The 279,904-nt window shown below is 46.4% G+C and overlaps 6 protein-coding genes across 13 annotated transcripts in view; 3 read left to right on the top strand and 3 right to left on the bottom strand.

Annotated features, from left to right (window-relative positions):
- The window catches only part of ptbp3 (polypyrimidine tract binding protein 3), a 134,823-nt gene extending 111,060 nt beyond the window's left edge, over positions 1-23,763 (bottom strand). For 2 of the 3 annotated variants that reach the window (XM_055873622.1, XM_055873621.1), the window contains exon 1: positions 23,331-23,761. Coding sequence is in view for 1 of the 3 variants with exons in the window: in XM_055873623.1 (XP_055729598.1) it covers positions 23,331-23,334 (4 nt within the window). In the remaining 2 variants the exon portion in view is untranslated. Of the gene's footprint in view, positions 1-23,330 lie in introns of all 3 variants that reach the window. The other variant, XM_055873623.1, reaches the window with a different exon arrangement.
- A 14,196-nt stretch (positions 23,764-37,959) lies between these two features.
- LOC129818072 (uncharacterized protein KIAA1958-like) lies at positions 37,960-89,759 on the top strand. Of its 4 annotated transcripts, none has more exons than XM_055873615.1 (7): positions 37,960-38,180; positions 49,295-49,525; positions 59,935-60,802; positions 66,126-66,215; positions 66,342-67,085; positions 75,297-75,433; positions 75,516-76,990. In XM_055873615.1, exons 2-7 carry the CDS (start codon positions 49,319-49,321, stop codon positions 75,525-75,527), a joined length of 2,058 nt encoding a protein of 685 aa, XP_055729590.1. In that variant the 5' UTR covers positions 37,960-38,180; positions 49,295-49,318; the 3' UTR covers positions 75,528-76,990. The 4 variants fall into 4 exon arrangements, with proteins under 4 accessions (XP_055729590.1, XP_055729591.1, XP_055729594.1 ...); XM_055873619.1 differs by lacking the exons at positions 66,126-66,215; positions 66,342-67,085; positions 75,297-75,433; positions 75,516-76,990 and adding exons at positions 79,481-79,660; positions 84,248-84,442; positions 87,422-87,579; positions 88,812-89,759 and having other exon boundaries at positions 37,961-38,180; XM_055873617.1 differs by lacking the exons at positions 66,126-66,215; positions 66,342-67,085; positions 75,297-75,433; positions 75,516-76,990 and adding exons at positions 79,481-79,681; positions 84,248-84,442; positions 87,422-87,579; positions 88,812-89,759 and having other exon boundaries at positions 37,961-38,180.
- Positions 89,760-96,345: 6,586 nt separating this feature from the next.
- inip (ints3 and nabp interacting protein) lies at positions 96,346-116,808 on the bottom strand. The gene is made up of 4 exons (XM_055873614.1): positions 116,377-116,808; positions 116,073-116,169; positions 115,761-115,851; positions 96,346-97,403 (listed from the first exon to the last, which is right to left on the bottom strand). Exons 1-4 carry the CDS (start codon positions 116,399-116,401, stop codon positions 97,296-97,298), a joined length of 321 nt encoding a protein of 106 aa, XP_055729589.1. The 5' UTR covers positions 116,402-116,808; the 3' UTR covers positions 96,346-97,295.
- A 12,197-nt stretch (positions 116,809-129,005) lies between these two features.
- On the top strand, positions 129,006-173,153 carry LOC129818068 (sorting nexin-30-like). Its single transcript, XM_055873613.1, has 9 exons — positions 129,006-129,319; positions 135,902-136,084; positions 146,512-146,622; positions 148,796-148,954; positions 154,681-154,870; positions 155,756-155,955; positions 163,851-163,943; positions 166,344-166,499; positions 171,844-173,153. Exons 1-9 carry the CDS (start codon positions 129,179-129,181, stop codon positions 171,919-171,921), a joined length of 1,311 nt encoding a protein of 436 aa, XP_055729588.1. The 5' UTR covers positions 129,006-129,178; the 3' UTR covers positions 171,922-173,153.
- A 38,762-nt stretch (positions 173,154-211,915) lies between these two features.
- LOC129818067 (thymic stromal cotransporter homolog) lies at positions 211,916-249,951 on the bottom strand. The gene is made up of 6 exons (XM_055873612.1): positions 249,325-249,951; positions 246,403-246,984; positions 245,923-246,094; positions 240,643-240,726; positions 213,793-213,949; positions 211,916-212,969 (listed from the first exon to the last, which is right to left on the bottom strand). The coding sequence occupies exons 1-6, from the start codon at positions 249,565-249,567 to the stop codon at positions 212,912-212,914; spliced, it is 1,296 nt and encodes a 431-aa protein (XP_055729587.1). The 5' UTR covers positions 249,568-249,951; the 3' UTR covers positions 211,916-212,911.
- A 12,825-nt stretch (positions 249,952-262,776) lies between these two features.
- The window catches only part of LOC129818065 (NACHT, LRR and PYD domains-containing protein 12-like), a 41,287-nt gene continuing 24,159 nt past the window's right edge, over positions 262,777-279,904 (top strand). For 2 of the 3 annotated variants that reach the window (XM_055873609.1, XM_055873608.1), the window contains exons 1-3: positions 262,777-262,875; positions 264,474-264,872; positions 278,369-278,485. In XM_055873609.1, coding sequence (XP_055729584.1) covers positions 262,853-262,875; positions 264,474-264,872; positions 278,369-278,485 — 539 coding nt within the window. In that variant the 5' untranslated portion in view covers positions 262,777-262,852. The remainder of the gene's footprint in view (positions 262,876-264,473; positions 264,873-278,368; positions 278,486-279,904) is intronic. The other variant, XM_055873610.1, reaches the window with a different exon arrangement.

Genomic DNA, 279,904 nt, shown 5'->3' with positions numbered 1-279,904 from the left:
TCCCCTAACGTTCAGCTGCTCTGTCAACCAGTCCCCTTAACGTTCAGCTGCTCTGTCAACCAGTCCCCTAACGTTCAGCTGCTCTGTCAACCAGTCCCCTTAACGTTCAGCTGCTCTGTCAACCAGTCCCCCTAACGTTCTGCTGCTCTGTCAACCAGTCCCCTTAACGTTCTGCTGCTTTGTCAACCAGTCCCCTTAACGTTCTGCTGCTCTGTCAACCAGTCCCCTTAACGTTCAGCTGCTCTGTCAACCAGTCCCCTAACGTTCAGCTGCTCTGTCAACCAGTCCCCTTAACGTTCAGCTGCTCTGTCAACCAGTCCCCTAACGTTCAGCTGCTCTGTCAACCAGTCCCCTTAACGTTCAGCTGCTCTGTCAACCAGTCCCCCTAACGTTCAGCTGCTCTGTCAACCAGTCCCCTAACGTTCTGCTGCTCTGTCAACCAGTCCCCCTAACGTTCAGCTGCTCTGTCAACCAGTCCCCTAACGTTCTGCTGCTCTGTCAACCAGTCCCCTTAACGTTCTGCTGCTCTGTCAACCAGTCCCCTTAACGTTCAGCTGCTCTGTCAACCAGTCCCCCTAACGTTCAGCTGCTCTGTCAACCAGTCCCCTAACGTTCAGCTGCTCTGTCAACCAGTCCCCTTAACGTTCAGCTGCTCTGTCAACCAGTCCCCTTAACGTTCTGCTGCTCTGCTACCATGTTGTTGTCATGTTGTGTTTCTACCATGCTGTGTTGTCATGTGTTGCTGCCATGTTGTTGTCATGTTGTGTTGCTACCATGCTGTGTTGTCATGTGTTGCTGCCTTGCTATGTTGTTGTCTTAGGTCTCTCTTTATGTCGTGTTGTGGCTCTCTCTTGTCGTGATGTGTGTTTTATCCTATATTTATATTACATATATTTGTATTTTTAATCCCAGGTCTCCGTCCCCGCAGGAAGCCTTTTGCTTTTTGCTAGGCCGTCATTGTAAATAAGAATTTGTTCTTAACTGACTTGCCTAGTTACATAAAGGTTAAATAGACAACAACAACAACAAAATGTCTCAGGCTGTGTTCCCTATCGCTCAGCTGCTCTGTCAGTGTCCAGTCAGTCATGTCTCAGACTGTGTTCCCTGTCACTCAGCTGCTCTGTCAGACCAGTCAGTCATGTCTCAGGCTGTGTTCCCTGTCGCTCAGCTGCTCTGTCAGTGTCCAGTCAGTCATGTCTCAGACTGTGTTCCCTGTCACTCAGCTGCTCTGTCAGACCAGTCAGTCATGTCTCAGGCTGTGTTCCCTGTCGCTCAGCTGCTCTGTCAGTGTCCAGTCAGTCATGTCTCAGACTGTGTTCCCTGTCACTCAGCTGCTCTGTCAGACCAGTCAGTCATGTCTCAGGCTGTGTTCCCTGTCGCTCAGCTGCTCTGTCAGACCAGTCAGTCATGTCTCAGGCTGGGTTCCCTATCACTCAGCTGCTCTGTCAGACCAGTCAGTTATGTCTCAGGCTGGGTTCCCTGTCGCTCAGCAGCTCTGTCAGACCAGTCAGTTATGTCTCAGGCTGGGTTCCCTGTCGCTCAGCAGCTCTGTCAGACCAGTCAGTTATGTCTCAGGCTGGGTTCCCTGTCGCTCAGCAGCTCTGTCAGACCAGTCAGTTATGTCTCAGGCTGTGTTCCCTGTCGCTCAGCAGCTCTGTCAGTGTCCAGTCAGTCATGTCTCAGACTGTGTTCCCTGTCGCTCAGCTGCTCTGTCAGACCAGTCAGTCATGTCTCAGGCTGTGTTCCCTATCGCTCAGCTGCTCTGTCAGACCAGTCAGTCATGTCTCAGACTGTGTTCCCTGTCGCTCAGCTGCTCTGTCAGTGTCCAGTCAGTCATGTCTCAGGCTGTGTTCCCTGTCACTCAGCTGCTCTGTCAGACCAGTCAGTCATGTCTCAGACTGTGTTCCCTGTCACTCAGCAGCTCTGTCAGACCAGTCAGTCATGTCTCAGACTGTGTTCCCTGTCGCTCAGCTGCTCTGTCAGACCAGTCAGTCATGTCTCAGACTGTGTTCCCTGTCGCTCAGCTGCTCTGTCAGTGTCCAGTCAGTCATGTCTCAGGCTGTGTTCCCTGTCGCTCAGCTGCTCTGTCAGACCAGTCAGTCATGTCTCAGGCTGGGTTCCCTATCACTCAGCTGCTCTGTCAGACCAGTCAGTCATGTCTCAGACTGTGTTCCCTATCGCTCAGCTGCTCTGTCAGACCAGTCAGTCATGTCTCAGACTGTGTTCCCTATCGCTCAGCTGCTCTGTCAGACCAGTCAGTCATGTCTCAGGCTGGGTTCCCTATCACTCAGCTGCTCTGTCAGACCAGTCAGTCATGTCTCAGACTGTGTTCCCTGTCGCTCAGCTGCTCTGTCAGACCAGTCAGTCATGTCTCAGACTGTGTTCCCTGTCGCTCAGCTGCTCTGTCAGTGTCCAGTCAGTCATGTCACAGGCTGTGTTCCCTGTCGCTCAGCTGCTCTGTCAGACCAGTCAGTCATGTCTCAGGCTGGGTTCCCTATCACTCAGCTGCTCTGTCAGACCAGTCAGTCATGTCTCAGACTGTGTTCCCTATCGCTCAGCTGCTCTGTCAGACCAGTCAGTCATGTCTCAGACTGTGTTCCCTATCGCTCAGCTGCTCTGTCAGACCAGTCAGTCATGTCTCAGGCTGTGTTCCCTGTCACTCAGCTGCTCTGTCAGACCAGTCAGTCATGTCTCAGGCTGTGTTCCCTATCACTCAGCTGCTCTGTCAGTGTCCAGTCAGTTATGTCTCAGACTGTGTTCCCTGTCGCTCAGCTGCTCTGTCAGTGTCCAGTCAGTCATGTCTCAGGCTGTGTTCCCTGTCACTCAGCTGCTCTGTCAGACCAGTCAGTCATGTCTCAGGCTGTGTTCCCTGTCACTCAGCTGCTCTGTCAGTGTCCAGTCAGTCATGTCTCAGACTGTGTTCCCTGTCACTCAGCTGCTCTGTCAGTGTCCAGTCAGTCATGTCTCAGACTGTGTTCCCTGTCACTCAGCTGCTCTGTCAGTGTCCAGTCAGTCATGTCTCAGACTGTGTTCCCTGTCACTCAGCTGCTCTGTCAGACCAGTCAGTCATGTCTCAGGCTGTGTTCCCTGTCGCTCAGCTGCTCTGTCAGACCAGTCAGTCATGTCTCAGACTGTGTTCCCTATCGCTCAGCTGCTCTGTCAGACCAGTCAGTCATGTCTCAGACTGTGTTCCCTATCGCTCAGCTGCTCTGTCAGACCAGTCAGTCATGTCTCAGACTGTGTTCCCTGTCGCTCAGCTGCTCTGTCAGACCAGTCAGTCATGTCTCAGACTGTGTTCCCTATCACTCAGCTGCTCTGTCAGACCAGTCAGTCATGTCTCAGACTGTGTTCCCTATCGCTCAGCTGCTCTGTCAGACCAGTCAGTCATGTCTCAGACTGTGTTCCCTGTCGCTCAGCTGCTCTGTCAGACCAGTCAGTCATGTCTCAGACTGTGTTCCCTGTCGCTCAGCTGCTCTGTCAGACCAGTCAGTCATGTCTCAGACTGTGTTCCCTATCGCTCAGCTGCTCTGTCAGACCAGTCAGTCATGTCTCAGACTGTGTTCCCTATCACTCAGCTGCTCTGTCAGTGTCCAGTCAGTCATGTCTCAGGCTGTGTTCCCTATCGCTCAGCTGCTCTGTCAGACCAGTCAGTCATGTCTCAGACTGTGTTCCCTGTCACTCAGCTGCTCTGTCAGACCAGTCAGTCATGTCTCAGGCTGTGTTCCCTATGTTCCAAATGGCACCCTATTCCCTCTATAGTGAACTACTTTTGACACGGTCAAACTGACAATATGCTAGGAGCACCGTAGCTAAATGCCAAAGCTACATTCTCCTGTCACACAGTCAACATTGTTTTATAGAGAAAATCTATTCTAACACAGTTTGTCACAGTACATATAGCTTATGGTGATGTTTCTGTTTTACCCCAGAGACATCCACATGCAGTTTTGACAATCGAAAAAAGAAAACCTTCAACCTTTCAGGTGTCTTTGGATATCGCTGCCAACAAAACAGGGAAATGACCAAAAACATTGACATTTTCTCTCTTCCTTTTTTTTTTTTTTTTTTAAATAAAAAGACACCAATTCCTTGCAGAATTGTTCTGTAATTAATTATATCTCCATTCAAAATATCTTTGTGATGTTGACCGACCGTCCAGTCATACACGCATAGAAAGCAGCCCTTGCAGCATCAATCTTCCCCAACACGATGACAAAGGTTTAAAGATTAGCAGAGGAAAGATGTTCATTTTCTGTCGAGTAATCAGATAATGTTGTTCGGTTGACAATTTTTGTGTTCAGTAATTGTTGATTGACCCTTTTTAGTCTAGTGTTTGTGCTGAATCTGAGAGGTATTCACCTACAGGAACAATGTCACTGAGCAGGAAAGTAAAGCAGCACCACAGATGACTCACATCGTCAGACAACCAACCAGGAAGAGACAGACACATTCATTCTCTCTTTCCTGCCTGGCCCAACCAGGAAGAGACAGACACATTCATTCTCTCTTCCCTGCCTGGCCCAACCAGGAAGAGACAGACACATTCATTCTCTCTTCCCTGCCTGGCCCAACCAGGAAGAGACAGACACATTCATTCTCTCTTCCCTGCCTGGCCCAACCAGGAAGAGACAGACACATTCATTCTCTCTTTCCTGCCTGGCCCAACCAGGAAGAGACAGACACATTCATTCTCTCTTTCCTGCCTGGCCCAACCAGGAAGAGACAGACACATTCCATCTCTCTTTCCTGCCTGGCACAACCAGGAAGACAGACACAGACCAGGAAACAGTCACAGCAGCTTCCTGTCTCTACAGGCCCAACAAACATGCAGGCCTGTGACTGGGCCATACCAGTCTGTCTGTTTAGAAAGGAAAGATATAGGAGGCTCATATGTAGGGCCTGATATAGGGCCTGATATATGGCCTGATATATGGCCTGATATAGGGCCTGATATATGGCCTGATATAGGATCTGATATAGGGTCTGATATAGGGCCTGATATATGGTCTGATATAGGGCCTGATATAGGGCCTGATATAGGGTCTGATATATGGCCTGATATAGGGCCTGATATATGGCCTGATATAGGGTCTGATATAGGGCCTGATATATGGCCTGATATAGGGCCTGATATATGGCCTGATATAGGGCCTGATATAGGGCCTGATATAGGGCCTGATATATGGCCTGATATAGGGCCTGATATAGGGCCTGATATATGGTCTGATATAGGGCCTGATATAGGGTCTGATATAGGGCCTGATATATGGCCTGATATAGGGCCTGATATAGGGCCTGATATAGGGCCTGATATATGGCCTGATATAGGGCCTGATATAGGGCCTGATATATGGTCTGATATAGGGCCTGATATAGGGTCTGATATAGGGCCTGATATATGGTCTGATATAGGGCCTGATATATGGCCTGATATAGGGCCTGAAATATGGCCTGATATAGGGCCTGATATATGGTCTGATATAGGGTCTGATATAGGGCCTGATATATGGCCTGATATATGGTCTGATATAGGGCCTGATATAGGGTCTGATATAGGGCCTGAAATATGGCCTGATATAGGGCCTGATATATGGTCTGATATATGGCCTGATATATGGTCTGATATAGGGCCTGATATAGGGTCTGATATAGGGCCTGAAATATGGCCTGATATAGGGCCTGATATATGGTCTGATATAGGGTCTGATATAGGGCCTGATATATGGCCTGATATATGGCCTGATATAGGGCCTGATATATGGCCTGATATAGGGCCTGATATATGGCCTGATATAGGGCCTGATATATGGCCTGATATAGGGCCTGATATATGGCCTGATATAGGGCCTGATATATGGCCTGATGTAGGGCCTGATATATGGCCTGATGTAGGGCCTGATATATGGCCTGATATAGGGCCTGATGTAGGGCCTGATATAGGGCCTGATATATGGCCTGATGTAGGGCCTGATATATGGCCTGATATATGGCCTGATATATGGCCTGATGTAGGGCCTGATATATGGCCTGATATAGGGCCTGATATAGGGCCTGATATATGGCCTGATATAGGGCCTGATATATGGCCTGATATAGGGCCTGATATATGGCCTGATATAGGGCCTGATATAGGGCCTGATATATGGCCTGATATAGGGCCTGATATATGGCCTGATATAGGGCCTGATATATGGCCTGATGTAGGGCCTGATATATGGCCTGATGTAGGGCCTGATATATGGCCTGATATAGGGCCTGATGTAGGGCCTGATATAGGGCCTGATATATGGCCTGATGTAGGGCCTGATATATGGCCTGATATAGGGCCTGATATATGGCCTGATATATGGCCTGATGTAGGGCCTGATATATGGCCTGATATAGGGCCTGATATATGGCCTGATATAGGGTCTGATATATGGCCTGATGTAGGGCCTGATATATGGCCTGATATAGGGCCTGATATATGGCCTGATATATGGCCTGATATATGGCCTGATATATGGCCTGATATATGGCCTGATATATGGCCTGACATAGGGCCTGATATATGGCCTGATATAGGGTCTGATATAGGATCTGATATATGGCCTGATATAGGGTCTGATATAGGGCCTGATATAGGGCCTGATATATGGCCTGATATAGGGTCTGATATATGGCCTGATATATGGCCTGATATAGGGTCTGATATATGGCCTGACATAGGGCCTGATATAGGGTCTGATATAGGATCTGATATATGGCCTGATATAGGGCCTGAAATATGGCCTGATATAGGGTCTGATATAGGGTCTAATATATGGCCTGAAATATGGCCTGATATAGGGTCTGATATAGGGCCTGAAATATGGCCTGATATAGGGCCTGATATATGATCTGATATAGGGTCTGATATAGGGCCTGAAATATGGCCTGATATAGGGCCTGATATATGGTCTGATATAGGGTCTGATATATGGCCTGATATAGGATCTGATATAGGGTCTGATATAGGGCCTGATATATGGTCTGATATAGGGCCTGATATAGGGCCTGATATAGGGTCTGATATAGGGTCTGACATAGGGCCTGATATATGGCCTGATATAGGGTCTGATATAGGATCTGATATAGGGCCTGAAATATGGCCTGATATAGGGCCTTTGTCAGGCCCTAATCAGGTCTATTTGCATCCCAAATGGCACAGCATTTCCTATATAAGCTCAGCAAAAAAAGAAACGTCCCTTTTTCAGGACCCTGTCTTTCAAAGATAATTAGTAAAAATCCAAATAACTTCACAGCTCTTCATTGTAAAGGGTTTAAACACCGTTTCCCATGCTTGTTCAATGAACCATAAACAATTAATGAACATGCACCTGTGGAACGGTCGTTAAGACACTAACAGCTTACAGACGGCAGGCAATTAAGGTCACAGTTATGAAAACTTAGGACACTAAAGAGGCCTTTCTACTGACGCTGGAAAAACACCAAAAGAAAGATGCCCAGGGGTCCTGCTCATCTGCGTGAACGTGCCTTAGGCATGCTGCAAGGAGGCATGAGGACTGAAGATGTGGCCAGGGCAATAAATTGCAATGTCCGTACTGTGAGATGCCTAAGACAGTGTTAAAGGGAGACAGGACGGATCGCTGATCATCCTCGCAATGGCAGACCACGTGTAACAACACCTGCACAGGATCGGTACATCCGAACATCACACCTGCGGGACAGGTACAGGAGGGCAACAACAGTGCTAAGACTGTCCGCAATAGGCTGAGAGAGGCTGGACTGAGGGCTTGTAGGCCTGTTGTAAGGCAGGTCCTCACCAGACATGACCGGCAACAACGTCGCCTATGAACACAAACCCACCGTCGCTGGACCAGACAGGACTGGCAAAAAGTGCTCTTCACTGACGAGTTGCGGTTTTGTCTCACCAGGGGTGATGGTCGGATTCGCGTTTATCGTCGAAGGAACGAGCGTTACACCGAGGCCTGTACTCTGGAGCGGGATCGATTTGGAGGTGGAGGGTCCGTCATGGTCTGGGGTGGTGTGTCACAGCATCATCGGACTGAGCTTGTTGTCATTGCAGGCAATCTCAACGCTGTGCGTTACAGGGAAGACATCCTCCTCCCTCATGTGGTACCCTTCCTGCAGGCTCACCCTGACATGACCCTCCAGCATGACAATGCCACCAGCCATACTGCTCGTTCTGTGCGTGATTTCCTGAAAGACAGGAATGTCAGTGTTCTGCCATGGCCAGCGAATCCCATTGAGCATGTCTGGGACCTGTTGGATCGAAGGGTGAGGGCTAGGGCCATTCCCCACAGAAATATCCGGGAACTTGCAGGTGCCTTGGTGGAAGAGTGGGGTAACATCTCATAGCAAGAACTGGCAAATCTGGTGCAGTCCATGAGGAGATGCACTGCAGTACTTAATGCAGCTGGTGGCCACACCAGATACTGACTGTTACTTTTGATTTTGACCCCCCCTTTGTTCAGGGACACATTATTCCATTTCTGTTTGTCACATGTCTGTGGAACTTGTTCAGTTTATGTCTCAGTTGTTGAATCTTGTTATGTTCATACAAATATTTACACATGTCAAGTTTGCTGAAAATAAACGCAGTTGACAGTGAGAGGACGTTTTCTATTTTTTGCTGAGTTTATATGCATTTGCCATTTAACATACTGCAAAACACACATAGAGCAAGTTCACTCCACGGACAGAACCAAGGAAACCAAGCGGATGTTACATTTGTGTTTATTCTAATTCCGTCTTCTTCAAACAGTTCTGAATTTAAAGACGGTGTTCCAATCACCACTGAATATCTTCTCGTTCTCCCGGAAAGGAAAGGCAGGTGTTGATGATTCTATAAGGAAATACGGCTACAAAGAAGGTAGCTAGTCTCACAAGTTTAAGAGAGTGTGACATCCACATCAGATGGTGTTGAATAGCATTTTAGTTCATATTTATGTGGGACATTCAGAATACAGGTTAAGTACCTCAATTTGGGGATTTGTATATTGTTCTCCAAACAGAGGATAAAATACATTAAATTAATATTATAATAATAAATTAATATAGGCCTATGCCACATAACAGGTGCTTCCATCCAAAACAACTTCCAGTAGTGTTCAGTATGTGTATGTTATTACTGCGTCCGGGAATCACAGTTATAAGCCAACAGGTTTCCTGCGTCTGGGAATCACAGTTATAAGCCAACAGGTTTCCTGCGTCTGGGAATCACAGTTATAAACCAACGGGTTTCCTGCGTCTGGGAATCACAGTTATAAACCAACGGGTTTCCTGCGTCTGGGAATCACAGTTATAAGCCAACGGGTTTCCTGCGTCTGGGAATCACAGTTATAAGCCAACAGGTTTCCTGCGTCTGGGAATCACAGTTATAAGCCAACTGGTTTACTGCGTCCGGGAATCACAGTTATAAGCCAACGGGTTTCCTGCGTCTGGGAATCACAGTTATAAGCCAACGGGTTTCCTGCGTCTGGGAATCACAGTTATAAGCCAACGGGTTTCCTGCGTCCGGGAATCACAGTTATAAGCCAACTGGTTTACAGCGTCTGGGAATCACAGTTATAAGCCAACAGGTTTCCTGCGTCTGGGAATCACAGTTATAAGCCAACAGGTTTCCTGCGTCCGGGAATCACAGTTATAAGCCAACGGGTTTCCTGCGTCTGGGAATCACAGTTATAAGCCAACAGGTTTCCTGCGTCCGGGAATCACAGTTATAAGCCAACGGGTTTCCTGCGTCTGGGAATCACAGTTATAAGCCAACAGGTTTCCTGCGTCTGGGAATCACAGTTATAAGCCAACAGGTTTCCTGCGTCTGGGAATCACAGTTATAAGCCAACAGGTTTCCTGCGTCTGGGAATCACAGTTATAAGCCAACAGGTTTCCTGCGTCCGGGAATCACAGTTATAAGCCAACAGGTTTCCTGCGTCTGGGAATCAGTTATAAGCCAACAGGTTTACTGCGTCTGGGAATCACAGTTATAAGCCAACAGGTTTCCTGCGTCTGGGAATCACAGTTATAAGCCAACAGGTTTCCTGCGTCTGGGAATCACAGTTATAAGCCAACAGGTTTCCTGCGTCCGGGAATCACAGTTATAAGCCAACAGGTTTACTGCGTCTGGGAATCACAGTTATAAGCCAACAGGTTTCCTGCGTCCGGGAATCACAGTTATAAGCCAACGGGTTTCCTGCGTCTGGGAATCACAGTTATAAGCCAACAGGTTTCCTGCGTCTGGGAATCACAGTTATAAGCCAACAGGTTTCCTGCGTCTGGGAATCACAGTTATAAGCCAACGGGTTTCCTGCGTCCGGGAATCACAGTTATAAGCCAACAGGTTTCCTGCGTCTGGGAATCACAGTTATAAGCCAACAGGTTTCCTGCGTCTGGGAATCACAGTTATAAGCCAACGGGTTTCCTGCGTCTGGGAATCACAGTTATAAGCCAACAGGTTTCCTGCGTCTGGGAATCACAGTTATAAGCCAACGGGTTTCCTGCGTCTGGGAATCACAGTTATAAGCCAACGGGTTTCCTGCGTCTGGGAATCACAGTTATAAGCCAACAGGTTTCCTGCGTCCGGGAATCACAGTTATAAGCCAACAGGTTTCCTGCGTCTGGGAATCACAGTTATAAGCCAACAGGTTTCCTGCGTCCGGGAATCACAGTTATAAGCCAACAGGTTTACTGCGTCCGGGAATCACAGTTATAAGCCAACGGGTTTCCTGATGTCTGATAATATGTATTATGTCAAATGACAGGAGGTTTTTATTGACGTTATTCATGTTGCCATGTTCAAGCAGTTAGACGCATGTTGGTAAGTGACAGATGGATGTCCTGTTGATATGTCTGCATTTCACATAACCATGTCCCAAATGGCAACCTATTCCATTTGTAGTGTACTACTTTTGACCAGGGCCCTGGTCTAAAGTAGTGCAATACAAAAGGAATAGGGTTCCATTGGGCCCTGGTCTAAAGTAGTGCACTACAAAGGGAATAGGGTTCCATTGGGCCCTGATCTAAAGTAGTGCACTACAAAGGGAATAGGGTTCCATTGGGCCCTGATCTAAAGTAGTGCACTACAAAGGGAATAGGGTGCTATTGGGTCCTGGTCTAAAGTAGTGCACTACAAAGGGAATAGGTTTCCATTGGGACACACACATTGTATCAACAACAAAGTAGTTTAATGGATAACTTTGATGGTTGTGACTGTACCATAGACCTGGACTGTACTCATCACCATTTACACATTAAACAAAATCTTGCATTTAAATCATATTAAAAAGGGTGTCAAATAAATATTAGCCTATTCTAATAGTGTGCTGGCTGCAGACAGAGCTGCAATACTGCTCATTTTGTGCTTACGAATGTATAACAATTATATATGAGTGAATGTATTCAGCTCAGTAAAAATGCAAACATATTATTTCTATATGAGCCCTGGTTTAGTTGGAGCTGGTTGGCATGTCGTTAGTAAAGATTGAGAAAAAGTAAGGGTCCTAGACCGCTGCCCTGGGGAATTCCTGATTCTACCTGGACTTCTATTAAAGAACACCCTCTGTTTTCTGTTAGACAGGTAACTCTTTATCCACATTATAGCAGGGGGTGTAAAGCCATAACACATTATAGCAGGGGGTGTAAAGCCATAACACATTATAGCAGGGGGTGTAAAGCCATAACACATTATAGCAGGGGGTGTAAAGCCATAACACATTATAGCAGGGGGTGTAAAGCCATAACACATTATAGCAGGGGGTGTAAAGCCATAACACATTATAGCAGGGGGTGTAAAGCCATAACACATTATATCAGGGGGTGTTAAGCCATAACACATACGTTGTTCCAGCAGCAGAATATGATCAAAATGTCAAAAGCTGCACTGAAGTCTAACAGAACAGCCCCCACAATATTTTTATAATCAATTTCTCTCAGCCAATAATCAGTCATTTGTGTAAGTGCTGTGTTTGTTGAATGTCCTTCCCTATAAGCTGAAAGCCTGTTGTCAATTTGTTTACTGTAAAATAACATTGTATCTGGTCAAAAACCATTTTTTCTAAAAATGTACTAAGGGTTGGTAACAGGATGATTGGTCGGCTATTTGAGCCAGTTAAGAGGGCTTTACTGAGCCTCCTGAGTGGTGCAGTGGTCTAGGGCACTGCATCGCAGTGCTAGCTGTGCCACTAGAGATTCTGGGTTCGAGTCCAGGCTCTGTCGCAGCCGGCCGCAGCCGGGAGGAGACCCATGGGGCGGCGCACAACTGGCCCAGCATCGTCCGGGATAGGGGAGAGTTTGGCCGGCAGGGATATCCTTGTCCCATCACACACTAGCGACTCCTGTGGCGTACCCGGGCGCAGTGCACGCTGACACGGTTGCCAGGTGTATGGTGTTTCCTCCGACACATTTGTGCGGCTGGCTTCCGGGTTAAGTGGGCATTGTGTCAAGAAGTAGTTTGGATTGTGTTTCAGAGGATGAACGGCTATCGACCTTCGCCTCTTCCGAGTCCGTACAGGAGTTGCAGAGATGAGACAAGACTGTAACTACCAATTGGAAAGAAAAAGGGGTAAATAAAATGTTAAAGTTTCAAAAGAAGGCTTTACAATTCTTAGGTAGGGTCTAGTGTGATAAGGTCTAGTGTGATAAGGTCTAGTGTGATAAGGTCTAGTGTGATAAGGTCTAGTGTGATAAGGTCTAGTGTGATAAGGTCTAGTGTGATAAGGTCTAGTGTGATAAGGTCTAGTGTGATAAGGTCTAGTGTGTAGGGTCTAGTGTGATAAGGTCTAGTGTGATAAGGTCTAGTGTGATAAGGTCTAGTGTGATAAGGTCTAGTGTGATAAGGTCTAGTGTGTAAGGTCTAGTGTGATAAGGTCTAGTGTGATAAGGTCTAGTGTGATAAGGTCTAGTGTGTAGGGTCTAGTGTGTAGGGTGTAGTGTGTAGGGTCTAGTGTGATAAGGTCTAGTGTGATAAGGTCTAGTGTGTAGGGTCTAGTGTGTAGGGTCTAGTGTGATTAGGTCTAGTGTGATAAGGTCTAGTGTGATAAGGTCTAGTGTGTAGGGTCTAGTGTGATTAGGTCTAGTGTGATAAGGTCTAGTGTGATAAGGTCTAGTGTGATAAGGTCTAGTGTGTAGGGTCTAGTGTGTAGGGTCTAGTGTGTAGGGTCTAGTGTGATAAGGTCTAGTGTGTAGGGTCTAGTGTGATAAGGTCTAGTGTGTAGGGTCTAGTGTGTAGGGTCTAGTGTGATAAGGTCTAGTGTGATAAGGTCTAGTGTGTAGGGTCTAGTGTGTAGGGTCTAGTGTGTAAGGTCTAGTGTGATAAGGTCTCGTGTGATAAGGTCTAGTGTGTAGGGTCTAGTGTGTAGGGTCTATGGTGATAAGGTCTAGTGTGATAGGGTCTAGTGTGTAGGGTGTAGTGTGTAGGGTCTAGTGTGATAAGGTCTAGTGTGATAAGGTCTAGTGTGTAGGGTCTAGTGTGTAGGGTCTAGTGTGATTAGGTCTAGTGTGATAAGGTCTAGTGTGATAAGGTCTAGTGTGTAGGGTCTAGTGTGATTAGGTCTAGTGTGATAAGGTCTAGTGTGATAAGGTCTAGTGTGATAAGGTCTAGTGTGTAGGGTCTAGTGTGTAGGGTCTAGTGTGTAGGGTCTAGTGTGATAAGGTCTAGTGTGTAGGGTCTAGTGTGTAGGGTCTAGTGTGATAAGGTCTAGTGTGATAAGGTCTAGTGTGTAGGGTCTAGTGTGTAGGGTATAGTGTGATAAGGTCTAGTGTGTAGGGTCTAGTGTGATAAGGTCTAGTGTGATAAGGTCTAGTGTGATAAGGTCTAGTGTGTAGGGTCTAGTGTGTAGGGTCTAGTGTGTAGGGTCTAGTGTGATAAGGTCTAGTGTGTAGGGTCTAGTGTGTAGGGTCTAGTGTGATAAGGTCTAGTGTGATAAGGTCTAGTGTGTAGGGTCTAGTGTGTAGGGTCTACTGTGTAGGGTCTAGTGTGTAGGGTCTAGTGTGATAAGGTCTAGTGTGATAAGGTCTAGTGTGATAAGGTCTAGTGAGTAGGGTCTAGTGTGATAAGGTCAAGTGTGATAAGGTCTAGTGTGTAGGGTCTAGTGTGTAGGGTCTAGTGTGATAAGGTCTAGTGTGTAGGGTCTAGTGTGATAAGGTCTAGTGTGTAGGGTCTAGTGTGATAAGGTCTAGTGTGTAGGGTCTAGTGTTATAAGGTCTAGTGTGATAAGGTCTAGTGTGATAAGGTCTAGTGTGTAGGGTCTAGTGTGTAGGGTCAGTGTGTAGGGTCTAGTGTGATAAGGTCTAGTGTGATAAGGTCTAGTGTGATAAGGTCTAGTGTGATAAGGTCTAGTGTGTAGGGTCTAGTGTGTAGGGTCTAGTGTGCAGGGTCTAGTGTGATAAGCTCTAGTGTGATTAGGTCTAGTGTGATAAGGTCTAGTGTGATAAGGTCTAGTGTGTAGGGTCTAGTGTGTAGGGTCTAGTGTGATAAGGTCTAGTGTGATAAGGTCTAGTGTGATAAGGTCTAGTGTGATAAGGTCTAGTGTGTAGGGTCTAGTGTGTAGGGTCTAGTGTGATAAGGTATAGTGTGATAAGGTCTAGTGTGTAGGGTCTAGTGTGATAAGGTCTAGTGTGATAGGGTCTAGTGTGATAAGGTATAGTGTGATAAGGTCTAGTGTGATAAGGTCTAGTGTGATAAGGTCTAGTGTGTAGGGTCTAGTGTGATAAGGTCTAGTGTGATAAGGTCTAGTGTGTAGGGTCTAGTGTGATAAGGTCTAGTGTGATAAGGTCTAGTGTGATAAGGTCTAGTGTGATAAGGTCTAGTGTGTAGGCTCTAGTGTGATAAGGTCTAGTGTGATAAGGTCTAGTGTGATAAGGTCTAGTGTGATAAGGTCTAGTGTGTAGGGTCTAGTGTGATAGGGTCTAGTGTGTAGGGTGTAGTGTGTAGGGTCTAGTGTGATAAGGTCTAGTGTGATAAGGTCTAGTGTGTAGGGTCTAGTGTGATAAGGTCTAGTGTGTAGGGTCTAGTGTGTAGGGTCTAGTGTGATAAGGTCTAGTGTGATAAGGTCTAGTGTGTAGGGTCTAGTGTGTAGGGTCTAGTGTGTAAGGTCTAGTGTGATAAGGTCTCGTGTGATAAGGTCTAGTGTGATAAGGTCTAGTGTGATAAGGTCTATGGTGATAAGGTCTAGTGTGTAGGGTCTAGTGTGATAAGGTCTAGTGTGTAGGGTCTAGTGTGATAAGGTCTAGTGTGTAGGGTCTAGTGTGATAAGGTCTAGTGTGATAGGGTCTAGTGTGTAGGGTGTAGTGTGTAGGGTCTAGTGTGATAAGGTCTAGTGTGATAAGGTCTAGTGTGTAGGGTCTAGTGTGTAGGGTCTAGTGTGATTAGGTCTAGTGTGATAAGGTCTAGTGTGATAAGGTCTAGTGTGTAGGGTCTAGTGTGATTAGGTCTAGTGTGATAAGGTCTAGTGTGATAAGGTCTAGTGTGATAAGGTCTAGTGTGTAGGGTCTAGTGTGTAGGGTCTAGTGTGTAGGGTCTAGTGTGATAAGGTCTAGTGTGTAGGGTCTAGTGTGATAAGGTCTAGTGTGTAGGGTCTAGTGTGTAGGGTCTAGTGTGATAAGGTCTAGTGTGATAAGGTCTAGTGTGTAGGGTCTAGTGTGTAGGGTCTAGTGTGTAAGGTCTAGTGTGATAAGGTCTCGTGTGATAAGGTCTAGTGTGATAAGGTCTAGTGTGATAAGGTCTATGGTGATAAGGTCTAGTGTGTAGGGTCTAGTGTGATAAGGTCTAGTGTGTAGGGTCTAGTGTGATAAGGTCTAGTGTGTAGGGTCTAGTGTGATAAGGTCTAGTGTGATAGGGTCTAGTGTGTAGGGTGTAGTGTGTAGGGTCTAGTGTGATAAGGTCTAGTGTGATAAGGTCTAGTGTGTAAGGTCTAGTGTGTAGGGTCTAGTGTGATAAGGTCTAGTGTGTAGGGTCTAGTGTGATAAGGTCTAGTGTGATAAGGTCTAGTGTAATAAGGTCTAGTGTGATAAGGTCTAGTGTGATAAGGTCTAGTGTGTAAGGTCTAGTGTGATAAGGTCTAGTGTGTAGGGTCTAGTGTGATAAGGTCTAGTGTGTAGGGTCTAGTGTGATAAGGTCTAGTGTGATAAGGTCTAGTGTGTAGGGTCTACTGTGTAGGGTCTAGTGTGTAGGGTCTAGTGTGATAAGGTCTAGTGTGATAAGGTCTAGTGTGTAGGGTATAGTGTGATAAGGTCTAGTGTGTAGGGTCTAGTGTGATAAGGTCTAGTGTGATAAGGTCTAGTGTGTAGGGTCTACTGTGTAGGGTCTAGTGTGTAGGGTCTAGTGTGATAAGGTCTAGTGTGATAAGGTCTAGTGTGATAAGGTCTAGTGAGTAGGGTCTAGTGTGATAAGGTCTAGTGTGATAAGGTCTAGTGTGTAGGGTCTAGTGTGTAGGGTCTAGTGTGATAAGGTCTAGTGTGTAGGGTCTAGTGTGATAAGGTCTAGTGTGTAGGGTCTAGTGTGATAAGGTCTAGTGTGTAGGGTCTAGTGTTATAAGGTCTAGTGTGATAAGGTCTAGTGTGATAAGGTCTAGTGTGTAGGGTCTAGTGTGTAGGGTCAGTGTGTAGGGTCTAGTGTGATAAGGTCTAGTGTGATAAGGTCTAGTGTGATAAGGTCTAGTGTGATAAGGTCTAGTGTGTAGGGTCTAGTGTGTAGGGTCTAGTGTGCAGGGTCTAGTGTGATAAGCTCTAGTGTGATTAGGTCTAGTGTGATAAGGTCTAGTGTGATAAGGTCTAGTGTATAGGGTCTAGTGTGTAGGGTCTAGTGTGATAAGGTCTAGTGTGATAAGGTCTAGTGTGATAAGGTCTAGTGTGATAAGGTCTAGTGTGTAGGGTCTAGTGTGTAGGGTCTAGTGTGATAAGGTATAGTGTGATAAGGTCTAGTGTGTAGGGTCTAGTGTGATAAGGTCTAGTGTGATAGGGTCTAGTGTGATAAGGTATAGTGTGATAAGGTCTAGTGTGATAAGGTCTAGTGTGATAAGGTCTAGTGTGTAGGGTCTAGTGTGATAAGGTCTAGTGTGATAAGGTCTAGTGTGTAGGGTCTAGTGTGATAAGGTCTAGTGTGATAAGGTCTAGTGTGATAAGGTCTAGTGTGATAAGGTCTAGTGTGATAAGGTCTAGTGTGTAGGGTCTAGTGTGATAAGGTCTAGTGTGATAAGGTCTAGTGTGATAAGGTCTAGTGTGATAAGGTCTAGTGTGATAAGGTCTAGTGTGTAGGGTCTAGTGTGATAGGGTCTAGTGTGTAGGGTGTAGTGTGTAGGGTCTAGTGTGATAAGGTCTAGTGTGATAAGGTCTAGTGTGTAGGGTCTAGTGTGTAGGGTCTAGTGTGATAAGGTCTAGTGTGTAGGGTCTAGTGTGATAAGGTCTAGTGTGATAAGGTCTAGTGTGATAAGGTCTAGTGTGATAAGGTCTAGTGTGTAGGGTCTAGTGTGATAAGGTCTAGTGTGTAGGGTCTAGTGTGATAAGGTCTAGTGTGTAGGGTCTAGTGTGATAAGGTCTAGTGTGATAAGGTCTAGTGTGTAGGGTATAGTGTGATAAGGTCTAGTGTGTAGGGTCTAGTGTGATAAGGTCTAGTGTGATAAGGTCTAGTGTGTAGGGTCTACTGTGTAGGGTCTAGTGTGTAGGGTCTAGTGTGATAAGGTCTAGTGTGATAAGGTCTAGTGTGATAAGGTCTAGTGAGTAGGGTCTAGTGTGATAAGGTCTAGTGTGATAAGGTCTAGTGTGTAGGGTCTAGTGTGTAGGGTCTAGTGTGATAAGGTCTAGTGTGTAGGGTCTAGTGTGTAGGGTCTAGTGTGATAAGGTCTAGTGTGTAGGGTCTAGTGTGATAAGGTCTAGTGTGTAGGGTCTAGTGTGATAAGGTCTATTGTGATAAGGTCTAGTGTGATAAGGTCTAGTGTGTAGGGTCTAGTGTGATAAGGTCTAGTGTGATAAGGTCTAGTGTGATAAGGTCTAGTGTGTAGGGTCTAGTGTGTAGGGTCTAGTGTGTAGGGTCTAGTGTGTAGGGTCTAGTGTGTAGGGTCTAGTGTGATAAGGTCTAGTGTGATAAGGTCTAGTGTGATAAGGTCTAGTGTGATAAGGTCTAGTGTGTAGGGTCTAGTGTGATAAGGTCTAGTGTGATAGGGTCTAGTGTGTAGGGTGTAGTGTGATAAGGTCTAGTGTGTAGGGTCTAGTGTGATAAGGTCTAGTGTGATAAGGTCTAGTGTGTAGGGTCTAGTGTGATAAGGTCTAGTGTGATAAGGTCTAGTGTGATAAGTTCTAGTGTGATAAGGTCTAGTGTGTAGGGTCTAGTGTGTAGGGTCTAGTGTGATAAGGTCTAGTGTGATAAGGTCTAGTATGTAGGGTCTAGTGTGGTAAGGTCTAGTGTGATAAGGTCTTGTGTGATAAGGTCTAGTGTGTAGGGTCTAGTGTGATAAGGTCTAGTGTGTAGGGTCTAGTGTGATAAGGTCCAGTGTGATAAGGTCTAGTGTGATAAGGTCTAGTGTGATAAGGTCTAGTGTGTAAGGTCTAGTGTGATAAGGTCTAGTGTGATAAGGTCAAGTGTGATAAGGTCTAGTGTGTAGGGTGAATGACTACGAAAACAGTTTGTCAAAAGCGATACCTGATAGCAATAAACCTGCTCTATTGCAGCAGGTCCATTGGACAGACCTGGCTATTGCAGCAGGTCCATTGGACAGACCTTGCTATTGCAGCAGGTCCATTGGACAGACATGGCTATTGCAGCAGGTCCACAGGACAGACCTTGCTATTGCAGCAGGTCCGTTAGACAGACCTGGCTATTGCAGCAGGTCCACAGGACAGACCTTGCTATTGCAGCAGGTCCGTTAGACAGACCTGGCTATTGCAGCAGGTCCATTGGACAGACCTGGCTATTGCAGCAGGTCCATTGGACAGACCTGGCTATTGCAGCAGGTCCATTGGACAGACCTGGCTATTGCAGCAGGTCCACTGGACAGACCTTGCTATTGCAGCAGGTCCATTGGACAGACCTGGCTATTGCAGCAGGTCCATTGGATAGACCTGACTATTGCAGCAGGTCCATTGGACAGACCTGGCTATTGCAGCAGGTCCATTGGACAGACCTGGCTATTGCAGCAGGTCCATTGGACAGACCTGGCTATTGCAGCAGGTCCATTAGACAGACCTTGCTATTGCAGCAGGTCCATTGGACAGACCTGGCTATTGCAGCAGGTCCGTTAGACAGACCTGGCTATTGCAGCAGGTCCATTGGACAGACCTGGCTATTGCAGCAGGTCCACAGGACAGACCTTGCTATTGCAGCAGGTCCGTTAGACAGACCTGGCTATTGCAGCAGGTCCATTGGACAGACCTGGTTATTGCAGCAGGTCCGTTAGACAGACCTGGCTATTGCAGCAGGTCCATTAGACAGACCTGGCTATTGCAGCAGGTCCACAGGACAGACCTTGCTATTGCAGCAGGTCCATTGGACAGACCTTGCTATTGCAGCAGGTCCATTGGACAGACCTGGCTATTGCAGCAGGTCCATTGGACAGACCTGGCTATTGCAGCAGGTCCATTGGACAGACCTGGCTATTGCAGCAGGTCCATTGGACAGACCTGGCTATTGCAGCAGGTCCACAGGACAGACCTGGCTATTGCAGCAGGTCCATTGGACCGTGACAACTACTTAATTCTTATCAGCATTGCTGTAGGTTGTGTAAAGGAAACACAGAGTAGACCATTTATATTTCATAATTACTAAAACACTGAAAGTCCCTGTATGAGTTGAGTTTTCAGTTTTAATAAACAAGACAGGGCGAAAGGGAACTGAACCAAAACGAGTCTCATCATTCATGCATGGTTCGGTGCAAATACAGTGGTAGAAAATACTTTAAAGTACTACTTAAGTCGTTATTTTTTTTCTGTATCTGTACTTTACTATTTATATTTTGGACAACTTTTACTTTTACTCCACTACATTGGTTAAGAGATGATGTACACAAATACTGTGTTTGTAAATGATGTCCAAGTGTTGGAGTGTGCCCCTGACTGTCCGGAAAATAACAAAACAAGAAAATAGTGCCGTCATGTTCGCTTAATACAAGGAATTTGATGTATGTACAGCATTTACTTTTACTCAAGTAAGACAATTGAGTACTTTTTCCCACCACTGTACACTTAAAACCAGATTATTTTAGACTTTAACTCCTTTTTACTCGAGTCATTTTCTATTAAGGTATCTTTACTTTTTCTCAAGTATGACAATTGGGTAGTTTTTCCACCACTTGTGCAAATATGTTGGGTTAAACGCCTACCATTGGCATTTGTGTTCAGCAAACCCGCATATCACTTAGGCCTATTTCCCCATGTCATAAACAACTTCTTGATTCATTGATTTGTTATCACTGTCGCTAGGTTTACATCCAATTGGTGACAGATTTCCTTGCGAATATTCTCTAATCCACATAAAAACAATATGAGCATTTTCCCACAAGTTTCCATCAAATTGACCTGCTGTGGATCAAAGGCTGTGCGTGGTGATGTAGCCTAGTGCACATCTATACAGTTGAAGTCGGAAGTTTAAATACACTTAGGTTGGAGTCACTAAAACTTGTTTTTCAACCACTCCACAAATGTCTTGTTAACAAACTATAGTTTTGGCAAGTCGGTTAGGACATCTACTTCGTGCATGACACAAGTCATTTTTCCAACAATTGTTTACAGACAGATTATTTCACTTATAATTCACTGTATCACAATTCCAGTGGGTCAGAAGTTTACATACACTAAGTTGACTGTGCCTTTAAACAGCTTGGAAAATTCCAGAAAATTATGTCATGGCTTTAGAAGCTTCTGATAGGCTAATTGACATCATTTGAGTCAATTGGAGGTGTACCTGTGGATGTATTTAAAGGTCTACCTTCAAACTCAGTGCCTCTTTGCTTGACATCATGGGAAAATCAAAAGGAATCAGCCAAGACCTCAGAAAAAAATGGTAGAACTCCACAAGTAAAAGCTGAAATAAATAATTCTCTACTATTGTTCTGACATTTCACATTCTTAAAATAAAGTGGTGATCCTAGCTGACCTAATACAGGGAATTGTTACTCTGATTAAATGTCAGGAATTGTGTAAAACTGAGTTTAAATGTATTTGGCTAAGGTGTATGTAAACTTCCCACTTCAACTGTATATAAATGTTGAGGTAAAATTCCCATGTACTGAATTAAAAATTAAAAATTAAATGGGTTTCCATCGCATTTTCAACTTTACTGATGGTTTTCTCACCAAAAAAAAAAGGTAGTTATATAGCGAGTGTGCCTTGGCATGTGGCCTCTAACCAACCATACATGGTGAGATTATAATGGACAACAGAGCGATATTATTTTTATTTGTCAAACATCGATGATTATGTTACCAGAATAAGACCCTCGATATTTATTGGAAAGCAGCATCAGGCACTTTCACCACTCTGTAGAAGTTCATAACTTATAGCCTAATAAGTAATCTTATTAATAATTTATAATAACTAATCTGTAGCCTAATAACCTGCATGCTTTCCCGACGAGTCGCAGTGGGAGGAACACACAACATGTCCAATGTTGGTTATTATATCAATATTCGCGTATAAAAACGTTTCCATTGACATTTCTTGCATAATTAACTTTACCGAAACAAAAAGATCCCACCTTGTTTTAGCGTATTTCGTTTGTTTGTTTTTCGAAATGTGGAAAGTTTACCGACAAAATATTCTATTTCCATCAGGCCTGTCATGACATGTTTTATCCGACATGTAGACCTACTTTACTGCATAAAAGGGTTCGATGGAAACCCGCTTCGTGTTATGATGACACGCATTCATCAACAATAAGACAGCTGTCGTGTTTTGGTTCACAGCACGACGGGATGATGTGGCAAACGGCTCACACGCCAAAACAATAGCCTGCCTTATCACCGATAGTTGCCGTAGAGATGTGTGATGTACAATCACGGAAATCCCCATTGGAGAAGCTCACAACGCACACCAATCAGCTCACTGCACATTGGAATCATCCACTACATGTCGTGCTACTTTGTATATCCATATCCTACGCGAGGCCCCAAACTAACTAACTCGTGTAAGTGATTGAAGTGATGATCCACTGCCACGTCGTTACATTGTTGCATTGTATTTGTTACATGAACTTAGAAATGGAGAGAGGACAGAGCGGTCAACAGTTAAGCAGCGACACACAGAACCCTTGTCTTTTGTTTCGGGAAGAGAAGGCAAAGCAGGCAGCGTGGCAGACCAAGTTGAGAGGTGGCATATATAAAAATGATACAAATTGGCGAACCAAACTGCACAATTATGGTCACCAATTGCAAGAGGCAAAAATAGGATACACACAAAAAAACGCGTCATAAGCTATGACGGTTTTATTACATGTTATTACTAAGTTCTTACATGCATATATGTGTTAATGTGTGCAGCCCAACGCCGATACACCTGTTGGATAATTGAGCATATGGAGCATATGTATCTGAAAATAATTGTCTGAAAATGTTGTGGAGAAATCTTGTAGGAGGAAGATTTTATAAATCTATCGAACCAGCCCACATGCCGTTATTTTCCCACGCACACGAGTAGTAAACAATGATCTAGAATAGCTCATATTCCGTGTGTTAAAACAGCTCTGATATCATGTATATCTATGCTTAAATTACATCGTTTTACCCGAAGAGTATTCTGTTCAAACTAGTTCTACATATTCTCTAAATGATGCTTTAGGTAGTCTTATGTATCAAGAGCCTCTGTTGTTTTCGCGAAGAAAGAAACGCCCCTTACATATCTTAAAATGGCAGCATATCTTAATCAATGTCTTGATTTGTTACTTTTACTGTCCATGTGTGGCGATACTGTATTACTTACAGTAATGACACATATCATGCGAGAGTAGAGACAATAGACAAAGCGTTGGCAACTAACTCAACAATTGAAGGAAAACGGGCTATTTTCTATTACTTTATGAAGTCAACTCTAGATAATGAACAAGCAAACGTCCATGCGCATAGACACAGAAATATGATGGCCTCTAATCTATAGGTTTTTTTTCAGTGACGTGAAGTCCTTAATTGAACAGAATAAGACCAATAAATCTATGTGAACACTTAAAAGAAGGTTAGGTTTAGGCTGCAAAGGGGGGGCTTGTTTGCGCCCCCCCCTACCGCGTTCAATTCTCTACATTTTCTATCCGTGACTATAATTCCACTAGACATTAAACAGTACGAGGTGCTATGCAAAAATGTTACATGCGTTTGTGTAATGGGCAATTACTGTAAAGAAAAACAACAACATACCCATCCATTGCACAGAGGAAACAGTGTAGAAAGGACAGTGAACGCTCAGGAAAGTGAAGAAATCGGTTTGGGTGTTGTTACTACTGCTCAGCTAGCTCGCGCCCCTCCAACACTGAAATGTTCGCTCTCATTCGCACAATGGCACGCTTCCTGTTAAACTGACCTGAAAATACACAGACAGACATGTACAGACGCCTTGCCTGCCTGCCTGCCTGCCTCGCTGTACAAAATGGCCTCTCCTCTCAGGCAGCTCCAACATAGACACACACCTTTGTCACTTCCAACAACGAACGCACATCCATGAGCACCACTCTGCGCCCTAGCGCGCCATCACCGCGCACACAGTTTGGATAGAAATTAGGATAGAATATATCTGTGCCGCCATGTCAGCGATAAAGACTGAGATCTCATCTAGGGACAGAGTGGACTCTAGTCGAATGTCTGCTGCAGACTAGCAGTTAGTTGAACAGGGATAATCTTGTTCAACGGCAGGTATTAATGAATTAAGTTAATGGATCACACTGATCCAAGACTCACTTTAATTAATTGGCCACACTAATTTACCCATGAGAAAACACCATGAAATCATAGCACTTTTTGTTTTGTGGGCTTAAAGAAATTCTTTATCATATACAGTTTTAAGGAATAATTAACACAAACATGTGTGTATTTTACTATCATTGTGGGATCAAACAATTTAGTCCCAATTCAAAATCCAATTTCCCCTGACCTTAAACGGAACTTAAACCCAAACCTAACCCTAATTGTAACCTTAAACTGAACTTAAACCCAAACCTAACCCTAATTGTAACCTTAAACTGAACTTAAACCCAAACCTAACCCTAATTGTAACCTTAAACTGAACTTAAACCCAAACCTAACCCTAATTGTAACCTTAAACTGAACTTAAACCCAAACCTAACCCTAATTGTAACCTTAAACTTAAAACAGCATTTTTTTCCTTGTTGGGACCGGTGAAATGTCCCCACTTATCCGAATTGTCCTTGTTATTGTTTTACTAATGCCCCCCCCCCCCCCCCCCCCCCACACACACACACACACACACTTACTACATTCGGGCCATACCTTGTTTACTGCACTGTCAGTGGTTGTTCCATCATGGTTCTATACAACACAGTGAGCACACAGTTTACCAAAGCACCCTGAGACTGCAGCATGTACAAACTTGTTGCACCAGTCTGACCAGTCTTGTATACATAGGCTATGCAATTAAAACATTACTCAAATACAAGGGAAAGCTATAGTTCCTAACATTCTACTGCCCCCTATGTCACTCTCTTTCTCTCTCTCACCCTCTGTGAATGTGTGTGTGTGTGTGTGTGTGTGTGTGTGTGTGTGTGTGTGTGTGTGTGTGTGTGTGTGTGTGTGTGTGTGTGTGTGTGTGTGTGTGTGTGTGTGTGTGTGTGTGTGTGTGTGTGTGTGTGTGTGTGTGCGTGCGTGCGTGCGTGTTATAGTGTGTGTGTGTGTGTGTTGTGGGGTGTGTGTGTGTGTGTGTGTGTCCCCACATCACATGGTCAAGAGTAATGCATTTGATATGTCAGAAGGATTGCTTTATCCTATCCTAGGTATTCCTTAAAGAGGTGGGGTTTCAGGTGTCTCCGGAAGGTGGTGATTGACTCCGCTGTCCTGGCGTCGTGAGGGAGTTTGTTCCACCATTGGGGTGCCAGAGCAGCGAACAGTTTTGACTGGGCTGAGCGGGAACTGTACCTCCTCAGTGGTAGGGAGGCGAGCTGGCCAGAGGTGGATGAACGCAGTGCCCTTGTTTGGGTGTAGGGCCTGATCAGAGCCTGAAGGTACTGAGGTGCCGTTCCCCTCACAGCTCCGTAGGCGAGCACCATGGTCTTGTAGCGGATGCGAGCTTCAACTGGAAGCCAGTGGAGAGAGCGGAGGAGCGGGGTGACGTGAGAGAACTTGGGAAGGTTGAACACCAGACGGGCTGCGGCGTTCTGGATGAGTTGTAGGGGTTTAATGGCACAGGCAGGGAGCCCAGCCAACAGCGAGTTGCAGTAATCCAGACGGGAGATGACAAGTGCCTGGATTAGGACCTGCGCCGCTTCCTGTGTGAGGCAGGGTCGTACTCTGCGGATGTTGTAGAGCATGAACCTACAGGAACGGGCCACCGCCTTGATGTTAGTTGAGAACGACAGGGTGTTGTCCAGGATCACGCCAAGGTTCTTAGCGCTCTGGGAGGAGGACACAATGGAGTTGTCAACCGTGATGGCGAGATCAATATTCACATTTTTTGTGACTTCAATATTCACGTGGAAAAGTCCACAGACCCACTCCAAAAGGCTTTCGGAGCCATCATCGACTCAGTAGGTTTTGTCCAATATGTCTTCGGACCTACTCACTGCCACAGTCATACCCTGAATCTAGTTTTGTCCAGTGGAATAAATGTTGTGGATCTAAATGTTTTTCTTCATAATCCTGGACTATCGGACCACCATCTTATTATGTTTGCAATCACAACAAATAATCTGCTCAGACCCCAACCAAGGATCATCAAAAGCCGTGCTATAAATTCACGGACAACCCGAAGATTCCTAGATGCCCTTCCAGACTCCCTCCGCCTACCCAAGTACGTCGGGGTACAAAAATCGGTTAACCACGGTCAAGCCCTGACCATAGAGAGCTGTTTATTCTCTATGGTGGTTGGGGCGTTACAATGACTAGGGTGAGATATCTAGGTGATTAATGATCTATGTTGGCCTGGTGTAACGGGTGTCCTCCTCCTCTTCAGACGAAAAGGAGGAGTAGGGATTGGACCAAAGTGCAGCGTGATATTTGGACATAATGAAGTTTATTAAAGTACAGACGAAAACCAAAAACACTTCAACAAACTACAAAATGAGAAAACGACGTAGACAGACCTGAACATGGAACTTACATAAATACACAAAGAACTCACGAACAGGAACTGACTACATCAAACGAACGAACAAACCGAAACAGCCCCGTGTGGTGCAACATACACAGACACAGAAGACAATCACCCACAAACAAACAGTGTGAACAGCCTACCTTTATATGGTTCTCAATCAGAGGAAACGTCAAACACCTGTCCCTGATTGAGAACCATATAAGGCTAATTACAAATGACCTACACATAGAAACACAAAATATAGAATGCCCACCCCAACTCACGCCGTGACCAACTAAACACATACAAAAACAAGAGAAAACAGGTCAGGAACGTGACACCTGGTATGGTTCCCAATCAGAGGCAGCTGTTTATCGTTGTCTCTGATTGGGGATCATATTTAGGCAGCCATTTTCCCCTTTGTGCTTTGTGGGATCTTGTGAGCACTACATGAGCTTCACGTTTCGTTTTGCGATTTATTGTTTTCTTTGAGTTTCACTACCTAATAAAGAGGATGGAACCAAACCATGCTGCATCTTGGTCCACTCATTATAACGATCGTGACAACCACCTAGCTGAAGTTCTACATTTAACCTTGCGTAATACTCTAGATGCAGTTGCACCCCAAAAATTAAAAACATTTGTCACAAGAAATTAGCTCCCTGGTATACAGAAAATACCCGAGCCCTGAAGCAAGCATCCAGAACATTGGAACGGAAATGGCGCCACACCAAACTGGAAGTCTTCCAGTTTGAACCAAACTCACTAAAAGTGGCAGTAATAAAGCCTCTCCTGAAAAAGCCAAACCTTGACCCGGAAAATGTAAAAAAACTATCGGCCCATATCTATTTTTTTTTAAATTTGTTGCACAGCAACTTACTGCCTTCCTGAAGACAAATAATGTATACAAAACACATCAGTCTGGTTTTAGACCATACCGCTCAGGAAGGAGACGCGTTCTTTCTCCTAGAGATGAACGTACTTTGGTGCGAGAAGTGCAAATCAATCCCAGAACAACAGCAAAGGACCTCGTGAAGATGCTGGAGGAAACGGGTACAAAAGTATCTATATCCACAGTATAACGAGTCCTATATCAACCTAACCTGAAAGGCCGCTCAGCAAGGAAGAAGCCACTGCTCCAAAACTGCTTCCTAGCTCCACTAGTGCAGTATTACCTAGCTAAATGCTTGTGTTTCTAGCTCCAACAGTACAGTAATACATAACTAAATGCTAGTGTTTCTAGCTCCAACAGTACAGTAATACATACCTAAATGCTTGTGTTTCTAGCTCCAACAGTGCAGTAATACATAACTAAATGCTTGTGCTCCAACAGAGCAGTAATACATAACTAAATGCTAGTGTTTCTAGCTCCATCAGTACAGTAATACATAACTAAATGCTTGTGTTTCTAGCTCCAACGGTACAGTAATACATAACTAAATGCTTGTGCTCCAATAGAACAGTAATACATAACTAAATGCTTGTGTTCCTAGCTCCAACAGTACAGTAATACATAACTAAATGCTTGTATTTCTAGCTCCAACAGTGCAGTAGTATCTAACTAAATGCTTGTGTTCCAACAGTACAGTAATACATTGTCACGCCCTGACCTTAGAGATCCTTTAAATTCTCTATTTGGTAGGTCAGGGTGTGACTAGGGTGGGAAATCTATGTTTATATTTCTTTGTTGGCGGAGTGTGGTTCACAATCAGAGGCAGCTGTCTATCGTTGTCTCTGATTGGGGATCCTACTTAGGCAGCCCTTTTTCCCTCCTTCAGTTGTGGGATCTTGTCTTTTGTGTTGCAGGTGTTGCACTCCTAGCTTTACGTTCGTTGAGTTGTTTATTGTTTTTTTGGTGGAACATTTCAAATGAAAAGGAAAATGTACGCCTACCACACTGCACCTTGGGCTTCATTTTCACTTCATGCAAGCAATGCAGATGTAGAAGCCTGGCGGCAAGGGAAAAACTCCCTAGAAAGGCAGGAACCTAGGAAGAAACCTAGAGCGGAACCAGGCCCTGAGGGGTGGCCTGTCCTCTTCTGGCTGTGCCTGGTGGAGATTATAAGAGTACATGGCCATCAAAACCTTTTCTCAATAGGGGGGCGCCATTTCGACTTTGTAAAAAAATCGTTCCCAAATTAAACTGCCTCGTACTCAATTCTTGCTCGTACAATATGCATATTATTATTACTATTGGATAGAAAACACTCTCTAGTTTCTAAAACCGTTTGAATTATATCTGTGAGTAAAACAGAACTCATTTTGCAGCACACTTCCTGTCAGGAAGTGAGAAATCTGAAATTGGGGGCTCTGTTCCAGGGTCAGTTTATTAATTTGCATGTAATCTATGGGTCTACATGCACTGCATACGCCTTCCCCTAGATGTCAGTAAGCAGTGAGAATTGGAATGGGGTGTCTAGGTAGATCTGAGGCCGAACAAGAGCTCTTGGAACCGTGGGTGTAGTCTTTTCAACGTTCGTCATGGCGCGAGACAGACCTCAGGATTGCATTCTGAAAAGCTGTCGTTATAGGCGTTAGATATATCCTGCTCTGATTTTATTCGATATAGGTGTTAAAGACATCATAATGTAGTTATTTTAAACCGAGTTATATCAGTTTATTGCGATTTTCGGTATTTTCTTTGTGCTGCGTTCTGGGGATTTGGACACGTCTGCGCCACATGGCTAATGTTTGCTGCTAATTCCAAAGTTGAAGACGACAATCTATAACCGAGCAACGATTATTCTGGACAAAGGACAACTTGTACAAGATTCTGATGGAAGCTCATCAAATAGTAAGAACTATTTATGATGTTAATTCGTATTTCTGTCGAAAATGTTAAACTATTATTCCGCCATTAATTTCGGCGCGGTCTCGCTTTAACGCACGCTGTATGTCGTAGTAACGTTAATTTTAAAAATCTAACACAGCAGTTGCATTAAGAACTAATGTATCTTTAATTTGCTGTCCAACCTGTATTTTTTAGTCAAGTTTATGATTAGTTATTGATTAGATTAGGTGCCTCTCCCAAGATTTCTCCCGACATTTTGTTTGCAGTTTGGCTACTATTCTCATTGTATAACCACGATTTGTGCCGCTAAATATGCACATTTTCGAACAAACCATATATGTATTGTGTAATATGATGTTATAGGACTGTCGTCTGAAGAAGTTTGAGAAGGTTAGTGAAAAAATTAATATCTTTTGCTGGTTTATTTGCTATCGCTAACGTTATGTTGAATGAATGGGGCTGTGTGGTAGGCTATTGTAGTAAGCTAATATAATGCTATATTGTGTTTTCGCTGTAAAACACTTAAAAAATCTGAAATATTGGCTGGATTCACAAGATGTTTGTCTTTAATTTGCTGTACACCGTGTATTTTACATAAATGTTTTATGATGAGTATTTAGGTATTTCATGTTGGGTTCTGTAGTTATTCTAGCTGCTTTGGTGAGAGTTGTGATGGTGGCTGCAATGTAAAACTATGATTTATACCTGAAATATGCACATTTTTCTAACAAAACGTATGCTATACAATAAATCTGTTATAGGACTGTCATCTGATGAAGTTGTTTCTTGGTTAGTGACTATTTATATCTTTATTTGGTCGAATTTGTGATAGCTACCTATGCAGCAAAAAAATTGTGAAAAAAAAAAAGTTGAGTCTTTTGCTATCGTGGTTAGCTAATAGAAATACATATTGTGTTTTCCCTGTAAAACATTTTAAAAATCAGAAATGATGGCTGGATTCACAAGATGTGTATCTTTCATCTGGTGTCTTGGACTTGTGATTTCATGATATTTAGATGCTAGTATTTACTTGTGGCGCTATGCTAGGCTATGCTAGTCAGCTTTTTTACTGATAAGGGTGCTCCCGGATCCGGGATTGGGACCAACTAGAAGTTTTAAGGCCAGATTGTTCTTCAAGATGTTCATAGATGACAAGCAGGGTCAAATAATAATCACAGTGGTTGTAGAGGGTGCAACAGATCAGTATCTCAGGAGTTAATGTCAGTTGGCTTTTCATAGCCTGGGCATTCAGAGGTCGAGACAGCAGGTGTGGTAGAGACAGAGAGAGATTTGAAAACAGCAGGTCCGGGACAAGGTAGCATGTCTAGTGAACAGGTCAGGGTTCCCTAGCCGCAGACAGAATACAATTTAACGTTTGGTACAGATTGTCCTCCCACGTCTGTCCCTCTTTGTAAATTTGTTAATTTCATCCAGGATTTCATCCAGGATCGCAATTTGGAATTGAGTTGAGCGTTCTGTTTAGTTTCTGACTGTTTTTTTTGTAAGGAAGAAAATCTATTTAAAATGGAAACGTTTGGGATTCTGTAAGTAGAGATGGAGTCCTCCATCAGGGTATTGATAGGCAGTTGGGCTGATTTTGTTCGATTAATTTTATAACTTGAGATATGAGCTGAATTGTTCTATGATCTTTAATGTGTTTGGGTGTGCGCGTTTTGTGTAGCCAGTTGTTGTGTAACGTTTGTCTTGTGGTGAATGAACGGACCAAGGCGCAGCGGGTGATGAATACATACTGATTTATTAAATGAAAGACGAAACACTAAATGAACACTAGAACAAACTACAAAACAATAAACGAAGGCAACAGACCTGAAACAAACAAACTTTACATACAGACGAAGAACGCACGAAGAGGAACACACTACCTAAAACGAACGAACAAACGAAACAGTCCCGTGTGGTATACACAGACACAGGAACAATCACCCACAAAACAAACAGTGAGAACAACCTACCTTAATATGGTTCTCAATCAGAGGAAACGTCAAACACCTGCCTCTAATTGAGAACCATATCAGGCAACACATTAACCCAACATAGAAAACACATACCATAGACTACCCACCCCAACTCACGCCCTGACCAACTAAACACATACCAAACAACAGAAAACAGGTCAGGAACCTGACAGTAGGGCTGATTTTGTTAGATTAATTTTATAACTTGAGATATAAGCTGAATTGCTCTATGATCTTTAATGTGTTTGGGTGTGCGCGTTTTGTGTAGCCGGTTGTTGTGATAACCATCTTGTATCTTGACAGAAATACTTTCCACAAAACCTTCTCAATTAACTGTTAACTTCAAAGTAGCCTTACCTGGCAGAAGTAAAGTACAAGTCAAAAGTTTGGACACACCAACTCATTCGAGGGTTTTACTTTATTTTTTACTATTCTCTACATTGTAGAATAATAGTGAAGACATCAGAACTGTGAAATAACAAATATGGAATCATGTAGTAACCACAAAAGTGTTAAACAAATCAAAATATATTTGAGATTCTTCAAAGTAGACAAAATTGTGCAAAGCTGTCATCAAGGAAAAGGGTAGCTACTTTGAAGAATCTCAAATATAAAATATATTTAGATTTGTTTAACACTTTTGTTGTTTTCTTCCAGGCGTGTGCATTGACATGGACTCAGAACAGTCATTTTCGTTGTTTCTCTATGAACCATTGTACTTTTGAGAGTGGAAATACAAAAAACAAACATAATTTGGTAAAATAAATCTGATTTTATAGGGCCCTCCTTGAAGATGTTTTATTACCCATTATTTGACCAGGTATATTGACAGAAAACCGTGCACTGGGCCAAGGGGTTTCACAGAAAATAAAAATAACAACAGAGAACTTTGGATCACCTTGTCTACTGCTTCTAGAGATTCTGAACGGGAGCAGAGCAGATATTGCCTGTTATAACTATGGCTGAGGGATTGGCGTATAGCATTTAAATCATGTCACTGAAGATGGAGCCATTTCCCATGTGTTCCAAGACCGAACAGAGATCTGACCGCTCCTAGTCGATCAAAAGCATTTTCTGCATCGAGAGAAAACGGCCCAAGGAGCTGTTGTTTCTGACGAAGCATTTAACATATGTAATAGTCGACGGAGATTATTCGAGAATAATCACGTTTTAACAAACCCGCTGTGGTCCACATGGACCATTTAATAAAGGCAATTGTCTTTCCTTTATGGAAACATCTAAGGAAAGTGATTCTTCCTCTTTACCCAAATTGGTGATTGAGTTTCTTCTGTAATCATTATGATTACATCTTTAGTTGTGTTTGAGGCTGATGGGGAAAAAAACTGCCAGTTTGTACAAATGGTTCTCTATTCTATATGAGTCCTTATGGAGCAGGTGTTGTCTATTCTATATGAGTCCTTATGGACCAGGTGTTGTCTATTCTATATGAGTCCTTATGGAGCAGGTCTTCTCTATTCTATATGAGTCCTGATGGAGCAGGTGTTCTCTATTCTATATGAGTCCTTATGGACCAGGTGTTCTCTATTCTATATGAGTCCTTATGGACCAGGTGTTGTCTATTCTATATGAGTCCTCATGGAGCAGGTGTTGTCTATTCTATATGAGTCCTCATGGAGCAGGTGTTGTCTATTCTATATGAGTCCTTATGGAGCAGGTGTTGTCTATTCTATATGAGTCCTCATGGAGCAGGTGTTGTCTATTCTATATGAGTCCTTATGGACCAGGTGTTGTCTATTCTATATGAGTCCTTATGGACCAGGTGTTGTCTATTCTATCTGAGTCCTTATGGAGCAGGTGTTGTCTATTCTATATGAGTCCTTATGGAGCAGGTGTTGTCTATTCTATATGAGTCCTCATGGACCAGGTGTTGTCTATTCTATATGAGTCCTCATGGAGCAGGTGTTGTCTATTCTATATGAGTCCTTATGGACCAGGTGTTGTCTATTCTATCTGAGTCCTTATGGAGCAGGTGTTCTCTATTCTATATGAGTCCTTGTGGAGCAGGTGTGTTTCTTGCAGCTGTATCAACATGGTTTCCTGCTAGAATATCAAGACAGCTGGAACGCTTGAAATGACTGTCAACACCTTTCAATTTCAAAAATGTAAATTTTATCTTTAGTGTTGATAAGCCCTTTGATGTGAAACAAAAAGCAGGACTCACAGGGGAACTGGTGAATTAGGGGTGGGTAATGGAGGCTTGATGAATTAGGGGTGGGTAATGGAGGCTTGATGAATTAGCGGTGGGTAATGGAGGCTTGGTGAATTAGGGGTGGGTAATGGAGGCTTGGTGAATTAGGGCTGGGTAATGGAGGCTTGATGAATTAGGGGTGGGTAATGGAGGCTTGATGAATTAGGGGTGGGTAATGGAGAATTGATGAATTAGGGGTGGGTAATGGAGGCTTGATGAATTAGGGGTGGGTAATGGAGAATTGATGAATTAGGGGTGGGTAATGGAGGCTTGATGAATTAGGGCTGGGTAATGGAGGCTTGGTGAATTAGGGCTGGGTAATGGAGGCTTGGTGAATTAGGGGTGGGTAATGGAGGCTTGATGAATTAGCGCTGGGTAATGGAGGCTTGATGAATTAGCGCTGGGTAATGGAGGCTTGGTGAATTAGGGGTGGGTAATGGAGGCTTGGTGAATTAGGGCTGGGTAATGGAGGCTTGATGAATTAGGGCTGGGTAATGGAGGCTTGGTGAATTAGGGGTGGGTAATGGAGGCTTGATGAATTAGCGCTGGGTAATGGAGGTATGATGAATTAGCGCTGGGTAATGGAGGCTTGGTGAATTAGGGGTGGGTAATGGAGGCTTGGTGAATTAGGGGTGGGTAATGGAGGCTTGATGAATTAGGGGTGGGTAATGGAGGCTTGGTGAATTAGGGCTGGGTAATGGAGGCTTGATGAATTAGGGGTGGGTAATGGAGGCTTGATGAATTAGGGGTGGGTAATGGAGAATTGATGAATTAGCGGTGGGTAATGGAGGCTTGATGAATTAGGGGTGGGTAATGGAGAATTGATGAATTAGGGGTGGGTAATGGAGGCTTGATGAATTAGGGCTGGGTAATGGAGGCTTGGTGAATTAGGGCTGGGTAATGGAGGCTTGGTGAATTAGGGGTGGGTAATGGAGGCTTGATGAATTAGCGCTGGGTAATGGAGGCTTGATGAATTAGCGCTGGGTAATGGAGGCTTGGTGAATTAGGGGTGGGTAATGGAGGCTTGGTGAATTAGGGCTGGGTAATGGAGGCTTGATGAATTAGGGCTGGGTAATGGAGGCTTGGTGAATTAGGGGTGGGTAATGGAGGCTTGATGAATTAGCGCTGGGTAATGGAGGTATGATGAATTAGCGCTGGGTAATGGAGGCTTGGTGAATTAGCGGTGGGTAATGGAGGCTTGGTGAATTAGGGGTGGGTAATGGAGGCTTGATGAATTAGGGGTGGGTAATGGAGGCTTGGTGAATTAGGGGTGGGTAATGGAGGCTTGATGAATTAGGGCTGGGTAATGGAGGCTTGGTGAATTAGGGCTGGGTAATGGAGGCTTGGTGAATTAGGGCTGGGTAATGGAGGCTTGATGAATTAGGGGTGGGTAATGGAGGCTTGATGAATTAGGGCTGGGTAATGGAGGCTTGATGAATTAGGGGTGGGTAATGGAGGCTTGGTGAATTAGGGGTGGGTAATGGAGGCTTTGTGAATTAGGGGTGGGTAATGGAGGCTTGATGAATTAGGGGTGGGTAATGGAGGCTTGGTGAATTAGGGGTGGGTAATGGAGGCTTGGTGAATTAGGGGTGGGTAATGGAGGCTTGGTGAATTAGGGGTGGGTAATGGAGGTTTGATGAATTATGGGTGGGTAATGGAGGCTTGATGAATTAGGGCTGGGTAATGGAGGCTTGATGAATTAGGGGTGGGTAATGGAGGCTTGATGAATTAGGGGTGGGTAATGGAGGCTTGGTGAATTAGGGGTGGGTAATGGAGGCTTGATGAATTAGGGCTGGGTAATGGAGGCTTGATGAATTAGGGGTGGGTAATGGAGGCTTGATGAATTAGGGGTGGGTAATGGAGGCTTGATGAATTAGGGGTGGGTAATGGAGGCTTGGTGAATTAGGGGTGGGTAATGGAGGCTTGATGAATTAGGGCTGGGTAATGGAGGCTTGATGAATTAGGGGTGGGTAATGGAGGTTTGGTGAATTAGGGCTGGGTAATGGAGGCTTGATGAATTAGGGCTGGGTAATGGAGGCTTGATGAATTAGGGGTGGGTAATGGAGGCTTGGTGAATTAGGGCTGGGTAATGGAGGCTTGATGAATTAGGGGTGGGTAATGGTGGCTTGGTGAATTAGGGGTGGGTAATGGTGGCTTGGTGAATTAGGGGTGGGTAATGGAGGCTTGATGAATTAGCGGTGGGTAATGGAGGCTTGGTGAATTAGGGGTGGGTAATACTCTGGATTTACTCTGGGCACCTCTGTGCACCTTTCATCCAAGCTACTCAATACTGCCCCTGCAGCTATAAGAAGTTAACACCATGTAGTATTGTCTCTAAGGGTATTGTACAGGTATAACCATGTAGTATTGTGGTTATTATACAGGTATAACCATGTAGTATTGTGGTTATTATACAGGTAGTATTGTAGTTATTATACATGTAGTATTGTAGTTATTGTACAGGTATTAACATGTAGTATTGTGGTTATTATACAGGTATAACCATGTAGTATTGTGGTTATTATACAGGTATAACCATGTAGTATTGTGGTTATTATACAGGTATAACCATGTAGTATTGTGGTTATTGTACTGGTATAACCATGTAGTATTGTGGTTATTATACAGGTATTAACATGTAGTATTTCCTCTTTGGTCCTTAAAGGTACTGATATCCTGGTGAACTCTTCCAGTGCCATTAACCAGGAAGCCTGGAGACACCCATGAAGAAGGTGGACGTCTATGTTGGGCGTCAACCTCAGAAGAACCTATCTGACGTGAGTGAATGGCTGCACCCTATTCCCTTTGAAGTGCACTACTTTTGACGAGAGCCAACAGAGCTATGATGAAAAGTAGCATATATATATATATATGGAATAGGGTGCCATTTGAGACCTCCACGATGAATCGGTAGGCTACAGAATGTCTGTCTGTCTCAACTTCAATGTTAATGACAGTTATGTAGTCTAGTGTGTTATTTACCAAACTGAAAAGGTGTTTGTTCATTGCAAGCTTTGAACAAAAATGAAGTAGTAGTATTTAATGCCAGCAGATGGCAGTGTAATCTTGTCTGCAGTACTCTATGGTTGTCAGCTGATTACCCATGTTATACAGGGCCGTCAGCTGATTACCCATGTTATACAGGGCCGTCAGCTGATTACCCATGTTATACAGGGCCGTCAGCTGATTTCCCACGTTATACAGGGCCGTCAGCTGATTACCCATGTTATACAGGGCCGTCAGCCGATTACCCATGTTATACAGGGCCGTCAGCCGATTACCCACGTTATACAGGGCCGTCAGCTGATTACCCACGTTATACAGGGCCGTCAGCTGATTACCCACGTTATACAGGGCCGTCAGCCGATTACCCATGTTATACAGGGCCGTCAGCTGATTACCCATGTTATACAGGGCCGTCAGCCGATTACCCATGTTATACAGGGCCGTCAGCCGATTACCCATGTTATACAGGGCCGTCAGCTGATTACCCACGTTATACAGGGCCGTCAGCTGATTACCCATGTTATACAGGGCCGTCAGCTGATTACCTATGTTATACAGGGCCGGCAGCTGATTACCTACAGTGTGTTCGGAAAGTATTCAGACCCCTTCGCCACATTTTGTTAGGTTCCGGCCTTATTAAATTTTTTATTAATTTAAATGCCCTCAGTAACTGACACACAATAGCCCATAATGACAAAGCGAAAACAGGATTTTATGCTGTGGGGATGTTTTTCAGAGGCAGGGACTGGGAGACTAGTCAGGATCGAGGGAAAGATGAACGGAGCAAAGTACAGAGAGATCCTTGATGAAAACCTGCTCCAGAGCGCTCAGGACCTCAGACTGGGGCGAAGGTTCACCTTCCAACAGGACAACGACCATAAGCACAGAGCCAAGACAACGCAGGAGTGGCTTTGGGACAAGTCTCTGAATGTCCTTGAGTGGCCCGGCCAGAGCCTGGACTTGAAGCCGAACATCGCTGGAGAGACCTGAAAATAGCAGTGCAGCGACTCCCCATCCAACCTGACAGAGCTTGAGAGGATCTGCAGAGAAGAATGGGACAAACTCCCCAAATACAGGTGTGCCAAGCTTGTAGCGTCATACCCAAGAAGACTCGAGGCTGTAATCGCTGCCAAACATGCTTCAACAAAGTACTGAGTCTGTGATAGATTTACATTTGTCATTTAAGCAGACACTCTTATCCAGAGCGACTTGCAGTAGTGAGAGCACACATTTTCTAATAATAAATGTGATATCCGTTTTTTTAAATTTCATACATTTGCAAAAAATTCTAAAAACCTGTTTTTGCTTTGCCATTATGGGGTATTTTGTGTAGATTGATGAGGAAAAAACGATTTAATACATTTTAGACTAAATGTGGATGCACTGTACACTAACCAGATGTATTTGTGGGTAAATATGTTTACCGGTCCCTCCACGGTGGAGGGATCTTATCAACAGTCTAAAGCCATCTACATTTCTAGAAATGAAAAAAAAAAAAAAAAAAACGTCTCGTGTGAGTTATTTTTGAATTCTCCCTATTGATTTAATGAATGTAAACATGTTTTTTTTTTAAGTTTAACTTTCCAGTTTTGTTAATATAAGTATACAATGAGCCTAACATCAACCCATACATTGTCCTCAGTTTTCTCATCCTTCCATTTTGTACATGTTACAAATTGTCATGTATTGTATTTATTATGAATACGATTTTTAATTTTAATCTCTCGTAACCACACGATGACGTAGGTACATATCCGAAGCGACGTATTTCCGGTGAGGCCTCGTTTCCCCTCAACATATTTTATTTCTATGTTTTGGAGAAGAAGAAGAAAACATCTCCCACCACCCAGCTAGTTGGGCTAGTCGGGCTGGTCTATCTCTTGCTTTGACCGCTGTGTTACACATGATTGTTACTAAATTATCATCCCAAACAACTCCTTCCTTTATGATAGAGGAAATAGCTATATGAAGAGTCTCCGGTGTAAAGGTAAGTGTTTATTGACAATAACAGAGAGATACGCGTCTCTTTGTTCTGTTAGTCAGATCACGCTAACGAACGTAGCTAGCCAGTCGTAGACGAACGCTAGCTTCATATTCGGCCTGCTGTTGATTTGAAAAAGCTGAATAGCTAGCAAGATAACTGGCTAGCTCGGGTGTGTTATGTTAGCCGTGGGCCCAGCTAGCTAATTAGCTAGATAGCGAAATGCAGAATGGTTGAAATGACTAGCCAGCCCACAATTAACGTTATATCAATGTGCTAGCCACTGATAACGAAATGGGCTATGAACAATATTTTATTTGGTTGCTAAATATCTAACAACTGTAACAGTAGGCCGTTTTTTGCCCGAGTTGACTTCTGCTCGGCATACGCTGCACGACTTCTAAAATCGTAACAACTTGGACGGGCTCACATTTCCCGATGTCCTTGTCCCCAATCTTTCCTCCCATCCATCCTAAACCTCAGGACGTGGGTGTTCACATTACACAGTGATTCCCTAGTTGATCCTGCCCTGCTGTTCTCGGTTGTCGTAGGAAGATAACAAATATGTGCAGAAACATCAAAAAGTCTGAGGCGCAGAATATGGTGTTGATTTCATGTTATGTTTTTTTTTATTTTTGTCATGTAACGCATATGTAATGTAGGACACTAACGTAATATTGGTTCGTTTTGCTTGGCCTGTTGCCTCGGGTGAGAGTGGAGGTTTTACTTAAGTGCCAAGGATTCTGTGTTTTCCCTTGCAAAAGGGATTTGTTTTTTCGTCTTCTTCCCAATAAAAACTAATTACAAAATTTTAAAACATGTGTTTTATGGAAAAGAGATGTATGTTTATGGACGATGCACCATGCTGCCTTGTTGACAAAATGAGCTGTTCCATTTGAGAAGGGCATGCCTCCCTCCCCGTTTTTGCCAGATGTGACAGGCATAGGCCCAGGCTCAACATAATTGAATCCGCCCATTCTTTTTCTCTCACATGCTGAGTGCTCAATGGCTATTGGCAGCAGTCCTTGCCCAATCATGCCGTATCACTGCTCACACTATAAAATGCACAACCAAAAATGTAGGACATGTCAGAAAATGATCAGGACATCTGACAGGGGACTGGAGAACAGAACAGCCATCATTGATCATCTGATGATTTATCACTCCAGTGTTAATCTGCAAAATTGTAATTATTCGATTTATTGCCTACCTCATGCCTTTTGCACACATTGTATATAGATTCTCTTTTTCCTACCATGTTATTGACTTGTTTATTGTTTACTCCATGTGTAACTCTGTGTTGTTGTCTGTTCACACTGCTATGCTTTATCTTGGCCAGGTCGCAGTTGCAAATGAGAACTTGTTCTCAACTAGCCTACCTGGTTAAATAAAGGTGAAATAAAATTTAAAAAAAAAAAAAAAAATTGGTGCGTCCTTGACCTGCTAAAACTATGCAAGTCTCGGCGTAATGATCCCAAGTTCATAGGATTTCAGCCAGATCATGAAAATGTGTCTGAGATGATAAAAATGTGGCGAATTCATGGCAAAATTGTGTAGTGTATGCCCGACCTTAAACCCTCTACAGACTGTATGATTTTAGCTGTCTGATGCTGTGATTTTTGCCGTCTCAGACAACATTCGCACGCTGTTGGCAAATTTTTAAGTCGTAAACGATTGTTTGACATCTTGGCTCGTTCAGTGTGACAGGGTCTAGGTCGTAGGCTCGGACAGTTCTGGTGGTGTCTTTATCGTGTAGTTTGGCAGGTGTTCCGAGCTGCTCCCAGTGACTGACCAATAGTAACACTGATTATGCACACAATTATTCAGAATAATATAATAGATAGATTTTAAACATTTACATGCTGTGCAAGAAGGAACGATTTCTCTAGTAATCTTGTTTACACGATGGGATTTTGATAAATGCAGAAAATATCCAATCAAAATAAACGTTCCAACGTGTTATTTTGGGGAAGCTTATTTTGATTCTGACTTGGGACATATGAAGTTTGTATGTGTAAACTTTTTAAAGCTACTTTCAGTTTTTCTGAACACACTTCTCTCACGCACAACCATAGAGAGAGGCTTGCGCTGCTGGTACATGCATAGATCAAATACATCGGCTGATGTCGCCGTTACGGCTGATGTCGACGTTACGGCTGTACCAATTTAACCGAGTTGATATCAAGATTTTAATTAACATCGCACGCAGTGATGTGACAATCGTAAAAGACTGAATCTAACCTACAGTCTGCACAAAGGGCTTTAAACTCAACTCTACGAATTACTGTGGAGTTGAGCAGCGGCGGGTGTGAGCGGACTGTGCTAGCAGATCGTAACGTGCTCCGTTAGCCAGGACAGGATAGTAGGCAGAGATTTCTGGTAGATCACCAACAAATAAATCGCCGTATATTTTTTGGACTCATTCAGCAGCTTTTACCAGATGAAGTACAATACCATTGGAAATCAATGTTAAAAAACTTCAGTTGTATATTCAGAACTGAAATTGAAAATGGCTGTCACTGCTATAGGATAGTAGGATAGTAGGCAGAGATTTCACTGCTTCTGGTTTTTAATGCGTGTTTTGTTTTGGTCACGTCACAGACGCCCGAGCCCCTCCCCGTGCCCCACCCCGAGCCCCTCCCCGAGCCACTCACATCAGACGAAAGATGATCTTCCTCTATGACATCATACAGTTTTAACTCACTATTTGAGGTTTGGTCCAATAAAATCGGTCAGATTACAAATCCAAGATGGCGTAGCAGTCAGATGTCCATTGTCCTCGTCTTGTCCCGTGTATATATATTTTATATATTTTTCTTCGCATATCTTTTTATATATATATTCTTTTCTTCTTAAAAACTCAACTTCAAAACACTCTCCTGCAACCCACCTCACCAAATGTGGTGCGGATCTGTTTTTTTTTTTCTTCCTCAAAAGTATTATTCACCTCGTATCCGAAATCTACAACAGAAGCTAACAAGCTAACCAGAAGTTAGCCAGCTCACAAGCTAACGTTAGTAATTCAGCTAACCACAGCTAGCGCTCATCAGCTATCCTTTAGCTCGGAAAACTATTGCCAGTTTTGTACAACGCGATTCAGACCAGAGCATACCAGACCTATTTTCTCTCCATATCCCCGGATTTTTACCTCAAGCTCTGGACATTTACACCTGGATCTTGCAGCTAACCAGCTGCTATCCGAGTGACTATTGGCTAACATCAATTCCGGAGCAAACACCAATTATCCCGGAACTAGCCAGCTGAAGAGTGCCATCAGCCACTCCTGGGCTACAATCACCTATCCGGACCCGTTTTACTGCCGATGCGGAGCCCCACCGGGCCTTCACGACTGGGATACCGACGTTATCTGCCCGAGGGAGTATTTCAACCGGCCCATCCATCGCGACGTAACCTGAACGTCCATATACTAACTGCGGCCCGCTAATCGTTAGCTGTCTTGAGCATATCGGCTGCTATCTGAACAGGTCTATCGAACAATCTTCTTAGGCCACTATAACTATTTTGACAATTGGATTGGTCCCCTCTACCACACGGAACCCCACTAATCTACCGACGGAATTGCACGGCGTGGCTAAAAACAGACCTCCATCTTCTGCTAGCTTGCTACCCATGACTAGCTGTCTGAATCACGAAGCTAGCACCAGTTAGCAAACACAATTCTACAACTCACAACCTCTCTTTCGCCAACGCCATCCGGCTTGGATTCTCTGTCGACACGACCACGTCTGGTCTGTAGACAAATACCCCATCCGCTGTGCCCTCAACCGGCCTCCGTCTGAGCAGACCCCCTCCGTCTGAGCAGACCACCCCCCCGGGCTACTAACTTTAAACGCCGCGGGCTAGCTTAGTGGAGGCCTCACTACTCCATCTACGGCTGCCCCCTGGACACTATGATCACTTGGCTACATAGCTTATGCCTGCTTGACTGTCGATTAATTCACGGTACTCCATTCTGTTTATGTGTGTTTTATCTGTCGGCTCTGTGCCTTAACTCAGGATCTGTGTGTAGTTAATCCGACCATCTCTGCCCAGTCGTCGCCATTTTTACCTTCTGCTGCTGTGTTAGCTGACTAGCTGCTGTTATCTGACCTGCTGTTTTAGCTAGCTCTCCCAATCATGACCTGCAATCACTTTATGCCTTATTGTATGTCTCTCTCAAATATCAATATGCCTTGCATACTGTTGTTCAGGCTAGTTATCATTGTTTTGGTTTGCAATGGACCCCGTAGTTCCACTCTCCGTATCTCTGATACCTCCTTTGTCCCACCCCCCACACATGCGGTGACCTCACCCATTGAGACCAGCATGTCCAGAGATACAACCTCTCTTATCATCACCCAGTGCCTGGGCTTGCCTCCGCTGTACCCGTGCCCCACCATACCCTGGTCTGCACATTATGCCCAGAATCTATTCTACCACGCCCATAAATCTGCTCCTTTTATTCCTTGTCCCCAACGCTCTAGGCGACCAGTTTTGATAGCCTTTAGCCGCACCCTCATCCTACTGCTCCTCTGTTCCTCGGGTGATGTGGAGGTAAACCCAGGCCCTGCATGTCCCCAGTCACCCTCATTTGTTGACTTCTGTGATCGAAAAAGCCTTGGCCTCATGCATGTCAACATCAGAAGCCTCGTCCCTAAGTTTGCCTTACTCACCGCTTTAGCACACTCTGCCAACCCTGATGTCCTTGCCGTGTCTGAATCCTGGCTTAGGAAGGCCACCAAAAACTCTGAGATTTCCATACCCAACTATAACACTTTCCGTCAAGATAGAACTGCCAAAGGGGGAGGAGTTGCAATCTACTGCAGAGATAGCCTGCAAAGTTCTGTCATACTTTCCAAGTCTATGCCCAAACAGTTCGAACTTCTAATTTTAAAAATTAATCTCTCCAGAAATAAGTCTCTCACTGTTGCCGCCTGCTACCGACCCCCCTCAGCTCCCAGCTGTGCCCTGGACACCATCTGTGAATTGATCGCTCCCCATCTAGCTTCAGAGTTTGTTCTGTTAGGTGACCTAAACTGGGATATGCTTAACACCCCGGCAGTCCTACAATCTAAGCTTGATGCCCTCAATCTCACACAAATCATCAAGGAACCCACCAGGTACAACCCTAAATCCGTAAACATGGGCACCCTAATAGACATTATCCTGACCAACTTGCCCTCGAAATACACCTCTGCTGTCTTCAATCAAGATCTCAGCGATCACTGCCTCATTGCCTGTATCCGCCACGGGTCCACGGTCAAACGACCACCCCTCATCACTGTCAAACGCTCCCTGAAACACTTCTGCGAGCAGGCCTTTCTAATCGACCTGGCCCGGGTACCCTGGAAGGATATTGACCTCATCCCGTCAGTTGAGGATGCCTGGTCATTCTTTAAAAGTTACTTCCTCACCATATTAGACAAGCATGCTCCGTTCAAAAAATGCAGAACCAAGAACAGATATAGCCCTTGGTTCACTCCAGACCTGACTGCCCTCGACCAGCACAAAAACATCCTGTGGCGAACTGCGATAGCATCGAAGAGCCCCCGTGATATGCAACTGTTCAGGGAAGTCAGGAACCAATACACGCAGTCAGTCAGGAAAGCAAAGGCCAGCTTTTTCAAGCAGAAATTTGCATCCTGTAGCTCTAACTCCAAAAAGTTCTGGGATACTGTAAAGTCCATGGAAAACAAGAGCACCTCCTCCCAGCTGCCCACTGCACTGAGGCTAGATAACACGGTCACCACTGATAAGTCCGTGATAATCGAAAACTTCAACAAACATTTCTCAATGGCTGGCCATGCCTTCCACCTGGCGACTCCAACCTTGGCCAGCAGCCCCGCCCGGCCCGCTGCTACTCGCCCAAGCCTCCCCAGCTTCTCCTTTACCCATATCCAGATAGCAGATGTTCTGAAAGAGCTGGAAAATCTGGACCCATACAAATCAGCTGGGCTTGACAATCTGGACCCCCTATTTCTGAAACTGTCCGCCGCCATTGTCGCACCCCCTATTACCAGCCTGTTCAACCTCTCCTTCGTATCATCTGAGATCCCCAAGGATTGGAAAGCTGCCGCTGTCATTCCCCTCTTCAAAGGGGGAGACACCCTGGACCCAAACTGTTACAGACCTATATCCATCCTGCCCTGCCTAGCTAAGGTCTTCGAAAGCCAAGTCAACAAACAGATCACTGACCATCTCGAATCCCACCGTACCTTCTCCGCTGTGCAATCCGGTTTCCGAGCCGGTCACGGGTGCATCTCAGCCACGCTCAAGGTACTAAACGATATCATAACCGCCATCGATAAAAGACATTACTGTGCAGCCGTCTTCATCGACCTGGCCAAGGCTTTCGACTCTGTCAATCACCATATTCTTATCGGCAGACTCAATAGCCACGGTTTTTCTAATGACTGCCTTGCCTGGTTCACCAACTACTTTGCAGACAGAGTTCAGTGTGTCAAATCGGAGGGCATGTTGTCCGGTCCTCTTGCAGTCTCTATGGGGGTACCACAGGGTTCAATTCTCGGGCCGACTCTTTTCTCTGTATACATCAATGATGTTGCTCTTGCTGCGGGCGATTCCCTGATCCACCTCTACGCAGACGACACCATTCTGTATACTTCCGGCCCTTCCCTGGACACTGTGCTATCTAACCTCCAAACGAGCTTCAATGCCATACAACACTCCTTCCGTGGCCTCCAACTGCTCTTAAACGCTAGTAAAACCAAATGCATGCTTTTCAACCGTTCGCTGCCTGCACCCGCACGCCCGACTAGCATCACCCCCCTGGACGGTTCCGACCTAGAATATGTGGACATCTATAAGTACCTAGGTGTCTGGCTAGACTGCAAACTCTCCTTCCAGACTCATATCAAACATCTCCAATCCAAAATCAAATCTAGTCGGCTTTCTATTCCGGAACAAAGCCTCCTTCACTCACGCCGCCAAACTTACCCTAGTAAAACTGACTATCCTACCGATCCTCGACTTCGGCGATGTCATCTACAAAATAGCTTCCAATACTCTACTCAGCAAACTGGATGCAGTTTATCACAGTGCCATCCGTTTTGTTACTAAAGCACCTTATACGACCCACCACTGCGACCTGTATGCCCTAGTCGGCTGGCCCTCGCTACATGTTCGTCGTCAGACCCACTGGCTCCAGGTCATCTACAAGGCTATGCTAGGTAAAGTGCCGCCTTATCTCAGTTCACTGGTCACGATGGCTACACCCACCCGTAGCACGCGCTCCAGCAGGTGTATCTCACTGATCATCCCTAAAGCCAAAACCTCATTTGGACGCCTTTCCTTCCAGTTCTCTGCTGCCTGCGACTGGAACGAATTGCAAAAATCTCTGAAGTTGGAGACTTTTATCTCCCTCAACAACTTTAAAAATCTGCTATCCGAGCAGCTAACCGATCGCTGCAGCTGTACATAGTCCATCTGTAAACTACCCACCCAATTTACCTACCTCACCCCCATACTGCTTTTATTTATTTACTTTTCTGCTCTTTTGCACACCAGTATCTCTTCTTGCACATGATCATCTGATGATTTATCACTCCAGTGTTAATCTGCTAAATTGTAATTATTCGATTTATTGCCTACCTCATGCCTTTTGCACACATTGTATATTGATTCTCTTTTTCCTACCATGTTATTGACTTGTTTATTGTTTTACTCCATGTGTAACTCTGTGTTGTTGTATGTGTCGAACTGCTTTGCTTTATCTTGGCCAGGTCGCAGTTGCAAATGAGAACTTGTTCTCAACTAGCCTACCTGGTTAAATAAAGGTGAAATAAAAAAATAAAAAAAATAAAATATGGACACCGAAACACATCGAGACACTATTTGACTGTAATAGAGGAGACCATGACCTTTCTAATGATACACTATTTATGTCTCAACTCCCAACATGTCGAACAGAGCAGGCCCTACTAAAACGAGAGGATCAATGAACATGTTGTGGAAAATCAATCAAATGTATTTATAAAGCCTTTCTTACATCAGCTGAAGTCTCAAAGTGCCGTACAGAAACCCAGCCTAAAACCCCAAACAGCAAGCAATGCAGGTGTAGAAGCATGGTGGCTAGGAAAAACTCTCTAGAAAGGCCAAAACCTAGGAAGAAACCTAGAGAGGAACCAGGCTCTGAGGGGTGGCCAGTCCTCTTCTGGCTGTGCCGGGTGGAGATTATAACAGAACATGACAGCCAAGATGTTCAAAATGTTCATAGATAATCAGCAGGGTCAAATAATAATAATCAGTGTTTTCAGTTCATCGGTAGGGGGTCCAGCGTGCTCTGGGCATTACTGACTCAAATGAATGAGATGTGTCTGGTGTAGTATGGAGTTTTCAACAAACCTTAACTTGGTGATACCATCTTAGTTCTCCTATCTTCTAAAATATAAGTTTTCCTGTTTACAGGTTTGTTTTGATTTTGGAGCAAAAAAAATATTTATTTTACAATCTGCTAGGTAGGCACCTCTGACTACATCGAGTCGCTGTCAGTTCATACTTGTTACCTGTGTTTGTCCTGTGTAAATGCGTTCTTTTCTTTGGGTGCTGCAATCTGTCGTGTTTTAGCCTCCCATTTAGCCTTGCCAAGGGAGCGGGTGTTACTGCAGATCCCATTTAGCCTTGCCAAGGGAGCGGGTGTTACTGCAGAATGAATAGATCCCATTTAGCCTTGCCAAGGGAGCGGGTGTTACTGCAGAATGAATAGATCCCATTTAGCCTTGCCAAGGGAGCGGGTGTTACTGCAGATCCCATTTAGCCTTGCCAAGGGAGCGGGTGTTACTGCAGAATGAATAGATCCCATTTAGCCTTGCCAAGGGAGCGGGTGTTACTGCAGAATGAATAGATCCCATTTAGCCTTGCCAAGGGAGCGGGTGTTACTGCAGAATGAATAGATCCCATTTAGCCTTGCCAAGGGAGCGGGTGTTACTGCAGATCCCATTTAGCCTTGCCAAGGGAGCGGGTGTTACTGCAGAATGAATAGATCCCATTTAGCCTTGCCAAGGGAGCGGGTGTTACTGCAGAATGACTAGATCCCATTTAGCCTTGCCAAGGGAGCGGGTGTTACTGCAGAATGAATAGATCCCATTTAGCCTTGCCAAGGGAGCGGGTGTTACTGCAGAATGAATAGATCCCATTTAGCCCTGCCAAGGGAGCGGGTGTTACTGCAGAATGAATAGATCCCATTTAGCCTTGCCAAGGGAGCGGGTGTTACTGCAGAATGAATAGATCCCATTTAGCCTTGCCAAGGGAGCGGGTGTTACTGCAGAATGAATAGATCCCATTTAGCCTTGCCAAGGGAGCGGGTGTTACTGCAGAATGAATAGATCCCATTTAGCCCTGCCAAGGGAGCGGGTGTTAATGCAGAATGAATAGATCCCATTTAGCCTTGCCAAGGGAGCGGGTGTTAATGCAGAATGACTAGATCCCATTTAGCCTTGCCAAGGGAGCGGGTGTTACTGCAGAAAGAATAGATCCCATTTGGCCCCTGAATACTTAGTGTGGTCAACAGCTTATCATTATCTACCAAGAGAGTTCTCAACTATATTATTTGTAGCCATCTATTTACCACCGCAGAACGATACTGGCACTAAGACCGCTCTCAACCAACTCTATAAGGTCATAAGCAAAGAAGAAAATCCAGAAGTGGAGCTCCTAGTGGCTGGGGACTTTAAGGCAGGCAAACTTAAATCAGTTGAACCAAAATTTTACCAGCATGTCACATGTGCAACCAAGGAAAAAACAAAATCCTAGACCACCTTTACTCAACACACAGAGATGCATACAAAGCTCTCCATCGCACTCCATTTAGGAAATCTGACCATAATTCTATCCTCCTGATTTCTGCTTACAAGCAAAAACTAAAGCAGGAAGTACCAGTGACTTCCGCGTTGCTCAATACGGAAGTGGTCAGATGACGCGGATGCTACACTACACGACTGTTTTGCTAGCACAGACTGGAATATGTTCCGGGATTCATCCAATGGCATTGAGGAATACCCCACCTCAGTCACCGGCTTCATCAATAAGTCCATCGATGACGTCCCCACAGTGACTGTACGTTCATATCCCAACCAGAAGCCATGGATTACAGGCAACATCCTCATCGAGCTAATGGCTAGAGCTGCCGCTTTCAAGGAGCTAGAGACTAATCCGGACGCTTATAAGAAATCCCGCTATGCCCTCAGACGAAACATCAAACAAGCAAAGCATCAATACAGGACTAAGATTAAATTGTACTACACCGTCTCTGATGCTCGTCAGATGTGGCAGGGCTTGAAAACTATTACGGACTACAAAGGGAAACCCAGACGCGAGCTGCCCAGTGACGCGAGCCTACCAGACGAGCTAAATGCCTTTTATGCTCGCTTCGAGGCAATCAACCCTGAAGCATGCACAAGAGCACCAGCTGTGCTGGGTGACTGTGTATTAACACTTTCGGTAGCCAATGTGAACAAAACCTTTAAACAGGTCAACGTTCACAAAGCCGCTGGGCCAGACGGATTACCTATTACTGCTCGGCATCTGCCCGTAAGGCGGTGCAGAGGGTAGTGCGAACGGCCCAGTACATCACCGGGGGGGCCAAGCTTCCTGCCATCCAGGACCTAAATAATAGGCGTGTCAGAGGAAAGCCCCAAAAATTGTCAGAGACTCCAGTCACCCAGGTTGTAGACTTTTCTCTGCTACCACACGGCAAGTGGTACTGGAGCGCCAACAGTTTCTAACCCCCCCCCCCCCCCAAACCATAAGACTGTTACATTGACCTACCCCCCTCCCTTTTGTACACTGCTGCTACTCGCTGTTTGTTTGTTACCTATGGATAGTCACTTTGCCCCCACTTACATGTACAGATTACCTCAACTAGCCTGTACCCCTGCACACTGCCTCGGTACCGGTGCTCCCTGTATATAGCCTCGTTATTCTTATTGTATTACTTTTTATTTGTCTACTTGGTAAATATGTTCTTCATAAACTGCACTGTTAAGGGCTTGTAAGTTTAAGCATTTCATGGTAAAGTCTTCACCTATTGTATTCGGTGCATGGGACAAAGTTTGATTTGAACTCACACTTCTACTGTGAATAAGTAATATACATTTTTCCAGCAGGGGAAACGGCTCCAACTCACGATGGAAGACTGCTTGCACACTTCTTCAGAGAACCTGTCTAGGTTGGTCCGCTGGGCCCACAGTCACGGCACCATCTGTGCTCTCATTCCGAACCTCAAACACCTGCTCACCGAGGGTTCCCATGGGAACCTGACCGCCATGTGGGGGTGCAGTGCGGGCCACGCCTACCACTGGCCCCTCCCCGCCACCTGTAAGACAGGCCAGAAGGTGGGTGTGTTTTTTAGTCCCTGATGCTTGTGATTTTTGACTGTTCTATTGACAGTGTCGTACAGTCCTAGCCCTGTGTTGTCGTTTACTGCAAAAGCACAATATTCAGTAATCTGAGTACAGCGTTCAGCCACCAAAGCAAGCCATACAGTTAGCCGCCAAATTGTGGAGTCAACAAAAGTTAGAAATAGCATTATAAATCTTCACTTTGCTGATCTACGTCGGAATGCACTCCCAGGACTCCCACTTCCACAAGAAATGTTCGTTTTGTTCGATTACGTCCATATTAATGTCCAAATACCTCCGCGCGTTTAGTTCACTATTCCAAAGGCACAATGCGCGAGCGCAAAATCCAGACGAAAAGTCAAGAGTTCCATTACAGTTTGTAGAAACGTGTCAAACGATGTTTGCAATCAATCTTTGGGGTCTTTTTATAATACATCTTCAATAATATTCCAACCGGACAATAGCGTATTCATTACAGAGGAAAAAGAAGGAACGGCGCCCCCGTGTGACCGCGCAGTAAACAACTCATTGGCCTCAGCCTAGTCCACTTGTTGAAACAGCTCTTATTCCACCCCCTTCCTCCAGTAAACAACTCATTGGCCTCAGCCTAGTCCACTTGTTGAAACAGCTCTTATTCCACCCCCTTCCACAATAGAAGCCTCAAACAACTTTCTAAAGACTGTTGACACCTGCTGTAAGCCTTGGGAAGTGCAATCTGGCCCCATAGACACAGCATATTGGATAGGCAATCACTTAAATGAAACTACAAACCTCAGATTTCCCACTTCCTGGTTGGATTTGTCTCCGGTTTTTCGCCTGCCATATGAGTTCTGTTATACTCACAGACATAATTTTAACAGTTTTGGAAACTTTAGAGTGTTTTCTATCCAAATCTACCACTTATATGCGTATCATAGCTTCTGGGTCTGGGTAACACGCATTTTACTCTGGGCACCTTATTCATCCAAGCTACTCAATACTGCCCCCCCCTTTACATTTACATACATTTAAGTCATTTAGCAGACGCTCTTATCCAGAGCGACTTACAAATTGGTGCATTCACCTTATGACATCCAGTGGAACAGCCACTTTACAATAGTGCATCTAAATCTTTTAAGGGGGGGGGGGGTCAGAAGGATTACTCTTTCCTAACCTAGGTATTCCTTAAAGAGGTGGGGTTTCAGGTGTTCCCAAAGAAGTTTTAAGCAAGGTTCATAAAGACATTGGCCAGTCAAATTCAAGGACTTCCAGGCACTTTTTCAAGCACTTAATTGTATTTTTCAAGGACCTCAATGTTATTGTTAGATTCAGCGTTAAACTTGGAACATTATTATCCTGGACACATGATACATCAGAAGTATTACTATAGTATCTGTGGGGTGATAGAGACTGGTTGAAGTATTACTATAGTATCTGAGGGGTGATAGAGACTGGTTTTTATCTGTAGGAACCAGATGGCTTTGGAATGTGCTGAGTAGAGGGGAGGAAGTCACGTGATTGCTATAGGTGACACGGGTGGAGAGCTTTGGATTAGGCATCAAGGGGGTTGAGGTCAGGTCACTTCAAGGGAGAAGGAACAGTTATTACCCCACCACTTTGTCTTCCTGTCGAACCATACAATATGTAAAGAGTTGGAGAGAAGGAGGAGTGCATCTAAATTGGAGTAGATAGATTGGTCTGGTCTGCCTTATCTGGTCTGTCTGCCTTATCTGGTCTGCTCTGTCTGGTCTGTCTGCCTTGTCTGGTCTGTCTGCCTTGTCTGGTCTGCTCTGTCTGCTCTGTCTGCTCTGTCTGTCTGGTCTGCTCTGTCTGGTCTGCTCTGTCTGGTCTGCTCTGTCTGGTCTGCTCTGTCTGGTCTGCTCTGTCTGTCTGGTCTGCTCTGTCTGTCTGGTCTGCTCTGTCTGTCTGCTCTGCTCTGTCTGTCTGCTCTGTCTGGTCTGCTCTGTCTGTCTGGTCTGCTCTGTCTGTCTGGTCTGCTCTGTCTGTCTGGTCTGCTCTGTCTGTCTGGTCTGCTCTGTCTGTCTGGTCTGTCTGGTCTGCCTTGTCTGGTCTGGTCTGTCTGCCTTGTCTGGTCTGTCTGCCTTGTCTGGTCTGCTCTGTCTGGTCTGCTCTGTCTGTCTGTCTGGTCTGGTCTGTCTGGTCTGCTCTGTCTGGTCTGCTCTGTCTGGTCTGCTCTGGTCTGTCTGCCTTGTCTGGTCTGGTCTGTCTGCCTAAACATGTGTTGTCTAATGCAGCTGTATTGATCCTCTGGGAAGAATTAAACTTGGTTAATCTTTCATAATGTCCGTTGAGTTTATTACTCTGAGAGTTAGACCTTAACAGTATACAATTGTATGATGTATATAATTGTACAAATAGGGCCTAATATAGAACCCTCTCCACTCAAAAAGCACGCAAAACGTGTAGGAAGAAACTAGGCTATTATCACTTAAATAATAATACTTGTTTTGGTCCTTTGCCAATGCATTAATATTGTAATTATTATTACATTCTAAAATATGTGAGAATAATGAGGATGTTGCCTGAGTAAATAGATTGGATACATGCATTTCAAATGTAAACAGGGATTTATAAATGCATCAGCAGATGTCACAAAGTGCTGTACAGAAACCCAGCCTAAAACCCCCAAACAGCAAGCAGTGCAGATGTAGGGACACATAATAAAACAGTAGCATTAATCTCACCATATGAATCTCACCATCGCTGTTTTTATAAGGAGAAAGTGACCAAAAAAACCAGGTTCCTTTTTTTTTTTTTTTTTTTTTTTAATGGAAGGATTTGTATGGGTGTCATCGTCATAGTAACCAGAGTAACGGAGTAGCGTAACACCTTTCCAACAACACAAGCATGTCGCTAAACGTGTGTATGTGACCAATAACATGTTGATTTGAACAGAGCAGCGGTAAACAAACGGAAGTGGCCACAACTCTCACAGAAAAATTTGATAAAAATGAAATCACGGATAATTATAAGGGAGCCGGAGGACGTAATAAATTGGCCGCGATTTTATTACGAGGACTTTTCAAGCACCAAATTGAGGAAATGTCTGATTTTTTTCAAGGTAGGCCTATTCCAGGACGTGGAATTTCTGAGCTCCAATTTCAAGTAGCCTACTTCAAGCCCTTTGTATTATTTTTTAAAATTGCAGGTGTAACATGGAAAACAAAAATGTATTTGTCATTGTATTTCATTTACCAGATGATACTGAGAAGAAGCCCACTGGGCTGTGTCATTTGTTGTCATTATGTCCAGAATAATGAATTGGAGTAGAGTTGGGTGTTGAGCAATAGCCTATGCTACATAATTGCGCACAGTAAGACTGTCCAATCCAGGGCACTAAAACAATATGAAAACATGTCATTTACCTTGATGCTTTCTCTGTTAAATCTAACGAGATCCTGCTGTGAATCAAACAGACAATTACTGGATAATCAACATCCAATTAGGGATATTAGGTCCAACGTGGCTCCAGGCACAGCTGTCTTTACCGGTGTACAGATTTAGACATAAACACCTTTTGTTTAGGCACTTGGGCTGTTGTATCGCATGAACAGCTGTTGCGATCGCACGTCACTTGACCGTCATTCGCAAAATGTCTTCCTGGATCACAGCGTAGTTTATCAGCTGGGCATCAAATAAAATAATTGTATTTGTCACATGCACCGAATACAACAGGTGTAGGTAGCTTACTTACTAGCCCTTAACCAATAATGCAGTTTAAAAAATACAACAAATAAAAATACCTAATAAGAAGTAAAGAGCAGCGGTAAAATAACAATGTGGAGGCTATATACAGGGTGTTACGGTACAGAGTCAATGTGGAGGCTATATACAGGGTGTTACGGTCCAGAGTCAATGTGGAGGCTATATACAGGGTGTTACGGTACAGAGTCAATGTGGAGGCTATATACAGGGTGTTACGGTACAGAGTCAATGTGGAGGCTATATACAGGGTGTTACGGTACAGAGTCAATGTGGAGGCTATATACAGGGTGGTACGGTACAGAGTCAATGTGGAGGCTATATACAGGGGTTACGGTACAGAGTCAATGTGGAGGCTATATACAGGGTGTTACGGTACAGAGTCAATGTGGAGGCTATATACAGGGGGTACCAGTACAGAGTCAATGTGGAGGCTATATACAGGGTGTTACGGTACAGAGTCAATGTGGAGGCTATATACAGGGTGTTACGGTACAGAGTCAATGTGGAGGCTATATACAGGGTGTTACGGTACAGAGTCAATGTGGAGGCTATATACAGGGTGTTACGGTACAGAGTCAATGTGGAGGCTATATACAGGGGGTACCGGTACAGAGTCAATGTGGAGGCTATATACAGGGGGTACCGGTACAGAGTCAATGTGGAGGCTATATACAGGGTGTTACGGTACAGAGTCAATGTGGAGGCTATATACAGGGTGGTACGGTACAGAGTCAATGTGGAGGCTATATACAGGGGTTACGGTACAGAGTCAATGTGGAGGCTATATACAGGGTGTTACGGTACAGAGTCAATGTGGAGGCTATATACAGGGGGTACCAGTACAGAGTCAATGTGGAGGCTATATACAGGGTGTTACGGTACAGAGTCAATGTGGAGGCTATATACAGGGTGTTACGGTACAGAGTCAATGTGGAGGCTATATACAGGGTGTTACGGTACAGAGTCAATGTGGAGGCTATATACAGGGTGTTACGGTACAGAGTCAATGTGGAGGCTATATACAGGGGGTACCGGTACAGAGTCAATGTGGAGGCTATATACAGGGGGTACCGGTACAGAGTCAATGTGGAGGCTATATACAGGTGGTACCGGTACAGAGTCAGTGTGGAGGCTATATTCAGGGGGTACCGGTACAGAGTCAGTGTGGAGGCTATATACAGGGTGTTACGGTACAGAGTCAATGTGGAGGCTATATACAGGGGGTACCGGTACAGAGTCAATGTGGAGGCTATATACAGGGGGTACCAGTACAGAGTCAATGTGCAGGGCTACAGCTTTGTCAAGGTAATTGAGGTAATATGTACATGTAGGTAGAGTTATTAAAGTGACTGCATAGATGATAACAACAGAGAGTAGCAGCGGTGTAAAAGAGGGGGGGGGTGCAATTAGTCTGGGTAGCCATTTGATTAGATGTTCAGGAGTCTTATGGCTTGTGGGTAGAAACTGTTTAGGAGCCTCTTGGTCCTAGACTTGGTGCTCCGGTACTGCTTGCCGTGTGGTAGCAGAGAGAACAGTTTATGACTAGGTTGGCTGGAGTCTTTGACAATTTTTAGGGCCTTCCTCTGACACCGCCTGCTATAGAGGTCCTGGATGGCAGGAAGCTTGGCCCCAGTGATGTACTGGGCTGTACGCACTACCCTCTGTAGTGCCTTGCGGTCGGAGGCTGAGCAGTTGCCATACCAGGCAGTGATGCAACCAGTCAGGATGCTCTCGATGGTGCAGCTGTAGAACTTTTTGAGGATCTGGGGACCCATGCCAAATCTTTTTAGTTTCCTGAGGGGGAATAGGCGTTGTCATGCCCTCTTCACGACTGTCTTGGTGTGCTTAGACCATGTTAGTTTGTTGTTGAAGTGGACACCAAGGAACTTGAAGCTCTCAACCTGCTCCACTACAGCCCCGTCGATGAGAATGGGGGCGTACTCGGTCCTCCTTTTCCTGTAGTCCACAATCATCTCCTTTGTCTTGATCACATTAAGGGAGATGTTGTCCTGGCACCACACGGCCAGGTCTCTGACCTCCTCCCTATAGGCTGTCGTTGATCACTCGCGGTTGTGTCGTCGGTAAACTTAATGACGGAGTATCTTTTGAATTCATCCTTAGAGGAACTTACTTTTTAACTAACTCTCTCACTTTGAGGGATAGGTTGTTATTCTGGCACCACCCGACCTGGTCTCTGACCACCTCCCTATTGGCTGTCTCGTCATTGTCGGTGATCAGGCCCTACCACTGTGTCGTCTGCAAACTTAATGATGGCGTTGGAGTTGTGCCTGGCCGTGCAGTCATGGGTGACCAGGGAGTACGGGAGGGGGCTGAGCACGCAACCCTGAGGGGCCCCTATGTTAAGGGAACAGGGTTTTAAGTGTCAATGTAAAGTGACTCTCGGTTAGAAGCGTTCTATAATTTTGGATTTGTGTGAAAACCGTTTAACATAAAGAGACACAAAATGTAGTTATGAGATGTTTATACACAAACTATCCAACAGATACGTGGTTCAAGTTCAATGTCTAATTTAACATCAATTTACACTGCAAGTCATGTTTTATGTCCCACGATTTTTGGACAAATCCATCAAGTTACCAACCATGATAAAAGGTTAAACAGGTTTTAAATCAAATGTTATTGATTTATAGCTATGATGTTATTGATTATGATCCCCCATCTTTAATGACATTAAAACATTCTCAGATTATTATCAATGACTTTTAAAAGCTGGAACACGTTGTCAAGGAAGTGCTCGCTGGTACATCTGGAAAGGTATACTGTATATACAGGTACATGTGGAAAGGTATACTGTATATACAGGTACATGTGGAAAGGTATACTGTATATACAGGTACATGTGGAAACGTATACTGTATACACAGGTACATCTGGAAAGGTATACTGTATATACAGGAACATGTGGAAAGGTATACTGTATATACAGGTACATCTGGAAAGGTATACTGTATATACAGGTACATCTGGAAAGGTATACTGTATATACAGGTACATCTGGAAAGGTATACTGTATATACAGGTACATATGGAAAGGTATACTGTATATACAGGTACATATGGAAAGGTATACTGTATATACAGGTACATCTGGAAAGGTATACTGTATATTCAGGTACATATGGAAAGGTATACTGTATATATATACAGTATCAGTATTCTGGAAGTATTCAGACCCTTTGACTTTTTCCACATTTTGTTTCGTTACAGCCTTATTCTAAAATGGATGTAAATAGTTTCCCCCCCCCTCATCAATCTATAAACATTACCCCATAATGACGTCACATTACCCCATAATGACGTCACATTACCCCATAACGACGTCACATTACCCCACAACGACGTCACATTACCCCACAACGACGTCACATTACCCCATAACGACGTCACATTACCCCATAACGACGTCACATTACCCCATAACGACGTCACATTACCCCACAACGACGTCACATTACCCCATAACGACGTCACATTACCCCACAACGACGTCACATTACCCCACAACGACGTCACATTACCCCACAACGACGTCACAATACCCCACAACGACGTCACATTACCCCATAACGACGTCACATTACCCCATAATGACGTCACATTACCCCACAACGACGTCACATTACCCCACAACGACGTCACATTACCCCACAACGACGTCACATTACCCCACAACGACGTCACATTACCCCACAACGACGTCACATTACCCCACAACGACGTCACATTACCCCACAACGACGTCACAATACCCCACAACGACGTCACATTACCCCACAACGACGTCACATTACCCCATAACGACGTCACATTACCCCATAACGACGTCACATTACCCCATAATGACGTCACATTACCCCACAACGACGTCACATTACCCCATAACGACGTCACATTACCCCACAACGACGTCACATCACCCCACAACGACGTCACATTACCCCATAACGACGTCACATTACCCCACAACGACGTCACATTACCCCACAACGACGTCACATTACCCCACAACGACGTCACATTACCCCACAACGACGTCACATTACCCCATAACGACGTCACATTACCCCATAATGACGTCACATTACCCCACAACGACGTCACATTACCCCATAACGACGTCACATTACCCCACAACGACTTCACATCACCCCACAACGACGTCACATTACCCCATAACGACGTCACATTACCCCACAACGACGTCACATTACCCCACAACGACGTCACATTACCCCACAACGACGTCACATTACCCCACAACGACGTCACATTACCCCATAACGACGTCACATTACCCCATAATGACGTCACATTACCCCACAACGACGTCACATTACCCCACAACGACGTCACATTACCCCACAACGACGTCACATTACCCCACAACGACGTCACATTACCCCACAACGACGTCACATTACCCCACAACGACGTCACATTACCCCACAACGACGTCACAATACCCCACAACGACGTCACATTACCCCACAACGACGTCACATTACCCCATAACGACGTCACATTACCCCACAACGACGTCACATTACCCCATAATGACGTCACATTACCCCATAACGACGTCACATTACCCCACAACGACGTCACATTACCCCACAACGACGTCACATTACCCCACAACGACGTCACATTACCCCATAACGACGTCACATTACCCCACAACGACGTCACATTACCCCACAACGACGTCACATTACCCCACAACGACGTCACATTACCCCACAACGACGTCACATTACCCCACAACGACGTCACATTACCCCATAACGACGTCACATTACCCCATAACGACGTCACATTACCCCACAACGACGTCACATTACCCCACAACGACGTCACATTACCCCACAACGACGTCACATTACCCCACAACGACGTCACATTACCCCACAACGACGTCACATTACCCCACAACGACGTCACATTACCCCACAACGACGTCACATTACCCCACAACGACGTCACATTACCCCATAACGACGTCACATTACCCCACAACGACGTCACATTACCCCACAACGACGTCACATTACCCCACAACGACGTCACAATACCCCACAACGACGTCACATTACCCCACAACGACGTCACATTACCCCATAACGACGTCACATTACCCCATAACGACGTCACATTACCCCATAACGACGTCACATTACCCCATAATGACAAAGCAAAAACAGGTTTATATTTTTTTTTATATCACATTTACATAAGTATTCAGACCCTTTACTCAGTACTTTGTTGAAGCACCTTTGGCAGCGATTACAGCCTCAAGTCTTTTTCGGTATAACGCTACAAGCTTGGCACACCTGTATTTGGGGAGTTTCTCCCATTTCTTCTCTGCAGATCCTCTCAAGCTCTGTCAGGTTGGATGGGGAGCGTCGCTGCACAGCTATTTTCAGGTCTCTCCAGAGATGTTCAATTGGGTTCAAGTCCGGGCTCTGGCTGGGCCACTCAAGGACATTCAGAGACTTGTCCCGAAGCCATTCCTGCGTTGTCTTGGCTGTGTGCTTAGGGTCGTTGTCCTGTTGGAAGGTGAACCTTCACCCCAGTCTGAGACTCTGGAGCAGGTTTTTGTCAAGGATCTCTCTGTACTTTGCTCCGTTCATCTTTCACTCGATCCTGACTAGTCTCCCAGTCCCTGCCGCTGAAAAACATCCCCACAGCATGAGACTGCCACCACCATGCTTCACCGTAGGGATGGTGCCAGGTTTCCTCCAGATGTGACGCTTGGCATTCAGGCTAAAGAGTTCAATCTTGGTTTCATCAGACCAGAGAATCTTGTTTCTCATGGTCTGAGAGTCCTTTAGGTGCCTTTTGGCAAACTCCAAGCTGGCTGTCATGTGGCTTTTAATGAGGAGTGGCTTCCGTCTGGCCACTCTACCATAAAGGCCCGATTTGGAGTGCTGCAGAGATGGTTGTCCTTCTGGAAGGTTCTCCCATCTCCACAGAGGAACTCTGGAGCTCTGTCAGAGTGACCATCGGGTTCTTGGTCACCTCCCTGACCAAGGCCCTTCCAAATCATGTCCAATCAATTGAATTCACCACAGGTGGACTCCAAGTTGTAGAAACATCTCAAGGATGATCAATGGAAACAGGATGCACCTGAGCTCAATTTAGAGTCTCATAGCAAATGTTCTGAATACTTATGTATTTTTATTACTTTTGCAAGAAAATCCAAACCTGTTTTCGCTTTGTCATTATGGGGTATTGTGATGTCATTATGGGATATTGTGATGTCATTATGGGATATTGTGATGTCATTATGGGGTATTGTGATGTCATTATGGGGTATTGTGATGTCATTATGGGGTACTGTGATGTCATTATGGGGTATTGTGATGTCATTATGGGGTACTGTGATGTCATTATGGGGTACTGTGATGTCATTATGGGGTACTGTGATGTCATTATGGGATACTGTGATGTCATTATGGGGTACTGTGATGTCATTATGGGGTATTGTGTGTAGATTGAGGCGGAAGAGAGCTACTTAATCCATTTTAGAATAAGGCTGTAACGTAAATGTGGAGAATAGTCAAGGGGTCTGAATACTTTCCGAATGCCCTGTATTCTCTCTGATGTTGTCAGTGCCATTTCCACCAGGTCAAATTCCCAATCCATGTAAAATGTATTTGTTGATTCTGATTCTAAAGGAGCGGGGTGGCTGCTACCAAGACAGCCGTAGCGTCAACTCGGACAGCCTCAGTGTCCAGGGAGGGGCCTTAGCCCGTCAGAGCAGCCCAGGAGGTGAGAGGTTTCTGGGCCGCTCCACCAAGGCCAAGGGAGGTGACAGCAGCCAGACCCGGGACTCCTGCGACTTCTCTAACTGCAGCGACGACAACACTGAGGCTGATGACAACACCGAGGAGTATAACAGCAACCTGTTTGATATTGTCTGCGAGTCCTCAGCCACGACGGACGAGGATGGAGACGTAGACTACGAGCCTCATCACAGACCCAGGAAGAGGGGTCCCCCGGGGGGCATGCCCGGCCCCCAGAGACCAGGGTCTGAGGACAGGGGACAGGGGGACAAGTCCGTGAAGAAGATCAAGCAGGAGACTGCTGAGGACTATTACACAGTGCCTAAAGCCCAGTTAGCAGCAGGGGTAGGTACTGACTCTGGCATGGCCTCTCACTCAGTCTCCCAGTCCCCAAAGCCTAATAACTCCCTGTCCCACCATGCATTGCCCCACACACCCTTCCAGCTGGACGCCGACTGTTTGGTTGGTGGCGTGTCGTCGTCTCTGCTGGGCCGCTCCTTTCCTCACAAACCTCTCCGAGGCTCTATCTCCAGCTCTGTCTCCAAACCTTCCATGATGAGCGTTGGTTCTCCCAGACACCAGGACCTGTCCTCGGTGTCGACCCAGGGCCTGAGCACCCTCCCTGGGGCAGGTAGTGAGCTGATGGAGGACCTGCTGAAGCATGGAGGATCCGAGGGGCCGTTGGGGACCCTGACTCCCTCCTCCCCCAGTGGGATGAACCCTGACCTCCTGGAAGCAGAGACTAAAGGAGAAGCTACAGGTACAGTTAACATCTCTCTCTCCCTCTAGCTCCCCTCTCTCCCTCTATAGCTGCCCTCTCGCCCTCTATAGCTGCCCTCTCGCCCTCTATAGCTGCCCTCTCTCCCTCTATAGCTGCCCTCTCGCCCTCTATAGCTGCCCTCTCTCCCTCTATAGCTGCCCTCTCTCCCTCTATAGCTGCCCTCTCTCCCTCTATAGCTGCCCCCTCTCCCTCTATAGCTGCCCCCTCTCCCTCTATAGCTGCCCCCTCTCCCTCTATAGCTGCCCCCTCTCCCTCTATAGCTGCCCCCTCTCCCTCTATAGCTGCCCCCTCTCCCTCTATAGCTGCCCCCTCTCCCTCTAGCTGCCCCCTCTCCCTCTAGCTGCCCTCTCTTCCCCTCTCTCCCTCTGTAGCTGCCCTCTCTCCCTCTATAGCTGCCCTCTCTCCCTCTATAGCTGCCCTCTCTCCCTCTATAGCTGCCCTCTCTCCCTCTATAGCTGCCCTCTCTCCCTCTAACTTCTCTTGCCCCCCCCTGTCTCTCTGTCTCTGTCTCTGTGTGTCACCACACTGGTTCTGCTGTCAAACACAAACAAACACCCAATTCTCAACAAAAAGCCCCTCACCATTTCTGAGTGGCATACCTGGGAGCTCTATGCACCTACCAATTAAAGAGATTACAAATATCTAGAATATAATGTACCGTTACAAGTTTTGATTGTATAGAGAAGGTGTATCTGTCAGCTTGTAGTGTATTTCAGAGCCCTGTCTTTTCTGTATGTTGTTGTAATATGGCCTGTTCCTCAATAGACAATAAGATTTACACTGCTGCATGCTCCATAAATCTGCTGTGATTTTAGAAGACATGACAGTTTCTCTGTGAAATCATGTCGGACTCTTAAGGATGTAATGGTACACGTACTGAACCGTTTGGGACGGGGACCTCGGTTCGGTCCGCACTGTGAACTCGAATACCTTAAAAAAAAAATCAAAAAATACTAGGCCTAAACTGTGTGGTGGGCCCGTTCCTCTGTGACGAGGCGGGCCCGCTCCTCTGTGACGAGGCGGGCCCGCTCCTCTGTGACGAGGCGGGCCCGCTCCTCTGTGACGAGGCGGGCCCGCTCCTCTGTGACGAGGCGGGCCCGCTCCTCTGTGACGAGGCGGGCCCGCTCCTCTGTGACGAGGCGGGCCCGCTCCTCTGTGACGAGGCGGGCCCGCTCCTCTGTGACGAGGCGGGCCCGCTCCTCTGTGTCGAGGCGGGCCCGCTCCTCTGTGTCGAGGCGGGCCCGCTCCTCTGTGTCGAGGCGGGCCCGCTCCTCTGTGACGAGGCGGGCCCGCTCCTCTGTGGAGTCAAATATTTTGACTCCTCCCCAGTAGATTATAACTGTCACGGAGAGTTGTGGATAAAACGTTAAGCAGTTTGTCGTCACACTCAACAAGAATAGTCTATTTCTAGCTGCCAACACCTCATATGTTGACACATTTACACAGACATCACCCCAGTATACGCATAGCGTATAAAAAATATGCATCCTGTTTGCAACAAGGCACTGAAGTAATACTGCAATAAATGTGGCGAAGCAATTAACTTTTTGTCCTGAATAAAAAGCGTTACGTTTGGGGCAAACGCATCACTGAGTACGACTCTTCATATTTTCAAGAATGGTGGCGGCTGTATCATGTTATGGGTATGCTTGTCATCGGCAAGGACTACGGAGTGTTGTAGGATAACAAATAAACCTAATGAAGCTGAGCACAGACAAAATTCTAGAGGAAACCCTGGTTCAGTCTGCTTTCCAACAGACACTGGGAGACAAATTCACCTTTCAGCAGGACAATAACCTAAAACACAAGGCCAACTCTTCACTGGAGTTGCTTACCAAGAAGACATTTAATGTTCCCGAGTGGCCGAGTTACAGTTTAGGTTAAATCTATTGCAAGACTTGAAAATGGTTGTCTAGCAATGACCAACAACCGACTTGACAGAGCTTAACGCATTTTTTAAAGAATAAAGTGCAAATATAGTACAATTCAGGTGTGCAAAGCTCTTAGAGACTTACCCAGAAAGACTCACAGCTCTTAGACTTACCCAGAAAGACTCACAGCTCTTAGACTTACCCAGAAAGACTCACAGCTCTTAGAGCCTTACCCAGAAAGACTCACAGCTCTTAGAGACTGACCCAGAAAGACTCACAGCTCTTAGAGACTTACCCAGAAAGACTCACAGCTCTTAGAGACTGACCCAGAAAGACTCACAGCTCTTAGAGACTTACCAAGAAATACTCACAGCTCTTAGAGACTTACCCAGAAAGACTTGATGCTGTAATCGCTGCCAGAAGTGATTCTAACATGTATTAAATTAGGGGGTTGAATACCTAATGTAAATAAACTTTTTTCTTCTTTTTTTTTTTAAATTACATTTTTCTCCCCAATTTTGCGATCCAGTTACAATCTTGTCTAATCGCTGCCACTCCCCAACGGGCTCGGGAGAGGCGAAGGTCGAGTCATGCGTCCTCCGAAACACGACCCGTCAAACCGCGCTTCTTCTTAACACCCGCCAGTCAGTTGCACCAATGTGCTGTAAAAAACACCGCTCTACTTTATAATTTATTTTATCTATTTATTTTCTAAAGACATGTTTTCGCTTTGTCAGTTACGGGGTATTGTGCATAAATGGGTGAGAATTAAAATCTATTTAACTTCTAATGACTGCAATCCCGGTAACGGGATCGATATGACAACAGCCAGTGAAAGTGCAGGGCGCCAAATTCAAACAACAGAAATCTCATAATTAAAATTCATCAGACATTCATGTGTCTTATACCATTTTAAAGGTAATCTTGTTGTTAATTCCACCAAAGTGTCCGATTTCAAATAGGCTTTTCAGCGAAAGCACTACAAACGATTATGTTAGGTTACCACCAACTCAAAGAAAAATTCAGCCATTTTTCCCGCCAAAGAGAGGAGTCACAAAAAGCACAAATAGAGATAAAATGAATCACTAACCTTTGATGATCTTCATCAGATGATACTCATAGGACTTCATATTAGACATTACATATATGTTTTGTTCGATTAAGTTCATATTTATATCCAAAAACCAAGCAGTGTGTGCAATAATTGAATAACATGGATTTCTACATTTATTTTGCGACGTTTCCGGTCTGGTCTAAGTGTACGTTAGCTTCCGTCTTTAACTGTATGTAAGTAAGGTATTTCTGTTTTTTAATTTGTTTTATATATGTGCAAAAAAAAAACTTGTTGTCGCTTTGTCATTATGGGGTGTTGTGTTTCGATTGAGGATTTAAAAATGTAATCCTTTTTACGATAAGGCTGTAACGTAACAAAATGTAGACAAAGTCAAGGGGTCTGAATACTTTCCGAATGCCCTGTATGACATTATGAGCTAAGGTTTATTTTCCATCATGTAACGACAGAAGAGAAGCTGCATGTATCTAATTATAGACAAGTTGACTATCAAATAGTCTGCCAAAATGTCAGAAATTATAACCAGAAACATAAGCATAATCAAAAAAAAAGAAAAAAGGCCTGTCAAAAAAATGATTCTGCTTTTTTTCTGACTGTACAGCGCCTTTTTCAATGTTAGGGTCGATTGCGGGCCTCAAATTCTAATCACGTAGTCGGTTGATTGCGGAGGAGTTATTAACGAGAAGAAACGGCTGACCTGCTCATCACTAATCTCAATACGAGGTGAGTTATTTAACCTTTCCGTTGTCGAGTGATCACATATATAATTATAGCGGATTTGTGTAATCTAGTTCTGTAAAAATGGGATTTAATTTAATTTTTTTGACTGCCTGTATGCTATAACTAAGGAGAGCACTGTATGTTTCTGTCCTAAATCCCACCCTATTCCCTAAGTAGTGCACTACTTTTGACCAGTGCCCATAGGAAATAGGGTTCCATTTAGGGACTAAGGTGCCATTTGCGTAGTAGACAGTTTTTCTTCATGTGAAACAATGAATGAACAAGTGTTCAATCTCATTTTACAGGTTCACCAGACTGTTCCAAGAAGATGGAGTGAGCTGTTTTTTACTTTGAGAGAAATGGTTAGTTATTTGTATGTACATTTCCAATTAAATGTGCTTTTTAAAAGTCATAAACAATCAAAATCATGTTTTTTTCTTCTTTCATTTAATTGGATGAGATTTGGATGAAACCAGATCAAAGTATGAAGAAATGACTGTTGCTTCTACAGCGCTAAAATTGGATCATAAAGTTACTCCCCCACGTGTCAAACACTTTTGGATTCACGAGGCGGGATTATTAAGATGATAGGGCGACATCACCCGAGCTCTCATTTTAATACACCAATGGTAACATGATTGTTATTTCAACTAATTTAAATAAGTAGGGGCTTGTAACCAACATCAGAGATGGCGTGTTTGCAGAGGGGCGTGGTTTATATAGCTCCATAGCTACTCGACTGGTGCCCAAATCTGACTGTAGGGTGGCAGCAAATATAATGAAAAGTTTACTCATTCGTTTACCCTTTCATCCGGCTAGCTAGGTCTTTAGCCAGCATAGAACAAGGGGGGGTTGTTCAAAACTCACGTCAACACATCCGTCATTGCTGCTGTGAACCGCATCACAAGAGACGTAACAAACGGGAGACGTATAAAACATTTTTGACATCATTGATGCTTTGTGTTTTCACCAAATTTAGGTTGACAGGATTTTACGCCAACATTGCATCCAAGTTGCTAGGCGTTTTTCAAAGAGCTGTCAATCAAAGGCGAGCTCATGAATATAAGCTCCCCGCCCACTCAACCTGTCTTTTTTTTTTTTTTTTTTTACTTCCTGGTAGTTAGCCGTGAGAGGAAGTAGTTTTTTCCTCAAATTTTAAATGTAGTCTGTTTGACATGGGAATCAGAATGACTGTTGGGGATCTATGACTAGGCATTGTTCAGTGAATACTGTGTAAAATAAACTGTAATAAAAAGATGTATAGCCAGACTGTGTTGTCATTATGTCTCATAGGGAATATAGTTAAAGCTGCTCCGCCACTTCCTGTTTGCAAAATGTAAAAAAAAATGTACCTAATTTCAGTTTGTGACAAAGTAGAGAATCATTGTACCATCTAAAACGCTGTGAAATATATTTTCCATAACCATTAAATATTGTATTGCAAAAACTAAACTTAAGAACAGGAAGCATAGAAATGGCACACACAGAACAGATCTGACGTTTTCTTAAACTCAACGACAGATCTATAACTCTCATTTCTATGAGTTTGGTCGGCTCGTCCAAAAAGTGACATATTGCCACTTTTAATGGAAAAATATTTATATAAACCTGTCTGATTCCTCCTTTTTATTTTTTTTAGACTTCTTCTGGCCCACCTCTTCAAGTCACTTTCTGACCAGCGAACCGACAGAGGAGAGGCGGCGGGTTGAAGAGTTTGTTGCTAGTATAGGTGAGACCATTTTGGAACTAAGACAGTTTTCAAAATGACCCTATTGATGAAGGTTTCTCCTCGGCATATTTGTAGAAATTGCTCCGTGTTTTGTTTGTGTGTAAATATCTCTGTTGTTCTCTACAGATCTCGGTCAGCTACAGAGTCTTCAGACAGTCATCCGCCAGGTTCTCTCTTTCCGTGAGAAGAAAACGGAGAGAGGGGAAGAGAGGAGAACGGAGAGAGTGGAGAGAGGGCAGGATTGGAGAACGGAGAGAGTGGGAGAGAGGAGAGTGGGAGAGAGGAGAGTGGAAGAGAGGAGAGTGGGAGAGAGGAGAGTGGAAGAGAGGAGAGTGGAAGAGAGGAGAGTGGAAGAGAGGAGAGTGGAAGAGAGGAGAGTGGAAGAGAGGAGAGTGGAAGAGAGGAGAGTGGAAGAGAGGAGAGCGGAGAGAGGGCAGTTCCATGAAGATAGAGCTCCCAGTCATTATCCCCAGCCCCACATTTATCAACCTAACACCCATCAGCAACAGACCCAGTTCCAGTCTCAGCTTGAGACCCACCAGCAGAGCCACCCCCAGTTCCAGTCCCATCTTGAGACCCACCGGCCACAGCTTCAACCCCAGCCTGAGCCGACGCGCTGGCGCGGCCGTCACAGGGAGCAGCTGCAGGGCCAGCAGGAGCTCTACCCCGGCTCAGGAGTCCTACTGTCCTCCCTGCAGCTGGCCGCCATGTTTCAGGAGGCCAGAGGGAACTGCATGAGACTCTTTCATCTCCTATTCGAGCATTTCTTCACCGAGGAAGACCTCATAGGAGCGGTGGCCTTCGGCAGGAGGGGAAAAGTACCCGACGGCAAGAAGATTCTTGACCGCAGAACGGTGGACGCAATCATAGGTGAGAAGGAGATTGATGCACTTTTTAGGGCCCTGGTCAAAAGTAGTGCACTATTATAGAGGGAATAGGGCCCTGGTCAACAGTAGTTCACTATATAGAGGGATTGGGCCCTGGTCAACAGTAGTTCACTATATAGAGGGAATAGGGCCCTGGTCAACAGTAGTTCACTATATAGAGGGAATAGGGCCCTGGTCAACAGTAGTTCACTATATAGAGGGAATAGGGCCCTGGTCAAAAGTAGTCCACTATATAGAGGGAATAGGGCCCTGGTCTAAAATAGTTCATTATATAGTGGGTATAGGGCCCTGGTCAAAAGTAGTTCACTATATAGAGGGAATAGGGCCCTGGTCAAAAGTAGTGCACTATATAGAGAAAATAGGGCCCTGGTCAAAAGTAGTTCACTATATAGAGGGAATAGGGCCCTGGTCTAAAGTAGTTCACTATATAGAGGGAATAGGGCCCTGGTCAACAGTAGTTCACTATATAGAGGAAATAGGGCCCTGGTCTAAAGTAGTGCACTATATAGAGGGAATAGGCCCCTGGTCAAAAGTAGTTCACTATATAGAGGGAATAGGGCCCTGGTCAACAGTAGTGCACTATATAGAGGAATTAGGGCCCTGGTCAAAAGTAGTGCACTATATAGAGGAAATAGGGCCCTGGTCAAAAGTAGTGCACTATATAGAGGGAATAGGGCCCTGGTCAACAGTAGTGCACTATATAGAGGAATTAGGGCCCTGGTCAAAAGTAGTGCACTATATAGAGGAAATAGGGCCCTGGTCTAAAGTAGTTAACTATATAGATGGAATAGGGCCCTGGTCAAAGTAGTTCACTATATAGAGGGAATAGGGCCCTGGTCTAAAGTAGTTCACTATATAGAGGGAATAGGGCCCTGGTCTAAAGTAGTTCACTATATAGAGAGAATAGGGCCCTGGTCAACAGTAGTGCACTATATAGAGGAATTAGGGCCCTGGTCTAAAGTAGTGCACTATATAGAGGGAATCGGGCCCTGGTCTAAAGTAGTTCACTATATAGAGGGAATATTTTTATTTTATTTAACCTTTATTTAACCAGGTAGGCAAATTGAGAACACGTTCTCATTTACAATTGCGACCTGGCCAAGATAAAGCAAAGCAGTTCGACACATACAACAACACATAGTTACACATGGAGTAAAAACAAACATATAATACAGTGAAAAAGATAAAAAAATAAGTCTATATACAATGTGAGCAAGTGAGGTGAGATAAGGGAGGTGAAGGCAAACAGATATATGTATAAATAAATAAAAATATAAAAAGGCCATGGAGGCGAAGTGAGTACAACACAGCAAGTAAAATAAAAACTAAAAAAAACACTGGAATGGTAGATTTGCAGTGGAAGAAAGTGCAAAGTAGAGACAGAAATAATGGGGTGCAAAGGAGCAAAATAAATTAATAAATAAATACAGTAGGTAAAGAGGTAGTTGTTTGGGCTAAATTGTAGATGGGTTATGTACAGGTGCAGTAATCTATGAGCTGCTCTGACAGCTGGTGCTTAAAGCTAGTGAGGGAGATAGGTGTTTCCAGTTTCAGAGATTTTTGTAGTTCGTTCCAGTCATTGGCAGCAGAGAACTGGAAGGAGAGGCGTCCAAAGGAAGAATTGGTTTTGGGGGTGACTAGAGAGATATACCTGCTGGAGCGCGTGCTACGGGTAGGTGCTGCTATGGTGACCAGCGAGCTGAGATAAGGGGGGACTTTACCTAGCAGGGTCTTGTAGATGACCTGGAACCAATGGGTTTGGCGACGAGTATGAAGCGAGGGCCAGCCAACGAGAGTGTACAGGTCGCAGTGGTGGGTAGTATATGGGGCTTTGGTGACAAAACGGATGGCACTGTGATAGACTGCATCCAATTTATTGAGTAGGGTTTTGGAGGCTATTTTGTAAATGACATCACCGAAGTCGAGGATTGGTAGGATGGTCAGTTTTACAAGGGTATGTTTGGCAGCATGAGTAAAGGATGCTTTGTTGCGGAATAGGAAGCCAATTCTAGATTTGACTTTGGATTGGAGATGTTTGATGTGGGTCTGGAAGGAGAGTTTACAGTCTAACCAGACACCTAGGTATTTGTAGTTGTCCACATATTCTAAGTCAGAGCCGTCCAAAGTAGTGATGTTGGACAGGCGGGCAGGAGCAGGCAGCGATCGGTTGAAGAGCATGCATTTGGTTTTACTTGTATTTAAGAGCAGTTGGAGGCCACGGAAGGAGAGTTGTATGGCATTGAAGCTCGCCTGGAGGGTTGTTAACACAGTGTCAAAAGAAGGGCCAGAAGTATACAGAATAGTGTCGTCTGCGTAGAGGTGGATCAGAGAATCACCAGCAGCAAGAGCGACATCATTGATGTAAACAGAGAAGAGAGTCGGTCCAAGAATTGAACCCTGTGGCACCCCCATAGAGACTGCCAGAGGCCCGGACAACAGACCCTCCGATTTGACACACTGAACTCTATCAGAGAAGTAGTTGGTGAACCAGGCGAGGCAATCATTAGAGATGCCAAGGCTGTCGAGTCTGCCAATGAGGATGTGGTGATTGACAGAGTCAAAAGCCTTGGCCAGGTCAATGAATACGGCTGCACAGTATTGTTTCCTATCGATGGCGGTTACGATATCGTTTATGACCTTGAGCGTGGCTGAGGTGCACCCATGACCAGCTCTGAAACCAGATTGCATAGCGGAGAAGGTGTGGTGTGATTCGAAATGGTCGGTAATCTGTTTGTTGACTTGGCTCTCGAAGACCTTAGAAAGGCAGGGTAGGATAGATATAGGTCTGTAGCAGTTAGGGTCAAGGGTGTCCCCCCCTTTGAAGAGGGGGATAACCGCAGCTGCTTTCCAATCTTTGGGGATCTCAGACGACACGAAAGAGAGGTTGAAGAGGCTAGTAATAGGGGTGGCAACAATTTCAGCAGATAGTTTTAGAAAGAAAGGGTCCAGATTATCTAGCCCGGCTGATTTGTAAGGGTCCAGATTTTGCAGCTCATTAAGAACATCAGCTGACTGTATTTGGGAGAAAGAGAAATGGGGAAGGCTTGGGCGAGTAGCAGAGGGGAGGGCAGTGCTGTTGTCCCGGGTAGGGGTAGCCAGGTGGAAAGCATGGCCAGCCGTAGAAAAATGCTTATTGAAATTCTCAATTATAGTGGATTTGTCGGTGGTGACAGTGTTTCCTATCTTCAGGGCGGTTGGAAGCTGGGAGGAGGTGTTCTTATTCTCCATGGACTTTACGGTGTCCCAGAACTTTTTTGAATTTGTGTTGCAGGAAGCAAATTTCTGCTTGAAAAAGCTAGCCTTGGCTGTTCTAACTGCCTGTGTATATTGGTTTCTGGCTTCCCTGAAAAGTTGCATATCACGGGGGCTGTTCGATGCTAATGCAGAACGCCATAGGATGATTTTCTGTTGGTTAAGGGCAGTCAGGTCAGGAGAGAACCAAGGGCTATATCTGTTCCTGGTTCTAAATTTCTTGAATGGGGCATGCTTATTCAAGATGGTGAGGAAGGCATTTTAAAAAAATGACCAGGCATCCTCTACTGACGGGATGAGATCAATATCCTTCCAGGATACCCCGGCCAGGTCAATTAGGAAGGCCTGCTCGCTGAAGTGTTTCAGGGAGCGTTTGACAGTGATGAGTGGAGGTCGTTTGACCGCTGACCCATTACGGATGCAGGCAATGAGGCAGTGATCGCTGAGATCTTGGTTAAAAACAGCAGAGGTGTATTTGGAGGGCAAGTTTGTTAGGATGATATCTATGAGGGTACCCGTGTTTACGGAATTGGGGTGGTACCTGGTAGGTTCATTAATAATTTGTGTGAGATTGAGGGCATCAAGCTTAGATTGTAGGGTGGCTGGGGTGTTGAGCATGTTCAAATTTAGGTCGCCTAGCAGCACGAGCTCTGAAGATAGATGGGGGGCAATCAGTTCACATATAGTGTCCAGAGCACAGCTGGGGGCAGAGGGTGGTCTATAGCAGGCGGCAACGGTGAGAGACTTGTTTTTAGAGAGGTGGATTTTTAAAAGTAGAAGTTCAAATTGTTTGGGAACAGACCTGGATAGTATAACAGAACTCTGCAGGCAGTCTTTGCAGTAGATTGCAACACCGCCCCCTTTGGCCGTTCTATCTTGTCTGAAAATATTGTAATTGGGGATAAAAATGTCTGAATTTTTGGTGGTCTTTCTAAGCCAGGATTCAGACACGGCTAATACATCCGGGTTGGTAGAGTGTGCTAAAGCAGTGAACAAAACAAACTTAGGGAGGAGGCTCCTAATGTTAACATGCATGAAGCCAAGGCTATTACGGTTACAGAAGTCATCAAAAGAGAGCGCCTGGGGAATAGGAGTGGAGCCAGGTACTGCAGGGCCTGGATTCACCTCTACATCACCAGAGGAACAGAGGAGAAGTAGGATAATAGTACGGCTAAAAGCTATGAGAATTGGTCGCCTAGAGCTACCAGAGCAGAGAGTAAAAGGAAGTTTCTGGGGGCGATAAAATAGTTTAAAGGAATAATGTACAGACAAAGGTATGGTAGGATGTGAATACAGTGGAGGTAAACCTAGGTATTGAGTGATGATGAGAGAGATCTTGTCTCTAGAAACATCATTGAAACCAGGTGATGTCATCGCATATGTGGGTGGTGGAACTGCAGGGTTGGATATGGTATAGAGAGCAGGGCTAGAATCTCTACAGTGAAATAAGCCAATAAACACTAACCAGAACAGCAATGGACAAGGCATATTTACATTAAGGAGAGGCAAGCTTAATCGAGTGATAAATAAGGGTCCAGTGAGTAGAGGTTGGTTGGGGTCGTGGCGATCCAGACAGCTGGCCGGGTATATGGCTATCGGTAGCAGCATAGGATGGAGGTCTGTTTGTAGATACCTCGTGCGTTTCCGTCGGTAGGTTCCGTGTAGTGGGGTTTTGTTCAGATAGCAGCCGATAAGACAGCTAACGATTAGCGGGCCTCAGATGAGCGTTCAGGTAACGCCGGGACGGAGGTGCCGGTTGGATAAATCCCTCGGGCAGATAACGTCGGCAGTCAGTCGTGAAGGCCCGGTGGGGTTCCGTATCTGCAGCAGCAACAAAGAAGCGGGTCCGGATGGTGATGGAACTCCTCAGCTGGCTAGCTCCAGCATGATTTGAGTTAGCTCCGGGGTCGACGTAAGCCAATAGTCACACGGTATGCAGCTAGCTAGCTGCGAAATCAAGGTGCAAAATAGAGGCTGAGGCTGCGGTTGGAATCCGGGGAAACTGAGAGAAAAAAAGTCCCGGAATGCTCCGGTCCGAGTCGCGTTGCACTAAAGTGCCGGTAGATTATCGAGCTAGAGGAATAGCTGATGACCGCAAAACGTGGGCAGCTGAAACACCAACGCTAGCCAGCAAACCGGCTAATTTCGGAGCAGCTACAGATTAGCTTCTGGCTAGCTATCGGAGTAGCTTCTGGATTAGCTTTCAGGCTAGCTTCTGAATTAGCCCCTGGCTATCTTCCACGATGGATTTTCAGATTGAGGTGAATAGTACTTATTGTAATTGGTGAAGCGGGTTGCAGGAAAGCTTTTGCAGGAAAGCTTTTGTAGTTGAGTTCTTGGATAATAAAATAAATAAAAGATATGTGAAGAAAAGGTGTAAATATATATATATATACAGGACACGACACGACAACACGGAAAAATACGTCTGAACTGCTAAGCTACCTTGGCCCTGGTCAACAGTAGTTCACTATATAGAGGGAATAGGGCCCTGGTCAACAGTAGTTCACTATATAGAGGGAATAGGGCCCTGGTCAAAAGTAGTCCACTATATAGAGGGAATAGGGCCCTGGTCTAAAGTAGTTCACTATATAGTGGGTATAGGGCCCTGGTCAAAAGTAGTTCACTATATAGAGGGAATAGGGCCCTGGTCAAAAGTAGTGCACTATATAGAGAAAATAGGGCCCTGGTCTAAAGTAGTTCACTATATAGAGGGAATAGGGCCCTGGTCAACAGTAGTTCACTATATAGAGGAAATAGGGCCCTGGTCTAAAGTAGTGCACTATATAGAGGGAATAGGCCCCTGGTCAAAAGTAGTTCACTATATAGAGGGAATAGGGCCCTGGTCAAAAGTAGTTAACTATATAGAGGAAATAGGGCCCTGGTCAAAAGTAGTGCACTATATAGAGGGAATAGGGCCCTGGTCAACAGTAGTGCACTATATAGAGGAATTAGGGCCCTGGTCAAAAGTAGTGCACTATATAGAGGAAATAGGGCCCTGGTCTAAAGTAGTTAACTATATAGATGGAATAGGGCCCTGGTCAAAGTAGTTCACTATATAGAGGGAATAGGGCCCTGGTCAACAGTAGTTCACTATATAGAGGAAATAGGGCCCTGGTCTAAAGTAGTGCACTATATAGAGGGAATAGGCCCCTGGTCAAAAGTAGTTCACTATATAGAGGGAATAGGGCCCTGGTCAAAAGTAGTTAACTATATAGAGGAAATAGGGCCCTGGTCAAAAGTAGTGCACTATATAGAGGGAATAGGGCCCTGGTCAACAGTAGTGCACTATATAGAGGAATTAGGGCCCTGGTCAAAAGTAGTGCACTATATAGAGGAAATAGGGCCCTGGTCTAAAGTAGTTAACTATATAGATGGAATAGGGCCCTGGTCAAAGTAGTTCACTATATAGAGGGAATAGGGCCCTGGTCTAAAGTAGTTCACTATATAGAGGAAATAGGGCCCTGGTCAAAAGTAGTGCACCATATAGAGGGAATATCAAATCAAATGTATTTATAAAGCCCTTCGTACATCAGCTGATATCTCGAAGTGCTGTACAGAGACCCAGCCTAAAACCCCAAACAGCAAGCAATGCAGGTGTAGAAGCACGATGGCTAGGAAAAACTCCCTAGAAAGGCCAAAACCCAGGAAGAAACCTAGAGAGGAACCAGGCTATGAGGGGTGGCCAGTCCTCTTCTGACTGTGCCGGGTGGAGATTATAACAGAACATGGCCAAGATGTTCAAATGTTCATAAATGACCAGCATGGTCAAATAATAATAATCACAGTAATTGTCGAGGGTGCAACAAGTCAGCACCTCAGGAGTAAATGTCAGTTGGCTTTTCATAGCCGATCATTCAGAGTATCTCTACCGCTCCTGCTGTCTCTAGAGAGTTGAAAACAGCAGGTCTGGGACAGGTAGCACGTCCGGTGGACAGGTCAGGTTTCCATAGCCGCAGGCAGAACAGTTGAAACTGGGACAGCAGCAAGGCCAGGTGGACTGGGGACAGCAAGGAGTCATCAGGCCAGGTAGTCCTGAGGCATGGTCCTAGGGCTCAGGTCCTCCGAGAGAGAGAAAGAAAGAGAGAGAGAAGGAGAGAATTAGAGATAGAATACTTATTCACACAGGACACTGGATAAGACAGGAGAAGTACTCCAGGTATAACCAACTGACCCTAGCCCCCCGACACATAAACTACTGCAGCATAAATACTGGAGGCTGAGACAGGAGGGGTCAGGAGACACTGTGGCCCCATCCGATGATACCCACCGACAGGGCCAAACAGGAAGGATATAACCCCACCCACTTTGCCAAAGCACAGAATAGGGCCCTGGTCAAAAGTAGTGCACTATATAGAGGAAATAGGGCCCTGGTCAAAAGTAGTGCACTATATAGAGGGAATAGGGCCCTGGTCAAAAGTAGTCCACTATATAGAGGGAATAGGGTCCTGGTCAACAGTAGTTCACTATATAGAGGGAATAGGGCCCTGGTCAAAAGTAGTTCACTATATAGAGAAAATAGGGCCCTGGTCAAAAGTAGTTCACTATATAGAGAAAATAGGGCCCTGGTCAAAAGTAGTTCACTATATAGAGGGAATAGGGCCCTGGTCAAAAGTAGTTCACTAAATAGAGGGAATAGGGCCCTGGTCAAAGTAGTGCACTATATAGAGGGAAAAGGGCCCTGGTCAAAAGTAGTTCACTATATAGAGGGAATAGGGCCCTGGTCAAAGTAGTGCACTATATAGAGGGAAAAGGGCCCTGGTCAAAAGTAGTTCACTATATAGAGGGAATAGGGCCCTGGTCAAAAGTAGTGCACTATATAGAGGAAATAGTTTGCCATACACGGGATGGAGTTACTTGTGTTTTCTACTCTGGGCACATGTATATATTGACTCATATCAACGTGTCAGGACTTGTTAACTAACTGTATCCTACTTTACAGCTTACGTCCTCCACTGCTCTGCCCTGGATGGATGGACATCGGTGGAGTCGGCCAAACTGAAGAAAGCATGTATCAATAAGTGTAGACTGAGGATGTGTCAGAGGAGAATCAGGACATGTCCTGACGACTTCCTACAGGTCAGGGTCTGAGGATCTCATGTCCTGACGACTTCCTACAGGTCAGGGTCTGAGGATCTCATGTCCTGACGACTTCCTACAGGTCAGGGTCTGAGGATCTCATCATGACATGTCCTGACGACTTCCTACAGGTCAGGGTCTGAGGATCCCATCATGACATGTCCTGACGACTTCCTACAGGTCAGGGTCTGAGGATCTCATCATGACATGTCCTGACGACTTCCTACAGGTCAGGGTCTGAGGATCTCATCATGACATGTCCTGACGACTTCCTACAGGTCAGGGTCTGAGGATCCCATCATGACATGTCCTGACGACTTCCTACAGGTCAGGGTCTGAGGATCTCATCATGACATGTCCTGACGACTTCCTACAGGTCAGGGTCTGAGGATGTGTCAGAGGAGAATCATGACATGTCCTGACGACTTCCTACAGGTCAGGGTCTGAGGATCCCATCATGACATGTCCTGACGACTTCCTACAGGTCAGGGTCTGAGGATCCCATCATGACATGTCCTGACGACTTCCTACAGGTCAGGGTCTGAGGATCTCATGTCCTGATGTCTTCCTACAGGTCAGGGTCTGAGGATCCCATCATGACATGTCCTGACGACTTCCTACAGGTCAGGGTCTGAGGATCCCATCATGACATGTCCTGACGACTTCCTACAGGTCAGGGTCTGAGGATCTCATGTCCTGATGTCTTCCTACAGGTCAGGGTCTGAGGATCCCATCATGACATGTCCTGACGACTTCCTACAGGTCAGGGTCTGAGGATCCCATCATGACATGTCCTGACGACTTCCTACAGGTCAGGGTCTGAGGATCCTACCATTGTGGAGGAAATGAGGTCATCATGCCTTCTGTTAGACATTAGACCATATGGAACCCTATTGCATTCATATGGGCTCTGGTCACAAGTAGTGCACTATATAGGGAATAGGGCTCTGGTCTAAAGTAGTGCACTATATAGGGAATAGAATAAATGTTCTGTGTAATGATGTTAGACCAATGAGGAGAAACGTTGTGTGTAATGATGTTGGACCAATAACTGGAGGAGAAATGTTCTGTGTGACGATGTTAGACCAATGACTGAAGGAGAAATGTTCTGTGTGACGATGTTAGACCAATGACTGAAGGAGAAATGTTCTGTGTGACGATGTTAGACCAATGACTGAAGGAGAAATGTTCTGTGTGACGATGTTAGACCAATGACTGGAGGAGAAATGTTCTGTGTGACGATGTTAGACCAATGACTGAAGGAGAAATGTTCTGTGTGACGATGTTAGACCAATGACTGGAGGAGAAATGTTCTGTGTGACGATGTTAGACCAATGACTGAAGGAGAAATGTTCTGTGTGACGATGTTAGACCAATGACTGGAGGAGAAATGTTCTGTGTGACGATGTTAGACCAATGACTGGAGGAGAAATGTTCTGTGTGACGATGTTAGACCAATGACTGGAGGAGAAATGTTCTGTGTGACGATGTTAGACCAATGACTGGAGGAGAAATGTTGACAGAATGTTGCCCTGAAATAAATGGTCAATACCCCTCGATGGTGTCAAGAAATTATTGAATGTATATTTAAAAAGACAAGCTTTGATCTCAGTCATAGAAGGGTTTAAACTTATCTCTTCATGTTTCTCTACAACTTTTTTTTTAATCAATTCTGAATGTCAGTCTTTTATATTCGTGATTCTTGTTGAAGACTAGCTACAGCTGGAGTTGGAAGTTTACATACATTTAGGTTGGAGTCATTAACTCGTTTTTCAACCACTCCACAAATGTCTTGTTAACAAACTATAGTTTTGGCAAGTCGGTTAGGACATCTACTTTGTGCATGACACAAATACTTTTCCCAACAATTGTTTACAGACACATTATTTCACTGTATCGCAATTCCAGTGGGTCAGAAGTTTACATACACTAAGTTGACTGTGCCTTTAAACAGTTTGGAAAATTCCATAAAATTATGTCATGGCTTTAGAAGCTTCTGATAGGCTAATTGACATCATTTGAGTCAATTGGAGGTGTACCTGTGGATGTATTTCAAGGCCTACCTTCAAACTCAGTGCCTCTTTGCTTGACATCATGGGAAAATCAAAAGGAATCAGCCAAGACCTCAGAAAAAAACTGTAGACCTCCACAAGTCTGGTTCATCCTTGGGAGCAATTTCCAAACGCCTGAAGGTACCACGTTTATCTGTACAACCAATAGTACGCAAGTATAAACACCATGGGACCACGCAGCCGTCATACCGCTCAGGAAGGAGACGCGTTCTGTCTCCTAGAGATGAACGTACTTTGGTGCGAAAAGTGCAAATCAATCCCAGAACAGCAGCAAAGGACCTTGTGAAGATGCTGGAGGAAACAGGTACAAAAGTATCAATATCCACAGTAAAATGAGTCCTATATCAACATAACCTGAAAGGCCGCTCAGCAAGGAAGAAGCCACTGCTCTAAAACCGCCATAAAAAGCCAGACTACGGTTTACAACTGCACATGGGGACAAAGATCGTACTTTTTTGAGAAATGTCCTCTGGTCTGATGAAACAAAAATAGAACTGTTTGGCCATAATGACCATCATTATGTTTGGAGTTAAAAGGGGGATGCTTGCAAGCCGAAGAACACCATGCCAACCGTGAAGCACGGGGGTGGCAGCATCATGTTGTGGGGGTGCTTTGCTGCAGGAGGGACTGGTGCACTTCACAAAATAGATGGCATCGAGAGGAAGGAAAATTATGTGGATATATTGAAGCAACATCTCAAGACATCAGTCAGGAAGTTAAAGCTTGGTCGCAAATGGGTCTTCCAAATGGACAACGACCCCAAGCATACTTCCAAAGTTGTGAGAAAATGGCTTGAGGACAACAAAGTCAAGGTATTGGAGTGGCCATCACAAAGCCCTGACCTCAATCCTATAGAAAATTTGTGGCAGAACTGAAAAAGTGTGTGCAAGCAAGGAGGCCGACAAACCTGACTCAGTTACACCAGCTCTGTCTGGAGGAATGGGCCAAAATTCACCCAACTTATTGTGGGAAGCTTGTGGAAGGCTACCCAAAACGTTTGACCCAAGTTAAACAATTTAAAGGCAATGCTACCAAATACTAATTGAGTGTATGTAAACTGCTGATCCACTGGGAATCTGATGAAAGATATAAAAGCTGAAATAAATCATTCTCTCTACTATTATTCTGACATTTCACATTCTTAAAATAAAGTGGTGATCCTAACTGACCTAAGACAGGGAATTTTGACTAGCATTAAACGTCAGGAATTGTGAAAAAACGAAGTTTAAATGTATTTGGCTAAGGTGTATGTAAACTTCCGACTTCAACTGTACGTACTAAATAACTAATTGATATTTAAAAACTTTTCCCAACTCCCTTTTATTTAAGTAATACACATATAGGACCGCTAACTGTATAGAGTTTTAAAGCTAGTGGGAAAAACTCCTCTCATTTCCTCTATTGGAAAGTTTAACTACACCTGTTATGAGTAGCAGGTAGGTTCCAGTTTCTCTCGTAATGTGTTCCTTTTATTATGCTGCATGTGTCCTCTCATATGTTGGAACCGCCCCCCCCCCGGTGACCCTACCCTGTATGTTCTCTGAACTAAGCGTGGGGGCCTACACCATAAGGATAGTTAGAGCCCTGTTCCAACATCCAGAGACACTGACCCAGTGTTAACTTCGTTTAGCTTTTTTATGCACTTTAAGATTATTTCTATAATAAAGTTACTATAATTATTATTATTATTACTATGTACATATTGAAACTGTATAGTGTTCCTGTCTCATCCTTCCTGTCTTTGTTACCGGTGGGTCCAGCTCTGTGTGAGATCGAGAGACTGAGTGTGGAGCTGGATAGGGTTTCTGTCTTTGTTACCGGTGGGTCCAGCTCTGTGTGAGATAGAGAGACTGAGTGTGGAGCTGGATAGGGTTTCTGTCTTTGTTACCGGTGGGTCCAGCTCTGTGTGAGATAGAGAGACTGAGTGTGGAGCTGTATCGTGTTCCTGTCTCAACCTTCCTGTCTTTGTTACCAGTGGGTCCGGCTCTGTGTGAGATCGAGCGTCTGCAAGCGTTGCTGAGTGTGGAGCGGAGCCGCAGTGAGCAGATGGGAGAGACCATCTCCGGTCTGAAACAGGACAAAGAGCTGCTGCAGCAGGAACTCACTAAGAAGGCGGAACTCATCTGTGACTTCCTGCAAGACCAGCTACGACCAGGTACGCTCTTACTACGCCCAGGTAGGCACCTCTCATTCTTCTCAGGTACGCTATGAGCTCAATGGGATGTTATATGATGGGATATTAATATTGAGGGTTAAGTGTTCAACGCTGACAGACAGGGTAGAGGTGGAGTGGCCATTTTGATATAAAAAAAACCCAAGTCTCTTTACTAAAATCAATTTCCCTCGCCCAAAAAATTGGAGCTACTATCTGTCTGTTTGTCTGGGTAAAAATATATCCATAATTGTTATAGCGGTCTACCGTCCTCCCTCGGCTGTGCACTCGAGGAGTTAACTAGTTTGTTGTCTTCTACCAAGTCAGAAGTTATTATCCTGGGTGACCTAAATTATGATTGGGAAACGCAGGCTTCAGACAATCTAAAAGTCATGTGTAATGACCTAAACCTAACCCAGCTGGTGACTAACGGCCCAACCCTAAAGATCCTTCAAAGTCAACTCTGATCTTATTCTAACGAATACACTAGCGAAATTCCTGACCCGTTCACAGGATTGGTTAACTAGAGGTTCCCAACCCGTTCACAGGATTGGTTAACTAGAGGTTCCCAACCCGTTCACAGGATTGGTTAACTCTTGGAGTTCCTGACCCGTTCACAGGATTGGTTAACTAGAGGTTCCTGACCCGTTCACAGGATTGGTCCACTCTTCTGGGAAGGCTTTCCACTAGATGTTGGAACATTGCTGCTGGGACTTGCTTCCATTCAGCCACGAGCATTAGTGAGGTCGGGCACTGATGTTGGGGCGATTAGGCCTGGCTCGCAGTTGGCGTTCTAATTCATCCCAAAGGTTGAGGTCAGGGCTCTGTGCAGGCCAGTCAAGTTCTTCCACACCGATCTAAACAAACCATTTCTGTATGGACCTCGCTTTGTGCACGGGGGCATTGTCATGCTGAAACAGGAAAGGGCCTTCCCCAAACTGTTGCCACAAAGTTAGAAGCACAGAATTGTCTAGAATGTCATTGTATGCTGTTTGAACTCGGTAGTGAGGACAGATGATTTTTACACACTTCAGCACTCGGCGGTCGCATTCTGTGAACTTGTGTGGCCTACCACTTTGTGGCTGAGCCGTTGTTGCTCCTAGTCGTTTCCACTTCACAATAACAGCACTTACAGTTGACCGGGGCATCATCCAATGACGGTACCACGCAGAAAGTCACTGAGCTCTTCAGTAAAGCCATTCTGTTTGTCTATGGAGATTGCATGGTGGCAACAGGTATAGCTGAAATAGCCGAATCCACTCATTTGAAGGGGTGTCCACATACTTGTGTGTGTATATATATAAACACCATTCTCAACGTCAACAGTGAAGAGGCATCTCCGGGATGCTGGCCTTCTAGGCAGAGTTGCAAAAGAAAAAGCCATATCTCAGACTGGCCAATAAAAATAAAAGATTAAGAAGGGCAAAAGAACACAGACACTGGACAGAGGAACTCTGCCTGGAAGGCCAGTATCCCAGAGTCGCCTCTTCACTGTTGACGTTGAGGCTGGTGTTTGAGGACTGCCAGTTGAGGACTTGTGAGGTGTCTGTTTCTCAAACTAGACACTCTAATGTACTTGTCCTCTTGCTCAGTTGTGCACCGGGGCCTCCCACTCCTTTTTCTATTCTGGTTAGAGCCAGTTTGCGCTGTTCTGTGAAGGGAGTGGTACACAGCGTGGTACAAGATATTCAGTTTCTTGGCAATTTCTCACATGGAATAGCCTTCATTTCTCAGAACAAGAATAGACTGACGAGTTTCTAGCCATTTTGAGCCTGTAATCGAACCCACAAATGCTGATGCTCCAGATACTCAACTAGTCTAAAGAAGGCCAGTTTTATTGCTTCTTTAATCAGAACAACAGTTTTCAGCTGTGCTAACATAATTGCAAAAGGGTTTTCTAATGATCAATTAGCCTTTTAAAATGATAAACTTGGATTAACTAACACAATGTGCCATTGGAACACAGGAGTGATGGTTGCTGATAATGGGCCTCTGTACGACTACAGTCGTATGAAAAAGTTTGGGCACCCCTGACAATTTTCATGATTTCCATTTATAAATAATTCGGTGTTTGGATCAGCAATTTCATTTTGATCTATCAAATAACTGATGGACACAGTAATATTTCAGTAGTGAAATGAGGTTATTTGGATTAACAGAAAATATGCAATATGCATCAAAACAAAATTAGACAGGTGCATAAATTTGGGCACCCCAATAGAAAAATCACATCAATATTTAGTAGAGCCTCCTTTTGCTAAAATAACAGCCTCTAGACGCTTCCCATAGCCTCTAATGAGTGTCTGGATTCTGGATGAAGGTATTTTGGACCATTCCTCCTTACAAAACATCTCCAGTTCTGTTAGGTTTGATGGTTGCCGAGCATGGACAGCCCGCTTCAAATCATCCCACAGATTCTCAATGATATTCAGGTCTGGGGACTGGGATGGCCATTCCAGAACATTGTACTTGTTCCTCTGCATAAATGCCCGGGTAGATTTTGAGCAGTGTTTTGGGTCGTTGTCTTGTTGAAATATCCAGCGCCGGCGTAACTTCAACTTTGTGACTGATTCTTCAACATTATTCCCAAGAATCTGCTGATATTGAGTGGAATCCATGCGACCCTCAACTTTAACAAGATTCCCAGTACCGGCACTGGCCACACAGCCCCACAGCATGATGGAACCCCCACCACATTTTACTGTGGGTAGCAAGTGTTTTTCTTGGAACGCTGTGTTCTTTTGCCGCCATGCATAACGTCCCTTGTTATGACCAAATAACTCAATCTTTGTTTCATCAGTCCACAGCACCTTATTCCAAAATGAAGCTGGCTGTCCAAATGTGCGTCTGCATACTTCAAGCGACTCTGTTTGTGGCGTGTGTGCAGAAAAGGCTTCTTCCGCATCACTCTCCCATACAGCTTCTCCTTGTGCAAAGTGCGCTGAATTGTTGAACGATGCACAGTGACACCATCTGCAGCAAGATGATGTTGTAGGTCTTTGGAGGTGGTCTGTGGGCTGTTTTTGACCGTTCTCACCATCCTTCGCCTTTGCCTCTCCGATATTTTACTTGGCCTGCCACTTCTGGCCTTAACAAGAACTGTGCCTGTGGTCTTCCATTTCCTCACTATGTTCCTCACAGTGGACACTGACAGTATTAAATCTCTGCGATAGCTTCTTGTAGCCTTCCTCTAAACCATAATGTTGAACAATCTTTGTTTTCAGGTCATTTGAGAGTTGTTTTGAGGCCCCCATGTTGCCACTCTTCAGAGGAGAGTCAAAGAGAACAATAACTTGCAATTGGCCACCTTAAATACCTCTTCTCATGATTGGATGAACTTGTCTATGAAGTTCAAGGCTTAATGAGTTCATAAACCAATTGTGTGTTCCAATTAATCAGTGCTAAGTAGTTACAGGTATTCAAATCAACAGAATGACAAGGGTGCCCACATTTTTGCATAGCCTATTTTTCACATCTGATTTAATTTCATACAACTTAATATTGCTACACTAAAAATCTTTGTCTGGACAATACCCCAGTACTCAGCTTTTATTAGAAAACGAATGGCATGCCACTGTGATCATTGTCTGTGACGACAGAGTAAATTATTATGCAGCCTCAGAGGGGTGCCCAAACTTTTTCATACCACTGTATGTAGATATTCCATTCAAAATCTGCCATTTCCAGCTATGATAGTCGTTTACAACATTAACAATGTCTACACTGTATTTCTGATAAATGTTATTTTCTTTCAAAAACAAGGACATTTCTAAGTGACCACAAACTTTTGAATAGTAGTGTACCATAAAAAAAAATCTCTGCATTCAAATTGACATTTAATAAAATGCAATTGTGTTCGTTGTCTGTGGCTTATTCCTGCCCCTTACCATAACCCCACCGCCACCATGGGGCACTCTGTTCACAACGTTGACATCAGCAAACCGCTCGCCCACATAACGCCGTACACGTGGTCTACGTTTGGAGGCCGTTCGGACGTACTGCCAAATTCTCAAAAACGACGTTGGAGGCTTATTTTGGAGAAATTAACATTCAATTATTTGGCAACAGCTCCGGTGGACATTCCTGCAGTCAGCATGCCAATTACACGCTCCCTCAAAACTGGAGACATCTGTGGCATTGTGTTGTGTGACAAAACTGCACATTTTAGAGTGGCCTTTTATTGTCCCACAGCATAAGGTGCACCTGTGTAATGATCATTCTGTTTAATCAGCTTCTTGATATGCCACACCTGTCAGCTGGATGGATTATTTTAGCAAAAGAAGAAATGCTTACTAACAGGGATTGGAAACAAATTCGTGCAATTTTTTTGGGGAGAGAGAAATAAGCTTTTTGTCCGACACTTTATTTCAGCTCATGAATATATGGGACCAACACTTTACATGTTGCATTTGATATTGTTGTTCAGTATAGAACATAATTAGTCTGAGGCTTAATCTACAAACTGTACCTGATCAGCATCAGCAGGGATGGGGAGGCCATGACACTCCATGATAAACCCAGAGTTAAAAACATGGCGTGATGTTTCTGTCAGAGACCATCGGTTTAATGGATTTTCCCTTTTTTCCTCAGAGAAGAGGCGTGGTCTTTCGTCCAGCCAGATGGAGCTGGGGACGGGTAGCTCCTCCCACATGGGGGTGGGTTTCCCTGACGAGGGTGTGGCTTTTGAGAACCCCGCCCTGTTCGACAGCTTTGAGGAGGTGGAGCTCCACAGGGTGATGAAGAGCTCCAAGAGGAGCAGAGATGGAGAGAACACACGAGTCAGGAGTAAGTACTGTACATACCCTTAAACAGACTACAGTACTGTAGATGGCCCTTAAACAGAGTCAGTACTGTACATACCCTTAAACAGAGTCTGGACTGTAGATACCCCTTAAACAGAGTCAGGACTACAGTACTGTAGATACCCCTTAAACAGAGTCAGTACTGTAGATACCCCTTAAACAGAGTCAGTACTGTACATACCCTTAAACAGAGTCAGTACTGTAGATACCCCTTAAACAGAGTCAGGACGGTAGATACCCCTTAAACAGAGTCAGGACGGTAGATACCCCTTAAACAGAGTCAGGACTACAGTACTGTAGATACCCCTTAAACAGAGTCAGTACTGTAGATACCCCTTAAACAGAGTCAGGACTACAGTACTGTACATACCCTTAAACAGAGTCAGTACTGTACATACCCTTAAACAGAGTCAGTACTGTAGATACCCTTAAACAGAGTCAGGAGTAAGTACTGTAGATGGCCCTTAAACAGAGTCGGGACGGTAGATACCCCTTAAACAGAGTCAGTACTGTAGATACCCCTTAAACAGAGTCTGTACTACAGTACTGTACATACCCTTAAACAGAGTCTGGACTGTAGATACCCCTTAAACAGAGTCTGGACTACAGTACTGTACATACCCTTAAACAGAGTCTGGACTGTAGATACCCTTAAACAGAGTCAGTACTGTAGATGGCCCTTAAACAGAGTCAGTACTGTAGATACCCCTTAAACAGAGTCAGTACTGTACATACCCTTAAACAGAGTCAGTACTGTAGATACCCTTAAACAGAGTCAGTACTGTAGATGGCCCTTAAACAGAGTCTGGACTGTAGATACCCCTTAAACAGAGTCTGGACTGTAGATACCCCTTAAACAGAGTCAGTACTGTAGATACCCCTTAAACAGAGTCAGTACTGTAGATACCCCTTAAACAGAGTCAGTACTGTAGATACCCCTTAAACAGAGTCAGTACTGTAGATACCCCTTAAACAGAGTCAGTACTGTAGATACCCCTTAAACAGAGTCAGTACTACAGTACTGTACATACCCTTAAACAGAGTCAGTACTGTAGATGCCCCTTAAACAGAGTCAGTACTGTAGATACCCCTTAAACAGAGTCAGTACTGTAGATACCCCTTAAACAGAGTCAGTACTGTAGATACCCCTTAAACAGAGTCAGTACTGTAGATGCCCCTTAAACAGAGTCAGTACTGTAGATACCCCTTAAACAGAGTCAGTACTGTAGATACCCCTTAAACAGAGTCAGTACTGTAGATGCCCCTTAAACAGAGTCAGGACTGTAGATACCCCTTAAACAGAGTCAGTACTGTAGATACCCCTTAAACAGAGTCAGGACTGTAGATACCCCTTAAACAGAGTCAGTACTGTAGATACCCCTTAAACAGAGTCAGTACTGTAGATACCCCTTAAACAGAGTCAGTACTGTAGATACCCCTTAAACAGAGTCAGGACTGTAGATACCCCTTAAACAGAGTCAGTACTGTAGATACCCCTTAAACAGAGTCAGTACTGTAGATACCCCTTAAACAGAGTCTGGACTACAGTACTGTAGATACCCCTTAAACAGAGTCTGGACTACAGTACTGTAGATACCCCTTAAACAGAGTCAGTACTGTAGATACCCCTTAAACAGAGTCAGTACTACAGTACTGTAGTTACCCTTAAACAGAGTCAGTACTGTAGATACCCCTTAAACAGAGTCTGGACTACAGTACTGTAGATACCCCTTAAACAGAGTCAGTACTGTAGATACCCCTTAAACAGAGTCTGGACTACAGGACTGTAGATACCCCTTAAACAGAGTCAGTACTGTAGATACCCCTTAAACAGAGTCAGTACTACAGTACTGTAGTTACCCTTAAACAGAGTCAGTACTGTACATACCCTTAAACAGAGTCAGTACTGTAGATACCCCTTAAACAGAGTCAGTACTGTAGATACCCCTTAAACAGAGTCAGTACTGTAGATACCCTTAAACAGAGTCAGTACTGTACATACCCTTAAACAGAGTCAGTACTGTAGATACCCCTTAAACAGAGTCAGTACTGTAGATACCCCTTAAACAGAGTCAGTATTGTAGATACCCCTTAAACAGAGTCAGTACTGTAGATACCCCTTAAACAGAGTCAGTACTGTAGATACCCCTTAAACAGAGTCTGGACTACAGTACTGTAGATGCCCCTTAAACAGAGTCTGGACTGTAGATACCCCTTAAACAGAGTCTGGACTACAGTACTGTAGATGCCCCTTAAACAGAGTCAGTACTGTAGATACCCCTTAAACAGAGTCTGGACTGTAGATACCCCTTAAACAGAGTCTGGACTACAGTACTGTAGATGCCCCTTAAACAGAGTCAGTACTGTAGATACCCCTTAAACAGAGTCTGGACTGTAGATACCCCTTAAACAGAGTCTGGACTACAGTACTGTAGATACCCCTTAAACAGAGTCTGGACTACAGTACTGTAGATGCCCCTTAAACAGAGTCTGGACTGTAGATACCCCTTAAACAGAGTCTGGACTGTAGATACCCTTAAACAGAGTCTGGACTACAGTACTGTAGATACCCCTTAAACAGAGTCTGGACTACAGTACTGTAGATGCCCCTTAAACAGAGTCTGGACTGTAGATACCCCTTAAACAGAGTCTGGACTGTAGATACCCCTTAAACAGAGTCTGGACTGTAGATACCCCTTAAACAGAGTCTGGACTGTACCCAATACCATAGAGTTGGATAGAGGGCGCACTTGGACCAAAGTCTGGTGATGGCGCTGCCCATGCTGTCACAGTGGCCAAACCAAAGCAAAGTGGCCAAAGCAAAGATAGGAGATGAGCTCTCTAGTACATCTCCATCACACTGAAACATGTCAAATAAAGAGTTGCGAAATCGGCATTTTAGACAAAAAAAAAATGCATTTGTTTTACTATTACGTAACCCCGTCGTCCTGTCTCTCGCCAGTGAAGAACGTGGTGGGCGTCATCGCCAGGTACATGGCGGCCCTGCAAGAGTTCAGACGCAGCGTCTCCATGAAGGTGGCGTTTGACCGGGTGGGTGTCGACCGTAACACCATCTCACGGACGGCCGCCATCGCCGAGCTGAGCCTGGCCGCTCCAGAGGTAAATCCTCATTACCATCCGATGGGGACTTTTTAGTCTGGGATTAGGGAAGGGTTGGCACAGGTGACCGGGAGGGGTTGGCACAGGTGACCGGGAGGGGTTGGCACAGGTGACCGGGAGGGGTTGGCACAGGTGACCGGGAGGGGTTGGCACAGGTGACCGGGAGGGGTTGGCACAGGTGACCGGGAGGGGTTGGCACAGGTGACCGGGAAGGGTTAGTACAGGTGACCGGGAAGGGTTAGTACAGGTGACCGGGAAGGGTTGGCACAGGTGACCGGGAAGGGTTGGCACAGGTGACCGGGAAGGGTTGGCACAGGTGACCGGGAAGGGTTGGCACAGGTGACCGGGAAGGGTTGGCACAGGTGACCGGGAAGGGTTGGCACAGGTGACCGGGAAGGGTTGGCACAGGTGACCGGGAAGGGTTGGCACAGGTGACCGGGAAGGGTTGGCACAGGTGACCGGGAAGGGTTGGCACAGGTGACCGGGAAGGGTTGGCACAGGTGACCGGGAAGGGTTGGCACAGGTGACCGGGAAGGGTTGGCACAGGTGACCGGGAAGGGTTATAGTACAGGTGACCGGGAAGGGTTATAGTACAGGTGACCGGGAAGGGTTATAGTACAGGTGACCGGGAAGGGTTATAGTACAGGTGACCGGGAAGGGTTATAGTACAGGTGACCAGGAAGGGTTATAGTACAGGTGACCGGGAAGGGTTATAGTACAGGTGACCAGGAAGGGTTATAGTACAGGTGACCAGGAAGGGTTATAGTACAGGTGACCGGGAAGGGTTATAGTACAGGTGACCGGGAAGGGTTATAGTACAGGTGACCAGGAAGGGTTATAGTACAGGTGACCGGGAAGGGTTATAGTACAGGTGACCAGGAAGGGTTATAGTACAGGTGACCGGGAAGGGTTATAGTACAGGTGACCAGGAAGGGTTATAGTACAGGTGACCAGGAAGGGTTAGTACAGGTGACCAGGAAGGGTTATAGTACAGGTGAGAGGAGAGCATATATAGCGGATGGAAAAGGTGCAGAGAGATGCATTCTATAGGAATATGTGTTTTGGAGCTATTTATATTTTATATATGCAATAAATGGGAACTTCCCCCCAAAAGAGTCATGTTTGGAAAGCTGATCGTTATGGACGTGGCTTTTCATAGGAAATCCCCACTGCAGGTGTTGCATGTGTTAGCTGGTCCATTGGGCGATTAATAAAGTACTATTTTATCCTAGGTGTTCCACGCCCTGCCACCCTGGGACGAGAAGGAGGAGACGCTGGCTCACTACGCCCACCGCTGCCGGCTGGCCATGGACGACACCATCAGAGCCAAGATCAAAACCATGAAAACCAAGGGAGACCTGCTGCCTATAGTCAGCAAATAACCCCGGAGACGGGAGGCGTGACCTCTGATGCCTGTAGGACAAACCAGACCAACACCATCTGCGATAGATTACCTGCTCGGGGTTTTAACGTGTAGAATCGTCAGGAAATGAACAGAAAATGACGGCCGATGTTCTGTGGTCAAAGGGGATTGGACGGCTGTCCTACGGCCTACGTTCTTCGTGTTGGTCTGTCTTGTCCTTATGATAAAAGCCTGGTCCACAGATGTGTTTGTGCTGTCATGCCAAGTTGGAAAGATGACACAAACAGGTCTGGGACCAGGCTTGCCCTCTTGATCTCCAGTGATGCTCGACTGCTATTTCAAAACAAGTGAAACGTTCTTAATGCTCCATTCCAATTGTCTGTCCACCCCCCACTATGACCTTAACCCATCCATGACAACAGACGCCATGACAACAGACGACATGACAACAGACGCCAGGACTATCATTAAAAAACTTTGTAGTTCACAACGGTTTGATTTACTGTAATGTGTAACATTTATTTAGTCTTTTGAATGATGTGCTAATGCTTTGAAGTGTTTTTAGTAGTGGAGAAGAACATTGGAAAATACTATTCAAATAAGAATCTTATTTTTGTTAAAAGAGATTTTCCCGCACTTTTTGGTGGTCTATGTAATTGTTTTTAAAGAGATTCTCCGGTACTTTTGATGGTCCATGTAGTGTTGTTTTTAAAGAGATTCTCTGGTACTTTTGATGATCCATGTAGTGTTGTTTTTAAAGAGATTCTCCGGTACTTTTGGTGGTCTATGTAATTGTTTTTAAAGAGATTCTCCGGTACTTTTGATGGTCCATGTAGTGTTGTTTTTAAAGAGATTCTCCGGTACTTTTGTATAATTTTTAGCCAGTAGTTTTTAAAGTAGCGCTCACGAGCCAAAGGGGGTCCCCGAAAATGACATACTACGTCACGTGCGCCATGTCATTGCGCTCGCTCTCTGCTGTGTGTGCGCATCTTGCTAGCTGTCACTTAAATGGCGAGGGGTTGAGGGTCATTGGTTGAACTCAAACTGCTAAGGGGCTGGCCCACGTGGGGGAAAATGTAAGGAAAATGGTGCAGCTTCCAGAAAAACAGTAGACGTGTTGATATTTTTAGTTTGCCCCTTTAAGGCACCCGTACTGATCCAGTGATGTCTGAGGTTGTGTACATTGTCACTCGTGGGAAAGGAGGAGACCTGTCGGACTAAATCCTTACCCGGTGAGGAGAAACTTCACACTTCAGTCTGGATGCTTGCTAAGAGGGCTTTCGAACCATCATACCGCCACCACTGAGAATGCGGCTGCTTGAAGAACTCCACTCAGGGCACTGTGGTGCGAATGAAGGAGATGGTACGCAGCTACTTCTGGTGGCCAGGTCTGGACGCAGCTATCGAAGACAAGGCCAAGTGTTGTTCTGCATGTCACGTGACGAGGAACACGCCTTGGCAGCGAGTACACATGCAGGCCCACTGGAGCAGGGTTTCCCAAACTCGGTCCCGGGGCCCACCCCGGGGTGCACGTTTAGTTTTTTGCGAAACTTGACGATGAGTTGGTTATTTGAATCAGCTGTGTGGTGCTAGGGGCAAAAAAAAAAAAAAAAAAACGTTCACCCCAGGGTGGGCCCCGGTACCGAGTTTGGGAAACCCTAGACTGGAGGATGGTATGTTCCTAGTCGTAGTCACACAGCGAAAGGAAGAACGACTTCAGCAGAGAGAACCATCGAAGAGTTACGGTCAATATTCAGTCGCTTCGGCTCGCCACCGCGACTCGTTAGTGATGATGTCCCCCAGCTGGTGTCCATCACATCACCGCCGTATCACCCTGCAACGAACTGCCTCGTCGAAAGATTCGTCCAGACTATAAAGCTTTACAAATCATCACTAGGAAACGGGTCCCTCAACAGAAACCCCCCCCCTCCCTGTTGACCAACAGAAACCCCCCCCTCCCTGTTGACCAACAGAAACCCCCCCCTCCCTGTTGACCAACATAAACCCCCCCCTCCCTGTTGACCAACATAACCCCCCCCCTCCCTGTTGACCAACAGAAACCCCCCCCCTCCCTGTTGACCAACAGAAACCCCCCCCCCTCCCTGTTGACCAAAAGAAACCCCCCCCCTCCCTGTTGACCAACATAAACCCCCCCTCCCTGTTGACCAACAGAAACCCCCCCCCTCCCTGTTGACCAACAGAAACACCCCCCCCCTCCCTGTTGACCAACAGAAACACCCCCCCTCCCTGTTGACCAACAGAAACACCCCCCCCTCCCTGTTGACCAACAGAAACACCCCCCCCTCCCTGTTGACCAACAGAAACCCCCCCCCCTCCCTGTTGACCAACATAAACACCCCCCCTCCCTGTTGACCAACAGAAACCCCCCCCTCCCTGTTGACCAACAGAAACCCCCCCCTCCCTGTTGACCAACATAAACCCCCCCCCTCCCTGTTGACCAACATAAACACCCCCCCCTCCCTGTTGACCAACAGAAACCCCCCCCTCCCTGTTGACCAACAGAAACCCCCCCCTCCCTGTTGACCAACAGAAACCCCCCCCTCCCTGTTGACCAACAGAAACCCCCCCCCCTCCCTGTTGACCAACAGAAACCCCCCCCCTCCCTGTTGACCAACATAAACACCCCCCCCCCCCCCTGTTGACCAACAGAAACCCCCCCCCCTCCCTGTTGACCAACAGAAACCCCCCCCCCTCCCTGTTGACCAACAGAAACCCCCCCCTCCCTGTTGACCAACAGAAACCCCCCCCCTCCCTGTTGACCAACAGAACCCCCCCCCCTCCCTGTTGACCAACAGAACCCCCCCCCTCCCTGTTGACCAACAGAAACCCCCCCCCTCCCTGTTGACCAACAGAACCCCCCCCCCTCCCTGTTGACCAACAGAAACCCCCCCCCTCCCTGTTGACCAACAGAAACCCCCCCCCTCCCTGTTGACCAACAGAAACCCCCCCCTCCCTGTTGACCAACATAAACACCCCCCCCCCTCCCTGTTGACCAACATAAACACCCCCCCCTCCCTGTTGACCAACAGAACCCCCCCCCCCCCCCCTGTTGACCAACAGAACCCCCCCCCCCCCCCCTGTTGACCAACATAAACACCCCCCCCACTCCCTGTTGACCAACAGAAACACCCCCCCCCTCCCTGTTGACCAACATAAACACCCCCCCCCTCCCTGTTGACCAACATAAACACCCCCCCCTCCCTGTTGACCAACATAAACACCCCCCCCTCCCTGTTGACCAACAGAAACACCCCCCCCCCCCTCCTCCCTGTTGACCAACAGAAACACCCCCCCCCCCCCTCCTCCCTGTTGACCAACAGAAACACCCCCCCCCCCCTCCCTGTTGACCAACAGAAACACCCCCCCCCTCCCTGTTGACCAACATAAACACCCCCCCCCCCCCTCCCTGTTGACCAACAGAAACATCCCCCCCCCATGATGAAAAGACCGCTTCGCACTCGACCTCCTGAGACTAAACAGGACGTACAGACATAACAGAGACCATGTGCTCTTTTCAACTATTGATCCTGAATGGTTATTATCTGCTATAGTCAAATAAAGAGGACAGACTTTTACAAGGTTTAACACATTGGGGGGGAGTAGAATTCTAGGATAAATTCTGAAGTGTGTCTGTAGCACTGCATCTATGGCACCAGAACATAGTGTGTTCCCAATGGCACCCTGCATAGTGAACTATATAGGGAAATCACTAGGGGCTCTGAATGGTTTCAGTATAATTCCCTCTCGTTCTGACCGAGCTGAAAGAGAACAGGGAGAAAGAAGACCATCCATACAGCTCTCCGTAACTTCAGAGACTTCCTGGTGTCCAAGTATCCGTCCGAGAGCCCGGGAGATCTACCGTCTCCCCTGCAGAGAGCTGGGTAGATACCTGGCCTCATTCAGGGACTCGAGGTAGAAGGACGGCTTGGAGTACAACAGCCTGGCCAATTATCAGTGTGGGCTGCAGCGCTACAGGTAATGGCAGGTTAGAAAAGCGGGCCCAGCAACCTTCAAGGTTGGCAGTTCAAATCCCAATGTGGACGAAAACAATCTGGTCGGTAGTGTCCTAGATGCCATCTCTTGCCGTTGTGTCCGTCAGATTATAATCTCTCCCTTTATTCAGATTACAACCTCTCCCTTTATTCAGATTACAACCTCTCCCTTTATTCAGATTACAACCTCTCCCTTTATTCAGATTACAACCTCTCCCTTTATTCAGATTACAACCTCTCCCTTTATTCAGATTACAACCTCTCCCTTTATTCAGATTACAACCTCTCCCTTTATTCAGATTACAACCTCTCCCTTTATTCAGATTACAACCTCTCCCTTTATTCAGATTACAACCTCTCCCTTTATTCAGACTACAACCTCTCCCTTTATTCAGATTACAACCTCTCCCTTTATTCAGATTACAACCTCTCCCTTTATTCAGATTACAGCCTCTCCCTTTATTCAGATTACAACCTCTCCCTTTATTCAGATTACAACCTCTCCCTTTATTCAGATTACAACCTCTCCCTTTATTCAGATTACAACCTCTCCCTTTATTCAGATTACAACCTCTCCCTTTATTCAGAACACAACCTCTCCCTTTACTCAGATTACAACCTCTCCCTTTATTCAGATTACAACCTCTCCCTTTATTCAGATTACAACCTCTCCCTTTATTCAGATTACAACCTCTCCCTTTATTCAGATTACAACCGCTCCCTTTATTCAGATTACAACCTCTCCCTTTATTCAGATTACAACCTCTCCCTTTATTCAGATTACAACCTTCACTTTATTCAGATTACAACCTCTCCCTTTACTCAGATTACAACCTCTCCCTTTATTCAGATTACAACCTCTCCCTTTATTCAGATTACAACCTCTCCCTTTATTCAGATTACAACCTCTCCCTTTATTCAGATTACAACCTCTCCCTTTATTCAGATTATAATCTCTCCCTTTATTCAGATTACAACCTCTCCCTTTATTCAGATTACAACCTCTCCCTTTATTCAGATTACAACCTCTCCCTTTACTCAGATTACAACCTCTCCCTTTATTCAGATTACAACCTCTCCCTTTATTCAGATTACAACCTCTCCCTTTATTCAGATTACAGCCTCTCCCTTTATTCAGATTACAACCTCTCCCTTTATTCAGATTACAACCTCTCCCTTTATTCAGATTACAACCTCTCCCTTTATTCAGATAACTTCTCACTTTCGGTTATTTGAAAATGAAATAATCTCCATAATATCACTATATTTAAAAGAAGACATAGAAAGCTGTTTGCAAATTTCAGTTTAATCCACCAGAAAAGACAAATATTATATAACTGAAACAAATTGATAAAAATCATTTTTTTGGGAAAAAATAAAAGGCCTAATCTTTGTAAATGTTATCATAAATAGGACTGGTGGAGTTATGTCACACATGCAGCTAACACAGACATGTAAATGTCTGCTCTACCCAAAATTACAAGCAACTAACTGCAGCATTACCACAGAAAGGGAAGTGGAAGGGGGAAAAAGTAAGGAATTTGTCTGTTGGCCCTGCATTAAAGACCATAGTTGGTTAAAGAAAATTGTGATAAATTAAAAAGTATACTAGTTTCATTTAAGTACCAACATTTTGTTTTACAGCTGTGCCATATATAGTTGGTAATAGATTTACAGCTGTGCCATATATAGTTGGTAATAGATTTTTGCTGTACTGATTCCATGGCACATGGTTTATGAACAAAATTACACCATATTCAAAACTTTTTGAATATGGTGTTAAACAACATTTTGGTTAATTTAAGACATGAAATACGGAACATTTCAAGAACTTTGAAAGTTTCTTAAAGGGCAGTCGCAAAAACCATCAAGCGCTATGATGAAACTGGCTCTCATGAGGACCGCCAGAGGAAAGGAAGACCCAGAGTTACCTCTGCTGCAGAGGATATGATGAAACTGGCTCTCATGAGGACCGCCACAGGAAAGGAAGACCCAGAGTTACCTCTGCTGCAGAGGATAAGTTCATTAGAGTTACCAGCCTCAGATTGCAGCCCAAATAAATGGTTCACAGTGTTCAAGTAACAGTCACATCTCAACATCAACTGTTCAGAGGAGACTGCATGATACAGGCCTTCATGGTCGAATTGCTGCAAAGAAACCACTACTAAAGACACCAGTAAGAAGAAGAGACTTGTTTGGGCCAAGAAACACGAGCAATGGACATTAGACCGGTGGAAATCTGTCCTTGTCTGATTTTAAGATTGTTGGTTCAAACCACCGTGTCTTTGTGAAACGCAGAGTAGGTGAACAGATGATCTCCGCATGTGTGGTTCCCACCGTGAAGCATGGAGGAGGTGGTGTGATGGTGTGGTTCCCACCGTGAAGCATGGAGGAGGAGGTGTGATGGTGTGGGGGTGCTTTGCTGGTGACACTGATTTATTTAGAATTCAAGGCACACTTAACCAGCATGTCTACCACAGCATTCTGCAGTGATACGCCATCACATCTGGTTTGGGCTTAGTGGGACTATCATGTGTTTTTCAACAGGACAATGACCCAACACACCTCCAGGCTGTGTAAGGGCTATTTGACCAAGGAGAGTGATGAAGTGCTGCATCAGATGACCTGGCCTCCACAATCATCCGACCTCAACCAAATTGAGATGGTTTGGGATGAGTTGGACCGCAAAGTGAAGGAAAAGCAGCAAACAAGTGCTCAGCATATGTGGGAACTCCTTCAAGACTGTTGGAAAAGCATTCCAGGTGAAGCTGGTTTAGAGAATGCCAAGCATGTGCAAAGCTGTCAAGACAAAGGGTGGCTACTTTGAAGAATCTAAAATATATTTTGATTTGTTTAACACTTTTTTTTTGATTCCATATGTGTTATTTCACAAGTTATGTTCATAGTGCAATGTTATAACCTAAATTCATACTTTTTTTCCAGGGTTGGGTAGATTACTTTCTAAATATAATCCGTTAGTTACCTACCAAAATTGTAATAACTAAATGTAATTTCGGGATTACCCAAACTCAGTAAAGTAATTTGATTACCTTGTTACTTTTGGATTATATAAAAAGGACCCATCATAGTGGTCAGACTCACTCGGGTGGAACAAACTTAAAAAACGTAAGCTTTTTTCCCCCATGCTGAATTGAACGTTATCGAGAGAACAGAAAGGTGTCGATGTATTTTTTCACAAACATCCTTTCTGAAATTAAAAGTAATCCAGAAGTAATCAAAAGTATCTGTAATCCAATTACAATATTTTTGCTGGTACCTGGTTTGTTTTGTCATCAGATTACGTAAACAGTTACCATGGTTCCTTCTATGTTGTAACAATATAACGTCTGGGTTTAATATAATATATATATATAATGAGTAAAACACATGTTGCTGTTGACTTAATCTTTATTTGATTTATTTTTTTCATTTATAAAAAAAATGTTAGAAAAATGACATTGTCTTTCAAAACCACATGATGTACAGTGAACCATACCAAAAAAAATAGACAGAAATAATATGACCCTTAGCTTCAACTAATAATCCAAGACCTTGTTCAGAAAGTCCTAGAGAGAAACTTGTAACAAAGTCTGTGTTGTCACTATTTCTGTTAAGGAGAAAACACCAGAATGAACGTCGGCCGTGCGCACAAAATTATCTGCCGGGTGTCGACGAACGAATGATCTGCCGGGTGTCGACGAACGAATGATCTGCCGGGTGTCGACGAACGAATGATCTGCCGGGTGTCGACGAACGAATGATCTGCCGGGTGTCGACGAACGAATGATCTGCCGGGTGTCGACGAACGAATAATCTGCCGGGTGTTGACGAACGAATGATCTGCCGGGTGTCGACGAACGAATGATCTGCCGGGTGTCGACGAACGAATGATCTGCCGGGTGTCGACGAACGAATGATCTGCCGGGTGTCGACGAACGAATGATCTGCCGGGTGTCGACGAACGGATGATCTGCCGGGTGTCGACGAACGGATGATCTGCCGGGTGTCGACGAACGGTGGCAATTCAACAGAACCGTTGGACAAATGACTGCGGCCCGCTGCCATTCGTCAACACCCGACAGGTGATCTGCTGCCATTCGTCAACACCCGACAGGTGATCTGCGGCCCGCTGCCATTCGTCAACACCCGACAGGTGATCTGCTGCCATTCGTCAACACCCGACAGGTGATCTGCTGCCATTCGTCAACACCCGACAGGTGATCTGCTGCCATTCGTCAACACCCGACAGGTGATCTGCGGCCCGCTGCCATTCGTCAACACCTGACAGGTGATCTGTAAATCTGCTTTTAGTCGTTGGGTGTTTTTGCAGTTTCTTTCTGTTATTCTGCCGGTGGAGGCGGGTCTAGACGTGGCAGCACCGGGAGGATCAGGTTCCCGAAGGACGAGTCTTGAGTGATGAAGAATCCAGAAGAGTGAGCATGGGCGTGCTACAAAACAGAAAGATAAAGGAAGATTAGCAGTGTTTTTCCCACAAGTACATAGAGTAGCCAACCAAATAGAGAGTGACCTCTATGGCTAGATTGTGTTTGCCAAAGAAGCTCTAATCTGGTGTCCTCTGGTACATTCTGGCCTTGATTCCATCTGAATACTTGATCAAGTTTTACCTCCCAGATTAGAACATTTGTTGTGGTATTGTGTAAAAAGAAAAACGTTACAATTTTAATGACTGAAAAGTACCATCAGTAAGAGAACATTAAACTTGTATATTTTATTTTTTTAAACTTTCAACCCGTCTTCTCTTGAGATGAATGTCTCACAATTTTACTGCGATGTATGAATTGCTACAATGTTTGTTCTTCAAATTGTTTTATTAAAACGGAAAAATTAAGTAGATAGTCCACATTATCTTGAAAAATAAAGGTTAAATTAAGGGCTTATATTTTATTTTATTAGGATCTTTTAGTTCTGTTCCTCTTATAGAATAGTAGCTCCAGCATCCAGCTCCTGTTTCTCCTATAAGAGGAACAGGAGCTCAAGCAGAAGAACATTTGAGGTGCCGGTACTCAGCGCCGGGACTCAGCGCCGGGACTCAGCGCCGGGACTCAGCGCCGGGACTCAGCGCCGGTGAGCTCCTGCCCAAGTCAAGCACTGCTTCTTATCCCTTGTGAAAATAGCCTACAGTTGTGTCTGTCCCAAGCTCACTGGCTCAAGAAACTCTGAGGGACCAGAATATTTTATGCAAGTTTGCTTGTGCAAGCTTCTGGCCAGACCCAAGTTAATAGTTGATACAATGATCCAAGCCCTGACCTCAATCCTATAGAAAATTTGTGGGCAGAACTGAAAAAGCGTGTCTTTCCCTTTCCAACTGACTAGGTATCCCCCTTTCCCTTTACAACTGACTAGATATCCCCCTTTCCCTTTCCAACTGACTAGGTATCCCCCTTTCCAACTGACTAGGTATCCCCCTTTCCCTTTCCAACTGACTAGGTATCCCCCTTTCCCTTTCCAACTGACTAGGTATCCCCCTTTCCAACTGACTAGGTATCCCCCTTTCCCTTTACAACTGACTAGGTATCCCCCTTTCCCTTTACAACTGACTAGGTATCCCCCTTTCCAACTGACTAGGTATCCCCCTTTCCCTTTCCAACTGACTAGGTATCCCCCTTTCCCTTTACAACTGACTAGGTATCCCCCTTTCCAACTGACTAGGTATCCCCCTTTCCCTTTACAACTGACTAGGTATCCCCCTTTCCCTTTACAACTGACTAGATATCCCCCTTTCCCTTTCCAACTGACTAGGTATCCCCCTTTCCCTTTCCAACTGACTAGGTATCCCCCTTTCCCTTTACAACTGACTAGATATCCCCCTTTCCCTTTCCAACTGACTAGATATCCCCCTTTCCCTTTCCAACTGACTAGGTATCCCCCTTTCCCTTTACAACTGACTAGGTATCCCCCTTTCCCTTTACAACTGACTAGGTATCCCCCTTTCCCTTTCCAACTGACTAGATATCCCCCTTTCCCTTTCCAACTGACTAGGTATCCCCCTTTCCAACTGACTAGGTATCCCCCTTTCCCTTTCCAACTGACTAGGTATCCCCCTTTCCCTTTCCAACTGACTAGGTATCCCCCTTTCCCTTTCCAACTGACTAGGTATCCCCCTTCCCCTTTCCAACTGACTAGGTATCCCCCTTTCCCTTTCCAACTGACTAGGTATCCCCCTTTCCCTTTCCAACTGACTAGGTATCCCCCTTTCCAACTGACTAGGTATCCCCCTTTCCCTTTACAACTGACTAGGTATCCCCCTTTCCCTTTACAACTGACTAGATATCCCCCTTTCCCTTTACAACTGACTAGGTATCCCCCTTTCCCTTTACAACTGACTAGGTATCCCCCTTTCCAACTGACTAGATATCTCCCTTTCCCTTTCCAACTGACTAGGTATCCCCCTTTCCAACTGACTAGGTATCCCCCTTTCCAACTGACTAGGTATCCCCCTTTCCAACTGACTAGGTATCCCCCTTTCCCTTTCCAACTGACTAGGTATCCCCCTTTCCAACTGACTAGGTATCCCCCTTTCCCTTTCCAACTGACTAGATATCCCCCTTTCCCTTTCCAACTGACTAGATATCCCCCTTCCCCTTTACAACTGACTAGATATCCCCCTTTCCCTTTACAACTGACTAGGTATCCCCCTTTCCCTTTACAACTGACTAGGTATCCCCCTTTCCAACTGACTAGATATCTCCCTTTCCCTTTCCAACTGACTAGGTATCCCCCTTTCCAACTGACTAGGTATCCCCCTTTCCAACTGACTAGGTATCCCCCTTTCCAACTGTCTAGATATCCCCCTTTCCCTTTCCAACTGACTAGGTATCCCCCTTCCCCTTTACAACTGACTAGGTATCCCCCTTTCCCTTTCCAACTGTCTAGATATCCCCCTTTCCCTTTCCAACTGACTAGGTATCCCCCTTTCCCTTTACAACTGACTAGGTATCCCCCTTTCCCCTTTACAACTGACTAGATATCCCCCTTTCCCTTTCCAACTGACTAGGTATCCCCCTTCCCCTTTACAACTGACTAGGTATCCCCCTTTCCCTTTCCAACTGACTAGGTATCCCCCTTTCCAACTGACTAGGTATCCCCCTTTCCCTTTACAACTGACTAGATATCCCCCTTTCCCTTTACAACTGACTAGGTATCCCCCTTTCCCTTTACAACTGACTAGGTATCCCCCCTTCCAACTGACTAGGTATCCCCCTTTCCCTTTACAACTGACTAGGTATCCCCCTTTCCCTTTACAACTGACTAGGTATCCCCCTTTCCCTTTCCAACTGACTAGGTATCCCCCTTTCCAACTGACTAGGTATCCCCCTTTCCCTTTACAACTGACTAGGTATCCCCCTTTCCCTTTACAACTGACTAGATATCCCCCTTTCCCTTTACAACTGACTAGGTATCCCCCTTTCCCTTTACAACTGACTAGGTATCCCCCTTTCCCTTTACAACTGACTAGATATCCCCCTTTCCCTTTACAACTGACTAGGTATCCCCCTTTCCCTTTACAACTGACTAGGTATCCCCCTTTCCAACTGACTAGGTATCCCCCTTTCCCTTTACAACTGACTAGATATCCCCCTTTCCCTTTACAACTGACTAGGTATCCCCCTTTCCAACTGACTAGATATCTCCCTTTCCCTTTCCAACTGACTAGGTATCCCCCTTTCCAACTGACTAGGTATCCCCCTTTCCAACTGACTAGGTATCCCCCTTTCCAACTGACTAGGTATCCCCCTTTCCCTTTCCAACTGACTAGGTATCCCCCTTTCCCTTTCCAACTGACTAGGTATCCCCCTTTCCCTTTCCAACTGACTAGGTATCCCCCTTTCCCTTTCCAACTGACTAGGTATCCCCCTTTCCAACTGACTAGGTATCTCCCTTTCCCTTTCCAACTGACTAGGTATCCCCCTTTCCAACTGACTAGGTATCCCCCTTTCCCTTTCCAACTGACTAGGTATCCCCCTTTCCCTTTCCAACTGACTAGGTATCCCCCTTTCCAACTGACTAGGTATCCCCCTTTCCCTTTCCAACTGACTAGGTATCCCCCTTTCCAACTGACTAGGTATCCCCCTTTCCCTTTCCAACTGACTAGGTATCCCCCTTTCCAACTGACTAGGTATCCCCCTTTCCCTTTACAACTGACTAGGTATCCCCCTTTCCCTTTACAACTGACTAGGTATCCCCCTTTCCAACTGACTAGATATCTCCCTTTCCCTTTCCAACTGACTAGGTATCCCCCTTTCCAACTGACTAGGTATCCCCCTTTCCAACTGACTAGGTATCCCCCTTTCCAACTGACTAGGTATCCCCCTTTCCCTTTCCAACTGACTAGGTATCCCCCTTTCCAACTGACTAGGTATCCCCCTTTCCCTTTCCAACTGACTAGATATCCCCCTTTCCCTTTCCAACTGACTAGATATCCCCCTTCCCCTTTACAACTGACTAGATATCCCCCTTTCCCTTTACAACTGACTAGGTATCCCCCTTTCCCTTTACAACTGACTAGGTATCCCCCTTTCCCTTTACAACTGACTAGGTATCCCCCTTTCCAACTGACTAGATATCTCCCTTTCCCTTTCCAACTGACTAGGTATCCCCCTTTCCAACTGACTAGGTATCCCCCTTTCCCTTTACAACTGACTAGGTATCCCCCTTTCCAACTGACTAGGTATCCCCCTTTCCCTTTCCAACTGACTAGGTATCCCCCTTTCCAACTGACTAGATATCCCCCTTCCCCTTTACAACTGACTAGATATCCCCCTTTCCCTTTACAACTGACTAGGTATCCCCCTTTCCCTTTACAACTGACTAGGTATCCCCCTTTCCCTTTACAACTGACTAGGTATCCCCCTTTCCAACTGACTAGATATCTCCCTTTCCCTTTCCAACTGACTAGGTATCCCCCTTTCCAACTGACTAGGTATCCCCCTTTCCAACTGACTAGGTATCCCCCTTTCCAACTGACTAGGTATCCCCCTTTCCCTTTCCAACTGACTAGGTATCCCCCTTTCCCTTTCCAACTGACTAGATATCCCCCTTTCCCTTTCCAACTGACTAGGTATCCCCCTTTCCCCTTTACAACTGACTAGATATCCCCCTTTCCCTTTCCAACTGACTAGGTATCCCCCTTTCCCCTTTACAACTGACTAGATATCCCCCTTTCCCTTTCCAACTGACTAGATATCCCCCTTTCCCTTTCCAACTGACTAGATATCCCCCTTTCCCTTTCCAACTGTCTAGATATCCCCCTTTCCCTTTCCAACTGACTAGGTATCCCCCTTCCCCTTTACAACTGACTAGGTATCCCCCTTTCCCTTTCCAACTGTCTAGATATCCCCCTTTCCCTTTCCAACTGACTAGGTATCCCCCTTTCCCTTTCCAACTGACTAGGTATCCCCCTTTCCCTTTACAACTGACTAGGTATCCCCCTTTCCCTTTCCAACTGACTAGGTATCCCCCTTTCCAACTGACTAGGTATCCCCCTTTCCCTTTACAACTGACTAGATATCCCCCTTTCCCTTTACAACTGACTAGGTATCCCCCTTTCCCTTTACAACTGACTAGGTATCCCCCCTTCCAACTGACTAGGTATCCCCCTTTCCCTTTACAACTGACTAGGTATCCCCCTTTCCCTTTACAACTGACTAGGTATCCCCCTTTCCCTTTCCAACTGACTAGGTATCCCCCTTTCCCTTTCCAACTGACTAGGTATCCCCCTTTCCCTTTCCAACTGACTAGGTATCCCCCTTTCCCTTTCCAACTGACTAGGTATCCCCCTTTCCCTTTACAACTGACTAGGTATCCCCCTTTCCCTTTCCAACTGACTAGGTATCCCCCTTTCCCTTTACAACTGACTAGGTATCCCCCTTTCCCTTTACAACTGACTAGGTATCCCCCTTTCCCTTTACAACTGACTAGGTATCCCCCCTTCCAACTGACTAGGTATCCCCCTTTCCCTTTCCAACTGACTAGGTATCCCCCTTTCCCTTTACAACTGACTAGGTATCCCCCCTTCCAACTGACTAGGTATCCCCCTTTCCCTTTCCAACTGACTAGGTATCCCCCTTTCCCTTTCCAACTGACTAGATATCCCCCTTTCCCTTTCCAACTGACTAGATATCTCCCTTTCCCTTTCCAACTGACTAGGTATCCCCCTTTCCCTTTACAACTGACTAGGTATCCCCCTTTCCCTTTCCAACTGTCTAGATATCCCCCTTTCCCTTTCCAACTGTCTAGATATCCCCCTTTCCCTTTCCAACTGACTAGGTATCCCCCTTTCCCTTTACAACTGACTAGGTATCCCCCTTTCCCTTTACAACTGACTAGGTATCCCCCCTTCCAACTGACTAGGTATCCCCCTTTCCAACTGACTAGGTATCCCCCTTTCCCTTTACAACTGACTAGGTATCCCCCTTTCCCTTTCCAACTGTCTAGGTATCCCCCTTTCCCTTTCCAACTGTCTAGGTATCCCCCTTTCCAACTGACTAGGTATCCCCCTTTCCCTTTCCAACTGACTAGATATCCCCCTTTCCCTTTACAACTGACTAGATATCCCCCTTTCCCTTTACAACTGACTAGATATCCCCCTTTCCAACTGACTAGGTTTCCCCCTTTCCCTTTCCAACTGACTAGATATCCCCCTTTCCAACTGACTAGGTATCCCCCTTTCCAACTGACTAGGTATCCCCCTTTCCCTTTACAACTGACTAGATATCCCCCTTTCCAACTGACTAGGTTTCCCCCTTTCCCTTTCCAACTGACTAGATATCCCCCTTTCCCTTTCCAACTGACTAGGTATCCCCCTTTCCCTTTCCAACTGACTAGATATCCCCCTTTCCAACTGACTAGGTATCCCCCTTTCCCTTTCCAACTGACTAGGTATCCCCCTTTCCCTTTCCAACTGTCTAGATATCCCCCTTTCCCTTTCCAACTGTCTAGATATCCCCCTTTCCCTTTCCAACTGACTAGATATCCCCCTTTCCAACTGACTAGGTATCCCCCTTTCCCTTTCCAACTGTCTAGATATCCCCCTTTCCCTTTCCAACTGACTAGGTATCCCCCTTTCCCTTTCCAACTGACTAGGTATCCCCCTTTCCCTTTCCAACTGACTAGATATCCCCCTTTCCCTTTCCAACTGACTAGGTATCCCCCTTTCCCTTTCCAACTGACTAGATATCCCCCTTTCCAACTGACTAGGTATCCCCCTTTCCCTTTCCAACTGACTAGGTATCCCCCTTTCCCTTTCCAACTGTCTAGATATCCCCCTTTCCCTTTCCAACTGTCTAGATATCCCCCTTTCCCTTTCCAACTGACTAGATATCCCCCTTTCCAACTGACTAGGTATCCCCCTTTCCCTTTCCAACTGACTAGGTATCCCCCTTTCCCTTTCCAACTGACTAGGTATCCCCCTTTCCCTTTCCAACTGACTAGGTATCCCCCTTTCCCTTTCCAACTGTCTAGATATCCCCCTTTCCCTTTCCAACTGACTAGATATCCCCCTTTCCCTTTACAACTGACTAGGTATCCCCCTTTCCCTTTCCAACTGACTAGGTATCCCCCTTTCCCTTTCCAACTGACTAGATATCCCCCTTTCCCTTTCCAACTGACTAGATATCCCCCTTTCCCTTTCCAACTGACTAGATATCCCCCTTTCCAACTGACTAGGTATCCCCCTTTCCCTTTCCAACTGACTAGGTATCCCCCTTTCCCTTTCCAACTGACTAGATATCCCCCTTTCCAACTGACTAGGTATCCCCCTTTCCCTTTCCAACTGACTAGGTATCCCCCTTTCCCTTTACAACTGACTAGGTATCCCCCTTTCCCTTTCCAACTGACTAGATATCCCCCTTTCCAACTGACTAGGTATCCCCCTTTCCCTTTCCAACTGACTAGATATCCCCCTTTCCAACTGACTAGGTATCCTCCTTTCCCTTTACAACTGACTAGGTATCCCCCTTTCCCTTTACAACTGACTAGGTATCCCCCTTTCCCTTTACAACTGACTAGGTATCCCCCTTTCCCTTTCCAACTGACTAGGTATCCCCCTTTCCCCTTTACAACTGACTAGGTATCCCCCTTTCCCTTTCCAACTGTCTAGATATCCCCCTTTCCCTTTACAACTGACTAGGTATCCCCCTTTCCCTTTACAACTGACTAGGTATCCCCCTTTCCCTTTCCAACTGACTAGGTATCCCCCTTTCCCTTTACAACTGACTAGGTATCCCCCTTTCCAACTGACTAGGTATCCCCCTTTCCCTTTCCAACTGACTAGGTATCCCCCTTTCCCCTGTACAACTGACTAGGTATCCCCCTTTCCCTTTACAACTGACTAGGTATCCCCCTTTCCAACTGACTAGGTATCCCCCTTTCCCTTTCCAACTGACTAGGTATCCCCCTTTCCCTTTCCAACTGACTAGGTATCCCCCTTTCCCTTTCCAACTGACTAGGTATCCCCCTTTCCCTTTCCAACTGACTAGATATCCCCCTTTCCAACTGACTAGGTATCCCCCTTTCCCTTTACAACTGACTAGGTATCCCCCTTTCCCTTTACAACTGACTAGGTATCCCCCTTTCCCTTTACAACTGACTAGGTATCCCCCTTTCCCTTTCCAACTGACTAGGTATCCCCCTTTCCAACTGACTAGATATCCCCTTTCCCTTTCCAACTGACTAGGTATCTCCCTTTCCCTTTACAACTGACTAGATATCCCCCTTTCCCTTTACAACTGACTAGATATCCCCCTTTCCCTTTACAACTGACTAGATATCCCCCTTTCCCTTTACAACTGACTAGATATCCCCCTTTCCCTTTACAACTGACTAGGTATCCCCCTTTCCAACTGACTAGGTATCCCCCTTTCCCTTTCCAACTGACTAGGTATCCCCCTTTCCCTTTACAACTGACTAGGTATCCCCCTTTCCCTTTACAACTGACTAGATATCCCCCTTTCCCTTTACAACTGACTAGGTATCCCCCTTTCCAACTGACTAGGTATCCCCCTTTCCCTTTCCAACTGACTAGATATCCCCCTTTCCCTTTCCAACTGACTAGGTATCCCCCTTTCCCTTTACAACTGACTAGATATCCCCCTTTCCCTTTCCAACTGACTAGGTATCCCCCTTTCCCTTTACAACTGACTAGATATCCCCCTTTCCCTTTACAACTGACTAGATATCCCCCTTTCCCTTTCCAACTGACTAGGTATCCCCCTTTCCCTTTACAACTGACTAGATATCCCCCTTTCCCTTTCCAACTGACTAGATATCCCCCTTTCCCTTTCCAACTGACTAGGTATCCCCCTTTCCCTTTCCAACTGACTAGGTATCCCCCTTTCCAACTGACTAGGTATCCCCCTTTCCAACTGACTAGATATCCCCCCTTCCAACTGACTAGGTATCCCCCTTTCCCTTTCCAACTGACTAGGTATCCCCCTTTCCCTTTCCAACTGACTAGGTATCCCCCTTTCCCTTTCCAACTGACTAGGTATCCCCCTTTCCCTTTCCAACTGACTAGGTATCCCCCTTTCCCTTTCCATCTGACTAGGTATCCCCCTTTCCAACTGACTAGATATCCCCCTTTCCTTTACAACTGACTAGATATCCCCCTTTCCAACTGACTAGGTATCCCACTTTCCCTTTACAACTGACTAGGTATCCCCCTTTCCCTTTCCAACTGACTAGGTATCCCCCTTTCCCTTTCCATCTGACTAGGTATCCCCCTTTCCAACTGACTAGATATCCCCCTTTCCTTTCCAACTGACTAGGTATCCCCCTTTCCAACTGACTAGGTATCCCACTTTCCCTTTACAACTGACTAGGTATCCCCCTTTCCCTTTCCAACTGACTAGGTATCTCCCTTTCCCTTTACAACTGACTAGGTATCCCACTTTCCCTTTCCAACTGACTAGGTATCCCCCTTTCCTTTACAACTGACTAGATATCCCCCTTTCCCTTTCCAACTGACTAGGTATCCCCCTTTCCCTTTACAACTGACTAGGTATCCCCCTTTCCCTTTCCAACTGACTAGGTATCCCCCTTTCCCTTTCCAACTGACTAGGTATCCCCCTTTCCCTTTCCAACTGACTAGATATCCCCCTTTCCCTTTCCAACTGACTAGGTATCCCCCTTTCCCTTTCCAACTGACTAGGTATCCCCCTTTCCCTTTCCAACTGACTAGGTATCCCCCTTCCCCTTTACAACTGACTAGGTATCCCCCTTTCCCTTTCCAACTGACTAGGTATCCCCCTTTCCCTTTCCAACTGACTAGGTATCCCCCTTTCCCTTTCCAACTGTCTAGATATCCCCCTTTCCCTTTCCAACTGACTAGGTATCCCCCTTTCCCTTTACAACTGACTAGATATCCCCCTTTCCCTTTCCAACTGACTAGATATCCCCCTTTCCCTTTCCAACTGACTAGGTATCCCCCTTTCCCTTTCCAACTGACTAGGTATCCCCCTTTCCCTTTACAACTGACTAGGTATCCCCCTTTCCCTTTCCAACTGACTAGGTATCCCCCTTTCCCTTTCCAACTGACTAGATATCCCCCTTTCCCTTAACAACTGACTAGGTATCCCCCTTTACAACTGACTAGGTATCCCCCTTTCCCTTTCCAACTGACTAGGTATCCCCCTTTCCCTTTCCAACTGACTAGGTATCCCCCTTTACAACTGACTAGGTATCCCCCTTTCCCTTTACAACTGACTAGGTATCCCCCTTTCCCCTTACAACTGACTAGATATCCCCCTTTCCCTTTACAACTGACTAGGTATCCCCCTTTCCCTATACAACTGACTAGGTATCCCCCTTTCCAACTGACTAGATATCCCCCTTTCCCTTTCCAACTGACTAGATATCCCCCTTTCCAACTGACTAGATATCCCCCTTTCCCTTTCCAACTGACTAGATATCCCCCTTTCCCTTTACAACTGACTAGATATCCCCCTTTCCCTTTCCAACTGACTAGGTATCCCCCTTTCCAACTGACTAGATATCCCCCTTTCCCTTTCCAACTGACTAGATATCCCCATTTCCCTTTCCAACTGACTAGATATCCCCCTTTCCCTTTCCAACTGACTAGATATCCCCATTTCCCTTTCCAACTGACTAGATATCCCCCTTTCCCTTTCCAACTGACTAGGTATCCCCCTTTCCCTTTACAACTGACTAGGTATCCCCCTTTCCCTTTACAACTGACTAGGTATCCCCCTTTCCCTTTACAACTGACTAGGTATCCCCATTTCCCTTTCCAACTGACTAGATATCCCCCTTTCCCTTTCCAACTGACTAGATATCCCCATTTCCCTTTACAACTGACTAGGTATCCCCTTTCCCTTTACAACTGACTAGGTATCCCCCTTTACAACTGACTAGGTATCCCCTTTCCCTTTCCAACTGACTAGGTATCCCCCTTTCCCTTTCCAACTGACTAGGTATCCCCTTTCCCTTTACAACTGACTAGGTATCCCCTTTCCCTTTCCAACTGACTAGGTATCCCCCTTTCCCTTTACAACTGACTAGGTATCCCCCTTTACAACTGACTAGGTATCCCCTTTCCCTTTCCAACTGACTAGGTATCCCCCTTTCCCTTTACAACTGACTAGGTATCCCCTTTCCCTTTCCAACTGACTAGGTATCCCCCTTTCCCTTTACAACTGACTAGGTATCCCCCTTTACAACTGACTAGGTATCCCCTTTCCCTTTCCAACTGACTAGGTATCCCCTTTCCCTTTCCAACTGATTAGGTATCCCCCTTTCCAACTGACTAGGTATCCCCCTTTCCCTTTCCAACTGACTAGGTATCCCCCTTTCCAACTGACTAGATATCCCCCTTTCCCTTTCCAACTGACTAGATATCCCCCTTTCCCTTTCCAACTGACTAGGTATCCCCCTTTCCCTTTACAACTGACTAGGTATCCCCCTTTACAACTGACTAGGTATCCCCCTTTCCCTTTACAACTGACTAGGTATCCCCCTTTCCAACTGACTAGGTATCCCCCTTTCCCTTTACAACTGACTAGATATCCCCCTTTCCCTTTACAACTGACTAGGTATCCCCCTTTCCCTTTACAACTGACTAGATATCCCCCTTTCCCTTTCCAACTGACTAGGTATCCCCCCTTCCAACTGACTAGGTATCCCCCTTTCCCTTTCCAACTGACTAGGTATCCCCCTTTCCCTTTCCAACTGACTAGATATCCCCCTTTCCAACTGACTAGGTATCCCCCCTTCCAACTGACTAGGTATCCCCCTTTCCCTTTCCAACTGACTAGGTATCCCCCTTTCCCTTTACAACTGACTAGGTATCCCCCTTTACAACTGACTAGGTATCCCCCTTTACAACTGACTAGGTATCCCCCTTTACAACTGACTAGGTATCCCCCTTTACAACTGACTAGGTATCCCCCTTTCCCTTTCCAACTGACTAGGTATCCCCCTTTACAACTGACTAGGTATCCCCCTTTCCCTTTCCAACTGACTAGATATCCCCCTTTCCAACTGACTAGGTATCCCCCCTTTACAACTGACTAGATATCCCCCTTTCCCTTTCCAACTGACTAGGTATCCCCCTTTACAACTGACTAGGTATCCCCCTTTCCCTTTCCAACTGACTAGGTATCCCCCTTTCCCTTTCCAACTGACTAGGTATCCCCCTTTACAACTGACTAGGTATCCCCCTTTCCCTTTCCAACTGACTAGGTATCCCCCTTTCCCTTTCCAACTGACTAGATATCCCCCTTTCCCTTTACAACTGACTAGGTATCCCCCTTTCCCTTTCCAACTGACTAGGTATCCCCCTTTCCCTTTCCAACTGACTAGATATCCCCCCTTTCCCTTTACAACTGACTAGGTATCCCCCTTTCCCTTTACAACTGACTAGATATCCCCCTTTCCCTTTACAACTGACTAGGTATCCCCCTTTCCCTTTCCAACTGACTAGATATCCCCCTTTACAACTGACTAGGTATCCCCCTTTCCCTTTCCAACTGACTAGGTATCCCCCTTTCCCTTTCCAACTGACTAGATATCCCCCTTTCCAACTGACTAGATATCCCCCTTTCCCTTTCCAACTGACTAGGTATCCCCCTTTACAACTGACTAGATATCCCCCTTTCCCTTTACAACTGACTAGGTATCCCCCTTTCCCTTTACAACTGACTAGATATCCCCCTTTCCCTTTCCAACTGTCTAGATATCCCCCTTTCCCTTTACAACTGACTAGGTATCCCCCTTTCCCTTTCCAACTGTCTAGATATCCCCCTTTCCCTTTACAACTGACTAGGTATCCCCCTTTCCCTTTCCAACTGTCTAGATATCCCCCTTTCCCTTTACAACTGACTAGGTATCCCCCTTTCCCTTTACAACTGACTAGATATCCCCCTTTCCAACTGACTAGATATCCCCCTTTCCCTTTCCAACTGACTAGGTATCCCCCTTTCCCTTTACAACTGATTAGATATCCCCCTTTCCCTTTCCAACTGACTAGGTATCCCCCTTTCCCTTTCCAACTGACTAGATATCTCCCTTTCCCTTTCCAACTGACTAGATATCCCCCTTTCCCTTTCCAACTGACTAGGTATCCCCCTTTCCCTTTCCAACTGACTAGGTATCCCCCTTTCCCTTTACAACTGACTAGGTATCCCCCTTTCCCTTTCCAACTGACTAGATATCTCCCTTTCCCTTTCCAACTGACTAGATATCTCCCTTTCCCTTTCCAACTGACTAGGTATCCCCCTTTCCCTTTCCAACTGTCTAGATATCCCCCTTTCCCTTTACAACTGACTAGGTATCCCCCTTTCCCTTTCCAACTGTCTAGATATCCCCCTTTCCCTTTACAACTGACTAGGTATCCCCCTTTCCCTTTACAACTGACTAGATATCCCCCTTTACAACTGATTAGATATCCCCCTTTCCCTTTCCAACTGACTAGGTATCCCCCTTTCCCTTTACAACTGATTAGATATCCCCCTTTCCCTTTCCAACTGTCTAGATATCCCCCTTTCCCTTTACAACTGATTAGATATCCCCCTTTCCCTTTACAACTGACTAGGTATCCCCCTTTCCCTTTCCAACTGACTAGGTATCCCCCTTTCCCTTTCCAACTGACTAGATATCCCCCTTTCCCTTTACAACTGACTAGGTATCCCCCTTTCCCTTTCCAACTGACTAGATATCCCCCTTTCCCTTTACAACTGACTAGGTATCCCCCTTTCCCTTTACAACTGACTAGGTATCCCCCTTTCCCTTTCCAACTGACTAGATATCTCCCTTTCCCTTTCCAACTGACTAGATATCTCCCTTTCCCTTTACAACTGACTAGGTATCCCCCTTTCCCTTTCCAACTGACTAGGTATCCCCCTTTCCCTTTACAACTGACTAGGTATCCCCCCTTTCACTGTACAACTGACTAGGTATCCCCCTTTCCCTTTACAACTGACTAGGTATCCCCCTTTCCCTTTACAACTGACTAGGTATCCCCCTTTCCCTTTCCAACTGACTAGGTATCCTCCTTTCCCTTTCCAACTGACTAGGTATCCCCCTTTCCCTTTCCAACTGACTAGGTATCCCCCTTTCCAACTGACTAGGTATCCCCCTTTCCAACTGACTAGGTATCCCCCTTTCCCTTTCCAACTGACTAGGTATCCTCCTTTCCCTTTCCAACTGACTAGGTATCCCCCTTTCCCTTTCCAACTGACTAGATATCCCCCTTTCCCTTTACAACTGACTAGGTATCCCCCTTTCCCTTTCCAACTGACTAGATATCCCCCTTTCCCTTTACAACTGACTAGGTATCCCCCTTTCCCTTTACAACTGATTAGATATCCCCCTTTCCCTTTACAACTGACTAGGTATCCCCCTTTCCCTTTACAACTGACTAGGTATCCCCCTTTCCAACTGACTAGGTATCCCCCTTTCCCTTTCCAACTGACTAGATATCCCCCTTTACAACTGATTAGATATCCCCCTTTCCCTTTACAACTGACTAGGTATCCCCCTTTCCAACTGACTAGGTATCCCCCTTTCCCTTTACAACTGACTAGATATCTCCCTTTCCCTTTCCAACTGACTAGATATCCCCCTTTCCCTTTCCAACTGACTAGATATCCCCCTTTCCCTTTCCAACTGACTAGGTATCCCCCTTTCCAACTGACTAGGTATCCCCCTTTCCAACTGACTAGGTATCCCCCTTTCCAACTGACTAGATATCCCCCTTTACAACTGATTAGATATCCCCCTTTCCCTTTACAACTGACTAGGTATCCCCCTTTCCAACTGACTAGGTATCCCCCTTTCCCTTTCCAACTGACTAGATATCCCCCTTTCCCTTTCCAACTGACTAGATATCCCCCTTTCCCTTTCCAACTGACTAGGTATCCCCCTTTCCCCTTTACAACTGACTAGATATCCCCCTTTCCCTTTACAACTGATTAGATATCCCCCTTTCCCTTTCCAACTGACTAGGTATCCCCCTTTCCCTTTCCAACTGACTAGGTATCCCCCTTTCCCTTTACAACTGACTAGGTATCCCCCTTTCCCTTTCCAACTGACTAGATATCCCCCTTTCCCTTTCCAACTGACTAGGTATCCCCCTTTCCCTTTACAACTGACTAGGTATCCCCCTTTCCAACTGACTAGATATCTCCCTTTCCCTTTCCAACTGACTAGATATCTCCCTTTCCCTTTACAACTGACTAGGTATCCCCCTTTCCAACTGACTAGGTATCCCCCTTTCCCTTTCCAACTGACTAGGTATCCCCCTTTCCCTTTCCAACTGACTAGGTATCCCCCTTTCCCTTTCCAACTGTCTAGATATCCCCCTTTCCCTTTCCAACTGACTAGGTATCCCCCTTTCCCTTTACAACTGACTAGATATCCCCCTTTCCCTTTACAACTGACTAGGTATCCCCCTTTACAACTGACTAGGTATCCCCCTTTCCCTTTCCAACTGACTAGGTATCCCCCTTTCCCTTTCCAACTGACTAGGTATCCCCCTTTCCCTTTACAACTGACTAGGTATCCCCCTTTACAACTGACTAGGTATCCCCCTTTCCCTTTCCAACTGACTAGGTATCCCCCTTTCCCTTTCCAACTGACTAGGTATCCCCCTTTCCCTTTACAACTGACTAGATATCCCCCTTTCCCTTTCCAACTGACTAGGTATCCCCCTTTCCCTTTACAACTGACTAGATATCCCCCTTTCCCTTTCCAACTGACTAGATATCTCCCTTTCCCTTTCCAACTGACTAGGTATCCCCCTTTCCCTTTCCAACTGACTAGATATCTCCCTTTCCCTTTCCAACTGACTAGATATCCCCCTTTCCCTTTCCAACTGACTAGGTATCCCCCTTTCCCTTTCCAACTGACTAGGTATCCCCCTTTCCCTTTACAACTGACTAGGTATCCCCCTTTCCCTTTCCAACTGACTAGATATCTCCCTTTCCCTTTCCAACTGACTAGATATCTCCCTTTCCCTTTCCAACTGACTAGGTATCCCCCCTTCCCTTTCCAACTGACTAGGTATCCCCCTTTCCCTTTCCAACTGACTAGATATCTCCCTTTCCCTTTCCAACTGACTAGGTATCCCCCTTTCCCTTTACAACTGACTAGGTATCCCCCTTTCCCTTTCCAACTGACTAGATATCTCCCTTTCCCTTTCCAACTGACTAGATATCTCCCTTTCCCTTTCCAACTGACTAGGTATCCCCCCTTCCCTTTCCAACTGACTAGGTATCCCCCTTTCCCTTTCCAACTGACTAGGTATCCCCCTTTCCCTTTCCAACTGACTAGATATCCCCCTTTACAACTGATTAGATATCCCCCTTTCCCTTTACAACTGACTAGGTATCCCCCTTTCCAACTGACTAGGTATCCCCCTTTCCCTTTACAACTGACTAGATATCCCCCTTTCCCTTTCCAACTGACTAGATATCCCCCTTTCCCTTTACAACTGACTAGGTATCCCCCTTTCCCTTTCCAACTGACTAGATATCCCCCTTTCCCTTTCCAACTGACTAGGTATCCCCCTTTCCCTTTACAACTGACTAGGTATCCCCCTTTCCAACTGACTAGATATCTCCCTTTCCCTTTCCAACTGACTAGATATCTCCCTTTCCCTTTACAACTGACTAGGTATCCCCCTTTCCAACTGACTAGGTATCCCCCTTTCCCTTTCCAACTGACTAGGTATCCCCCTTTCCCTTTCCAACTGACTAGGTATCCCCCTTTCCCTTTCCAACTGTCTAGATATCCCCCTTTCCCTTTCCAACTGACTAGGTATCCCCCTTTCCCTTTACAACTGACTAGATATCCCCCTTTCCCTTTACAACTGACTAGGTATCCCCCTTTACAACTGACTAGGTATCCCCCTTTCCCTTTCCAACTGACTAGGTATCCCCCTTTCCCTTTCCAACTGACTAGGTATCCCCCTTTCCCTTTACAACTGACTAGGTATCCCCCTTTACAACTGACTAGGTATCCCCCTTTCCCTTTCCAACTGACTAGGTATCCCCCTTTCCCTTTCCAACTGACTAGGTATCCCCCTTTCCCTTTCCAACTGACTAGATATCCCCCTTTCCCTTTCCAACTGACTAGGTATCCCCCTTTCCCTTTACAACTGACTAGATATCCCCCTTTCCCTTTCCAACTGACTAGATATCTCCCTTTCCCTTTCCAACTGACTAGGTATCCCCCTTTCCCTTTCCAACTGACTAGATATCCCCCTTTCCCTTTCCAACTGACTAGATATCCCCCTTTCCCTTTCCAACTGACTAGGTATCCCACTTTCCCTTTCCAACTGACTAGGTATCCCCCTTTCCAACTGACTAGGTATCCCACTTTCCAACTGACTAGGTATCCCACTTTCCCTTTCCAACTGACTAGGTATCCCCCTTTCCAACTGACTAGGTATCCCACTTTCCAACTGACTAGGTATCCCCCTTTCCCTTTCCAACTGACTAGGTATCCCCCTTTCCCTTTCCAACTGACTAGGTATCCCCCTTTCCCTTTACAACTGACTAGGTATCCCCCTTTCCCTTTCCAACTGACTAGATATCTCCCTTTCCCTTTCCAACTGACTAGATATCTCCCTTTCCCTTTCCAACTGACTAGGTATCCCCCCTTCCCTTTCCAACTGACTAGGTATCCCCCTTTCCCTTTCCAACTGACTAGATATCTCCCTTTCCCTTTCCAACTGACTAGGTATCCCCCTTTCCCTTTACAACTGACTAGGTATCCCCCTTTCCCTTTCCAACTGACTAGATATCTCCCTTTCCCTTTCCAACTGACTAGATATCTCCCTTTCCCTTTCCAACTGACTAGGTATCCCCCCTTCCCTTTCCAACTGACTAGGTATCCCCCTTTCCCTTTCCAACTGACTAGGTATCCCCCTTTCCCTTTCCAACTGACTAGGTATCCCCCTTTCCCTTTACAACTGACTAGGTATCCCCCTTTCCCTTTACAACTGACTAGGTATCCCCCTTTCCAACTGACTAGGTATCCCCCCTTCCAACTGACTAGATATCTCCCTTTCCCTTTCCAACTGACTAGGTATCCCCCCTTCCCTTTCCAACTGACTAGGTATCCCCCCCTTTCCCTTTCCAACTGACTAGGTATCCCCCCTTCCCTTTCCAACTGACTAGGTATCCCCCTTTCCAACTGACTAGATATCTCCCTTTCCAACTGACTAGGTATCCCCCCTTCCCCCGGGTCGGGGCGAGGAGACGGTCTAAAGTTATACTGTTACCTATGCTTACCCCCAGATGAAACAAGGGAGGGAGGGGTGCATTTACCTGCAGAGCTGCTTTCTGCTGGGCAGCGATGTGCTGCTGCTCTGCGTGGTCTCTGAAGTCTTTATTCAGGGCTGGTCTGGACAGAGGGATACTGTTGGCGAGAGGGATGAAGGGGTGTGGGTCAGGGGCTGCACTGGGGTCTATGTCCCAAACAGCACCCTATGCCCTATATAAATGCAATACTTTTGACCAGGGCTTTGTTCAAAAGTAGTTCACTATATGGGACGCAGGCAAGTTTATATCACTGACACACACACACACACACACACAATCCATTATAACCAGATGCTATAACCGGAAGCTTCCAGATACCTGGCTCCAGGGTTATTCATGGAGGAGTTTTGTATCAAGCGTCTCTTCTCCTTGTCCAGTTCAGCCAAAATGGCAACACGGTTTTTGTTCTGGAATCCTGAGTAAGAGAAAAATATTAAATACTGATTAGCGACAAAGTTTGTGTTACACAAATGCAGTATCAGCACAATTAACGCCAATTTAGCCGTAGTCCAGTGCTGTTGAAACCTCGCCATCAGCAAGCAGCACAAAACGCCCTGGCTCAGAGCTACCTGCTAGCTCCACTATTCTGCTATACTACCCGGACTTCTGCTACTGGACTTACCCGATCCAGGTGCAGGCGAAGCCATGTCAGAGAAAGTGACTGCAGCCGAAACAACACAAAAGATAAGAGAGAGAGCACTGTGCTAGCTAGCTAGCATTAGCACTGGGACAGATTGGACGAATCGACCAAGGATAGCAGATGTCTACTATCGTTCAAATAGCTACATAACTATCACAAAGACTCGAATGCTTGAGTTCTACGTAAAGTCTTTGCTATATACAGAAACAAAACCACTAAAATATAACTACGTTTTACTCCTCTGGTGAACTCGTGTATCAACAAAAAGTCACGTTACCACTTCAACTGAAGGGCGCGTTCGAGCGGATCGCTTTTGTCAAGTTGGCGACTATCGATCATATCAAGGTTTATTGGTCGCGTACACAGATTTGTAGACGCAGTGGAAATGTTTGCTCCTTCTTTTTCTTCTTCTTCTTTTTCTTCTTCTACTTTGTGATTGGGTTGGCGGATCGCATCCAACTTGTTAGATGCATAAAACGCCACCTATTGTACTGGAGTGTGAGGCCAGTGACGGACTACCTACATTAAATTATCTTCATTAGTCCTGTTCCTCTAAGTGAAATAGAGCCCTAGACACCACTTCCCTCCCATTTCCTTCCCCCACTAATCCACCCAAACCCCAAACCCCGTCCAGCCTCGCTAACCCTTTCACACAATCTCTCCCTGTCTACGTTATACAGTTCACAAAATATCAACACATGTTCCACCGTTTCCTCCACTAAACACTCATCACACAGACCTGTTTCATGTCTCCCTGTCATACACAATGTGGCATTCAAACCGGTGTGCCCAAAACCGTAGTCTACTCCAACTTCCTCTCTCCTACACCCCATACTCCCCACCTCTTCTGCTACTGGGGTGGCAGGTAGCCTAGTGGTTGGTGTTGGACTGGTAACTGGAAGGTTGCAAGATCAAATCCCTGAGCTGACAAGGTAAACATCTGTTGTTCTGCCCTTGAACAATGCAGTTAACCCACTGTTCCTTGGTCATCATTGAAAATAAGAATTTGTTCTTAACTGACTTGCCTGGTTAAAAAAATGACTGGTGCACTCCAATAAAATTGCCTCCCCTTGCTACTAGCATCCCACTTCCTTTGCGAAAGATCAAGCTCATTTGCCTGGATCAAGGACTTGACTTCACTGGGTCCAGTGGGAGCTGAATATCTTTCTCCTCACATCACTCTTAGCCTCCACATCAGCCTTCTTCACTCCGGTCCAGCGGGAAATGAATCTCTTATACATAGTGTTTTTAAAAAACGTATTTCTTACCTCTCTTTCTCCCCAATTTCATGGTTTCCAATTGTTAGTTACAGTTTTGTCTCATCACTGCAACTCCTGTACGGACTCGGGAGAAGCGAAGGTCGAGAGCCATGCGTCCTCCGAAACACGACCCAACCAAGCCGCACTGCTTCTTGACACAACGCGCCTCCAACCCGGAAACCAGCCACACCAATGTGTTAGAGGAAAAACCGTGCACCTGGCAACCGGTGTCAGCGTGCACTGTACCAGGTCCGCCACAAGAGTCGCTAGTGCGTGATAGGACAAGGACATCCCTGCCTGCTAAACCCTCCCTTAACCCGGACGACGCTGGGCCAATTGTGCGCCGCCCCATGGGTCTCCTGGTCGCGGCTGGCTGCGACAGAGCCTGGACTCAGACCCAGAATCTCTAGTGGCACGCGATGCAGAGCCTTGGTCCAATCCTCCACTCGGGAGGCCTTGGACTGGAATACAGTTGAAGTCAGAAGTTTACATCCACTCAACTAGTATTTGGTAGCATTGCCTTTAAAATTGTTTAACTTGGGTCAAACGTTTCGGGTAGCCTTCCACAAGCTTTCCACAATAAGTTGGGTGAATTTTGGCCCATTCCTCCTGAAGGAGCTGGTGGAACTGAGTGAGGTTGGTAGGCCTCCTTGCTTGCACACGCTTTTTCAGTTCTGAGTTGCTGCTTCAATATATCAATTTTCCTGCCTCATGATGCCATCTATTTTGTGAAGTGCACCAGCCCCTCCTGCAGCAAAGCCCCCCCACAACATGATGCTGCCACCCCCGTGCTTCACGGTTGGGATGGTGTTCTTTGGCTTGCAAGCGTCCCCCTTTTTCCTCCAAACTTAACGATGGTCATTATGGCCAAACAGTTCTATTTTTGTTTCATCAGACAAGAGGACATTTCTCCAAAAGGTACGATCTTTGTCCCCATGTGCAGTTGCAAACCGTAGTCTGGCTTTTTTATGGCGGTTTTGGAGCAGTGGCTTCTTCCTTGCTGAGCGGCCTTTCAGGTTCTGTCGATATAGGACTCGTTTTACTGTGAATATAGATACTTTTGTACCTGTTTCCTCCAGCATTTTCACAAGGTCCTTTGCTGTTGTTCCGGGTTTGATTTGCACTTTTCGCACCAAAGTACGTTCATCTCTAGGAGACAGAATGCGTCTCCTTCCTGAGTGGTATGACGGTTGCGTTGTCCCATGGTGTTTATACTTGTGTACTATTGTTTGTATAGATGTACTTGGTACCTTCAGAAGTTTGGAAATTGCTCCCAAGGATGAACCAGACTTGTGGATGTCTATATTTCTTTCCTTAGGTCTTGGCTGATTTCTTTTGATTTCCCCATGATGTCAAGCAGAGGCACTGAGTTTTCCACCGGTACACCTCCTTTTGACTCAAATTATGTCAGTTAGCCTATCAGAAGCTTCTAAAGCCATGACATCATTTTATGGAATCCAAGCTGTTTAAAGGCACAGTCAACTTAGTGTATGTAAACTTCTGACCCACTGGAATTGTGATACAGTGAATTAAAAGTGAAATAATATGTCTGTAAACAATTGTTGGAAAAATGACTTGTGTCATGCACAAAGTAGATGTCCTAACCGACTTGCCAAAACTATAGTTTGTTAACAAGAAATTTGTGGAGTGTTTGAAAAACGAGTTTTAATGACTCCAACCTAAGTATATGTAAACTTCTGACTTTGACTTCCCCTTTCCAACTGACTAGGTATCCTCCTTTCCCTTTACAACTGACTAGGTATCCCCCTTTCCCTTTCCAACTGACTAGATATCCCCCTTTCCCTTTCCAACTGACTAGGTATCCCCCTTTCCCTTTCCAACTGACTAGATATCCCCCTTTCCCTTTCCAACTGACTAGGTATCCCCCTTTCCCTTTCCAACTGACTAGGTATCCCCCTTTCCAACTGACTAGATATCTCCCTTTCCCTTTACAACTGACTAGATATCTCCCTTTCCCTTTCCAACTGACTAGATATCCCCCTTTCCCTTAACAACTGACTAGATATCCCCCTTTCCAACTGACTAGATATCCTCCTTTCCCTTTACAACTGACTAGATATCCCCCTTTCCAACTGACTAGATATCCCCCTTTCCCTTTCCAACTGACTAGGTTTCCCCCTTTCCCTTTTCAACTGACTAGGTATCCCCCTTTCCCGTTACAAATGACTAGATATCCCCCTTTCCCACTGACTAGGTATCCCCCTTTCCCCTTTCCAACTGACTAGGTATCCCCCTTTCTCTTTCCAACTGACTAGGTATCCCCCTTTCCAACTGACTAGATATCCCCCTTTACAACTGACTAGGTATCCCCCTTTACAACTGACTAGGTATCCCCCTTTCCCTTTACAACTGACTAGATATCCCCCTTTCCCTTTCCAACTGACTAGGTATCCCCCTTTCCCTTTACAACTGTCTAGATATCCCCCTTTCCCTTTCCAACTGACTAGATATCCCCCTTTCCCTTTCCAACTGACTAGGTATCCCCCTTTCCCTTTCCAACTGACTAGGTATCCCCCTTTCCCTTTACAACTGACTAGATATCCCCCTTCCCTTTACAACTGACTAGGTATCCCCCCTTTCCCTTTACAACTGACTAGATATCCCCCTTCCCTTTACAACTGACTAGGTATCCCCCTTTCCAACTGACTAGGTATCCCCCTTTCCAACTGACTAGGTATCCCCCTTTCCAACTGACTAGGTATCCCCCTTTCCCTTTACAACTGACTAGATATCCCCCTTCCCTTTACAACTGACTAGGTATCCCCCTTTCCAACTGACTAGGTATCCCCCCTTTCCCTTTACAACTGACTAGATATCCCCCTTCCCTTTACAACTGACTAGGTATCCCCCTTTCCCTTTCCAACTGACTAGATATCCCCCTTTACAACTGACTAGGTATCTCCCTTTCCAACTGACTAGGTATCCCCCTTTCCCTTTCCAACTGACTAGGTATCCCCCTTTCCCTTTCCAACTGACTAGGTATCCCCCTTTCCCTTTCCAACTGACTAGGTATCCCCCTTTCCCTTTCCAACTGACTAGATATCCCCCTTCCCTTTACAACTGACTAGATATCCCCCTTCCCTTTACAACTGACTAGGTATCCCCCTTTCCCTTTACAACTGACTAGATATCCCCCTTCCCTTTACAACTGACTAGGTATCCCCCTTTCCCTTTCCAACTGACTAGATATCCCCCTTTACAACTGACTAGGTATCTCCCTTTCCAACTGACTAGATATCCCCCTTTCCCTTTCCAACTGACTAGGTATCCCCCTTTCCCTTTCCAACTGACTAGGTATCCCCCTTTCCCTTTACAACTGACTAGATATCCCCCTTCCCTTTACAACTGACTAGGTATCCCCCTTTCCCTTTACAACTGACTAGGTATCCCCCTTTCCCTTTCCAACTGACTAGGTTTCCCCCTTTCCCTTTCCAACTGACTAGATATCCCCCTTTCCCTTTCCAACTGACTAGGTATCCCCCTTTCCCTTTCCAACTGACTAGGTATCCCCCTTTCCAACTGACTAGGTATCCCCCTTTCCCTTTCCAACTGACTAGGTATCCCCCTTTCCCTTTACAACTGACTAGGTATCCCCCTTTCCCTTTCCAACTGACTAGGTATCCCCCTTTCCCTTTCCAACTGACTAGGTATCCCCCTTTCCAACTGACTAGGTATCCCCCTTTCCCTTTCCAACTGACTAGGTATCCCCCTTTCCCTTTCCAACTGACTAGGTATCCCCCTTTCCCTTTACAACTGACTAGGTATCCCCCTTTCCCTTTCCAACTGACTAGGTATCCCCCTTTCCAACTGACTAGGTATCCCCCTTTCCCTTTCCAACTGACTAGATATCCCCCTTTCCCTTTCCAACTGACTAGGTATCCCCCTTTCCCTTTACAACTGACTAGGTATCCCCCTTTCCCTTTCCAACTGACTAGGTATCCCCCTTTCCAACTGACTAGGTATCCCCCTTTCCCTTTCCAACTGACTAGATATCCCCCTTTCCCTTTCCAACTGACTAGGTATCCCCCTTTCCCTTTCCAACTGACTAGGTATCCCCCTTTCCCTTTCCAACTGACTAGGTATCCCCCTTTCCAACTGACTAGGTATCCCCCTTTCCCTTTCCAACTGACTAGATATCCCCCTTTCCCTTTCCAACTGACTAGGTATCCCCCTTTCCCTTTCCAACTGACTAGATATCCCCCTTTCCCTTTCCAACTGACTAGGTATCCCCCTTCCCTTTCCAACTGACTAGGTATCCCCCTTTCCCTTTCCAACTGACTAGGTATCCCCCTTTCCCTTTCCAACTGACTAGGTATCCCCCTTTCCAACTGACTAGGTATCCCCCTTTCCCTTTCCAACTGACTAGATATCCCCCTTTCCCTTTCCAACTGACTAGATATCCCCCTTTCCCTTTCCAACTGACTAGGTATCCCCCTTTCCCTTTCCAACTGACTAGATATCCCCCTTTCCCTTTCCAACTGACTAGGTATCCCCCTTCCCTTTCCAACTGACTAGGTATCCCCCTTTCCCTTTCCAACTGACTAGGTATCCCCCTTTCCAACTGACTAGGTATCCCCCTTTCCCTTTCCAACTGACTAGGTATCCCCCTTTCCCTTTCCAACTGACTAGATATCCCCCTTTCCCTTTCCAACTGACTAGGTATCCCCCTTTCCCTTTCCAACTGACTAGGTATCCCCCTTTCCAACTGACTAGGTATCCCCCTTTCCCTTTCCAACTGACTAGATATCCCCCTTTCCCTTTCCAACTGACTAGGTATCCCCCTTTCCAACTGACTAGGTATCCCCCTTTCCCTTTACAACTGACTAGGTATCCCCCTTTCCCTTTCCAACTGACTAGGTATCCCCCTTTCCCTTTCCAACTGACTAGGTATCCCCCTTTCCCTTTCCAACTGACTAGATATCCCCCTTTCCCTTTCCAACTGACTAGGTATCCCCCTTTCCAACTGACTAGGTATCCCCCTTTCCCTTTCCAACTGACTAGGTATCCCCCTTTCCCTTTCCAACTGACTAGGTATCCCCCTTTCCCTTTACAACTGACTAGGTATCCCCCTTTCCAACTGACTAGGTATCCCCCTTTCCCTTTACAACTGACTAGGTATCCCCCTTTCCCTTTCCAACTGACTAGGTATCCCCCTTTCCAACTGACTAGGTATCCCCCTTTCCCTTTCCAACTGACTAGATATCCCCCTTCCCCTTTCCAACTGACTAGATATCCCCCTTTCCCTTTCCAACTGACTAGGTATCCCCCTTTCCAACTGACTAGGTATCCCCCTTTCCCTTTCCAACTGACTAGATATCCCCCTTTCCCTTTCCAACTGACTAGGTATCCCCCTTTCCCTTTCCAACTGACTAGATATCCCCCTTTCCCTTTCCAACTGACTAGATATCCCCCTTTCCCTTTCCAACTGACTAGGTATCCCCCTTTCCCTTTCCAACTGACTAGATATCCCCCTTTCCCTTTCCAACTGACTAGATATCCCCCTTTCCCTTTCCAACTGACTAGATATCCCCCTTTCCAACTGACTAGGTATCCCCCTTTCCCTTTCCAACTGACTAGATATCCCCCTTTCCCTTTCCAACTGACTAGATATCCCCCTTTCCCTTTCCAACTGACTAGGTATCCCCCTTTCCCTTTCCAACTGACTAGGTATCCCCCTTTCCCTTTACAACTGACTAGGTATCCCCCTTTCCCTTTCCAACTGACTAGGTATCCCCCTTTCCCCTTTCCAACTGACTAGGTATCCCCCTTTCCAACTGACTAGGTATCCCCCTTTCCAACTGACTAGGTATCCCCCTTTCCAACTGACTAGGTATCCCCCTTTCCAACTGACTAGGTATCCCCCTTTCCAACTGACTAGGTATCCCCCTTTCCCACTGACTAGGTATCCCCCTTTCCCCTTTCCAACTGACTAAGTATCCCCCTTTCCAACTGACTAGGTATCCCCCTTTACAACTGACTAGATATCCCCCTTTCCAACTGACTAGGTATCCCCCTTTCCAACTGACTAGGTATCCCCCTTTCCAACTGACTAGGTATCCCCCTTTCCAACTGACTAGGTATCCCCCTTTCCAACTGACTAGATATCCCCCTTTAAAACTGACTAGATATCCCCCTTTCCAACTGACTAGGTATCCCCCTTTCCAACTGACTAGGTATCCCCCTTTCCAACTGACTAGGTATCCCCCTTTCCAACTGACTAGGTATCCCCCTTTCCAACTGACTAGGTATCCCCCTTTCCAACTGACTAGATATCCCCCTTTCCAACTGACTAGGTATCCCCCTTTCCCTTTACAACTGACTAGGTATCCCCCTTTCCCTTTCCAACTGACTAGATATCCCCCTTTCCAACTGACTAGGTATCCCCCTTTCCCTTTACAACTGACTAGATATCCCCCTTTCCCTTTCCAACTGACTAGGTATCCCCCTTTCCCTTTCCAACTGACTAGGTATCCCCCTTTCCCTTTACAACTGACTAGGTATCCCCCCTTTCCAACTGACTAGGTATCCCCCCTTTCCAACTGACTAGGTATCCCCCCTTTCCAACTGACTAGGTATCCCCCTTTCCCTTTCCAACTGACTAGATATCCCCCTTTCCCTTTCCAACTGACTAGGTATCCCCCTTTCCCTTTCCAACTGACTAGGTATCCCCCTTTCCCTTTCCAACTGACTAGGTATCCCCCTTTCCCTTTACAACTGACTAGGTATCCCCCCTTTCCAACTGACTAGGTATCCCCCCTTTCCAACTGACTAGGTATCCCCCCTTTCCAACTGACTAGGTATCCCCCTTTCCCTTTACAACTGACTAGGTATCCCCCTTTCCCTTTCCAACTGACTAGGTATCCCCCTTTCCAACTGACTAGGTATCCCCCTTTCCCTTTCCAACTGACTAGATATCCCCCTTTCCCTTTCCAACTGACTAGGTATCCCCCTTTCCCTTTACAACTGACTAGGTATCCCCCTTTCCCTTTCCAACTGTCTAGATATCCCCCTTTCCCTTTCCAACTGACTAGGTATCCCCCTTTCCCTTTCCAACTGACTAGGTATCCCCCTTTCCAACTGATTAGATATCCCCCTTTCCCTTTCCAACTGACTAGGTATCCCCCTTTCCCTTTACAACTGACTAGATATCCCCCTTTCCCTTTACAACTGACTAGGTATCCCCCTTTCCCTTTACAACTGACTAGGTATCCCCCTTTCCCTTTACAACTGACTAGGTATCCCCCTTTCCAACTGATTAGATATCCCCCTTTCCCTTTCCAACTGACTAGGTATCCCCCTTTCCCTTTACAACTGACTAGGTATCCCCCTTTCCCTTTCCAACTGACTAGGTATCCCCCTTTCCAACTGACTAGGTATCCCCCTTTCCCTTTCCAACTGACTAGATATCCCCCTTTCCCTTTCCAACTGTCTAGATATCCCCCTTTCCCTTTCCAACTGACTAGGTATCCCCCTTTCCCTTTCCAACTGACTAGGTATCCCCCTTTCCCTTTCCAACTGACTAGGTATCCCCCTTTCCCTTTCCAACTGACTAGATATCCCCCTTTCCAACTGATTAGATATCCCCCTTTCCCTTTCCAACTGACTAGGTATCCCCCTTTCCCTTTACAACTGACTAGATATCCCCCTTTCCCTTTCCAACTGACTAGATATCCCCCTTTCCCTTTCCAACTGACTAGATATCCCCCTTTCCCTTTCCAACTGACTAGATATCCCCCTTTCCCTTTCCAACTGACTAGATATCCCCCTTTCCCTTTCCAACTGACTAGATATCCCCCTTTCCCTTTACAACTGACTAGGTATCCCCCTTTCCCTTTCCAACTGACTAGGTATCCCCCTTTCCAACTGACTAGGTATCCCCCTTTCCAACTGACTAGGTATCCCCCTTTCCCTTTACAACTGACTAGGTATCCCCCTTTCCCTTTACAACTGACTAGGTATCCCCCTTTCCCTTTCCAACTGACTAGGTATCCCCCTTTCCCTTTACAACTGACTAGGTATCCCCCTTTCCCTTTCCAACTGACTAGGTATCCCCCTTTCCCTTTCCAACTGACTAGGTATCCTCCTTTCCAACTGACTAGGTATCCCCCTTTCCCTTTACAACTGACTAGGTATCCCCCTTTCCAACTGACTAGGTATCCCCCTTTCCCTTTATAACTGACTAGGTATCCCCCTTTCCCTTTCCAACTGACTAGGTATCTCCCTTTCCCTTTCCAACTGACTAGATATCCCCCTTTCCCTTTCCAACTGACTAGATATCCCCCTTTCCCTTTCCAACTGACTAGATATCCCCCTTTCCCTTTCCAACTGACTAGGTATCCCCCTTTCCCTTTCCAACTGACTAGGTATCCCCCTTTCCCTTTCCAACTGACTAGGTATTCCCCTTTCCCTTTACAACTGACTAGGTATCCCCCTTTCCAACTGACTAGGTATCCCCCTTTCCCTTTCCAACTGACTAGGTATCCCCCTTTCCAACTGACTAGATATCCCCCTTTCCCTTTCCAACTGACTAGGTATCCCCCTTTCCCTTTCCAACTGACTAGGTATCCCCCTTTCCAACTGACTAGGTATTCCCCTTTCCCTTTACAACTGACTAGGTATCCCCCTTTCCAACTGACTAGATATCCCCCTTTCCCTTTCCAACTGACTAGGTATCCCCCTTTCCTTTCACATAGGTTGTAATAGTGCTTTTTTGGAGGGGGGAAGGGGGGGGGCTTGGCTTCCCTAGTGATTTTACCCACGCACAGCTACTGTTTGGGTGCTGTATATGAAATAGTGTGTGACAAAAGTGGTCCATGTTGAAAACAAGATTTTTTTCATGGCACAAGAGACAGCTGCCTGATTTGCGCTTGTCTCAGTGGACTAATCCATTGAGGAGGCCGCGGGGATGACACGTCCAAGAATATGGGGATTGTGGCCCAGATGTACAATGCACGTCTCTCTCCAGAATACCTCTTTCCCGGCAAGCTGCTCTCTGTTTCAGTCATGTCTTTGGTCCCGTTCACATCAACCAAACAAAAACACTTATGATTGATTGACAATTAGTGCCTTCCACAATGCAGGCAATGGCTTCAAGTTGCAGTTGGTGAGGAGCAACTGCAGAAAATTTGCAGTCAAAACTTCATGACTTTTGATCACATTTATTTAACTAGGCAAGTCAATGAAGAACAAATTCTTATTTTCAATGACGGCCTAGGAACAGTGGGTTAACTGCCTTGATCAGGAGCAGAACGACAGATTTTTACCTTGTCAGCTCGGGGATTTGATATACACTGCTCAAAAAATTAAAGGGAACACTTAAACAACACAATGTAACTCCAAGTCAATCACACTTCTGTGAAATCAAACTGTCCACTTAGGAAGCAACACTGATTGACAATAAATTTCACATGCTGTTGTGCAACTGGAATAGACAAAAGGTGGAAATTATAAGCAATTAGCAAGACACCCCCCAAAATAGGAGTGATTCTGCAGGTGGTGACCACAGACCACTTCTCAGTTCCTATGCTTCCTGGCTGATGTTTTGGTCACTTTTGAATGCTGGCGGTGCTCTCACTCTAGTGGTAGCATGATACGGAGTCTACAACCCACACAAGTGGCTCAGGTAGTGCAGTTCATCCAGGATGGCACATCAATGCGAACTGTGGCAAAAAGGTTTGCTGTGTCTGTCAGCGTAGTGTCCAGAGCATGCAGGCGCTACCAGGAGACAGGCCAGTACATCAGGAGACGTGGAGGAGACCGTAGGAGGGCAACAACCCAGCAGCAGGACCGCTACCTCCGCCTTTGAGCAGGAGGAGCAGGTGGAGCACTGCCAGAGCCCTGCAAAATGACCTCCAGCAGGCCACAAATGTGCATGTGTCTGCTCAAACGGTCAGAAACAGACTCCATGAGGGTGGTATGAGGGCCCGACGTCCACAGGTGGGGGTTGTGCTTACAGCCCAACACAGTGCAGGACGTTTGGCATTTGCCAGAGAACACCAAGATTGGCAAATTCGCCACTGGCGCCCTGTGCTCTTCACAGATGGAAGCAGGTTCACACTGAGCACATGAGCACATGTGACAGACGTGACAGAGTCTGGAGACGCCGTGGAGAACGTTCTGCTGCCTGCAACATCCTCCAGCATGACCGGTTTGGCGATGGGTCAGTCATGGTGTGGGGTGGCATTTCTTTGTGGGGCCGCACAGCCCTCCATGTGCTCGCCAGAGGTAGCCTGACTGCCATTAGGTACCGAGATGAGATCCTCAGACCCCTTGTGAGACCATATGCTTACACATGCACATTTGTGATCTGCTGGAGGTCATTTTGCAGGGCTCTGGCAGTGCACCTCCTTGCACTAAGGCGGAGGTAGCGGTCCTGCTGCTGGGTTGTTGCCCTCCTACGGCCTCCTCCACGTCTCCAGATGTACTGGCCTGTCTCCTGGTAGCGTCTGCATTCTCTGGACACTACTCTGACAGACACAGCAAACCTTTTTGCCCCAGTTCGCATTGATGTGCCATCCTGGATGAACTGCACTACCTGAGCCACTTGTGTGGGTTGTAGACTCCGTCTCATGCTACCACTAGAGTGAGAGCACCGCCAGCATTCAAAAGTGACCAAAACATCAGCCAGGAAGCATAGGAACTGAGAAGTGGTCTGTGGTCACCACCTGCAGAATCACTCCTGTTTTGGGGGGTGTCTTGCTAATTGCCTATAATTTCCACCTTTTGTCTATTCCATTTGCACAACAGCATGTGAAATTTATTGTCAATCAGTGTTGCTTCCTAAGTGGACAGTTTGATTTCATAGAAGTGTGATTGACTTGGAGTTACATTGTGTTGTTTAAGTGTTCCCTTTATTTTTTTGAGCAGTGTATCAACCTTCCAGTTATAGGCCCAACGCTCTAACCACTAGGCTACCTGCCGCCCCCCTCTAACCACTAGGCTACCTGCCGCCCCCCTCCAACCACTAGGCTACCTGCCGCCCCCCTCTAATCACTAGGCTACCTGCTGCCCCCCTCTAACCACTAGGCTACCTGCCGCCCCCCTCTAACCACTAGGCTACCTGCTGCCCCCCTCTAACCACTAGGCTACCTGCCGCCCCCCTCTAACCACTAGGCTACCTGCTGCCCCCCTCTAACCACTAGGCTACCTGCCGCCCCTTCTGGTTGTATTGTTCATGCAGTGGACATGCAGGTGCAAGTGGGACAATTTTATCCCAATAATGCAACACACTTTGAAATGATGTGACTAACGATTGTTACCCGAATTGACAAAAGTGATCCCCTCGAACGCGCCCCCTGGATCAAGCGTTTGTATTACTTCCGGTACTGTTATTGTACTTCCGAGACTGCGCGGTGTGAGTCACCTGACAGTTGTGTGATTGCAGCCAGCGGGTTCAGCATTTGATACACGGGATTGGAAATAATCACAAAACAAACCATAATTCCAGGCCAAGAAACTAAGACATTTTCCGGAAAATCCGTTCGCGGTTTCCCCTCGCTTACACAATGAGTGCTGGCACTCCTAAACCGCTGGCATCGTCGGGGCAAAAACCCATTCAGGAGATGTGCCATCCGCTCGGAGCCGAGGAGGCAGTTCTCACACCCAGTCCAGATGTCAGAAACCTCACCAGCAGCATTGGAGAGAAGGTATGATCGATAGATAAATAAATACGGTAAAATAGAGATAGTGGTTTAGATACTTTGGTCTTACATGGGTTGAGGATAAAAACCGGCGAACCTGGTTATCAAATGTTTCCAGATTTGTTTTCTGAACGCACATCTGCTACGCCAAACCACACATATCTTTCCGAATATGACATTTTAGCAGTTTATCCTGTACACATATAATAGATCTGGTGACAGAGCTGTCGGGAGACTGATTTAATTTGATAACTTGAAGCTACAGGCATACAGTGAATTCTCGATATGGCATCAACTATAGATGCTTGTTGTGACTGTCACTAGTCAAATAAAAATAAAAAGACCTAACAAAACATTTGTTTAACTCTATATAACATTTAGTAAATGAATCCAAGCCAAAGGTTTTCTGATCACAGGATAAAGATCATCAAGCTGGAGATTCCTTCTACCAGTAGTTTGTAAAGAACACAAGATAACAATATCACACGTAGCCTAATACAAATGAATCCCAGGTCCAGGTTTGAATAACGTTCAATCTGTTGGTTGATACGGAGCAGATGTTGTCTTTTTAAAACCATGCGATGTCTAGAAAAGCAGTGGTATTTAAAACATGAACACACATCAACAAACAGCCATAGATAGTGTAGCTAGTTTTGTGATACTGTGGGTTGTTTCAGAGTGGCATGTCCGTGCCAGTCATGGGGAGCGTAGCCTGAACACTGCCACTGTGTTTTCCTCAGGGACATCTCCTTCTCATGGACTGTGGCCAAATGGCACCTGATTCCCAATATAGTGCACTACTTTTGACCAGAGCCCTCAAAAAGTAGTGAACTACGTAGGGAACGGGGTGCCGTTTTGGCCACAGACCTATGCTCTCTATGGGGATTGTTTACTGTGTATAGCTTGTTGTATTATAATGTGTGTAGTGAAAATGAGGCCATGTCCAAGACAAGCTGTATTCTGCTCAGAGATACAGTCTGTTTACAAATGGCAAGAGAAGTAGAACACTAAATGACTCATAGCGTCAGTTTGCTGGACACAGTCTAAAGAAAGAAATAATAATGAAAAATGTATTTGTCACATGTGCCAAATACGACAGGCGTAGACTACTTACAAGCCCTTAACCAACAATGCTTTAAAATAAGTGTTAAATAGAAAATAAAAGTAACATGATTAAAGAGCAGCAGGAAAATAACAGTAGCGAGGCTATATACAGGGGGTACCTGTACAGAGTCAATGTGGAGGCTATATACAGGGGGTACCGGTACAGAGTCAATGTGGAGGCTATATACAGGGTGTTACAGTACAGAGTCAATGTGGAGGCTATATACAGGGGGTACCGGTACAGAGTCAATGTGGAGGCTATATACAGGGTGTTACGGTACAGAGTCAATGTGGAGGCTATTTACAGGGGGTACCTGTACAGAGTCAATGTGGAGGCTATATACAGGGGGTACCGGTACAGAGTCAATGTGGAGGCTATATACAGGGGGTACCGGTACAGAGTCAATGTGGAGGCTATATACAGGGGGTACCGGTACAGAGTCAATGTGGAGGCTATATACAGGGGGTACCGGTACAGAGTCAATGTGGAGGCTATATACAGGGGGTACCGGTACAGAGTCAATGTGGAGGCTATATACAGGGGGTACCGGTACAGAGTCAATGTGGAGGCTATATACAGGGGGTACCGGTACAGAGTCAATGTGGAGGCTATATACAGGGGGTACCGGTACAGAGTCAATGTGGAGGCTATATACAGGGGGTACCGGTACAGAGTCAATGTGGAGGCTATATACAGGGGGTACCGGTACAGAGTCAATGTGGAGGCTATATACATGGGGTACCGGTACAGAGTCAATGTGGAGGCTATATACATGGGGTACCGGTACAGAGTCAATGTGGAGGCTATATACAGGGGGTACCGGTACAGAGTCAATGTGGAGGCTATATACAGGGGGTACCGGTACAGAGTCAATGTGGAGGCTATATACATGGGGTACCGGTACAGAGTCAATGTGGAGGCTATATACAGGGGGTACCGGTACAGAGTCAATGTGGAGGCTATATACAGGGGGTACCGGTACAGAGTCAATGTGGAGGCTATATACAGGGGGTACCGGTACAGAGTCAATGTGGAGGCTATATACAGGGGGTACCGGTACAGAGTCAATGTGGAGGCTATATACAGGGGGTACCGGTACAGAGTCAATGTGGAGGCTATATACAGGGTGTTACGGTACAGAGTCAATGTGGAGGCTATATACAGGGGGTACCGGTACAGAGTCAATGTGGAGGCTATATACAGGGTGTTACGGTACAGAGTCAATGTGGAGGCTATATACAGGGGGTACCGGTACAGAGTGAATGTGGAGGCTATATACAGGGGGTACCGGTACAGAGTCAATGTGGAGGCTATATACAGGGGGTACCGGTACAGAGTCAATGTGGAGGCTATATACAGGGTGTTACGGTACAGAGTCAATGTGGAGACTATATACAGGGGGTACCGGTACAGAGTCAATGTGGAGGCTATATACAGGGTGTTACGGTACAGAGTCAATGTGGAGGCTATATACAGGGTGTTACGGTACAGAGTCAATGTGGAGGTTATATACAGGGTGTTACGGTACAGAGTCAGTGTGGAGGTTATATACAGGGTGTTACGGTACAGAGTCAATGTGGAGGCTATATACAGGGTGTTACGGTACAGAGTCAATGTGGAGGCTATATACAGGGTGTTACGGTACAGAGTCAATGTGGAGGCTATATACAGGGTGTTACGGTACAGAGTCAATGTGGAGACTATATACAGGGGGTACCGGTACAGAGTCAATGTGGAGGCTATATACAGGGGGTACCGGTACAGAGTCCATGTGGAGGCTATATACAGGGGGTTACGGTACAGAGTCAATGTGGAGGCTATATACAGGGGGTACCGGTACAGAGTCAATGTGGAGGCTATATACAGGGGTACTGGTAGAGAGTCAATGTGGAGGCTATATACAGGGTGTTACGGTACAGAGTCAATGTGGAGGCTATATACAGGGGGTACCGGTACAGAGTCAATGTGGAGGCTCTATACAGGGGTACTGGTAGAGAGTCAATGTGGAGGCTATATACAGGGTGTTACGGTACAGAGTCAATGTGGAGGCTCTATACAGGGGTACCGATACAGAGTCAATGTGGAGGCTATATACAGGGTGTTACGGTACAGAGTCAATGTGGAGACTATATACAGGGTGTTACGGTACAGAGTCAATGTGGAGGCTATATACATGGGGTACCGGTACAGAGTCAATGTGGAGGCTCTATACAGGGGGTACCGGTACAGAGTCAATGTGGAGGCTATATACAGGGTGTTACGGTACAGAGTCAATGTGGAGGCTCTATACAGGGGTACCGATACAGAGTCAATGTGGAGGCTATATACAGGGTGTTACGGTACAGAGTCAATGTGGAGACTATATACAGGGTGTACCTGTACAGAGTCAATGTGCGGGGGTACAGGTTAGTCGGGGTAATTTAGGTCATATGTACATGTAGGTAGTGGTGAAGTGACTACGCATAGATAATAAACAGAGAGTAGCAGCAGCGTAAAAGAGGGGTCTGGATAGCCCTATGATTAGCTGTTCAGGAGTCTTATGGTTTGGGGGGGAGAAGCTGAGACTTATCCTGGACTAAAAAGCATTTCCAATAGAGCTTCTCCATTTAGTGTGTTTTTTAGTCCAGGGATAGGCCTTAATCCGTGTCCGGCAAACCGCCCCATAATCCTGGCTGAAGAATTTCTGTCATTCCACAGTGTAATGTATTACTAATGCTGCCTCTTAGGTCTGGAGGAATTAGGCTGTTTTTAAACCATCTCTCCAATAAATCACTGGACTGAACATAAAGAAAGCCTTTCAAGAATGTGTTCATGTGTTATCATAGTTTACCATCATAGTTTGGCTACAATAAGGAGCTTGCTTCCTATGCTCATCAGTTCAATAGGCTGTCTTTCCTTTATGATCTGAATATGCAACAGTACCCCATATAAATGAATGCACAGTGACGGGCTAAATCCCAACTGGCCTCCTCTTACCTGTTTAATGCTCTGTTTTGACCAAGGCCCACGGGGCTCTGTTTTGACCAAGGCCCACGGGACTCTGTTTTGACCAAGGCCCACGGGACTCTGTTTTGACCAAGGCCCACGGGACTCTGTTTTGACCAAGGCCCACGGGTCTCTGTTTTGACCAAGGCCCACGGGTCTCTGTTTTGACCAAGGCCCACGGGGCTCTGTTTTGACCAAGGCCCGCGGGGCTCGGTTTTGACCAAGGCCCACGGGGCTCTGCTTTGACCAAGGCCCACGGGGCTGTGTTTTGACCAAGGCCCACGGGGCTCGGTTTTTAATCTTGAGTTAATGAAGGATACTGACTATATTGAAAGCAGGTGCTTCCACACAGGTGTGGTTCTTGAGTTAATTAAACAATTAACATCTTGTCATGCGAATGATGATGTTTCTGCACATTAGGGCTGTCCACTACAAAAATATGGTTGGTCGACCAAATGTTCTGTTATTTCGACCAATTAGACAACATTTTAAAAAGTGTATTTTTCCATATATTGACACCATCCTATGTGTTTAAAAAAAAATAATCTGCTATATGCACTGCTTTAAGCACAGTCTGATGCTTTAAGCACAGTCTGATGCTTTAAGCACAGTCTGATGCTTTAAGCACAGTCTGATGCTTTAAGCACAGTGTTTGATTATGTCATTAAGCCACAAATGACTAGAGGGAGCACAGCTGCCTTTTCAACTTAAAAAAGTTGCCTATTACCTCCAATTCCCTCTGTAGAATAAAAACAATTCTCTCTACAGCTCCACCAGTCTCTCTCCATCACCTCGTTCTCTCTACAGCTCCACCAGTCTGTCTCCATCACCTCGTTCTCTCTACAGATACACCAGTCTGTCCTCCATCACCTCGTTCTCTCTACAGATACACCAGTCTGTCTCCATCACCTCGTTCTCTCTACAGATACACCAGTCTGTCCTCCATCACCTCGGTTCAAACAATGCATGTGGTTGCTTTCCTCAAAGCCGTCATTGTTTTGGTCTCAAATGCTGAGTACTCATTGGCTTTTGGCAGCAGTCCTTGCCCAATCATGTTATAGCACTGCTCACACGACAAGACATTTTCTGACATGTCAGAGAATCCAACAGATCCGTAGATGACGCAAACTCAAGTCTCCGGCAGGGTTCTGGTGGCATGTCCTTCTGATAGCGTACCAGACACTTGTCAAGTACATTGAAGCTGTTCTGGCGGTTCGTGGGCTCAAACGCCCTATTAAGACATGCTATGTTGGTGTTTCCTTTATTTTGGCAGTTACCTGTAGACGGGAATGTCTTGTGATTTAACTTGGAGCCATTGACATTTTAACCTCTGAACCTGAGCGGACTCCTAAATGGAGAGGGGGGGGGGGGGGGGTGCTTATATTTGCCCTGGGTATCATTTGTCAGTCTTTTAACATCAGTGTTTAACTTTGGCTAACACTGTTATTGTCTGTTTAGGAAAGAGCACTTTATGAAACAAGCCCAACTCTCTGAGCTGGCTGGGCAGGCGACCAGGAAAGTTGTGTCAGTATTTTCCAGCAGCAGTAGCAGCTCTTTTTAAATGAGCTTGTCTTTTAGGGCCTTATATTACAAAACTCTCTCTCCTCCCCACCACTATTACAACCCTGGTTTGATGTCCTGATACAGTTGCAATAACTAACACAGTACAGTCATGTGATCTGTTACTAGCTGTAGAGTACCAGTCATGTGATCTGTTACTAGCTGTAGAGTACCAGTCATGTGATCTGTGATTAGCTGTAGAGTACCAGTCATGTGATCTGTGATTAGCTGTAGAGTACCAGTCATGTGATCTGTGATTAGCTGTAGAGTACCAGTCATGTGATCTGTGATTAGCTGTAGAGTACCAGTCATGTGATCTGTGATTAGCTGTAGAGTACCTGTCATGTGATCTGTGATTAGCTGTAGAGTACCTGTCATGTGATCTGTGATTAGCTGTAGACTACCTGTCATGTGATCTGTGATTAGCTGTAGACTACCTGTCATGTGATCTGTGATTAGCTGTAGACTACCTGTCATGTGATCTGTGATTAGCTGTAGACTACCTGTCATGTGATCTGTGATTAGCTGTAGACTACCTGTCATGTGATCTGTGATTAGCTGTAGACTACCTGTCATGTGATCTGTGATTAGCTGTAGACTACCTGTCATGTGATCTGTGATTAGCTGTAGACTACCTGTCATGTGATCTGTTATTAGCTGTAGACTACCTGTCATGTGATCTGTTATTAGCTGCAGACTACCAGTCATGTGATCTGTGATTAGCTCTAGACTACCTGTCATGTGATCTGCGATTAGCTGCAGACTGCCAGTCATGTGATCTGTGATTAGCTGTAGAGTACCAGTCATGTGACCTGTGATTAGCTGCAGACTGCCAGTCATGTGACCTGCGATTAGCTGCAGACTGCCAGTTGCCTGGTATTTAGGACACATTCACCTACTAAAGCAGTTTTTCTGTTCTTCATGTTACCTGCTTCTAGGACCAAATTCTGCCCAATGGGACACTGGTGGAGACATCTAGTCCCTCCTCCACGTCTTCCCTCCTGAACCGGTTGGACGATGACCTGGATGGAGAAACACGTGACCTCTTCGTTACCGTCGGCGACCCGAAGAAACACGTCAGCACCATGGAGACGTACATCACCTACAGAGTGGTGACTAAGGTAGGTAGGGTCCTCTCACATGCTCGCTGTCTCTCATCACCGTGGAGACTAAGGTAGGTAGGGTCCTCTCACATGCTCGCTGTCTCTCATCACCGTGGTGACTAAGGTAGGTAGGGTCCTCTCACATGCTCGCTGTCTCTCATCACCGTGGTGACTAAGGTAGGTAGGGTCCTCTCACATGCTCGCTGTCTCTCATCACCGTGGAGACTAAGGTAGGTAGGGTCCTCTCACATGCTCGCTGTCTCTCATCACCGTGGTGACTAAGGTAGGTAGGGTCCTCTCACATGCTCGCTGTCTCTCATCACCGTGGTGACTAAGGTAGGTAGGGTCCTCTCACATGCTCGCTGTCTCTCATCACCGTGGAGACTAAGGTAGGTAGGGTCCTCTCACATGCTCGCTGTCTCTCAGCACCGTGGTGACTAAGGTAGGTAGAGTCCTCTCACATGCTCGCTGTCTCTCATCACCGTGGTGACTAAGGTAGGTAGGGTCCTCTCACATGCTCGCTGTCTCTCATCACCGTGGTGACTAAGGTAGGTAGGGTCCTCTCACATGCTCGCTGTCTCTCATCACCGTGGTGACTAAGGTAGGTAGGGTCCTCTCACATGCTCGCTGTCTCTCAGCACCGTGGTGACTAAGGTAGGTAGAGTCCTCTCACATGCTCGCTGTCTCTCATCACCGTGGAGACTAAGGTAGGTAGGGTCCTCTCACATGCTCGCTGTCTCTCATCACCGTGGAGACTAAGGTAGGTAGGGTCCTCTCACATGCTCGCTGTCTCTCATCACCGTGGTGACTAAGGTAGGTAGGGTCCTCTCACATGCTCGCTGTCTCTCATCACCGTGGAGACTAAGGTAGGTAGGGTCCTCTCACATGCTCGCTGTCTCTCATCACCGTGGAGACTAAGGTAGGTAGGGTCCTCTCACATGCTCGCTGTCTCTCATCACCGTGGTGACTAAGGTAGGTAGGGTCCTCTCACATGCTCGCTGTCTCTCAGCACCGTGGTGACTAAGGTAGGTAGGGTCCTCTCACATGCTCGCTGTCTCTCATCACCGTGGTGACTAAGGTAGGTAGGGTCCTCTCACATGCTCGCTGTCTCTCATCACCGTGGAGACTAAGGTAGGTAGAGTCCTCTCACATGCTCGCTGTCTCTCAGCACTGTGGAGAGTGTGTCAATGTGACAGTGGACAAGCTGCCTGTTACCCTCTGGAGGAGCTGTCTGTTACCCTCTGGAGGAGCTGTCTATTACCCTCTGGAGGAGCTGTCTGTTACCCTCTGGAGGAGCTGTCTGTTACCCCCTGGAGGAGCTGTCTGTTACCCCCTGGAGGAGCTGTCTGTTACCCTCTGGAGGAGCTGTCTATTACCCTCTGGAGGAGCTGTCTGTTACCCCCTGGAGGAGCTGTCTGTTACCCCCTGGAGGAGCTGCCTGTTACCCTCTGGAGGAGCTGTCTGTTACCCTCTGGAGGAGCTGTCTGTTACCCTCTGGAGGAGCTGTCTGTTACCCCCTGGAGGAGCTGTCTGTTACCCTCTGGAGGAGCTGTCTGTTACCCTCTGGAGGAGCTGTCTGTTACCCTCTGGAGGAGCTGTCTGTTACCCTCTGGAGGAGCTGTCTGTTACCCTCTGGATGAGCTGTCTGTTACCCTCTGGAGGAGCTGTCTGTTACCCTCTGGAGGAGCTGTCTGTTACCCTCTGGAGGACATGTGATGCTGAAGTCACCTAGGAACCCAGATCTGGAAAACACTACCTGGAATGTGGAGGGCAAAACACAACTGCCCTAACCCTTTCTGCTGTTAGAGTTCTGTGTTTATTATGTCATCAAATAGACCAACTTAGCAAGTTGCTGGAGCAACACAGTGTTGTTGTCCCTCACCTCTCCTCACCCCTCTTTACCTCTCCTCACCTCTCCTCACCCCTCCACACGTCTCCTCACCCCTCTTTACCTCTCCTCACCTCTCCTCACCCCTCCACGCGTCTCCTCACCCCTCTTTACCTCTCCTCACCTCTCCTCACCTCTCCTCACCTCTCTCCTCACTCCTCACCTCTCCTCACCTCTCTCCTCACCTCTCTCCTCACCCCTCACCTCTCCTCACCTCTCTCCTCACCTCTCCTCACCCTTCCACACCTCTCCTCACCCCTCCACACCTCTCCTCACCCCTCACCTCTCCTCACCTCTCCTCACCTTTCTCCTCACCCCTCACCTCTCCTCACCCCTCACCTCACCTCACCTCTCCTCACCTCTCTCCTCACCCCTCTTTACCTCTCCTCACCTCTCCTCACCTCTCTCCTCACCCCTCACCTCTCCTCACCTCTCTCCTCACCTCTCCTCACCCTTCCACACCTCTCCTCACCCCTCCACACCTCTCCTCACCCCTCACCTCTCCTCACCTTTCTCCTCACCCCTCATCTCTCCTCACCCCTCCTCACCTCTCCTCACCCCTCTTTACCTCTCCTCACCTCTCCTCACCCCTCCACACATCTCCTCACCCCTCTTTACCTCTCCTCACCTCTCCTCACCCCTCTCCTCACCTCTCCTCACCTCTCCACAGTCCAGAGGACAGATACGGGACTAGAGTAGATGGACTGTATCATGGCAACCGTCCAGTGTCTGTGATAAGGGTCGTCAGCCATAGCAGCGTTGGATAACTGCCCCGGTGATAGAAGCCCTCATTATAAACCCTGCCAATGGTTGAGAGTTTTGGTTTAGTTGTGTTTTTCTTTGTCTGAGAATAAGAGCTTGATATTTGGCTGATTAGAGTTACCCTGGATCCCCCAGACTGAATGCTGCGCTGTGAAGTGAAACGATGGTGAACACAGCGACCAGTGGGGTTTAACCAGAAGGAAGAGTCATTCCTAACCAACACAATAGTCAGGCCTAATGGGCATTCTAGCACAGATATTGTGTTAGTGTTGCCACCATACCAGAATTTTGACTTGGATGCTGATACCGGGTTTAGTAACAAAATACTCAATACCAAAACGATACTCGATACCGAAACGATACTCAATACCAAAACGATACTCGATACCGAAACGATACTCGATAGCGAAACGATACTCGATACCAAAACGATACTCAATACCAAAACGATACTCAATACCAAAACGATACTCGATACCGAAACGATACTCGATACCGAAACGATACTCGATACCAAAACGATACTCAATACCAAAACGATACTCAATACCAAAACGATACTCGATACCGAAACGATACTCGATACCGAAACGATACCGAAACGATACTCAATACCAAAACGATACTCAATACCAAAACGATACTCAATACCAAAACGATACTCAATACCGAAACGATACTCAATACCGAAACGATACTCGATACCGAAACGATACCGAAACGATACTCAATACCAAAACGATACTCGATACCGAAACGATACTCAATACCAAAACGATACTCGATACCGAAACGATACTCGATACCGAAACGATACCGAAACGATACTCAATACCGAAACGATACTCAATACCAAAACGATACTCAATACCAAAACGATACTCAATACCAAAACTATACTCGATACCGAAACGATACTCGATACCGAAACGATACTCAATACCGAAACGATACCGAAACGATACTCGATACCAAAACGATACTCGATACCAAAACGATACCCGATACCAAAACGATACTCGATACCAAAACGATACCGAAACGATACTCGATACCGAAACGATACTCGATACCGAAACGATACCGAAACGATACTCGATACCGAAACGATACTCGATACCGAAACGATACCGAAACGATACTCGATACCGAAACGATACCGAAACGATACCGAAACGATACCGAAACGATACTCGATACCGAAACGATACCGAAACGATACTCGATACCGAAACGATACCGAAACGATACTCGATACCGAAACGATACTCGATACCGAAACGATACCGAAACGATACCGAAACGATACTCGATACCGAAACGATACTCGATACCAAAACGATACCGAAACGATACCGAAACGATACCGAAACGATACTCGATACCGAAACGATACTCAATACCAAAACGATACCGAAACGATACTCGATACCGAAACGATACTCGATACCGAAACGATACCGAAACGATACTCGATACCGAAACGATACTCGATACCGAAACGATACTCGATACCGAAACGATACTCGATACTGAAACGATACTCGATACCGAAACGATACCGAAACGATACTCGATACCGAAACGATACCGAAACGATACTCGATACCGAAACGATACTCGATACCGAAACGATACTCGATACCGAAACGATACCGAAACGATACCGAAACGATACTCGATACCGAAACGATACTCGATACCAAAACGATACCGAAACGATACCGAAACGATACTCGATACTGAAACGATACTCAATACCAAAACGATACTCAATACCAAAACGATACTCAATACCAAAACGATACTCGATACCGAAACGATACTCAATACCAAAACTATACTCGATACCGAAACGATACCGAAACGATACTCGATACCGAAACGATACTCAATACCGAAACGATACCGAAACGATACTCGATACCAAAACGATACTCGATACCAAAACGATACTCAATACCAAAACTATACTCGATACCGAAACGATACCGAAACGATACTCGATACCGAAACGATACTCGATACCGAAATGATACCGAAACGATACTCGATACCGAAACGATACTCGATACCGAAACGATACCGAAACGATACCGAAACGATACTCGATACCGAAACGATACCGAAACAATACTCGATACCGAAACGATACCGAAACGATACTCGATACCGAAACGATACTCGATACCGAAACGATACTCGATACCGAAACGATACCGAAACGATACTCGATACCGAAACGATACCGAAACGATACTCGATACCGAAACGATACCGAAACGATACTCGATACCGAAACGATACTCGATACCGAAACGATACCGAAACGATACTCGATACCGAAACGATACTCGATACCGAAACGATACTCGATACCGAAACGATACTCGATACCGAAACGATACCGAAACGATACTCGATACCAAAACGATACTCGATACCGAAACGATACTCGATACCGAAACGATACTGAAACGATACTCGATACCGAAACGATACCGAAACGATACTCGATACCGAAACGATACTCGATACCGAAACGATACTCGATACCGAAACGATACCGAAACGATACCGAAACGATACTCGATACCGAAACGATACTCGATACCAAAACGATACCGAAACGATACTCGATACCGAAACGATACTCGATACCGAAACGATACTCGATACCGAAACGATACCGAAACGATACTCGATACCGAAACGATACTCGATACCGAAACGATACTCGATACCGAAACGATACTCGATACTGAAACGATACTCGATACCGAAACGATACCGAAACGATACTCGATACCGAAACGATACCGAAACGATACTCGATACCGAAACGATACTCGATACCGAAACGATACTCGATACCGAAACGATACCGAAACGATACCGAAACGATACTCGATACCGAAACGATACTCGATACCAAAACGATACCGAAACGATACCGAAACGATACTCGATACCGAAACGATACTCGATACCGAAACGATACCGAAACGATACTCGATACCGAAACGATACTCGATACCAAAACGATACTCGATACCGAAACGATACTCGATACCGAAACGATACCGAAACGATACTCGATACCGAAACGATACTCGATACCAAAACGATACCGAAACGATACCGAAACGATACTCGATACCGAAACAATACTCAATACCAAAACGATACCGAAACGATACTCGATACCGAAACGATACTCGATACCGAAACGATACTCGATACCGAAACGATACTCGATACCGAAACGATACTCGATACCGAAACGATACCGAAACGATACTCGATACCAAAACGATACTCGATACCGAAACGATACTCGATACCGAAACGATACTCGATACCGAAACGATACCGAAACGATACTCGATACCGAAATGATACCGAAACGATACTCGATACCGAAATGATACCGAAACGATACTCGATACCGAAACGATACTCGATACCGAAACGATACTCGATACCGAAACGATACCGAAACGATACTCGATACCGAAACGATACTCGATACCGAAACGATACTCGATACCGAAACGATACTCGATACCGAAACGACACCGAAACGATACTCGATACCGAAACGATACTCGATACCGAAACGATACTCGATACCGAAACGATACTCGATACTGAAACGATACTCGATACCGAAACGATACCGAAACGATACCGAAACGATACTCGATACCGAAACGATACCGAAACGATACTCGATACCGAAACGATACTCGATACCGAAACGATACTCGATACCGAAACGATACCGAAACGATACCGAAACGATACCGAAACGATACTCGATACCGAAACGATACCGAAACGATACTCGATACCGAAACGATACCGAAACGATACTCGATACCGAAACGATACCGAAACGATACTCGATACCGAAACGATACTCGATACCGAAACGATACCGAAACGATACTCGATACCGAAACGATACTCGATACCGAAACGATACTCGATACCGAAACGATACTCGATACCGAAACGATACTCGATACCGAAACGATACTCGATACCGAAACGATACCGAAACGATACCGAAACGATACTCGATACCGAAACGATACCGAAACGATACTCGATACCGAAACGATACTCGATACCGAAACGATACTCGATACCGAAACGATACTCGATAACGAAACGATACTCGATACCGAAACGATACTCGATACCGAAACGATACTCGATACCGAAACGATACTCGATACCGAAACGATACTCGATACCGAAACGATACTCGATACCGAGTATCGATACCGAAACGATACTCGATACCGAAACGATACTCGATACCGAAACGATACTCGATACCGAAACGATACTCGATACCGAAACGATACTCGATACCAAAACGATACTCGATACCAAAACGATACCGAAACGATACTTGATACCGAAACGATACTCGATACCGAAACGATACTGAAACGATACTCGATACCAAAACGATACTCGATACTCGATATTATCGCCATACTGAGGGACATCACCATACCGTATTATCACCATACAGTGTAACCCTACCATACTCAATTAAAAAAAATGTGGCAATCCTCTGCCCCTTGATAACCAGCGCACTTCTGTATGCTGTAAAAGCGTTACATGGTCGCTGCCCATATCAGTGCATAGTGCAGAAAATACACGAGGGTTCAGGGGCCTTGCTTTAACAAAGTTAACCATTTTCACTGTAGTGTCCAAAACGTCTTTCAAGCTGTCAGGCATTCCCTTGGCAGCAAGAGCCTCTCTGGATGCTGCAGTGTACCCACGTGGCGTCGGGAGCAACTGCTTGCGTTACCCCTCCACTATGTCTCCCTGTCATGGCGTTACCCCTCCACTATGTCTCCCTGTCATGGCGTTACCCCTCCACTATGTCTCCCTGTCATGGCGTTACCACTCCACTATGTCTCCCTGTCATGGCGTTACCACTCCACTATGTCTCCCTGTCATGGCGTTACCCCTCCACTATGTCTCCCTGTCATGGCGTTACCCCTCCACTATGTCTCCCTGTCATGGCGTTACCCCTCCACTATGTCTCCCTGTCATGGCGTTACCCCTCCACTATGTCTCCCTGTCATGGCGTTACCCCTCCACTATGTCTCCCTGTCATGGCGTTACCCCTCCACTATGTCTCCCTGTCATGGCGTTACCACTCCACTATGTCTCCCTGTCATGGCGTTACCCCTCCACTATGTCTCCCTGTCATGGCGTTACCCCTCCACTATGTCTCCCTGTCATGGCGTTACCACTCCACTATGTCTCCCTGTCATGGCGTTACCACTCCACTATGTCTCCCTGTCATGGCGTTACCCCTCCACTATGTCTCCCTGTCATGGCGTTACCCCTCCACTATGTCTCCCTGTCATGGCGTTACCACTCCACTATGTCTCCCTGTCATGGCGTTACCACTCCACTATGTCTCCCTGTCATGGCGTTACCACTCCACTATGTCTCCCTGTCATGGCGTTACCCCTCCACTATGTCTCCCTGTCATGGCTTTACCACTCCACTATGTCTCCCTGTCATGGCGTTACCACTCCACTATGTCTCCCTGTCATGGCGTTACCCCTCCACTATGTCTCCCTGTCATGGCGTTACCACTCCACTATGTCTCCCTGTCATGGCGTTACCCCTCCACTATGTCTCCCTGTCATGGCGTTACCCCTCCACTATGTCTCCCTGTCATGGCGTTACCCCTCCACTATGTCTCCCTGTCATGGCGTTACCACTCCACTATGTCTCCCTGTCATGGCGTTACCCCTCCACTATGTCTCCCTGTCATGGCGTTACCCCTCCACTATGTCTCCCTGTCATGGCGTTACCCCTCCACTATGTCTCCCTGTCATGGCGTTACCACTCCACTATGTCTCCCTGTCATGGCGTTACCCCTCCACTATGTCTCCCTGTCATGGCGTTACCACTCCACTATGTCTCCCTGTCATGGCGTTACCCCTCCACTATGTCTCCCTGTCATGGCGTTACCCCTCCACTATGTCTCCCTGTCATGGCGTTACCCCTCCACTATGTCTCCCTGTCATGGCGTTACCCCTCCACTATGTCTCCCTGTCATGGCGTTACCACTCCACTATGTCTCCCTGTCATGGCGTTACCACTCCACTATGTCTCCCTGTCATGGCGTTACCACTCCACTATGTCTCCCTGTCATGGCGTTACCCCTCCACTATGTCTCCCTGTCATGGCGTTACCCCTCCACTATGTCTCCCTGTCATGGCGTTACCCCTCCACTATGTCTCCCTGTCATGGCGTTACCACTCCACTATGTCTCGTTGTCATGGCGTTACCCCTCCACTATGTCTCCCTGTCATGGCGTTACCCCTCCACTATGTCTCCCTGTCATGGCGTTACCCCTCCACTATGTCTCCCTGTCATGGCGTTACCACTCCACTATGTCTCCTTGTCATGGCGTTACCACTCCACTATGTCTCCCTGTCATGGCGTTACCCCTCCACTATGTCTCCCTGTCATGGCGTTACCCCTCCACTATGTCTCCCTGTCATGGCGTTACCCCTCCACTATGTCTCCCTGTCATGGCGTTACCACTCCACTATGTCTCCCTGTCATGGCGTTACCCCTCCACTATGTCTCCCTGTCATGGCGTTACCCCTCCACTATGTCTCCCTGTCATGGCGTTACCCCTCCACTATGTCTCCCTGTCATGGCGTTACCACTCCACTATGTCTCCCTGTCATGGCGTTACCACTCCACTATGTCTCCCTGTCATGGCGTTACCCCTCCACTATGTCTCCCTGTCATGGCGTTACCCCTCCACTATGTCTCCCTGTCATGGCGTTACCACTCCACTATGTCTCCCTGTCATGGCGTTACCACTCCACTATGTCTCCCTGTCATGGCGTTACCACTCCACTATGTCTCCCTGTCATGGCGTTACCACTCCACTATGTCTCCCTGTCATGGCGTTACCCCTCCACTATGTCTCCCTGTCATGGCGTTACCACTCCACTATGTCTCCCTGTCATGGCGTTACCCCTCCACTATGTCTCCCTGTCATGGCGTTACCACTCCACTATGTCTCCCTGTCATGGCGTTACCACTCCACTATGTCTCCCTGTCATGGCGTTACCACTCCACTATGTCTCCCTGTCATGGCTTTACCACTCCACTATGTCTCCCTGTCATGGCGTTACCACTCCACTATGTCTCCCTGTCATGGCGTTACCCCTCCACTATGTCTCCCTGTCATGGCGTTACCACTCCACTATGTCTCCCTGTCATGGCGTTACCACTCCACTATGTCTCCCTGTCATGGCGTTACCCCTCCACTATGTCTCCCTGTCATGGCTTTAGCTCCATCAGTACAGATACCAACATGAGCAGCAGCTACGTTTGGCTACATACGGACCATATTCCCGGGAGAGAGTAACGGTTAATGTGATTGGATGTTAACTATTTGACTAGGCTACCTGTATTTGACATCGTGTTGTTATTTCGCTGAACACTAGATGGTTTAATTGTATTTTTGGCGTTGAAACGTTGAAAAATATAAATGGACTGTTTGAAAATGTGAAGGAAAAAAAAGTTTTAAAAAAAGTTACATTTATAATTTTTTTGAAAATGTGAATCACATTTTTATTTGGCGTACCCCCGATGGGATTGTGCATACCCCAGTTTGGGAATTACCTACTCCAGACCGGTGGAGTTTGACCCACCACAGTACTCTGAGGTGGTTTGGTTTAGGGTTAGGTAACACATTGTAACCCTCCATGTCTCTCTCTCTATCCAGACAACGCGGGTGGAGTTTGACCTACCAGAGTACTCCGTGTGGAGACGCTACCAGGACTTTGATTGGCTCAGGACCAAGTTGGAGGATAGTCAGCCTACACATCTCATACCAGTAGGTAACCCTTAACCCCTGACCCTGACCCTAGACTACACATCTCATACCAGTAGATAACCCTTAACCCCTGACTCTAGACTACACATCTCATACCAGTAGGTAACCCTTAACCCCTGACCCTAGACTACACATCTCATACCAGTAGGTAACCCTTAACCCCTGACCCTAGACTACACATCTCATACCAGTAGATAACCCTTAACCCCTGACCCTAGACTACACATCTCATACCAGTAGGTAATCCTTAAACCCTGACCCTGACCCTAGACTACACATCTCATACCAGTAGGTAACCCTTAACCCCTGACCCTAGACTACACATCTCATACCAGTAGATAACCCTTAACCCCTGACCCTAGACTACACATCTCATACCAGTAGGTAATCCTTAAACCCTGACCCTGACCCTAGACTACACATCTCATACCAGTAGGTAACCCTTAACCCCTGACCCTAGACTACACATCTCATACCAGTAGATAACCCTTAACCCCTGACCCTAGACTACACATCTCATACCAGTAGGTAATCCTTAAACCCTGACCCTGACCCTAGACTACACATCTCATACCAGTAGGTAACCCTTAACCCCTGACCCTAGACTACACATCTCATACCAGTAGGTAACCCTTAACCCCTGACCCTGACCCTAGACTACACATCTCATACCAGTAGGTAACCCTTAACCCCTGACTCTAGACTACACATCTCATACCAGTAGATAACCCTTAACCCCTGACCCTAGACTACACATCTCATACCTGTAGGTAACCCTTAACCCCTGACCCTAGACTACACATCTCATACCAGTAGATAACCCTTAACCCCTGACCCTAGACTACACATCTCATACCAGTAGGTAATCCTTAACCCCTGACCCTGACCCTAGACTACACATCTCATACCAGTAGGTAACCCTCAACCCCTGACCCTAGACTACACATCTCATACCAGTAGGTAACCCTTAACCCCTGACCCTAGACTCCACATCTCATACCAGTAGGTAACCCTTCACCCCTGACCCTAGACTACACATCTCATACCAGTAGGTAACCCTTTTCCCCTGACCCTAGACTCCACACCTGTAACGTAGGTACTAGTTTAACTGGTTGGATCTGAACAGTTTCCCGCTCAGAAAACAAACATCTTAAGCTTCAGAGAAATTCCCTCTTGGGCACTCTTACTCGATTACATTTCAGTTTAAGGGCTTTATTGGCATGGGAAACATATGTTAACATTGCCAAAGCAAATTAACTCGATAATAAACAAAAGTGAATTAAACAATAAAAATGAACAGTAAACATTACACTGACAAAAGTGTAAAGACATTACAAATGTCATATTATATCTATATACAGTGTTGTAACGATGTGCAAATTCTTTTAAGTACAAAAGGGAAAATTAATCAGCATAAATATGGGTTGTATTTACAGTGGTGTTTGTTCTTCACTGGTTGACATTTGCTCAGTACATCGTTTTCACTGAGGAAATGTACAAGTCTGCTGTTAATGATAATGCAGAGGATTTCCCCAAGGTTGCTGTTGACGCATATCCCACGGTAGTTATTGGGGTCAAATTTGTCTCCACTTTTGTGGATTGGGGTGATCAGTCCTTGGTTCCAAATATTGGGGAAGATGCCAGAGCTAAGGATGATGTTAAAGAGTTTTAATATAGCCAATTGGAATTTGTGGTCTGTATATTTGATCATTTCATTGAGGATACCATCAACACCACAGGCCTTTTTGGGTTGGAGGGTTTGTATTTTGTCTTGTAGTCCCTTCCATGTAATTGGAGAATCCAGTGGGTTCTGGTAGTCTTTTAAAAGTTGATTCTAAGATTTATATTTATTTATAGATTTGTATTTGATAATTTATGTTTACTCTCTCTCTGTCCCCCCACTTCATCTCTATCTCACACTCTCGTGCGCTCTGTCACGCTCTCTCCTCTCGCTTTCTCTCACTCTCTCTCTTCTCTCGCTTTCTCTCGCTCTCTCTCTTCTCGCTTTCTCTCGCTCTCTCTCTTCTCGCTTTCTCTCGCTCTCTCTCTTCGCTCTCACACACTCTGTCACTCTTGCTCGCGCTCTGTCACTCTCTCGCTCTCTCTCGCGCGCCTCGCTCTCTCTCCTGTCTCGCTTGATCTCTCTTGTGCTCTCTCTGCCTGCGCCCTCCAGCCCCTCCCTGAGAAGTTTGTGATGAAAGGCGTGGTTGACCGGTTCTCCGAGGAGTTTGTTGAGACGAGGAGGAAAGCGCTGGATAAGTTCCTGAAGAGAGTGGCTGATCATCCTGTCCTATCGTTCAACGAACACTTCAACTCCTTCCTCTCTGCCAAGGTATGTTAGTAGACCTCTGCTACCCGAGCCCGACGGGCTCAGACGTTATCGGGTTAGGACCGGGTAAGGGCTGTTTGTCATCAATAACCCAGGTATGGTTAGGACTCGGGTTGAATTAAATTGATCAGTAACATTTTGAAGCTGAGCCATTTGCTGGTGCTCTGCTGCTCAGTACATATCTGACTCTGATCATAACATGATGTCAGAAGTACTTCGACCTCGTCCAATAGAAGACAGGAAAGATTATTTTGTTATCATGTTCCTTGAGTTGACGGAGTTTAGACCAAAAGTAGCCAACAGCAAAACTGCTCTGTCAAGTCTCTTCATTCGTTGAGCAGAGCCAGAGATACATTTGAGAAGACTGGAAATCGTATTTACACGGGGGGGGGGGGGGGGTTTCAGGGAGTGACTGACAGCTACCAGCAGAGAATGGATTGACTAGCGAGGAAGTTTGTAGTTTCGGGCCGGGCCTTAAATTAGGCAGAGTCATTCGGACCTGGGTAGGGTCTGAAGGTCACTGGGTACGGCTCAGGCTTAACTTTCCTGCTCATGCAGGGCTCTATGTAGTATGTTAGCATGGGAGGTATTACAATAATGTACATATCTCTCTCTCGTTACTCTGTAAATTTAAATAAAGTTTTAAGGAGTATCCAATCCAAGTCTTTCTGACATCAGTTAGTCTAATGTTGTAACAGTGGTGGACAACATGTTGTGCTGTTAACCTGCGTGTTGTTAACCTGCGTGTTGTGGTGTTAACCTGCGTGTTGTGGTGTTAACCTGCGTGTTGTGGTGTTAACCTGCGTGGTGTTAACCTGCGTGGTGTTAACCTGCGTGTTGTGGTGTTAACCTGCGTGTTGTGGTGTTAACCTGCGTGTTGTGGTGTTAACCTGCGTGTTGTGGTGTTAACCTGCGTGTTGTGTTGTTAACCTGCGTGTTGTGGTGTTAACCTGCGTGTTGTGGTGTTAACCTGCGTGTTGTGTTGTTAACCTGCGTGTTGTGTTGTTAACCTGTGTGTTGTGGTGTTAACCTGCGTGTTGTGTTGTGGTGTTAACCTGCGTGTTGTGTTGTGGTGTTAACCTGCGTGTTGTGTTGTGGTGTTAACCTGCGTGTTGTGTTGTGGTGTTAACCTGCGTGTTGTGGTGTTAACCTGCGTGTTGTGGTGTTAACCTGCGTGTTGTGGTGTTAACCTGCGTGTTGTGGTGTTAACCTGCGTGTTGTGGTGTTAACCCGCGTGTTGTGTTGTTAACCCGCGTGTTGTGGTGTTAACCCGCGTGTTGTGGTGTTAACCCGCGTGTTGTGGTGTTAACCCGCGTGTTGTGGTGTTAACCCGCGTGTTGTGGTGTTAACCTGCGTGTTGTGTTGTGGTGTTAACCTGCGTGTTGTTAACCTGCGTGTTGTGGTGTTAACCTGCGTGTTGTGGTGTTAACCTGCGTGTTGTGGTGTTAACCTGCGTGTTGTGGTGTTAACCTGCGTGTTGTGGTGTGGTGTTAACCTGCGTGGTGTTAACCTGCGTGTTGTGGTGTTAACCTGCGTGGTGTTAACCTGCGTGTTGTGGTGTTAACCTGCGTGTTGTGGTGTTAACCTGCGTGGTGTTAACCTGCGTGTTGTGGTGTTAACCTGCGTGTTGTGGTGTTAACCTGCGTGTTGTTAACCTGCGTGTTGTGGTGTTAACCTGCGTGTTGTGGTGTTAACCTGCGTGTTGTGGTGTTAACCTGCGTGTTGTGGTGTTAACCTGCGTGGTGTTAACCTGCGTGTTGTGGTGTTAACCTGCGTGGTGTTAACCTGCGTGGTGTTAACCTGCGTGTTGTGGTGTTAACCTGCGTGTTGTTAACCTGCGTGTTGTGGTGTTAACCTGCGTGTTGTGGTGTTAACCTGCGTGTTGTGGTGTTAACCTGCGTGTTGTGGTGTTAACCTGCGTGTTGTGGTGTTAACCTGCGTGTTGTGGTGTTAACCTGCGTGTTGTGGTGTTAACCTGCGTGTTGTGGTGTTAACCTGCGTGTTGTGGTGTTAACCTGCGTGTTGTGGTGTTAACCTGCGTGTTGTGGTGTTAACCTGCGTGTTGTGGTGTTAACCTGCGTGTTGTGGTGTTAACCTGCGTGTTGTGGTGTTAACCTGCGTGTTGTGGTGTTAACCTGCGTGTTGTGGTGTTAACCTGCGTGTTGTGGTGTTAACCTGCGTGTTGTGGTGTTAACCTGCGTGTTGTGGTGTTAACCTGCGTGGTGTGGTGTTAACCTGCGTGGTGTGGTGTTAACCTGCGTGGTGTGGTGTTAACCTGCGTGTTGTGGTGTTAACCTGCGTGTTGTGGTGTGGTGTTAACCTGCGTGTTGTTAACCTGCGTGTTGTTAACCTGCGTGTTGTGGTGTGGTGTTAACCTGCGTGTTGTGGTGTGGTGTTAACCTGCGTGTTGTGGTGTGGTGTTAACCTGCGTGTTGTGGTGTGGTGTTAACCTGCGTGTTGTGGTGTGGTGTTAACCTGCGTGTTGTTAACCTGCGTGTTGTTAACCTGCGTGTTGTGGTGTGGTGTTAACCTGCGTGTTGTGGTGTGGTGTTAACCTGCGTGTTGTTAACCTGCGTGTTGTGGTGTTAACCTGCGTGTTGTGGTGTTAACCTGCGTGTTGTGGTGTTAACCTGCGTGTTGTGGTGTTAACCTGCGTGTTGTGGTGTTAACCTGTGTGTTGTGGTGTTAACCTGCGTGTTGTGGTGTTAACCTGCGTGTTGTGGTGTTAACCTGCGTGTTGTGGTGTTAACCTGCGTGGTGTGGTGTTAAACTGCGTGTTGTGGTGTTAACCTGCGTGTTGTGGTGTGGTGTTAACCTGCGTGTTGTTAACCTGCGTGTTGTTAACCTGCGTGTTGTGGTGTTAACCTGCGTGTTGTGGTGTTAACCTGCGTGTTGTGGTGTTAACCTGCGTGTTGTGGTGTTAACCTGCGTGTTGTGGTGTTAACCTGCGTGTTGTTAACCTGCGTGTTGTGGTGTTAACCTGCGTGTTGTGTTGTGGTGTTAACCTGCGTGTTGTGGTGTTAACCTGCGTGTTGTTAACCTGCGTGTTGTGGTGTTAACCTGCGTGTTGTGGTGTGGTGTTAACCTGCGTGTTGTGGTGTTAACCTGCGTGTTGTGGTGTTAACCTGCGTGGTGTTAACCTGCGTGTTGTGGTGTTAACCTGCGTGGTGTTAACCTGCGTGTTGTGGTGTTAACCTGCGTGTTGTGGTGTTAACCTGCGTGTTGTGGTGTTAACCTGCGTGGTGTTAACCTGCGTGTTGTGGTGTTAACCTGCGTGTTGTGGTGTTAACCTGCGTGTTGTGGTGTTAACCTGCGTGTTGTGGTGTTAACCTGCGTGTTGTGGTGTTAACCTGCGTGTTGTGGTGTTAACCTGCGTGTTGTGCTGTTAACCTGCGTGTTGTTAACCTGCGTGTTGTGGTGTTAACCTGCGTGTTGTGGTGTTAACCTGCGTGTTGTGGTGTTAACCTGCGTGTTGTGGTGTTAACCTGCGTGGTGTTAACCTGCGTGTTGTGGTGTTAACCTGCGTGTTGTGGTGTTAACCTGCGTGTTGTGGTGTTAACCTGCGTGTTGTGGTGTTAACCTGCGTGTTGTGGTGTTAACCTGCGTGTTGTGGTGTTAACCTGCGTGTTGTGGTGTTAACCTGCGTGTTGTGGTGTTAACCTGCGTGTTGTGGTGTTAACCTGCGTGGTGTTAACCTGCGTGTTGTGGTGTTAACCTGCGTGGTGTGGTGTGGTGTTAACCTGCGTGTTGTGGTGTTAACCTGCGTGTTGTGGTGTTAACCTGCGTGTTGTGGTGTTAACCTGCGAGTTGTGGTGGTAACCTGCGTGTTGTTAACCTGCGTGTTGTTAACCTGTGTGTTGTGGTGTTAACCTGCGTGTTGTGTTGTGGTGTTAACCTGCGTGTTGTGTTGTGGTGTTAACCTGCGTGTTGTGTTGTGGTGTTAACCTGCGTGTTGTGTTGTGGTGTTAACCTGCGTGTTGTGTTGTGGTGTTAACCTGCGTGGTGTTAACCTGCGTGTTGTGGTGTTAACCTGCGTGTTGTGGTGTTAACCTGCGTGGTGTTAACCTGCGTGGTGTGGTGTTAACCTGCGTGTTGTGGTGTTAACCTGCGTGTTGTGGTGTTAACCTGCGTGTTGTGGTGTTAACCTGCGTGTTGTGGTGTTAACCTGCGTGGTGTTAACCTGCGTGGTGTTAACCTGCGTGTTGTGGTGTTAACCTGCGTGTTGTGGTGTGGTGTTAACCTGCGTGTTGTGGTGTTAACCTGCGTGTTGTGGTGTGGTGTTAACCTGCGTGTTGTGGTGTTAACCTGCGTGTTGTGGTGTTAACCTGCGTGTTGTGGTGTTAACCTGCGTGTTGTGGTGTGGTGTTAACCTGCGTGTTGTGGTGTTAACCTGCGTGTTGTGGTGTGGTGTTAACCTGCGTGTTGTGGTGTGGTGTTAACCTGCGTGTTGTGGTGTTAACCTGCGTGTTGTGGTGTTAACCTGCGTGTTGTGGTGTTAACCTGCGTGTTGTTAACCTGCGTGTTGTTAACCTGCGTGTTGTGGTGGTAACCTGCGTGTTGTGGTGTTAACCTGCGTGTTGTGGTGTTAACCTGCGTGTTGTGGTGCTAACCTGCGTGTTGTGGTGTTAACCTGCGTGTTGTTAACCTGCGTGTTGTGGTGTTAACCTGCGTGTTGTGGTGTTAACCTGCGTGTTGTGGTGTTAACCTGCGTGTTGTGGTGTTAACCTGCGTGTTGTTAACCTGCGTGTTGTGGTGTTAACCTGCGTGTTGTGGTGTTAACCTGCGTGTTGTTGTGTTAACCTGCGTGTTGTTAACCTGTGTGTTGTGGTGTTAACCTGCGTGTTGTGTTGTGGTGTTAACCTGCGTGTTGTGTTGTGGTGTTAACCTGCGTGGTGTTAACCTGCGTGTTGTGGTGTTAACCTGCGTGTTGTGGTGTTAACCTGCGTGTTGTTAACCTGCGTGTTGTGGTGTTAACCTGCGTGTTGTTAACCTGTGTGTTGTGGTGTTAACCTGCGTGTTGTGTTGTGGTGTTAACCTGCGTGTTGTGTTGTGGTGTTAACCTGCGTGTTGTGTTGTGGTGTTAACCTGCGTGTTGTGTTGTGGTGTTAACCTGCGTGGTGTTAACCTGCGTGTTGTGGTGTTAACCTGCGTGTTGTGGTGTTAACCTGCGTGTTGTGGTGTTAACCTGCGTGTTGTGGTGTTAACCTGCGTGGTGTTAACCTGCGTGGTGTTAACCTGCGTGGTGTTAACCTTCGTGTTGTGGTGTTAACCTGCGTGTTGTGGTGTTAACCTGCGTGTTGTGGTGTGGTGTTAACCTGCGTGTTGTGGTGTTAACCTGCGTGTTGTGGTGTTAACCTGCGTGTTGTGGTGTTAACCTGCGTGTTGTGGTGTTAACCTGCGTGTTGTGGTGTTAACCTGCGTGTTGTGGTGTTAACCTGCGTGTTGTGGTGTTAACCTGCGTGTTGTGGTGTTAACCTGCGTGTTGTTAACCTGCGTGTTGTTAACCTGCGTGTTGTGGTGTTAACCTGCGTGTTGTGGTGTTAACCTGCGTGTTGTGGTGTTAACCTGCGTGTTGTGGTGTTAACCTGCGTGTTGTGGTGTTAACCTGCGTGTTGTGGTGTTAACCTGCGTGTTGTGGTGTTAACCTGCGTGTTGTGGTGTTAACCTGCGTGTTGCGTCTTTAACCTTCGTGTTGCGTCTTTAACCTTCGTGTTGTGGTTACTCCTCAGGACCTGAATAAGCGACAAGGCCTAGCCCTGCTCTCCAAGATGGGGGAGTCAGTGAAGTACGTGACAGGAGGGTACAAGCTGAGGGGCCGTCCCATGGAGTTTTCTGCTATGGGAGAATACCTTGATATGTTCACACAGAAGCTGGGTACCATCGACAGGATAGCACAGAGAATCATCAAAGAACAGTCTGGTGGGTAACATAACTGTCTTGTTCATACTTCACTCTCTGTCTCTCTGTGCTGGGACTCTCTATCAGACTGTCTCTCTGTCAGACTGTCTCTCTGTGCTGGGACGCTGTCAGACTCTCTCTCTGTGCTGGGACTCTCTGTCAGACTGTCTCTCTGTGCTGGGACTCTGGCAGACTGTTTCTCTGTGCTGGGACTCTCTGTCAGACTGTCTCTCTGTGCTGGGACTCTGGCAGACTGTCTCTCTGTGCTGGGACTCTGGCAGACTGTCTCTCTGTGCTGGGACTCTCTGTCAGACTGTCTCTCTGTGCTGGGACTCTGTCAGACTGTCTCTCTGTGCTGGGACTCTGTCAGACTGTCTCTCTGTGCTGGGACACTGTCAGACTGTCTCTCTGTGCTGGGACTCTGTCAGACTGTCTCTCTGTGCTGGGACTCTGTCAGACTGTCTCTCTGTGCTGGGACTCTGTCAGACTGTCTCTCTGTGCTGGGACTCTCTATCAGACTGTCTCACTGTGCTGGGATGCTGTCAGACTGTCTCACTGTGCTGGGACTCTGGCAGACTGTCTCTCTGTGCTGGGACTCTGGCAGACTGTCTCTCTGTGCTGGGACTCTGGCAGACTGTCTCTCTGTGCTGGGACTCTGGCAGACTGTCTCTCTGTGCTGGGACTCTCTATCAGACTGTCTCTCTGTGCTGGGACTCTCTTTCAGACTGTCTCACTGTGCTGGGACTCTCTATCAGACTGTCTCTCTGTGTGATCTCGGTCTGCTCTTCCTCTCTCTCTCTCTCTCCTTCTCTAAAGTACATTTTGGAGCTGATGGAGTACGGCCCGTTCTACGCCAGCTGGGCTTTGACTCTGCGTCCCTTACTCTTCCCCTCCGTGTGTGTGTAGAGTACCTAGCAGAGCTGAAGGAGTACGGTCCAGTCTACACCACCTGGGCGGCGTCGGAGGCGGAGCTACAGGGGCCTCTGGAGGGCGTGGCCAGCTGCATGGCTAACTGCTCCAGCGCTCTGGACGATCTCACCCAGGATATGAGCGGAGACTTCCTGCCCGTGCTCCGAGAATACGTCCTCTATATCGAGTCCATGAAGGTAAGTCTGGGAGTACCACAGTGCTAGATTTCTCTTAACACGGTACTCAGTGGGGGTGGGTGGGTGTGTCTGGGTGGGTGGGTCTGGGTGTGGGTGGGTGTGTGTGGGTGTGTGTGTGTGTGGGTGGGTGTGTCTGGGTGGGTGGGTGTGTCTGGGTGGGTGGGTGTGTCTGGGTGTGTGGGTGGGTGTGTCTGGGTGTGTGGGTGGGTGTGTCTGGGTGTGTGTGTGTGTGGGTGGGTGTGTCTGGGTGTGTGGGTGTGTCTGGGTGTGTGTGTGTATGGGTGGGTGTGTCTGGGTGTGTGGGTGGGTGTGTCTGGGTGGGTGGGTGTGTCTGGGTGGGTGGGTGTGTCTGGGTGGGTGGGTGTGTCTGGGTGGGGGTGGGTGGGTCTGGGTGGGTGGGTGGGTCTGGGTGGGTGGGTGGGTCTGGGTGTGTCTGGGTGGGTCTGGGTGTCTGGGTGTGGGTGGGTGGGTGTGTCTGGGTGTGTGGGTGGGTATGTGTGGGTGTGGGTGTGGGTGGGTGTGTCTGGGTGGGTCTGGGTGTGTGGGTGTGGGTGGGTGGGTGTGTCTGGGTGTCTGGGTGGGTGGGTGTGGGTGGGTGGGTGGGTGTGTCTGGGTGGGTGGGTGGGTCTGGGTGGGGATGTGTGGGTGGGTGGGTGTGTTGGGATGTGTGGGTGGGTGTGTGGGTGGGGATGTGTGGGTGGGTAGGGATGTGTGGATGGGTGGGTGTGTCTGGGTGTCAATCAGAGTTTGTATTAAGATCTTTTAAAGAAACATATCCCCTGACACATTCACAGCCTTGTCCAACCCCATGTGACCCTAACCTCTTTATCTCCAACATGTTCCTCTAACCTTAGTCCCAACCCCATGTGACCCTAACCTCTTTATCTCCAACACGTTCCTCTAACCTTAGTCCCAACCCCATGTGACCCTAACCTCTTTATCTCCAACACGTTCCTCTAACCATAGTCCCAACCCCATGTGATCCTAACCTCTATCTCCAACACGTTCCTCTAACCATAGTCCCAACCCCATGTGACCCTAACCTCTACATCTCCAACACGTTCCTCTAACCTTAGTCCCAACCCCATGTGATCCTAACCCCTTTATCTCCAACACGTTCCTCTAACCATAGTCCCAACCCCATGTGATCCTAACCTCTATCTCCAACACGTTCCTCTAACCTTAGTCCCAACCCCATGTGACCCTAACCTCTTTATCTCCAACACGTTCCTCTAACCATAGTCCCAACCCCATGTGATCCTAACCTCTATCTCCAACACGTTCCTCTAACCATAGTCCCAACCCCATGTGATCCTAACCTCTTCATCTCCAACACGTTCCTCTAACCTTAGTCCCAACCCCATGTGATCCTAACCTCTATCTCCAACACGTTCCTCTAACCTTAGTCCCAACCCCATGTGATCCTAACCTCTACACGTTCCTCTAACCTTAGTCCCAACCCCATGTGATCCTAACCTGTATCTCCAACACGTTCCTCTAACCTTAGTCTCAACCCCATGTGATCCTAACCTCTATCTCCAACACGTTCCTCTAACCATAGTCCCAACCCCATGTGATCCTAACCTCTATCTCCAACACGTTCCTCTAACCATAGTCCGAACCCCATGTGACCCTAACCTCTCCAACACGTTCCTCTAACCTTAGTCCCAACCCCATGTGATCCTAACCTTTATCTCCAACACGTTCCTCTAACCTTAGTCCCAACCCCATGTGATCCTAACCTTTATCTCCAACACGTTCCTCTAACCTTAGTCCCAACACCATGTGACCCTAACCTCTACATCTCCAACACGTTCCTCTAACCTTAGTCCCAACCCCATGTGACCCTAACCTCTACATCTCCAACACGTTCCTCTAACCTTAGTCCCAACCCCATGTGACCCTAACCTCTACATCTCCAACACGTTCCTCTAACCATAGTCCCAACCCCATGTGATCCTAACCTTTATCTCCAACACGTTCCTCTAACCATAGTCCCAACCCCATGTGACCCTAACCTCTTTATCTCCAACACGTTCCTCTAACCATAGTCCCAACCCCATGTGATCCTAACCTCTATCTCCAACACGTTCCTCTAACCTTAGTCCCAACCCCATGTGACCCTAACCTCTATCTCCAACACGTTCCTCTAACCTTAGTCCCAACCCCATGTGATCCTAACCTCTTCATCTCCAACACGTTCCTCTAACCTTAGTCCCAACCCCATGTGATCCTAACCTCTTCATCTCCAACACGTTCCTCTAACCATAGTCCCAACCCCATGTGATCCTAACCTCTACACGTTCCTCTAACCTTAGTCCCAACCCCATGTGATCCTAACCTGTATCTCCAACACGTTCCTCTAACCTTAGTCTCAACCCCATGTGATCCTAACCTCTATCTCCAACACGTTCCTCTAACCATAGTCCCAACCCCATGTGATCCTAACCTCTTCATCTCCAACACGTTCCTCTAACCTTAGTCCTAACCCCATGTGATCCTAACCTCTTCATCTCCAACACGTTCCTCTAACCATAGTCCCAACCCCATGTGATCCTAACCTCTACACGTTCCTCTAACCTTAGTCCCAACCCCATGTGATCCTAACCTGTATCTCCAACACGTTCCTCTAACCTTAGTCTCAACCCCATGTGATCCTAACCTCTATCTCCAACACGTTCCTCTAACCATAGTCCCAACCCCATGTGATCCTAACCTCTATCTCCAACACGTTCCTCTAACCTTAGTCCCAACCCCATGTGATCCTAACCTCTATCTCCAACACGTTCCTCTAACCTTAGTCCCAACCCCATGTGATCCTAACCTCTATCTCCAACACGTTCCTCTAACCTTAGTCCCAACCCCATGTGACCCTAACCTCTCCAACACGTTCCTCTAACCATAGTCCGAACCCCATGTGACCCTAACCTCTCCAACACGTTCCTCTAACCTTAGTCCCAACCCCATGTGATCCTAGCCTTTATCTCCAACACGTTCCTCTAACCTTAGTCCCAACACCATGTGATCCTAACCTCTATCTCCAACACGTTCCTCTAACCTTAGTCCCAACCCCATGTGACCCTAACCTCTTTATCTCCAACACGTTCCTCTAACCTTAGTCCCAACCCCATGTGACCCTAACCTCTTTATCTCCAACACGTTCCTCTAACCATAGTCCCAACCCCATGTGATCCTAACCTCTACATCTCCAACACGTTCCTCTAACCTTAGTCCCAACCCCATGTGACCCTAACCTCTTTATCTCCAACACGTTCCTCTAACCATAGTCCCAACCCCATGTGATCCTAACCTGTATCTCCAACACGTTCCTCTAACCATAGTCCCAACCCCATGTGATCCTAACCTCTTTATCTCCAACACGTTCCTCTAACCATAGTCCCAACCCCATGTGATCCTAACCTCTATCTCCAACACGTTCCTCTAACCTTAGTCCCAACCCCATGTGATCCTAACCTTTATCTCCAACACGTTCCTCTAACCATAGTCCCAACCCCATGTGACCCTAACCTCTACATCTCCAACACGTTCCTCTAACCATAGTCCCAACCCCATGTGACCCTAACCTCTACATCTCCAACACGTTCCTCTAACCTTAGTCCCAACCCCATGTGATCCTAACCTCTTCATCTCCAACACGTTCCTCTAACCTTAGTCCCAACCCCATGTGACCCTAACCTCTTTATCTCCAACACGTTCCTCTAACCTTAGTCCCAACCCCATGTGATCCTAACCTCTACATCTCCAACACGTTCCTCTAACCTTAGTCCCAACCCCATGTGATCCTAACCTCTATCTCCAACACGTTCCTCTAACCTTAGTCCCAACCCCATGTGACCCTAACCTTTATCTCCAACACGTTCCTCTAACCATAGTCCCAACCCCATGTGATCCTAACCTTTATCTCCAACACGTTCCTCTAACCATAGTCCCAACCCCATGTGATCCTAACCTTTATCTCCAACACGTTCCTCTAACCATAGTCCCAACCCCATGTGATCCTAACCTTTATCTCCAACACGTTCCTCTAACCATAGTCCCAACCCCATGTGACCCTAACCTCTACATCTCCAACACGTTCCTCTAACCTTAGTCCCAACCCCATGTGATCCTAACCTGTATCTCCAACACATTCCTCTAACCTTAGTCCCAACCCCATGTGATCCTAACCTCTACACGTTCCTCTAACCTTAGTCCCAACCCCATGTGATCCTAACCTGTATCTCCAACACATTCCTCTAACCTTAGTCCCAACCCCATGTGATCCTAACCTCTATCTCCAACACGTTCCTCTAACCTTAGTCCCAACCCCATGTGACCCTAACCTCTCCAACACGTTCCTCTAACCTTAGTCCCAACCCCATGTGATCCTAGCCTTTATCTCCAACACGTTCCTCTAACCTTAGTCCCAACACCATGTGATCCTAACCTCTACATCTCCAACACGTTCCTCTAACCTTAGTCCCAACCCCATGTGATCCTAACCTCTATCTCCAACACGTTCCTCTAACCATAGTCCCAACCCCATGTGATCCTAACCTCTATCTCCAACACGTTCCTCTAACCATAGTCCCAACCCCATGTGATCCTAACCTCTATCTCCAACACGTTCCTCTAACCTTAGTCCCAACCCCATGTGACCCTAACCTCTACATCTCCAACACGTTCCTCTAACCTTAGTCCCAACCCCATGTGACCCTAACCTCTACATCTCCAACACGTTCCTCTAACCTTAGTCCCAACCCCATGTGACCCTAACCTCTATCTCCAACACGTTCCTCTAACCATAGTCCCAACCCCATGTGATCCTAACCTCTATCTCCAACACGTTCCTCTAACCTTAGTCCCAACCCCATGTGACCCTAACCTCTTTATCTCCAACACGTTCCTCTAACCATAGTCCCAACCCCATGTGATCCTAACCTCTATCTCCAACACGTTCCTCTAACCATAGTCCCAACCCCATGTGACCCTAACCTCTACATCTCCAACACGTTCCTCTAACCTTAGTCCCAACCCCATGTGATCCTAACCTCTATCTCCAACACGTTCCTCTAACCATAGTCCCAACCCCATGTGACCCTAACCTCTACATCTCCAACACGTTCCTCTAACCTTAGTCCCAACCCCATGTGATCCTAACCTCTTCATCTCCAACACGTTCCTCTAACCTTAGTCCCAACCCCATGTGATCCTAACCTCTTCATCTCCAACACGTTCCTCTAACCATAGTCCCAACCCCATGTGATCCTAACCTCTACACGTTCCTCTAACCTTAGTCCCAACCCCATGTGATCCTAGCCTTTATCTCCAACACGTTCCTCTAACCTTAGTCCCAACCCCATGTGATCCTAACCTCTTTATCTCCAACACGTTCCTCTAACCTTAGTCCCAACCCCATGTGACCCTAACCTCTTTATCTCCAACACGTTCCTCTAACCATAGTCCCAACCCCATGTGACCCTAACCTCTCCAACGCGTTCCTCTAACCATAGTCCCAACCCCATGTGACCCTAACCTCTCCAACACGTTCCTCTAACCTTAGTCCCAACCCCATGTGACCCTAACCTCTTTATCTCCAACACGTTCCTCTAACCTTAGTCCCAACCCCATGTGACCCTAACCTCTACATCTCCAACACGTTCCTCTAACCTTAGTCCCAACCCCATGTGACCCTAACCTCTTTATCTCCAACACGTTCCTCTAACCATAGTCCCAACCCCATGTGACCCTAACCTCTTTATCTCCAACACGTTCCTCTAACCATAGTCCCAACCCCATGTGACCCTAACCTCTTTATCTCCAACACGTTCCTCTAACCTTAGTCCCAACCCCATGTGACCCTAACCTCTTTATCTCCAACATGTTCCTTTAACCATAGTCCCAACCCCATGTGATCCTAACCTCTATCTCCAACCCGTTCCTCTAACCTTAGTCCCAACCCCATGTGATCCTAACCTTTATCTCCAACACGTTCCTCTAACCTTAGTCCCAACCCCATGTGATCCTAACCTTTATCTCCAACACGTTCCTCTAACCTTAGTCCCAACCCCATGTGACCCTAACCTCTCCAACACGTTCCTCTAACCTTAGTCCCAACCCCATGTGATCCTAGCCTTTATCTCCAACACGTTCCTCTAACCATAGTCCCAACCCCATGTGATCCTAACCTGTATCTCCAACACGTTCCTCTAACCATAGTCCCAACCCCATGTGATCCTAACCTCTACATCTCCAACACGTTCCTCTAACCATAGTCCCGACCCCATGTGATCCTAACCGTTATCTCCAACACGTTCCTCTAACCTTAGTCCCAACCCCATGTGATCCTAACCTTTATCTCCAACACGTTCCTCTAACCATAGTCCCAACCCCATGTGACCCTAACCTCTTTATCTCCAACACGTTCCTCTAACCATAGTCCCAACCCCATGTGACCCTAACCTCTATCTCCAACACGTTCCTCTAACCATAGTCCCAACCCCATGTGACCCTAACCTTTATCTCAACACGTTCCTCTAACCATAGTCCCAACCCCATGTGACCCTAACCTCTACATCTTCAACACGTTCCTCTAACCATAGTCCCAACCCCATGTGACCCTAACCTCTTTATCTCCAACACGTTCCTCTAACCTTAGTCCCAACCCCATGTGATCCTAACCTCTTTATCTCCAACACGTTCCTCTAACCTTAGTCCCAACCCCATGTGATCCTAACCTCTTTATCTCCAACACGTTCCTCTAACCTTAGTCCCAACCCCATGTGACCCTAACCTCTATCTCCAACACGTTCCTCTAACCTTAGTCCCAACCACAGCCAGGGATTGTCTCGACATATGACTCTGGTTCCACCCAACCCATTGTTGTTTCAGTCACATCTCTACTAACTAACCCAGTCTTGTTTCAGTCACATCTCTACTAACTATAACTCAGTCTTGTTTCAGTTACATCTCTACTAACTAACCCAGTCTTGTTTCAGTCACATCTCTCTACTAACTAACCCAGTCTTGTTTCAGTCACATCTCTACTAACTATCCCAGTCTTGTTTCAGTCACATCTCTACTAACTAACCCAGTCTTGTTTCAGTCACATCTCTCTACTAACTAACCCAGTCTTGTTTCAGTCACATCTCTACTAACTAACCCAGTCTTGTTTCAGTCACATCTCTACTAACTAACCCAGTCTTGTTTCAGTCACATCTCTACTAACTAACCCAGTCTTGTTTCTAACCCAGTCTTGTTTCAGTCACATCTCTACTAACTAACCCAGTCTTGTTTCTAACCAAATCTTGTTTCAGTCACATCTCTACTAACTAACCCAGTCTTGTTTCTAACCCAGTCTTGTTTCAGTCACATCTCTACTAACTAACCCAGTCTTGTTTCTAACCAAATCTTGTTTCAGTCACATCTCTACTAACTAACCCAGTCTTGTTTCTAACCCAGTCTTGTTTCAGTCACATCTCTACTAACTATAACTCAGTCTTATTTCAGTCACATCTCTACTAACTAACCCAGTCTTGTTTCAGTCACATCTCTATTAACTAGCCCAGTCTTGTTTGTCACATCTCTACTAACTATCCCAGTCTTGTTTCAGTCACATCTCTACTAACCTAACCCAGTCTTGTTTCAGTCACATCTCTACTAACTAACCCAGTCTTGTTTCTACAAGAAGAAGAGTTGAGTTGGAGAATGAGATTTTCCTCCACATTTAATCTCTCACTGAGTCTGACAACCCATCCTGTTTACAAACTATTTTCATCTCCAATAAAAACAGATATTAAACTATGATTTGAAGAAGAAGTCTGGATTGTAACGATGAACAGAACGAATGTGAGAGCAGGATAGATATAACATCTGGTGTCTTTCTGCTCTGCCAGGCGGTTCTGAAGAAGAGGGACAACGTCCAAGCAGAGTATGAGGCCAAACTGGAAGCCGCTGCGCTCCGGAAAGAAGAGAGACCAACAGCCAAGGTTCGTCTAGTCAACACCCTATGGGCCTTAGCCAAAAGTAGTGCACTATATAGGGGAATAGGGTGCCATAGGGCTCTGGTCTAAAGTAGTGCACTATATAGGGAATAGGGCTCTGGTCTATAGTAGTACCACTATATAGGGAATAGGGCTCTGGTCTAAAGTAGTGCACTATATAGGGTGCCATAGGGCTCTGGTCTAAAGTAGTGCACTATATAGGGTGCCATAGGGCTCTGGTCTAAAGTAGTGCACTATATAGGGGAATAGGGTGCCATAGTGCTCTGGTCTAAAGTAGTGCACTACATAGGGTGCCATTTTGAGATCCATAGGAGCCTACACCAATGTCTCTAAACCAGTTACTCGAACACTGACAAGCTTAAACTTAGACAGCTTAGTTTAATAGCAAGTCATAAAACTAATAAATACACGTTCTTCTCAGTGTCTGCGGTTGGATGAATCCCTTTTCCTCATACCTACAGTAGCTATGAAGAATGTAACATTCCTGAGCATCCAAGCAAAGAGTGTAGTTGACAGTGATACAGTGGGAATGATCCAGTGCTAATTCTGCACTAAGTCAATGCTAATGCTAATGATATATGCTTGCACTAAGTCAATGCTAATGCTAATGATCTAGGCTTGCACTAAGTCAATGCTAATGCTAATGATCTATGCTTGCACTAAGTCAATGCTAATGATCTAGGCTTGCACTAAGTCAATGCTAATGCTAATGATCTAGGCTTACACTAAGTCAATGCTAATGCTAATGATCTATGCTTGCACTAAGTCAATGCTAATGTTAATGATCTAGGCTTGCACTAAGTCAATGCTAATGATCTAGGCTTGCACTAAGTCAATGCTAATGATCTAGGCTTGCACTAAGTCAATGCTAATGCTAATGATCTAGCCTTGCACTAAGTCAATGCTAATGATCTAGTCTTTTCCTCAACCATTCCTTTAGCCCTTTTTAGCGTAGTGCTATGCCCATTGAAGCAGACTCCAAGCATAGCCACATGCCCATAAAGCCTTGCTTCGAGCGCTACGGTATGTTTCCCTAGTAGTTTACCCATACTCCCATGCTTATTTATGTTAGTTCTGTTCCCTGTTCTCTCTACAGCAGGTGTTTAGTTCTGTTCCCTCTCTACAGCAGGTGTTTAGTTCTGTTCCCTGTCCTCTCTACAGCAGGTGCTTAGTTCTGTTCCCTGTCCTCTCTACAGCAGGTGCCTAGTTCTGTTCCCTCTCTACAGCAGGTGTTTAGTTCTGTTCCCTCTCTACAGCAGGTGCTTAGTTCTGTTCCCTGTCCTCTCTACAGCAGGTGTTTAGTTCTGTTCCCTGTCCTCTCTACAGCAGGTGCTTAGTTCTGTCCTCTCTACAGCAGGTGCTTAGTTCTGTTCCCTGTCCTCTCTACAGCAGGTGTTTAGTTCTGTTCCCTCTCTACAGCAGGTGCTTAGTTCTGTTTCCTGTCCTCTCTACAGCAGGTGCTTAGTTCTGTTCCCTCTCTACAGCAGGTGCTTAGTTCTGTTCCCTCTCTACAGCAGGTGCTTAGTTCTGTTCCCTCTCTACAGCAGGTGCTTAGTTCTGTCCTCTCTACAGCAGGTGCTTAGTTCTGTCCTCTCTACAGCAGGTGCTTAGTTCTGTTCCCTGTCCTCTCTACAGCAGGTGCTTAGTTCTGTCCTCTCTACAGCAGGTGCTTAGTTCTGTCCTCTCTACAGCAGGTGCTTAGTTCTGTCCTCTCTACAGCAGGTGCTTAGTTCTGTCCTCTCTACAGCAGGTGCTTAGTTCTGTCCTCTCTACAGCAGGTGCTTAGTTCTGTCCTCTCTACAGCAGGTGCTTAGTTCTGTCCTCTCTACAGCAGGTGCTTAGTTCTGTCCTCTCTCTACAGCAGGTGTTTAGTTCTGTTCCCTGTCCTCTCTACAGCAGGTGCTTAGTTCTGTCCTCTCTACAGCAGGTGTTTAGTTCTGTCCTCTCTACAGCAGGTGTTTAGTTCTGTCCTCTCTCTACAGCAGGTGTTTAGTTCTGTTCCCTGTCCTCTCTACAGCAGGTGCTTAGTTCTGTCCTCTCTACAGCAGGTGCTTAGTTCTGTTCCCTGTCCTCTCTACAGCAGGTGTTTAGTTCTGTTCCCTCTCTACAGCAGGTGCTTAGTTCTGTTCCCTGTCCTCTCTACAGCAGGTGTTTAGTTCTGTTCCCTTTCCTCTCTACAGCAGGTGCTTAGTTCTGTTCCCTGTCCTCTCTACAGCAGGTGTTTAGTTCTGTTCCCTGTCCTCTCTACAGCAGGTGCTTTGTTCTGTTCCCTGTTCTCTCTACAGCAGGTGCTTAGTTCTGTTCCCTGTCCTCTCTACAGCAGGTGCTTAGTTCTGTTCCCTCTCTACAGCAGGTGTTTAGTTCTGTTCCCTGTCCTCTCTACAGCAGGTGCCTACAGATGTGGAGAAGTGCCAGGACAGAGTGGAGTGTTTTAACGCTGACCTGAAGTCAGACTGGGACCAGTGGCAGAACAACAAGACACAAGACTTCAGACAGCTACTCACTGGCATGGCAGACCACAACATCCAGTACTATGAGAAGGTAAGAGGGCAGAATACAACATCCAGTACTATGAGAAGGTAAGAGGGGAGACCACATCCAGTACTATGAGAAGGTAAGAGAGGAGACCACATCCAGTACTATGAGAAGGTAAGAGAGGAGACCACATCCAGTACTATGAGAAGGTAAGAGGGGAGACCACTACAGACAGGCTTTTGTTATCATGTGTCCATTTAATACAGGTAGTAGTACTGGGTGTTATCATGTGTCCATTTAATACAGGTAGTAGTACTGGGGGCTATATGTCCATTTAATACAGGTAGTAGTACTGGGGGCTATATGTCCATTTAATACAGGTAGTAGTACTGGGTGTTATCATGTGTCCATTTAATACAGGTAGTAGTACTGGGGGCTATATGTCCATTTAATACAGGTAGTAGTACTGGGGACTATGTCCATTTAATACAGGTAGTAGTACTGGGGGCTATATGTCCATTTAATACAGGTAGTAGTACTGGGGGCTATATGTCCATTTAATACAGGTAGTAGTACTGGGTGTTATCATGTGTCCATTTAATACAGGTAGTAGTACTGGGGGCTATATGTCCATTTAATACAGGTAGTAGTACTGGGTGTTATCATGTGTCCATTTAATACAGGTAGTAGTACTGGGGGCTATCATGTGTCCATTTAATACAGGTAGTAGTACTGGGGGCTATATGTCCATTTAATACATGTAGTAGTACTGGGTGTTATCATGTGTCCATTTAATACAGGTAGTAGTACTGGGGGCTATATGTCCATTTAATACAGGTAGTAGTACAGGGGGCTATATGTCCATTTAATACAGGTAGTAGTACTGGGGGCTATATGTCCATTTAATACAGGTAGTAGTACTGGGTGTTATCATGTGTCCATTTAATACAGGTAGTAGTACTGGGGGCTATATGTCCATTTAATACAGGTAGTAGTACTGGGGGCTATATGTCCATTTAATACAGGTAGTAGTACTGGGGGCTATATGTCCATTTAATACAGGTAGTAGTACTGGGTGTTGTCATTCCATTTAATACAGGTAGTAGTACTGGGGGCTATATGTCCATTTAATACAGGTAGTAGTACTGGGGGCTATATGTCCATTTAATACAGGTAGTAGTACAGGGGGCTATATGTCCATTTAATACAGGTAGTAGTACTGGGGGCTATATGTCCATTTAATACAGGTAGTAGTACTGGGTGTTATCATGTGTCCATTTAATACAGGTAGTAGTACTGGGGGCTATATATCCATTTAATACAGGTAGTAGTACTGGGGGCTATATGTCCATTTAATACAGGTAGTAGTACTGGGTGTTATCATGTGTCCATTTAATACAGGTAGTAGTACTGGGGGCTATATGTCCATTTAATACAGGTAGTAGTACTGGGGGCTATGTGTCCATTTAATACAGGTAGTAGTACTGGGGGCTATATGTCCATTTAATACAGGTAGTAGTACTGGGGACTATATGTCCATTAAATAGAGGTAGTAGTACTGGGGGCTATATGTCCATTTAATACAGGTAGTAGTACTGGGGGCTATATGTCCATTTAATACAGGTAGTAGTACTGGGGGCTATATGTCCATTTAATACAGGTAGTAGTACTGGGGACTATATGTCCATTAAATAGAGGTAGTAGTACTGGGGGCTATATGTCCATTTAATACAGGTAGTAGTACTGGGGGCTATATGTCCATTTAATACAGGTAGTAGTACTGGGGGCTATATGTCCATTTAATACAGGTAGTAGTACTGGGTGTTGTCATATGTCCATTTAATAGAGGTAGTAGTACTGGGGGCTATATGTCCATTAAATACAGGTAGTAGTACTGGGGGCTATATGTCCATTTAATACAGGTAGTAGTACTGGGGGCTATATGTCCATTTAATACAGGTAGTAGTACTGGGGGCCATATGTCCATTTAATACAGGTAGTAGTACTGGGGGTTATATGTCCATTTAATACAGGTAGTAGTACTGGGGGCTATATGTCCATTTAATACAGGTAGTAGTACTGGGGGCTATATGTCCATTTAATACAGGTAGTAGTACTGGGTGCTATATGTCCATTTAATACAGGCAGTAGTACTGGGGGCTATATGTCCATTTAATACAGGTAGTAGTACTGGGTGTTATCATATGTCCATTTAATACAGATAGTAGTACTGGGGGCTATATGTCCATTTAATACAGATAGTAGTACTGGGGGCTATATGTCCATTAAATACAGGTAGTAGTACTGGGGGCTATATGTCCATTTAATACAGGTAGTAGTACTGGGGGCTATATGTTCATTTAATACAGGTAGTAGTACTGGGGGCTATATGTCCATTTAATACAGGTAGTAGTACTGGGGGCTATATGTCCATTTAATACAGGTAGTAGTACTGGGTGTTATCATATGTCCATTTAATACAGATAGTAGTACTGGGGGCTATATGTCCATTTAATACAGATAGTAGTACTGGGGGCTATATGTCCATTTAATACAGGTAGTAGTACTGGGGGCTATATGTCCATTTAATACAGGTAGTAGTACTGGGGGCTATATGTCCATTTAATACAGGTAGTAGTACTGGGGGCTATATGTCCATTTAATACAGGTAGTAGTACTGGGGGCTATATGTCCATTTAATACAGGTAGTAGTACTGGGGGCTATATGTCCATTTAATACAGGTAGTAGTACTGGGGGCTATGTGTCCATTTAATACAGGTAGTAGTACTGGGGGCTATGTGTCCATTTAATACAGGTAGTAGTACTGGGGGCTATATGTCCATTTAATACAGGTAGTAGTACTGGGGGCTATATGTCCATTTAATACAGGTAGTAGTACTGGGGGCTATATGTCCATTTAATACAGGTAGTAGTACTGGGGGCTATATGTCCATTTAATACAGGTAGTAGTACTGGGGGCTATGTGTCCATTTAATACAGGTAGTAGTACTGGGTGTTATCATGTGTCCATTTAATACAGGTAGTAGTACTGGGTGTTATCATGTGTCCATTTAATACAGGTAGTAGTACTGGGGGCTATATGTCCATTTAATACAGGTAGTAGTACTGGGGGCTATGTGTCCATTTAATACAGGTAGTAGTACTGGGGGCTATATGTCCATTTAATACAGGTAGTAGTACTGGGGGCTATGTGTCCATTTAATACAGGTAGTAGTACTGGGTGTTATCATGTGTCCATTTAATACAGGTAGTAGTACTGGGGGCTGTATGTCCATTTAATACAGGTAGTAGTACTGGGGGCTATATGTCCATTTAATACAGGTAGTAGTACTGGGGGCTATATGTCCATTTAATACAGGTAGTAGTACTGGGGGCTATATGTCCATTTAATACAGGTAGTAGTACTGGGTGTTATCATGTGTCCATTTAATACAGGTAGTAGTACTGGGGGCTATATGTCCATTTAATACAGGTAGTAGTACTGGGGGCTATGTGTCCATTTAATACAGATAGTAGTACTGGGGGCTATATGTCCATTTAATACAGGTAGTAGTACTGGGTGTTATCATATGTCCATTTAATACAGATAGTAGTACTGGGGGCTATATGTCCATTTAATACAGATAGTAGTACTGGGGGCTATATGTCCATTTAATACAGGTAGTAGTACTGGGGGCTATATGTCCATTTAATACAGGTAGTAGTACTGGGGGCTATATGTCCATTTAATACAGGTAGTAGTACTGGGGGCTATATGTCCATTTAATACAGGTAGTAGTACTGGGGGCTGTATGTCCATTTAATACAGGTAGTAGTACTGGGGGCTATGTGTCCATTTAATACAGGTAGTAGTACTGGGGGCTATATGTCCATTTAATACAGGTAGTAGTACTGGGGGCTATGTGTCCATTTAATACAGGTAGTAGTACTGGGTGTTATCATGTGTCCATTTAATACAGGTAGTAGTACTGGGGGCTGTATGTCCATTTAATACAGGTAGTAGTACTGGGGGCTATATGTCCATTTAATACAGGTAGTAGTACTGGGGGCTATATGTCCATTTAATACAGGTAGTAGTACTGGGGGCTATATGTCCATTTAATACAGGTAGTAGTACTGGGTGTTATCATGTGTCCATTTAATACAGGTAGTAGTACTGGGGGCTATATGTCCATTTAATACAGGTAGTAGTACTGGGGGCTATGTGTCCATTTAATACAGATAGTAGTACTGGGGGCTATATGTCCATTTAATACAGGTAGTAGTACTGGGTGTTATCATATGTCCATTTAATACAGATAGTAGTACTGGGGGCTATATGTCCATTTAATACAGATAGTAGTACTGGGGGCTATATGTCCATTTAATACAGGTAGTAGTACTGGGGGCTATATGTCCATTTAATACAGGTAGTAGTACTGGGGGCTATATGTCCATTTAATACAGGTAGTAGTACTGGGGGCTATATGTCCATTTAATACAGGTAGTAGTACTGGGGGCTATGTGTCCATTTAATACAGGTAGTAGTACTGGGGGCTATATGTCCATTTAATACAGGTAGTAGTACTGGGTGTTATCATGTGTCCATTTAATACAGGTAGTAGTACTGGGGGCTATATGTCCATTTAATACAGGTAGTAGTACTGGGTGTTATCATGTGTCCATTTAATACAGGTAGTAGTACTGGGGGCTATATATCCATTTAATACAGGTAGTAGTACTGGGGGCTATGTGTCCATTTAATACAGGTAGTAGTACTGGGTGTTATCATGTGTCCATTTAATACAGGTAGTGGTACTGGGTGTTATCATGTGTTGGTGCAAAGGAAAACGTTTCAATGTATGTCTCTGTGTGTTTCAGTGTGTTAACACCATCATCTCTCTGTGTGTTTCAGTGTGTTAACACCACCATCTCTCTGTGTGTTTCAGTGTGTTAACACCACCATCTCTCTGTGTGTTTCAGTGTGTTAACACCACCATCTCTCTGTGTGTTTCAGTGTGTTAACACCACCATCTCTCTGTGTGTTTCAGTGTGTTAACACCACCATCTCTCTGTGTGTTTCAGTGTGTTAACACCACCATCTCTCTGTGTGTTAACACCACCATCTCTCTGTGTGTTAACACCACCATCTCTCTGTGTGTTAACACCACCATCTCTCTGTGTGTTAACACCACCATCTCTCTGTGTGTTTCAGTGTGTTAACACCACCATCTCTCTGTGTGTTTCAGTGTGTTAACACCACCATCTCTCTGTGTGTTAACACCACCATCTCTCTGTGTGTTTCAGTGTGTTAACACCACCATCTCTCTGTGTGTTTCAGTGTGTTAACACCACCATCTCTCTGTGTGTTTCAGTGTGTTAACACCACCATCTCTCTGTGTGTTTCAGTGCCTTGCAGCGTGGGAGTCTGTCATTCCAGTATTACAGGACAAGCAACCACAGGAGACAGAAACAGAGGAAGACTGAAACAGCTGCCCTCTGGAGCACATCGGAAAGTGGACGTAACATCTCAAACACTTCTCTACCCGAGTTACCAGTGTCACACACAGACACCGATACTCTCGACGGGAGATTACCAAGGAAATGGGCTTTTGGGTCAACAGACTGAAGTCCTTTTTTTAGTTTTTGGTGTTTCTATTTGTGAAAGCCAGTCAGTCGGAACGTTCCCATCCTGCCTGCCGGGTGTTGTCTCACGTCAGGTAGCGCCACGGCAGTCTGCACTGATCTGTCTGATAACTTGCAAACACTCATGGGATAGCTAAAAAATAAGTTTGGCCACAGTATGCTGTGCTAACATTCGAAAATGTTACCAAGGTGACATCGTCTGCTAAAGCCCCTACATCATCTAAAAGAGTCCTCGAGTTAATCTGACCAAAAATATCATCCTGGAGTCAGATTTAATCTGACCAGAAATATCAATAAGTCTTCACTACCTAATTCTACATCTAACGAAGGTGTTTTGTGGTTGAAAGAATCAGTATTTATGAAATTCGTAATGCACACTAAAATGAGCTAGCTAACGCGTCAGCTACAGTAGCTAGTGTCTGCTTGCTGGCTGAACCAGTCTCTAATCAATCCACAATGAAAGGGAGGGATGCTAACAATGCCAGTTTACACACACACACACACACACACACACACACACACACACACACACACACACACACACACACACACAATGCTGAATAATACTAGTAAATTCTGGCTAATGCACAAATGAGTTTTCATGATATCTGTTCTGCTGTGATTTAGTGTGGCCGAGTCCGAGTCCGAGTCCTAGGCCGAGTGCTACAGCACAGATGAATGTAGCAAGGCACATTGCCAGCTGTCAGAGTCAGACGCCTACTGATGTCTGACGACAGTCCCAGAACTTTGGTGCCTTACAAGCAAACTATCTTCCGTATTCAAACAAGCACTAGGCTGCTAGCTGGAGTTTACTAGGCTGCTAGCTGGAGTTTACTAGGCTGCTAGCTGGAGTTTACTAGGCTGCTAGCTGGAGTTTACTAGGCTGCTAGCTGGAGTTTACTAGGCTGCTAGCTGGAGTTTTACTAGGCTGCTAGCTGGAGTTTTACTAGGCTGCTAGCTGGAGTTTACTAAGCTGCTAGCTGGAGTTTACTAGGCTGCTAGCTGGAGTTTACTAGGCTGCTAGCTAGAGTTTACTAGGCTGCTAGCTGGAGTTTACTAGGCTGCTAGCTGGAGTTTACTAGGCTGCTAGCTGGAGTGTACTAGGCTGCTAGCTGGAGTTTACTAGGCTGCTAGCTGGAGTTTACTAGGCTGCTAGCTGGAGTTTACTAGGCTGCTAGCTGGAGTTTACTAGGCTGCTAGCTGGAGTTTACTAGGCTGCTAGCTGGAGTTTACTAGGCTGCTAGCTGGAGTTTACTAGGCTGCTAGCTGGAGTTTACTAGGCTGCTAGCTGGAGTTTACTAGGCTGCTAGCTGGAGTTTACTAGGCTGCTAGCTGGAGTTTACTAGGCTGCTAGCTGGAGTTTACTAGGCTGCTAGCTGGAGTTTACTAGGCTGCTAGCTGGAGTTTACTAGGCTGCTAGCTGGAGTTTACTAGGCTGCTAGCTGGAGTTTACTAGGCTGCTAGCTGGAGTTTACTAGGCTGCTAGCTGGAGTTTACTAGGCTGCTAGCTGGAGTTTACTAGGCTGCTAGCTGGAGTTTACTAGGCTGCTAGCTGGAGTTTACTAGGCTGCTAGCTGGAGTTTACTAGGCTGCTAGCTGGAGTTTACTAGGCTGCTAGCTGGAGTTTACTAGGCTGCTAGCTGGAGTTTACTCGAGTGATTGATGGTTTGCCGTAGTTTCCGAGTTAGTTATTTTCAGAATTAGGAACTAGAATGAGGCGGATGAGCAAAATCTAGATTATCAGAGATGTGTTACACGTCCGTGACAGATCGGGTTGAGGGATGAGCGCCGCGTAGGAGTGACGCCATCTGACGTGAGACAATGGCCTGCTGGGAAGAGCCATGGAGCAGAGTGGATGGTACTCTCTCTATCTCTCTCTACTCTCTCTCTCTCTGTCTCTGTGTCTCTCTCTCTCTCTCTCTCTCTCTCTCTCTCTCTCTCTCTCTCTCTGTCTCTGTCTCTGTCTCTGTCTCTGTCTCTGTCTCTGTCTCTGTCTCTGTCTCTCTCTCTGTCTCTCTCTCTCTCTGTATCTCTCTCTGTGTCTCTCTCTCTCTCTCTCTCTCTCCTCTATCTCTCTCTATCTCTCTCTATCTCTCTCTATCTCTCTACTCCCTCTGTCTCTGTCTCTGTCTCTGTCTCTGTCTCTGTCTCTGTCTCTCTCTCTCTCTCTCTCTACTCTGTCTATCTCTCTCTATCTCTCTACTCTGTCTATCTCTCTCTATCTCTCTCTACTCTCTCTCTCTCTCTACTCTCTCTCTCTACTCTGTCTCTCTCTATCTCTCTGTCTCTCTCTATCTTTCTCTCTCTCTACTCTGTCTGTCTCTCTCTTTCTCTCTCTCTCTACTCTGTCTCTCTCTCTCTCTACTCTGTCTCTCTCTCTCTCTACTGTCTGTCTGTCTGTCTCTCTCTCTCTCTACTCTGTCTCTCTGTCTGTCTCTCTCTCTACTGTCTGTCTGTCTGTCTGTCTCTCTCTCTCTACTCTGTCTGTCTGTCTCTCTCTCTCTCTACTCTGTCTGTCTGTCTCTCTCTCTCTCTACTGTCTGTCTGTCTGTCTGTCTGTCTGTCTGTCTGTCTGTCTGTCTGTCTGTCTCTCTCTCTCTCTCTCTCTATTCTGTCTGTCTGGAACCCCTTATTGTTCCTTGTTGTACACCAAAATAGCCTGGGTTGTATTCACTAGAAACCAAACAGAAGAAAACAGACTACCTGAACTTGTCCAAAAAAGAAACTAATTTTTGTTGCTGAACGCTTTCCGTATGTTTAACGTTTTGCTACGTTGTGCACTAATGAACACGACCCTGATACCATAGACAGGCTGTCCTCGAAGCTTTCTGTCCCACCGACCGGCCAAAGGATTAGCGAATGAAGAGACCAAACTACTATTAGGGTGTCACCTTAATATCACCCTTTGGTGATGAAGTTTCACTTTCTTATGTTTTAAAAATACAATTTTTACTGAGACAAATACGATTATTTATGTTCTGAATCGTTCAGTGGAGTTTTCTTCGTTGTCTTTCTTTTTCTTTTCTTTTTCTCCTTAACATTATATCAGAAAGTAGGATTTTTTTTTGTCACCTAACATCTGATAATAACCTCCTGGCTCTGTTGACGTTGAAGCGCAGGTTTCTCCTCACAACTTTGGAGGATTTTACATTTTGTTGTCGTCATCTTCAAAGTTGTTTCCGCGTGTCACAAAAAAAAAAAAGCTACATTTGACACGAGCTGAATTTAAAATGTACAAGGCTTGAAAATAAATAGCTCGGTATACGCCCGGTGCTCTGTAGACATTTCACAGAGAAACGCTTGTTTTTTTTTTGTGAGAATGCTTTGAACAAGAACAGGAATTTTGAATGAATATGAAAAACCGACGTCGTATCTCAAAATGGATATTTATGTTACATCTATATTGTTTTATGTCCTGTCGGATTTGAGAAGAAAAGATGAAGAGTTCAACGGGAAAGGGATCCTGCCAACTTCGCTGACTCAATGCTATTTTACAGATTTTTTGGGGTCAAAAGATGCGTTTTTGATTGAACACTATGTACACACAGTGTTTTCTTCTGTTAGAAGGTTGTAGTCTGTTGAGGACGGTTGGTGGCCAAGTATCTTTTTGTAAACAATGCAGGTAGTTTGATGGTTTTTGATGTTGCCTAAAGCCCTTGAAGAGTCAAGCAGCATCCTCTTCATGTTTTTATCATGTTGTTGTTGAAATACTAAGAGATCCAGCCGTCCAGGAGAACAGAGCAGCTCTGGGCCAAAGAGGAAACCTACCTCACATACTGTCTGACATACAGTCTGACATACAGTCTGACATACAGTCTAACATACAGTCTAACATACAGTCTAACATACTGTGTAATGTTTCCTGGTTGGCGGTCTGTCTCCCACACATCGGGTGTATTCACTAGGAACCAAACGGAAGCAAACAGGATGCTCACACAAGATTTGATTCTGGGTTGCCAAGATTACACCACAACACACCGTACCAGACTCTTCCTCCTGTGCCAAATAGCCTGGGGATGAGGTCGAAGGTTAACTGGTATGAATCTATGACAGTGTCTCAAATAGCCCTCCTATCTAGTGCGCTACTGTTGACCAGGACTCTGGTAGTATATCTGTAGTAGTAGTGCAATATATCTAATAGAATGGCATTTGGGACGCAAACATGTAGTGCCAAATCGTGTTGGACTGCCTCCTCCCTCTTCCTCCCTCTTCCTCCCTCTTCCTCCCTCTTCCTCCCTCTTCCTCCCTCTTCCTCCCTCTTCCTCCCTCTTCCTCCCTCTTCCTCCCTCTTCCTCCCTCTTCCTCCCTCTTCCTCCCTCCTCCCTCCTCCTCCCTCTTCCTCCCTCCTCCCTCCTCCTCCCTCTTCCTCCCTCCTCCTCCTCCCTCTTCCTCCCTCTTCCTCCCTCTTCCTCCCTCTTCCTCCCTCTTCCTCCCTCTTCCTCCCTCTTCCTCCCTCCCTCCTCCTCCCTCTTCCTCCCTCCCTCCTCCTCCCTCTTCCTCCCTCCCTCCTCCTCCCTCTTCCTCCCTCTTCCTCCCTCCCTCCTCCTCCCTCTTCCTCCCTCCCTCCTCCTCCCTCCTCCTCCCTCTTCCTCCCTCCTCCCTCCTCCTCCCTCCTCCTCCCTCCTCCTCCCTCCTCCTCCCTCTTCCTCCCTCTTCCTCCCTCTTCCTCCCTCTTCCTCCCTCTTCCTCCCTCTTCCTCCCTCCTCCTCCCTCTTCCTCCCTCTTCCTCCCTCTTCCTCCCTCCTCCTCCCTCTTCCTCCCTCCTCCTCCCTCCTCCTCCCTCTTCCTCCCTCCCTCCTCCTCCCTCTTCCTCCCTCCCTCCTCCTCCCTCCTCCTCCCTCTTCCTCCCTCTTCCTCCCTCTTCCTCCCTCTTCCTCCCTCTTCCTCCCTCTTCCTCCCTCTTCCTCCCTCTTCCTCCCTCCCTCCTCCTCCCTCTTCCTCCCTCCCTCCTCCTCCCTCTTCCTCCCTCCCTCCTCCTCCCTCTTCCTCCCTCCCTCCTCCTCCCTCTTCCTCCCTCTTCCTCCCTCCCTCCTCCTCCCTCTTCCTCCCTCCCTCCTCCCTCTTCCTCCCTCCCTCCTCCTCCCTCTTCCTCCCTCCCTCCTCCTCCCTCTTCCTCCCTCCCTCCTCCTCCCTCTTCCTCCCTCCCTCCTCCTCCCTCTTCCTCCCTCCCTCCTCCTCCCTCTTCCTCCCTCCCTCTTCTTCCTCCCTCTTCCTCCCTCCTGTGGTATATACTGTTGACCAGGACTCTGGTAGTGTGGTATATCTATATATACCTCCTCCTCCCTCTTCCTCCCTCTTCCTCCCTCCCCTTATCCACTGTTATGTCACCCGGTATGGTTGTTGACGTGGATTTGATGATATCTCTGCTAGCTGAGTAGTTAACAGATCTAGCAGCAGTCTGCAGCTGGGACATTACACAAAACCGGTACGATTTTTTAAAAACAAAATAAATATTTTTTTCTGAGCACCCTACGACATTAAGGACATATTGAACCTCTTAAGAAAACATATTTTTCCATCTCAGGCAAGAAAAGCCCTGTCATTATCAACCATTTTCTTCTGATGTGGACACTGTGGAAGTTGTCTGGATATGATTATGAAATACACTTGTAATAAAATTAATATTTCACATGTCAACAGGTCATCTTACTGAACAGGTCAACAGGTCATCTTACTGAACAGGTCAACAGGTCATCTTACTGAACAGGTCAACAAGTCATCTTACTGAACAGGTCAACAGGGCATCTTATTGAACAGGTCAACAGGGCATCTTATTGAACAGGTCAACAGGGCATCTTATTGAACAGGTCAACAGGTCATCTTACTGAACAGGTCAACAGGGCATCTTACTGAACAGGTCAACAGGGCATCTTACTGAACAAGTCATCTTACTGAACAGGTCAACACAGGTCATCTCACTGAACAGGTCAACAGGTCATCTTACTCAACAGGTCATCTTACTGAACAGGTCATCTTACTGAACAGGTCAACAAGTCATCTTACTGAACAGGTCATCATACTGAACAGGTCAACAGGTCATCTTACTGAACAGGTCAACACGTCATCTTACTGAACAGGTCAACAGGGCATCTTACTGAACAGGTCAACAGGTCATCTTACTGAACAGGTCATCTTACTCAACAGGTCATCTTACTCAACAGGTCATCTTACTGAACAGGTCAACAGATCATCTTACTGAACAGGTCATCTTACTGAACAGGTCATCTTACTGAACAGGTCAACTTACTGAACAGGTCATCTTACTGAACAGGTCAACAGGGCATCTTAATCAACAGGTCAACAGGTCATCTTACTGAACAGGTCAACAGGACATCTTACTGAACAGGTCAACAGGGCATCTTACTCAACAGGTCAACAGGTCATCTTACTGAACAGGTCAACAGGTCATCTTACTGAACAGGTCAACTTACTGAAACGGTCAACAGGTCATCTTACTGAACAGGTCAACAGGACATCTTACTGAACAGGTCAACAGGGCATCTTACTCAGCAGGTCAACAGGTCATCTTACTGAACAGGTCAACAGGGCATCTTACTGAACAGGTCAACAGGTCATCTTCCTGAACAGGTCAACAGGTCAACAAGTCATCTTACTGGACAGGTCAACAAGTCATCTTACTGAACAGGTCAACAAGTCATCTTACTGAACAGGTCATCTTACTGAACAGGTCAACAGGTCATCTTATTGAACAGGTCAACAGGGCATCTTACTGAACAGGTCAACAAGTCATCTAACTGAACAGGTCATCTAACTGAACAGGTCATCTTACTGAACAGGTCAACAAGTCATCTTACTGAACAGGTCAACAGGTCATCTTACTGAACAGGTCAACAGGTCATCTTACTGAACAGGTCAACAAGTCATCTTACTGAACAGGTCAACAAGTCATCTTACTGAACAGGTCATCTTACTGAACAGGTCAACAAGTCATCTTACTGAACAGGTCAACACAGGTCATCTTACTGAACAGGTCATCTTACTGAACAGGTCAACAAGTCATCTTACTGAACAGGTCAACAGGTCATCTTACTGAATAGGACAACAGGTCATCTTACTAAACAGGTCATCTTACTGAACAGGTCATCTTACTGAACAGGTTAACAGGTCATCTTACTGAACAGGTCAATAGGGCATCTTACTGAACAAGTCAAAAGGGCATCTTACTGAACAGGTCATCTTACTGAACAGGTTAACAGGTCATCTTACTGAACAGGTCAAAAGGGCATCTTACTGAACAGGTCTTCTTACTGAACAGGTCAACAGGTCATCTTACTGAACAGGTCAAAAGGGTATCTTACTGAACAGGTCATCTTACTAAACAGGTCATCTTACTGAACAGGTCTTCTTAATGAACAGGTCAACTTACTGAAACGGTCAACAGGTCATCTTACTGAACAGGTCATCTTACTGAACAGGTCAACAGGTCATCTTACTGAACAGGTCAACAGGTCATCTTACTGAACAGGTCAACAGGGCATCTTATTGAACAGGTCAACAAGTCATCTTACTGAACAGGTCAACAGGGCATCTTATTGAACAGGTCAACAAGTCATCTTACTGAACAGGACAACAAGTCATCTTACTGAACAGGTCATTAGGTCATCTTACTAAACAGGTCTTCTTACTCAACAGGTCATCTTACTGAACAAGTCAAAAGGGCATCTTACTGAACAGGTCATCTTACTAAACAGGTCATCTTACTGAACAGGTCAACAGGTCATCTTACTGAACAGGTCAACAGGTCATCTTACTGAACAAGTCAAAAGGGCATCTTACTGAACAGGTCATCTTACTGAACAGGTTAACAGGTCATCTTACTGAACAGGTCAAAAGGGCATCTTACTGAACAGGTCTTCTTACTGAACAGGTCAACAGGTCATCTTACTGAACAGGTCAACAGGGCATCTTATTGAACAGGTCAACAAGTCATCTTACTGAACAGGACAACAAGTCATCTTACTGAACAGGTCAGCAGGTCATCTTACTAAACAGGTCATCTTACTGAACAGGTCTTCTTACTGAACAGGTCAACTTACTGAAACGGTCAACAGGTCATCTTACTGAACAGGTCAACAAGTCATCTTACTAAACAGGTCAACAGGTCATCTTACTGAACAGGGCATCTTATTGAACAGGTCAACAGGTCATCTTCCTGAACAGGTCAACAGGGCATCTTACTGAACAGGTCAACAAGTCATCTTACTGAACAGGTCAACAGGGCATCTTATTGAACAGGTCAACAGGTCATCTTCCTGAACAGGTCAACAGGTCATCTTACTGAACAGGTCAACAGGGCATCTTATTGAACAGGTCAACAGGTCATCTTACTGAACAGGTCAACAGGTCATCTTACTGAACAGGTCAACAAGTCATCTTACTGAACAGGGCATCTTATTGAACAGGTCAACAGGTAATCTTACTGAACAGGTCAACAGGGCATCTTACTGAACAGGTCAACAGGGCATCTTACTGAACAGGTCAACAGGGCATCTTACTGAACAGGTCAACAGGGCATCTTACTGAACAAGTCATCTTACTGAACAGGTCAACACAGGTCATCTCACTGAACAGGTCAACAGGTCATCTTACTCAACAGGTCATCTTACTGAACAGGTCATCTTACTGAACAGGTCAACAAGTCATCTTACTGAACAGGTTATCATACTGAACAGGTCAACAGGTCATCTTACTGAACAGGTCAACACGTCATCTTACTGAACAGGTCAACAGGGCATCTTACTGAACAGGTCAACAGGTCATCTTACTGAACAGGTCATCTTACTCAACAGGTCATCTTACTGAACAGGTCATCTTACTGAACAGGTCAACAGATCATCTTACTGAACAGGTCATCTTACTGAACAGGTCAACTTACTGAACAGGTCATCTTACTGAACAGGTCAACAGGGCATCTTAATCAACAGGTCAAAAGGTCATCTTACTGAACAGGTCAACAGGACATCTTACTGAACAGGTCAACAGGGCATCTTACTCAACAGGTCATCTTACTGAACAGGTCAACAGGTCATCTTACTGAACAGGTCAACAGGTCTTCTTACTGAACAGTTCAACTTACTGAAACGGTCAACAGGTCATCTTACTCAGCAGGTCAACAGGTCATCTTACTGAACAGGTCAACAGGGCATCTTATTGAACAGGTCAACAGGTCATCTTCCTGAACAGGTCAACAGGGCATCTTACTGAACAGGTCAACAGGTCAACAAGTCATCTTACTGAACAGGTCAACAAGTCATCTTACTGAACAGGTCAACAAGTCATCTTACTGAACAGGTCAACAAGTCATCTTACTGAACAGGTCATCTTACTGAACAGGTCAACAGGTCATCTTATTGAACAGGTCATCTTACTGAACAGGTCAACAGGGCATCTTACTGAACAGGTCAACAGGTCATCTTACTGAACAGGTCAACAAGTCATCTAACTGAACAGGTCATCTTACTGAACAGGTGAACAAGTCATCTTACTGAACAGGTCAACAGGTCATCTTACTGAACAGGTCAACAGGTCATCTTACTGAACAGGTCAACAAGTCATCTTACTGAACAGGTCAACAAGTCATCTTACTGAACAGGTCATCTTACTGAACAGGTTAACAGGTCATCTTACTGAACAGGTCAAAAGGGCATCTTACTGAACAGGTCTTCTTACTGAACAGGTCAACAGGTCATCTTACTGAACAGGACAACAGGTCATCTTACTAAACAGGTCATCTTACTGAACAGGTCATCTTACTGAACAGGTTAACAGGTCATCTTACTGAACAGGTCAAAAGGGCATCTTACTGAACAGGTCTTCTTACTGAACAGGTCAACAGGTCATCTTACTGAACAAGTCAAAAGGGCATCTTACTGAACAGGTCATCTTACTGAACAGGTTAACAGGTCATCTTACTGAACAGGTCAAAAGGGCATCTTACTGAACAGGTATTCTTACTGAACAGGTCAACAGGTCATCTTACTGAACAGGTCAAAAGGGCATCTTACTGAACAGGTCATCTTACTAAACAGGTCATCTTACTGAACAGGTCTTCTTAATGAACAGGTCAACTTACTGAAACGGTCAACAGGTCATCTTACTGAACAGGTCATCTTACTGAACAGGTCAACAGGTCATCTTACTGAACAGGTCAACAGGGCATCTTATTGAACAGGTCAACAAGTCATCTTACTGAACAGGACAACAAGTCATCTTACTGAACAGGTCAGCAGGTCATCTTACTAAACAGGTCTTCTTACTGAACAGGTCAACAGGTCATCTTACTGAACAAGTCAAAAGGGCATCTTACTGAACAGGTCATCTTACTAAACAGGTCATCTTACTGAACAGGTCAACAGGTCATCTTACTGAACAGGTTAACAGGTCATCTTACTGAACAGGTCAAAAGGGCATCTTACTGAACAGGTCTTCTTACTGAACAGGTCAACAGGTCATCTTACTGAACAAGTCAAAAGGGCATCTTACTGAACAGGTCATCTTACTGAACAGGTCAACAGGTCATCTTACTGCACAGGTTAACAGGTCATCTTACTGAACAGGTCAAAAGGGCATCTTACTGAACAGGTCTTCTTACTCAACAGGTCATCTTACTGAACAGGTCAAAAGGGCATCTTACTGAACAGGTCATCTTACTAAACAGGTCATCTTACTGAACAGGTCTTCTTACTGAACAGGTCAACTTACTGAAACGGTCAACAGGTCATCTTACTGAACAGGTCATCTTACTGAACAGGTCAACAGGTCATCTTACTGAACAGGTCAACAGGGCATCTTATTGAACAGGTCAACAAGTCATCTTACTGAACAGGACAACAAGTCATCTTACTGAACAGGTCAGCAGGTCATCTTACTAAACAGGTCATCTTACTGAACAGGTCTTCTTACTGAACAGGTCAACTTACTGAAACGGTCAACAGGTCATCTTACTGAACAGGTCAACAGGTCATCTTACTAAACAGGTCAACAGGTCATCTTACTGAACAGGGCATCTTACTGAACAGGGCATCTTACTGAACAGGTCAACAGGTCATCTTACTGAACAGGGCATCTTATTGAACAGGTCAACAGGTCATCTTCCTGAACAGGTCAACAGGGCATCTTACTGAACAGGTCAACAAGTCATCTTACTGAACAGGTCAACAGGGCATCTTACTGAACAGGTCAACAAGTCATCTTACTGAACAGGTCAACAGGGCATCTTATTGAACAGGTCAACAGGTCATCTTACTGAACAGGTCAACATGTCATCTTACTGAACAGGTCAACAAGTCATCTTACTGAACAGGGCATCTTATTGAACAGGTCAACAGGTCATCTTACTGAACAGGTCAACAGGGCATCTTACTGAACAGGTCAACAGGGCATCTTACTGAACAAGTCATCTTACTGAACAGGTCAACACAGGTCATCTCACTGAACAGGTCAACAGGTCATCTTACTCAACAGGTCATCTTACTCAACAGGTCATCTTACTGAACAGGTCATCTTACTGAACAGGTCAAAAGGGCATCTTACTGAACAGGTCATCTTACTAAACAGGTCATCTTACTGAACAGGTCTTCTTAATGAACAGGTCAACTTACTGAAACGGTCAACAGGTCATCTTACTGAACAGGTCATCTTACTGAACAGGTCAACAGGTCATCTTACTGAACAGGACAACAAGTCATCTTACTGAACAGGTCAGCAGGTCATCTTACTAAACAGGTCTTCTTACTGAACAGGTCAACAGGTCATCTTACTGAACAAGTCAAAAGGGCATCTTACTGAACAGGTCATCTTACTAAACAGGTCATCTTACTGAACAGGTCAACAGGTCATCTTACTGAACAGGTTAACAGGTCATCTTACTGAACAGGTCAAAAGGGCATCTTACTGAACAGGTCTTCTTACTGAACAGGTCAACAGGTCATCTTACTGAACAAGTCAAAAGGGCATCTTACTGAACAGGTCATCTTACTGAACAGGTCAACAGGTCATCTTACTGAACAGGTTAACAGGTCATCTTACTGAACAGGTCAAAAGGGCATCTTACTGAACAGGTCTTCTTACTCAACAGGTCATCTTACTGAACAGGTCAAAAGGGCATCTTACTGAACAGGTCATCTTACTAAACAGGTCATCTTACTGAACAGGTCTTCTTACTGAACAGGTCAACTTACTGAAACGGTCAACAGGTCATCTTACTGAACAGGTCATCTTACTGAACAGGTCAACAGGTCATCTTACTGAACAGGTCAACAGGGCATCTTATTGAACAGGTCAACAAGTCATCTTACTGAACAGGACAACAAGTCATCTTACTGAACAGGTCAGCAGGTCATCTTACTAAACAGGTCATCTTACTGAACAGGTCTTCTTACTGAACAGGTCAACTTACTGAAACGGTCAACAGGTCATCTTACTGAACAGGTCAACAGGTCATCTTACTAAACAGGTCAACAGGTCATCTTACTGAACAGGTCAACAGGGCATCTTACTGAACAGGTCAACAAGTCATCTTACTGAACAGGTCAACAGGGCATCTTATTGAACAGGTCAACAGGTCATCTTACTGAACAGGTCAACATGTCATCTTACTGAACATGTCAACAAGTCATCTTACTGAACAGGGCATCTTATTGAACAGGTCAACAGGTCATCTTACTGAACAGGTCAACAGGGCATCTTACTGAACAGGTCAACAGGGCATCTTACTGAACAGGTCAACAGGGCATCTTACTGAACAAGTCATCTTACTGAACAGGTCAACACAGGTCATCTCACTGAACAGGTCAACAGGTCATCTTACTCAACAGGTCATCATACTGAACAGGTCAACAGGTCATCTTACTGAACAGGTCAACAAGTCATCTTACTGAACAGGTCATCATACTGAACAGGTCAACAGGTCATCTTACTGAACAGGTCAACAGGTCATCTTACTGAACAGGTCAACACGTCATCTTACTGAACAGGTCAACAGGGCATCTTACTGAACATGTCAACAGGTCATCTTACTGAACAGGTCATCTTACTCAACAGGTCATCTTACTGAACAGGTCATCTTACTGAACAGGTCAACAGATCATCTTACTGAACAGGTCATCTTACTGAACAGGTCATCTTACTGAACAGGTCAACTTACTGAACAGGTCATCTTACTGAACAGGTCAACAGGGCATCTTAATCAACAGGTCAACAGGTCATCTTACTGAACAGGTCAACAGAACATCTTACTGAACAGGTCAACAGGGCATCTTACTCAACAGGTCATCTTACTGAACAGGTCAACAGGTCATCTTACTGAACAGGTCAACAGGTCATCTTACTGAACAGGTCAACTTACTGAAACGGTCAACCGGTCATCTTACTCAGCAGGTCAACAGGTCATCTTACTGAACAGGTCAACAGGGCATCTTATTGAACAGGTCAACAGGTCATCTTCCTGAACAGGTCAACAGGGCATCTTACTGAACAGGTCAACAGGTCAACAAGTCATCTTACTGAACAGGTCAACAAGTCATCTTACTGAACAGGTCAACAAGTCATCTTACTGAACAGGTCAACAAGTCATCTTACTGAACAGGTCATCTTACTGAACAGGTCAACAGGTCATCTTATTGAACAGGTCATCTTACTGAACAGGTCAACAGGGCATCTTACTGAACAGGTCAACAGGTCATCTTACTGAACAGGTCAACAAGTCATCTTACTGAACAGGTCAACAAGTCATCTTACTGAACAGGTCATCTTACTGAACAGGTCAACAAGTCATCTAACTGAACAGGTCATCTTACTGAACAGGTCAACAAGTCATCTTACTGAACAGGTCAACAGGTCATCTTACTGAACAGGTCAACAGGTCATCTTACTGAACAGGTCAACAAGTCATCTTACTGAACAGGTCAACAAGTCATCTTACTGAACAGGTCATCTTACTGAACAGGTCAACAAGTCATCTTACTGAACAGGTCAACACAGGTCATCTCACTGAACAGGTCATCTTACTGAACAGGTCAACAAGTCATCTTACTGAACAGGTCAACAGGTCATCTTACTGAACAGGACAACAGGTCATCTTACTAAACAGGTCATCTTACTGAACAGGTCATCTTACGGAACAGGTCAACAAGTCATCTTACTGAACAGGTCAACAGGTCATCTTACTGAACAGGTCAACAGGTCATCTTACTGAACAGGTCAACAAGTCATCTTACTGAACAGGTCAACAAGTCATCTTACTGAACAGGTCATCTTACTGAACAGGTCAACAAGTCATCTTACTGAACAGGACAACACAGGTCATCTCACTGAACAGGTCATCTTACTGAACAGGTCAACAAGTCATCTTACTGAACAGGTCAACAGGTCATCTTACTGAACAGGACAACAGGTCAACTTATTAAACAGGTCATCTTACTGAACAGGTCATCTTACTGAACAGGTTAACAGGTCATCTTACTGAACAGGTCAAAAGGGCATCTTACTGAACAGGTCTTCTTACTGAACAGGTCAACAGGTCATCTTACTGAACAAGTCAAAAGGGCATCTTACTGAACAGGTCATCTTACTGAACAGGTTAACAGGTCATCTTACTGGACAGGTCAAAAGGGCATCTTACTGAACAGGTCTTCTTACTGAACAGGTCAACAGGTCATCTTACTGAACAGGTCAAAAGGGCATCTTACTGAACAGGTCATCTTACTAAACAGGTCATCTTACTGAACAGGTCTTCTTAATGAACAGGTCAACTTACTGAAACGGTCAACAGGTCATCTTACTGAACAGGTCATCTTACTGAACAGGTCAACAGGTCATCTTACTGAACAGGTCAACAGGGCATCTTATTGAACAGGTCAACAAGTCATCTTACTGAACAGGACAACAAGTCATCTTACTGAACAGGTCAGCAGGTCATCTTACTAAACAGGTCTTCTTACTGAACAGGTCAACAGGTCATCTTACTGAACAAGTCAAAAGGGCATCTTACTGAACAGGTCATCTTACTAAACAGGTCATCTTACTGAACAGGTCAACAGGTCATCTTACTGAACAGGTTAACATGTCATCTTACTGAACAGGTCAAAAGGGCATCTTACTGAACAGGTCTTCTTACTGAACAGGTCAACAGGTCATCTTACTGAACAAGTCAAAAGGGCATCTTACTGAACAGGTCATCTTACTGAACAGGTCAACAGGTCATCTTACTGAACAGGTTAACAGGTCATCTTACTGAACAGGTCAAAAGGGCATCTTACTGAACAGGTCTTCTTACTGAACAGGTCAACAGGTCATCTTACTGAACAGGTCAAAAGGGCATCTTACTGAACAGGTCATCTTACTAAACAGGTCATCTTACTGAACAGGTCTTCTTACTGAACAGGTCAACTTACTGAAACGGTCAACAGGTCATCTTACTGAACAGGTCAACAGGTCATCTTACTAAACAGGTCAACAGGTCATCTTACTGAACAGGTCAACTTACGGAACAGGTCAACAGGTCATCTTACTGAACAAGTCATCTTACTGAACAGGTCAACACAGGTCATCTCACTGAACAGGTCAACAGGTCATCTTACTGAACAGGTCAACAAGTCATCTTACTGAACAGGTCATCTTCCTGAACAGGTCAACAGGTCATCTTACTGAACAGGTCAACAGGTCATCTTACTGAACAGGTCAACAGGTCATCTTATTGAACAGGTCAACAGGTCATCTTACTGAACAGGTCAACAGTTCATCTTACTGAACAGGTCAACAAGTCATCTAACTGAACAGGTCATCTTACTGAACAGGTCATCTTACTGAACAGGTCAACAAGTCATCTTACTGAACAGGTCAACAGGTCATCTTACTGAACAGGTCATCTTACTGAACAGGTCAACAGGTCATCTTACTGAGCAGGTCAACAGGTCATCTTACTGAACAGGTCAACAAGTCATCTTACTGAACAGGACAACAAGTCATCTTACTGAACAGGTCAACAAGTCATCTTACTGAACAGGTCATCTTACTGAACATGTCATCTTACTGAACAGGTCAACAGGCCATCTTACTGAACAGGTCAACAGGTCATCTTACTGAACAGGTCAACAAGTCATCTTACTGAACAGGTCAACAAGTCATCTTACTGAACAGGTCATCTTACTGAACATGTCATCTTACTGAACAGGTCAACAGGTCATCTTACTGAACAGGTCAACAGGTCATCTTACTGAACAGGTCAACAGGTCATCTTACTGAACAGGTCAACAGGTCATCTTACTGAACAGGTCAACAGGGCATCTTACTGAACAGGTCAACAGGGCATCTTACTGAACAGGTCATCTTACTGAACAGGTCAACAAGTCATCTTACTGAACAGGTCAACAGGCCATCTTACTGAACAGGTCAACAGGTCATCTTACTGAACAGGTCATCTTACTGAACAGGTCAACAGGTCATCTTACTGAACAGGTCAACATGTCATCTTACTGAACAGGTCAACAGGTCATCTTACTGAACAGGTCATCTTACTGAACAGGTCATCTTACTGAACAAGTCATCTTACTGAACAGGTCAACACAGGTCATCTCACTGAACAGGTCATCTTACTGAACAGGTCAAAAGGGCATCTTACTGAACAGGTCATCTTACTAAACAGGTCATCTTACTGAACAGGTCTTCTTAATGAACAGGTCAACTTACTGAAACGGTCAACAGGTCATCTTACTGAACAGGTCATCTTACTGAACAGGTCAACAGGTCATCTTACTGAACAGGTCAACAGGGCATCTTATTGAACAGGTCAACAAGTCATCTTACTGAACAGGACAACAAGTCATCTTACTGAACAGGTCAGCAGGTCATCTTACTAAACAGGTCATCTTACTGAACAGGTCTTCTTACTGAACAGGTCAACTTACTGAAACGGTCAACAGGTCATCTTACTGAACAGGTCAACAGGTCATCTTACTAAACAGGTCAACAGGTCATCTTACTGAACAGGTCAACTTACGGAACAGGTCAACAGGTCATCTTACTGAACAAGTCATCTTACTGAACAGGTCAACACAGGTCATCTCACTGAACAGGTCAACAGGTCATCTTACTGAACAGGTCAACAGGTCATCTTACTGAACAGGTCATCTTACTGAACAGGTCAACAAGTCATCTTACTGAACAGGTCAACACGTCATATTACTGAACAGGTCAACAGGTCATCTTACTGAACAGGTCAACAAGTCATCTTACTGAACAGGTCATCTTCCTGAACAGGTCAACAGGTCATCTTACTGAACAGGTCAACAGGTCATCTTACTGAACAGGTCAACAGGTCATCTTATTGAACAGGTCAACAGGTCATCTTACTGAACAGGTCAACAGTTCATCTTACTGAACAGGTCAACAAGTCATCTAACTGAACAGGTCATCTTACTGAACAGGTCATCTTACTGAACAGGTCAACAAGTCATCTTACTGAACAGGTCAACAGGTCATCTTACTGAACAGGTCATCTTACTGAACAGGTCAACAGGTCATCTTACTGAACAGGTCAACAGGTCATCTTACTGAACAGGTCAACAAGTCATCTTACTGAACAGGTCAACAAGTCATCTTACTGAACAGGTCATCTTACTGAACATGTCATCTTACTGAACAGGTCAACAGGTCATCTTACTGAACAGGTCAACAGGTCATCTTACTGAACAGGTCAACAGGGCATCTTACTGAACAGGTCATCTTACTGAACAGGTCAACAAGTCATCTTACTGAACAGGTCAACAGGCCATCTTACTGAACAGGTCAACAGGTCATCTTACTGAACAGGTCATCTTACTGAACAGGTCAACAGGTCATCTTACTGAACAGGTCAACATGTCATCTTACTGAGCAGGTCAACAGGTCATCTTACTGAACAGGTCATCTTACTGAACAGGTCATCTTACTGAACAAGTCATCTTACTGAACAGGTCAACACAGGTCATCTCACTGAACAGGTCATCTTACTGAACAGGTCAACAGGTCATCTTACTGAACCGGTCAACTTACTGAACAGGTCAACATGTCATCTTACTGAACAGGTCAACATGTCATCTTCCTGAACAGGTCAACAGGGCATCTTACTGAACAGGTCAACAGGTCATCTTACTGAACAGGTCATCTTACTCAACAGTTCATCTTACTGAACAGGTCAACAGGTCATCTTACTGAACAGGTCAACAGGTCATCTTACTGAACACGTCAACAGGTCATCTTACTGAACAGGTCAACAGGGCATCTAACTGAACAGGTCAACAGGTCATCTTACTGAACACGTCAACAGGTCATCTTACTGAACACGTCAACAGGTCATCTAACTGAACAGGTCAACAGGTCATCTTACTGAACAAGTCAAAAGGGCATCTTACTGAACAGGTCATCTTACTAAACAGGTCATCTTACTGAACAGGTCAACAGGTCATCTTACTGAACAGGTTAACAGGTCATCTTACTGAACAGGTCAAAAGGGCATCTTACTGAACAGGTCTTCTTACTGAACAGGTCAACAGGTCATCTTACTGAACAAGTCAAAAGGGCATCTTACTGAACAGGTCATCTTACTGAACAGGTCAACAGGTCATCTTACTGAACAGGTTAACAGGTCATCTTACTGAACAGGTCAAAAGGGCATCTTACTGAACAGGTCTTCTTACTGAACAGGTCAACAGGTCATCTTACTGAACAGGTCAAAAGGGCATCTTACTGAACAGGTCATCTTACTAAACAGGTCATCTTACTGAACAGGTCTTCTTACTGAACAGGTCAACTTACTGAAACGGTCAACAGGTCATCTTACTGAACAGGTCAACAGGTCATCTTACTAAACAGGTCAACAGGTCATCTTACTGAACAGGTCAACTTACGGAACAGGTCAACAGGTCATCTTACTGAACAAGTCATCTTACTGAACAGGTCAACACAGGTCATCTCACTGAACAGGTCAACAGGTCATCTTACTGAACAGGTCAACAAGTCATCTTACTGAACAGGTCATCTTCCTGAACAGGTCAACAGGTCATCTTACTGAACAGGTCAACAGGTCATCTTACTGAACAGGTCAACAGGTCATCTTATTGAACAGGTCAACAGGTCATCTTACTGAACAGGTCAACAGTTCATCTTACTGAACAGGTCAACAAGTCATCTAACTGAACAGGTCATCTTACTGAACAGGTCATCTTACTGAACAGGTCAACAAGTCATCTTACTGAACAGGTCAACAGGTCATCTTACTGAACAGGTCATCTTACTGAACAGGTCAACAGGTCATCTTACTGAGCAGGTCAACAGGTCATCTTACTGAACAGGTCAACAAGTCATCTTACTGAACAGGACAACAAGTCATCTTACTGAACAGGTCAACAAGTCATCTTACTGAACAGGTCATCTTACTGAACATGTCATCTTACTGAACAGGTCAACAGGCCATCTTACTGAACAGGTCAACAGGTCATCTTACTGAACAGGTCAACAAGTCATCTTACTGAACAGGTCAACAAGTCATCTTACTGAACAGGTCATCTTACTGAACATGTCATCTTACTGAACAGGTCAACAGGTCATCTTACTGAACAGGTCAACAGGTCATCTTACTGAACAGGTCAACAGGTCATCTTACTGAACAGGTCAACAGGTCATCTTACTGAACAGGTCAACAGGGCATCTTTCTGAACAGGTCAACAGGGCATCTTACTGAACAGGTCATCTTACTGAACAGGTCAACAAGTCATCTTACTGAACAGGTCAACAGGCCATCTTACTGAACAGGTCAACAGGTCATCTTACTGAACAGGTCATCTTACTGAACAGGTCAACAGGTCATCTTACTGAACAGGTCAACATGTCATCTTACTGAACAGGTCAACAGGTCATCTTACTGAACAGGTCATCTTACTGAACAGGTCATCTTACTGAACAAGTCATCTTACTGAACAGGTCAACACAGGTCATCTCACTGAACAGGTCATCTTACTGAACAGGTCAAAAGGGCATCTTACTGAACAGGTCATCTTACTAAACAGGTCATCTTACTGAACAGGTCTTCTTAATGAACAGGTCAACTTACTGAAACGGTCAACAGGTCATCTTACTGAACAGGTCATCTTACTGAACAGGTCAACAGGTCATCTTACTGAACAGGTCAACAGGGCATCTTATTGAACAGGTCAACAAGTCATCTTACTGAACAGGACAACAAGTCATCTTACTGAACAGGTCAGCAGGTCATCTTACTAAACAGGTCATCTTACTGAACAGGTCTTCTTACTGAACAGGTCAACTTACTGAAACGGTCAACAGGTCATCTTACTGAACAGGTCAACAGGTCATCTTACTAAACAGGTCAACAGGTCATCTTACTGAACAGGTCAACTTACGGAACAGGTCAACAGGTCATCTTACTGAACAAGTCATCTTACTGAACAGGTCAACACAGGTCATCTCACTGAACAGGTCAACAGGTCATCTTACTGAACAGGTCAACAGGTCATCTTACTGAACAGGTCATCTTACTGAACAGGTCAACAAGTCATCTTACTGAACAGGTCAACACGTCATATTACTGAACAGGTCAACAGGTCATCTTACTGAACAGGTCAACAAGTCATCTTACTGAACAGGTCATCTTCCTGAACAGGTCAACAGGTCATCTTACTGAACAGGTCAACAGGTCATCTTACTGAACAGGTCAACAGGTCATCTTATTGAACAGGTCAACAGGTCATCTTACTGAACAGGTCAACAGTTCATCTTACTGAACAGGTCAACAAGTCATCTAACTGAACAGGTCATCTTACTGAACAGGTCATCTTACTGAACAGGTCAACAAGTCATCTTACTGAACAGGTCAACAGGTCATCTTACTGAACAGGTCATCTTACTGAACAGGTCAACAGGTCATCTTACTGAACAGGTCAACAGGTCATCTTACTGAACAGGTTAACAAGTCATCTTACTGAACAGGTCAACAAGTCATCTTACTGAACAGGTCATCTTACTGAACATGTCATCTTACTGAACAGGTCAACAGGTCATCTTACTGAACAGGTCAACAGGTCATCTTACTGAACAGGTCAACAGGTCATCTTACTGAACAGGTCAACAGGGCATCTTACTGAACAGGTCATCTTACTGAACAGGTCAACAAGTCATCTTACTGAACAGGTCAACAGGCCATCTTACTGAACAGGTCAACAGGTCATCTTACTGAACAGGTCATCTTACTGAACAGGTCAACAGGTCATCTTACTGAACAGGTCAACATGTCATCTTACTGAGCAGGTCAACAGGTCATCTTACTGAACAGGTCATCTTACTGAACAGGTCATCTTACTGAACAAGTCATCTTACTGAACAGGTCAACACAGGTCATCTCACTGAACAGGTCATCTTACTGAACAGGTCAACAGGTCATCTTACTGAACCGGTCAACTTACTGAACAGGTCAACATGTCATCTTACTGAACAGGTCAACATGTCATCTTCCTGAACAGGTCAACAGGGCATCTTACTGAACAGGTCAACAGGTCATCTTACTGAACAGGTCATCTTACTCAACAGTTCATCTTACTGAACAGGTCAACAGGTCATCTTACTGAACAGGTCAACAGGTCATCTTACTGAACACGTCAACAGGTCATCTTACTGAACAGGTCAACAGGGCATCTAACTGAACAGGTCAACAGGTCATCTTACTGAACACGTCAACAGGTCATCTTACTGAACACGTCAACAGGTCATCTAACTGAACAGGTCAACAGGTCATCTAACTGAACAGGTCAACAGGTCATCTAACTGAACAGGTCAACAGGTCATCTTACTGAACAGGTCAACAGGTCATCTTACTCAACAGGTCAACTTACTGAACAGGTCAACAGGTCATCTTACTGAACAGGTCAACAGGTCATCTTACTGAACAGGTCAACAGGTCATCTTACTGAACAGGTTAACAGGTCATCTAACTGAACAGGTCAACAGGTCATCTTACTGAACAGGTCAACAGGTCATCTAACTGAACAGGTCAACAGGTCATCTTACTGAACAGGTCAACAGGTCATCTGACTGAACAGGTCAACAGGTCATCACAGACCAACCAATATTATTTACATCATTAACTAAGGAATCACTACAAAACTTCTTGTGTGACCTCTTATACACTATATTAGGCCCAGCCCTTGGAACTGTGGTTTTCCTAGATATGGCTGCTATATTGTGATCACTGCATCTGATGGATTTGGATACTGCTTTAAAGCAAATATCTGCAGCATTAGTAAAGATATGATCAATACATGTTGATTATTTCATTCCTGTGCTGTTTGTAACTACCCTGGTAGGTTGACTGATAACCTGATCCAGGTTGTGATGGTGTGGGGTGTGTTTTAATGGCACACATTGGGCCCCTTGATAAAAGTTGAGCAACGTTTGAATGCCACAGGATATCTGAACATCATTGCCAATCTGGTGCTTCATGGCAGCAGTGTATCCATCTGCAAAGGACATTTTTTTCAGCAGGATAATCTCATCTGTGAGATGAGGTGGAACGAGCTATTTGGATTAGAGATCCACTACCAGCTAACTTGACACAACTGTGATAATCATTTTAGTCAACATGGGCCAGCATCCCTGTGGACACCTTATAGACTCCCTGCCCCTGACCAAATTGAGGCTTTTCTGAGGGCAGAATGGGGGTGCAATTCAATATTAGGAAGATGTTCCTAATGTTTTGTACACTCAGTGTATACCACAATGTAATTTCATTTATTTTTTGTGACTTTTTGTAAAAAGGAATGAGTTCTGGCCAAATTAGGAGAGGATGTGAAGTTATTATTATTCATTGTTTGTTTGTTTCAGGTGTAAGATCCAGTGGTGGTTTATTGGTGAGAGTAGAGATGGGCTCTATCGAGGGATCGGGACTGGGAAGCTGGGAGGGCATGTCTGGTGCTACTGTAGTAACAGCAGAGGTCTATACTGCCCCCTACTGTAGTAACAGCAGAGGTCTATGCTGCCACCTACTGTAGTAACAGCAGAGGTCTATGCTGCCCCCTACTGTAGTAACAGCAGAGGTCTATACTGCCCCCTACTGTAGTAACAGCAGAGGTCTATGCTGCCCCCTACTGTAGTAACAGCAGAGGTCTATACTGCTACCTACTGTAGTAACAGCAGAGGTCTATACTGCCCCCTACTGTAGTAACAGCAGAGGTCTATACTGCCCCCTACTGTAGTAACAGCAGAGGTCTATACTGCCACCTACTGTAGTAACAGCAGAGGTCTATACTGCCACCTACTGTAGTAACAGCAGAGGTCTATACTGCCACCTACTGTAGTAACAGCAGAGGTCTATACTCCCACCTACTGTAGTAACAGCAGAGGTCTATACTGCCACCTACTGTAGTAACAGCAGAGGTCTATACTGCCCCCTACTGTAGTAACAGCAGAGGTCTATACTGCCCCCTACTGTAGTAACAGCAGAGGTCTATACTGCCCCCTACTGTAGTAACAGCAGAGGTGTATACTGCCCCCTACTGTAGTAACAGCAGAGGTATATACTGCCCTCTACTGTAGTAACAGCAGAGGTCTATACTGCCCCCTACTGTAGTAACAGCAGAGGTCTATACTGCCCCCTACTGTAGTAACAGCAGAGGTCTATACTACAGCAGAGGTCTATTCTGCCCCCTACTGTAGTAACAGCAGAGGTCTATACTGCCCCCTACTGTAGTAACAGCAGAGGTCTATACTGCCCCCTACTGTAATAACAGCAGAGGTGTATACTGCCCTCTACTGTAGTAACAGCAGAGGTCTATACTGCCCCCTACTGTAGTAACAACAGAGGTCTATACTGCCCCCTACTGTAGTAACAACAGAGGTCTATACTGCCCCCTACTGTAGTAACAGCAGAGGTCTATACTGCCCCCTACTGTAGTAACAGCAGAGGTCTATACTGCCCCCTACTGTAGTAACAGCAGAGGTCTATACTGCCCCCTACTGTAGTAACAGCAGAGGTCTATGCTGCCCCCTACTGTAGTAACAGCAGAGGTCTATGCTGCCCCCTACTGTAGTAACAGCAGAGGTCTATACTGCTCCCTACTGTAGTAACAGCAGAGGTGTATACTGCCCCCTACTGTAGTAACAGCACTGGTCTATACTGCCCCCTACTGTAGTAACAGCAGAGGTCTATACTACAGCAGAGGTCTATTCTGCCCCCTACTGTAGTAACAGCAGAGGTCTATACTGCCCCCTACTGTAGTAACAGCAGAGGTCTATGCTGCCCCCTACTGTAGTAACAGCAGAGGTCTATACTGCCCCATACTGTAGTAACAGCAGAGGTCTATACTGCCCCCTACTGTAGTAACAGCAGAGGTCTATACTGCCCCCTACTGTAGTAACAGCAGAGGTCTATACTGCCCCCTACTGTACTAACAGCAGAGGTCTATACTACAGCAGAGGTCTATTCTGCCCCCTACTGTAGTAACAGCAGAGGTCTATGCTGCCCCCTACTGTAGTAACAGCAGAGGTGTATACTGCCCCCTACTGTAGTAACAGCAGAGGCCTATACTGCCCCCTACTGTCGTAACAGCAGAGGTCTATGCTGCCCCCTACTGTAGTAACAGCAGAGGTCTATGCTGCCCCCTACTGTAGTAACAGCAGAGGTCTATACTGCCCCCTACTGTAGTAACAGCAGAGGTGTATACTGCCCCCTACTGTAGTAACAGCACTGGTCTATGCTGCCCCCTACTGCAGTAACAGCAGAGGTCTATACTGCCCCCTACTGTAGTAACAGCAGAGGTCTATACTGCCCGCTACTGTAGTAACAGCAGAGATCTATACTGCCCCCTACTGTAGTAACAGCAGAGGTCTATACTGCTTGACAAATCAACGCGATTTTTATTTTCATTTAACTTCTTGCCACTATAGGAGGTGCTGTTTCGCATTAGCATAATTTGCTCTACAGATTAAACTGCCTAGTACTCAATTCTTGCTCGTACAATATGCATATTATTGTTATTATTGGATAGAAAACACTCTCTAGTTTCTATAGCCGTTTGAATTATGTCTCTGAGTGAAACAGAACTCATTCTACAGCACTTTTCCTGACAGGGAGTGAGATTTCAGAAATCTTGGTCCCAGGTCAGTTTTAAAGTCCCTGTAAATCCTATGAGGATACAAACACTGCCCACGCCTTCCTCTAGATGTCAGTAAGGGGTGACAATTTGAATGGAGTCGATTGCGCAATCAGGGCCTGTATAAAAGGCCAAAGACCGGATGTACCGTTCTTTTGCTCCCTGCGCCTGACGCACGATGGACGTCGGACCTGCTCTCTTTCCAAGCTGCTGTTTAGCCAGTAATATATCGCCGGTCATGTTTTTACTCGTTATAGGTGTTAAAAACATCATAAGGTAGTTAATTTAAACCGTTTTATAGCAATTTATATCCGTTTAGTGCGATTTTGAGGCATTTCTATGTGATGCACTTTGAAGCGCCGGGCACGTTTCGGGGTCCCGGTCGAACGTTAGTGGGCATTTCGACGGACAAGAGGACATCTTTCGACCAAAAGAAGATTAGACCCAAGAAAGGATACATTGCCCAAGATTCTGATGGAAGATCACCTCATAGTAAGAAATATTTAAGATGATAAATCGTTGTTCTGTTGAAAAATGTTAAACGCATATTCCGCCATTTTTTTTGGTATAGCTTCGCTTGGCGTATTGTGTATTGTGTATTGCACAGTAAGGATAATTTTAGAAATGTAATTCAGCGATTGCATTAAGAACTAATTTGTCTTTCGATAGCTGTCCAACTTATATTTTTTTTGTCAAGTTTAGGAATAGTTATTCATCAGACAAGATCACTGTGAAAGATGGAGCCCGACATTTTCAGGCCAGTTTTGCTAGTATTGTCATTGTATAACCACGTTTTTTTGTGGCTAAATATGCACATTTTCGAAAAAACTCGATGTATGTTGTAATATGATGTTACAGGAGTGTCATCGGAAGAATTCTGAGAAGGTTAGTGAAAAAATTTATATATTTTGGCGATGATAACGATATCGCTCTCTTTGGCTTGAATCAATGCTCGGGTAACGTTTGCATATGTGGTATGCTAATATAACGATTTATTGTGTTTTCGCTGTAAAACACTTAGAAAATCTGAAATATTGTCTGAATTCACAAGATCTGTGTCTTTCCATTGCTATGCGCTGTGTATTTTTAAGAAATGTTTTATGATGAGTAAATTGGTAATACACGTTGCTGTCTGTAGTAATTCTAGTCCATTTGTGACGGTGGGTGCAATTGTAAACTATGATATCTACCTGAAATATGCACATTTTTCTAACAAAACCTATCCTATTGTCACGCCCTGGCCTTAGTATTCTTTGTTTTCTTTATTATTTTAGTTAGGTCAGGGTGTGACATGGGGAATGTTTGTGTTTTATCGGTTTTGGGTGGTTATATGGTAAAGGGGGTGTTGGGTGTAGTGTATGGGTTTGTGTTGAGTGTATGTGTCTAGCTGTGTCTATGTTGGTGTAGTTGTCTAGGAGAGTCTATGGTTGCCTGAATGGGTTCCCAATTAGAGACAGCTGATTTCTGTTGTCTCTGATTGGGAGCCATATTTAGGGTAGCCATAGGCTTTCGTTTGATGTGGGTAATACACGTTGCTCTCTGTAGTAATTCTAGGAGCTTTGGTGAGATTTGTGATGGTGGCTGCAATGGCAAACTATGATTTATACCTGAAATATGCACATTTTTCTAACAAAACCTATGCTATACAATAAATATGTTATCAGACTATCATCTGATGAAGTTTTTTCTTGGTTAGTGGCTATTTATATCTTTATTTGGTCGAATTGGTGATAGCACCTGGAGTAAGAAACTGATGGAGTTAGAAAAGTGGTGTCTTTTGCTAACGTGGTTAGCTAATAGATTTACATATTTTGTCTTCCCTGTAAAACATTTTAAAAATCTGAAATGGTGGCTTTATTCACAAGATCTGTATCTTTCATTTGGTATCTTGGACTTGTGATTTAATGATATTTAGATGCTACTATTTAATTGTGACGCTATGCTAGCGATGCTAATCAGTGTGGGGGGGGTGGGGGGTGATCCCGGATCCGGGGTTGAGAGGCGTGAAAAGTTAATCTCCATTTGGGTATTGGTTAGACTACAATTAGGGTGTGGAAATGTTATGCTCTTAGTACTGTATCCCGACCGTCACGTTGTACAGCACCATATTTTCCGTTCCATCCTAACGGAAACCCTGTTTTTTGTTTTTCTTGGAATAGGAATACCATAATATTAATCAAGCTAAATTTCTTAAAATCAATCCCATATACTATGTTCTTACAAAAAAGGTTTTTAAGAACTAGTCTATCTATCATTTCCTATACAACATGTATTTTTTAGTAAAGTTTATGAATAGTTATTTGGTCAGAATAGGTGAGTGTCATAAATATACCCGGACATTCTGGGAAAAAGATGCTACGTTAGCACAATGTATAACCACGAATTTCAGCTCTCAATATGCACATTTTCAAACAAACCATATATGTATTGTGTAATATGATGTTATAGGACTGTCATCTGATGAAGTTTATGAAGGTTAGTGAAATAATTAATATCTTTTGCTGGTTTTGTCGCTATCGCTACCGTTTGCCTTGAATCAATGCTGTTGTGTGGTTGGCTATTGTAGTAAGCTAATATGCACTTGAGCTGGCTGCCCTGCACTTGAGCTGGCTGTTGTTATAAGTGTACTGACATCGGGCTTGCAGCCATAAGAAGTTAACCTGTTTGGGCTGCAGGGGCAGTATTGAGTAGCCGGATAAAAGGTGCCCATTTCAAACGGCCTCGTACTCAATTCTTGCTCGTACAATATGCATATTATTATTACTATTGGATAGAAAACACTCTCTAGTTTCTAAAACCGTTTGAATTATATCTGTGAGTAAAACAGAACTCATTTTGCAGCAAACTTCCTGACAGGAAGTGGAAAATCTGAAATCGATGCTGATAACTGATCCTACAGCCTTCGTAGACTCAACAACCCTGAAGCAATTATCAGCAGATATATTTTAAAAAAAATATCACAAAATATTAAAATCACCCTAAAAATATATAATATATAATCGCTCAGAGACAAGAACCAGGGCTTTCCCATAGGATTTTTTATTTTAAACACTCAATTCAGTACTTCCAATATCCATGTATCAAACGGTTATTTCAGTCATATTAAAACCAGATTCCCCTGCAGATTAAAGATACATTTTTATAAATTGTCAACAATAAAATAACAAAACGTATAAGCAACAGAATGGCACAAGTATTACCAGACTTGATACATATTAAGGGTTTATTAAAAAAGGTTTACAAACAAATACAATAACATGTACAATATAATATAATATGCAAAAAAAAAGATTTATCAATAATGACTGTTGATGCTGAAAAGGCTTTTGGCCATCTTCTTATATTAAAAACTTTGGAAGCATTGATCTTTCCAGCTGAAATATTACATTTCATACAAATATTATACAAAAATCATAAAGCTAAAATATACAAAACTAAGCCATTATCTGATAAAATATCTTTAGAAAGGGGCACAAGGCAGGGACGTCCCTTCTCCCCCCTCCTGTTTGCACTGGCAAGTGAACCCCATCCAGTAAGAATTAGACAGGATACAAACGTAACAGGTATCAGTATCGGAAAACATGAATATAAACTAAACTTATCTGCTGACGATCTCCTGATATACCTGACTAATACTGAAAACTCAAGTGCCCCCCTTGTTAAAAACCAAATCCGTAATACTCAGAAATCTCAGGATTTAAAATGAACGTGGAAATGTCAATAGAGAAAATCGACAGCGAACCTTTAAGGATACTACAAAAAATATTAAATATTTAGATAATTAATAAGTGACAACAAATATATATAAAGATAACTATCTCAGTACTGCAAAAAAATGAAAGCTGATCTAGGTAAATTGAATTATCTCCCCATAAATCTTACAGGTAGAATAAACCTCTTTAGAATGGCATGGCTCCCAAAGTTTTCATATTGATTTCAATGGGAGTACCAATTACCCCACTGAAGACATTCTTTACAAAAGTTAACCCGCCATAACAGACTTCATATAAAACGCATAGAATAAATAGGAAAGTTTTACATGTCCCTAAATCTGAGGGTGGTTTTAACCTTCCAGACTTGGAATAGTATCAACTCGCCACCCAAGGCTTTTACTTGCGACAAACACTGAGTATTCAAAACATTAAAAACAACTGCTCTTTCCATGACATAGACTGACCAGCTTAATCCAGGTGAAAGCTATAATCCCTTATTGATGTCACTTGTTAAATCCACTCCAATCAGTGTAGATGAAGGGGAGGAAACTGGTTAAAGAAGGATTTTTAATCCTTGACACAATTGAGACATGAGGTCTTACAGTGGCCCGTTCGTATGATCAGACCTCAGGATAAGACCCAGATGCAGACAGTTCAAAATAACAAACGTTTATTACAAAAACAGGGGGCAGGCAAACGGCGGTCAGGGCAGGCAGAGGTCAGTAATCCAGGGCAGAACGGCGGTCAGGGCAGGCAGAGGTCCGTAATCCAGGGCAGAACGGCGGTCAGGGCAGGCAGAGGTCCGTAATCCAGGGCAGAACGGCGGTCAGGGCAGGCAGAGGTCCGTAATCCAGGGCAGAACGGCGGTCAGGGCAGGCAGAGGTCCGTAATCCAGGGCAGAACGGCGGTCAGGGCAGGCAGAGGTCCGTAATCCAGGGCAGAACGGCGGTCAGGGCAGGCAGAGGTCCGTAATCCAGGGCAGAACGGCGGTCAGGGCAGGCAGAGGTCCGTAATCCAGGGCAGAACACCGGTCAGGGCAGGCAGAGGTCCGTAATCCAGGGCAGAACGGCGGTCAGGGCAGGCAGAGGTCCGTAATCCAGGGCAGAACGGCGGTCAGGGCAGGCAGAGGTCCGTAATCCAGGGCAGAACGGCGGTCAGGGCAGGCAGAGGTCCGTAATCCAGGGCAGAACGGCGGTCAGGGCAGGCAGAGGTCCGTAATCCAGGGCAGAACGGCGGTCAGGGCAGGCAGAGGTCCGTAATCCAGGGCAGAACGGCGGTCAGGGCAGGCAGAGGTCCGTAATCGAGGGCAGAACGGCGGTCAGGGCAGGCAGAGGTCCGTAATCGAGGGCAGAACGGCGGTCAGGGCAGGCAGAGGTCCGTAATCCAGGGCAGAACGGCGGTCAGGGCAGGCAGAGGTCCGTAATCCAGGGCAGAACACCGGTCAGGGCAGGCAGAGGTCCGTAATCCAGGGCAGAACGGCGGTCAGGGCAGGCAGAGGTCCGTAATCCAGGGCAGAACGGCGGTCAGGGCAGGCAGAGGTCCGTAATCCAGGGCAGAACAGCGGTCAGGGCAGGCAGAGGTCCGTAATCCAGGGCAGAACGGCGGTCAGGGCAGGCAGAGGTCCGTAATCCAGGGCAGAACGGCGGTCAGGGCAGGCAGAGGTCCGTAATCGAGGGCAGAACGGCGGTCAGGGCAGGCAGAGGTCCGTAATCGAGGGCAGAACGGCGGTCAGGGCAGGCAGAGGTCCGTAATCCAGGGCAGAACGGCGGTCAGGGCAGGCAGAGGTCCGTAATCCAGGGCAGAACGGCGGTCAGGGCAGGCAGAGGTCCGTAATCCAGGGCAGAACGGCGGTCAGGGCAGGCAGAGGTCCGTAATCCAGGGCAGAACGGCGGTCAGGGCAGGCAGAGGTCCGTAATCCAGGGCAGAACGGCGGTCAGGGCAGGCAGAGGTCCGTAATCCAGGGCAGAACGGCGGTCAGGGCAGGCAGAGGTCCGTAATCCAGGGCAGAACGGCCGTCAGGGCAGGCAGAGGTCCGTAATCCAGGGCAGGCAAACGGCGGTCAGGGCAGGCAGAGGTCCGTAATCCAGGGCAGGCAAACGGCGGTCAGGGCAGGCAGAGGTCCGTAATCCAGGGCAGGCAAACGGCGGTCAGGGCAGGCAGAGGTCTGTAATCCAGGGCAGAGTCAGTAAGGTACAGAACGGTGGTCAGGGCAGGCAGAGGTCCGTAATCCAGGGCAGTGTCACAAGGTACAGAACGGTGGTCAGGGCAGGCAGAGGTCCGTAATCCAGGGCAGTGTCACAAGGTACAGAACGGCGGTCAGGGCAGGCAGAGGTCAGTAATCCAGGGCAGAGTTAGTAAGGTACAGAACTGCAGGCAGACTCAGGGTCAGGTCAGGCAGAGGTCAGTAATCCAGGGCAGAGTCAGTAAGGTACAGAACTGCAGGCAGACTCAGGGTCAGGTCAGGCAGAGGTCAGTAAACCAGGGCAGTGTCACAAGGTACAGAACGGCGGTCAGGGCAGGCAGAGGTCCGTAATCCAGGGCAGTGTCACAAGGTACAGAACGGCGGTCAGGGCAGGCAGAGGTCAGTAATCCAGGGCAGTGTCACAAGGTACAGAACGGCGGTCAGGGCAGGCAGAATGGTCAGTAATCCAGGGCAGTGTCACAAGGTACAGAACGGCGGTCAGGGCAGGCAGAATGGTCAAAACCGGGAAAAGTATAAAGCAGGGACTAGAGAGAAAACAGGAGTATGGGAAGAACGCTGGCTTGACAAGACAAGACGAACTGGCAACAGACAGAGAAAACAGGTATAAATACACAGGGGATAATGGGGAAAATGGGCGACACCTGGAGGGGGGTGGAGACAAGCACAAGACAGGTGAAATAGATCAGGGTGTGACAGCTTGTCTTTAGAAACTATTGTACAATCAGCTTGTCTTGACAGTGACCACAAGAAGAAGTGTGTGTCTCAGTCGGTATAGCCTGGGGCTTGCACCGCCACCCATTCGTAACTGAAAGCTAAATGGCATACATTATGTGATGTCACGGCTCCTCCTCTGCAGTGCAGGGGGCGGTTCCTCCTGCAGGCAGAGGAGGGTCGTTAAGTGATTGGAGCCACCTGGGCTCAGGGTATAAAACTGCTTACTAATCACCTCTCCCTGGCTTGCTCCGTCTCTGCTCCTCCAGGTATGCTCATGATTTGTTTGTTCCTTTTTAGTTTTGCATAGGTTTCACTCAGTCATGTTCACACACACATATTCATGCACCCATGCACTTTACATACACCTTACATTATGATACATCCACACCTCATTCCTATTTCTTAGTTTAAGTTCATAGTTTGTTTAATAATAAAGAACACTTTTGAATTGGCCTATACCTGTTGTTCGTGTCCTCTCATTTGTCACAGGCTATGAGCCGGCTTGTGACAAGTGGGGACTCGTCCGGGATAGTAGTTAACTTGGGTTAGTTTAGTTCAGATTGACAATTTTTTTTGTTTGAGTGGATGTTTTGGTTGGGCCAAATTTTGTTTAAGAGAGAGTTGAGAGCCATGTGTTCTTTTGGTTCAGTTAGCTTGGTAGCTAAGCAATTCACTCTGTTTTTTTCTGGGTTTTGTTCAGGTGGGAGTCCTCTCCTGTTCAGGCATATCAGCAAGTGTCAATAGGAGGCTTGTGGTGTTTTTGTTTTAGGTGGCAGTGAACGTGGGTAGAGCATCCCTTTCCCTTTTCCCCTACATCGGCTCGGGAGCACCTCCGTGGTTATGGGAGGGCCGCCAGTTTCTGGTTGTCTTTTCCACTCCACTGGTTTTGTGTGCATAAAACCCCACCACATGTGACTGCACGAAGACCAGGGCCAGTTAGTTAGTAGTTTTTGGAGGATAGTGGGGTGTGGCTCCTGTCCTTGAACCCAGATTGACAGCAGGTGAGTTGTGTTTTTTTGAGCATTTGTAATAGTTGTATTGGTTGAGGAAAATGTCTTCCATTTTGAGTAGTTTTGTTCAAGCTCCTTCAGAGGTAGCCTTAGAGTTGTGTACTAAGGAGCAGTTAATTGAAATTGCTGAACATTATCAGATTGAGATTGTTGATAAAAAAATTAAAGAGACTGTTAAAACTAGCTTAAAGCAGGGTCTTAGGGAAATGGGTGTTTTTGGCGGTCAGTCTGCTAGTAGTGAGGGTGCAAGTTTTCAGGCTAGCCCTTCATTAACTTTTGAGCAGCAGAGGGAACTGTTGCAAATGCAATTAGAGCAAATGCAAATGCAATTAGAGATAGAGCGATTGAGAAATGCTAATAGACCGGAAAGACTACCACAGTTTGATGTTTCACAGAATCTTCATTTGTTGCCTAAATTTGATGAGTCAGATCCAGACACATACTTTACTTTATTTGAGCGTATTGCGGAAGCTAGAGCTTGGTCAGATTTGGACATGACTATGTTGTTGCAATGTGTACTTACAGGTAAAGCACGTGAGGCTTTTGCAGCACTGAGTGTAGCTGACAGTAAAGTTTATGCTAAAGTTAAATCAGCAGTTCTGAAGGTCTACGAGCTTGTGCCAGAGGCATATCGTCAACGTTTTCGTTACAGGAAAAAGTTAGATTCACAAACCTATTCTGAGTTTGTTTGTGATTTAACTTCTGCATTTAATCGTTGGTGTACAGCTTCTGAAGTTAGTACTTTTGAGGGTCTGTCTAATTTGATTGTGTTAGAACAGTTTAAAAATTCTGTGTCTGACCAGGTTGCTACATACATGAATGAACGTAAAGTTAAGTCTCCAAGTGATGCAGCCATCCTTGCAGATGAGTACAGGCTAACACATAAAAGCCATTTTGAGTCAAACAGTGACATGTACCATAAATATAACTTTACTCCTAGGAATAGGAGGTCACCTTTTTTTGGAGATTTTTTCAAAAGGCCTCGGCAGAAGTTTAAGTCTGGAGGACTTAAAGGACCGGTTAATGCTAATACCTGTCGCTACTGTTTAGTTGAAGGACATTGGAAGAAAAATTGTCCTCTGCTTAAATCAAAACAGTCAGTTCAAGTTAAACCTGCTGTGATGGCAAGTCCTGTTACAGCCTCTGACCACCAGGGTGAGCTGTGTCATTTACATTTACATTTAAGTCATTTAGCAGACGCTCTTATCCAGAGCGACTTACAAATTGGTGCATTCACCTTATGACATCCAGTGGAACAGCCACTTTACAATAGTGCATCTAGATCATTTTAAGGGGGGGGGGGGGGGGGGGCAGAAGGATTGCTTTATCCTAGGTATTCCTTGAAGAGGTGGGGTTTCAGGTGTCTCCGGAAGGTGGTGATTGACTCCGCTGTCCTGGCGTCGTGAGGGAGTTTGTTCCACCATTGGGGTGCCAGAGCAGCGAACAGTTTTGACTGGGCTGAGCGGGAACTGTACTTCCTCAGTGGTAGGGAGGCGAGCAGGCCAGAGGTGGATGAACGCAGTGCCCTTGTTTGGGTGTAGGGCCTGATCAGAGCCTGAAGGTACTGAGGTGCCGTTCCCCTCACAGCTCCGTAGGCAAGCACCATGGTCTTGTAGCGGATGCGAGCTTCAACTGGAAGCCAGTGGAGAGAGCGGAGGAGCGGGGTGACGTGAGAGAACTTGGGAAGGTTGAACACCAGACGGGCTGCGGCGTTCTGGATGAGTTGTAGGGGTTTAATGGCACAGGCAGGGAGCCCAGCCAACAGCGAGTTGCAGTAATCCAGACGGGAGATGACAAGTGCCTGGATTAGGACCTGCGCCGCTTCCTGTGTGAGGCAGGGTCGTACTCTGCGGATGTTGTAGAGCATGAACCTACAGGAACGGGCCACCGCCTTGATGTTGGTGGAGAACGACAGGGTGTTGTCCAGGATCACGCCAAGGTTCTTAGCGCTCTGGGAGGAGGACACAATGGAGTTGTCAACCGTGATGGCGAGATCATGGAACGGACAGTCCTTCCCCGGGAGGAAGAGCAGCTCCGTCTTGCCGAGGTTCAGCTTGAGGTGGTGATCCGTCATCCACACTGATATGTCTGCCAGACATGCAGAGATGCGATTCGCCACCTGGTCATCAGAAGGGGGAAAGGAGAAGATTAATTGTGTGTCGTCTGCATAGCAATGATAGGAGAGACCATGTGAGGTTATGACAGAGCCAAGTGACTTGGTGTATAGCGAGAATAGGAGAGGGCCTAGAACAGAGCCCTGGGGGACACCAGTGGTGAGAGCGCGTGGTGAGGAGACAGATTCTCGCCACGCCACCTGGTAGGAGCGACCTGTCAGGTAGGACGCAATCCAAGCGTGGGCCGCGCCGGAGATGCCCAACTCGGAGAGGGTGGAGAGGAGGATCTGATGGTTCACAGTATCGAAGGCAGCCGATAGGTCTAGAAGGATGAGAGCAGAGGAGAGAGAGTTAGCTTTAGCAGTGCGGAGCGCCTCCGTGATACAGAGAAGAGCAGTCTCAGTTGAGTGACTAGTCTTGAAACCTGACTGATTTGGATCAAGAAGGTCATTCTGAGAGAGATAGCAGGAGAGCTGGCCAAGGACGGCACGTTCAAGAGTTTTGGAGAGAAAAGAAAGAAGGGATACTGGTCTGTAGTTGTTGACATCGGAGGGATCGAGTGTAGGTTTTTTCAGAAGGGGTGCAACTCTCGCTCTCTTGAAGACGGAAGGGACGTAGCCAGCGGTCAGGGATGAGTTGATGAGCGAGGTGAGGTAAGGTAGAAGGTCTCCGGAAATGGTCTGGAGAAGAGAGGAGGGGATAGGGTCAAGCGGGCAGGTTGTTGGGCGGCCGGCCGTCACAAGACGCGAGATTTCATCTGGAGAGAGAGGGGAGAAAGAGGTCAGAGCACAGGGTTGGGCAGTGTGAGCAGAACCAGCGGTGTCGTTTGACTTAGCAAACGAGGATCGGATGTCGTCGACCTTCTTTTCAAAATGGTTGACGAAGTCGTCTGCAGAGAGGGAGGAGGGGGGGGGAGGGGGAGGAGGATTCAGGAGGGAGGAGAAGGTGGCAAAGAGCTTCCTAGGGTTAGAGGCAGATGCTTGGAATTTAGAGTGGTAGAAAGTGGCTTTAGCAGCAGAGACAGAAGAGGAAAATGTAGAGAGGAGGGAGTGAAAGGATGCCAGGTCCGCAGGGAGGCGAGTTTTCCTCCATTTCCGCTCGGCTGCCCGGAGCCCTGTTCTGTTCTGTCAGCCACTAGTTGAGTTTGATTCTCAGTTTTCCCGCTGTGATTTTTCAGCCTTTATTTCAGATGGTGTAGTGTCCCTGGTAGATGGCAACCAGAATGTTAAAATCAAGATCCTAAGAGACACTGGAGCTTTAGATTCTTTTATTCTGGAATCTGTTTTGCCGTTCTCTAAAGAGTCTGATACTGGCCGTTGTGTAATGGTATGTGGTATGGGTTTAGTTCCATTCTCTTGTCCTTTACATGAAGTTACCCTAAAATGTGGTCTGGTAGAGGGTGATGTAGATGTTGGGGTTAGACCTCAGTTGCCAGTAGAGGGAGTGCACATGATTTTGGGGAATGACTTGGCAGGTAGTAAGGTGTGGGCAGATGGCAAATTAAACATCTGTAAGAAGCAACCTTCAGTGACCCCTGCACGGGAATCTCCGGATCAGAACTGTGTGTCTCCTGAGGTATTTCCAGTTTGTGCGGTTACCCGCGCAGCCTCTCGTAAGGAGATTGAGAGTAAGCCAGAAAGTCTTGAGTTGCCAGTCAAACTCCAGACAGAACAGTTGACTAGTTCTAGAGATTCATTGATGGCTGAGCAAAAAGCCGATACTACTTTGGCTGATCTGTTTGATAAAGTGGTTCCTGATTCAGTGGTGAGGAATAGTGCTCAGTGTTATTTTCTTCTTGATGGGCTGTTGGTCAGGAAATGGGTTCCACACTATGATAAGGGTTTAGGAGAACCAGTCTTTCAAATAGTTGTACCTACTACTTTGCGAAATAAAGTGTTGCAAACTTCACATGGTGATGTGGCAGGTCATATGGGTGTTCGTAAAACGTATGATCGTATACTTCGTTATTTTTTCTGGCCACGTTTAAAGCGGGATGTATCTCAGTTTATTAAAACTTGTGATACGTGTCAGCGCACAAGCAAGCCAAATCAGGTTGTAAAGCCTGCACCGTTGTATCCAATACCAGCCGTAGGGCAACCTTTTGAGCATCTTATTATCGATTGTGTTGGGCCATTACCAAGGTCCAAGTCAGGTCATAGCTACTTATTAACTGTTATGTGTCAAGCAACCAGATATCCGGCAGCTTTTTCCTTGCGTACCATAACTTCAAAATCAGTAGTTAAAGCTTTAACTCAATTTATTTCAACATTTGGGATTCCAAAAACCATCCAGTCAGACCAGGGGTCTAACTTTACCTCATTTATTTGCTCAGGTTCTCAAACAGCTTAAAGTTAAACACAACAAGTCTACTGCGTTCCATGCCCAGAGCCAGGGAGCTTTGGAACGTTTTCATCAAACTTTAAAATCCTTGCTTCGTGCATATTGTACGGAACTGTCTGCTGACTGGGAGGAGGGGTTACCTTGGCTGTTACTAGCTGCTCGTGAAGTAGTGCAGGAAAGCACAGGGTTTAGCCCAAATGACTTAGTGTTTGGCCATAAGGTGCGTGGGCCTTTAGCAGTGTTGCAGGATGGTTGTTTGCCTGAGGAACCACCTCGGAACCTTATTGACTATGTAAATGGTTTTAGGTTGAAGTTGTATAGGGCTGGTGAACTAGCGAAAGAAAAACTAAAATGTTCTCAACGGAAAATGAAACTGAAATATGACGGACAGGCTGAGCTGCGTGAGTTTAGTCCCGGTGATCGGGTACTTGCTCTTCTGCCTCTTGTAAGTTCACCTTTTCAGGCAAAATACTGTGGTCCTTTCACTGTGTTGCGTAAAGTGTCAGATTTGAACTATCTTATTGAAACCCCTAGTCATAGGAAGTCCTCTAAATTATGCCATGTGAACCTGTTAAAATGTTATCACTCCCGTGATCTAAGCAAAGTTGAAGGCACTCCAGCAGTGAGGTCAGTGTTGACTGCTGCCCCAGTCCCTGCATCTTGTGGCTTTAATTTGGTGGAGGGGGGAGAAGAGGAAGTTAAAGTTTCAGATGAGGTCTTACAAGGACGGTTGAAAAACTACCAGACTTTGCAAAACCTTGGGGTTTTGGTAGATCATTTAGACTCTGAGAAACGTGATGAATTGGTAGCTCTTATTAGAAACTACCCTGTTTTGTTTTCTGACACTCCATCACAAACCCACTTAATTGAACATGATATAGACATCGGAGATGCTAAGCCTATCAAACAGAGATTTTATCGTGTGTCTGAGGAGAAGAGACTAAAACTGGAAACAGAGATGCAGTCTATGTTGGACACAGGTATTGATTTGGCAAAATGTGAGTTTGCCAAAGCTACAGTCACATACCTAGGCAAGGTTGTGGGTCAGGGATTTGTCTGTCCCGTGGAAGCCAAGGTTCAGGCTGTGAGGCAGTTCCCACAGCCCTCTACAAAGAAAGAACTGATGCGCTTCCTGGGAATGGCGGGGTACTACCGTGCTTTTTGTAAAAACTTTTCGGTAGTAGTGTCCCCACTGACCAATCTGTTGAAGGCCAAGGCTGAATTTATCTGGTCCACCCAGTGTCAAGAGGCATTTGATGCAGTTAAGACTCTTTTGTGTTTGGCACCTGTGTTGGCAGCACCAAATTTTGGGAAACCTTTCAAATTGCAGGTAGACGCCAGTCAAATCGGTGCTGGGGCTGTGCTTCTCCAGGAGAATGACGACAAGGTTGAGTGTCCAGTCAAATCGGTGCTGGGGCTGTGCTTCTTCAGGAGAATGACGACAAGGTTGAGTGTCCAGTCAAATCGGTGCTGGGGCTGTGCTTCTCCAGGAGAATGACGACAAGGTAGACGCCAGTCAAATCGGTGCTGGGGCTGTGCTTCTCCAGGAGAATGACGACAAGGTTGAGTGTCCAGTCAGTTTCTTCTCCCGAAAATTTAATAAGTATCAGAAAATTCTATTCTGTAATTGAAAAGGAGGCTTTAGGTCTCATTTGGGCTTTACAGCACTTCGAGGTCTATGTTGGTTCTGGTTTGACCCCTTTAACTGTGTTCACTGACCACAACCCACTGGTTTTTCTGAGGTCCCTGCAAAACCCCAACCAGCGCCTGATGCGTTGGGCTTTGTTCTTGCAACCATTCAACCTTGATATTAGGCACATTAAGGGTAAGGATAATATCATTGCTGATGCTCTGTCCCGTGCTCCTTTAACCTAGCTTGTACCTTTTCTCTGTTGACCCCTACGGGCTGTCTGTGCCTCTTTCCTCTTAAATTGCTCCCCAGGTACCAGGGCTGCCGAGTTTGAGGGACGGACAGTCGGCTGGGGGACACGGGGCTACTGCTAGGAGCCGGGATTGGTTTTTTTTTTTGTTTATTTGGTTTTTGGGGAAATTTGAATTATTTGGAATATGTTGGAGGAAGTTGGGTTGAGGGTGGGACCCTCATTTTAAGGAGGGGGGTGTCACGGCTCCTCCTCTGCAGTGCAGGGGGCGGTTCCTCCTGCAGGCAGAGGAGGGTCGTTAAGTGATTGGAGCCACCTGGGCTCAGGGTATAAAACTGCTTACTAATCACCTCTCCCTGGCTTGCTCCCTCTCTGCTCCTCCAGGTATGCTCATGATTTGTTTGTTCCTTTTTAGTTTTGCATAGGTTTCACTCAGTCATGTTCACACACACATATTCATGCACCCATGCACTTTACATACACCTTACATTATGATACATCCACACCTCATTCCTATTTCTTAGTTTAAGTTCATAGTTTGTTTAATAATAAAGAACACTTTTGAATTGGCCTATACCTGTTGTTCGTGTCCTCTCATTTGTCACAGGCTATGAGCCGGCTTGTGACAGTGAGGATTCATTATATATTAAGGCCATGGGTAGTAGGCAGTGGACCAGTCTATGATTATTCTATATTAAGGCCATGGGATAGGTAGTGGATCAGTCTATGATTATTCTATATTAAGGCCATGGGTAATAGGCAGTGGACCAGTCTATGATTATTCTATATTAAGGCCATGGGTAGTAGGCAGTGGACCAGTCTATGATTATTCTATATTAAGGCCATGGGTAGTAGGTAGTGGACTAGTCTATGATTATTCTATATTAAGGCCATGGGTAGTAGGCAGTGGATCAGTCTATGATTATTCTATATTAAGGCCATGGGTAGTAGGCAGTGGACCAGTCTATGATTATTCTATATTAAGGCCATGGGATAGGTAGTGGATCAGTCTATGATTATTCTATATTAAGGCCATGGGTAGTAGGTAGTGGACTAGTCTATGATTATTCTATATTAAGGCCATGGGTAGTAGGCAGTGGATCAGTCTATGATTATTCTATATTAAGGCCATGGGTAGTAGGCAGTGGACCAGTCTATGATTATTCTATATTAAGGCCATGGGTAGTAGGCAGTGGACCAGTCTATGATTATTCTATATTAAGGCCATGGGTAGTAGGCAGTGGACCAGTCTATGATTATTCTATATTAAGGCCATGGGTAGTAGGCAGTGGACCAGTCTATGATTATTCTATATTAAGGCCATGGGTAATAGGCAGTGGACCAGTCTATGATTATTCTATATTAAGGCCATGGGTAGTAGGCAGTGGACCAGTCTATGATTATTCTATATTAAGGCCATGGGTAGTAGGCAGTGGACCAGTCTATGATTATTCTATATTAAGGCCATGGGTAGTAGGCAGTGGACCAGTCTATGATTATTCTATATTAAGGCCATGGGTAGTAGGCAGTGGATCAGTCAACACTCTTCTCATTAATACCATGTCAGTTCATGTCCATTGGCTCAGTCTCAGGCTGGGATTCAATCCAAGGCTCGTTATAGTGTGGTTTCCACCAACATTCACAGTACCCCCCAGTATTGTCTCGTAGCCTGACATGGTGACGCGACGACATCACCGCCCTCAGTCCCCCGGGATCCTTTCATAACCGTCAGCCCGGCCAGCTCTGCAGCCCACCATGCTGGAGGAGAGGAGATGTTACATTACAGGGCCCTTATTACCGTGTCTCCATTCAGTGTAACAACCACCTGTACTTACACTCTACTTAGGGGTATGATGTCCTCTGGAGCTCAGTTGCTAGAGCAGGGCGCTTGTAATGCCAAGATAGCGGGTTGGATTCCCGAGGACCACCCGTATGTAAAATGTGTGTACGCATGACTGATAGCGGGTTGGATTCCCGAGGACCACCCGTATGTAAAATGTGTGTACGCATGACTGTACGTTCCTTTGGATAAAAGTGTCTGCTAAATGGAATGTACTAATATATATTATGTACCTGACAGGTATGGTGGCGAGGACTGATGATGTCATATCTTACCTGACCAGGTATAGTGGTGAGGACTGATGATGTCATATCTTACCTGACCAGGTATAGTGGTGAGGACTGATGATGTCACATCTTACCTGACAGGAATGGTGGCGAGGACTGATGATGTCATATCTTACCTGACAGGTAGGGTGGCGAGGACTGATCATGTCATATCTTACCTGACAGGTATGGTGGCGAGGACTGATGATGTCATATCTTACCTGACAGGAATGGTGGCGAGGACTGATGATGCCATATCTTACCTGACAGGTATGGTGGCGAGGACTGATGATGTCATATCTTACCTGACAGGTATGGTGATGAGGACTGATGATGTCATATCTTACCTGACCAGGTATAGTAGTGAGGACTGATGATGTCACATCTTACCTGACAGGTATGGTGATGAGGACTGATGATGTCATATCTTACCTGACCAGGTATAGTAGTGAGGACTGATGATGTCACATCTTACCTGACAGGTATGGTGGCCAGGACGGTGAAGATGCTGGACAGGGTGAAGACGAACCCAGGGAACCAGTCCAACGTAGCCTGGTAAACCTTGGTGTAGATGGGAGTGTAAGCCAGGCTGGCGATCTTAAAGGACAGCTGCAGTGAGATGAGGGTGATCCCTGTTGAAGAGACATGTCAGTCAGCATCGTCTGTCTGCTGCAGTTTCCTACCAGTGTCAGTAGAGGAAGCTGGTACTCCACACACTGTAGGTCTGAGAGGAGCCGATGAAAGCATTATGTCAATGGGTGAAAGGCATTTACTATTTTCTCTCTGCCAAATCAGTGTAGCGCTCCCTTTTTCAAATGATTAGGGATCTATTCAGTCTCTATCGCTGAAGCCTTACAGATTGCGTAACCTACATTTTAAAGGTAATTCTGATTGAGCTGACGAATGCAGTCATTTAACCTGTAAATGTACTCTCCGCTAATGCTGCCTTTTACATTTCAACCACACTGCAACGCTACATAGAGCCCTTAAAGGAAGCAGTACTGGATATACTAGCTGGTCAGATAGTTTCCAGTTGAGTAAAGTTGTTGGCAGAAAGTAAATCTATTCATGCTGTGGTGGTGGTGGTGGTTGACTCGTCTGCTTTGCTACGGTAGCCGTAACTTCTTACCCACGTCACGGTAGAACAGGGAAGAGAATCAACAGATTGCCTGTTCTGGTTCAACCACATACTAACGAAAGCTTTTGCTATAGTTATTTACTTAGCGACAACAAAGGTACATCACTAAAGGTCTCCTGCTGGTGTGAAGGGGTTCGTAGTGCACTATGAAGGGAATAGGGTGCCTCACTAAAGGTCTCCTGCTGGTGTGAAGGGGTTCGTAGTGCACTATGAAGGGAATAGGGGGCCTCCCTAAAGGTCTCCTGCTGGTGTGAAGGGGTTCGTAGTGCACTATGAAGGGAATAGGGGGCATCACTAAAGGTCTCCTGCTGGTGTGAAGGGGTTCGTAGTGCACTATAAAGGGAATAGGGTGCCTCTCTAAAGGTCTCCTGTTGGTGTGAAGGGGTTCGTAGTGCACTATGAAGGGAATAGGGTGCATCACTAAAGGTCTCCTGCTGGTGTGAAAGGGTTCGTAGTGCACTATGAAGGGAATAGGGTGCATCACTAAGGGTCTCCTGCTGGTGTGAAAGGGTTCGTAGTGCACTATGAAGGGAATAGGGTGCCTCACTAAAGGTCTCCTGCTGGTGTGAAGGGGGTTCGTAGTGCACTATGAAGGGAATAGGGTGCCTCACTAAAGGTCTCCTGCTGGTGTGAAGGGGTTCGTAGTGCACTATGAAGGGAATAGGGTGCATCACTAAAGGTCTCCTGCTGGTGTGAAAGGGTTCGTAGTGCACTATGAAGGGAATAGGGTGCATCACTAAGGGTCTCCTGCTGGTGTGAAGGGGTTCGTAGTGCACTATGAAGGGAATAGGGCCCTAAAGGTCTCCTGCTGGTCTGAAGGGGTCTGTAGTGCACTATGAAGGGAATAGGGTGCCATTTGCCAGAGCTTCCTGTTTGTTCTGTGGCATACAGTCTCACTTCCAGTCTCAGACTGTCAGGAAGATAAAGGATGTGATGTTTAGGGACACACTATACACCCTGACCACACCTGACTGACAAGCTAATACTAACTACACCCAGGGACAGACTGGGAACATGTCCCTGACCACACCTGACTGACAAGCTAATACTAACTACACCCAGGGACAGACTGGGAACACATCCCTGACCACACCTGACTGACAAGCTAATACTAACTACACCCAGGGACAGACTGGGAACACATCCCTGACCACACCTGACTGACAAGCTAATACTAACTACACCCAGGGACAGACTGGGAATGAAACACGTCCCTGGCCACACCTGACTGACAAGCTAATACTAACTACACCCAGGGACAGACTGGGAATGAAACACGTCCCTGACCACACCTGACTGACAAGCTAATACTAACTACACCCAGGGACAGACTGGGAACACATCCCTGACCACACCTGACTGACAAGCTAATACTAACTACACCCAGGGACAGACTGGAAACACGTCCCTGACCACACCTGACTGACAAGCTAATACTAACTACACCCAGGGACAGACTGGGAACACATCCCTGACCACACCTGACTGACAAGCAATTACTAACTACACCCAGGGACAGACTGGGAACACGTCCCTGACCACACCTGACTGTCAAGCTAATACTAACTACACCCAGGGACAGACTGGAAACACGTCCCTGACCACACCTGACTGACAAGCTAATACTAACTACACCCAGGGACAGACTGGGAATGAAACACGCCCCTGACCACACCTGACTGACAAGCTAATACTAACTACACCCAGGGACAGACTGGGAACACGTCCCTGACCACACCTGACTGACAAGCTAATACTAACTACACCCAGGGACAGACTGGGAACACGTCCCTGACCATACCTGACTGACAAGCTAATACTAACTACACCCAGGGACAGACTGGGAACACGTCCCTGGCCACACCTGACTGACAAGCTAATACTAACTACACCCAGGGACAGACTGGGAACACGTCCCTGACCACACCTGACTGACAAGCTAATACTAACTACACCCAGGGACAGACTGGGAACACGTCCCTGACCACACCTGACTGACAAGCTAATACTAACTACACCCAGGGACAGACTGGAAACACGTCCCTGACCACACCTGACTGACAAGCTAATACTAACTACACCCAGGGACAGACTGGGAACACGTCCCTGACCACACCTGACTGACAAGCTAATACTAACTACACCCAGGGACAGACTGGGAACACGCCCCTGACCACACCTGACTGACAAGCTAATACTAACTACACCCAGGGACAGACTGGAAACACGTCCCTGACCACACCTGACTGTCAAGCTAATACTAACTACACCCAGGGACAGACTGGAAACACGTCCCTGACCACACCTGACTGACAAGCTAATACTAACTACACCCAGGGACAGACTGGGAACACGTCCCTGACCACACCTGACTGACAAGCTAATACTAACTACACCCAGGGACAGACTGGAAACACGTCCCTGGCCACACCTGACTGACAAGCTAATACTAACTACACCCAGGGACAGACTGGAAACACGTCCCTGACCACACCTGACTGACAAGCTAATACTAACTACACCCAGGGACAGACTGGGAACACGTCCCTGACCACACCTGACTGACAAGCTAATACTAACTACACCCAGGGACAGACTGGGAACACGTCCCTGGCCACACCTGACTGTCAAGCTAATACTAACTACACCCAGGGACAGACTGGGAATGAAACACGTCCCTGACCACACCTGACTGACAAGCTAATACTAACTACACCCAGGGACAGACTGGGAATGAAACACGTCCCTGACCACACCTGACTGACAAGCTAATACTAACTACACCCAGGGACAGACTGGAAACACGTCCCTGACCACACCTGACTGACAAGCTAATACTAACTACACCCAGGGACAGACTGGAAACACGTCCCTGACCACACCTGACTGACAAGCTAATACTAACTACACCCAGGGACAGACTGGGAACGCGTCCCTGACCACACCTGACTGACAAGCTAATACTAACTACACCCAGGGACAGACTGGAAACACGTACCTGACCACACCTGACTGACAAGCTAATACTAACTACACCCAGGGACAGACTGGAAACACGTCCCTGACCACACCTGACTGACAAGCTAATACTAACTACACCCAGGGACAGACTGGAAACACGTCCCTGACCACACCTGACTGACAAGCTAATACTAACTACACCCAGGGACAGACTGGGAATGAAACACGTCCCTGACCACACCTGACTGACAAGCTAATACTAACTACACCCAGGGACAGACTGGGAATGAAACACGCCCCTGACCACACCTGACTGACAAGCTAATACTAACTACACCCAGGGACAGACTGGAAATGAAACACGTCCCTGGCCACACCTGACTGACAAGCTAATACTAACTACACCCAGGGACAGACTGGGAACACGTCCCTGGCCACACCTGACTGACAAGCTAATACTAACTACACCCAGGGACAGACTGGGAACACGTCCCTGACCACACCTGACTGACAAGCTAATACTAACTACACCCAGGGACAGACTGGAAACACGTCCCTGACCACACCTGACTGACAAGCTAATACTAACTACACCCAGGGACAGACTGGGAACACGTCCCTGACCACACCTGACTGACAAGCTAATACTAACTACACCCAGGGACAGACTGGGAACACGTCCCTGACCACACCTGACTGACAAGCTAATACTAACTACACCCAGGGACAGACTGGAAACACGTCCCTGACCACACCTGACTGACAAGCTAATACTAACTACACCCAGGGACAGACTGGGAACACGTCCCTGACCACACCTGACTGACAAGCTAATACTAACTACACCCAGGGACAGACTGGGAACACGCCCCTGACCACACCTGACTGACAAGCTAATACTAACTACACCCAGGGACAGACTGGAAACACGTCCCTGACCACACCTGACTGTCAAGCTAATACTAACTACACCCAGGGACAGACTGGAAACACGTCCCTGACCACACCTGACTGACAAGCTAATACTAACTACACCCAGGGACAGACTGGGAACACGTCCCTGACCACACCTGACTGACAAGCTAATACTAACTACACCCAGGGACAGACTGGAAACACGTCCCTGGCCACACCTGACTGACAAGCTAATACTAACTACACCCAGGGACAGACTGGAAACACGTCCCTGACCACACCTGACTGACAAGCTAATACTAACTACACCCAGGGACAGACTGGGAACACGTCCCTGACCACACCTGACTGACAAGCTAATACTAACTACACCCAGGGACAGACTGGGAACACGTCCCTGGCCACACCTGACTGTCAAGCTAATACTAACTACACCCAGGGACAGACTGGGAATGAAACACGTCCCTGACCACACCTGACTGACAAGCTAATACTAACTACACCCAGGGACAGACTGGGAATGAAACACGTCCCTGACCACACCTGACTGACAAGCTAATACTAACTACACCCAGGGACAGACTGGAAACACGTCCCTGACCACACCTGACTGACAAGCTAATACTAACTACACCCAGGGACAGACTGGAAACACGTCCCTGACCACACCTGACTGACAAGCTAATACTAACTACACCCAGGGACAGACTGGGAACGCGTCCCTGACCACACCTGACTGACAAGCTAATACTAACTACACCCAGGGACAGACTGGAAACACGTCCCTGACCACACCTGACTGACAAGCTAATACTAACTACACCCAGGGACAGACTGGGAACACGCCCCTGACCACACCTGACTGACAAGCTAATACTAACTACACCCAGGGACAGACTGGGAACACGTCCCTGACCACACCTGACTGACAAGCTAATACTAACTACACCCAGGGACAGACTGGAAACACGTCCCTGACCACACCTGACTGACAAGCTAATACTAACTACACCCAGGGACAGACTGGAAACACGTCCCTGACCACACCTGACTGACAAGCTAATACTAACTACACCCAGGGACAGACTGGGAATGAAACACGTCCCTGACCACACCTGACTGACAAGCTAATACTAACTACACCCAGGGACAGACTGGGAATGAAACACGCCCCTGACCACACCTGACTGACAAGCTAATACTAACTACACCCAGGGACAGACTGGAAATGAAACACGTCCCTGGCCACACCTGACTGACAAGCTAATACTAACTACACCCAGGGACAGACTGGGAACACGTCCCTGGCCACACCTGACTGACAAGCTAATACTAACTACACCCAGGGACAGACTGGGAACACGTCCCTGACCACACCTGACTGACAAGCTAATACTAACTACACCCAGGGACAGACTGGAAACACGTCCCTGACCACACCTGACTGACAAGCTAATACTAACTACACCCAGGGACAGACTGGGAACACGTCCCTGACCACACCTGACTGACAAGCTAATACTAACTACACCCAGGGACAGACTGGGAACACGCCCCTGACCACACCTGACTGACAAGCTAATACTAACTACACCCAGGGACAGACTGGAAACACGTCCCTGACCACACCTGACTGACAAGCTAATACTAACTACACCCAGGGACAGACTGGGAACACGTCCCTGACCACACCTGACTGACAAGCTAATACTAACTACACCCAGGGACAGACTGGAAACACGTCCCTGACCACACCTGACTGACAAGCTAATACTAACTACACCCAGGGACAGACTGGGAACACGTCCCTGACCACACCTGACTGACAAGCTAATACTAACTACACCCAGGGACAGACTGGAAACACGTCCCTGACCACACCTGACTGACAAGCTAATACTAACTACACCCAGGGACAGACTGGGAACACGTCCCTGACCACACCTGACTGTCAAGCTAATACTAACTACACCCAGGGACAGACTGGAAACACGTCCCTGACCACACCTGACTGACAAGCTAATACTAACTACACCCAGGGACAGACTGGAAACACGTCCCTGGCCACACCTGACTGACAAGCTAATACTAACTACACCCAGGGACAGACTGGGAACACGTCCCTGACCACACCTGACTGACAAGCTAATACTAACTACACCCAGGGACAGACTGGAAACACGTCCCTGACCACACCTGACTGACAAGCTAATACTAACTACACCCAGGGACAGACTGGGAACACGTCCCTGGCCACACCTGACTGTCAAGCTAATACTAACTACACCCAGGGACAGACTGGGAATGAAACACGTCCCTGACCACACCTGACTGACAAGCTAATACTAACTACACCCAGGGACAGACTGGAAACACGTCCCTGACCACACCTGACTGACAAGCTAATACTAACTACACCCAGGGACAGACTGGAAACACGTCCCTGACCACACCTGACTGACAAGCTAATACTAACTACACCCAGGGACAGACTGGGAATGAAACACATCCCTGGCCACACCTGACTGACAAGCTAATACTAACTACACCCAGGGACAGACTGGAAACACGTCCCTGACCACACCTGACTGACAAGCTAATACTAACTACACCCAGGGACAGACTGGAAACACGTCCCTGGCCACACCTGACTGACAAGCTAATACTAACTACACCCAGGGACAGACTGGGAATGAAACACGTCCCTGACCATACCTGACTGACAAGCTAATACTAACTACACCCAGGGACAGACTGGGAACACGTCCCTGACCACACCTGACTGACAAGCTAATACTAACTACACCCAGGGACAGACTGGGAAGGAAACACGCCCCTGGACATTTTGACCAAACCAGTTTCAACTGTTCTGCCTGCGGCTATGGAACCCTGACCTGTTCACCGGACGTGCTACCTGTCCCAGACCTGCTGTTTTCAACTCTCTAGAGACAGCAGGAGTTGTAGAGATACTCTCAATGATCGGCTATGAAAAGCCAACTGACATTTACTCCTGAGGTGCTGACTTGTTGCACCCTCGACAACCACTGTGATTATTATTATTTGACCCTGCTGGTCATTTATGAACATTTGAACATCTTGGCCATGTTCTGTTATAATCTCCACCCGGCACAGCCAGAAGAGGACTGGCCACCCCTCATAGCCTGGTTCCTCTCTAGGTTTCTTCCTAGGTTCCTGCCTTCCTAGGGAGTTTTTTCTAGCCACCGTGCTTCTACACCTGCATTGCTTGCTGTTTGGGGTTTGAGGCTGAGTTTCTGTACAGCACTTTGAGATATCAGCTGATGTAAGAAGGGCTATATAAATACATTTTATTTGACAGTCCTCGCAAGATGAACAGCTCTTATTCACCATCTCCACCTCGTCTTCATTTCCCTCAGGTCCATTGATCCTCCATAGTCCTGGTTGGGAATTCTTCAAATCCTGTGCATAGCACCACACAAGCACTTGATTGGTGGACTTTGCACGGCAGAGAAGCCTTTATACTGGCCTTGCATACTGGAGGCTCCATCAGTGGACTTGCTGAAGCCTCTCATGGACGACGTTCGTCACATACCTGACTATGACAGAGTATTGATCTTGTGTCGTGATGTCCTGCGTAGCGTCAATCTGGACTGAAAACATGCCAGCTTCCTGGATTTCACTTGCTATGGTGGCCTGCATTGTGTATTGGATGGTGCTAATGACGTTATTGATCTTTGATCAGAGTGATTAGACTCTCTCTGATCAAAGATCAATAACGTCATTAGCACCATCCAACAGAACGTGGTACCTTTAGGCGTTTGGAAATAGAGCCTCTGCCCCTTCTTGACCAGGACTCAGTGTGTTGCTTTACTCTATGCAGGCAGTGAGGTCGTACACGTCGTACTTTCCCAGCAGAATGATCATCTCTAGAAAGTTGCCATGGTAACATGGTCACTGCTGTCTTCTAGCGTACAAGCTGCTTCAGAAAAAAAAAAATTGTAGACCTCCACAAGTCTGGTTCATCCTTGGGAGCAATTTTCAAACGCCTGAAGGTACCATGTTCATCTGTACAAACAATAGTACGCAAGTATAAACACCATGGGACCACGCAGCCGTCATAACGCTCAGGAAGGAGACGCGTTCTGTCTCCTAGAGATGAACGTACTTTGGTGAGAAAAGTGCAAATCAATCGCAGAACAACAGCAAAGGACCTTGTGAAGATGTTGGAGGAAACAGGTACAACAGTATCTATATCCACAGTAAAACGAGTCCTATATCAACATAACCTGAAAGGCCGCTCAGCAAGGAAGAAGCCACTGCTCTAAAACCGCCATAAAAAGCCAGACTACCGTTTGCAACTTCACATGGGGACAAAGATCGTACTTTTTGGAGAAATGTCCTCTGGTCTGATGAAACAAAAATAGAACTGTTTGGCCATAATGACCATCGTTATGTTTGGAGGAAAAACGGGGACGCTTGCAAGCCGAAGAACACCATCCCAACCGTGAAGCACGGGGGTGGCAGCATCATGTTGTGGGGGTGCTTTGCTGCAGGAGGGACTGGTGCACTTCACAAAATAGATGGCATCATGAGGTAGGAAAATTATGTGGATATATTGAAGCAACATCTCAAGACATCAGTCAGGAAGTTAAAGCTTGGTCGCAAATGGGTCTTCCAAATGGACAATGATCCCAAGTAGACTTCCCTAAGTTGTGGCAAAATGGCTTAAGGACAACAAAGTCAAGGTATTGGAGTGGCCATCACAAAGCCCTGACCTCAATCCCATAGAACATTTTGTGGACAGAACTGAAAAAGCAAGGAGGCCTACAAACCTGACTCAGTTACACCAGCTCTGTCAGGAGGAATGGGCCAAAATTCACCCAACTTATTGTGGTAGCCTTCACAACATGAAGGCTATCCGAAATGTTTGCCCCAAATTAAACAATTAAAAGGCAATGCAACCAAATACTAATTGAGTGTATGTAAACTTCTGACCCACCGTGATGAAAGAAATAAAAGCTGAAATAAATCATTCTCTCTACTATTATTCTGACATTTGACATTCTTAAAATAAAGTGGTGATCCTAACTGACCTAAAACAGGGCATTTTTACTAGGATTAAAATGTCAGGAATTGTGAAAAGCTGACTTTAAGTATTTGGCTAAGGTGTATGTAAACTTCCAACGTCAGCTGTACCACTGGTATAATATTAATTCCAATTGGACAATACAGCATTTTAAGAAATACACAACCAACATTTATAATATTTGTAGGTTTTGTTCCGTCATGAATTCCTGCAAGAAAAAATGGTCTCCATTGGTGGTTAGTCTCTAGTTTGTTAATGCTAAGTACTAACTTGTCAATAATCAGAACCAGTCATGCGTTCAACGTTTCCAACGTTTGCTGTAGCATGTCAACTTTTTTTTTTAAATATCTCTTCCCATCCAGGCTGTGATTGGTCGGTTCACGAAAAGTGACATTGACGAGCTCTTGTTTCAACAAAAGGCACCCGATATCGCTAAATCGCCAGCTAGACAAACCCAAACTTTGTTTATCTTCACCTTATTGTCTTCTGTCTTACCGCTTCAGCTGTCAAACCTTGACTAACAGTTGAACTGGTATCGCTGGGCTCAACAAGAGGTTGCTCTCTCTCCTCTCTGCTGCCAGTGCCTTCAGACAAACTAATCTGAGATTCCAAATGAATAATTTGTTATTTTAAAACAACCTCTTCAACCTCTTCTTCTCTCTTCGCTCTTCAGCACCACCTTCATGTTTTTTCTCTTTGTTTGTCCATCCGCTCCGCTATGCATCCTGGGTAATAATGTTAGAATGGACTGGACCAAAAGTAATTGGCTGGGAGAGAGAGGCTGATAGATGTGTTACCCAACCGCAGTGGCAGAGGGCCGGCAGCCCACTCGCCTGGGCCAGTCACAGACACACGGCAGTTGGTTATTTTTATTTTAGCGGGGGCTGGGGTTATTTTTATTTTAGCGGGGGCTGGGGTTATTTTTATTTTAGCGTGGGCTGGGGTTATTTTTATTTTAGCGGGGGCTGGGGTTATTTTTATTTTAGCGGGGGCTGGGGTTATTTATATTTTAGCGGGGGCTGGGGTTATTTATATTTTAGCGGGGGCTGGGGTTATTTATATTTTGCGTTGCACCGGACGCCATTTGTCAAACGGCCCCCTGGGAAAAATCCCGGTACACCAGATGGCCAGTCCGTCATTGACTATACCCTTTAGAGACACACAATCCCTCCTGACCACACCTGACTGACTAGCTAATAATAACTACTAACATGACCCTAATATACCCTACTGATTTCACCCTAATATACCCTACTGATTTCACCCTATCATGACCCTAATACTGATTTCACCCTATTATACCCTAATACTGATTTCACCCTAATGTACCCTACTGATTTCACCCTAATATACCCTCCAGATTTCACCCTAATATACCCTCCAGATTTCACCCTAATATACCCTCCAGATTTCACCCTAATATACCCTCCAGATTTCACCCTAATATACCCTCCAGATTTCACCCTAATATACCCTCCAGATTTCACCCTAATGTACCCTCCAGATTTCACCCTAATGTACCCTCCAGATTTCACCCTAATGTACCCTCCAGATTTCACCCTAATATACCCTCCAGATTTCACCCTAATATACCCTCCAGATTTCACCCTAATATACCCTCCAGATTTCACCCTAATATACCCTCCAGATTTCACCCTAATATACCCTCCTGATTTCACCCTAATATACCCTACTGATTTCACCCTATCATGACCCTAATACTGATTTCACCCTATTATACCCTAATACTGATTTCACCCTAATGTACCCTACTGATTTCACCCTAACATGACCTTAATATAACCTAATGATTTTTATAGACAGTGGTTGTAGAACTAGAGACGGGGGTTGTAGAACTAGAGACGGGGGTTGTAGAACTAGAGACGGGGGTTGTAGAACTAGAGACGGGGGTTGTAGAACTAGAGACGGGGGTTGTAGAACTAGAGACGGGGGTTGTAGAACTAGAGACGGGGGTTGTAGAACTAGAGACGGGGGTTGTAGAACTAGAGACGGGGGTTGTAGAACTAGAGACGGGGGTTGTAGAACTAGAGACGGGGGTTGTAGAACTAGAGACGGGGGTGGTAGAACTAGAGACGGGGGTGGTAGAACTAGAGACGGGGGTGGTAGAACTAGAGACGGGGGTGGTAGAACTAGAGACGGGGGTGGTAGAACTAGAGACGGGGGTGGTAGAACTAGAGACGGGGGTGGTAGAGACGGGGGTGGTAGTACTAGAGACGGGGGTGGTAGTACTAGAGACGGGGGCTGTAGAACTAGAGACGGGGGCTGTAGAACTAGAGACGGGGGCTGTAGAACTAGAGACGGGGGCTGTAGAACTAGAGACGGGGGCTGTAGAACTAGAGACGGGGGCTATAGAACTAGAGACGGGGGCTGTAGAACTAGAGACGGGGGCTGTAGAACTAGAGACGGGGGCTGTAGAACTAGAGACGGGGGCTGTAGAACTAGAGACGGGGGCTGTAGAACTAGAGACGGGGGCTGTAGAACTAGAGACGGGGGCTGTAGAACTAGAGACGGGTGCTAGAACTAGAGACGGGGGTTGTAGAACTAGAGACGGGGGTTGTAGAACTAGAGACGGGGGTTGTAGAACTAGAGACGGGGGTTGTAGAACTAGAGACGGGGGTTGTAGAACTAGAGACGGGGGTTGTAGAACTAGAGACGGGGGTTGTAGAACTAGAGACGGGGGTTGTAGAACTAGAGACGGGGGTTGTAGAACTAGAGACGGGGGTTGTAGAACTAGAGACGGGGGTTGTAGAACTAGAGACGGGGGTGGTAGAACTAGAGACGGGGGTGGTAGAACTAGAGACGGGGGTGGTAGAACTAGAGACGGGGGTGGTAGTACTAGAGACGGGGGTGGTAGTACTAGAGACGGGGGCTGTAGAACTAGAGACGGGGGCTGTAGACCTAGAGACGGGGGCTGTAGACCTAGAGACGGGGGCTGTAGACCTAGAGACGGGGGCTGTAGACCTAGAGACGGGGGCTGTAGACCTAGAGACGGGGGCTGTAGACCTAGAGACGGGGGCTGTAGACCTAGAGACGGGGGCTGTAGACCTAGAGACGGGGGCTGTAGACCTAGAGACGGGGGCTGTAGACCTAGAGACGGGGGCTGTAGACCTAGAGACGGGGGCTGTAGACCTAGAGACGGGGGCTGTAGAACTAGAGACGGGGGCTGTAGAACTAGAGACGGGGGCTGTAGAACTAGAGACGGGGGCTGTAGAACTAGAGACGGGGGCTGTAGAACTAGAGACGGGGGCTGTAGAACTAGAGACGGGGGCTGTAGAACTAGAGACGGGGGCTGTAGAACTAGAGACGGGGGCTGTAGAACTAGAGACGGGGGCTGTAGAACTAGAGACGGGGGCTGTAGAACTAGAGACGGGGGCGGTAGAACTAGAGACGGGGGCGGTAGAACTAGAGACGGGGGCGGTAGAACTAGAGACGGGGGCGGTAGAACTAGAGACGGGGGCGGTAGAACTAGAGACGGGGGCGGTAGAACTAGAGACGGGGGCTGTAGAACTAGAGACGGGGGCTGTAGAACTAGAGACGGGGGCTGTAGAACTAGAGACGGGGGCTGTAGAACTAGAGACGGGGGCTGTAGAACTAGAGACGGGGGCTGTAGAACTAGAGACGGGGGCTGTAGAACTAGAGACGGGGGCTGTAGAACTAGAGACGGGGGCTGTAGAACTAGAGACGGGGGTTGTAGAACTAGAGACGGGGGTTGTAGAACTAGAGACGGGGGTTGTAGAACTAGAGACGGGGGTTGTAGAACTAGAGACGGGGGTTGTACAACTAGAGACGGGGGTTGTAGAACTAGAGACGGGGGTTGTAGAACTAGAGACGGGGGTTGTAGAACTAGAGACGGGGGTTGTAGAACTAGAGACGGGGGTTGTAGAACTAGAGACGGGGGTTGTAGAACTAGAGACGGGGGTTGTAGAACTAGAGACGGGGGTTGTAGAACTAGAGACGGGGGTTGTAGAACTAGAGACGGGGGTTGTAGAACTAGAGACGGGGGTTGTAGAACTAGAGACGGGGGTTGTAGAACTAGAGACGGGGGTTGTAGAACTAGAGACGGGGGTTGTAGAACTAGAGACGGGGGTTGTAGAACTAGAGACGGGGGTTGTAGAACTAGAGACGGGGGTTGTAGAACTAGAGACGGGGGTTGTAGAACTAGAGACGGGGGTTGTAGAACTAGAGACGGGGGTTGTAGAACTAGAGACGGGGGTTGTAGAACTAGAGACGGGGGTTGTAGAACTAGAGACGGGGGTTGTAGAACTAGAGACGGGGGTTGTAGAACTAGAGACGGGGGTTGTAGAACTAGAGACGGGGGTTGTAGAACTAGAGACGGGGGTTGTAGAACTAGAGACGGGGGTGGTATAGAACTAGAGACGGGGGTGGTATAGAACTAGAGACGGGGGTGGTATAGAACTAGAGACGGGGGTGGTATAGAACTAGAGACGGGGGTGGTATAGAACTAGAGACGGGGGTGGTATAGAACTAGAGACGGGGGTGGTATAGAACTAGAGACGGGGGTGGTATAGAACTAGAGACGGGGGTGGTATAGAACTAGAGACGGGGGTGGTATAGAACTAGAGACGGGGGTGGTATAGAACTAGAGACGGGGGTGGTATAGAACTAGAGACGGGGGTGGTATAGAACTAGAGACGGGGGTGGTATAGAACTAGAGACGGGGGTGGTATAGAACTAGAGACGGGGGTGGTATAGAACTAGAGACGGGGGTGGTATAGAACTAGAGACGGGGGTGGTATAGAACTAGAGACGGGGGTGGTATAGAACTAGAGACGGGGGTGGTATAGAACTAGAGACGGGGGCTGTAGAACTAGAGACGGGGGCTGTAGAACTAGAGACGGGGGCTGTAGAACTAGAGACGGGGGCTGTAGAACTAGAGACGGGGGCTGTAGAACTAGAGACGGGGGCTGTAGAACTAGAGACGGGGGCTGTAGAACTAGAGACGGGGGCTGTAGAACTAGAGACGGGGGCTGTAGAACTAGAGACGGGGGCTGTAGAACTAGAGACGGGGGCTGTAGAACTAGAGACGGGGGCTGTAGAACTAGAGACGGGGGCTGTAGAACTAGAGACGGGGGCTGTAGAACTAGAGACGGGGGCTGTAGAACTAGAGACGGGGGCTGTAGAACTAGAGACGGGGGCTGTAGAACTAGAGACGGGGGCTGTAGAACTAGAGACGGGGGCTGTAGAACTAGAGACGGGGGCTGTAGAACTAGAGACGGGGGCTGTAGAACTAGAGACGGGGGCTGTAGAACTAGAGACGGGGGCTGTAGAACTAGAGACGGGGGCTGTAGAACTAGAGACGGGGGCTGTAGAACTAGAGACGGGGGCTGTAGAACTAGAGACGGGGGCTGTAGAACTAGAGACGGGGGCTGTAGAACTAGAGACGGGGGCTGTAGAACTAGAGACGGGGGCTGTAGAACTAGAGACGGGGGCTGTAGAACTAGAGACGGGGGCTGTAGAACTAGAGACGGGGGCTGTAGAACTAGAGACGGGGGCTGTAGAACTAGAGACGGGGGCTGTAGAACAAGAGACGGGGGCTGTAGAACAAGAGACGGGGGCTGTAGAACAAGAGACGGGGGCTGTAGAACAAGAGACGGGGGCTGTAGAACAAGAGACGGGGGCTGTAGAACAAGAGACGGGGGCTGTAGAACAAGAGACGGGGGCTGTAGAACAAGAGACGGGGGCTGTAGAACAAGAGACGGGGGCTGTAGAACAAGAGACGGGGGCTGTAGAACAAGAGACGGGGGCTGTAGAACAAGAGACGGGGGCTGTAGAACAAGAGACGGGGGCTGTAGAACAAGAGACGGGGGCTGTAGAACAAGAGACGGGGGCGGTAGAACTAGAGACGGGGGCGGTAGAACTAGAGACGGGGGCGGTAGAACTAGAGACGGGGGCGGTAGAACTAGAGACGGGGGCGGTAGAACTAGAGACGGGGGCGGTAGAACTAGAGACGGGGGCGGTAGAACTAGAGACGGGGGCGGTAGAACTAGAGACGGGGGCGGTAGAACTAGAGACGGGGGCTGTAGAACTAGAGACGGGGGCTGTAGAACTAGAGACGGGGGCTGTAGAACTAGAGACGGGGGCTGTAGAACTAGAGACGGGGGCTGTAGAACTAGAGACGGGGGCTGTAGAACTAGAGACGGGGGCTGTAGAACTAGAGACGGGGGCTGTAGAACTAGAGACGGGGGCTGTAGAACTAGAGACGGGGGTTGTAGAACTAGAGACGGGGGTTGTAGAACTAGAGACGGGGGTTGTACAACTAGAGACGGGGGTTGTACAACTAGAGACGGGGGTTGTAGAACTAGAGACGGGGGTTGTAGAACTAGAGACGGGGGTTGTAGAACTAGAGACGGGGGTTGTAGAACTAGAGACGGGGGTTGTAGAACTAGAGACGGGGGTTGTAGAACTAGAGACGGGGGTTGTAGAACTAGAGACGGGGGTTGTAGAACTAGAGACGGGGGTTGTAGAACTAGAGACGGGGGTTGTAAAACTAGAGACGGGGGTTGTAGAACTAGAGACGGGGGTTGTAGAACTAGAGACGGGGGTTGTAGAACTAGAGACGGGGGTTGTAGAACTAGAGACGGGGGTTGTAGAACTAGAGACGGGGGTTGTAGAACTAGAGACGGGGGTTGTAGAACTAGAGACGGGGGTTGTAGAACTAGAGACGGGGGTTGTAGAACTAGAGACGGGGGTTGTAGAACTAGAGACGGGGGTGGTATAGAACTAGAGACGGGGGTGGTATAGAACTAGAGACGGGGGTGGTATAGAACTAGAGACGGGGGTGGTATAGAACTAGAGACGGGGGTGGTATAGAACTAGAGACGGGGGTGGTATAGAACTAGAGACGGGGGTGGTATAGAACTAGAGACGGGGGTGGTATAGAACTAGAGACGGGGGTGGTATAGAACTAGAGACGGGGGTGGTATAGAACTAGAGACGGGGGTGGTATAGAACTAGAGACGGGGGTGGTATAGAACTAGAGACGGGGGTGGTATAGAACTAGAGACGGGGGTGGTATAGAACTAGAGACGGGGGTGGTATAGAACTAGAGACGGGGGTGGTATAGAACTAGAGACGGGGGTGGTATAGAACTAGAGACGGGGGTGGTATAGAACTAGAGACGGGGGTGGTATAGAACTAGAGACGGGGGTGGTATAGAACTAGAGACGGGGGTGGTATAGAACTAGAGACGGGGGTGGTATAGAACTAGAGACGGGGGCTGTAGAACTAGAGACGGGGGCTGTAGAACTAGAGACGGGGGCTGTAGAACTAGAGACGGGGGCTGTAGAACTAGAGACGGGGGCTGTAGAACTAGAGACGGGGGCTGTAGAACTAGAGACGGGGGCTGTAGAACTAGAGACGGGGGCTGTAGAACTAGAGACGGGGGCTGTAGAACTAGAGACGGGGGCTGTAGAACTAGAGACGGGGGCTGTAGAACTAGAGACGGGGGCTGTAGAACTAGAGACGGGGGCTGTAGAACTAGAGACGGGGGCTGTAGAACTAGAGACGGGGGCTGTAGAACTAGAGACGGGGGCTGTAGAACAAGAGACGGGGGCTGTAGAACAAGAGACGGGGGCTGTAGAACAAGAGACGGGGGCTGTAGAACAAGAGACGGGGGCTGTAGAACAAGAGACGGGGGCTGTAGAACAAGAGACGGGGGCTGTAGAACAAGAGACGGGGGCTGTAGAACAAGAGACGGGGGCTGTAGAACAAGAGACGGGGGCTGTAGAACAAGAGACGGGGGCTGTAGAACAAGAGACGGGGGCTGTAGAACAAGAGACGGGGGCTGTAGAACAAGAGACGGGGGCTGTAGAACAAGAGACGGGGGCGGTAGAACAAGAGACGGGGGCGGTAGAACTAGAGACGGGGGCGGTAGAACTAGAGACGGGGGCGGTAGAACTAGAGACGGGGGCGGTAGAACTAGAGACGGGGGCGGTAGAACTAGAGACGGGGGCGGTAGAACTAGAGACGGGGGCGGTAGAACTAGAGACGGGGGCGGTAGAACTAGAGACGGGGGCGGTAGAACTAGAGACGGGGGCGGTAGAACTAGAGACGGGGGCGGTAGAACTAGAGACGGGGGCTGTAGAACTAGAGACGGGGGCTGTAGAACTAGAGACGGGGGCTGTAGAACTAGAGACGGGGGCTGTAGAACTAGAGACGGGGGCTGTAGAACTAGAGACGGGGGCTGTAGAACTAGAGACGGGGGTTGTAGAACTAGAGACGGGGGTTGTAGAACTAGAGACGGGGGTTGTAGAACTAGAGACGGGGGTTGTAGAACTAGAGACGGGGGTTGTAGAACTAGAGACGGGGGTTGTAGAACTAGAGACGGGGGTTGTAGAACTAGAGACGGGGGTTGTAGAACTAGAGACGGGGGTTGTAGAACTAGAGACGGGGGTTGTAGAACTAGAGACGGGGGTTGTAGAACTAGAGACGGGGGTTGTAAAACTAGAGACGGGGGTTGTAGAACTAGAGACGGGGGTTGTAGAACTAGAGACGGGGGTTGTAGAACTAGAGACGGGGGTTGTAGAACTAGAGACGGGGGTTGTAGAACTAGAGACGGGGGTTGTAGAACTAGAGACGGGGGTTGTAGAACTAGAGACGGGGGTTGTAGAACTAGAGACGGGGGTTGTAGAACTAGAGACGGGGGTTGTAGAACTAGAGACGGGGGTTGTAGAACTAGAGACGGGGGTGGTATAGAACTAGAGACGGGGGTGGTATAGAACTAGAGACGGGGGTGGTATAGAACTAGAGACGGGGGTGGTATAGAACTAGAGACGGGGGTGGTATAGAACTAGAGACGGGGGTGGTATAGAACTAGAGACGGGGGTGGTATAGAACTAGAGACGGGGGTGGTATAGAACTAGAGACGGGGGTGGTATAGAACTAGAGACGGGGGTGGTATAGAACTAGAGACGGGGGTGGTATAGAACTAGAGACGGGGGTGGTATAGAACTAGAGACGGGGGTGGTATAGAACTAGAGACGGGGGTGGTATAGAACTAGAGACGGGGGTGGTATAGAACTAGAGACGGGGGTGGTATAGAACTAGAGACGGGGGTGGTATAGAACTAGAGACGGGGGCTGTAGAACTAGAGACGGGGGCTGTAGAACTAGAGACGGGGGCTGTAGAACTAGAGACGGGGGCTGTAGAACTAGAGACGGGGGCTGTAGAACTAGAGACGGGGGCTGTAGAACTAGAGACGGGGGCTGTAGAACTAGAGACGGGGGCTGTAGAACTAGAGACGGGGGCTGTAGAACTAGAGACGGGGGCTGTAGAACTAGAGACGGGGGCTGTAGAACTAGAGACGGGGGCTGTAGAACTAGAGACGGGGGCTGTAGAACTAGAGACGGGGGCTGTAGAACTAGAGACGGGGGCTGTAGAACTAGAGACGGGGGCTGTAGAACTAGAGACGGGGGCTGTAGAACTAGAGACGGGGGCTGTAGAACTAGAGACGGGGGCTGTAGAACTAGAGACGGGGGCTGTAGAACTAGAGACGGGGGCTGTAGAACTAGAGACGGGGGCTGTAGAACTAGAGACGGGGGCTGTAGAACTAGAGACGGGGGCTGTAGAACTAGAGACGGGGGCTGTAGAACTAGAGACGGGGGCTGTAGAACTAGAGACGGGGGCTGTAGAACTAGAGACGGGGGCTGTAGAACTAGAGACGGGGGCTGTAGAACTAGAGACGGGGGCTGTAGAACTAGAGACGGGGGCTGTAGAACTAGAGACGGGGGCTGTAGAACTAGAGACGGGGGCTGTAGAACTAGAGACGGGGGCTGTAGAACTAGAGACGGGGGCTGTAGAACTAGAGACGGGGGCTGTAGAACTAGAGACGGGGGCTGTAGAACTAGAGACGGGGGCTGTAGAACTAGAGACGGGGGCTGTAGAACTAGAGACGGGGGCTGTAGAACTAGAGACGGGGGCTGTAGAACTAGAGACGGGGGCTGTAGAACTAGAGACGGGGGCTGTAGAACAAGAGACGGGGGCTGTAGAACAAGAGACGGGGGCTGTAGAACAAGAGACGGGGGCTGTAGAACAAGAGACGGGGGCTGTAGAACAAGAGACGGGGGCTGTAGAACAAGAGACGGGGGCTGTAGAACAAGAGACGGGGGCTGTAGAACAAGAGACGGGGGCTGTAGAACAAGAGACGGGGGCTGTAGAACAAGAGACGGGGGCGGTAGAACAAGAGACGGGGGCGGTAGAACAAGAGACGGGGGCGGTAGAACAAGAGACGGGGGCGGTAGAACTAGAGACGGGGGCGGTAGAACTAGAGACGGGGGCGGTAGAACTAGAGACGGGGGCGGTAGAACTAGAGACGGGGGCGGTAGAACTAGAGACGGGGGCGGTAGAACTAGAGACGGGGGCGGTAGAACTAGAGACGGGGGCGGTAGAACTAGAGACGGGGGCGGTAGAACTAGAGACGGGGGCGGTAGAACTAGAGACGGGGGCGGTAGAACTAGAGACGGGGGCGGTAGAACTAGAGACGGGGGCGGTAGAACTAGAGACGGGGGCGGTAGAACTAGAGACGGGGGCGGTAGAACTAGAGACGGGGGCTGTAGAACTAGAGACGGGGGCTGTAGAACTAGAGACGGGGGCTGTAGAACTAGAGACGGGGGCTGTAGAACAAGAGACGGGGGCTGTAGAACAAGAGACGGGGGCTGTAGAACAAGAGACGGGGGCGGTAGAACAAGAGACGGGGGCGGTAGAACAAGAGACGGGGGCGGTAGAACAAGAGACGGGGGCGGTAGAACAAGAGACGGGGGCGGTAGAACAAGAGACGGGGGCGGTAGAACAAGAGACGGGGGCGGTAGAACAAGAGACGGGGGCGGTAGAACAAGAGACGGGGGCGGTAGAACTAGAGACGGGGGCGGTAGAACTAGAGACGGGGGCGGTAGAACTAGAGACGGGGGCGGTAGAACTAGAGACGGGGGCGGTAGAACTAGAGACGGGGGCTGTAGAACTAGAGACGGGGGCGGTAGAACTAGAGACGGGGGCGGTAGAACTAGAGACGGGGGCGGTAGAACTAGAGACGGGGGCGGTAGAGACAGGGGTGGTAGTACTAGAGACGGGGGCTGTAGACCTAGAGACGGGGGCTGTAGAACTAGAGACGGGGGCTGTAGAACTAGAGACGGGGGCGGTAGAACTAGAGACGGGGGCTGTAGTACTAGAGACGGGGGCTGTAGAACTAGAGACGGGGGCTGTAGACCTAGAGACGGGGGCTGTAGAACTAGAGACGGGGGCGGTAGAACTAGAGACGGGGGCGGTAGAACTAGAGACGGGGGCGGTAGAACTAGAGACGGGGGCGGTAGAACTAGAGACGGGGGCGGTAGAACTAGAGACGGGGGCGGTAGAACTAGAGACGGGGGCGGTAGAGACAGGGGTGGTAGTACTAGAGACGGGGGTGGTAGAACTAGAGACGGGGGTGGTAGAACTAGAGACGGGGGTTGTAGAACTAGAGACGGGGGTGGTAGAACTAGAGACGGGGGTGGTAGAGACAGGGGTGGTAGTACTAGAGACGGGGGCTGTAGAACTAGAGACGGGGGCTGTAGACCTAGAGACGGGGGCTGTAGAACTAGAGACGGGGGCTGTAGAACTAGAGACGGGGGTGGTAGAACTAGAGACGGGGGTTGTAGAACTAGAGACGGGGGCTGTAGAACTAGAGACGGGGGCTGTAGAACTAGAGACGGGGGCTGTAGAACTAGAGACGGGGGCTGTAGAACTAGAGACGGGGGTTGTAGAACTAGAGACGGGGGTTGTAGAACTAGAGACGGGGGCTGTAGAACTAGAGACGGGGGCTGTAGAACTAGAGACGGGGGCGGTAGAACTAGAGACGGGGGCGGTAGAACTAGAGACGGGGGCGGTAGAACTAGAGACGGGGGCGGTAGAACTAGAGACGGGGGTGGTAGAGACGGGGGCGGTAGTACTAGAGACGGGGGCTGTAGACCTAGCGACGGGGGCTGTAGAACTAGAGACGGGGGCTGTAGAACTAGAGACGGGGGTGGTAGAACTAGAGACGGGGGTGGTAGAACTAGAGACGGGGGCTGTAGTACTAGAGACGGGGGCTGTAGAACTAGAGACGGGGGCTGTAGACCTAGAGACGGGGGCTGTAGAACTAGAGACGGGGGCGGTAGAACTAGAGACGGGGGCGGTAGAACTAGAGACGGGGGCGGTAGAACTAGAGACGGGGGCGGTAGAACTAGAGACGGGGGCGGTAGAACTAGAGACGGGGGTGGTAGAGACAGGGGTGGTAGTACTAGAGACGGGGGTGGTAGAACTAGAGACGGGGGTGGTAGAACTAGAGACGGGGGTTGTAGAACTAGAGACGGGGGTGGTAGAACTAGAGACGGGGGTGGTAGAGACAGGGGTGGTAGTACTAGAGACGGGGGCTGTAGAACTAGAGACGGGGGCTGTAGACCTAGAGACGGGGGCTGTAGAACTAGAGACGGGGGCTGTAGAACTAGAGACGGGGGCTGTAGAACTAGAGACGGGGGCGGTAGAACTAGAGACGGGGGCTGTAGAACTAGAGACGGGGGCTGTAGAACTAGAGACGGGGGCTGTAGAACTAGAGACGGGGGCTGTAGAACTAGAGACGGGGGCTGTAGAACTAGAGACGGGGGTTGTAGAACTAGAGACGGGGGTTGTAGAACTAGAGACGGGGGTTGTAGAACTAGAGACGGGGGCTGTAGAACTAGAGACGGGGGCTGTAGAACTAGAGACGGGGGCTGTAGAACTAGAGACGGGGGCTGTAGAACTAGAGACGGGGGCTGTAGAACTAGAGACGGGGGTTGTAGAACTAGAGACGGGGGTGGTAGAACTAGAGACGGGGGTTGTAGAACTAGAGACGGGGGTGGTAGAACTAGAGACGGGGGTTGTAGAACTAGAGACGGGGGTGGTAGAACTAGAGACGGGGGTGGTAGAACTAGAGACGGGGGTGGTAGAACTAGAGACGGGGGTGGTAGAACTAGAGACGGGGGTGGTAGAACTAGAGACGGGGGTTGTAGAACTAGAGACGGGGGCTGTAGAACTAGAGACGGGGGCTGTAGAACTAGAGACGGGGGCTGTAGAACTAGAGACGGGGGCTGTAGAACTAGAGACGGGGGCTGTAGAACTAGAGACGGGGGCTGTAGAACTAGAGACGGGGGCTGTAGAACTAGAGACGGGGGCTGTAGAACTAGAGACGGGGGCTGTAGAACTAGAGACGGGGGCTGTAGAACTAGAGACGGGGGCTGTAGAACTAGAGACGGGGGCGGTAGAACTAGAGACGGGGGCGGTAGAACTAGAGACGGGGGCTGTAGAACTAGAGACGGGGGCTGTAGAACTAGAGACGGGGGCTGTAGAACTAGAGACGGGGGCTGTAGAACTAGAGACGGGGGCTGTAGAACTAGAGACGGGGGCGGTAGAACTAGAGACGGGGGCTGTAGAACTAGAGACGGGGGCTGTAGAACTAGAGACGGGGGCGGTAGAACTAGAGACGGGGGCGGTAGAACTAGAGACGGGGGCGGTAGAACTAGAGACGGGGGCTGTAGAACTAGAGACGGGGGCTGTAGAACTAGAGACGGGGGCTGTAGAACTAGAGACGGGGGCGGTAGAACTAGAGACGGGGGTGTAGAACTAGAGACGGGGGCGGTAGAACTAGAGACGGGGGCGGTAGAACTAGTGACGGGGGCGGTAGAACTAGAGACGGGGGCGGTAGAACTAGAGACGGGGGCTGTAGAACTAGAGACGGGGGCTGTAGAACTAGAGACGGGGGCTGTAGAACTAGAGACGGGGGCGGTAGAACTAGAGACGGGGGCGGTAGAACTAGAGACGGGGGCGGTAGAACTAGAGACGGGGGCGGTAGAACTAGAGACGGGGGCGGTAGAACTAGAGACGGGGGCTGTAGAACTAGAGACGGGGGCGGTAGAACTAGAGACGGGGGCGGTAGAACTAGAGACGGGGGCTGTAGAACTAGTGACGGGGGCGGTAGAACTAGAGACGGGGGCGGTAGAACTAGAGACGGGGGCGGTAGAACTAGAGACGGGGGCTGTAGATCTAGAGACGGGGGCTGTAGAACTAGAGACGGGGGCGGTAGAACTAGAGACGGGGGCGGTAGAACTAGAGACGGGGGCGGTAGAACTAGAGACGGGGGCGGTAGAACTAGAGACGGGGGCGGTAGAACTAGAGACGGGGGCGGTAGAACTAGAGACGGGGGCTGTAGAACTAGAGACGGGGGCTGTAGAACTAGAGACGGGGGCTGTAGAACTAGAGACGGGGGCTGTAGAACTAGAGACGGGGGCTGTAGAACTAGAGACGGGGGCTGTAGAACTAGAGACGGGGGCGGTAGAACTAGAGACGGGGGCTGTAGAACTGGAGACGGGGGCTGTAGAACTAGAGACGGGGGCTGTAGAACTAGAGACGGGGGTTGTAGAACTAGAGACGGGGGCTGTAGAACTAGAGACGGGGGCTGTAGAACTAGAGACGGGGGCTGTAGAACTAGAGACGGGGGCTGTAGAACTAGAGACGGGGGCTGTAGAACTAGAGACGGGGGTTGTAGAACTAGAGACGGGGGTGGTAGAACTAGAGACGGGGGTGGTAGAACTAGAGACGGGGGTGGTAGAACTAGAGACGGGGGCTGTAGAACTAGAGACGGGGGCTGTAGAACTAGAGACGTGGGCTCTAGAACTAGAGACGGGGGCTGTAGAACTAGAGACGGGGGTTGTAGAACTAGAGACGTGGGCTCTAGAACTAGAGACGGGGGCTGTAGAACTAGAGACGGGGGCTGTAGAACTAGAGACGGGGGCTGTAGAACTAGAGACGGGGGCTGTAGAACTAGAGACGGGGGCTGTAGAACTAGAGACGGGGGTTGTAGAACTAGAGACGGGGGTTGTAGAACTAGAGACGGGGGTTGTAGAACTAGAGACGGGGGTGGTAGAACTAGAGACGGGGGTGGTAGAACTAGAGACGGGGGCTGTAGAACTAGAGACGGGGGTTGTAGAACTAGAGACGTGGGCTCTAGAAATAGAGACGGGGGTTGTAGAACTAGAGACGGGGGTTGTAGAACTAGAGACGTGGGCTCTAGAAATAGAGACGGGGGCTGTGGAACTAGAGACGGGGGCTGTAGAACTAGAGACGGGGGTTGTAGAACTAGAGACGGGGGCTGTAGAACTAGAGACGGGGGCTGTAGAACTAGAGACGGTGGTGGTAGAACTAGTGACGGGGGTGGTAGAACTAGTGACGGGGGTGGTAGAACTAGAGACGGGGGTGGTAGAACTAGAGACGGGGGCTGTAGAACTAGAGACGGGGGCTGTAGAACTAGAGACGGGGGCTGTAGACCTAGAGACGGGGGTTGTAGAACTAGAGACGGGGGCGGTAGAACGAGAGACGGGGGCGGTAGAACTAGAGACGGGGGCTGTAGAACTAGAGACGGGGGTTGTAGAACTAGAGACGGGGGTTGTAGAACTAGAGACGGGGGCGGTAGAACTAGAGACGGGGGCGGTAGAACTAGAGACGGGGGCTGTAGAACTAGAGACGGGGGCTGTAGAACTAGAGACGGGGGTTGTAGAACTAGAGACGGGGGTGGTAGAACTAGAGACGGGGGCTGTAGAACTAGAGACGGGGGTGGTAGAACTAGAGACGGGGGTTGTAGAACTAGAGACGGGGGTGGTAGAACTAGAGACGGGGGTTGTAGAACTAGAGACGGGGCCTGTAGAACTAGAGACGGGGGTGGTAGAACTAGAGACGGGGGTGGTAGAACTAGAGACGGGGGTGGTAGAACAAGAGACGGGGGCTATAGAACTAGAGACGGGGGCTATAGAACTAGAGACGGGGGCTGGAGAACTAGAGACGGGGGTTGTAGAACTAGAGACGGGGGTGGTAGAACTAGAGACGGGGGCTGTAGAACTAGAGACGGGGGCTGTAGAACTAGAGACGGGGGCTGTAGAACTAGAGACGGGGGTTGTAGAACTAGAGACGGGGGCTATAGAACTAGAGACGGGGGCTATAGAACTAGATAATGCGGTTATAGAACTAGAGACGGGGGCTATAGAACTAGATAATGCGATTATAGAACTAGAGACGGGAGCTATAGAACTAGATAATGCGGTTATAGAACTAGAGACGGGGGCTATAGAACTAGATAATGCGGTTATAGAACTAGAGACGGGAGCTGTAGAACTAGAGACGGGGGTTGTAGAACTAGAGACGGGGGTTGTAGAACTAGAGACGGGGGTTGTAGAACTAGAGACGGGGGCTGTAGAACTAGAGACGGGGGCTCTAGAACTAGAGACGGGGGTTGTAGAACTAGAGACGGGGGTTGTAGAACTAGAGACGGGGGCGGTAGAACTAGAGACGGGGGCTGTAGAACTAGAAACGGGGGCGGTAGAACTAGAGACGGGGGCTGTAGAACTAGAGACGGGTTCTGTAGAACTAGAGACGGGGGTGGTAGAACTAGAGACGGGGGTGGTAGAACTAGAGACGGGGGTGGTAGAACTAGAGACGGGGGTGGTAGAACTAGAGACGGGGGTTGTAGAACTAGAGACGGGGGCTGTAGAACTAGAGACGGGGGCGGTAGAACTAGAGACGGGGGCGGTAGAACTAGAGACGGGGGCTGGAGAACTAGAGACGGGGGTTGTAGAACTAGAGACGGGGGTTGTAGAACTAGAGACGGGGGTGGCAGAACTAGAGACGGGGGCTGTAGAACTAGAGACAGGGGCTGGAGAACTGGAGACGGGGGTGGTAGAACTAGAGACGGGGGCTGTAGAACTAGAGACGGGGGTTGTAGAACTAGAGACGGGGGCTATAGAACTAGAGACGGGGGCTATAGAACTAGATAATGCGGTTATAGAACTAGAGACGGGGGCTATAGAACTAGATAATGCGGTTATAGAACTAGACGGGGGCTATAGAACTAGATAATGCGGTTATAGAACTAGAGACGGGAGCTATAGAACTAGATAATGCGTTTATAGAACTAGAGACGGGGGCTATAGAACTAGATAATGCGGTTATAGAACTAGACGGGGGCTATAGAACTAGATAATGCGGTTATAGAACTAGAGACGGGAGCTGTGGAACTAGATAATGCGGTTATAGAACTAGAGACGGGGGTTATAGAACTAGATAATGCGGTTATAGAACTAGACGGGGGCTATAGAACTAGATAATGCGGTTATAGAGACAATATTATATTCTGTAATTTTATATGACTGAAAGAAATGTATGACAGCACTTACCATATGATGAGCCGTTGACCTGTTTAGACAGTAGGGCACGGATGGTGGGCATGGGAATCAGGGCGAACAGTGTGAGGGCTCGTGCTGAAAGGGATATTCTGTCAGCTGTCTGTTGTGTTATATTCTGTCAGCTGTCTATTATATTATATTCTGTCAGCTGTCTATTATATTCTGTCAGCTGTCTGTTATATTATATTAATTTCTGTCAGCTGTCTATTATATTATATTCTGTCAGCTGTCTATTATATTATATTCTGTCAGCTGTCTATTATATTATAGTCTGTCAGCTGTCTATTATATTATATTATGTCAGCTGTCTATTATATTATATTCTGTCAGCTGTCTATTATATTATATGATATTCTGTCAGCTGTCTATTATATTATATTATATTCTGTCAGCTGTCAATTATATTATATTCTGTCAGCTGTCTATTATATTATATTCTGTCAGCTGTCTATTATATTTTATTCTGTCAGCTGTCTATTATATTATATTCTGTCAGCTGTCTATTATATTATATTATATTCTGTCAGCTGTCTGTTATATTATATTCTGTCAGCTGTCTATTATATTATATTATATTCTGTCAGCTGTCTGTTATATTACATTCTGTCAGCTGTCTATTATATTATATTCTGTCAGCTGGCTATTATATTATATTCTGTCAGCTGTCTATTATATTATATTCTGTCAGCTGTCTTATATTATATTATATTCTGTCAGCTGTCTATTATATTATATTCTGTCAGCTGTCTATTATATTATATTCTGTGAGCTGTCTATTATATTATATTCTGTCAGCTGTCTATTATATTATATTATATTCTGTCAGCTGTCTGTTATATTACATTCTGTCAGCTGTCTATTATATTATATTCTGTCAGCTGTCTATTATATTATATTCTGTCAGCTCTCTATTATATTATATTCTGTCAGCTGTCTATTATATTATATTCTGTCAGCTGTCTATTATATTATATTCTGTCAGCTGTCTATTATATTATTTTATATTCTGTCAGCTGTCTATTATATTATATTATATTCTGTCAGCTGTCTATTATATTATATTCTGTCAGCTGTCTATTATATTATATTATATTCTGTCAGCTGTCTATTATATTATATTATATTCTGTCAGCTGTCTATTATATTATATTATATTCTGTCAGCTGTCCATTATATTATATTCTGTCAGCTGTCTATTATATTATATTCTGTCAGCTGTCTATTATATTATATTCTGTCAGCTGTCTATTATATTATGTCAGCTGTCTATTATATTATATTCTGTCAGCTGTCTGTTATATTATATTCTGTCAGCTGTCTATTATATTATATTCTGTCAGCTGTCTGTTATATTACATTCTGTCAGCTGTCTATTATATTATATTCTGTCAGCTGGCTATTATATTATATTCTGTCAGCTGGCTATTATATTATATTCTGTCAGCTGTCTATTATATTATATTCTGTCAGCTGTCTATTATATTATATTCTGTCAGCTGTCTATTATATTATATTCTGTCAGCTGTCTATTATATTATATTCTGTCAGCTGTCTATTATATTATTTTATATTCTGTCAGCTGTCTATTATATTATATTATATTCTGTCAGCTGTCTATTATATTATATTCTGTCAGCTGTCTATTATATTATATTCTGTCAGCTGTCTATTATATTATATTCTGTCAGCTGTCTGTTATATTATATTATATTCTGTCAGCTGTCTATTATATTATATTCTGTCAGCTGTCTATTATATTATATTCTGTCAGCTGTCTATTATATTATTTTATATTCTGTCAGCTGTCTATTATATTATATTATATTCTGTCAGCTGTCTATTATATTATATTATATTCTGTCAGCTATCTATTATATTATATTATATTCTGTCAGCTGTCTATTGTGGTATATTCTGTCAGCTATCTGTTATATTATATTCTGTCAGCTGTCTATTGTGTTATATTCTGTCAGCTGTCTATTATATTATATTCTGTCAGCTGTCTATTGTGGTATATTCTGTCAGCTATCTGTTATATTATATTCTGTCAGCTGTCTATTGTAATATATTCTGTCAGCTGTCTATTATATTATATTCTGTCAGCTATCTATTATATTATATTATATTCTGTCAGCTGTCTATTGTGGTATATTCTGTCAGCTATCTGTTATATTATATTCTGTCAGCTGTCTATTGTGTTATATTCTGTCAGTTATCTGTTTTATTATATTATATTCTGTCAGCTATCTGTTATATTATATTATATTCTGTCAGCTATCTGTTATATTATATTATATTCTGTCAGCTGTCTATTATATTATATTATATTCTGTCAGCTGTCTATTATATTCTGTCAGCTGTCTATTATATTATATTCTGTCAGCTATCTATTATATTATATTCTGTCAGCTGTCTATTGTGTTATATTCTGTCAGTTATCTGTTATATTATATTATATTCTGTCAGTTATCTGTTATATTATATTATATTCTGTCAGCTATCTGTTATATTATATTATATTATATTATATTCTGTCAGCTGTCTATTATATTATATTCTGTCAGCTGTCTATTATATTATATTCTGTCAGCTGTCTGTTATATTATATTCTGTCAGCTATCTATTATATTATATTCTGTCAGCTGTCTATTATATTATATTATATTCTGTCAGCTGTCTATTATATTATATTATATTATATTCTGTCAGCTGTCCATTATATTATATTCTGTCAGCTGTCTATTATATTATATTCTGTCAGCTGTCTATTATATTATATTCTGTCAGCTGTCTATTATATTATATGATATTCTGTCAGCTGTCTATTATATTATATTATATTCTGTCAGCTGTCTATTATATTATATTCTGTCAGCTGTCTATTATATTATATTATATTCTGTCAGCTGTCTATTATATTATATTATATTCTGTCAGCTGTCTATTATATTATATGATATTCTGTCAGCTGTCTATTATATTATATGATATTCTGTCAGCTGTCTATTATATTATATGATATTCTGTCAGCTGTCTATTATATTATATTCTGTCAGCTATCTATTCTATTATATTATATTCTGTCAGCTGTCTATTCTATTATATTATATTCTGTCAGCTGTCTATTGTATTATATTCTGTCAGCTGTCTGTTATTTTATATTCTGTCAGCTGTCTATTATATTATATTCTGTCAGCTGTCTATTCTATTATATTATATTCTGTCAGCTGTCTATTGTATTATATTCTGTCAGCTGTCTATTATATTGTATTATATTATGTCAGCTGTCTATTATATTATATTATATTCTGTCAGCTGTCTGTTATATTACATTCTGTCAGCTGTCTATTATATTATATTCTGTCAGCTGTCTATTATATTATATTCTGTCAGCTGTATATTATATTATATTCTGTCAGCTGTCTATTATATTGTATTATATTCTGTCAGCTGTCTATTGTATTATATTCTGTCAGCTGGCTATTATATTATATTCTGTCAGCTGTCTATTGTATTATATTCTGTCAGCTGTCTATTATATTATATTCTGTCAGCTGTCTATTATATTATATTCTGTCAGCTGTCTATTATATTGTATTATATTCTGTCAGCTGTCTATTGTATTATATTCTGTCAGCTGTCTATTGTATTATATTCTGTCAGCTGTCTATTATATTGTATTATATTCTGTCATCTGTCTATTATATTATATTCTGTCAGCTGTCTATTGTATTATATTCTGTCAGCTGTCTATTATATTGTATTATATTCTGTCATCTGTCTATTGTATTATATTCTGTCAGCTGTCTATTATATTATATTCTGTCAGCTGTCTATTGTATTATATTCTGTCAGCTGTCTATTATATTATATTCTGTCAGCTGTCTATTGTATTATATTCTGTCAGCTGTCTATTATATTATACTATATTCTGTCAGCTGTCTGTTATATTATATTCTGTCATCTGTCTATTATATTATATTATGTTAGCTGTCTATTATATGAATTATATTCTGTCAGCTGTCTATTATATTATATTCTGTCAGCTGTCTATTATATTACATTCTGTCAGCTGGCTATTATATTATATTCTGTCAGCTGTCTATTATATTATATTCTGTCAGCTGTCTATTGTATTATATTCTGTCAGCTGTCTATTATATTATATTCTGTCAGCTGTCTATTATATTATATTCTGTCAGCTGTCTATTGTATTATATTCTGTCAGCTGTCTATTATATTATATTCTGTCAGCTGTCTATTATATTATATTATATTCTGTCAGCTGTCTATTGTATTATATTCTGTCAGCTGTCTATTATATTATATTCTGTCAGCTGTCTATTATATTATATTCTGTCAGCTGTCTATTATATTGTAATATATTCTGTCAGCTGTCTATTGTATTATATTCTGTCAGCTGTCTATTATATTATATTATATTATATTTGGTCTGCTGTGGAGTTTTGTAAGAAAGCAGTGAGTGAGTGTGTAAAGGGTGTAACCACATTTCTGTTGACTCAAGTCCCTAGGCGAGTTCCCCTTATAGTCTCTCCAGTAATCATACATTTACAGTCCACAATTTGAAGGGGCTGAGAGACTTTACAGTGTGAAGATAAGACTAATTTTTAAATAAATAAGGTGACGCTTCCTTTTAAAACATGCAGTGTTTCACTTCCTCATCTCTGTCAAGGTTTACAGGTTACGCAAATCATTGATGTCTCTCTCCTTTTCTCTCTCTTTGTCTCTCTCTCTCTCTGTCTCTCTCTCTGTGTCTCTCTCGCTGTGTTTCTCTCTCGCTCTGTTTCTCTCTCGCTCTGTGTCTCTCTCGCTCTGTGTCTCTCTCTCTCTGTGTCTCTCTCGCTCTGTGTGTCTCTCTCTCTGTGTGTCTCTCTCGCTCTGTGTCTCTCTCGCTCTGTGTCTCTCTCGCTCTGTGTGTCTCTCTCTCTGTGTGTCTCTCTCGCTCTGTGTCTCTCTCGCTCTGTGTCTCTCGCTCTGTGTCTCTCGCTCTGTCTCTCTCTCTCTCTCTCTCTGTGTCTCTCTCTCTGTCTCTCTCGCTCTGTCTCTCTCTCTCTCTCTCTCTCTCTGTGTCTCTCTCTCTCTGTGTCTCTCTCTCTCTCTGTCTGTGTGTGTGTGTCTCTGTGTGTGTGTGTGTGTGTTTAACCTGGTTCTAACTGTAATAAAGAGGAGCCTTGTCATTCACTGTGGACCCTGTGTGTTACATTGTAATATTGTCTGAAATCAAACCAGTCATGATGAACTTCCTCTTACCCAGATAGAACATGTACGTTGCCGTGACGAAGGCCATAAAGTAGATCCCGGCAGCGAAGGACACCATGCCGAGGATGATGAGGGTGACGTCACTCACCCACCTGGACATTATCATGACACCCAGGAAGCTCGTCAGGAAGACCAGGAACCCGGCGGCATTGCCGTAACCTACCTGTTGATGTCTTTTGGTTTAACCAGAGCCCGCTATAACAACAGTTAATAGTCTCACAACGATGCAATAGAGGGCTCTGGTTTGGAAATGTGTTTTAATGAATGTTTTCAAATGTTACCCTCTGGTGGACCAAATGCACTAGCCTGGGCCTAGATCGGTTGCTGCTATCTTTCCAACTCCTTGTTAAACATGTTTGGCATGACAGGGCCAGGAGTGGCATGATGGTACAACAGTACTCAGGCTACAAATCCACACACACACACACACATATTTTAACCCCCCAAAAAATCAAATGCATTTCAACTCACCTGGGTGGCGTTCCAGTTTAGTGGCTCCTTCATCTCAAAGGTCACCAGTATCTCCATGCCTCCTCCCACCGCCACGTCATATAGAATCCCACCCGCAAAAAGAAGCAGAATGTTCAGAGTATTCTTGGAATATTGCGTGTCGATACCGTTGGTCTCGTTGCGCTCTTGTGCGCTTGGCGAGACGGTTGGCATTAAAAAGAAGAACGTTGTGTAGATGAGACACAACAAGTAGAGGGAGACACTCAGGCTCACTAACAGAGTCCCCTGTTTAAAGTCCACACTGTACAACTGGAAGAGGTGCCCGGACACCAAACTACCTATAAGTCCGGCTATGCCGTAGACCAGCTCCATGTGCATCATGCGGAGAGAGCGGTCCTCCTCGGTGGAGGTGAGCGACACCAGGGCCATGACCCCGGCCCAGTAGGAGCAGAACCCGCCGCTGAGTCCGTGGAACACCACCCCGCCGAACATCGCCTGTATCGGGAGCTCCATCACTATGACCAGGAGTAAGACCACTCTGGAGACCAGGTAACCCACCAGAGGGATGACGATGGGGATCTTACGGTAGCCCAGGTCCCCTACCTTTTGAATGAATCAACAAATGAATGAATGAATAAATGAAAGCATTTCAACAGACGTATTTAAAATACTTATAGTTGATTCAGCAATTTCAGTAGGTTACAACAATAGGGTTTAGTAAAGACTGTCAAGGATTTCGAAACACAAAGTCTACAGAGCAAATTTGTGGCTGTTAAAATCTCGGTGTTGAGGCAAAAAGTGTTATATCTCAGTGTTGATTCTAGTGGGGTTAACATCAGTGTTATATCTGAGTGTTGATTCTAGTGGGGTTAACATCAGTGTTATATCTGAGTGTTGATTCTAGTGGGGTTAACACCAGTGTTAAATCTGAGTGTTGATTCTAGTGGGGTTAACACCAGTGTTATAGCTGAGTGTTGATTCTAGTGGGGTTAACACCAGTGTTATATCTGAGTGTTGATTCTAGTGGGGTTAACACCAGTGTTATATCTGAGTGTTGATTCTAGTGGGGTTAACACCAGTGTTATATCTGAGTGTTGATTCTAGTGGGGTTAACACCAGTGTTATATCTGAGTGTTGATTCTAGTGGGGTTAACACCAGTGTTATATCTGAGTGTTGATTCTAGTGGGGTTAACACCAGTGTTATATCTGAGTGTTGATTCTAGTGGGGTTAACATCAGTGTTATATCTGAGTGTTGATTCTAGTGGGGTTAACACCAGTGTTGTAGCTGAGTGTTGATTCTAGTGGGGTTAACACCAGTGTTATATCTGAGTGTTGATTCTAGTGGGGTTAACACCAGTGTTATATCTGAGTGTTGATTCTAGTGGGGGTTAACACCAGTGTTGATTCTAGTGGGGTTAACACCAGTGTTATATCTGAGTGTTGATTCTAGTGGGGTTAACACCAGTGTTATATCTGAGTGTTGATTCTAGTGGGGTTAACACCAGTGTTATATCTGAGTGTTGATTCTAGTGGGGTTAACACCAGTGTTATATCTGAGTGTTGATTCTAGTGGGGTTAACACCAGTGTTATATCTGAGTGTTGATTCTAGTGGGGTTAACACCAGGGTTATATCTGAGTGTTGATTCTAGTGGGGTTAACACCAGGGTTATATCTGAGTGTTGATTCTAGTGGGGTTAACACCAGTGTTATATCTGAGTGTTGATTCTAGTGGGGTTAACACCAGTGGTATATCTGAGTGTTGATTCTAGTGGGGTTAACACCAGTGTTATATCTGAGTGTTGATTCTAGTGGGGTTAACACCAGTGTTATATCTGAGTGTTGATTCTAGTGGGGTTAACACCAGTGTTATATCTGAGTGTTGATTCTAGAGGGGTTAACACCAGGGTTATATCTGAGTGTTGATTCTAATAGGGCTAACACCAGTGTTGGTTCTAGTGGGGTTAACACCAGTGTTAAATCTGAGTGTTGATTCTAGTGGGGTTAACACCAGTGTTATATCTGAGTGTTGATTCTAATAGGGTTAACACCAGTGTTATATCTGAGTGTTGATTCTAATAGGGTTAACACCAGTGTTATATCTGAGTGTTGATTCTAATAGGGTTAACACCAGTGTTATATCTGAGTGTTGATTCTAGTGGGATTAACACCAGTGGGATTGAAATTGAAACCACCTGCAGTGAATACATGTCGTTTTGTTGTTGTTTCTCGATTGTGTTGAGTTCATTTCCGTTAATTGTTTGGGGGGGAAAAGATATGGGAGGGGTCTCATCATATTTCCCAGCATACTTTGTTTCAGGTTGCTTTTCAGAATTGTTATTTTTTTTTTTAAATCTATGTTTTTGCACATTGATTGATTAATATTACACTACAACAAGATAAATAACATAAAGGTTTCTAAATGAATCCAATCTGTAAGTGGTTGGACTGACTTCACCCGTTATTGAGAGAGTTGTTCCAGTTTAGATGCTTTATGCGGTCTCATTGATCTATCTTCCCTTGGCAGTCAGTCTAACTGCAACCAGGACATTTCCCATTTTCACTAGATAACACAGCCACAAAGTCAGAACGGTTTTTCCCAGTTTGACAAAAGATGCTGCTCTGGTCGGAGAAATTAATAGCCGAATATCACCGCCAATCACAATACTGTCGGTAAGTAATACTGTCAAACACTATCATCTCACTTTAACCCCCTCGATATATTATGGACATTTTCTGAAATTACAAAGGGAAAAAAATGAAGAAAGAAAATCCTGTGTAACACCTTTTTAAATCGGAATTTACAACATTCATGGTGTTAGGAACACAAGACTCTTTGGCTTGTTAGTTTAACACTAGTTGGGATTCACATTTCATTTCCACATTTAATTAACATTGTGGGTGTTAAATTTCCAATCAAAAAATTGCTGTGCACTGACTTACCTTGGCTAAGATAATGGCGGGTAGGATCGGAACGAACTTGGACAGCATGTTATATATCATGTAAAAGTTGGACATAGCTTTCTGCCGGCTGTCCTCGGTGGGGGTTGGATTAAGCGCATCAGTCGCAATGGCGCATTGCTCTTTAACCACCATCTGCAAGCCGGTGTCGAAAAACGCGCTTGCTATTTGGGCACATAGGACCACTGGCTCGATGCGTTTACGCAGTGTCCCCAACGGTAACATGATTAGTCCCGATAAAAACCGACAGGTGGTGAAACAACAACACCCACCAGACTCGGTGTAACTCTCTGACCCCGGCGCCAAACTTCACCAAGGACCTGTCTGTTTAAATGTGCTAATCACGACCCTACCCATTCACCTCCTACAGAAGTTCCGTGTTTCAAACAGAGGCACCGGTGGAGTAGGCTACGTACATGATGACAACAAACTGGATGGGACTGGGACGACAGTTTAGGGAAGTTAGCTCAGAGACAATATTTATTCTGCACGAGTAACATTTCCACGTTAAATGAATACAATCTCTTTGGTTCAATGGTTTTGTCTTTACAACTATTTCGATGTCAGTACACCAATGTAGTTCTATATTCAATCTGTATCCCTGAAGAGTTACAGATTGCGCACAAGAAATGTAAAGGTAATTTCCGTTTGAGCCGATATGCAGCGTTTATCGTGATTGCAGTCTCTGCAATGGGTGGGGAGGGACGGCGTGAAGAGTGTGTCCCCTGCGCCACCGCGGGAACATTGCCTTTATAGAGCTGATATAGGCGATGTTTTATCCAGTGGCGATTTTACCATGTACATCTTGGTGGGGCAAGCTCCCCCATTTGTTTTTTAGATGCTTTCCAGCAAAGCCACTACACAACACTGAACAATATATTAGTTGCTCTATAACGGCCAGTGGCGGATCTAGCCTGTATTGCTCCCTAGGCGAACCGCCCCTTCACCCCCCCCCCCCCCCCCCCACACACATTTTTTATTCAGACATTAGGAACATCACAAATAAATAATCATAACATTTAAAACTACATAAATATCAAAAATAAGTAACAAAGTGAAAGAGAAATAAATTGTATATGAATACAAAATAAAAAAGAGAATTGAGTTATTACACTAATACCCTATTGCTAAGAAAAAACACACAAATACAACTAAATTGCACAAATCCTATATCACACAAATAGAATAACACACTTATAAAGAAGAGAACCTGATTATTACACTATTGCACTTCAAACAAGAAACACACACAACTAAATTACACAACTAATTGCATTAGTACTGTACAAAGTTACAGGTGCGCTATTTGATAGATTCCTCTGCTCTCCTTACCTCGGGCTTCCAGTGGGGAGACCTGAGGTCACTACTCCCCTTACCTCGGGCTTCCAGTGGGGAGACCTGAGGTCACTGCTCTCCTTACCTCGGGCTTCCAGTGGGGAGACCTGAGGTCACTGCTCTCCTTACCTCGGGCTTCCAGTGGGGAGACCTGAGGTCACTGCTCTCCTTACCTCGGGCTTCCAGTGGGGAGACCTGAGGTCACTGCTCTCCTTACCTCGGGCTTCCAGTGGGGAGACCTGAGGTCACTGCTCTCCTTACCTCGGGCTTCCAGTGGGGAGACCTGAGGTCACTACTCCCCTTACCTCGGGCTTCCAGTGGGGAGACCTGAGGTCACTGCTCTCTTTACCTCGGGCTTCCAGTGGGGAGACCTGAGGTCACTGCTCTCCTTACCTCGGGCTTCCAGTGGGGAGACCTGAGGTCACTGCTCTCCTTACCTCGGGCTTCCAGTGGGGAGACCTGAGGTCACTGCTCTCCTTACCTCGGGCTTCCAGTGGGGAGACCTGAGGTCACTGCTCTCCTTACCTCGGGCTTCCAGTGGGGAGACCTGAGGTCACTACTCCCCTTACCTCGGGCTTCCATTGGGGAGACCTGAGGTCACTACTCCCCTTACCTCGGGCTTCCAGTGGGGAGACCTGAGGTCACTGCTCTCCTTACCTCGGGCTTCCAGTGGGGAGACCTGAGGTCACTGCTCTCCTTACCTCGGGCTTCCAGTGGGGAGACCTGAGGTCACTACTCCCCTTACCTCGGGCTTCCAGTGGGGAGACCTGAGGTCACTGCTCTCCTTACCTCGGGCTTCCAGTGGGGAGACCTGAGGTCACTGCTCTCCTTACCTCGGGCTTCCAGTGGGGAGACCTGAGGTCACTGCTCTCCTTACCTCGGGCTTCCAGTGGGGAGACCTGAGGTCACTGCTCTCCTTACCTCGGGCTTCCAGTGGGGAGACCTGAGGTCACTGCTCTCCTTACCTCGGGCTTCCAGTGGGGAGACCTGAGGTCACTACTCCCCTTACCTCGGGCTTCCAGTGGGGAGACCTGAGGTCACTGCTCTCCTTACCTCGGGCTTCCAGTGGGGAGACCTGAGGTCACTGCTCCCCTTACCTCGGGCTTCCAGTGGGGAGACCTGAGGTCACTGCTCTCCTTACCTCGGGCTTCCAGTGGGGAGACCTGAGGTCACTGCTCTCCTTACCTCGGGCTTCCAGTGGGGAGACCTGAGGTCACTACTCTCCTTACCTCGGGCTTCCAGTGGGGAGACCTGAGGTCACTGCTCTCCTTACCTCGGGCTTCCAGTGGGGAGACCTGAGGTCACTACTCCCCTTACCTCGGGCTTCCATTGGGGAGACCTGAGGTCACTACTCCCCTTACCTCGGGCTTCCAGTGGGGAGACCTGAGGTCACTGCTCTCCTTACCTCGGGCTTCCAGTGGGGAGACCTGAGGTCACTGCTCTCCTTACCTCGGGCTTCCAGTGGGGAGACCTGAGGTCACTGCTCTCCTTACCTCGGGCTTCCAGTGGGGAGACCTGAGGTCACTGCTCTCCTTACCTCGGGCTTCCAGTGGGGAGACCTGAGGTCACTGCTCTCCTTACCTCGGGCTTCCAGTGGGGAGACCTGAGGTCACTGCTCTCCTTACCTCGGGCTTCCAGTGGGGAGACCTGAGGTCACTGCTCTCCTTACCTCGGGCTTCCAGTGGGGAGACCTGAGGTCACTGCTCTCCTTACCTCGGGCTTCCAGTGGGGAGACCTGAGGTCACTACTCCCCTTACCTCGGGCTTCCAGTGGGGAGACCTGAGGTCACTACTCCCCTTACCTCAGGCTTCCAGTGGGGAGACCTGAGGTCACTACTCCCCTTACCTCGGGCTTCCAGTGGGGAGACCTGAGGTCACTGCTCTCCTTACCTCGGGCTTCCAGTGGGGAGACCTGAGGTCACTGCTCTCTTTACCTCGGGCTTCCAGTGGGGAGACCTGAGGTCACTGCTCTCCTTACCTCAGGCTTCCAGTGGGGAGACCTGAGGTCACTACTCCCCTTACCTCGGGCTTCCAGTGGGGAGACCTGAGGTCACTGCTCTCCTTACCTCGGGCTTCCAGTGGGGAGACCTGAGGTCACTGCTCTCTTTACCTCGGGCTTCCAGTGGGGAGACCTGAGGTCACTGCTCTCCTTACCTCAGGCTTCCAGTGGGGAGACCTCAGGTCACTGCTCTCCTTACCTCGGGCTTCCAGTGGGGAGACCTGAGGTCACTGCTCTACTTACCTCGGGCTTCCAGTGGGGAGACCTGAGGTCACTGCTCTCCTTACCTCGGGCTTCCAGTGGGGAGACCTGAGGTCACTGCTCTCCTTACCTCAAGCTTCCAGTGGGGAGACCTGAGGTCATTGCTCTCCTTACCTCGGGCTTCCAGTGGGGAGACCTGAGGTCACTGCTCTCCTTACCTCAGGCTTCCAGTGGGGAGACCTGAGGTCACTGCTCTCCTTACCTCAGGCTTCCAGTGGGGAGACCTGAGGTCACTGCTCTCCTTACCTCGGGCTTCCAGTGGGGAGACCTGAGGTCACTGCTCTCCTTACCTCGGGCTTCCAGTGGGGAGACCTGAGGTCACTGCTCTCCTTACCTCAGGCTTCCAGTGGGGAGACCTGAGGTCACTGCTCTCCTTACCTCAGGCTTCCAGTGGGGAGACCTCAGGTCATTGCTCTCCTTACCTCAGGCTTCCAGTGGGGAGACCTGAGGTCACTGCTCTCCTTACCTCGGGCTTCCATTGGGGAGACCTGAGGTCACTGCTCTCCTTACCTCGGGCTTCCAGTGGGGAGACCTGAGGTCACTGCTCTCCTTACCTCGGGCTTCCAGTGGGGAGACCTGAGGTCACTGCTCTCCTTACCTCGGGCTTCCAGTGGGGAGACCTGAGGTCACTGCTCTCCTTACCTCGGGCTTCCAGTGGGGAGACCTGAGGTCACTGCTCTCCTTACCTCGGGCTTCCAGTGGGGAGACCTGAGGTCACTGCTCTCCTTACCTCGGGCTTCCAGTGGGGAGACCTGAGGTCACTGCTCTCCTTACCTCGGGCTTCCAGTGGGGAGACGACGTATGGAGACCTTCCAGAAGGCTCTGTAGTAGCTCCTCGTGTTCTTCAATGGTGACTCCCTGCAGGGGAGACGACGTATGGAGACCTTCCAGAAGGCTCTGTAGTAGCTCCTCATGTTCTTCAATGGTGACTCCCTGCAGGAAGACGGTGTTGCGGAGCCGGTCCGAGCCTGCTAGGTCAGTCATGGCCAGTTCGTACTATAACGACACAGGGCGAGACACAGATTCAGATGGTTTGAGTCTCTGATATTTATTAAAATACAAGGGGCAGACAAATAGGCAGGTTGAGTACAGGCAGAAGTTCCTTAACCAGGTCAGAGTCCGAAAGTTACAGGGGGGCAGGCAGGCTCGAGGTCAGGGTAGGCTGAATGGTCAGGCAGGCGGGCTCAGTGGTCAGGCAGGCGGGCTCTAGTTAAAGTTGTCTTTTGTTTCTGTTAGTCTTTAGTGACATGGATAGAAGTACAGTCTGCTGTCATTCTGATCTAAGAATATTACTCCTGCTTATTATGAAGAAAAAATACATCTGTTTTAACTTTGTAAAGTAAAGGTGTGTTTAGAATTATTTTTGTTTGTATTAATGCTATTTAATCTCTCCTCAGACTAATATTATTCTGTTTGTCCTGTGGGTACCTTTGCCACTGTTCCACCCCTTGTGTATTGCGCTGTCATGGTGTAACAGGTCGGAACCGGAAGGGCTAGAAACAGAGAGTAGGAAAAACACTCTGGTAGGCTTGACAAGACATGGCCTCCCGGGTGGCGCAGTGGCCTAGGACACTGCATCGCAGTGCTAGCTGCGCCACCAGAGTCTCTGGGTTCACGCCCAGGCTCTGTCGCAGCCGGCCGCAACCGGGAAGTCCGTGGGGCGACGCACAATTGGCATAGCGTCGTCCGGGTTAGGGAGGGTTTGGCCGGTAGGGATATCCTTGTCTCAGTATGTAAATGTAATAAAATGTATGCACTCTACTGTAAGTCGCTCTGGATAAGAGCGTCTGCTAAATGACTAAAATGTAAATGTAAGACGAACTGGCAACAATCAGCTGCAACACAGATTTCAGGTAAATCAAATCAAATCAAATGTTATTTGTCACATACACATTTTAGCAGATGCTAATGCGAGTGTAGCGAATTGCTTGTGCTTCTAGTTCCGACAATGCAGTAATAACAACAAGTAATCTAACCTAACAATTCCACAACTACTACCTTATACACACAAGTGTAAAGGGATAAAGAATATGTACATAAAGATATATGAATGAGTGGTGGTACAGAACGGCATAGGCAAGATGCAGTAGATGGTATAGAGTACAGTCTATACATATGAGATGAGTAATGTAGGGTATGTAAACATAAAGTGGCATAGTTTAAAGTGGCTAGTGATACATGTATTACATAAAGATGGCAAGATGCAGTAGATGATATAGAGTACAGTATATACATATACATATGAGATGAGTAATGTAGGGTATGTAAACATTATATTAAGTGGCATTGTTTAAAGTGGCTAGTGATACATTTTTACATAATTTCCATCAATTCCCATTATTAAAGTGTCTGGAGTTGAGTCAGTATGTTGGCAGCGGCCACTAAATATTAGTGGTGGCTGTTTAACAGTCTGATGGCCTTGAGATAGAAGCTGTTTTTCAGTCTCTCGGTCCCTGCTTTGATGCACCTGTACTGACCTCGCCTTCTGGATGATAACGGGGTGAACAGGCAGTGGCTCGGGTGGTTGTTGTCCTTGATGATCTTTATGGCCTTCCTGTGACATCGGGCGCTGTAGGTGTCCTGGAGGGCACGTAGTTTGCCCCCGGTGATGCGTTCTGCAGACCTCACTACCCTCTGGAGAGCCTTACGGATGAGGGCGGAGCAGTTGCCGTACCAGGCGGTGATACAGCCCGACAGGATGCTCTCGATTGTGCACCTACAAGTAAAGCATTAGGGAACTTGGTTAGCCAATGGAGAATACGCTTTTCCAATGATTCAAGTCATAAATGTTGGTAATAATGATGATGATGTTACAGTTGATGACAAGACAAAGAAAGTGACCAATAGGGTCCCAGTCTGAGTGTAAAATACTTCCATTGAAATGATTCATTAGAGTGGTGACTCCAGCAGAGAGTTCAGAACCATGAGAGAGACACAAATCATTTCCCCACTGACATCTGAAGAAATTGACGTAAATCTGTTTTAAGCTGTTTGGCAAATAAATATAAGGCTTTACTCTTTACATGATTTCTTAACCCCCCGGCATTGAGTGAAACTATAGACAACGACAAAGTGGAATATAGAACAGAAAGTACTACGAGATAAACAATAGTAAAAACTCAAGTAAAACTGAGAAGAAACCAGTGCTGAACACAATATAGATTTAAATGACTGAGTGAGAATAGTGGAGCGTAACAAAGAAAACTGTCAGACCTCCATATAGATGTAAATGACTGAGTGAGAATAGTGGAACATAACAAAGATAACTGTTAGACCAAGAAACAACAAAGAGCTCACTGCCTTTACTGCAGGTAAAAACAGCAAAAAGGAGAGAAAAAATAACATAATAAATATACATTACTCCAGTAGTCCTGTGCAGAACAAAAGTTAATTCACCTCAGAGCTGGGAGTGAGATCTACTCACATCAGAGGTAGATAACTAGGTATGTTGACTATCAGTCTGGGAGTGAGACCTGCTCACATCAGAGGTAGATAACTAGGTATGTTGACTATCAGTTACAGTCTGGGAGTGAGATCTACTCACATCAGAGGTAGATAACTAGGTATGTTGACTATCAGTCTGGGAGTGAGATCTACTCACATCAGAGGTAGATAACTAGGTATGTTGACTATCAGTCTGGGAGTGAGACCTGCTCACATCAGAGGTAGATAACTAGGTATGTTGACTATCAGTCTGGGAGTGAGATCTGCTCACATCAGAGGTAGATAACTAGGTATGTTGACTATCAGTTACAGTCTGGGAGTGAGACCTGCTCACATCAGAGGTAGATAACTAGGTATGTTGACTATCAGTCTGGGAGTGAGACCTGCTCACATCAGAGGTAGATAACTAGGTATGTTGACTATCAGTCTGGGAGTGAGACCTGCTCACATCAGAGGTAGATAACTAGGTATGTTGACTATCAGTTACAGTCTGGGAGTGAGACCTGCTCACATCAGAGGTAGATAACTAGGTATGTTGACTATCAGTTACAGTCTGGGAGTGAGATCTACTCACATCAGAGGTAGATAACTAGGTATGTTGACTATCAGTCTGGGAGTGAGACCTGCTCACATCAGAGGTAGATAACTAGGTATGTTGACTATCAGTCTGGGAGTGAGACCTGCTCACATCAGAGGTAGATAACTAGGTATGTTGACTATCAGTTACAGTCTGGGAGTGAGACCTGCTCACATCAGAGGTAGATAACTAGGTATGTTGACTATCAGTTACAGTCTGGGAGTGAGATCTACTCACATCAGAGGTAGATAACTAGGTATGTTGACTATCAGTCTGGGAGTGAGACCTGCTCACATCAGAGGTAGATAACTAGGTATGTTGACTATCAGTCTGGGAGTGAGACCTGCTCACATCAGAGGTAGATAACTAGGTATGTTGACTATCAGTTACAATCTGGGAGTGAGACCTGCTCACATCAGAGGTAGATAACTAGGTATGTTGACTATCAGTCAGTCTGGGAGTGAGACCTGCTCACATCAGAGGTAGATAACTAGGTATGTTGACTATCAGTCAGTCTGGGAGTGAGACCTGCTCACATCAGAGGTAGATAACTAGGTATGTTGACTATCAGTCAGTCTGGGAGTGAGACCTGCTCACATCAGAGGTAGATAACTAGGTATGTTGACTATCAGTCTGGGAGTGAGACCTGCTCACATCAGAGGTAGATAACTAGGTATGTTGACTATCAGTCAGTCTGGGAGTGAGACCTGCTCACATCAGAGGTAGATAACTAGGTATGTTGACTATCAGTCAGTCTGGGAGTGAGACCTGCTCACATCAGAGGTAGATAACTAGGTATGTTGACTATCAGTCAGTCTGGGAGTGAGACCTGCTCACATCAGAGGTAGATAACTAGGTATGTTGACTATCAGTCTGGGAGTGAGACCTGCTCACATCAGAGGTAGATAACTAGGTATGTTGACTATCAGTTACAGTCTGGGAGTGAGACCTGCTCACATCAGAGGTAGATAACTAGGTATGTTGACTATCAGTCTGGGAGTGAGACCTGCTCACATCAGAGGTAGATAACTAGGTATGTTGACTATCAGTCAGTCTGGGAGTGAGACCTGCTCACATCAGAGGTAGATAACTAGGTATGTTGACTATCAGTCAGTCTGGGAGTGAGACCTGCTCACATCAGAGGTAGATAACTAGGTATGTTGACTATCAGTCTGGGAGTGAGACCTGCTCACATCAGAGGTAGATAACTAGGTATGTTGACTATCAGTCTGGGAGTGAGACCTGCTCACATCAGAGGTAGATAACTAGGTATGTTGACTATCAGTCTGGGAGTGAGACCTGCTCACATCAGAGGTAGATAACTAGGTATGTTGACTATCAGTCAGTCTGGGAGTGAGACCTGCTCACATCAGAGGTAGATAACTAGGTATGTTGACTATCAGTCTGGGAGTGAGACCTGCTCACATCAGAGGTAGATAACTAGGTATGTTGACTATCAGTCTATGACCGTCCTCAAGGAGGATCATTAGCATGTTTCCACTGTCCATACCTGCCTCCACCTTTAACACCAGAGACATCGTGATTCATGTTTCCACTGTCCATACCTGCCTACACCTTTAACACCAGAGACATCATGGTTCATGTCTCCACTGTCCATACCTGCCTACACCTTTAACACCAGAGACAACATGATTCATGTTTCCACTGTCCATACCTGCCTACACCGTTAACACCAGAGACAACATGATTCATGTTTCCACTGTCCATACCTGCCTACACCTTTAACACCAGAGACATCATGATTCATGTGTCCACTGTCCATACCTGCCTACACCTTTAACACCAGAGACATCATGATTCGTGTTTCCACTGTCCATACCTGCCTACACCTTTAACACCAGAGACAACATGATTCATGTTTCCACTGTCCATACCTGCCTACACCTTTAACACCAGAGACATCATGGTTCATGTCTCCACTGTCCATACCTGCCTACACCTTTAACACCAGAGACAACATGATTCATGTTTCCACTGTCCATACCTGCCTACACCTTTAACACCAGAGACAACATGATTCATGTTTCCACTGTCCATACCTGCCTACACCTTTAACACCAGAGAGATGCTTCCAGTCCATACATTGGCTGTAAAAGTGGGTAGAAACAGACATGTATCTGTAGCTATGTGGTCTTGTCTTGAGTGTGTTTCAGCAGGGTGAGGTCAGAGAGATGCTTCCAAGTCTCTATTTTTCTGAACTCATAACATCCTTTACACAATCTGATGGGATGGATGTTCAACCCCATTAAAATGACCATCAGGTCTATATAGAACCTTTCAGTTAAGACCTCACAGATCTGTTCATGGCAAAGCAGTTCAATGAACGATACTAATTGATTCTTAAAGAATATAACTTATAAATCATGAGCCTCATCTGGAGGAGTCACCTGTGACAGTATTCATAAAGAGTAGGAGAGCTGATCTAGGATCAGTTTAGCCTTTTAGATCATAATGAATCAGATTACATGGAGAGGGGGACCTGATCCTAGATCATAATGAATCAGATTACATGGAGAGAGGAGACCTGATCCTAGATCATAATGAATCAGATTACATGGAGAGAGGGGACCTGATCCTAGATCATAATGAATCCGATTACATGGAGAGGAGGGACCTGATCCTAGATCATAATGAATCAGATTACATGGAGAGGGGGGACCTGATCCTAGATCATAATGAATCAGATTACATGGAGAGGGGGACCTGATCCTAGATCATAATGAATCAGATTACATGGAGAGGAGGGACCTGATCCTAGATCATAATGAATCAGATTACATGGAGACCGGTGGACCTGATCCTAGATCATAATGAATCAGATTACATGGAGAGGAGGACCTGATCCTAGATCATAATGAATCAGATTACATGTAGAGGGGGGACCTGATCCTAGATCATAATGAATCAGATTACATGGAGAAGGGTGGACCTGATCCTAGATCATAACGAATCAGATTACATGGAGAGGAGGACCTGATCCTAGATCATAATGAATCAGATTACATGGAGAGGAGGGACCTGATCCTAGATTATAATGAACCAGATTACATGGAGAGAGAGGACCTGATCCTAGATCATAATGAATCAGATTACATGGAGAGGAGGGACCTGATCCTAGATCATAATGAATCAGATTACATCGAGAGGAGGGACCTGATCCTAGATCATAATGAATCAGATTACATGGAGAGAGGGGACCTGATCCTAGACCATAATGAATCAGATTACATGGAGAGGAGGACCTGATCCTAGATCATAATGAGTCAGATTACATGGAAAGGGGGACCTGATCCTAGATCATAATGAATCAGATTACATGGAGAGAGGGGACCTGATCCTAGATCATAATGAATCAGATTACATGGAGAGGAGGACCTGATCCTAGATCATAATGAATCAGATTACATGAACAGGGGGGACCTGATCCTAGATCATAATGAATCAGATTACATGGGGAGAGGGGACCTGATCCTAGATCATAATGAATCAGATTACATGGAGAGAGGGGACCTGATCCTAGATCATAATGAATCAGATTACATGGAGAGAGGGGACCTGATCCTAGATCATAATGAATCAGATTACATGGAGAGGAGGACCTGATCCTAGATCATAATGAATCAGATTACATGGAGAGGAGGGACCTGATCCTAGATCATAATGAATCAGATTACATGGAGACCGGTGGACCTGATCCTAGATCATAATGAATCAGATTACATGGAGAGGGGGGACCTGATCCTAGATCATAATGAATCAGATTACATGGAGAAGGGTGGACCTGATCCTAGATCATAACGAATCAGATTACATGGAGAGGAGGACCTGATCCTAGATCATAATGAATCAGATTACATGGAGACCGGTGGACCTGATCCTAGATCATAATGAATCAGATTACATGGAGAGGGGGGACCTGATCCTAGATCATAATGAATCAGATTACATGGAGAAGGGTGGACCTGATCCTAGATCATAACGAATCAGATTACATGGAGAGGAGGACCTGATCCTAGATCATAATGAATCAGATTACATGGAGAGGAGGGACCTGATCCTAGATCATAATGAACCAGATTACATGGAGAGAGAGGACCTGATCCTAGATCATAATGAATCAGATTACATGGAGAGGAGGGACCTGATCCTAGATCATAATGAATCAGATTACATCGAGAGGAGGGACCTGATCCTAGATCATAATGAATCAGATTACATGGAGAGAGGGGACCTGATCCTAGATCATAATGAATCAGATTAGGTGGAGAGGGGGACCTGATCCTAGATCATAATGAATCAGATTACATGGAGAGAGGGGACCTGATCCTAGATCATAATGAATCAGATTACATGGAGAGGAGGACCTGATCCTAGATCATAATGAATCAGATTAAATGGAGAGAGGGGACCTGATCCTAGACCATAATGAATCAGATTACATGGAGAGGAGGACCTGATCCTAGATCATAATGAGTCAGATTACATGGACAGGGGGACCTGATCCTAGATCATAATGAATCAGATTACATGGAGAGGAGGACCTGATCCTAGATCATAATGAATCAGATTACATGGACAGGGGGGACCTGATCCTAGATCATAATGAATCAGATTACATGGGGAGAGGGGACCTGATCCTAGATCATAATGAATCAGATTACATGGAGAGAGGGGACCTGATCCTAGATCATAATGAATCAGATTAGGTGGAGAGGGGGACCTGATCCTAGATCATAATGAATCAGATTACATGGAGAGGGACCTGATCCTAGATCATAATGAATCAGATTACATGGAGAGGAGGACCTGATCCTAGACCATAATGAATCAGATTACATGGAGAGAGGGGACCTGATCCTAGATCATAATGAATCAGATTACATGGAGAGGAGGACCTGATCCTAGATCATAATGAATCAGATTACATGGAGAGGAGGGACCTGATCCTAGATCATAATGAATCAGATTACATGGGGAGAGGGGACCTGATCCTAGATCATAATGAATCAGATTACATGGAGAGGAGGGACCTGATCCTAGATCATAATGAATCAGATTACATGGAGAGAGGGGACCTGATCCTAGATCATAATGAATCAGATTACATGGAGAGGAGGGACCTGATCCTAGATCATAATGAATCAGATTAGGTGGAGAGGGGGACCTGATCCTAGATCATAATGAATCAGTTTACATGGAGAGGAGGGACCTGATCCTAGATCATAATGAATCAGATTACATGGACAGGGGGGACCTGATCCTAGATCATAATGAATCAGATTACATGAGAGTGGGGACCTGATCCTAGATCATAATGAATCAGATTACATGGAGAGGAGGGACCTGATCCTAGATCATAATGAATCAGATTAGGTGGAGAGGGGGGACCTGATCCTAGATCATAATGAATCAGATTACATGGAGAGGGGGGACCTGATCCTAGATCATAATGAATCAGATTACATGGAGAGAGGGGACCTGATCCTAGATCATAATGAATCAGATTACATGGAGAGGGGGGACCTGATCCTAGATCATAATGAATAAGATTACATGGAGAGGAGGACCTGATCCTAGATCATAATGAATCAGATTACATGGAGAGAGGGGACCTGATCCTAGATCATAATGAATCAGATTACATGGAGAGGAGGGACCTGATCCTAGATCAGCACTCCAACTCTGGGACACTGCCTGTATGAAACCGAACACATAGTTGTAAAGTCTAGTTACAGCGGGTGTTTACTGCCATCTAGTGGAAGATACCAATAAAACACTTTATTATCAGGGTGGGGAGACGGCTGATCTGAAACAGAAAGTAAAGTTTTCTTTTGTTGAGGATCCATTTTGAGACGACAGAGCAGAAAACGCAATATGGAGAGAAGAAGAAAGAAGAGGTAAGTATCTGTGAACAATAATTTATTCTAAAGGACAGAGTAAGATAATTAATACCTGTAATGAGATATTACTAGTTAGTAGAACTGCTACTTGAGCTGAGTTGCTGACAGACAGCAGTTTTCAAAGTGTAAACTAATCAGTAGACCGACATGTTATCAGTAAAACGTCTGATAAAGATGGTGGAGGAGGTTTTCAATTATATGGTTTTATAGGGTTTCTCAATCCTTTTGTTCTTACCAGCACTTACAGTTATTTAAGTCCTACAGCAACTCACATTTTGGAGGCAAAAACACAGCTAAACTTGGTTTCCAGTAAATTATATGTTTATCAAAAATAATGTAAGAGAGATGTCTTGAAGAAACGCGTCTGGGTTTAGAACTCTGTGTCTCAGTGCGCTGCGACAGTGGGATGTTCGTTTTGCATGTCCCGGTGCTACAGGTGGGTGGACAACTTTTTAAGGACCAATGGAATGGTCTAAAATCTGCAAAGTCTGCTCACCCGGGGAGCCGGGCAATGCCAAACAACTTCACCCAGTGACCGTTACTTTATTTCCTGATATGAAATGGAAAGTAACTTTGTAGCCGACGCCGTTCCAGAATGTCTGTGGAATCTCATATGGAACGTTAGAACAGCGGTGGAAACTGAACTCAGTTCTCAAACTGGAGTAAAAGGAAAGATTCCTTCATAGAACATGACTCAAGTGAAATTGACCCAGTAAAATACTACTTCAGTAAAAGTCTAAAAGTATTGTTTTTAAATATACACAAGTATATCAAAGTAAATGTATTTTCTAAAATATACTTAAAGTAAAGTAGTGATAATTTAAAATTCCTTATATTAAGCAAATCAGACGGCACAATTTTCTTGTTATTTTAATTTATGGATAGCCAGGGTCACACTCCAACACTCAGACGTCATTTAATATCAAAAGCATTTGTGTTTAGTGAGTCTGCCAGATCAGAGGCAGTAGGGATGACCAGGGATGTTCTCTGTTTAGTGAGTCCTCCAGATCAGAGGCAGTAGGGATGACCAGGGATGTTCTCTGTTTAGTGAGTCCTCCAGATCAGAGGCAGTAGGGATGACCAGGGATGTTCTCTGTTTAGTGAGTCCTCCAGATCAGAGGCAGTAGGGATGACCAGGGATGATCTCTTGATAAGTGCGTGAATTGGACCATGTTCCTGTCCTGCTAAGCATTCAAAATGTAACGAGTGCTTTTGGGTGTCAGGGAAAATGTATATAGTAAAAAGTACATTATTTTCTTCATGAATGTAGTGAATTAAAAGAGAAAGTTGTTAAAAATATATTTCTCAAAGACTGTTAGTGAATACAAATAGTTGTGAGACATGGCCTTGTGTTGCTGTACTGTCTAGAACTACCTTAACAAACAGTGATTTATTATTATTATTATTATTGACAGTTACCATGGAGATGAAATGTCACAACTACATGTTCATGTCATTAAATCACCTGACTGTTTCTATGTCTGTTAGTAAATGTTTTATTTCTCAAAGAAATAATGAATAAATGAGAAGAATTGACATTCAATCATTAGTTGTCACTGTGTTAACCACAACCAACATGCTGGATCTCTGTTTAGGGGACAGTGCTCTAAAATGAGTCTCTCTGTGGAGAGAGAGGAGGGACCTGCCTCTAAAATGAGTCTCTCTGTGGAGAGAGAGGAGGGACCTGCCTCTAAAATGAGTCTCTCTGTGGAGAGAGAGGAGGGGGGCCCTGCCTCTAAAATGAGTCTCTCTGTGGAGAGAGAGGAGGGACCTGCCTCTAAAATGAGTCTCTCTGTGGAGAGAGAGGAGGGACCTGCCTCTAAAATGAGTCTCTCTGGGGAGAGAGAGGAGGGGGGTCCTGCCTCTAAAATGAGTCTCTCTGTGGAGAGAGAGGAGGGACCTGCCTCTAAAATGAGTCTCTCTGGGGAGAGAGAGGAGGGGGGCCCTGCCTCTAAAATCCATCTCTCTGGGGGACATGACACCAAAGCTAAGAGGTAAGATGACAATTTTATGAAGAATTTATTAAGTTTATTTCCAAAATAAATATCTATTTTAAGATGAATGCACTTCCTGTAAATCTCTCGGGATAAGAGCATCTGCTATATCAGGGGTTCTCAATCCGGGGTCTGTGGAGGTACTGCAGGGGTTCTGAATCCGGGGTCTGTGGAGGTACCTCAGGGACCCTGACAGCACCCTGACTGTACTCGTTGCCATGTAAGACAGTTGATAGAATTTTCACATGACACAACCACTTTGCCTACTCTTAATTATTGCCTAATATAATGGAATGCATATTGTTTTTACCAATTCTGATCGTTGTTACAAGCAGAATTTTGACAATATAACCGTTATATCAACTCCCACTCTTCACACCCGTTTAACAACTCTAAATATCTTTGGCATAGTAGCATCAAGTCCCTCGCCAATAATGTTGCCTACAACGTTGCATACAATGTTCATTTTCATCGAACACATATTACGCCCTAGATGCCTTCAATTGACCAATTTATAGCCACGCCCAATTTAGGATTATTTTTTAACAATGTGATGTTGTGCTCCAAAGGGAGAACTTGATATAACATGATGTAGATAATTAAATAATCAAAAGAAAAACGTGTTTATTAATTATACACTCTTAGAAAAGAAGGTTCCTTATAGAACCAAAAAGGCTTCTATCACTTCCTTAATATATGGAACCACTAAAAGTTATACACTGCTCAAAAAAATAAAGGGAACACCTAAACAATACAATGTAACTCCAAGTCAATCACACTTCTATGAAATCAAACTGTCCACTTAGGAAGCAACACTGATTGACAATACATTTCACATGCTGTTGTGCAAATGGAATAGACAAAAGGTGGAAATTATAGGCAATTAGCAAGACACCCCCAAAAAAGGAGTGATTCTGCAGGTGGTGACCACAGACCACTTCTCAGTTCCTATGCTTCCTGGCTGATGTTTTGGTCACTTTTGAATGCTGGCGGTGCTCTCACTCTAGTGGTAGCATAAGACGGAGTCTACAACCCACACAAGTGGCTCAGGTAGTGCAGTTTATCCAGGATGGCACATCAATGGGAGCTGTGGCAAAAGGGTTTGCTGTGTCTGTCAGCGTAGTGTCCAGAGCATGGAGGCGCTACCAGGAGACAGGCCAGTACATCAGGAGACGTGGAGGAGGCCGTAGGAGGGCAACAACCCAGCAGCAGGACCGCTACCTCCGTCTTTGTGCAAGGAGGTGCACTGCCAGAGACCTGCAAAATTACCTCCAGCAGGCCACAAATGTGCATGTGTCAGCATATGGTCTCACAAGGGGTCTGAGGATCTCATCTCGGTACCTAATGGCAGTCAGGCTACCTCTGGCGAGCACATGGAGGGCTGTGCGGCCCCACAAAGAAATGCCACCCCACACCATGACTGACCCATCGCCAAACCGGTCATGCTGGAGGATGTTGCAGGCAGCAGAACGTTCTCCACGGCGTCTCCAGACTCTGTCACGTCTGTCACATGTGCTCATGTGCTCAGTGTGAACCTGCTTTCATCTGTGAAGAGCACAGGGCGCCAGTGGCGAATTTGCCAATCTTGGTGTTCTCTGGCAAATGCCAAACGTCCTGCACGGTGCTGGGCTGTAAGCACAACCCCCACCTGTGGACGTCAGGCCCTCATACCACCCTCATGGAGTCTGTTTCTGACCGTTTGAGCAGACACATGCACATTTGTGGCCTGCTGGAGGTAATTTTGCAGGGCTCTGGCAGTGCACCTCCTTGCACAAAGGCGGAGGTAGCGGTCCTGCTGCTGGGTTGTTGCCCTCCTACGGCCTCCTCCACATCTCCTGATGTACTGGCCTGTCTCCTGGTAGCGCCTCCATGCTCTGGACACTACGCTGACAGACACAGCAAACCTTTTTGCCACAGCTCGCATTGATGTGCCATCCTGGATGAACTGCACTACCTGAGCCACTTGTGTGGGTTGTAGACTCCGTCTCATGCTACCACTAGAGTGAGAGCACCGCCAGCATTCAAAAGTGACCAAAACATCAGCCAGGAAGCATAGGAAATGAGAAGTGGTCTGTGGTCACCACCTGCAGAATCACTCCTTTTTTGGGGGTGTCTTGCTAATTGCCTATAATTTCCACCTTTTATCTATTCCATTTGCACAACAGCATGTGAAATTTATTGTCAATCAGTGTTGCTTCCTAAGTGGCCAGTTTGATTTGACAGAAGTGTGATTGACTTGGAGTTACATTGTGCTGTTTAAGTGTTCCCTTTATTTTTTTGAGCAGTGTATATATATATTTTTGGGTTCGGTGAAGAAGAACCTCTGGAGTTCTGATCAACGAAAGGTGAATCTTTTGAGGATGTGAACCCAGTGTCAGACAGTGTGTGTGACTGGTGCATGGAAGTCAGGTGCAGAAGAGCAGAGATGAGTGAACAGGCACACTTTATTCCAGGCAGAGGAAAATCAACCGGACGCAACTGTGCCACAACACTCCGGCCCAAGAGGAAAAGCGATAGCGCAAAAATACACAAAATAGGTATAAATACCCAAACCACGGGTGAACAATACCCGGCGCAAAAGTAACCTGAAGCGTTACACACGTAACGAATGAAAACATGACAATCAACAATACCACACACAGACATGGAGGGAACAGAGGGCTAAATACACATTGTACTAATGAGGAGATGTAAACCAGGTGTGCGGGAAAACAAGACAAAACAAATGGAAAATTTAAGGTGGAGTGGCTAGAAGACGGGTGACGTCGACCGCCGAACGCCGCCCGAACAAGGAGAGGGACTGACTTCGGCGGAAGTCGTGACACCCAGCAGCCCTCCAACAGTCAGATAAATTCCCCCCGTTTTTTCCAACGCCCGGCCCGGGATTCAAACGAGCCACTTTTCGGCCACAAGTCCAACTCCTTAGCCGCTGGGCGAAAACCTGAGTTTTCAGAAATAAGCATGAGTTAATCTGCTACAATGAAGACAAAATGCTCTGCAGACATACATGGTATCACTTATTATACATAATTATTATACATAAATCATCGTCAAAAAAGCAAGACATACTGTTGCATGTAGGTCTATATCATTTATGGATTGATTATGTAGAAATATAAAACATTATTTTTAACTACTGCAAAGCATTTACATGTGGCGCAGGAACCACTGACTCGCTGCATTATTCTATAGTATTATCAAGACACCTGCTGTTAACTCTTAACTACTTAGGAGAGCTCACGAGGTGTCCTAAATATCTGACGACTAGGTGGGACTAGAGACTTCATGCATAGCTTTAATGTATACCCATAAGTGTAAAATGTCTTTATTCTCAGTATTTATACGACCGATTTTCTACTCTGAGACACTTTGTGGATATGGGCCCAGATCTCAACATATTGTTATAAAAAAAACTTAGGATGTTTGTTTTTACATAATAAAACATGAATATTACTTCAGTAACCCACTGTAAAGACTGGGTTTAGTTGATTGTGTTGTACTGCTCATGTCCGCGTTCTGGAACTGTCCGCGTCCCCGTACAGAACTGCCCGCGGCCCCATACAGAACTGCCCGCGGCCCCGTACAGAACTGCCCGCGGCCCCGTACAGAACTGCCCGCGTCCCCATACAGAACTGCCCGCGTCCTCGTACAGAACTGCCACCGTCCCCGTACAGAACTGCCCGCGTCCCCGTACAGAACTGCCCGCGTCCTCGTACAGAACTGCCCACGTCCCCGTACGGAACTGTCCGCGTCCCCGTACAGAACTGCCCGCGTCCTCGTACAGAACTGCCCGCGTCCTCGTACAGAACTGCCCGCGTCCTCGTACAGAACTGCCCGCGTCCCCGTACAGAACTGCCCGCGTCCCCGTACAGAACTGTCCGCGTCCCCGTACAGAACTGCCCGCGTCCTCGTACAGAACTGCCCGCGTCCCCGTACAGAACTGTCCGCGTCCCCGTACAGAAATGTCCGCGTCCCCGTACAGAACTGCCCGCGTCCCCGTACAGAACTGCCCGCGTCCCCGTACAGAACTGCCCGCGTCCCCGTACAGAACTGCCCGCGTCCCCGTACAGAACTGCCCGCGTCCCCGTACAGAACTGTCCCCGTACAGAACTGCCCGCGTCCCCGTACAGAACTGCCCGCGTCCCCGTACAGAACTGTCCCCGTACAGAACTGCCCGCGTCCCCGTACAGAACTGCCCGCGTCCCCGTACAGAACTGTCCGCGTCCACGTACAGAACTGTCCGCGTCCCCGTACAGAACTGTCCGCGTCCACGTACAGAACTGCCCGCGTCCCCGTACAGAAATGTCCGCGTCCCCGTACAGAACTGCCCGCGGCCCCGTACAGAACTGTCCGCGTCCTCGTACAGAACTGCCCGCGTCCCCGTACAGAACTGTCCGCGTCCCCGTACAGAACTGTCCGCGTCCCCGTACAGAACTGCCCGCGTCCTCGTACAGAACTGCCCGCGTCCCCGTACAGAACTGTCCGCGTCCCCGTACAGAAATGTCCGCGTCCCCGTACAGAACTGCCCGCGTCCCCGTACAGAACTGCCCGCGTCCCCGTACAGAACTGCCCGCGTCCCCGTACAGAACTGTCCCCGTACAGAACTGCCCGCGTCCCCGTACAGAACTGCCCGCGTCCCCGTACAGAACTGTCCCCGTACAGAACTGCCCGCGTCCCCGTACAGAACTGCCCGCGTCCCTGTACAGAACTGTCCCCGTACAGAACTGCCCGCGTCCCCGTACAGAACTGCCCCCGTACAGAACTGCCCGCGTCCCCGTACAGAACTGCCCGCGTCCCCGTACAGAACTGTCCGCGTCCACGTACAGAACTGTCCGCGTCCCCGTACAGAACTGTCCGCGTCCACGTACAGAACTGCCCGCGTCCCCGTACAGAAATGTCCGCGTCCCCGTACAGAACTGCCCGCGGCCCCGTACAGAACTGTCCGCGTCCTCGTACAGAACTGCCACCGTCCCCGTACAGAACTGTCCGCGTCCCCGTACAGAACTGCCCGCGTCCTCGTACAGAACTGCCCGCGTCCCCGTACAGAACTGTCCGCGTCCCCGTACAGAAATGTCCGCGTCCCCGTACAGAACTGCCCGCGTCCCCGTACAGAACTGCCCGCGTCCCCGTACAGAACTGCCCGCGTCCCCGTACAGAACTGTCCCCGTACAGAACTGCCCGCGTCCCCGTACAGAACTGCCCGCGTCCCCGTACAGAACTGTCCCCGTACAGAACTGCCCGCGTCCCCGTACAGAACTGCCCGCGTCCCTGTACAGAACTGTCCCCGTACAGAACTGCCCGCGTCCCCGTACAGAACTGCCCCCGTACAGAACTGCCCGCGTCCCCGTACAGAACTGCCCGCGTCCCCGTACAGAACTGTCCGCGTCCACGTACAGAACTGTCCGCGTCCCCGTACAGAACTGCCCGCGTCCCCGTACGGAACTGTCCGCGTCCCCGTACAGAACTGCCCGCGTCCTCGTACAGAACTGCCCGCGTCCTCGTACAGAACTGCCCGCGTCCTCGTACAGAACTGCCCGCGTCCCCGTACAGAACTGCCCGCGTCCCCGTACAGAACTGTCCGCGTCCCCGTACAGAACTGCCCGCGTCCTCGTACAGAACTGCCCGCGTCCCCGTACAGAACTGTCCGCGTCCCCGTACAGAAATGCCCGCGTCCCCGTACAGAACTGCCCGCGTCCCCGTACAGAACTGCCCGCGTCCCCGTACAGAACTGCCCGCGTCCCCGTACAGAACTGCCCGCGTCCCCGTACAGAACTGCCCGCGTCCCCGTACAGAACTGCCCGCGTCCCCGTACAGAACTGTCCCCGTACAGAACTGCCCGCGTCCCCGTACAGAACTGCCCGCGTCCCCGTACAGAACTGTCCCCGTACAGAACTGCCCGCGTCCCCGTACAGAACTGCCCGCGTCCACGTACAGAACTGCCCGCGTCCCCGTAAAGAAATGTCCGCGTCCCCGTACAGAACTGCCCGCGGCCCCGTACAGAACTGTCCGCGTCCTCGTACAGAACTGCCCGCGTCCCCGTACAGAACTGTCCGCGTCCCCGTACAGAACTGTCCGCGTCCCCGTACAGAACTGCCCGCGTCCTCGTACAGAACTGCCCGCGTCCCCGTACAGAACTGTCCGCGTCCCCGTACAGAAATGTCCGCGTCCCCGTACAGAACTGCCCGCGTCCCCGTACAGAACTGCCCGCGTCCCCGTACAGAACTGCCCGCGTCCCCGTACAGAACTGTCCCCGTACAGAACTGCCCGCGTCCCCGTACAGAACTGCCCGCGTCCCCGTACAGAACTGTCCCCGTACAGAACTGCCCGCGTCCCCGTACAGAACTGCCCGCGTCCCTGTACAGAACTGTCCCCGTACAGAACTGCCCGCGTCCCCGTACAGAACTGCCCCCGTACAGAACTGCCCGCGTCCCCGTACAGAACTGCCCGCGTCCCCGTACAGAACTGTCCGCGTCCACGTACAGAACTGTCCGCGTCCCCGTACAGAACTGTCCGCGTCCACGTACAGAACTGCCCGCGTCCCCGTACAGAAATGTCCGCGTCCCCGTACAGAACTGCCCGCGGCCCCGTACAGAACTGTCCGCGTCCTCGTACAGAACTGCCACCGTCCCCGTACAGAACTGTCCGCGTCCCCGTACAGAACTGCCCGCGTCCTCGTACAGAACTGCCCGCGTCCCCGTACAGAACTGTACGCGTCCCCGTACAGAAATGTCCGCGTCCCCGTACAGAACTGCCCGCGTCCCCGTACAGAACTGCCCGCGTCCCCGTACAGAACTGCCCGCGTCCCCGTACAGAACTGTCCCCGTACAGAACTGCCCGCGTCCCCGTACAGAACTGCCCGCGTCCCCGTACAGAACTGTCCCCGTACAGAACTGCCCGCGTCCCCGTACAGAACTGCCCGCGTCCCTGTACAGAACTGTCCCCGTACAGAACTGCCCGCGTCCCCGTACAGAACTGCCCCCGTACAGAACTGCCCGCGTCCCCGTACAGAACTGCCCGCGTCCCCGTACAGAACTGTCCGCGTCCACGTACAGAACTGTCCGCGTCCCCGTACAGAACTGTCCGCGTCCACGTACAGAACTGCCCGCGTCCCCGTACAGAAATGTCCGCGTCCCCGTACAGAACTGCCCGCGGCCCCGTACAGAACTGTCCGCGTCCTCGTACAGAACTGCCCGCGTCCCCGTACAGAACTGTCCGCGTCCCCGTACAGAACTGCCCGCGTCCTCGTACAGAACTGCCCGCGTCCCCGTACAGAACTGTCCGCGTCCCCGTACAGAAATGTCCGCGTCCCCGTACAGAACTGCCCGCGTCCCCGTACAGAACTGCCCGCGTCCCCGTACAGAACTGCCCGCGTCCCCGTACAGAACTGCCCGCGTCCCCGTACAGAACTGTCCCCGTACAGAACTGCCCGCGTCCCCGTACAGAACTGCCCGCGTCCCCGTACAGAACTGCCCGCGTCCCCGTACAGAACTGTCCCCGTACAGAACTGCCCGCGTCCCCGTACAGAACTGCCCGCGTCCCCGTACAGAACTGCCCGCGTCCCCGTGCAGAACTGTCCGCGTCCCCGTACAGAACTGTCCGCGTCCCCGTACAGAACTGTCCGCGTCCCCGTACAGAACTGTCCGCGTCCCCGTACAGAACTGCCCGCGTCCTCGTACAGAACTGCCTGCGTCCCCGTACAGAACTGTCCGCGTCCCCGTACAGAAATGTCCGCGTCCCCGTACAGAACTGCCCGCGTCCCCGTACAGAACTGCCCGCGTCCCCGTACAGAACTGCCCGCGTCCCCGTACAGAACTGCCCGCGTCCCCGTACAGAACTGTCCCCGTACAGAACTGCCCGCGTCCCCGTACAGAACTGCCCGCGTCCCCGTACAGAACTGTCCCCGTACAGAACTGCCCGCGTCCCCGTACAGAACTGCCCGCGTCCCTGTACAGAACTGTCCCCGTACAGAACTGCCCGCGTCCCCGTACATAACTGCCCCCGTACAGAACTGCCCGCGTCCCCGTACAGAACTGCCCGCGTCCCCGTACAGAACTGTCCGCGTCCACATACAGAACTGTCCGCGTCCCCGTACAGAACTGTCCGCGTCCACGTACAGAACTGCCCGCGTCCCCGTACAGAAATGTCCGCGTCCCCGTACAGAACTGTCCGCGTCCCCGTACAGAACTGCCCGCGTCCTCGTACAGAACTGCCTGCGTCCCCGTACAGAACTGTCCGCGTCCCCGTACAGAAATGTCCGCGTCCCCGTACAGAACTGCCCGCGTCCCCGTACAGAACTGCCCGCGTCCCCGTACAGAACTGCCCGCGTCCCCGTACAGAACTGTCCCCGTACAGAACTGCCCGCGTCCCCGTACAGAACTGCCCGCGTCCCCGTACAGAACTGTCCCCGTACAGAACTGCCCGCGTCCCCGTACAGAACTGCCCGCGTCCCTGTACAGAACTGTCCCCGTACAGAACTGCCCGCGTCCCCGTACATAACTGTCCCCGTACAGAACTGCCCTCGTCCCCGTACAGAACTGCCCGCGTCCCCGTACAGAACTGTCCGCGTCCACATACAGAACTGTCCGCGTCCCCGTACAGAACTGTCCGCGTCCACGTACAGAACTGCCCGCGTCCCCGTACAGAAATGTCCGCGTCCCCGTACAGAACTGCCCGCGGCCCCGTACAGAACTGTCCGCGTCCTTGTACAGAACTGCCCGCGTCCCCGTACAGAACTGTCCGCGTCCCCGTACAGAACTGCCCGCGTCCTCGTACAGAACTGCCCGCGTCCCCGTACAGAACTGTCCGCGTCCCCGTACAGAAATGTCCGCGTCCCCGTACAGAACTGCCCGCGTCCCCGTACAGAACTGCCCGCGTCCCCGTACAGAACTGCCCGCGTCCCCGTACAGAACTGTCCCCGTACAGAACTGCCCGCGTCCCCGTACAGAACTGCCCGCGTCCCCGTACAGAACTGCCCGCGTCCCCGTACAGAACTGTCCCCGTACAGAACTGCCCGCGTCCCCGTACAGAACTGCCCGCGTCCCCGTACAGAACTGCCCGCGTCCCCGTACAGAACTGTCCGCGTCCCCGTACAGAACTGTCCGCGTCCCCGCACTGTGTGGCGCCAAAGATATTGTCCGGTTACGTGCAGAGTGGGTTGAGGTGATCTTGGGGAATAACGACGGAGTCAGTGTTGAAACCCCAAACTTTATTGTTCAATTAGCGGTTCATTTTGTGGTTCACCGGATTCGTCATCATCCTCGAGACCAGGGAAAGACAGGTAGCTAGATAAGCTAGATAGCTACAATACCAGCAGCATCCTACTTATCACTAACGTAAACTCACTCACTTTTGTACATCACCTTGGTCCGTACAATTGACCTTATTTATGCGCCCAAAAACCGTAAATATTCCTAGATCAACACCAATGTAAAGCACAATTGCTCTCCTTTCCAACAAAATTAATGACGAGACCTTCATGATGCCCATCTCTGCATAATTCAAGAAGGCAATGAGCTCCGTCGGGTCTTTTTAAAAATGGCGGGTGGGGAAGCGAAACTATTGTGTGATAGTGAGAAGGAGAGATGCCCTGTGGAAAAACTGCTTTTTTCACTTCATCTGTCCAACGTATCACCTTAACGCCTCTAAAATGTAAACACTATAAAAAGTTTATATAATGTGTCATTACATACCTATTTGAAGGTTTGTGTCGAATTTGAATCGGGTTTTTAGGGCGGTGCTAAAGTGATCTTCAGAAGTAAACATTGTATTTTGAGAGTCATGATCGCTTGCAGTGACGACTCAAAAAATGACTAAGTATCCCCCCTTACCCCCGTCACTGTCCATTTCTTGTTTTTAAAGGATGAGAGAAGTGCTACACTTGGTGGAGAGAGATTGTAAGACATAAATAGTTGCTTTATGCATGCTGTACGTTACGACATGACACGTCACGATGTAACAGAGGGTCAGTTTTTTTCAACTTTTCTCCAATACTATAGAGCCATTACCATGTCGATCAACGATTGAATAGAAACCTAGTCCACACCGCCGATGTTAAAACTTCTTATGGCTGCAAGCCCGATGTCGGTACACTTATGACAACAGCCAGCTCAAGTGCAGGGCGCGAAATTCAAAAGATATTTTTTAGAAATATTTAACTTTCACACATTAACAAGTCCAATACAGCAAATGAAAGATAAACGTCTTGTGAATCCAGCCAACATGTCCGATTTTTAGAATGTTTTACAGCCAAAACACCACGTATATTTATGTTAGCTCACCACCAAATACAAAAAAGCACAGACATTTTTCACAGCACAGGTAGCTTGCACAAAACCAACCAAACTAACCAAAAACCAACCAAACTAACCAAGAAACAACTTCATCAGATGACAGTCTTATAACATGTTATACAATAAATCTGTTTTGTTCGAAAAATGTGCATATTTGAGGTATAAATCATTTTTACATTACTCCTACCATCACAGCTACCGTCACAAATACCACCGAAGCAGCCAGAGTAATTACAGACACCAACGTGAAATACCTAAATACTCATCATAAAACATTTCTGAAAAATACATGGTGTACAGCAAATGAAAGACAAATATCTTGTGAATCCAGCCAATATTTCCGATTTTTTAAGTGTTTTACAGCGAAAACACAATATAGCGTTATATTAGCTTACTACAATAGCCAACCACACAACAGCATTGATTCAAGGCAAACGGTAGCGACAGCGACAAAACCAGCAAAATATATTAATTATTTCACTAACCTTCATAAACTTCATCAGATGACAGTCCTATAACATCATATTACACAATACATATATGGTTTGTTTGAAAATGTGCATATTTAGAGCTGAGATCCGTGGTTATACATTGTGCTAACGTAGCATCTTTTTCCCAGAATGTTCGGGTATATTTATGACACTCACCTATTCTGACCAAATAACTATTCATAAACTTTACTAAAAAATACATGTTGTATAGGAAATGATAGATACACTAGTTCTTAATGCAATCGCCGTGTTAGAATTCTAAAAATAACTTCAGTACGACATGCAGCTTACGTTATAGCGAGAGAGCGCACAAAATCTGGGCGCAAACTAATAGTAAACATGTTCGACAGATATATGAAATAACACCATAAATGGGTCCTACTTTTGATGATCTTCCATCAGAATGTTGTACAAGGGGTCCTTTGTTGGGAACAATCGTTGTTTGGTTTTAGAATGGCATTTTTCCCTCTTGAATTAGCAAGCACACTAGCCAAGTGGCGCGAAGCTCTCCTTCGTGAACAAACGCAGAGAACGCAACACGCCTAATCTCCCGAAAAATTTTCAATAATATGATAAAACTATATTGAAAAAACATACTTTACCATGATATTGTCACATTTATCAAATAAAATCAAAGCCGGAGATAGTAGCCGTCTATAACGACAGCTTTTCAGAAGGCAATCCCCGGTTCCTTCTCGCGCCGTCCTGAAAACAGGAAATTGGTGTCACGTCATGCCAAGAGCTCTTATTCGACCTCAGATCAAGCTATACACTCCATTTCTTCTCTCACTGCCTATTGACATCTAGTGGAAGGCGTATGAAGTGCATGTATACTAATACATATCAAGCAAATTAATAGGGATGCCCTGGAACAGAGAATCGATTTCAGATTTTCCACTTCCTGTCAGGAAGTTTGCTGCAAAATGAGTTCTGTTTTACTCACAGATATAATTCAAACGGTTTTAGAAACTAGAGAGTGTTTTCTATCCAATAGTAATAATAATATGCATATTGTACGAGCAAGAATTGAGTACGAGGCCGTTTGAAATGGGCACCTTTCATCCAAGCTACTCAATACTGCCCCTGCAGCCCTAAAAAGTTAAAGTCAACACAGTCGCTACAGTCCCATTAGTTTTCTTTGCTGCCTCGTTTGAATGTCGCGGTTGCGCACATTTGTACGGAATGGTGGTGGAGCCCAGTATCACAACATTACTTTATGTCCCTAGTTATGAAGTAATTGTTAAAACAACAGACCTTATTTTAGCCTTAACCCCTAACCATGTATTATTGCAAGGCAGAACACTTGATAAACAAGCCACGTGTTTTATTTTTCAGATGTGTTTTGAACTGGGTGACCTAGTAACCTCTATGTCAAAGTCCAGCAATTGGGATAGGTGGGGCAGGTTTGAGACTGATCTAAGGAATTAACAAGAAAAAAGCTTTATTTCTCAGCTGCCTCACCAATGTCTGTACGTGAATTAATAACTTTTAATTGGTAAATATTTCCAATAGATGGCAGCATAAGATCACGAAGCATTAGTTATCGGCTAACAGCAGCAATATGATTGATGTAAAATAAACAATAAACAAACACAGACTATATGTCCCATGACTGTCTAAAATGGTCAGTCATTACTTTACAGTTAACGTTAGCTATGTATCTCGTATTAGAGCTAAAAATATGTTTTTCTCGGCTAAAGTAGGGGGAGTGGTGGTGCATCCAGGGAGAACTAAACTGATCTTCTGAAATGTCCTTTGTGGTCTTATGCTGCCATCTTTTGGAATTATTTAGCAACTGCAGTAGTACTGAATAATGTGTAATTCCTTACTAAGGTAGTAATTACTCAGAATTGCAAATTATAACATTTTCTCGTTCATTTTATCACTTACAACTATAAAATAACCATTTATTGCATAACAAACAATGAAACTGACATAAACAAAAACACCATACATTTAGTTATTTTTATATATTGTTATATATTTTATATAAACAATTTATTTAGATGGGTGACATTATCTGCCAAAGTAACAGCCCTGTAGACAAAGAAGAGCTCTCCAGTAGGTACCAAAATATTCAAAGGCCATTTTTCTTAAAAGTGAGGTTACAAGTTTATCAACGTTCAAAGCAGAATGACTTTCCCATTGTTCCTCAACTGTAGTGTGTGATATACATTTTCTAGCTCTGACTCTACTTTTATCCAATGTAAAAACACACAATTTCAAATGTTGCTATATAAGACCGAATCGAGCCGGTCGGTCACATTTGACTGTGTTAAACCTACCAGTACTACTGATTTCTCTGAGAGTGAGGCAGATATATATTATTACTGTATAAAACCTAACAGTACTACTGATTTCTCTGAGAGAGAGGTAGTTATATATTATTACTGTGTAAAACCTAGCAGTACTACTGATTTCTCTGAGGCAGATATATATCATTAAAAAAATATCTTGATTATTTGTCTCTCTGAAATGAAAACATCAAGTGATAGATTTTCAACAAATACATGTCTGTCATTGAACAACCCCATGCCATGATTAGATAGTGAAAAAACACACCCATCTCTTTCATAATTTAACTAAACAATAAAAGCTAACTTACCAAGGTTTCTGAAATGGATATATAGCGTTTTGTAATGAAACTCTTCTTATATTTCCCCATCTGAGCTCAGAGTAGATGAGAGATGTAATGTTTGTCTCTGTTGTGTTGAAGTCCAATCAAGCAGGAGAGACCAGCCTCCCCTGTACCCAGCTGTGTGTCCATGAAGAGTGACAGGTCTATGCGTCATCCTATATTCTTTAGAGAGGGAGACTTTTCTACTGAACAAAGGTAAGAAGAACTCATGGGTCATGGTCAGTGAGTTAAACAACACTGTCTCTAGTCATTTCTCCTCTCCCTTTTTCCCATTTATTTTTGTTGTTTTCATAATCCATAGGCTAATCCTTTTGTCCATTTTCATAGTCCTAAAACAATATTAAACAAACACAACATTATCTGTGTGTGTGTGTGTGTGTGTGTGTGTGTGTGTGTGTGTGTGTGTGTGTGTGTGTGTGTGTGTGTGTGTGTGTGTGTGTGTGTGTGTGTGTGTGTGTGTGACACATATTATTATTATTATTATTATTGACAGTTACCATAGAGAAGAGATATCAGTCACAACTACATGTTCATGTGATGCATTAAATCACCTGACTGTTTCTATGTCTGTTAGTAAATGTTTTATTTCTAAGAGATGATTAATGAAAGAGAACAATTGACATTCAATAATTAGTTGTCACTGTGTTAACCACAACCAACATTTGTCTTTCGTGTCAGTATTCGTGCCACACAGGACTGTTTTTCAGTTGGATTCTCTTTGTTAATTTGTTTCGTTTAGTGTTCAGTTTATTTCTTAATAAAACATGGACACTTTCCACTCTGCGTTTTGGTCCGATCCCTACACCTCCTCTTCAGACGAAGAGGAGGACATCTGCCGTTACAGAAACACCCACCACCAAAGGACCAAGCAGAGTGGAAAAGGGCAGCGACAGCAGCAGCAGCGGAAACAGACACAGGACTCCTGGACTTGGGAGGAGATCCTGGACGGCAAGGGACCCTGGGCTCAGCCAGGGGAATATCGCCGTCCCAAGGCGGAGTTGGAGGCAGCGAAGGCAGAGAGGCGCTGGTATGAGGAGGCAGCGCGGTGACGCAGTTGGGAGCCCGAGAGTCAGACCCAAAAATTTCTTGGGGGGGGGGGGGGGGGGGGGCACTCGCGGCGTGTGGCAAAGCCGGGTAGGAGACCTGAGCCAACTCCCCGTGCTTATCGTGGAGTGAGAGGGCGTCGTACTGGTCAGACACCGTGCTATGCGGTGGAGTGCACGGTGTCCCCAGTACGCGTGCTTAGCCCAGTGCGGGCTATTCCACCTCGCCGCACTGGTAGGGCTAGGTTGGGCATCGAGCCGGGTGTCATGAAGCCGGCCCAACGCATCTGGCCTCCAGTGCGTCTCCTCGGGCCGGCGTACATAGCACCAGCCTTACAAATGGTGTCCCCGGTTCGCCAGCATAGCCCAGTGCGGGCTATTCCACCTCGCCGCACTGGCAGGGCTACGGGGACCATTCAACCTGGTAGGGTTGGGCAGGCTCGTTGCTCAAGAGCGCGTGTCCTCCTTCACGGTCCGGTAATTCCGGTGCCACCTCCACGTACCTGTCCTCCGGTGGCAGCCCCCCGCACCAGGCTGTCTCTCCGTCTCCTCCCTACAGGTGTACCTGCCT

Source organism: Salvelinus fontinalis, chromosome 21 (assembly GCF_029448725.1).
Source record: "Salvelinus fontinalis isolate EN_2023a chromosome 21, ASM2944872v1, whole genome shotgun sequence".
NCBI classification, from domain to species: Eukaryota; Metazoa; Chordata; class Actinopteri; order Salmoniformes; family Salmonidae; genus Salvelinus; species Salvelinus fontinalis.
The sequence above is the reverse complement of the archived record's forward strand: the minus strand, read 5'-3'. Positions and strand labels throughout refer to the sequence as shown.

Coding starts and splice junctions, on each gene's coding strand:
- LOC129818067 (XM_055873612.1), bottom strand. CDS start 249,567: ATGTTACCGTTGGGGACACTGCGTAAACGCATCGAGCCAGTGGTCCTA. Junction 246,985..249,324: donor CCGCCATTATCTTAGCCAAG/GTAAGTCAGTGC, acceptor TTCATTCAAAAG/GTAGGGGACCTGGGCTACCG. Junction 213,950..240,642: donor GGTCAACGGCTCATCATATG/GTAAGTGCTGTC, acceptor TCTCTTCAACAG/GGATCACCCTCATCTCACTG.
- inip (XM_055873614.1), bottom strand. CDS start 116,401: ATGGCTTCGCCTGCACCTGGATCGG. Junction 116,170..116,376: donor TTCGCCTGCACCTGGATCGG/GTAAGTCCAGTA, acceptor TCTCTTACTCAG/GATTCCAGAACAAAAACCGT. Junction 115,852..116,072: donor ATGAATAACCCTGGAGCCAG/GTATCTGGAAGC, acceptor TCTCGCCAACAG/TATCCCTCTGTCCAGACCAG.
- LOC129818068 (XM_055873613.1), top strand. CDS start 129,179: ATGAGTGCTGGCACTCCTAAACCGCTGGCATCGTCGGGGCAAAAACCC. Junction 146,623..148,795: donor AGCCTACACATCTCATACCA/GTAGGTAACCCT, acceptor TGCGCCCTCCAG/CCCCTCCCTGAGAAGTTTGT. Junction 154,871..155,755: donor AATCATCAAAGAACAGTCTG/GTGGGTAACATA, acceptor GTGTGTGTGTAG/AGTACCTAGCAGAGCTGAAG.
- LOC129818072 (XM_055873616.1), top strand. CDS start 49,319: ATGGAAGACTGCTTGCACACTTCTTCAGAGAACCTGTCTAGGTTGGTC. Junction 66,216..66,341: donor AGAGTTTGTTGCTAGTATAG/GTGAGACCATTT, acceptor TGTTCTCTACAG/ATCTCGGTCAGCTACAGAGT. Junction 67,086..75,296: donor AACGGTGGACGCAATCATAG/GTGAGAAGGAGA, acceptor CCTACTTTACAG/CTTACGTCCTCCACTGCTCT.